Here is a 286,285-nt window from a genome sequence, read left to right as displayed (position 1 = left end):
CAGCGTTGGGGGAAGGCCCTGTGCCTCACCACGGGTGCTGGGGCTGTGAACTCACCCCAACACTGGTACTGTACAAATCTGCTGACAACCAAGCAGCTCCTCAGCCCACAGGTACGTTACACTCCTGGGCTAGGTGATGGCAGCTGTGCCAGACTTTAAGAACATCAGACAATTTGGCTCTTTTCAGATGAAATCTTATTTTCAACACCGCCACCTACTTACAAATGTTCTGTTTATTGTTTGGCAGCCTCAGCTGCACACACACTTGCTAAACCAGCAGAGTTCTGATTGCTAAAACAGTATTTGGATGAGACAGCTCTAGGTGCCCATTTTCCTCCCCAAACTGTGCATTTCAATTTTTAATGAACTCTGTTCATCTCAATGATACCTGGAGCAAAGCAGACAAGATCAGCCTTCCCTGTACCTTTGGGGTTATACTAGTCATAGTCTCAGGGTACCAGGAAGATGTTTTCTACTGTAGCTGACTGTAATGGCTCGAGCTGTCTACGCAATCCATGCCCAAAGTCAAGTGCAGATCTTCAGAGAAAGTCTTTTTCTCATACATAAAAGATTGTATCATTATCTATAGAATAACCCTCACGATAAGAGCTGCTATAATTCATTAAAATTCAGAAGTAGATAAATAATGAATAGATATGCTATTTACTTACAGTAAATAAACAGTTCATATCCTTTCCTTGTGATGGTAAATCCAGGCTGGAAGGGGTAAAAAAACACCTGCCCTCACCTGCTCCCTCTCCCTCCTGTGCCTGGTCCCACACAGGGCACTGAACAGGGTGACATTGAAGTCTGCACCCAGGCCAAGCTCAGTCTGACATTAGGGCTTCCTTGGGTTTGCTGTTGGCTCTCAATACCCACAGCAAAGTGACAAAGCATGGTGTAACATCCTACTGGGAGCACAAACCCTGCCCAGGGCAGTGGGCTGCCCAGCCTCTGCAGATGAGGTGAGGAAAATCATATTATCAGGAACATGCAGGAAACTCCTCTCTTGGGAACCAGGATGAATGACCACGGTGCATCTTTGGGAGCACAGACCAGAGCAGGCCACCACATGGCCAGCCCTGCCCAGAGGCAGCAGAACCAGATTCCCGAGTACCAGGGGACTTCACTGACCTCTGCTTGTCCTGGCTGTGCTTGGACAGCACAACATAAACATACAGCAATGGTTTGAAAAATAAAACACAAAAAACCCAAACCAGTACTGACAACAGAACAGAATTTCTACAGAGTTTTACTTAAGGTTGTGTCTGTTTAGATACATGTAACACTTTTGTAGAAAATTTGAATAATAGTGTAGCTTATTTAGGACAACAAAAGCTGCAAAAGCCACTGAAAGCCTGAAATGTGCAAAATACGGTTCATCACATATTCAGATTCCCCCCCCCACTGCCAAACCAATGCAGACATTATCACAGCAGGGCAAAGAAGAGTAGAAACCAGGCTGAAATATTTCTCTATTTCTACCTCCACAGTTCAAAAGTTAACTCTTAAACTTATCATTATAATAAGGATTTGAGAGACCCAGAGAGCCAGCAGCCTAAGTCACATATTGTAGAAAATAAAAACAAAGCCCCACAATTGGAACACCCTGAAAATGAGATTTATTAACAAACAAAACAAGCTATTTATTGCATGAGACCTTACAGAATCTGGTTTCCTGAAACAAGTAATAAAGCTTCAGCGTCCTTCAGCCTCCAGAGTGGTTTATTTTTTATAATTATACACTAAACAAAAGAGGGGGTGCAAACAGCATTTCAATGATACTGTTGGAGAGGCAGTTTCCCTTCTGTACACTTTTGCTCTCTCCGCAGTGGTTCTGCTGCAGACACCTCGCCCACAGCACATCTGCACAACACAACACAAGTAAAGACTTGTGGGGCTTTCTGCTTCGGCCGTGTTTCTCTCCCCTCATTCCCCCTGATCAGCATCTCTCTGTAGACCAGGTTTTTTAAAAAAAAATTGAACCCTCTTTAAACAACCACTTAACACATGGGCCTGCAAGGAAGGAAATTCCCAAAGCACGTCTGCTGAAATACAGCCCCTGTTCACCACCTTAACCCAGGATTTCAGTGTTTGGATTTGTCTGGTCAGTTCTCAGCTGTATGTTTTTGGAGATGACAACCACAGCAGAACACGAGGGACTCCAGGAAGAGATTTCTCAGATTAAGACAAATCAGAAGATTTTGTCAAATTACAGTTTTTCAAAAATGTTCATGAACTTTGCAACTTCATGATGAGCTGCAGGGCCAAGGGGCAGGTGCCTTAATCCCTGGGCAGAGAAAGAAAAATTAGTTAGTATACTTCAGTAATTTTTATAATAATGTTACAAAAAATGGCATTGACATATGATATATTCGATACATGATATATCAAACGATATATTTAAATATCTAATTGATAAGTAACATATTTGTCATTGATACGCTTTGTTGTTAAAATTCTAAAATACAGAGATACTCACTGCATTGTGAAAGAAGTTGCAAAGATGCTTTGCCCACGGGCACCTGAAAAACAGACAGAGATTCTTAATCCATTTTCTCATAGGGGCAGACCTGACCCCGGTCCCAGCCACTCCGAGTTTCATATTACTTAAAGCTTTACTAATCAACAATTCCCTTCAACTTCCAAACGGAGATGATTTCAGCATCAGATGTACAGTAAAATAATTAAGACAAAGACAGACCATAAGAGACAGGATTTAATCAGATTCTCTTGGATTGCTGCTAGAGCATACTGTAAAGCCTCACAAACAAAAAAAAAAAAAGATAATTATTGGAATTGCAAATTTGTTAAATACAGCTTAGCTCATACACAACTGAGGGAAATTAGGTATTTTATTTTCTCAGCTACACACAGCAAAGGCTGGAGAAAAGAACCAGACTGAAGCATTTCACAAAGGTCAACTTACACGTCCATGATTTTCACTTAAGACAGTTATTAAGAGGTGAATTCTCAACACGACTCTGCTGCCATCAGCTACGTGTGAATTAAAAGTGCCAGAGCAAGCAATTACTCTGCCTTCCAGTACACAGCCACAGAGTCAATTCATTTTAAAACTATTATGTCAATACATTAAGTCTATCACTCTAAAGCCTATCATGCTTTACTGCATAACACAGGAGAGTGAGGATTACACTCATAAGCAGCCCGTGGTTTCAGAAGTGACACAGCAGTGGTTTATTACCATTTGTAATCTAAATAAAGAACTCTGCCTTTTTCAGAACTGTTTTCCCCACCCACTGAAGCTTTGGGCTGCTGCAGAGCAAGTGGTCTCTCTCCTTTCTGAAAGAGGAAAGGATGACAGGCACAAACCTAATGCTGGCCTCAGGTTGTATTACAGTGCACATATGTTCCCAAATCTTTAGTTTTTGGTGGGGATCCGCTCCCTCACCACCACGTGAAGTACTTCTTACAAGTTTAAGAGAAACACTGGCATCTGTGTACCCACTGTATTCTTGTAGATCCACAATAATATACATTTTGAGCTACTTTCAACTATTTTCTCTAAATAAAGTTTTATGCAGCATTATGCCTCCTTAGAGTCCAGTAACTACTTTGCCATAAGTCCTAATTAAGGTTTTTTGGTGGTTGTTGATGACAATGATATTTAAGTAATAGAACTTGGCTGTACCATATGTAATCTTGATGACAGGTCAGGGTTGCCAAGAGCAGAGAACATGTTTTTCATTACATTGGGCACTGGGAAGCGAGAAGGCCATTTGGTTGCAACAGGTAACATAGAACAATTTCTAATCTACCCAAAACCTCGTCTTCAGTATTTTTACCACTCCTAATAACAGGAAAGAATAAAAAAAACCCCAAGAATTTGTGAGTTAAGACTGTTAATTAAGAGAAAACTACCATCAGTGTTGCAACACAATGATTTTTTATTTGGCTATGGTGAAGATTCACACTTACATATGCAGGTTCTCTGTAATAATATTCAGACTGAACAGGCCAATGGATTGCATTTTCTTATGTCTGCACGTCAGGAACAGGCAAAGGAATTCACCCACGTACTGCGGACCAAGGTTTTGCCACCTAAGCAATACAAAACCAGGAAACAGACACAGCTCTTCAACACCAGAGAGAACTTTCCTATTGATTCCTAGCATCTTATTTTCATCCTTGACTTACCCAAAGCACTGGGTTGTCTGGTTTCAAAGAGCTAAGGGTTATATCTCTGCTAAACTTTACTGCTGCAGGATTGCTCTTATGGTTTCCATGGACAGACTTCAGGGAGCAAGTGTTACTCACAGTTTTAGCATTGTTGCTTTCTGACAATTTAGATCTCTCAAAATCAGGTTGACGGTGCCATGAAGAACATGTTCTTCATAGGAAAGATGGTCCAATAACAGCCTCAGAGCCCAGAAGTTATTCTAGGAAGAGAAAAAAGACCAGTGATTTAATCTAATTGCCAATCACTTCTTAAAAAAGAGAATAAATTAAAGGTCAGCAAAGCTAAAGGGGAACAAAACCAAGTTAAATGTGTCTAAAATCTCCAAGTTGGTGTTACACAGATTTTAAATATAGTTTGCTTTAATCTCTTAGAACAGAAATATCAGTATCTAGGACTCACCCCAAAAGCCAGGGCTATCTCTAAGAAGGAATTCAAGTATGGAAGATCACAAAAAAGCATCTGTTGTACTGCTTGCACTGCGAGAATAAGACAAGCCTCATGGTGCAACTACAGGAAGAGATATCAACAAGAAGAGACATTTAAAAGCCCACTTCCCCACTACTTGTATATTGTATCCAGTCAAACCAGCACTAAGTTACTACCATTCCAGTCAGACATGCTGGATGTCAGACACGCCATCCACAAGGATCTTATGAAGACCAAAGAAGGGGGAACAGAACAGATACTTATACAGCATGTTTCACCTGGTGCTCTCAAGGTCCTCACAGAAACATGAAGTCACACCATCACAGAAGGAGAAGTAGAATTAGGGGAAAAAAACCCAACTTTCTGGCCCAGGAGCCACATACTTGGAGAGTAAACTAAATGTAATTTCCTCAAAAGAAGTAAAGAAAGAGTAAGATAGCTCCTTAGATGTATTGACTGTATTTAATATAGAATATATTTCAAACCATCTTTAAACATGTTACATTACACTCGAAACCACCATTCAAAACAAGTTTAGAAATTCTGGGCTATTATGAGTTTTGAGACAAACACATTGCCAAGTCTCAAAGGATAGTCTCCAGTTTGGATCAAACAACACAAGATCACCCTGTAAGAAGTTAAGACAGAATCAATTATTACCAACCCTCCCACTTTATAAATGCATAAATTTGGGCCGTGATGAAGTAAGACCTGTCCTAAGCTGAAGATGGTGTCAGACCAGAACAGACCCTAACAGTTTTCTTACCTTCAGATACCTGCTCTAGCCTTTAGACTGTGCCAAGAACAGTCATATGCTGATTCCCCAAAAAAATCTTCAAGCCCTCTCTTAAAAGCTTTTCATAACAATCCAACTGTTTTCAACACTGCTGTGTCTTCAAGCACAATAAGACAAACAGCAAATTTCTTTACTTACATGAGGAGAGAAAATAGCAGTTGGTAAAGAAACATTAATGTTTGCCTTCAGTTCCTCCAAAAGGCCACCACTGGCAGCAAGCACCCCCTGAAATAGAAGTAGAGAGTCACAAGTAAAGGGGAAGGATGTCCAGATACCCTGCAAACATCAAGCAGTGCCCAAGATAGTTTTTTTAGTGTGCTTTTACTTATTTTTTCAGCATTTTTACAGATGAAATTGACTGTTCAACACCATACCCAGGGGAAGCTGAGGCTCTACAGCACTAACCAAACCATATTGCATAATCTCATCATTTTAACCTACTATCCTTAGCAGACAGCTATTTCTGTCTTGTGAAGAGAATACCCAGGTAATGACTCTTTAGGACTACATGAACACATTTTTCTTAAAACTCCTTTCCTATCCATTTTGTTATCTGATCCATCTCAACATTAAAAGATACAGAATCAGTATTGAGCTGCAAGCAGAGTTAATCTCTTTACTGTTGCATTTAACACTCCTGAATCACACCACTTTGCAAAGTGTTACAACTACCTGAAGGGAGGTTGTAGTGCAGTGGGAGTCGGCCTCTTCTCCCAGCAACTAGTGATAGGACAAGAGGACACAGCCTCAAGCTTGGCCAGGGGAGGGTCAGGTTGGACATTAGGAAGCATTTCTTCTCAGCAAGGGTCATTAGCCATTGGAAGGGGCTGCCCAGGGAGGTGGTGGAGTCACCATCTCTGGAGGGGTTTAAGAAAAGCCTGGCCATGGCACTTAGTGCCCTGGTCTAGTTGCCATGGTGGTGTCAGGGCAACGGTTGGACTCGATCTCAGAGGGCTCTTCCAACCTGAGTGATCTTGTGATTTGGCACATACCACAAGAGTATTTGATGAGGCACTGTAAGGTGAACCTTAGTATTTAGAAGAATGAGCCAATGCCCACATCAAATGAAGTCTGGTATAAAACCAAGACAATAGATCCTCCCCTTTCACAGTACTGTTTCAGTTACCTTTTGGAAGTCAACCGGTGGCTCTTTCAGGGATATGGGATGTAGGTGCCCACTTTTTTCCAGCAAACTGCTACTACCCAAGATCATGATGAGGGAACTCCAGCATTTAGGCTGAAACACAGCAGAACATTTTGTTTTACAAAGTCAAATCTGTTCAGAGGTGTAAACTATTCAGAGCTAAAAGGGTTCTGATGTTAAATCCTGGTGTTAGAGAAGTAACTGGACAAAACAGGTAACATACAGAAACACTTGATGGGGCACAGAAACACAGTTTTAAAACAAACTCACATTCCTGTACAGTGACACATTGCTGTAAAGGAGTTTGAGTGCCTGCTTAATTAGAACACCATCTTTCAAGGGAGACCCTGCAATAAAAAAAAAATCAAAAACACCTCTTATATTTCCTGAATAACTATAAAGTGTGCACACAAGATATAAACTTAGTTACAGATACGTTTCTACAGAAACCTAACAAAAAGAAGCAAACGAGTGTCTACAGCTATTTTACAGTATTTTGTAGGTTCTGAATAGAAAAACAACATCAACTGTGAAATGCTATTGTGGAAAGCTGCAGAGAACTTAATACAATCTAGACTAAGCCACCACAGAACAAAGTCTTCATTATGTTCCTCACACCACAGCACAGTGCGATACACACTGTCAGTATCTCGTATGTCTAAAAATTCTACTAGTAGCTGAACATCTCCAAAATAAACCTTTCATTTCAGAATGCACCTTGACAAGTAGCATGCACCAAGAGAGGTGATCACAGCTATCAGTGGCTAAACTAATGACAGAATATACTACACAGATCGTTTAACTCTTGCCATCAGGAAGCTTTTATTCTCAAGGTCAAGGACTCCTAACCCAACATAAATTGTCCCTCAGAATGCTACTAGATTTAATGAAAAACTACAAGCTGTAATTAAGGTTCTAAACATATGTAAGCAAGAAATCACACTTGCCAACTGTAATCCAGGGCCCAGGGTCTAGCAGATCCTTTCCAGTGGGGACACTGCCTGTTTTGAACACCTTCAGGTAGACCTCAAACTGAAGGGACGTCAGCCGGCAGGCGGTGCAGCAGGCGAGGCTGTTGACGGGGAACAGCAGCGAGTGCGCAGCGTCGAGGAAGCCTCCAGTTTTACACAAATAGAATGGGATTTTATCTCGGAGGTCTCTTAACCTGGAAAGAAGGAAGAAATGAATATTTGGTTTTCATTAACATGAAAGCTTTACAATAGGTATGTACAGAGCTGATTATTCTTGACCACTGTTGTTACACCCGATAAGGCAGCAGTTAGTTGCAATGCAGTATTGCTTTCACTTAGCAAACAGCTGCCAAAATCCTACTGCTTTTCATTCTGCCAGTTTGTTACACATTGAAGAAACTGAGACACAGTCTTAAGGCAAAGAAACAATTTAAAAAAAAAACAACAAAAAAGGAAAAAAAGCCATTTACCCTTTGGTATCATTGCACTTCACAGCTCTCAGGTAGCGAACAACTTCTTTATAGCTAGAGAGAAAAACAGAGGGTGAGCAGGAAGAAGGAAGTGCAAAGCTATACACAGGTCAATCAAATATTTACTACAATGAATGAAGCAAACAGCAGATCTTCCCACACAAGAGATATTGCACAATAGGACAGAAATACAACTGTCAGAAAAAGAGTTGGAAATAAGCTCCAAGAAGCTCTCCACAGATTATGTTTCCCCATTCCACAAAACTCCTGCAGGTGTCAGGAAAACTCTACACTGCAGTCAATACCATGAAAGATGTAAAAGTTGAGTTCATAAAATGAAAAATCCTAAACAAGACCAAACCGACCTTACCTCTGTTTGCCTACCAATTTCTCCACTCGAGCCTCTATAACAGGGAGTGTTTCCCACAGAAATACTTTTCTTCCTTTCTGTGTTCTTTGACCAGTGGTGTTCTGACCTTTTAAAACCGTGGTCAGTAATACATGGTCCCATGGTACAACATTCAAGCTGGAAGTACAAAAATAAAGTAATTTTTAACCATGTTTTTTGTACACCACAATTTATTTCCTTTAAGCAACATGAAGATTTACCAATAAAACATTTTGAGGCTTAGAGCTCACTTCTGGGGGTAAAAAAAAAGAACAACGATTCTGTATAGCTGTTTTCAAAACAGACAACTGTATAAAAAATACATCCTGTAAACAAAAAAGAAGGAACATACCTATTTGAGAAGCCAAAACAGTGACAGGGAAGCGAGATGGACTGAAAAAAATTAATAAACTTTTCATACAAAGTTTTTGGAAAGTCACATAACACCAGCATCCTCTGAAGTTGTGTTGTGATCCTATGTTTTGAAAAGGAAAAAACAAAGAGAAAAATCAAAATCTCTTAAAACTGGATGAATTAGTATTGTTGTTGTGGTTTTTTTAACCCTATGGGAAACTATTCTACAGAAGTTTGGGGTTTTTTTGGTTAAATGTCAGAGAGACAGTTCAGCTCTATTTTAAATTTGTGCTTTAAGATTTGTAGTCAGTAAGGGAATTGCTCTTTTGTTATTATTTTTAAAAAACAGTGAAACCAAGGTTCTGTGGCTTTAAGTTTAAAAACAAAGATCCCCAGTGAGTGTATGGGAGAAATGCTGGAGAAACATACAATGAGTCTGATAAGTGACCTGATCAACCTGAGCTCTTGGCAGCTTTACAGCTAGTGAAAGCATTTTTCTTACCAAAAACTGGAGATAACACACTGACAAAGAAGAATTTACTCTCTTAAAATTGGGAAAGTGAGGCAAAAAAATTCTTTTTCCTGTTTTTTTAAAGTAAGAAATTAAAAAATTCAAGAATAGTAACTTAAAATGAAAACTGATATAGGATTTAGGTTATACCTGTCATTAGTTTCAAAGAAGAGGTGAGAATATATAATTGTTTTTGAGTGCTCCTGGAAAAAAGTTAATTCTTAATTCATTAACCTTCTGTTGCAAGTGAATTTCGGGTTAAAGGTGAAATACAAAGCTAAAATGAGAAATGAATTAAGCCAAGTGAGCTAGATGCCCTCATTCATCGGCCTCTGGGGAACTTCACCATGTTACATCCCCAACTACTCCATCCCACTGGAGTACAAGGCTGCTGTTTTGATCCTTAACAGACACTATTTACTCTTTGGCTTAATAACCATAAGTAGCTACCCAACACCACCTTCTGGTCTGGCCTTACACAACACTTCTAGACTACAGAAGTGATCCATCTTCTCAGTTCCGAGTTCCTCATTGAGTTATTCTCCTTTGAGGCAACAAAGAAGGGTTTTGAGTGCTTATGTGGCTCTAAATAAGGCAGGTATTGCACTTGTCCTTCACAGAAAGGAACTAATGTTCCACAGAGCTTCTAAAAATCCTGGTTTGTAGTGTACAGCTGTAGAACCTGATAGCACACTGAGGTCCCTGCTCATTAGGCTGATCTGTGCATATTATTGTTTATATTATTCTGCCTGTCCCTACCCATTTGCAGCCTATGTGCAGGCAGGAGCAGGCTACTCTTGCTCTGCTCAAACAATACCTAAGACAGTACAGTGAGGTCGTGTTCCCTGACAAGGGGTTACTGGTGCTATAGAACCATAAGATTATACACCTGTGCAAGTTTCCTTTTGGCTTTTAAGAGCTAAAGTATTCAATTTTTTTCTTTATGCCTTTGAATAGAAGTTACTTGAAATGCATTTTAAATGCCAGCAGAAAGTTTGCAGCCAGCAACCATCCCCTTGCCACCTCATCACATAAGACAAATCTTACCTTTGCAACAGACAAGGGACAGCAATCTTTAACGAAGCAGTATGACCAAGGTTCTGCCAGCTTCTAAGAGGGAAGGAAAAAAGCACTAATTAATGTTTGGCTGGTTTTCCTGCCTTTTCCCCTTCTCTATACCCAACTGTTTAAGAAAACACTTTTTTCTTAAAAAGCATTGGGAGCTATTATGCTAATAAAAGTTATCCCAAACAAATAAAACAAGTGCTGAAAGCATAAAACACTGTTTTACAGCCGTACCTAACCAACAGAAGCATTCCTCCCCACTGACCCAAGCAGAGTAAAGCAGTACCAAACCTTCTAACCTGCTGTATCAGACCATCGTGGGCACCTCTTTGCTTTTATGGGGCCTCTGAAGGGCTGTACAGCATCATCCCATGAGAGGGCCAAGCAACATCCCACTTAACTACAGCGAACGCTGCAGGACTCATAATAAGTGTACAAAGAGAGACCTACCCAAATAATGTATCCAGCCTGCTCCTTGCAAACCTTGACAGTTCCTCAGAAAGAATTGCAGAGGAGCTGCTCTTTCTGGCCTGTCGAACCAACCCAGACTACATTTACTTCTCCTTTATAAAAAGCCTTGAATTTAAGCCCCAAAATATTTAGGTTTTGCAAAGCTCTGGGACCTTGCTCAAGCTAGACAGTAATCAAGCATGAAACAGACATGACATAAACAAGAAAACAAACAGCAGAAGCAGTAAAGACTGAAGTATCTAAAGTCTGTTTGTATTTATCTGTTATGCAGTCCTCCCAGCTGACAGGTCAGCCTCCAGACTTATGGGAGGCATCTAAAGCTTATTACCCAAGAAACACCATATCCTCTCTTCCTTCCAGTTCAGAAGCAGATGTTTCTTCACACAATGCACAAGCTGCATTCTCCTCTCAGGAAAGCTCCCCTGCCCCTGTACTCTCTCCTGGGGAATTAACCCCACCTGCCATCATCTGCTGTCTGTCACCCTCCCTCCTCCTAGTTCCCATCTCAAATTCCTGCCCCTTGTTGGAGATCATCTCCCCTTCCCTGTGATTCAGCCCCACTTAACTTCTTCCTCTCACATCCATCTTTAACTTTCTCTTCCCCCCCGCCCCAATCCCTCCCCATAACCAATCTCATTTCTCCCTCAGGTGTACTCATTTTCCTCTCATTGTGCTGACCTTTACACTGTCCTTGCCCTTAATAAACAGAAACCCAGAACTCTCTCACTTGTCTCCTCCCTTTGAGAAGCAAATGAAGATAACACACTAGATGGGGAACTGGATACTTACAAAGCAGGGTCTTTATGAAGTGTTATCTCTTTAGCTGCTCCCAGAAACATGACAGCAGCAGCTTTAGGACTCTCTCTTTCTGCCTGATCTAAAAATCTTGTTACCAGCGCAAAAACTCCAGAATACCTGAGGAAGTTAAGTAGTCTATAAGATAAAGTGTCTGTAATGATGTACTTTGTAAACAAATGGCAATTATGATCATCCTACAGTTTGAGAGCAAATTGACTCGTCTTTCCTTGGAAAGCATCTGTAAGATGGTGACAGGGTTATTTGCACAACTGTTACTTTAAGCATTTTAAAGGCACATACCATCGAGTAAAAGCCAAACCCCATCCTAAAAAAACAAATTAGTAAAACCACGACCTTTCCTTTCATGCTTTCCCAGGTTATAATAACGAGGGCTGTTATCAAGTGTCTTAGTATAGCACAAGAGATGTATTTAAAGTTGTATTTAAGAATGTATTTAAGGGGGTGTTTAAACTACATCAAGTGCAATTTACTCGCTCACTGGCCAAGTAAGTTCTCTCAACTATGTTTCTGCTGTATCAGGTGCCATGATTCTATTTATCACTTGCCTAAAGAAAAGCAAACCCGCACTGACCAGTATGCACTGCTAGTAGCTGAGTTCTGTTGTCACTTACTTGTATACAACCTCCATGCTGCGTGATTTGCAGGCATTGCATTGCCCAGGAGGAAATTTTGGGAGGCAAAAGCATTCATGTAGCATGGGAGGCAGTCTTTCTCCAGCCAGATACTTATTATATTCCACAGAAAGTTCCTGGATAAATTTTATTAGAAGACTTCCTAAGAGAGCAGACAGATGTGAAACTGTTAGTGCAAAATTTTGTTTCAAAACTAAAGGAAACAGAGTCATAGGTACCCCACGTAAAATATTTAGCAAGTTACTCACACCCAATCTTATTGGCCAGGAAAGCTTTGATGCTTCTTCCAGAGGGAGAAAGCGTGTGCAGGAAAGCACACAAACTGGACCTGCAGACCTCTGTCTGGTCTGAGTACGGCCCAGAAAGAGACTAGCAACAGTAAGCTGCTACCTTAAAAATTCACCAAGCCTTTGCAAGGAGACTTGTGGACCACACAAGCCGTCCATCAAGCCACAGGTCTCCCAGGACAGTATGAGAGCCTAACGCTTACCACCGTGCCGAAGGTCTGCGTCTATATCTGTGAGCTCCAAATTGAACATCACAAGAACACCAGCCAAGGAAAAGTCACGCTGGTCCTTCCAGAATTTGCTTTTGTTGTGTGCGTTGCAGTGACAGAGGGAAGGGGTTGTCCAATTCTGGCACTATTTCATAAAACATGAAAAACAGGGAAAGGTTTTGGTATTTTGTCTTTTTTTTTTCTCCAGTTGAGCAAATCAATAGTTAGTTCCTCTCTCCAAGCGAAGGACTACAATTCATTTCATCCTTTACACATCCAGGCAAAGCCACAGTCAGGGCAAGAGGCCAATATGACAATAACTTGGTATCATGGCTTAAAGAAAAAAAGCCTATAGTAATTTACTGTCATTCCTGAATACCTTGGGGCTGGCATCCTCCCCCTTGTGAACTGGTAAACTTCACACATTCACGCCAACTTTGCTCACAGTTCAAAGTTTTCTGAATTCTAATAAACCCCCAAACAAACAAACCCCACACACCCAATTCTGCCAGTTCACCCACTCCCTCACTCTAGGTTAGGACAGCCTAAAAGTTTGACCCGTGTCTGGTGCAGTGAGCAGCAGTCTGATATAGTAACCTGATCCCACGAAATAACACTGCATGCCTAAAGCAAAGAGGAGGTACATTTGCTGAAACCAAGGGAATGTCTCCTCCAACAACTGGCTGGACTACTAGAAATAAACCCAGACAGGGACCACACTTTAGTGGGATTGTGAAGCAGACAGATATCAACATTTAGGAGAAGAACTGTTAAAACAATCACATTTCACGTATCATCTATTCTTTTAGTATGCTTAAGAGTGATTTCTTTTAAAAAGACTGCTGAGTAATTTAGTTTACTCAAAGTTGTGCATTTCTTGATTACAACTCTTCTTACCTCAGAAGCGAGCTTATCACAAATGTAGCAGTAGCACTGATCACAGATATCAGCGTTTTTCCCAAGGGGTGAGCATGTATCACATTCCATTCGCCTACAAAGTTGAAAAACAGAAGGTTATTTATGAAACAAGCTACAAGCTTCTCCAACTCCACTTCTGCTTTCAGCTGTTAAAAAGCTAACAAGGTTACTTGGCAAGATAGACTAAATGGGGGAAATGAAACCCCTACATTAACCTCCACATCACTGAACATACTCAAAGGGGTGTATTGTGCAGTCATATCTCGCATGAGGCATCACGTTTGCTTGTTTACAGAAAGTAACCATTAGTTCACATTCCTCATCCACAACTTCAGGTTTCTCCTCTTCCAGGGCTGACTTCTCTGTAGAAAAGAGAATACGTGGTGCAAATCAGTATAAAGGTAACTATAACTTCATTACAAATTCAACCAGCTATTGACATTTACTTTTTAAAAACACTTTAAGGCACAGATTTTCTTATTATTTCATATGGTGCCAATAAGAACGGGGCAGTGGCCTGGGACAAAAAACTTCCACACACTATCAAAACAGAGGTAATGTAATCAAAACAGATACAACCGACAGGGAAAAGGCCCAGTTTCAGCAGAGTCTGTAATATTCTGACACTACACAGCAGTATCCTTTGGGGTAACTAGTGCCATCAAAGAAATCCCAAAAGTTATGAAATAATGGCAGCTCCTCCTGGTTTTATTCATTTTTCAAGTACATTGTTTTCCTAGCAGCAGAAAAACACATTTTAAGTGTATCACGTAACATTTTACACCAGTTTACTTTAGAAGTTCTTTACAGAACTTCATCGACAAGAGCACAGGACTTACCCAACGGGTCTACTAATAGAACAGAATTCCCAGGTGTGCTCTCAGCTTCATCATCACTGATCAGGATTATGTTCTGCTCTTCCTCTTCTCTTTTTGATGGCCCCATGGTTATTGAACTCCAAAAGAAAGGAACTGTTGGGCAGCAAAGAGGACACAAAGGTAGTTCACACTTTGAAGGTCCTTTCCTCAAGAAGGGAAGAAAAAGCCTTCTCCAAACCCAAACTCTTCACCTATGTTGAGTAAGTTACACTAGAAACAGAAACATTTAACCCTCACTGCAATCAGCAGCTCAACAAATGTTGCAGTTTCCATCCAGAGCTGAGGGAACCCTAAAAAACAAGAAGGTGTGGAAAAAAAAGAAAAAAGGAGGAGGAGGGAAGAGAGATGTGCTGTTCCTTTGGGGGGTTTGGTGGGACAGCCTTTGAAAGGACTATCTAACGGTAACAACTGTTGCTCACCATAACTCGGCTGTCCCTTGCAGACTCCGTGCTCGAGGCACCAGGCTCACCCAGCGCCACTCGCCCGCTCCCTCCCCTCACCGTCCCAGCTCCCCAACCTCAAACAAGCGCAACACCAACTTCCCCCGCCTCCCCCATCCCCCTTCGCCCCACAACACCCTCCGGCCCTCACACAACAGGCCCCTGCCCCCTCCCCAACCGCCCCCCAACCGACTGGAGCCCCCTCTCCCCCCTGCAGCCCCCCCGCCTCCCCCCCAACAGCCTCCTTCCCCCCCCACCGCCTCCCACTCGCCCCCAACCCACTCCCCAACCCACCGCCGCTTCCCCTACGCCCCGCAGCCCCCTCCCATCACGACCTACCCCCCAGCTCTCCCGAGGCGCTCCCGCTCACCGTACGGGCCCCGCTCCGCCCCGGTGGGCCCGAGCCGCTCCCGCTCAACCCCGCCACTCTTTGAACGAATAAGTGCTTCCGGGGCGGTGACCCCGGAAGAGGTCAGCGCGGTGACGCCACGCGCGCTACTTCCGCCCGGGCAGCGGGGTGGCGGGGCTGCGGCGGGGCCGCCATGTTTGGTGAGGGCAGGGGCCGCCATGTTTGGTGAGGGCAGGGGCCGCCATGTTTGGTGAGGGCAGGGGCCGCGTTCCTCACGCCTGCGGGGTGAGGGGGCAGGTGCGGGCCCGGCTCCCCTAAGGGCGGGCCTCCCGCAGGGTTTAAATAAATAAACCTCCATCCTCCACAGGCTGCAGGAGAGGGAAATCGGTATCAGTGCAGGGTCCTGCGGGTCCTCTTGATGGGCAAGGCCCTGCAGGAGGGGAAGAGGGAGGCGGTGAAGCCCCATTACATCTCCTATGGCCTTTTGGGGGGCGTCTGGGTGGCCCAGGCACCACAGGTGACACAGGTGGCTTTGTGGCCCCATACACCTTCCCTGCAGCCGGGAGAGTTGCTTCCCTTCCAGTCAGGCTGGGACAGCCGCTGCTGGTGGAGGAAATGCTTTCACTGCATGTGGTCATCCCTCCTGGCCACGTTCTGTCACCACAGGCTTTTCCTACTGCAAACCCAGCGAGGAAAACGCCACATCCAGCAGCTGAGGATTTCCCCAGTAACACTAGATGGTACCAGAGCTCCACACAGGCTCAGGCAGGACCTGGCCGGCCAGAAAGTACCTCAAAAATGGAAATTCTGAAACATGGAAAGCTGAAGATGTAAAGCTGCAATGCATTAATATGCTGCTGGCAAAGTAATCGCTTTTTCAATGGGGAAAAGCAGACGGGGGAGTTGTGAATAAAATAAGGATATTTTTCTGGTGTTCAGGGCAACAAGTGTAAGGTAGTTATTTGTGGTTAAAAATTATCATCAGCAAAGTGACAGTATTACAAGACTTGGTAGGGAAGCATTTGAAGACAGTTTTCAGGGCATTTTTCATTACTAGTAGTTTGTTAATAGTTAAGGAAAATCGAGGAAGTATTTTAACTTAAGCAGAAACTGCCATTAAGTCATAAAAATGAGGTACATTCCTGGGAACATTAATATTAGGAACTATTGAAACAGCACTCAAAATACGATCACCTTTTTCCGTGAGCGGCTGCACACATTGCAACGCGCTGCCTGAAATATTCATGCGTTAAAAAAAAAACCCCAGTCTTCCTGCAAATGAATATTTATTCCATGAATAATCCTTAATGTCTTCGTAGCTTTCAACACATTTGGGCAAAATGTTTCAAGTTTCTGCGCTTACAATGAAAAATCTAAACCTGACACCTAAATAGGTGGCCTGATTTCAGCTGTACGGAGCACTTTCAGTAGAGACATCATTTCCTTCACATAGTTGCCTCTGTAGCATGACAGCATTTTAGCAGCCTCGAGTAACTCAACACAGCAATTTAGGTGATGAAATGAAGTATTGAGATAGCAGGGAGAAATAATAAAGGCAGAACTGGCACTTGGCCAGAATAATTTTTCTAAAACTCTGCTCTCATGCAGAAGTCCTACGAGATGATCTTATGGCTAAATATGGTCAGGACTTCAGCGCTGCATCTCATCCAAAACACAGCAACGCTGGTGTTTCCTCTCCTTCCAGATGAAGGGTTGGCGGCGGCGGCCTATTTTTAGTGGTGTGGGTGTAAAATACGTTGGTTAAATGTCACATCGCCTGAGCTCAGCCTGCTCTGCCATGTTGGGTTTCGTGCCCAGACCTAGCAAAGCTCAAGGTCTGAGATTGACATCATAAGCTCCTGCTTCATGGTCTTTGTCTTGTAGGTCTTTGGAGTGAAGAGACAGCTCTCCTGCTCCTTGAGCCCCTAAGTCAAATGTAACGCCCCGTCCTGAGCCACAAGCTGTGTGAAGTAAATAAAAAAGAGAAAGAGCTTCCAGTGAACCCCCACAGTCACAGTGAGAGGACCAGTGATTAGGCTGGCGTTCAATCCATTTCCATGGCCAGCAAGAGCTGGTCCATAAAGTGCTAGAAATGTCTCAAAACACACCTGGAAATGCAAACAGATTCTTCTGCTCCTGTTCCAGCACGAGAGCAACAGCTTTCCCATCACCTCACAGCACCGGCTGCTTTGCCATGCGCTTGCCTCTCTGTGTGAAGGATATGGGAGCTCTGTACTGCTGTTTCACAGAATTTCACAGAATCAACCAGGCTGGAAGAGCCCTCTGGGCTCATCGAGTCCAACCGTTGCCCTGACACCACCCTGTCAACTAGACCAGGGCACGAAGTGCCATGTCCAGGCTTTTCTTAAACCCCTCCAGAGATGGTGACTCCACCACCTCCCTGGGCAGCCCCTTCCAATGGCTAATGACCCTTGCTGAGAAGAAATGCTTCCTAATGTCCAACCTGAACCTCCCCTGGCGAAGCCTGAGGCTGCAGCTTGGCGCAGCACGGGGTCGTGTTTGTCAGTTGCCTGGAATGGGAGTAGAGATTTGGGAATAAAGATGATGAGGATAAATTTGGGGATATCTGGTAACCTCAAAATAAAGGAGTGGAATATAGGCAGTAATTATCTGCAGGCTGGAAGGTGAAACATTAAGGAAGGAATATGCAACGCCACGCAGCAGTAACGCTGCCACTGGCTGTTGGGACTGTGCCCGTCACCTCCGCAGAGCCCTGCCACGCTCTTGGGTCATTTTACAGGGGAGAGGTGTGCAAGGGTCCCAGACAAGGAGCAGGCTGGACCAGGTCAGGGCACTAACTGAAGATGCAGATGACTTCTTGTGAAAGAACAGCCGAGGGCTAGAGGAATGGGTTTCTATCCACCAGCTCCTGAAGTAGAAGGGGAGTTTCTCTCTGACCGTAACAGCAGAGCTGTAGAGTGAACAGACCATTAAAATGTCCATTCAAAAAAAATTTTCACATCCCATTTATATTTACTGCTGCTTCATTCTGTTGAAAGTCAAAGGCCCGTTTGTACCCGATGAAAGGCTTGGGATAGATAAATTGACTGGAAAAGGCTCTGAGGATTGAAACCAAATTCCACACGGACGAGCGCTAATCCAGCAGTCTGCTGAGCCCAAGCAAGGTGCCGCAGGTCTTTCCAGGCACTCGGAGCTGACTCATGTCATGGCTCTTGTGCTTGTTTGGCCCAGAATAGGATGTTCAGTGCTAGAACTGTAAAAGAGATTCTTATAACTGAGTTTCTGGGAAAAGAGTTGTGGTCTTCTCTAGCTACCTTCGGCATCTCTGCAGATTCATTGCCTCTGTCAACAGGCAAACTCTCCATGGTGACATGAAGGTGGGTCCCCCCCCCTTTAATCTTTGAAGTGCCTCCTAGTACATTGCAATGGGCTGACGAAGTGTCGTCTGCTGTATGGAATCAGCTCTGCTCAGGTTTCATAAGGAAACAAGACTTATGTGATTATAATATGCGTATGAGTGAGTGATGGGCCCCATTTGTATCCCGATGTTGCTGAGATGGGAGGAAACCATCCTTGCTCTCCAAAAACCAGGATCCAAGAGGAGGGGTTGAGAAAGAAAACCATGCCCCACTGTGCAGGAGGAGGAAAATGGTAGCAGAGCAAGGAAAATGGGTTAGCTCAGGGCCTGCTTTAGCAGCTCTCTACCTCCACCTAAATAAGAAACAAGCTTTTACTTGAACTCTGGTTTTGCGAGGAAATGAGATTTATGTGGTGATAGCTCGTGTATGAGTGAATGTTTCCCCCCAGCCCCTGGTAACTATTGAATTCTGGTGCCCATTTCAACCAAATGGACAGCAGGTAGAAACCCCAAAGGTAACAAGTTCCTAAAAGTGCTGTGATAAGAGATACGCGTGTGTGTGCATGAGAGAGAAACCCTCCATTTATGCCTTTTCTGAGTTCAACCATGATCAAAAAACTACAAATCCAGGATGAGACGGGACAAAAATTCCCCAGTCATGGAAAAGCCTTGGTAGCATTCATGCCTGTGAGATACCAGAGAGGCCACACAGGAGAAAATGCCTAAGAAGGGGTCTCTGGGGTGGCTGACCAGGCAGGAATTGCTCTGGGGGAGGTATTCGCCATGTCTTTTTCCCACTTGCCTTCTCTGGTGTCTGGAAGGGGCAAATGCCTGCTGCAGCCCCAGTACAATTTGGTTTAAAAGTCTATCAACCATGAGGCACGAATCCATTGGAAACCAGGCTTCATTACTTCCAGCGCTCACAGGACAACGTAGTTTCTTAATGCTTGAAAGAAAAGGGTTCGTTTAGTTCTTTCCCCTCGTAATTTCTTTCCTTCCCCAAGACCAAATAAAGCAGAAAAGAGAAGCTGTGAGAAAGACCGTTCTCAGGGTGTTTCAGGCCCTGTAAAAATGGTCTGGTTTGTTGGCTTTTCAGGGGGACAACATCCAGGCCAGGGCAGGAGAATCGCAAAGACCCACCGGCACTAATTCTCCTTTGTCTACGAGCCAGCCTGCGTCCTGGGGAGGAGAAGTGGAGATGCTCCCAACCTCGGCACAGCGGCAGCCAAGAGCTCTCGATCTAAGAAACAGATGAATATGAACCTCGTTGGAATGCCTTCAAAAATCTGCTAGCACTCTCCTCCCCACCGAAAGCCGAATAAATCCCCTTCGTATTTCAGGCTCCTAGTGAGACCCTGAAATATTATCAGTGCTCTTTGACGCTCTACCTGCCCCTCATCCCACCTGGCTTTCCACAAAACACATTTCCTCTGCTTTCAGGAAAAAAAAAAAAAGTCAGGTTCATTCAAACCCTGACACTTCCCTAGCACTGGAGTGATCAAGTCTCCTCCATTTTATATTTGGTATTTTAATAGGGTTTCCTTTTAGACCTTTAATGAGTTTTTATTCCCTTTTGTATATCAGACGCTTCAGTCCGACCGACAGTTTTACTCACCCCATGTGGAGTAATATGAACAGCCAGGACAACCTTTTATTCCTGTGGCAAGGTTTGCTCTGCCAACATTTTTCTTCTCCTCGCAGTCAGGGGGGGATGTGTTTTGACCCTTTCCTCGCCGCCATTTCACCAATCTTCCAGCCCTTGAGCAAGGACGTTCCCCCCAGTGCAGAGGCAGGAACAAGCCCAGCCCTGCTGTCCACGCTCTCAAATGCTCACAGCTCTGTATCAAGGAAAGAGAGAAAAAAATATCAAAAGAAAGCAAATGTGGGCTTTGGCTCATCTGAACAGCTGAGTTTTGTTACTTCAGCCTGTGCCCAAACTTGCAGGACATTTTATTACAGTTTGCAGCAAGTGGGTCGGGCTGGGGGCTGTCCTCATGCCCCCTGGGAGCTCATGGGCCGTGTGGGTTCGTGGCTGTGCTGGGGTGTTTCATCGTTTGCACAACACGAGCCATCGGCTGGAGAACAGGCCAGGCTGTGATTCTGCCCCGTTTATTTCTAACAGATCCCAGAGCTCAGCACAGAGAGAGAACAAATCTCATCCTGCAAGGCATGAGGTGCCTGGTCTCATGGTTGTGCTTCAAGGGCAGCGGGAAAAGATGCGTGCCCGAGCTGCTCGGGGCATGAGGCAGTCCCCACCGGGCCTGGACCAAGCCAGGAGGTGCCCAGGTCCCGTTTTCTTTAGCCAAAGATGGGAAGCAACCACTGGTGCCATGCAGGAAGGTTGTTGCAGGACACCTGGCTGGAGTTATAAAGGATTACACATGCCAGGCTGGGTGCTGCACAAATAAATAAATAGGTGTGAGTCCTGGCCCCCAGATCCTGCTGGAGAAACAGTGACAGGATGGGAAGAGTGCACGAAGGAGGGGGAAAAAGGCAGAGCCCCTGCGAGGAACCGAGACCCCAAAGGGGCAGAGGGATATGGGCTGAGCCCCCGCTCCAAGTGCTCTCGGGGTATCGGCGTTCTCCAGCCACAGGGATTCATGGCAGCATTTTTAAAAGGCAAATTTTGGGGTAGAGAAGATTGATGTGCAAATCTGTGAGCACTTTTTTGTTGTTTTGTTCTGCATTTGTGAGCGGGTGACTGTCTAGGTGCCTTCTGCTGTCTGCGAGGCAGGCAGAGTGGTTTCTGGCATTTCTTGGGCTTAATTACACAGGTCCAATGGAGTCATATAATTTAAAAACATATGCTATTAAAGGTTACATATTAAGTATGGGCTTGGTTTTTTGATGTTGCAGAAGGCTTATACTCATCTGCTGAGAATTAGGAGGTTATTATTCTGCGGAAGCTAATCCAAATTGCCTGTTATCCATAGGCAGAAAATTAAAGGAATATTTAAGCCCATTCCACAGATTACAAACTTGGTGGCATAGCTCTGCAACCAGTAGTATTAGTATCTTGCATTTGATAGTTGCCAATAATTTAAGTCAACTGTTTAACATCTGGCATTACTATATAATGTCTGGCTTAAGCTGTAACCTTTTTTTTTTTTCCCCCTGCTTTTAGAAAAGCTTTTTCTGCTTTGAGAGAATTTTGATTACTAAAGCCCTTCCTAGGACAGATTTATCCTGTGATTTAACATTTTGTGATGGAGTCTCATTTTGAATCAGTTGAATAATTGGCAGTGACTTTGGTATTAAACTGATTCATGATGTACATCCAGGCCCTTAAATAATTTAACGTTATTGTCTTTATAATCAAAGCCCCTTTTTGCCCATTAAAAAGTATTGGAAACAGTCTAGTGATCTGCTTTGATTAAAAATAAAGTGCAGAGGATTGGTAATGATTAGAGATGGTCAGCGTTCCCCTCCAGGTCACCCTCAGCTGAAAGGCACTGCTTGGCTCTGGGCAGCACCGAGCACGGGCTGATGGTCACAGAATCACACACTGGTTTGGGTTGGAAGGAACCTTAAGATCATCTAATTCCAACCCCCTGCCACAGGCAGGGACACCTTCCACCAGACCAGGTTGCTCCCAGCTCCATCCAACCTGGCCTTGAACACTGCCAGGGAGGGGGCAGCCACAGCTTCTCTGGGCAACCTGGGCCAGGGTCTCACCAACCTCACAGCAAAGAATTTCTTCCTAATATCTCATCTCAATCTCCCCTCTCTCAGTTTAAAACCATTCTCCCTCGTCCTGCCCATGATGATGTCTGACAGCTCTTGCCCCACTGCGGAGTCTCCACTCAGTCTTGGAAGAAATTGCAGTGCATGAAATAGTTTTGTTCTCTTCTTTTTTGGAAAGCTCTTAACTGCGATCAGTAAATCTGGGCAAGAAATGTAGAGATTGCATTAGAGGAGCTCTACGGCTCTCGTCACCACTGAGGGACTCCCGTAGGGTGAACAAGGTGCTTTGGGTAAAAAGTAAATGTAAATGGGCCAAATCTTGTCTCTTTTGACATCAACGCCACAGCTGCTGTCACCCAGCGAGCTGATCCCCGCTGGGAGCCCACGGGATGAAGGCCGCCGTGGGTCCCGAGGAGTCCCACCACCACCCGGGAGAGGAAGGCTGGCCGCTGCGGAGCCTCGGCACGCCAAATTAAAAGCTGTCCGTTTCACACTCCACTCTTCCCCGGCCTTTGGCAGGGGCTATGATATAACAGGTTTTGCATAGCTGCTAGACATCTTCCTAATAGTATCCCCTGTGAATTCTAAATTTCAGTCACAGCCTCTAAATTTTCATTAAGAGCAGTCACACAGAGAGAATGATGGATTAGATTTTATTGTTGGAAAATCTCCAGATAAAATTAAAGTGCTTCTTTCTTTTCTGAAACCTTTACCTTTCCCCTGTGGTGCCCTATAAATAAGGTATCAAATAATGTTTATCCTTTTGAATTCTGCAATCTTACATGTTTCATGCTTACTCCTGACCACTTTCCTGCCTCTTCAGAGATGTCACTCTTCAGTTAAAGCCCGGGAACAGACACGCTATCTTACAGACTTGACTTTACTACAAAGCAGCCCGACTTTGTGTCCCGGCAGCATTTAGGAGACTTCATTTAAGCCCAGGTACATATTTGCCAATACAGTGTTGTCTCCTTCCCCTTCCTGGAAGTCTTTCTTTAATTTCCTTCCTCCTTCCCATTCAATTCCCTCTGTCCTTTCTTTTTTCCCTAGCTCTCCATCCTCTCTGCGTACATCTGATCTGTCCAGCTTGCAGACAGATGAGACACCGCTTCGGTACACGCCGCGATCACGAGGCCTGGGCTGAGGCGCTTTCTGCCGCCTCCAATAGCCGAACCCTGATAAGTGGTATCCGCTCCCACTGCCCCTGGCCACCAGATTTTTATAGCAGATATTGTTTCTTCCTACAGTGAAAAAGGAGGGGGAAAAAAAAAAAGTATTCTTTTAGGACAGAGGTCATAAACAGTTTTAGATGCTTTTAGTCTTCACTTTAACTACAGAAAGCAAGAGCCCTGCAGGCAGTTGGTAGGAAGTGTTCAAGAGCTGGTAATGCTGGCATGATTCATACTGGTGTCAGCTCGTTTAAATTAAATTCCATGGGGATTTATCCAGCAAAGGCTCCAAACAAGTTTTAGACAGCATCCCCCACCCCACACCTCTCACTTCACAGCATCTTAAATTAATACAGTGCAGAAAGGCCAGGACTGTGCCATGACATAGGGTTGGCCGAGAGAAGAGCTTTCTGGGCTCCCAAACAGAGGGAAGGGTCCCTGCTTCCCCCCACAAGCACAGAGAATCAACAACCACACCCAGGGGAGAGAGAAAAGCAGGTTTTCTGCTGAAGTAACACAGGTCATTGTCAATGGGGTCCCCGTGTCTTGAGTTGGAGTCGGGGTCCCACGCGGGGACTCAGCCCTGGGGGTTACGTGACTTACCATAGTTGAGCTCATCCTCAGCGAGGCTGCAGCCAGCAGCAGGCTCTCCCCCAGCCCAGAAGGCTACAGCTGGCCCCACCAGCACTGCACAAGTGGGTCACTCTGGGGCTCTTGCAAGCCAGCAGTATATTGCATTTCCAGGCTGGCCAGAGCCTCGGAGCAGGGTCAGGGCTCCCTTGCCAGCCTCCCAGGGCCTCTCCTGCTGCTGTTTCCCCATGGCACAGGCTGTTACGATGGGTAATTCCCACCATTTCAACATATTTCCCCCCGATTTACCCTAGTCAGGTAGGAAGATAATTCACACTACCGGAGAGCCAAGCCAGTTCCTTGTCTCAAAGGTCCTCCAACCTACATGGATCAGCCAGGGCTCAGCTTCCTCAATGTCCTTTCTGCGCAGAGAAGGTGGAAGGATTTCCAAGAGGAACAACTTGCCCTTCTTCTCCTTATAATGCCTCTCACCAGGAGCATGCGCGGGAGCTATCAGCACAGGTGATCTGTGGATGTCAAGCTCATTAAAATCACAAGAGTTTAATTTGACTAATTTGCACCAGCTGGGCATCAGGCCCTTGCTTTTCACTCCAGTTTTGATTAGCCACCACTGACCTAAGGGCAGGTTAACAGGACCCCAAGCTGAGCCTGCCGGCACTCATGACAGTTGTCCCTGTAACTATTTTCCTTTGTAAAAAAAATTCCTGGGAACTCTTCTCGCACCGGTGGAAAAATCAAACATGGCTGAGAAACAAGCAGAAAAGGATCCGAGTCTCATCCTCTCTGCTGCATTTTAATGTCGTCCCAAAGGAAGCGCCGCTGCCTTGGCCACTTGCAGCAAAGGAAAGAAAACTCGCCGAGTTTATTGGCTACTTTTATTGGTTTGTCTGTGCCACGTTTCGCAGGCAGCTGCGCCAAGAAAGCACCGCGGCTTTCCAGAGACGAGGCCTCAGAGAGGCAGAGGTAAGCCCAGGAGAAGAGGGAAAAGCTGGAAAGAGGAACCTTGTAAATTTGGTACCAGCAAGGATGGAGGGGTGCCAAAGCTGACCGAAATCTGCCACGAAACGAATCAGAGCGCAGCCTTCCCTTCCCTGCGCAGAAGTCACGACGCCCACAGCTGGGAGAGCGGCCAGTGTTATTTTTGGGCAAGATTTATGCAAGTTCCAAGCAGAGTCTCAGCGAAAAGGAAGCGAGGGGGAGAGATGGAGGTTTCTTTTTAACAGAGATGTTGGGAGGACATTGGAATCATGAGCAGAGGGTTCGAGCCCCTACTCGGGGGTTAAATACCTCTGGGCTGGACAGACCAGGGGCAGACCACTGCAGCCCAAACACGGCTGTCCCCCAATAGCTCCTGAGCTCCAGTGACCAATCTGAGGGACAGCTAAACCAGGCTCCCCACCAGGCGTGTCCCCAGGTCCTGCCCCTGCCCCGGGTCCCACTGCACGCGCTGGGTGCAGGATCACAAGGCCACGGTCCTAAATTGCAAATACAATTTGGCTGAGCCAAGGAAGAGGCAGGATTGCTTTGGCCGCTTCTAAAAAGGCCAATCTCCACGGCCCCGCTGTGGGATGGGGGAGAGTAAGAGGCACAGGGAGCGTGGGACCTTTGACTCCATTTTCATTTGGGAGGGAGGTGTTGATGTTTTAAATGCCATGAATGATAGATAATTGGCAGTGTCCTGGATTCATGAAGTCACTGCAAAGCAAAAAAGCCCCTTTTTCGATGCCTGTGGTAACAATCCAGTATTGGGTTATAAGTGACTCAGGCGAGGACCTGATGGCAGGGCACGCTCGGAGCCGGGAAGCACGCCCTCGGGCTCGGCTGGGTGTTTCGCAAGGATCAGCTGGACCCCGTCCTACCCTCGCGCTGCTGGTGAAGTCATCATGGCTTTGTGCCCCCCTCCTTGTCCCACTCCCGAGAGGATGGGGTAGAGCAGCTGTAGCTCAGTGCGTCAGGCAGAAAATCATCATCATCTTGCCTGCTGCTGCCTCTCTGGGGCCCTGATATCGCAGGCACTCAGAGGAGAGGTTTGCTCTGCCTGGGCTGAGCTCTTCACCTCTTGCCTTGTGCCAAGTACACACAGAGTCGAGCAGAGGAGCTGAGTCAAGAGCAGTTCCTCGCTGGAGGATTTTGCTCATGAATGAACATGTGCAAGTGGATCCTTCTGGCTGCCGATTGCCCCCGCATAGGAAAACCAGAGGTACCACAGCTCCGGCACACACTGTGAAGGTGGGATGTCTCACGATAAGAAGGAAGCACTTTCTTTTTACTACCTGGCTGTTCCTGGTGTTTGGCATCTGTTAGGCACATCACTTCTTAAAAAGAGGAGTGGAGCAGCTGCTGCTCCCTGGAAGTCATTACTGGCGTCTGGGTATGCACACCTCTGCATCCGCGTGGCTCTGCACATCAAAACCATCTCATGCAGAGGCTCAGTTACTCTGAAACCATCCCACACTTATGGAAAGAGACCCAAAGCTGGCGATTTCAAGGGCTTTGTCCACCGATCCTATCACCTGGACCATCAGAGTGGCAGCCTAGCATGGTGTAGGTTCACTAACATCAATAAGTTGTGGCTGCTGTTGACTCTGTAGTTGCAGTGCTGAACCCAAAGGCCCTGTGTACCCCACGCACTCCATCCAGAATCCCAGAATCAATGAGGTTGGAAGAGCCCTCTGGGATCATCGAGTCCAACCATTGCCCTGACACCACCATGGCAACTAGACCATGGCACTAAGTACCCATCATCAGCTTGGGTCCTCTGCCCGCCCACACACCACCACGGCTAGAAAACCCCAAGGAAATGCCATCCCTGCATGGGGAGGTGCTGGGAGCTGCAGGAGTCTGGTGGTCCCTTCTGGGAGCAGGACAGGCAGGGTCACAGCAAAAGTCCCAAGAAATTCAAACCCTGTGGATTATGGAGGAATCTGTATGTTGTTTTGCCAACATACCTTAATTTTCTCTTGGCTAATTCTAATCTTGGGCACACTCAGATAAGCCTCAAGACGTTACACCGAAAGAAACAGCGAGCTCAAAGGACACGCGTGGCCTTGTCTTCTCCATGCATTCATTTGAATAAATCTCTTCCAAAGCTACTTCACATCAACACGTTGAAGGACAAACCCTGGCTCACCTCTGGGGAGTTTGTCCTATCAGGCTGGTCTATAGGAGGCTTTTAACTGATCACAAGGGCACCGGCGTTGCCCTTAGGAAAAGGCACTGAGAGTGGAAACCCCAGGATGCTATTCCACTCGCACTCTACCAAACCATCCCTCCTCCCGTGCTCAGTTTTCCTCTTCATAAAACTCTAGTAATTAATACCGAGTAACCACTGAGGGATTTTACAAGTCTCGGTGAAAGATCTGTTATTTACTGAGATGGGGAAATTTAACTTGGAGAACATCACGTGAAAGCTGTTGTGAGTGCAAAGCTCAAGTGCAAAGCTTTAAGAGCATTTTTATCAAATTGAAACTAAATGGTTTGTGGCAATAAGGCAGTTATCTTCAGGAAAACCCACCAAATTGAAGTTATTCCTAGGTTATTAGCTGGAGCAGATATATTGTTGTTTTAGTATTGAGATGTGTAGGAACAAAGACCAAAACTCAACCACGTATCCATATATCAATAAGAACAAATATCTTTGCTAAGGAACTCATTATGGAATTTTGGAAAGAAAACCATTTTGAGGAAAACCATCCCAAAAATGTACTTCTAATTTTTTTTTTTCTTCATCCAAAATGAGGTTCTGATTTTTACCAACAATAATGTTAAAAAAGATCTGGATTAACTCGAAAGCTATTTCACTTTCACTCCATTTCTTTGCTCCTCCATAGGGAAATCCTCAGTGCACAGTTTCCAAACGTTAATGAACAACAGTCCTTTCTCTGTACCTTTTAGGGCCTGATTCACCGTGATCATCCATAAATATTACTTTAAAAACTTTCCTGAGGAACTCCCGGGGGCCACGAGAGCAGCCGATGTCAGGAAATGTCAGATATTTTTCCCCTCTCCTCCTTGAGACGCTGGTAGCGTGGTTGGAAAAGAACAGATGCGTTAAATGCTCGGAGATTTACAGCACCCCCCCCACACGGGAACCATAAAACGACAATTTGTTCAATTTCAAAAGCAGACCTCTGCCCGATGCAGGACCTTTCATCACTGTTGATAAAGCTGGGCTTAAAAAGCCTGGGATCTTTTATGATAAAATGGACACAAAGTTCATTTTTCAACTGTTGCAATGCCTAAAAACCAGAGATGTGTGCAGCTGGAGGGGGAAGGAGGCAGCCCCTCACCAGCCGGATCCTGCCCTGGGCTTGCTCCTGTCTCTTTGGCATGGAGGTATCCCATAGTGAGCAGGTTTAAGGTACCAGGGCCAGGAGGGGTTGGAAACCCTGGTTCAGCAGTTGAATGCCACACAAGGTCTGCTCCCAGATTCTCTGCGTGAACCTCAGGTGACCGCCGATGGACCTCGTACCTGTTCCTGACCTCCAGTGGGCATGGGAGGATAAAAATCCACTCACCACCCAGAAATGGTTTGGTGTCACAACACGACAGCCTCAGTCCAGTCTATCAAAACCCGGCCTTGACGGAGGTGTTCGCATAAACACCTGAAGACCAAAATCACTGTCTTGCCTCTTGTTCTTGACCTAGTTCCCCCATCACCTCCTCATCTAAGATCAGCCTTCAGGTAGCCAAGGTGCAACACCTCTTTCAAGGGCCCGACACCTCACCAGCCACATTGACTCGGATGGTTTCTTCACCTCCACAGAGCCCACAAGTGTTTAGTTTTGGCCTCAGACTCAAGGTGGCCCCAAACCGAAGCCCTGGATCGCTCCACCTCCCTACCACAGACCTGTGATCTCCACAGTGTTGATTTGGCTCCGACCGCTGGGTTGGGTCCTCTTCTGGCATCCCAGCCCTGGAAACCAAGTGAGGAGTGAAGCAACATTACCCATGTAATGGATGAATAAGAGCAGAGTTCTGCATTTATTGCTTAAGTAGTTTGAAGTGATTGTAATGCAGCCAGATTTATTTCTTATATACAGTGGTGGACTTATTAAACTTCCAAAGGAGCTCTTTAAGCTGTCATTTGGGGTTTAATTGCTGAATGTAACTACCTGCTTCTAAAAGGCTGCCGTGGAACAGCCCTCCTTCCACACACTGTCTTCTTCAGCTCAGAAGGAGAAGATCCCCAAAAGCACAAAGGGTTAAAGCTTTGGCCTTCCTCGTCCAGTCCACCCCCTCCTCCCCCAGCCTGCAAATAGTAGAAAGGAAAGGATTAGAGTGGAGAGATTTATGGAGTAGCCCATCACAGAGCCTCAGTTCGCACTTTGATGATGGGGGAACAGCCCCGCTCTAACAAAGGGGCTGTAAAGCATGCCCACCAGTCAACTATCTACTGGGGGGAGCCAAATCCCTCCTTGGATTATGAAGGGCTCTGCAAGTCCTTGGAAAGAAAGGCTGCACCTTTTTTATTGCTGCATTATTAATAAAGAGCTGGTGAAATACTTACTGCTGCTCGGTAAATCTTCCAAGGGCAGGAGTAGGTTGCACAGACGGTTGGGCTGGAAGGAAACAGAGGGGCCATGGGGCTTGACCTACATCCCCCATCCCCACTGTGGTGAGTGTCTCTGAAGCGGGGACGTGGCAGGAGCCCAGCTCTGCTCCCAGTGTGCTGCGGTGTGAGGAGGTCCATGCCCTGAAGTCCCCTGAGATGTCCTCTGGCTGCTCCATCCCCAAGACGCTGCAGCAGAAGCTGTGCAGGGAGAGGTCCCCAGCCTCGAGTCACAGCTGGGCTGGGTGGGACGGCCCCACGTCGCTGTTCCCACCAGCCATGGGGTCTTTGAATCTTTTCCCAAGGGCTGGGGAGCAACAGGGGCTGTGGGGACAGATCCTGGAGATGCAAAGCCACCTTGCCAAGGTCCCACAAGAAACCAATACTGTAATTCATAGCTACAACTTTCATCTAACCCTGGGCAATTCTTCTTTTAACATCTTCCAAAGTAGTAACTCCTTAGGTTCACTATAGCTCTCCCAACAAGGAAGGACTGCATGACCTTTTAAAACATTTTTTTACCCTTCCATAGTTTTTTTGTTACCAGGGGAGGGAGGAATTAATGGAAAAGCAGAAGCACTACATTTAAAGTGAGAGATGGCAAAAAAAAATATCTGCTGGCACTACCCAGCCAACAGGCAGCTGGTGTTGAACACGAGCAGAAACCAAATTATCATCCATCGGATCTGGATTTGCAGGGGAGGTGGAGAGGAGGGAATAGCTCACCCTTTTACACGGTTACTTTGCTCACACCACGAGACTCTTCCAGGCCAAACACCCAAGACCTGCGTCCCATGCAATGAAACACACTTGCTCTCCCACGCATGTGTCCTGTTCTGAAACAGCCAAGAAACCCCTGCTTGCTCGAAGGCAACCACAGCAGCAGAGTGAGGCCATCACCCATCCCCTTGCTCTGTCCAGGGCTCAGCTTCCCCCACGTTAGCACCTGTTTGGAACAAGCATCCCCCAAAAAGCCTGGAGTGCCGAGACCTGCGGGAGTTGGCTGTGCTTTAGAAACAGCAAAAATAAACAAACCCTCATGACTACCAACAAAATCCAACCCACGACAACAACAAAAAAAAGTTTCCTTCCTAATTTCAGCTTCTGGTCATAAAATTTTACTTTCATGTAACAGCATGAAATCTGCACAACTGGAGCAGGGGTTTTTAATAAAAGGCAGAGTTGATGCAATATCCAAGCCAAGGTGTTTTTATAAGCCAGAAGAAGAGAGACAGAAACACAGAAGGAAAATAATTTTCTTGAATTCTTTCCAGAAAGGAATTTTATTTAGATTTCCTTTAACCATGCTGAAATTCTCCTTCCTCTTGCTGCATGGGTTTTCCCCCTTAAAAGCTGTCCCCCTTCACCTGTGCATTAATGCCAGAGAATCCAAGCCACTCAATTCTTTTTGCATCTCAACCCTAATGCATTTAAAATGCTTTAGCGAGAGGAACAGAGCAATTTTCAGCATGCATTGGGCTCCACCTTGCCCCAAAGCCCAAACCACCGTGGACCCCAGCCTTGGAGGAAGGTGCCAAGTGTGTTGCACCCAGGATAATGCTCCTCTTCCAGCACTTGTGAGGATGGAGAGAAAGTGCTTCCCCATGTCGCAAACTATGAGGTTTGAGAAGAGAATAATGTCTGCTAAAGGGCCAGAAACAGCTCTCAGCTCAGTGAAAAATGACTTCCAAATGCCCCCTGCTCTGGGGATTTTACAAGGGAAGATGGATCTTTCTATCTGTTTTCCTTTCTTCTTCATTTTTCAACTCTTGACCTACACTGTGAACAGAAACCTCCCGGGTGTGAGCCTTCGGCAGAGGAAATGCTTCCTCCAGTTCATCTGTCTTCGGTGGTCTGTGCAGCTGAAGAGACGCACGCTGTTCCCAACCCTGCCCATCCTGCCTCCTCCGCCCCGGGTGCCCGAGGGTTGGATGTGCAACTCTGTTAGCAGGGATGGTACCGGCCATCCCTCACCTGGCCCTCTGCAACTAGGAAAACAAGAGTCAGAGCAGCCTTGGCCCTGCTTTTGGGCAGACACGCAGCCCAAGACAAAGGGAGGCTGATCTGTTTAAAAAAAATAAAGAGGTTTTAGTGTTTACCTGGGTATGAAGGACCAGAGCGTGGAGTTGGGAAGGGTGTTGCTGGGCCCTGCCTCCCAGACACCGTGGGTCCTGGGAGAGCTGCTCTGGTTAACTCATGCAGCCACCCCGCTTCAAAGCATCCCTTCTCTCAGGTCACACACTTCAGACACAGATTTCAAATGCCTTAAAACCCGGGATTCCCAACTCAAGGTTCAAGGGCAACATATTGCCACAAGATATTTCTTGCTTCCAGCATCACTCATGGTCACTGGAAACCACCACAGCAACAGGCCCACCAGGGGAAGGATGGTGAGGTTTGCAGCACCCTGTTTGGGAGATAATCCAAGCTGGGTGCTTGGGAAGCAATGCCCAAAGGTTTCTGGATGAAAAAATTTCTGCTTAGCACATTATTGATAATTAGGGTGGAAATAACTAACATGGGAGGATCTGTGTAATTCAGACCTATGGGAAGTTCTTTGTTGCATCTTAGACAGCCCCCAACACGCATTGCCCTGGACATTGTCCACCTCCAGGCACAGAGCGAGGCTGGAGCAGGAAGGAAGGGGAAGGAGGAGTGAAAAGGGGGTGCCCAGGTCCCCCCCCTCAGCCTTTCCCCTCTCTTGGTTGGAATTACCTTCACGGGAAGATGGAGGGGAGGCTGGACCACATCCTTCCAGTCTGGCACTTGGGCTAGCAGCTCTTGTCCCCCCGCAACTGGAAGATAAGCAGAAATGTTTTTGCAAGGTTTTCTCCTTTATGACAGTTGCTGAGAGGTTGCACGAGAGGGGGGCTGAGCTCAGCCCACAAAATGGGCTTTCCACGGCCAGGAAAAGGAGGCTTCAGAGGCAAATTTAGGGAGGGAGTGAGGCAGAATCTGAAGACCCCATTAGATTTCAGTGTCACGGCTTCTATCTTGGACTCTGCTGTCCATTTAAGAAGCAGGAGATTTTAGTCCCAAGTTTACAAGCTGGGCCTGTCTCCTTAGAAAAATAAAATTCAAGAAAAGAATTTTTATGGGACAATTTGTTGCTCTCCATGAAGGCTGGAGAAAGCCAAACGGCACGGCCTGCAAGGCTGCAGCTCCGCTGTGGAAATGGATACGGCAGCGTCCCGCCTGCCCTCTCCTTCTTTCAGCGAGAAGATTCCCTTTGGTTTACAGCAGCCCGTGCTCCAGGGGAAAAAACAACAACTGCCGCTGTTATTCTTTATGAAGGCAGCAAGAGGGCTGAATAAAAGAGGCTGCATCCAAAGCACAACGTGAGATGAAAAAGCCATCCAAGCTCCGTGGCGCTAGATAAAACACAGCGCGCACAAAAAGAATCAAATGCTGAAATATGTATTTCTTGTGGGTATGAATAGAACTGTCTGTGTTTGCCTTGGAGACGGGGGGGAAGGAGGCCAAGCGGTTTAATCTCAGCAGGTATTGCTTTTCAGCACAGAGACATCGAGCAATTTAAAGGCCTCCTGCCAGGCCATTTCAGCGGGCGCCCAGCCGCGCTCTCTCAGTGCTGGCCCGTGGAAAGGTCACCTCCACCCCACAGCCCCTGGACAGGTAGCTTGCACACCTCTCGCCCTGCCACTGATGTCAGCAATAAGAAAAGCCCAAGTTCAAGGTGGTGAATTGGCCATCTCTGAGCTTTATCCAGCCTCTGCCCCGCTCTCCCAGCCTGGCTCCCATCGCTGGGCCATGCTGGACCATCTGGTGTGTCCTCACTTCTCCGAACTCAGGGGCAGGCAAGTGGGATTTGTGCTGGTGGGCTGTAAAGCGCCAGAGCTGGAGAGCAGATAGCCATTATCACTGGGGCACACTGAGACCTCTGGAGTCCCGTAAGGACATGCAGGAACCAAGATCCACAGATTTATGTCTTCATAAAGCCACAAAACAAACACAAAAAAGAGCTGGGGTAAAAAAAAAGTTGATGTGGCCATGATAAAAAAGATGAAATGCTCCTATTAAAAAAAAAAAATATAAAATTTTTTCAAAATGATTTCCAGGCTTGGAAATCCAGTGATGTTACTGTCATCCTGTTTTCTTCCTCCAAAGGACCTCGCCTGCTGCCATCCTGGGGCTGTTCATGAGCACGTTTCCCTTCGCATCGCTGACCTTGCCCCAGTGCTCGCCATGCAGCAGCAGGTGCCTGAGCAGTTTGCAGGCAGGTGCACGCCGTGCCGACGTGGCCATGAAACCATACGGTGCTCTTGGCTGCTTGAAAGGCAGGAGGGACCCATCTGGCGTGGCGTGACAAACGGGTCCGGAGGAGCAGGACCAGGTCCCAGAGGCGACGAGTGAGTGCGGCCGATTGCTCAAAGAGGTGAAGGCAGAAGGTCTCCAGGTGTGAGGGTGGGGGAGCAGGTGCCCTGCAAATGTTTCCCACACATTTGCCTGGGAACTGTGAGGAGCTCATCTGAGAGGATCCCTGCAGATGCCAAGCGCACCCGGCCGCTCGGGCACGTCAGTAATTCTGATGTGCTGCACCCTCGCAGAGAGCACACGGTTGGATCAGTTCACCATCGTCTGCAGCTGCTTCCCTCACGCCGGTCCGTGTTACCATCTCCCCTGTCTCTGAGCAGCCCATCCACGTGCAGAAATTCGGTGCCTGACAGTGATGGAGAGCAGAAGCAGTTGATGAATGACATTAAGTGCGAGAGGAGCTGGGAGATGTTTCCTAGCTAATCTGTTCCTCCTGAGCGAGGCTAGACCTGCTCCAGCATCTCCTCTCTGGTGGTTTGGGCCAGCCTGTTACCCAACCTTGTTGCTGTTCATCTCCGTTGAGAAGCCAAGTGGTCTGCAGAGCACCTCCATCCTCCCCAGGCATGTTGCCTCCAATACCACCCACCGGTTCCCTCATGCTCTGAGGCTGAAAATATGGTTTTAATAACGTGTCCATAAATCATGCTGTCCATAGCAGCTGACACGAGCAGTGGTGCTGGGAATAGGCCCAAACTTCCCAGGTGCAGGAAAGCCTGTGCAGCTCTGTTGCTGCGAACGGTGGCCCCCAGCAGCCCACGGCATGAAGGTGGCCACCAACGAGACCCAAGGGCAGTGGTCACTATCAGGTGAAACCTACCCTCCAGGGACACAAGAGTGGGATTCAGGGCCCTAAACAGAGGTATCTTGTGCCATGTGAGATCCTCTGGGATCTCAGGGGAAAGCATGGGGCTGCCAGGATCTAAGGGACACCTGAGCCTGCTGGAAGAGCAGCTGGAGGCCAGGTGGGGTCCTGCAAGGTGCCTAAATCATAGAATAGAATCACAGACTGGTTTGGGTTGGAAGGGACCTTAAAGATCATCTAGTTCCAACCCCCCTGCCACGGGCAGCGACACCTTCCACCAGACCAGGTTGCTCCAAGCCCCATCCAACCTGGCCTTGAACACTGCCAGGGAGGGGGCAGCCACAGCTTCTCTGGGCAACCTGGGCCAGGGTCTCACCACCCTCACAGTAAAGAATTTCTTCCTAATATGAACTAACCTGGTGTGTCCCTGGGATCTGGGCTGTCTGTGGTTTGCCACAGAGCAGCCTCTGCACCTTTGGCACATCTTCTCCCCGTTCACAAGACCACGGGACAATCCTGCTTTCCCAGCCGCAGCGGAGATGCTGGTTAGCAGCGATGGCACGCGCTATCTGTGGTGGCAGCAGGAACCACTTCAGGCTGCCTCAAAAGAAATGTCACGTCAAAACAACCACACCAACATGCATTTTTTACAGCCCTCCCTAGGTTTTTGTCACGGATTCCCCCAACGGAGTCACGCTGGCCCCTGACAGATACAGGATACATCTCGTGACAGATGGATTGTTTTAGAGGTATCCTGTTCTCCAGCCCTACTAATTTGGGAAGCTCGTTTGCAGCCCTGAAAGCCGTTAGCCAGCAATTCTGTGAGCCTGCACAGAGTTTGCAGCCTGTCAGGCTCCCCCGCCCCCGAGCATCCATCACTCTCACACTTCTCTCCCGCACCGACACTGAAATAACAAGTGAGATCCTGCACCGGTGCAAAGCAAGTACCCCCGGCTGTACATCAGCACAGCTCCCCAGCAAATAAACGGCTTGGGATGAATTTTTTGCTGATCTTATGATGGATGATTTCAGATTTTAAGCATGGGTTGGGTGCAGGGCAAGGGCTGCCATGAGAGCAACCCCCCATCACTGCTGCCCAGGCTTTCCCGTTCACGCCGTTCTGTCCATCACCTCCTCACACTCAGCAGCGACGAGATTTTCTAGCAAGAAAAGTAAAAAAAAATAAAAAAAATTGCAGAAAAGACATATACCTGTGCCAGTTTTGGAGCACAAGGCCCGTTTGCTGCCCATGCAGACATTTGAAGGGAAGAAACTATTCCCAGAGCGAAGGCTTCGACTCTTCCCAGCCTGTTCCTTTGTCTCGGGCGTTCAGAGGAGCGACGGGAAAAGCAGCTGGGCAGGCACGGGCTCTTCGCCCGACATCAAGGCAACAAGAGAGGTTTTCACCTGACACTGGAAACAATGCCATCCATAGAAGCCCACATTGTTACCTTGACATTTGGAAGCAATTACCTGCATGTTATGTAAAACTTTTTATTAAACGACTGGAGAAATTCGGTAATGTGTTAATCATCGGTTGAATGACATCTGCTTAATACCAGAGATTTTTGAACTGCAGGAGAAGGGTTCAGCAGTTCAGAATGATTACCAAAACATATTGCTCCTTTTTTCATTCTCCTACGTGTTAATTTTTCAGATTTATTATCTTAGGCTCCTGCGTCTCGTATTTTCACTACATGTCAACATCTGTTACATCTCTGCGTTTCGCAGCTCTTTAGTCTTTGCCCCATGAAGCCTCAGGCACTCGGATGAGAGGCGCAGCCAGCTCTAACCCAGGGCTTATGCAATTTTCCAAACTAATCCAAAGGACAATTACCAGGGACATTTGGCTTATGGAGGCATTTCTGGCATCAAAAATTGGTAGATGCACTCAAACCCGAAGAAACCAGGCAGGTCTAGAGACAAACTTGGCTGTCAGGACAAGACTTGTAAAGTCTGGGGTGCTGCGAGGTTGCTGCTCTCTGAGAAACATGTGGTGGGTGGAAATGTGTCATGGGAAGACGCTCAGTCCGTTCCCACTCCTTGTATTCGCTCACGCAGACCTGGAGTGACTCCGTTCACGTGGCGAGCCATAAAATCCTCCAGGGACGCTCATCCCTTTGAAATGCAGGGCAAGGAAAGGAGGGATGTGCTGCACAAGCCCTTGTGGCCAAGTGGCTCTGGGAGCATTTGGTGTGGACACATCCACGGAGATCTGGGACCTTGCTGGGACGTTGGGCTCTGGGCTGGGCACCAGCGCCTGGGCAGAGGTGGGGGTCTGGGACAGCCCATAACGAACACACAGTCTGTTAGGGCTGGTGTTCATCCTGCTTTCTCTTTTTTTTTTTTGGGAAGGGGGAGGCTTACAAACACAGTGCCAACACTTCTGTGCTGGTAAAACCTTTGCCCTCGCCCCCCCCCCACTCCTGTCTCCCCTGGGACCGCTGTGCTGGCAGACACGCGAGAAGGTCCCTGTTGGAGCAGGGGTCTGCGGCGGTGGGGCAGGCAGGAGCCCTGCTGCCCATTGCCTTGCAAAGGCAGCTCTTACCCCATGGGAAACCAGCTGCCAGCTCCTCCACGGGGCTCCTCCGCTGGGGTCCTGCAGACAATGCGCCGAGGAACCTCAGCCCGGGGCTGGAGGGAAGAAGCATCCTCGGAGCACTGGGATTCCTCCCAGCTGCACGGGTGGACATCCCCACACTCTCCTGGTGATGGAGGCTCCCATACAGGTACCCCCTTGGCTGGGGAAAAGCTGGTGGCCCCGAGGGGCAGCACATCACCCCATATCCCAGGGACCAGCTGTCTCTGTTCAGTCCCCACCCCGGGCTAAACAATAACAGTTTTTCTCTCACCCAGTGTCCCTTCCCCAACCGAGGGAGGGAATTGGGAAAAGGAGGGAGACTCGTGGGTTTGAAATTAAAACAGATTTAATAAAATAGAGAAAAAATATCAATGATAACACAGAACACACAAAATCATACTTATCTACAGAGTTGCAGCAGGTCATTCTAGGAATACCAGTCGTTGGGGATGAGGGGAAAAAAGGGAGACTAGAAGAGAGGAAAGAAAAAAAAAAGCCCTGCTCCTGCCCCTCCAGCCCTCCCTTTTGTAGTGACCGTGACGTTAATGCTATAGAACACACCCGTGGGCAGCCTGGGGCAGCTGCCCTGGGTTTAGCTGCTGATGGCCCTGATCACCACGGCTGGCCACAAACTGAAACAAAAATCTAACAAACAGAGACTTGATTCTATAAATTTTATCCCATGAAACCAGGACACCAGCACTCGGCGCTGCCGGATGGGTGCAGAAACAGGCACCTGCCCGACAGCCAGCAAAACCTCTCCTAAAGCCGTTGGGAGAAATATGGAGCATCTCACCGGGCTTGTCTGGGGCTTAAATTGTGCGCTGGCCCCTGCACGACGAATTTCATCCTCTATTAAATCCCCGGGCAGGTTAACACGGAGCAGCTCGGTGTGGGGCATCACTCGACGGAGCTGGGCTAAAGTTCACCCTAACAGGACTTAATAAAAATGTTTTTGCAGATAATTTCCATGCACTGCTCTGGATCGTGGTCCAGAAGAAACCCACGTTATGTATGAGCCAAACACTTTCTACTCCCAACCATCAAGCCACGTTTCTAATTTATGCTTTTTTTATTATTTTGTTCCCTCACCCGTGATCTGCCCCCCCCCCAATAAAAACTACAGCTTCCATTTGTAATTTTTTCTGAGGGTTGCTATAAATTCAGCTGTGCCTCGTCTCTCCTGCTTAATGTAACGCAAACTCTCCGGCTGGCAGTGACACTCGTGGCCCTCAGAGCCCGTGGGACCAGGGGTCACTTCAGGAGGGCTCCTGCCCGTTTTGCCCCCAAAATTTGGGGAAGCTCACGGAGAAACGAGCACCCGATGCTCTGCTTCCCATCGCTGCAGCGCCGTGAGCCTGAAAACACTTATTCCTTCTAAATTCCCACCTAAATAATTAAAAGAAATCATAAAAATGTGGGAATGGCTGTATTTCCCCCAGGCTTGCGGTCCGGTATCTGTCCTCTGAGGGTGGCCAGCGCTTCAGAGGGAAGCGGAGACGCCGCCGTGCCTGGGGCCGTGCTGGGATGAGCTTCTCCGCGGGGAGCTTCTGCCTCCCCTCGCGCAGAGCCTGGCTCGGGTCCGTGCTGAGGGCTGGCCAGGAACCGTTCCCACTCTCCAAAAACTGCTGATGGAAACAAAAGACTTTCCTGCTTGTTGAGATTTGTCAAAAAAATCCTCCTTCTTCGCCATCTCGGAGCACAACTTTTGGAAGTTTTTCCATGAACAGGAGAAACAGGTTAAATATAGAGGGGTCGGTACCTGGCATGGGAGTTTTGAGGCCTGGTTTTAAGGAGGAAAAGAAGGAATTTTTGCAGAAGTTCATAGCAAGCTTCTTCCAAGCCTGAGCGCAAGAAAGATTTTGAGGTGTTGGAGCGAGTCCAGAGGAGGGCGACCAAGCTGGTGAAGGGTCTGGAGGGTCTGACCTACGAGGAACGGCTGAGGGAGCTGGGGGTGTTTAGCCTGGAGAAGAGGAGGCTCAGAGGTGACCTTAGTGCAGTCTACAACTACCTGAAGGGAGGTTGTAGCGCAGTGGGAGTCGGCCTCTTCTCCCAGGCAACCAGCGATAGGACAAGAGGACACAGCCTCAAGCTTCGCCAGGGGAGGGTCAGGTTGGACATTAGGAAGCATTTCTTCTCAGCAAGGGTCATTAGCCATTGGAAGGGGCTGCCCAGGGAGGTGGTGGAGTCACCATGTGTTTAAGAAAAGCCTGGACATGGCACTTAGTGCCCTGGTCTAGTTGCCATGGTGGTGTCAGGGCAATGGTTGGACTCGATGAGCCCAGAGGGCTCTTCCAACCTGATTGATTCTGTGATTCTGAGGGAAGAAGATTAACACCGCCATGAAAATGTAACCAATGGGCAAGAATTTTTGGGAGACTCTACTTTAATCTTTCTTTTTAAATCCAGCACTTAAAGATGCTGCTCTTTACTTAACCATGATTTTAAAGCGCTAAGCTCTGGCTGTAGTTTTCCTACTGCACAAATGTGTGACCTTGGATGACACCGATCTGCCAAAAAAGAAGGGAAAAAAAAAGGTGTTGCTGATATTTATTTATTTTATGTTCCGATTCCTCATTCATCATCAGGTAAATTTGCTCTTGGCAGCACCGGCAACTTCCTCAAACGCAGCCAAGGTGACCACTAAAATTAGCATCAAATCCCAGTAACGCTTTACATCATGTACACGTTATTTTTCACTGGACATAAATTGTGAGGTGTTTCGCTTTTGTTTTGAATCCCCAGGAGATCAGGTCGTTACTCCGGGCATTGGTCCACGCCGGGGACAGAACTGGCCAATGCAACCAACGCCAAATGTGGGAGTTAAGTTTTTTGTTTCACTGGAGAAATTTTCTCAGTCCCAGCCAAGACGAATTACTAAAACGTCTGAAGAAACAGCACTGACCAAGACCTCAGACAGTAAAACACAATTTTCATCCTCTCTCATAAATTTTTTGCCTAATGAAAAGCCCTCGAGGAGCACATTGCCCTGTCAGAGCCAAGGAAAACAAACGTGTGCGTGGTTACCCAGCGCCGATAGCCGTGAAAGCTAACGACCCTGCCCGTGTCCCCGGGTTATTAAACCTCTGCATGTCCATCCCTCCTGGAGACCTCCCCGGGCCAGTGTCCTGGTAGCCATGAGTTTGGAGAGACTGAGGGTGGAGGCAGGTAATGGGGCACCCCGTGGTGCCCGAGCCTGAAGGAGGGGGGTCATGACTTACACCACGACTGCGCAGGATCTGGTACGCCACAGACCTCGTATGCTTCGTCCTCCTTGTCCTCTGAGGAAGCTGCAAGCACAGGAGTGGGGGAAAAAAAAACCCATCAGCAATGGGAAGATGGAAATTCCCTAAAGGGGTGACCAGTGGGGATAACACCCGAGACTGACAGTCCCCGACACCTCCAAGCATCAACCAGAGTGACGGGTTGAGATCATCAAGTCCAGCTGTAAACCTAAAAAATATTAGGACACCGACCGCTTGGGAGTCTCATAATTAGCTAGAGTTATGCCAGAGTGTTGTTCGTTGTTGGAATAGGGGACAGTAGCACCAGTGTCAGAAGCAGCTGGCGGGGCCGTGTCGGTGGGCAGGAACGCCCGTGGTGCCAGGCTGCTCTGCAGCCCCACGCGGAAGCGTTCCTGAATGAGAAACAGCCCTGAGCACCCAGAGCAGCCCCAAAACGTAAGAGCCCATCACCGGGGCTGGGGATCCCCAGCGGGTGCCTTTAGCTGGGCAGAAACACCGGTGCTGGCTGCAGCGGGGTCAGGATTGCACCCAGCAGTGGGAGAGTGAAATAGAAAATTAAGTGTGATGCTGAGGATCCTTATTTTTTCAAAAAATACAGGCACTGCTAAGGCTGCAGAGAGCTGCTGCGTGAGACCTGCTGGGTGCAACGTTCACACCTTTGCGCTCTGATTATTGCAATGCTTTTTTTTTTTCAGGTGTTTCAACCCAGTGACACTCACCCTTGTGCCAGGTCCGCGTGGGGCCACTGGGAACAGCTGTAGCTCAGGCTGGTCTGAATGCCAGGGCTCCCTGGAGAGCGCGGACCTGCTCCCACGTGGAGCCAGTGCTGGAGCACCCATTGGGAGCCCACTGCTGCCCAGAATCCCCCCCAGCTGAAGCCAACCCCAAACTTCCCAGCATCTGTCCTGATTAAATGACCTTCCCAACCACTCGAGATGCCTTCAGAAAAATGCTCGTTTTTAAGGGGGGGTGATTTTAGCAGGAAGGGCTGAGGAGCACAGGCAGCAGGTGCGAGGTCTCCTTGGGAGCCACGTGCTCCTGTTGCTCATTTGAGACCCAGTTAAATTGGGAGAAACAGCTTTTTAAGGAGGAGACCACCAAAGGCATTAACTCCTCATGCCCCTGGCAGCCTGGGACACCTCTCCATCCCCAGCGAGCAGATATTATCTACTAGAGATTTATTTCCAGTCTTCTTTTCAAGACATGATGTCAGGATTATAATAACCTGACTAAGGCAAACGCTGGATGGAATTACTGTTGTGTTTATCAAGTTCCTTTCTCTTTTCTTTTCTTGTCTCGGTTAATCATGGAACAGCGCGATGGAAAAGTCCTGTTAGACCAACCTGCCTCCCAGCCAAGGCAGCGCTGATCCCTACATCCACCGTCTTCTGTTTCATCCAGGCTATTTTTAAAAACTCCCTGGTGACAAAACTTCTTGAATCACAGGAGCGAGAAATGGAAAAGACCTATTAGCTCATACAGTCTGTCTCCTGGCCAGTGCAGGCTGTTCCCTGCAGCCCAGTTTTTAGTGTTTGAGCTTCCACCTTTCATTCCCTCGGGAGATGATCCCGCTGGCTAACAGCTCTCACGCTCAGGTTTGTTGATGTCATGCTGGAAAGCAAAAACGACCGGCGCTGGCCTCAGCTGACTGAAAGCACCATAAGTCTGGGCTGCGGGATGGGGACAGGGCGAGCGAGCGGGCGCTGCCCCACCAGGACCCCTGCTGCTGCACCACGAGGCCGGGCATCGCTCGTCTCGGCGCTGGGAAGGGACCTGTCCTGCTCCAAACCCCTCGTGTCTCCCTGCGCTGACGCCGTGCCAGCTCCGGGGCTTATCAACAAGCTGGACCAGGCTGATGATCTCTGCAGCATCACTATTAATTGGTTTTTAGGCAGAAACGGTGCACGTCTGCCTGCAAATATCCCCACAGCCTGCGCGCAGCACCCACGTGCCCGCTGCACGCCCGCACGGTGCCCACCTGCACGGCCTCACACACCCGCCCCTGACCCACCACGCTGCTGCCAGCACCATCCCTTGGCACTGTGGAGGAGCTTGGATGGGTGCTGGGGGCTCCCATGGGTGCTGGGGGCTCCAATGGGTACTGGGGCTCCCATGGGTACAGGGGCTCAGATGGGTACGGGGGCTTCCATGGGTGCTGGGGGCTCCCACGGGTGCTGGGGCCCCGATGGGTACGGGGGGCTCCGATGAGTGCTGGGGGCTCCCATGGGTGCTGGGGGCTCCCATGGGTATGGGGGCTCCCATGGGTGCTGGGGGCTTAGATGGGTACAGGGGCTCAGATGGGTGCTTGGGGCTCAGATGGGTACGGGGGCTCCCATGGGTGCTGGGGGCTCAGATGGGTACAGGGGCTCAGATGGGTACAGGGGCTCAGATGGGTGCTTGGGGCTCAGATAGGTACAGGGGGCTCCCATGGGTGCAGGGAGCTCCCGTGGGTGCTGGGGGCCCATGACCTGCCAGGGAGCAGCCCAGCCGACATGCCCAAGCCACGAGGTGCCCTCGCTCCTGCGCAGCGCGTGGTTTTGGGCTCTCCCCCAGCCTTATCTGCCTCGAGTAATCAAAAATAATTGGTTGCTCCCCAGTGGACTGATCTAATGGCAGTACGAATAAAGTTATTTTGAACAGTTGTTCATGAGTTCATCTCCTGGAAAGCCTCAGCCCCAGCTGTTGCTGTGCTTTTGATTAAAAAAAAAAAAAAATTAAAAAAAATTAAACTCAAACTGGGGATTATCGGGGCTAAGCACGTCTCAGCCCTCCCTCCTCCCCGTGTCAGGTGCCTGGCTGGGCTATAAACCGCTCTTTGTGTGCAGCTCCCTCACCCCTTTCTCTCGGCGTTGGCACCAGCGCCGCTGCAATGTGGCAGCTCTGGGCGGCACGCCGAGAGTGGGGTGCCAGGAGCGGGGTGCCGGCAGGCCTGAGAGCGGGGTGCCGGCAGTGGGGTGCCGGCAGGGCCACAAGCAGGGTGCTGGCAGGCCCGAGAGCAGGGTGCCAGCAGGGCCGAGAGCAGGGTGCCGGCAGTGGGGTGCTGGCAGTGCCGGCGTGGCTTGTGGGGGCCCAGCTGGCTGACAGCAGCGGTGGCGGCAGCAGGTTCAGGATGCAAATGGTCACCGAGGCCTCCGGCCAAGTCCATTTGTTAATGGCCAAGCTTTGGGGAGCTGCTTGGGGAGAAGCAAATTGAATTTGGCATGAGTGGGGAAAGGGAGGGTGGGAGCGGGGATGGGGAGAAACCCTGAGGGTCTCTGGCCACCCCGGTGCGGTGAAGCGCGGAGGTGGGGGCAGCGAGGAGGGTGCTTGGGGACAGCGTGATGGCCAGGGACTCGCAGCAAACACGAGCACGAGCTCGGCCCTGTGCGAGCTGGGGGCGGCGGTTGGGGTGTCCCCTCTGGCTCCGCCGCTGCAGCCACCCACCGCCGCAAGCAGCCCGTGCAGGAGCCGGGCAGCGGGGTTTTCCCTGCCACCGCTGCCCCACCACCCATCCCTCCAAGGCTACAACCACTGCTCGTGCTCTGGGGACGGGCTCTGAGCCAAGGGCTGAGCACAGGGCAGGGATGGGCAGGCTCCCCGGGCAGGTCATCCCACACGGGGCACCCAGGGACCTTCGCGTGACAAATTCCCGGGGTCTGTGGGTGAGCACGGAGCCCAGCTCCTCCTCACACCCGGCTCCACCATTTGCTGCTCCATTCGGACAGGTGGGAGACAGTGCCTTGACCCCCCAAAATCCCTCTGCCCGGGACAGCTGGCAGGGCAGGGGGATGGCGATGCTGCAGCCATCAACATCTGGGTGCACTCAGTCCTGTCCCAGTCCCTCTCCCCAGCACAAAATCCAGCTGGACACACGTCCTGGCAGCTGGACGGACACCAACGCCAGCACAGCTGGGACACGCAGGCTGGGGGAGGTGGGGGGGGACCCTCTTCCCACATCCCCGTGGACTTTGCTCAGCTCGAGCTGACTGCGAAACCCCACGCCAAGACCCTCTGGAAGGGCTGGGTTAGCAGCTTGGACATTTGGAGACATTCTTGCTGAGGCAGAACGACTGGAGAGGGACTATGGACCAGACCTTCGGAGATGTTCGTGCTGAGACGGGGTAATTAGAGAGGATATGGACAATAAAGAAGAGTTTCACACTTAACTTCCCTTGTCCAGTCAATTAGGTAATAACAGAGTTATTCCATACGTCCGCCTAAGGAGGCCTCTCCTCCTTCTGAATAAAGATTTTAAAAGCAGACCGATGAACTCACACTAATAATTGTCCCAAGGCTGAGAAAATTTGGGAGCAATGTACTAAAAAAGGGAGAATCGGATCAAAAGGCAGAAAAAAATGCTTGTTAGCACCAAACCCTAGAGGAAAGGTGTCCCTGCCTGTGGCAGGGGGGTTGGAACTAGATGATCTTTAAGGTCCCTTCCAACCCAAACCATCCTGTGATTCTATGAAACCCTGAATACCTTCGAGGCTGAACACGCCCATTGTCTTAAAGCATAAGGAGATGTGCAGTTGGACTAAGTCATCACTACACCTACGGAATTAAGATATTAATTCACAATGTCTGAGGCTCCTTCTCTAACTCTCTCCCCCGTACCCAAGACGGACACCGTACCCAAAGCCGCGCAGGTTTCTAGCAGCGAGTTTCACCCAGCGTCCCCGCGCTCCCGGCTTTCTCGCCATGGCTCTTGTTTTCAGCATCAGCATCTAAACATCTGGGTCGTGGTGGAGCTTCGAGCTGGAAGCGACACAGTCTAGTGAGAAAGGATGTTTTTGTGCTATTTCCAACCTTCCCAGAACAGAGGACTTCAGAAAGCCCTTTACAAAGGCTGCTTTCTTCCTCCACGCTACTCTGAAAAGATGGGTGAAACCCTCAGTTGTCTGCCTATACCAGGGCTGTGCAAGACAGAGACGATCAAAAAGGAGGGGGAAGGGGACGACGAAAAACACGGCCAAGTGTTTTTTTTGGGTTTTTTTGTTTGTTTGTTTTAGCTCCTTTTGGTTAAAACTGCAGTTTTGGAGCAACTCCAGCCTCCTCTGGACGTGGGGAGGATGGAGGATCTGAAGGATTTACTGAAGATCCCCACTGATATTTTAATTCTGTTTTTCCCCCCATACTAAAATTTCAGTTTCTTGCTGATATGTTGAATTGAAGCAAATCTGGGGGGGGGCTTTTAAAGAAGCTTCACTTCTCAGCACACCCCAGGCTTGGCTGGCCAGCAATGCTGGTGGGAAAAACCAGTCCCTCCCAGTATCCATCCCTCCCCACCAGCCCAAAGCCCTGGATGGGCTCGGCGGGCGCCAAGGCTGGGTCAGGCACAGGGGCAAGGAGTGGTCCCCACTTCCCTCCTCCATCCAGAAAGGCTTGTGAAAGAGATGAAGGGTCATCACTAGTGTCTCCTCAAACTCTGCACCCAAGGGTGAGGGTGATGCTCAGCTCTCCCACCCATTTGGGTGCTCCCGAGGGTGTTGCACCTGCAGGACAGACCCAAAGATGATGGGGGTCCCGCTCCCCTGCTCCTGCCCCCTCCTGGGACACGGGGTTGTTCTGGCCCCGTATGAGCTCAGTTCTGAGCCGGTTCGGGAGGCGGCTGCCAGCTGGAGCAGGGCAGCACGGTTGTTTCGGGAGGTGGAGTCTGTCTGTGGAGCGCTGGCCCGCGAGACGACGTGTTGGCCGGCACTCAACTATGTCCCTGTGATCTTGCCCAAAGGAAGCCCGACGTTCACCTCCTTCCACGCATCCCCACGGCTAATCCCCAGCTGCCCGGGGGCAGACCTCCATCTCCCAGCTAGCCTCCAGTTTAGGAACTGGATCCTCTTTGCCTCCCCCCAGCCTGCTAGCAAACACTTGTGCAAGGCAGCCCGTCCCCGCAGGCAAAGCCCCCGGCCCGCTCTCTACTCCATGCTTGCTCCTGCCTTGCACACAGGAGCCAGCGTAGAGCTGCTCACCCACGTCCTGCTCTGCCTTCCTCCTCCCAGCTCTCAGCCATCCTCCCGCAGCCCCAGCTTGTTCCCTCGGAGGCCGAGCTCCGCGTGCCCCGCAGCCTCGGGAGGGCTCCCAGCTGCTCCCCCTCTGCTCCTTCCCCACCTCGCTCCCTCCTTTGGGGTACAATCCCCTGCTGGGAATGCTTGGAAACCCCAAGCCAGACCAAGCTGCATCCCACAGCTGCTCAAAGCATCACCCAAACAGCATGAGCCGTGCTAAGGAGAACAGACAACACGGATAAAGCCACCCTGGCCGAGCTTCTTACTGCTCAGAGCATCCTCGCAGTGGTACCCGCGTGTGTAGAGCCCCCCAAGCATCCCCACCACCCCCCAGCCCTGCCACAGCCGCAGGACAGACTTGAGGGCACAGGACCCCCCGGCACGGCCCCGAAGCAGCTCGGTGAACCCAAGCAGGGCGGTTTTGACCGCGTTTCGCAGCAGACAGCGTGGCACACACCTCCCTGCCCGCAGCAGCACCGGGTACCAAACCGGGCAGGGACGCGGCGGAGGGGAGCGAGCCCCAGCCCAGCACCATGGCAGCACACAGAGCTGCCAGTTCCCAGGTGCTGGAAAACCAGGTGACGTCGCTTTTGTAGCACATCCCTTTGTGCAGGCGGCTCGAGAGTCAGAAGAACATATTTTATCATATACATAATCTCGAAGAAAAAGAAAAAACAACACCTCGTCTTCTAGATTCCCAGACAGTACACTCAGCATCCTCCTGCTACTGATGTAATCCTGGAGGAAGGTCCCCTGGGCCCAGGCTCGCTCAGCCGAAGCTGTACCGAGCCCTCGGCTGCACACCGAGGTGGGCCAGCCTCCCCGCAGCCCCTCGGCGCTGGGGTACCCCGGGCACAGTTTATGAACCCATTTATACACTTGTTGAGTGTCTAAGTTCACTCTGCACCCACAGGGAACGTTAACAGCTCAGTAAAGCTCTTTGCTAATGCTATTCTTGCCGTCCTTTGTGTTCAGCTGCAGCAAAAATTAGCCAGGAATAAAACTGACGTCATAATAAACAGGAATAAACCCAACACAGCAGATGCCACCTGCGTCAGCAGGTACCCACCTTCAACCCCGAAGACTTTACCGTTAACTAAAAGCAACTGCAAGACAAACCCTGAGCTGAGGTACAACAAGTGAAACGCAAGATAAGTCGGTGGCGTGACGCCAGGGTGCATATTTGACCCAAATTGCTTCAACTACAGCTGGTTGAGTGATTCACCGCGTCCAGCTCCATCAATGGGCCTGGCCTGCCTCTCTGTTTGTGACTTGTCTCCAGAGAGACGGAGGGTTTCTTTGTTTTGTTTGTATGAATGCCTTGGTTATTCAGAGAACCATGACACACGCTGTGGGAACATTGGCCGGCTGCTCCTGGAGAAGATGCACGTGGTGGATCCATATTTGGACCTGGCTGCTCAGGTCCCCTGGGACCCCTCCTGCTCTCGCTTGACCTCAGGAGCATCCCTTATGTCTTTGTGTGACCCATAACTCTGTCCTGCTCCCCCAGCTCACCTGGCACAAGGAGGGCTATGGCCAAGAGAGGTCTATGTGATGCGTGGGGTGTGCAGATGGAGGAGAACGTAAGGACTTGGCTGGATCCCAAGTGTCCCTCTAGCCCGGTGTCTGGTCTTTGATGGATGGGTACCACTGGAGCACCAGGAGGGAACAGACATGGTTAGAGACAGCTGAAGCTGGAGAACATCTCTGTGTGTTTAACAGCCCCTGGTGCGTGCTCTCCCTCGAACTCCCTGTGCCCACCTTGAAGGAGGTGGGTGGCACAGAGCAGGGCACCTGGTCTACCCCTGGGCAAACGGACTAGGGGCACAGAAGGGGCTCTGCACCCAAAACCATGCACCCTGAGGCAGGTCAGCCCCATATGGACTCAGGCAAAGAAGGGCTGGGAATCTGCCCCCATACCCCATCCCACACAAGTCCCTCCTGCCACCCGGCCCGGTTGTGCCATCTTTAAGCCTCTTGAGTTGGAGAGGGGACTAGTAAATAAACGGAGCCAGGCCCTCGGCTGCGACGTTCCCTCAGCGCTAAAGAGAAACACGCCCCAAATACTTGAAATACAAAAATCTCAACCTGGGATCAATTTTTTTTTCTTTTTGAGCCAATTTGTGGGAAGAAAAATCCGCCCGACTTTAGGAGCGGGCAGAGGAGGAGATTAGATACCATCTGAGCGGCTGTTTCATGCCCTTCCAGGCTGAAATTGGCTCCTCTCTCCCAATGAACTTTCCACAACACGGAGTACTGCCTTCAGGGGTTTTGGAAATACCAAACACAGACACATTCCGAGCTGCCGGAGTTTCCCTGTCGGTAATGCTGGGCCCCGCACCACGAGATGTCCTTAGTGACAGATTTACACCATGACCATCTGCAGTCCCTCCTGGGGGTAAGGTGCAGACCAACAACCCCACTGCAGCGCTACAGGCTGGGGGAAGAGTGGTTAGAAAGTGGCCCGGCGGAAAGAGCCCTGGGGGTGCTGATCGACAGCCGGCTAAACATGAGCCAGCAGTGTGCCCAGGTGGCCAAGAAGGCCAATGGCATCCTGGCCTCTATCAGGAATAGCGCAGCCAGCCGGTCTAGGGAAGGGATTGTCCCTCTCTACTGGGCACTGGTGAGGCCGCACCTTGAATCCTGTGTCCAGTTCTGGGCCCCGCACTTCAAGGAGATGTTGAGGTGTTGGAGCGAGTGCAGAGGAGGGTGACCAAGCTGGGGAAGGGTCTGACCTCTGAGGAACGGCTGAGGGAGCTGGGGGTGTTTAGCCTGGAGAAGAGGAGGCTCAGAGGTGGCCTTAGTGCAGTCTACAACTACCTGAAGGGAGGGTGTAGCGCAGTGGGAGTCGGCCTCTTCTCCCAGGCAACTAGAGATAGGACAAGAGGACACAGCCTCAAGCTTGGCCAGGGGAGGTTCAGGTTGGACATGAGGAAGCATTTCTTCTCAGCAAGGGTGATTAGCCATTGGAAGGGGCTGCCCAGGGAGGTGGTGGAGTCACCATCTCTGGAGGGGTTTAAGAAAAGACTGGACATGGCACTTAGTGCCAGGGTCTAGTTGCCATGGTGGTGTCAGGGCAATGGTTGGACTCGATGATCCCAGAGGGCTCTTCCAAGCTCACTGATTCTGTGATCCTGGGGGTAAGGCGTAGACCAAGGCATCCTCTCTCCTTCTCCTTCCAAGCATGTTTGCCAACAGAAAAACACCTTTTTCCTCAAAGTGGGAATTTCCCCAGGCAGCATCCAAGGTCAGCGACACTCTTCCTTTCTGCTTTGCCATTCAAACCACCTAAAACTGCACATTTCATTTTCATGGCCAGTAAAACCAGAAGCCAACCCACCATCCCCACCACAATGCTGGCCACGGTGGCAAAGCCTCGTCCACCCCGTGGACTCCCATGCCCGCCGCCATGGAGCCGCCCCGATGGCTTTGAAGCCATTTGGGCTTTGCCGTGACCGTGGACATTGGGGTTAAGGTGGGGACAGAGGGGAAACACAAGCCACTCGCCCCATCCAGGTGTGGCCAGAGCAAGATTTGAGAACTCACGAGTGGGGCTTATGGCTGTGGGTTGAGCAGAGAAGGTGATGGGGAGGTGGGCACGGTGGTGAGCCTCGGCATCCAACCCCATCGACCCCATGGGAGCACCAGCCCGACCCAACTCCATCGGACTTCTTTGGGACACACAGACAGACAGACACCCTCCACCAGTGTGAGCCAGGCTCAGCCCTGCCCCAGCCCAGCCGCCGGGGCAGCAGCTGGCGAATCGACCTGAAAAAATGCTCAAAATGAAAACACAACAAATGCTACAGAGTTGCCTGTCCCTTTCGATTCACTTTTTGGTCAACTAAATTGTTATTGAATAAAGCAAGCTGCATCAAAAATGTACTTTAATGAAGTGCAGCAGGGGCTCTGGCATTATTTCCCAAGCCCCACGAAGGTTTTAATCCCCCGGCTCTCTAAGCCACTGCGCGACATATGCTTTAGAGAGGATATTTTTTGCTCCCTGGTATTTCATGCATGTTATATTTTAAAGACTGCTGCCAGTTTAGTTTAGGCCCAAAGCGTTGGTGTCACTCAGGGGATGGAGAAAGGGGGGAGGCACTTCACCAAAGTGATTAAAAACAATCCCAGAGCAACCTCGGAGGAGGGTGACCCGCCGTCACCACGTGGCACACACCCTGAGTCCCCTCAGGTCCCTGTCAGCAAGTCTGGAGGTGTCCAAAAAAATCTGGGAGGGGTCCGAAAATATTGGGGGGGTGATGAGCATCCTCTGCACCCAGCCTCACCCTCCAGCCCCACGCTGATCCAGCCACCAAGGATAATCCCAGGGGCCTCCCCAAGGCACCAAGGACGGACTTTGCTAATTAGTCCTGGCTTATCTCAAGCAAACTTTCTGCTCTGTTTGGTTAAGACAGGCCTGGAGTGACTAATATCTGCAGCAGGGAGGAAAAGCCCTCCTGGCATCTCTCTCCTTGCCTGGGAGAGCCTTGCTTGGGGAGATATTAAAGGTTTTTTGTTTCCAGGAGCTGTCAAACCCCTCACCTTTCACAAGCACTAAAACGGCCAAGGGAAAAAATATATGCGAGTGGAATAATAATTTTTAACTCATAAATTTGAGCTCGTAAATCAAGGATTGACGGAGCAGTCGTTGTAATGTCTCGTGAGTTAACATTCGAGGTTTTCTTTCACCTGAGGAAAAGGGAAAAAAATACCCAAGCCTCTGCCCTTCCACTGCTATAAATCACCTTAATGTTACACTCTTGCTCTTAAATAGACCAAAAGCATGAGCGTGGGGAACAGACAGCGAAACTGGGTAATTTTAAAAGTACAGTATTGGGAAGAAAGCTTTTTTTTTTTTAAAAAGAAATCCCAACAGACCCAAACTAACCCCTCTCTGCTTTTAAAATCCTGCACTCCAAGAAACACACCCCTGGGGACCGAGGCTGAGCCTTAGCCCGGGTCCTGCCGTGATAACGGTCATCGTGAAAGGGAGAGCAGCACGTACCCAGACTGGGGGCACCCTACCCACACTGGGGGACCCAACGCACCCCAACTGGAGATGCAGCGGCTGCACAAGACAGAAGGCACAGAAGAGGAAGCCCAGCCTGGCCGCCCCGCACAGGGGACATCTGCAGAGCCAGGGCTGTCACCCACCTGCTAATGAAGTCCCACCACCCAGCTTCTCTCCTGGGAGGGCTACGGTGGGCAGTAGGGAAAGGATGGAGTGGAAAAAATATGCGCAGTTGGGCACTGGGCTTTGTCCGCATCTTCAGAGCGGATCTGGCTCTCCCAAAGTTAAAAAATGGTTCATTTTTCCTGCCAGGATTTTCATATAGAATCGTCTTCATTGGAAAGGACCTGTAAGATCATCGAGTCCAACCATTAACCCAGCACTGCCAAGGTCACCACTGACCCATGTCCCTCAGCACCATATCTCCACGGCTTTTAAATCCCTCCAGGGATGGTGACCCCACCACTGCCCTGGGCAGCCTGTTCCAACGCTTGATATCCCTTTCCATGAAGAAATTGTTCCTGATCTCCAATCTAAACCTCCCCTGGCACAACTTGAGGCCATTTCCTCTCGTCCTATCGCTTGTTACCTGGGAGAAGAGACCGACCCCCACCTCGCTACACCCTCCTTTCAGGTAGTTGTAGACAGGTTTTATCTGTTTTGGATAAGAAGGATAAAGCTCAGTAGATCCGAACTTAGTGTCCCAGATGCTGAAGGTGCTTTGACCCCCACCCAGAGAACCTCCCACCTCCATCCCCACTGCTCCCACCCAGAGCTCTGCAGGGGCTCTGACCCCCACGTCCCAATGGGTCCCTGCCACCCGCCACCCCCCAAACCAGCAGCAAGGAGATGACAAACAGATGAGACGGCGGGTCAGGGAGGCTGTGGGCACGTGGCCGGCAGAGCACCAGGAGGAGGAGGAGGAGGAAGGCATTGGCATGCAGAGCACAAGTGCGTGCGTGGCACTCTCCTCTGCCTAATCCGGCGGGTTCAAGGCAGGCGGGTGCTGCCGGGGGCAGCTGCGGCGTCTGAGCTCCAACAGGTGACGGCTCAGCTGTCCCCCTCCCCGAGGGGCTGTTCCCTCTGCAGGGGGCTGGCGTGGGGGCCAGCGGGTCCCCAGCGCTTCAGCCAGCTCCATCCTGCCCTCGGGAAGTTGCCTGCTCCTCCTCAGCCGCCCTGGGCAGCTTTGTATGGCTCCATGGAGCTTCGTATGGTCCTGTGCAGCCTCATAGGGCTTCCCTGCCCTCTGTGCCCACTGCACAGCACATCGTGGTGGGACAGGGCATGGCTGCTGGGAGGCACTGGTTGTGCAAAATCCTCCTAAAAAGTGCTCTGACCTGCTGGGAAAGGCAGGACCAAGTTGTACTGCACAGCACTGGTGGCATGGAGCTGGCACGGAGACCCTGCAAGCAGCACAAGGGTTTGTCCTGCACCAGCACCTGGTCCCCTGCCAGCACAGCGGCCCCCGGTCCCAGCGCCTCCAGCAGCAGGAGCACGAGAGGGCTTTTGGGCAAACCCAGCCAAGCCTCGGTGCGTCCAGTGAAGCCGGAGGGATTTTTATCTCTGCTCCCAACTGTCTGGTTCCTCTCTGGAGGCTGCACCAGCAGAACAGACCATCTGCCACCAGCCGGGTCAGAACACAGCCGTGGGCAGGGGAGCATGGCAGGATGCGCCTGCCCAGGGCATCCCCCCCAAAACCCGCAGGCGGGCTCGGGCTGGGACGGTGACACCAGCAGAGAGGGTCCGTGTCCATACCTGGCCTCACGAGAGCTGCAGCATCCCACAGCGATCCCATCCCCACCGCGAGGGGATGCCCCAATTTCCCTCATTTCTATGTGAAAATAAAGCGTGACCTGAACTATTTCCTCACCGTCTGTAGCTCAGCCCAACAGCTCGCTCCCTCCCACACCCAAGAAATAACCATTAAAATACTAACAAGTACCCCAAGCCAGGGGTTTCCCATGGGCAGGTGCGGGGGGCAGGTCCACGCAGACCCCCCAGAGCCACCAGCATCGCCAACGACCCGCTCGACTCATTAAGGCACTTGAGCCGCCACCGTCTGAGCAGCACCATTATTCACGCAGGCTCCAGACCCCCTTCCCCACTGTTAATTTCTACTTATCTGCATATTTTATTGAAAATTAAAATCCTTTTGCATTTTTTTCCCAGGGCTCGGTCGTGAACGAGCTTTTCTCGCAGCCCTACTTGACTCCAATTAGTTGGGATAACAAAGCTGCTGCTGCTGAAGGATTATTGACAAACGCTCAAGGAAAAAAAATGGCAAGAGAATAAATAGTCCATTAAAAGGACGGCTTTTTAAGCCTGGAAACGAAACCGCCTGGCGATTAACAGTGCTGGGGAGGCACAGAAAATATCAATTCTTAGATTTATGATGGCATTTCAATTGATTAGCCTGCTCCTTGTTAACCCACGGGTCACCATCAGCATCCCTCGCCAAGCACAACGCCGCTGCACCCATCCCTCCCCGGGGACCGCGGGGACATCGGCACCAGCCACGGCTCCACGACAGGAGCCCGGGGCCATGGAAATACACCCCGGGAAGGAGAGGCAGCCCCTGCCCCGTTCCCAGGCCTGGGGCTGAGCTCCTGTAGATACGGTTCCCATGGGCGCCCGGCAGCGCTGGGCTCCTGCCCCTAAAACCTGCTCGATGCAGCTGCAACTATGGCACAAAAGGACTGAGAAGCATTGAGAGCAGCACAGCTCATTCACTGATAACTCGTTAAGAACGGTTCATATTTTGTCCCTGGCATTTTTTTTTTTTTTAAATAAAAGAACAGGGGGGTATAAAAATGAAGCATACTTGATAAAGGGCAGTAAGTGTTATCCCTAAAAAAAAAAAAAAATAAATAAAAACCTCACAGAGCTTTTTTTCTTTCATAGGTGGCTCGGACAGCTGGCTCTTTAAATATTAATCAGGGGCTCATTGATATGCAAATATGGTAAGAGGGAATAATGCTCCCGCAGCTGCGCAGCCCCGGCCGAGTGTTGGCCTCCTCTCCACCATGAATGGAAATATCTGAGGACACAGGTGCAGGGAGCCGACCGCGAGCAGGATCCTGCTTAATAAGGTAATTTGTGAGCGATGCTCTATAGAGAGGGACCAGAGCAATCTTTTACCACTCGACAGTATCTGACCACGGAACAAGGTGTTAATCTTATAATTGTGGCGGTGACTGTTCCCTAGCACAGCGTTCCTGGCCTCCTGCCCTGACACTTGGCCAGTTAAAATCAACTTCACTGACAGGTCGGACGCGGGCCAACCGATCGGCGATAAATTATTTATTGTTCTATTTCCAGAATAACAAGTAAACAGGAAAGACTGGGCGTCCCACAGAGAGAAAACCAGTTTGGATGCACATCGTTGGACTGAGCTGCGATGCTCCGCGTGGGCACCCCTGTCCCTTGTCCCCCTGGGGCCATGCCGAGCGGCCGCGCTCCCCGGCTCTCACCTCTTTCTGCCGGGAAGGTGACCACATCCCATCTCGCAGAAGCAAAGCCATCTCCACTGATGGGTCTGGTGGTGGCATCTGTGTCCAGGGACCTGCAGGTGGGGTTTTGGGGTGGTCACCCCCTGTTCCTCATGCAGCTCCTCATACCCACTCTCCTCTTCGGTGAGCTGGGGGCCAAGAAGAGAGACCAGAAGCAATGTCAGAGCCTGCTGTGGACATCACCAGGGGGTGTCTGCTGGCTCCCTCTGCTAGACCAAGCAATGAGAGGGGAGGTGGACCAGGTCAGGGGTGGCAAACACGAGCTCCCCAGCCTGGGGACCTCGGCCAATCGCCGTGTCCTCGCTCTGAGGCCATCCATGCTGTTGTGCTGCCCATGGTGGGGACCTTCAGCTGCTGCAGGAGAGACAACTGGGGAAGTGGGTCAGAGCCTTCAGCAGCATTTCATGTAACCAGAGCCAGTGGAGCTGGATGCCCATAAGTACCCGTAGGGCTCGACTCACACTTTGCTCTCTCCTGTCATTTGCCGTTAGCATAGATGGGTCTACAGGCCAGGGGAAGGCAGGAAGGGAGGGTTTCTCTGAGGGCACCAACAAAGGCACCCTCCAACCCCACCCAACCCAGCCCAACGTGCTACACTGCTGATGGGAATGCTCATACCCCCTTGCCACCTCCCGCTCCCACCCCTCGGGGCAGAGCTGGCCCCGGGACACGGCTCGTTCCTCCTGCTCACAGGCAGGACCAGCTCGATGGAGGCGCATTGGGGCTGCTCCATCCCACCCGGGACACAACAGCCTCATCCTGCCCTTCTACAACAGCGAGGGGAAACAAGCCCCGAGGCTGCGGATACAACACCCGCTGGCGCAGAGTATTTTTGAGATTTGCCTCCTGCGGTTGCCATCCTCCTTTTCCCTGCCAAGCTCCCTCGCCCGGGCTCCCGGTGATGAATGCCCTTGTCCGGGTCCCGCCGGTACCAGGCGCACGCAGCTGCAGATGGCAGCTCCGGCGCCGAGCCCGCAGCTGCACGCTCCCCGCGCGCCCGCGCCACAAAGGGACGGGAAACGCAATTAATGAGAGAAAAGGAGAGAGCGGGAAGGGGTGCTGGGCTGTCTCAGGGAGCTGACCGAGCCACCCGCGGCTCACCCTGGGACCAGCACGTCCGGGCTCACCAGGGCTGGCTCTGGCAAGTCCCCGGCTGGGCGAGCGCTTGGATCGGCACAGGGGTCTCGGGGCAAGGGCTGTCCGCACAGTGTGGCCATTCCCAAAGGAGCCAAAGGCCTTCCTGGAGCCAGGGAGAAGCACAACTTCTCATCCTTCTCTCCTGACTCAACTTCCAACTTTTCTGGTGTCAGTTCTTGGCCTCCGGGTCCCGCTCAAGGGGCAAAGCTGGGCTCCTGCTGTGCTCCCGCACAGGCAGGGCTGGATGGGGCTGCTACAACCTTGGTACGTGTGCGGGTGCTACAACCAGGGCAGGTACAGGCAGCAGCTCTCCTCCCGCTGGGGTCAGACAAGATCCTCTCAGAAACTGAAGTCATATAAATTCAGTCACTTTGAATTTGTTTAAAGTTTTGCAAAACTTTCTTAACCTCTGTAAAATTACTTTATTCCAGGAGATAAGAACGATTCTACGTAGCCTCATAGATTGGCCTTTTGTCTCCAAAGTATCTATCTGCCTTAGTATCTCAGCACTTGCATTATTATTAATTATTAATGATTAACAATAAATTACTGCCTTTGTTTAGCCCACACCTGGGGCTAAACAATAAACAGTTTTTCTCTCACCCAACCAAGGAGGGGAATTGGGAAAAGGAGGGAGACTTTTGGGTTGAAATTTAAACAGATTTAATAAAATAAGAAAACCAATATCAACACTAATACAAGAGACACGAAGTTATACTTAGCTCATAGGGTGGTGGCAAGTTGCTCCAGGGACCACAACCATTGATGAGGAAGAGACAGAGCAGAGATCTTCCCCATCTCCACAAGCTTCCCAATTTATAGTGACCCTGATGTTAATGATACAGCACACACCTGTGGGCAGCCTGGGGCAGCTGCCCTGGGTTTAGCTGCTGATGGCCCTGATCACCACGGCTGGCCACAACCTGAAACAAAAATCTAACAGAGACTTGATTCTATAAATTTTATCCCATGAAACCATTACAATTACTACTTAATAATTATTGGTATTTTATATACAAGGGATTTGCCTCTTTCAACACTTTATGGGGAGCAAACCTGGATCTATAACCTGGAGTGTGGAAATCCCACTTAGCCCCCACTTCCCATCACTTCGGGGCAGCAGTTGGCTCTCGAGTTCGGCCCAGGAGACAAGGATTAATTTGCCAATTAAACGTACCAGCCCCGGGGTTGCTCACACCATAGCGCTCCCATCCCTCCTGTTTGTTGCCCCTTCCTTAAAAGCACAACCCCGTTCCCCGCGGTGCCGAGCAGCGGGGCTGCGCTGGGGTCCTCAGCTCGGATGATCCCGCAAGGGCCGATCCCCACGAACCCGGAGCTGCTCTGGGAGGATGGAGTTTGTGCTGCGGAGGAGGACGCGGCTGTGCCGGCACCAACCGCTCCGGGACAGCTGCTGTAGGGGTATCTTTTTACCCCGGACCTTGTTAATGAACAAAAGCTTAGGAGAGTGTGGGCGGCTGGGCTAGACGGAGAATAAACAGGGGATTAGCGGCGCGTAGCCCCCGAGCGAGGATCGGGCTCTTTTTTCCCCTGCACTTGAAACCCAACTCCTGGCTGCAGCAGCCGCTGGTCCTGCACCAGCCGGGAGCGTTTCTTCCCCTCCTGACGCTGCAGCCACACGGCAAAATTATCTTTTCCAAGAGCTTTTACACTGGCTGGCCAGCTAGCCCTTGGGCTTCTACTTTTTGTTCTTTGTTTTTTGTGCAAATGGAAAATCTGGGGCCAGGCTGTGCCTTAGCCGTGGCATGTCTCTGCCCCAGCCTGCCTGCATCACCCTCGGCTTGAGCCAACACAGAATCAGTGAGGTTGGAAGAGCCCTCTGGGATCATCGAGTCCAACCATTGCCCTGACACCACCATGTCAACTAGACCAGGGCGCTAAGTGCCATGTCCAGTCTTTTCTTAAACACCTCCAGAGATGGTGACTCCACCACCTCCCTGGACAGCCCCTTCCAATGGCTAATGACCCTTGCTGAGAAGAAATGCTTCCTAATGTCCAACCTGACCCTCCCCTGGCGAAGCTTGAGGCTGTGTCCTCTTGTCCTATCGCTGGTTGCCTGGGAGAAGAGGCCAACTCCCACTGCGCTACAACCTCCCTTCAGGTAGTTGTAGACTGCACTAAGGTCACCTCTGAGCCTCCTCTTCTCCAGGCTAAACAACCCCAGCTCCCTCAGCCGTTCCTCGGAGGTCAGACCCTCCAGAACCTTCACCACCTTGGTCGCCCTTCTCTGGACTCGCTCCAACACCTCAACATCTCTCTTGAAGTGCGGGGCCCAGAACTGGACACACGATTCAAGGTGCGGCCTCACCAGTGCCCAGTACAGAAGGATGATCCCTTCCCCAGACCGGCTGGCTGCACTATTCCTGACAGAGACCAGGATGCCCTTGGCCTTCTTACAGGGGCAGAACCCGAGTGACCCATCCTGGTGCTCAGCGGCTGGAGCTGCTGCATCCCACGCAGGCAGGGCACAGCAGGGGATGCTCAGGTCACCCCTTCCCGAGGAGCCATCCCCCAGCAGGCACTCCCTATTTTTGGCCCCAAATGAGGTAAGGCTTTGCACTAGACAAACACTTCATAAATGTTCCCATTAATTAGCAGAACGTGACACTGTGGCAGCCTGATTCCCGACCGCGAGCTGCCAGCCTCGGCTGCAGATGTGTGCTCCTGGAAAATGGAAGGCCGTATGGTAAATAGCGGAAAAAAAACTTGAATATATACATCCCAAAATGCTTTTTCAGCTGATCAGATTTTACTTGGTTAATCAAAGTTTGTGTGATAAGCAGCAGAGCCCCAGGGCTCCAAACTTCAGTCCCATCCCACTCACCTGCCCTGAGAGCATCTCTCACGTGCCCCGGTGCGGGTGAGGGTGCTCTGGGCCGAGGCTGCACCAAATCACCGACCAAGCTCCCTTGGCCTCTTTTGCAGGGACAAAATGATGCTCCTCAAAGTAAGGATCAAAAAATGCCCGTTCAGCCCAAAAGCGCAGCGTGCCTCCGCGTTTGTCAGCCGAACGCTAGAATTTCCTCCTCTAAAAGCCAGAAAAGTATCGAGCCCAGGTCGCTCCGTGCTCTGTAACGAGCAATTATTCCTTTCAAAAGTAAAATGAAATAAGAACCATTCCCATAATCACCTACTGGATTTTATCAGCGTGTTTGGGTTACGCTTTGGCCCCTTTGGCTAATACCTAATTGATTCTTTCATCTCTACAACTCTTTTATTGACTGATACAAGAGCCATTTAGCCCATCAGCGGCCCGCAAGCAGCCTGTAAACCCTCCGAGGCCCCCGCCGCAGCGCTGGGATGACCTCAGCTGAAGCCAACGCTTTACTCGATAATCTATCACTTATTTATTATTCTAACTAACCGCTTGCAGGTGCTGTGATTTTAGTATAATTGTCCCAGCAACAGGCGCGCGCGGGGAAAAGCTCAGCAATGTGCAACCTTACCCGGAGCTGCTACCGCGGAGGAAGCCGGATCCCAGCCTGGGCCGGGGGAAACGGGGGGAAACGGGGTGTTTTGGTGACGTGAGGGGCATGGCAAAATCCCACCGGCTGTGGGAAGCTACGGCAGGGGCTCGTCCTGACCGCCGGCTCCTGGGGGAAAGAGGAGGCAGAGCAGGATGGAAAACCCTGATGCCATCGTGAGGGACCCACATGGTGCCCGGCGTCACGGCTGGGGCACAACTCACGCAGGGACGATCCGGCAGCTCAGCTCCTTCCTCCCCCCGGCCTGTGCGCAAAACCTGAGCAAACAGAGGGGTTTAGGCAGTGACAAGGTACCGGGACATGGATGTTCCTGCAGAGTCTTCACCGGGCTGGCATGGTCCTGGTCCCACAACGGGTCAGCGCTGGGATCCCCTACGGGAGCAGCACGGATGGCGCGTGGACTCGATGATCCCAGAGGTCAATGGTTGGACTCGATGATCCCAGAGGTCAATGGTTGGACTCGATGATCCCAGAGGTCTCTTCCAACCTGACTGATTGATTCTGTGGACTCCAGAAGGTTCAGGCCGGCACATCCTGCATAAAGCAAGAACACGGGGCTGGGGTTTATTTCTGGACATCTCTGTATTGTTTTTTTCCCACCGCAGCCCCGGGGCCCTTTGCCCTCCCACCTGCAGCAGCGGGCGAGGTGGGACGGATGCCCCCAGGAAGCCTGAAGCCACACGTGCCACAAAGCCACCACTCCTGCCCAAAGGACAGACACGACGGGGACGGCCCTGCCATCACAAAGCGGGGGGTTGCTCCTGCCGCACCCCCCTGCCAGCTCCCCAGCCTGGAAGCGGAGAGACGGAGGCTGATAGAAACCAGCCCGTGAATTGCCAGCGCGGCTCCGAGCCACCCAGCAACGGGCTTTTAAGATCAATTAGTCCTGCATTAGTGTCTGAGACTTCGGAGCTAGAAATCCCCCGGGGATTCAAGCCACTTACAGCGTTTTCCCAGCAAGGGACAGGGTTGAGGATGAGGAGGTGGGTCCCAGGAAGCATCGCTGGGAGCAGAGGAGGTGCTTTGCTGCGTTATCTGACCTCTCGTCGTCTGCCCAAGCTCCTGCAACCAAGCCAGAGCCTCAACAAGAGGAAAATGGCATTTGGAGTGGCAAGACCCTGTCGTGGCTTCAGTTTTAACCCCGGCTGGGAAAAAAAAAAAAAGCAGGGGGTTGGGAGAATCATTTTTTCATAATAAAAATCGAACCATAATGAAAATAGACTTCTAATGGGAAAAGCTGAGTGCAAATGGAAGCTTTTAACGATTCTTTTGACTGACAATAACCTGAAGACCCTCCAGGAACTCCAGCCCAGAATAATCAGATTAAATGAAAACTAATATACGATGCCGAAATTCATCCCATGCTGGTCTAAACTTATAGCAGCTGCGTAATTTAGCCTACAGGTTTCTGCCTCATGCCCAGCAGTTCACACTGAATTGTTTAGCCAAACTTAATCTACTGGGAAGGAAAAAACCTCTTTCCTTTAATATGTGTTAAAGTAAAGCCAGCAGCTGGGAGCAGGGAAGGCACACGGATACAGGTATGTGCTACGGGAGCTCCCAGACTGAAGGCTGGGTACTTTAAAACAAATAACTACAATTTCTAAATGATCCAGGAATAAGGAATGACTTTTTTCCCCCAAATCTTAGGGTATTTAAACCAACCCTAGAGGGTTTTTTTAAAGGCAGGCTGCCAGTCTGAGGGGTTTGGCGAAGGGGCAGATATCCTCCCAGGGCCCCGTGACCAGCGTGATGATGATGGTACTTGGAACCTCTCTGTGTTCCTGCAGCAGAAACAAACCCCGATGGGAAAACAGAACTTTCAAATATAAATCCGTCATTAAAGATTTTCCAGCTGAATCTTAAATTCCTGTGGGAGAATAAACGTGTTGCACATTAACACACAGCACAGATTTCCACCTCCAGCCCTCTCCTGGAGGGCTTGGAGACAGGCAGATGATCTATAAAGCCTTGAAAGACCTTACAGCTATATCCCATGGAGCTGGAGCCAAAGCCTCGCATGGTGGGCAGGGTAATAGAGTAACCAAAGGACCCAGCTGCGCTGGGGACACCTGGACGGGCTGATCCAGCCTCCCCCACCACCCTCCCCTTGGCGTGGGCACTGTCCCTTCCAGCTCCCACAGCCACGCTGCCAGGTCTCCCCAAATTAGGACATTAGGAAGCATTTCTTCTCAGCAAGGGTCATTAGCCATTGGAGGGGGCTGCCCAGGGAGGTGGTGGAGTCACCATCTCTGGAGGGGTTTAAGAAAAGCCTGGACATGGCTCTTAGTGCCCTGGTCTAGTTGCCATGGTGGTGTCAGGGCAATGGTTGGACTCAATGATCCCAGAGGGCTCTTCCAACCTCATTGATTGATTGATTGAAATTATGCAAACACGGATCAATTTAGCCATTCCCTGTGTACAAGAGATGAGCTAAAATCCATCTGCCCACACATATTCACTTTGCGTTCCCCAGCAGCAACAGCAGGAATAGACATTTATATGTGGTATTAAAAAAAACCCCGGGGAAGCTTCCTTTTTTTGGGGGAAAAGCAGCCCAGATGAGCTCGGCCGAGGCTGCGGGATCCGACCCCGTCGCAGCCGGCGGCCAGCGTGGGGAAATACAAACCCAGCTGTGCTTGCTAGGGGGTCTCATGCTTTCAGAATGCTGTAATCTTGGCAAAAAGGAAAAAAAAAATGTCATTCCAATCCTGCTGCCCAGAGCTCCTGCCAGCCGGCATCACCGGGCCGGTACCTGCCGCGGTGTGGTCACCCCAGGACTCGCCTCGGGGAGCCCCGGCTGTGGGTACGCAGCAGAGCGGGTGCCCCCGGGGACCTGGCAGCGGGTCAGGGGGTTGCAGAAGTAAAAAAAAACCTGTGTGACATCAGGAAAAAAAAAAATCCAAGCAAGGAAACTTCTACAGCGATACAAAATAGAGCTGAAGGGGACAACCTGCCCCGAGGGACCGTCCCCGGGGACTCCCTGGGCGCGCTGGGACGTGGGGTTTGGGTGTGCAGAAAAGGGAATAAAAAAAAACCTCTCCAAGAAAACCTCTCGTCAACAGATAACACAATGTGGTTCCGATTTCCTCACCCCTTCTAAATAATTGTTTCTTTTCTTTTTTAAAATGTTGTCCCAGGGAAACGTTTCTAATTTAATCCCCTGCGTGCACCTTCCTCGCTGCCTTTGAATGTGTATTATCTTCCAGGCAGCGCTCCGGAGCGGAGCGAGAATTTTTGTTTTAAAAGAGAAAAAAAAAAAAAGAGAAAAAAAAGAAGCTTAACAAGCACAACGCGCAGCAAACAGGAATGGAAACGCCGGTCTGGGTTCCATTATCCCTGACCCAGAGGTTGGAAAGCAAAAGAAATTAATTAAATTGGGGAGGGAGGAGGCCAGCACCATTTGCTGCCGGTGACCAGCCCGTGAGGGATGCCCCGGGGGACATCTGTCACCCATCACCCATCACCCATGCAGGGGGGCACCTGTCCCCATGGGTGCCGAGGAGTCGGTGGCTTCACTAACAGCCCGGGGGTGAGGGTGCCCCCCTGCCTGGGTGACAGGGACAGCGCTGGTGGCAGGGGACAGCGGGGCATGGGCTGTCCCCGGCGCTGGGAAGGTGGAAAGTGCCTTTTTGTGGGAGGCTCTGTAATGCCGTCGAGCCGGGGAGCACAGGGACGGTGTGTGCTGCTCCTGGCCAACTCACCTGCCGAAAAATCCTGCCCAAGGTCCTGCGAGAGGTGAGATGGAGAAGTGATACCCAGGAGTCACCTGATTTATCACTGGTCACCTCAGCCCCGTGGGAGCCGGCACGTCCCCAGCGAGCCACAGCAGGGCAGGCACCGGGGGATGGCACCCAGGGCCGGGCTGCCCTCCCAGGGCTGCTGCTGCTTCCCCTTTTTAACACTTTTAGAAGAAATAAAAAAATGAGTGAAGCTCCTGCTGGTTGTTCAAGAGCTGTTTGCTTTAATCCCTTTCCAGAAACACACTCTCGGAGGTGCCCGCTCGGTACACGCGGTCAAAAAGGGGGAAGAAACGTGTGAAATGGCATTTCTGTGCCCACGCTGCCCCGTGCCTGTGACAGCTTTACCCGCTTTGCCCACTTTGGACCCGTTTTTCTTTCAAAACCACGTTCAGCTGCTTTTGGCACATCCCACGTGGGAGAGGACGGGCTCGGCTGGACGAGCCCCAGGGACGGGGGCAGAGATGCGGCCACCGCCTCTGCCCCCCATGGTGCCCATTGGTCCCTACCACGGTGGTAGTCCCCGGCCCCCCGTGGTGCCCACTGGTCCCCACCACAGTGGTGGTCCCTGGCCCCCCATGGTGCCCACGGGTCCCCACCATGGTGGTGGTCCCCGGGGAGGACGGCTCTGCCCCGAGCCCGGCACACAGCAATGCCTTCCCTTCACCCGTGCCCTGCTCTGGATTTGCGCTGGCAGGGTGACAGCCTCCCTGTGAGCTTTCTGCCCACTGGAATTCCTCCCCGGGGGGACCAAGGTGAACATCACTGCAAAAACCCGCGGGGAAAAGCCTGGCGAGCCCCTTTCTGCGCCTCCCCCTGCCCTCTCCTGCCCGGTGCGGGGCCGTGCAGCCCGCGGGCACCGGCCGGTCGGACGCCACCGGCACCGAACCCTGAACAGGCGGATTTCAGCCTGACAAAAAGCACCAGTTATAAAACTCCCCCGTTAAGCAAACAGGAAGGCGCAGCCCTGCGCTGCCAGGCCGCGGCCTGGTCAAACGGGACCCGTTCCACGCCGCAGTGGGGCTGGCAGCAGCCACGTGGGCTCGGCCACCTTCCCAACCCGGGCACCCCGCAGCAGCGAGGGGACACGGGCTGGGGCGGCCGCACAGGGCTCCGCTTGTCCTCGGGGCCGAGTCGCAGAGCCCCAGCAAGGAGCTATTTCGGGTTTCTCAGCAGCCCTGTGGCTTGCTGCAGCCCAGCCTGACACAACGGGGTTTTATGCCGTACACAGGTTGCTTTGATCTTTTTTTTTTCCCCTGCAAGAATAAACATGTGCAGCAGAACGCGCTAACAAGCAGCCGATTATTATAAGCGCTGTTTCGGACACCGGCCACGTTCTTGCTCTCACCTCCCTCCCATCGCTGTGGTTTGGGCTCACCGAGCAAAACCCACGTGGTGGGACAATTTGGGGTGACTTTAAACACAGACCGAGACGAAGGGAGACTCCAAAGCAAACAGGAGGGACAGGGGATATTCAGGGGGACGTCCCAGGGTGTTTTCCCCAGCCTGAGGGTACTGCTCAGTCCTGGCTTGTCATCCTGCCCCGGGGACGAACTGCGGGACAGCCGGACTGTGCCTGGCGGGCAGGACGCGGGGCTCAGCCCGGTCATTAACCTGCGGTGAGAAGGTGGCGACAGGGCCCTCCCCAGGGTGACAGCGAGGGCAGCGTGGGGACAGCTGTGCTGGGAATAAAGCGGCTTTGATGGCTCCATGAGGATGGGATGGGATGGGACAGGATACGAAGGGTTGGGATGGGATGGAATAAGATGGGAAGGGTTGGGATGGGATGGAGGAGCGGTGCCCCGTCCCAGCATCACCTCTGCATGAGCCGGCTGCAGCACAGGACCCAGCTGCTCTGCCCGGTGCCGGACCCCAGGGAACCTGTGAGCTGTGGGGGGCACTGGCTGAGGCAGGAGACCGCCCCAAAATCTCCCCTTGCACCTCTGCAGCCATCACGCAATGCAACGGGTCAGGGGAAGCAACACCAACACCTCCCCACAACAATCGCAGTATTTGTTCATCTTTTTCCCAAATTCCAGAGCTGCCGATTTCCGAACGGAGCAGCCTGGCAAAAGAAATCAGTCCTCAGGCAAGGCCGTGGCGAGGAGGATGAACAGAAAGAAACGGTAAGATGAGAAAAACCAGAGCACAACAGCAGGTGGACAGGTTGGCTGGGAACCTTCTGTGAAATATGTGTAAACAAGGATAGGGATAAAAAATACAGAGAGAGGCAAGACACGTAGTTTGTCAGGGAGCTGACTGCTCTCCGTCCTCCCCAGCCGGTCCCTCTTGACCTTGCTCGTCCCCCTCCATCAGTCCCGCACGGGGTACGGCCAATTCCTGTCTTCATAAAACTTCTTCAGGCCCTGGAGGTTGACAGGGGGGAAGTAGGGGCCGATCCTCTTCCGAATCCACCACCTCCCCTCGCTGGCGTGCTTTCCCCCGGGACGGCTGAATTTGTACTTGAAGTGTTCCCCCCGGATCCACCTGCAGAGACACAAGGCACAGCCTGCTCAGGGGGGGCCGGCACCGCTGAAAAGGTGTCGGACCCTATTTATGGTCCCCTGTGAGTGGAGGTTTTGACCCTTTCCGTAGCTGGATGGAGAAACCAGCTCGAGGGTGCTCAGCCCGGCTGGCTCCCGTATCCCGGTGCTCCCCCATCCCTGGGGTGCCCGGTGCTCTCCCAGCCCTGGGATACCTGGTGCTCCCCCAGCCCTGGAAGCTCCCGGGCTCCTCTTCATGCGATTTCAGAGAGATGCACAAGGCAGAGGAGCTGTAACACCCCCATCCCGTGTGCTCCCCACTGCTGCCGCACGCTCCACACACCTCTCCACAACCAAATTTGAAAGAATAATAATAAAACCCAGGAAAATTCATTTTTTTTCTTTTCTGAGAGCAGCTATGGAGCATTTCTGCCCAGGACATTTTTAGGTATAGAGCCTGACTCCTGCCCCAGCTCCCCAGCATCCCTCTGCCCCAGCCAGCGGCTGCTCCCTCCGCTCCACAGCTTATTAGCGAGGCCACGAGCGCATCTGTTTTCTGGCCGCCCTGGGAGCTGACAGAAAAGGAGATTTTAAAGCAGTGCAGAAAGAAGCATTCATCAGTGTCGCGAAACACATTCGGAGGCTAAGCGTGCCGCCCGGTTCGGGAGGTTTGGTCCCGCTTGATGTAGGGCATGCTGACAAGAGCAGGAGCAACACCCCGCTCCTCCAGCGGGTCCCGCGGTGCATCGCCGCGTTCGCTGGGTAAGTTCATAAAATAACCCACAATATAAAAATGTCAAAGTCATGTCAATGCTCATTTAAACCTGCTTTGCTTCACTACTAAAATACAAACCCCGCTACTGAGCGGGGCACCGCGCTCCCGCAGCTGCTCGCTCCCGGCAGCCGTAAAGATCCTTCCTACTGCTACAATAATTAGGGACGACTCCTTTATATGGGCCATCAGCGCTCACCTTCCTAACACCAGCGCTGCCCCGGGGAGATTGCAGGTGACGGATAAAACTGTGCCCAATTAAAAGGTCTGCTGCAATCGCATCTCGACAGCTCGATTTAAATCTTGCTGGGTACCCAGGTGAGCAATCCTGAAACGATTCTCCTAACGAAACACGTCGACGCGGAGCTGTTCAGCACGCCCATCGCTGGCTGCTGACTTGCAGTAACCAGCAGTAGGTCTGTTTTCTGACTGTCTCCTGGCTGGAATGGAAATAGGGCGAATATCTCCGTGTTTCCCCCTCCGCTGAGGAGGCAGGGGGATCCAAGGAAGCCCAGACTACAGCACTGGGAGCTGCACTGGGACAGCTCTCATTTAAACTCACAGAGTCACAGAATCAATGAGGTTGGAAGAGCCCTCTGGGATCATCGAGTCCAACCATTGCCCTGACACCTCCATGGCAACTACACCAGGGCACTAAGTGCCATGTCCAGGCTTTTCTTAAACCCCTCCAGAGATGGTGACTCCACCACCTCCCTGGGCAGCCCCTTCCAATGGCTAATGACCCTTGCTGAGAAGAAATGCTTCCTAATGTCCAACCTGAACCTCCCCTGGCCAAGCTTGAGGCTGTGTCCTCTTGTCCTAGCGCTGGTTGCCTGGGAGAAGAGGCCGACTCCCACTGCGCTACACCCTCCCTTCAGGTAGTTGTAGACTGCACTAAGGTCACCTCTGAGCCTCCTCTTCTCCAGGCTAAACACCCCCAGCTCCCTCAGCCGTTCCTCGGAGGTCAGACCCTCCAGACCCGCACGAACCCGCACCTCGGCACCATGATCGCTGCCCGGCAGCTGCTGCCTTCGTTACAGCCGGGGCCATTTCTCCACCCTCTCTCCTCGGCTTTTCTGAGGCTGGGAAAAGTCAAACGGGGGCTGAAGTGTTACTCCCACAGTGTTCACTTCTCAGGAGCACAAAATTTCCTGTTCCTAACGAGCGCGTTACCGAAGAGCAGAGTTCCCGCGGGCCCAGGTAGCCTGCGGGCTCCCGTCCGCGATGGCCAGAGATTTCCAAGCTGTGCTGCCTGATTTCTTTCTTGAATTCAAAAACCATATCCCCCTCCCCAGACAGCTTCAGTGGCTGATTTTATGTCAGCTCCTCTCCTGCTCGACCCCCCCCCCCCCGCCTGCCACACTGGGGCTTTTGGGGGTCTCTCTTCACTAAGTGACGGCAGAGCATCTCCCAAGCTGGACCCATCCCCACGTACCCCCCCAACACGGGTGTAACGGGGTGCCCCACGCCGAAGGATCGATCTGCAACCCCCAGCTGGCAAAGTTCCCATTTCCTAGACAGGGATGAGGAAAGCAGTTGACTTATCTGAGCTCCTGGGGCAGCCCTGGGAGACCTCAGGAGACGCCAGGTCTCTGCTCAGACCCAGAAGCGCCTTCTCCCCAGCCTCAAGGACTGTCCTATAACCCCTCTGGAATGAAAATTTCCTTGTCCCTTTCAAACGGGCTTGCCTGCCCAGATTAAATAATATCTATCATCTGATTTGGTATGATTTTTCCCATATGTTCTCTGTCTATTAAAATGTTTGCTATCAAAGGGATCGGCATGTAAAACTAGAACCGTGTGAGCATTAAAGCGACCACATGCAATTGAAGATGCATTTTTGTGGCATAAAGTTTGCCTTTCTATCTGACTATGTTTCAGGCTCTTCTGTTCAGAGCCTAAATCAATCTGAAGAGTCCTCCCAAACCCCCCCCAACCTCTAAATTCAGCCACCTTCTTGTCCCAGCCACCTGAGCTGGAGCACTGGGATGCATGGTCCATGTCCAGATGACAGGATCCATGGAGGAGGATAACCTGGGACCTGTGGGAATCTTTCCTTGCAAGGCTCACGAACGTAAAAGCTGCAGTTTAATACTCACTGGAGCCCCTCATTTCAGGGCTCGTAGAGTTTACAAGCTACCCCAGTATTTATAATCTACCTGGGTGCCTCAGTCCTGGAGTTACAGGGTTTGACAGCTCCTCCAGCGCCGCCTCGGTGGACCTGCTCCCTCCTCTGGGGATTCGGGGAGCGAACACGCTCCTGCACTACCAGGGCCGAAGCATTAACACCTCAGAGTCCATCATTTCAGGGCTCACAGAGTTTACAAGCATCACTTGGAGCCCTGGACAGCTCGTAACTCAGGCGAGACACGTGCGTGGTTGCCTGCAGACCAAGAAACCACCACAGACTACAGATCACCTTATCAGCAATTGCTTGTGTTTTGTGCAGCCTTGGGGCTCACACAAAGACCTTCTGGCTGGTGGAAGGGATCCAGGTCTGATGCAGGACACTGATGGCATGCGTGAGCTTGTTGCTCTGAAGAAATGGGAACTTCTTCTCAGCAAGGGTCATTAGTCATTGGAAGGGGCTGCCCAGGGAGGTGGTGGAGTCACCATCTCTGGAGGGGTTTAAGAAAAGCCTGGACATGGCACTTAGTGCCCTGGTCTAGTTGCCATGGTGGTGTCAGGGCAATGGTTGGACTCGATGATCCCAGAGGGCTCTTCCAACCTGATTGATTCTGTGAGTCTGTGATTCAAGGAGGTCATGAAGCACCTACCTGACTTCATCTACGTTAAAAGGAGTCTAATGCCACAGGTGGCTGCCAGACTCGGAGAAGGACGAGCAAGACCCATGTTTCAGAGGAATCAGAAAGGTCAGGAAGGACAATACCAGATGCAAGCAGTTTCCCAGGATTCACGGAGCGAACGCAAGCCAGCAGCTCCTCCTGGTACCGCAGCCGGGAGAGGAACCAGCTCAGGAGAAGCATCAGGCTGAACGAGCTGAGCCCAGGTTCGGCCCCTCAGGAGACACACGAGGGCAAAATAACCACTTGAGAGGCAAGAAACGATACGGTCAGATAAAGACATTGGAATGGGCTGCCCAGGGAGGTGGTGGAGTCACCATCTCTGGAGGGGTTTAAGAAAAGACTGGACATGGCACTTAGTGCCCTGATCTAGTTGACACGGTGGTGTCAGGGCAACGGTTGGACTCAATGATCCCAGAGGGCTCTTCCAACCTGGTTGATTCTGTGAAAGCAAGTCAGACATTTCTCCTCCAGGAGATGGAGAACCCTCTGTGCCATCACAACAGCAGCGATGGAGGGCGAGGGGCAGAAGGGCCCCTTTGGCAGCCCCTCCCCAGCCCACGGTGCCCAGCAGCCACGGCATCGATCCCAGTGCAGGGGGCTGGAAGAGGGAGGGCCACCAAGCCACCCCGAAGGACCCACCGCCTGCTCTCCATCCCCACCCGGATCGGGCAAAGCTACAGCCTCGGGGAGGGCAGAAAGGCTAAAAATAAGCAGCATTATTTTTTAAAATGAATATATTCATCCCGCCAGATGCCCGGTAGCAGCTGCGCTGTAGCGCTTTTAAGATTTGATCATATATCAGCCTATTATGACATCTTCCAACTGTACGTGTTAAAAATTAGCAGCAATATCGGAGTTGTTGGGACGGAGGGCTAAATCTCCCAGACAGCTGTAATTAGTTCCAGAGGGTGCAGCTGTCTCCCTGCAACAGCTGAGGGGTTCGAGGGAAAAAAACAGAGCCGGTGGTTTCTGTTAGAATTAATGGCCTGACAGGGCAAGGCGGGGTGGGAGAGGGAAGAAAGAAACCAAAACATGGGGTGTCTTTTTGATTCTGGGGGGTTGGTTGTGTTTTTTTTTTATCTCGAGGTTCCCCACTCCGTTGTAAATCAGGGAGCAAGTGGCAGTGGAAAGTACAAATTCATTCCAGTAACAGGGCCTCCATCATCGGCTTGCTTGCTTACTCTAGCCCCGTTAGCAGGAGGGATCATAAATTCATCTCGGCCCAAGTCTGCAGAATAAGGGCAGTTTTATGGGTTGTTTTTCAACGCCGCTGACTTTTTCTCTAGGGTTCCTGCAAGGTTTGGCCCTGCAGAGCCGGAGCGTCCTCAAAACTCTCCTGGGAGGTGGGGAAGTGGGTTTATTCCCCCGTGGGCAGGGCAGAAAGGGAGGCTCAGAGGCTGCATCTCAAACGTTGGGGGAAGGAAGCCTGGCTCTCCCCGGGGCTCGCGGCACTGCCCGGGGTTACTCTCGGCACGGCCAGACCCCGCGGGTGGGTTTAGGTTTAGTGTTGTGTGATGGGGACGTGGCTGATGCTCCCGAGGGAGCCAAGGCAGGAGCTGCCCTTGCCAAGGGAGATGCCTCCCACGGCCATGGGACACGCGGCGTGGTCCTGGCCACAGTGAAGCTGCCCCACGGCTGCATCTGCCACTGCTACGGGAGAGAGATGAGCTCTGCCCTCCCTGACGACGCTGAGAGACCGAGGGGCGTTTTACCAAAAGAAAATCCCTTAAATTTCATTCAGGAACGTGGAAACATTTCATTCTGATAATATCAGACATCATAATGTTGACAATACATTAAAGATTTTCTTTTAAATTATAGTACATAGGGAAAGGAGAAACGAACTGCGATAAAACATTTCACCATGGCGAAACCCAGCAAGAAAGCCAAACGTGTTTATGCTTTTTCACCTCTGAGGATCCCGTCACTTCCCAGCACAGTTTCATGGCTGGCGAAGCCGTTTTTCAGTGGCAAAACCACGCAAAACATTGTACTTCTCTGTGCAGAAGACACCAGCGCTCATGGGAGAGCCTTTGGGGACTCTGCGGATTTACATCGCTCCCTTACGCTGGCGTCTTCCCTTCAGCCAGTTCCCAGTCCACCTCACTACCTGATCATCCAGACTACGCTTCCCCAGTTTAGCTGCGAGGATGCTGTGGGAGACTGTGTCAAACGCTTTACTGAAATCGAGATAGACCACGTCCACTGCTCTACCATCATCTATCCATCGGGTTATGTCCTCATAAAAGGCTATCAGGTTGGTTAAGCATGACTTCCCCTTGGTGAAGCCATGTTGACTGCCCCTAATGATCCTCCTATCCTTGATGTGCCTAGAGACAGCACCAAGGACAAGTTGTTCCATCACCTTGCCAGGGATGGAGGTGAGGCTGACCGGTCTATAGTTACCCGGGTCCTCCTTCTTGCCCTTTTTGAAGACTGGAGTGACATTCGCTTTCCTCCAGTCCTCAGGCACCTCTCCTGTTGCCCACGACTTAGCAAAGATGATGGAGAGTGGCCTAGCAATGACTTCCACCAGCTCCCTCAGCACCTGCGGGTGCATCCCATCAGGGCCCATGGATTTATAGATGTCCAGATGCCTCCTCTAAAGAGACCTTGCACAACAGAAATGACATTTCCACCTACACCCCAATAACCCCATGCTCCCTGCCTGCTCCCAGCACCGATCCCAAGAGCTACAGAATTACCTTTACCCCTTTCAGGGGTGTCCAAGGGAGCAGCCCCCAAAGTGGCTTCGACACCCTGCAAACATGACGAAGCCCTTCCCATGGCTTGGGCTCCCGCAGGTCCCACGGGAAAGCACTGACACCTCCTGCCTCAAGCTTGGCCAGGGGAGGGTCAGGTTGGCCATTAGGAAGCATTTCTTCTCAGCAAGGGTCATTAGCCATTGGAAGGGGCTGCCCAGGGAGGTGGTGGAGTCACCATCTCTGGAGGGGTTTAAGAAAAGCCTGGACATGGCACTTAGTGCCATGGTCTAGTTGCCATGGTGGTGTCAGGGCAATGGTTGGACTCGATGATCCCAGAGGGCTCTTCCAACCTGATTGATTCTGTGATTCTGTGCCAGGGGCCACGGGGACTTACACGGCCTCAAAATCCAGCCCAGCACGCCCCCAGGTATAAATCCCAGTAGTAGCTGTGACACAAATGGGAAATAAATGGGCAATCAATTAAAAAACCCCAAATACTAAATATTCTTCTTGGGCTCCTGCAGCCAGGTAGCATCAAACGGGAAGCGCTGCCTCCATAAATAACCCCACCGCTACAAATCCAGGGCTTCAGCTACATGTTGGGGCTTTTTCAACAAAGTGCTACTATAATTGGAATAAAAGTCCTTAAGCGAACATGATTTAATATCAGAGACACCGAACACTTCAGGTCAAAAACAAAAACCTGATTTTTTTTTTCCCCTCCTTCTGTAAAAATCTGATTTTTCTTTTATTGTCGCAGTCTGTTTCCATGACGGTGTGTTAAACACTTATTAATTTCTCAGCCAAAGCCCTACCGTTCAGATTTATGACGGCTGGTGTTTTATGAACTATCCGCTGCACAATAATATTTGGTAAATCCACATTCCACAAACATCACCGTGCTTGAAGTCAAGCTTCACACTCAGCTCGGCTGCGTGCTCAACAATACCCTCATTTTTAATCAGTCACCTGTTTCTCATTTTAAGTTTATCACACTTGAAAAAATACTATAATTTCTAGAGTTGTAAAGAAACCTACAAACTTTTGGTCTCAGAAATTTCATTTCGAAGGCATTAACTCATTTTGAAAGTCCCTTGGCTATTTAAGGTGTAGAGTTTCCATTAACAGAATAAACTCCGCGGAGTAGGGAGCGTAATGTTCTTATGGAAAACAGTCCCTTCCCCTAATTATTTAGTCTAGCAGGGAATGAAAATAATTAAGTCTCAAAATTCCCTTTAGAGTGGAGGGGGGGGGGCGGAATATGGGAGGAAAATCAGGTTTTTTATACCCAGCTACTGCAGGGAGCCGAGCGGGCGCTGGTTCGTGGTGAGGGTGCTGGGGTGTCCTTTGGAAACCAGCACAGCGACAGCCCCCACAACGATCTTTTCTTTCCAGGTGTTACCGCTCAGGCTTAAATTTAAGGCTTTTGTTCATAACTAAAATTAAATTACAACAAAAAGGTGATCGCTGGCTGTAAGCGGCTGTCAGGGCGGAGGATACCCGCAGCCAGCGCTCCGTTAAAGGTCGCTAACGGGGCTAGATTGGAAAAGTAGGGGATATCCTGCTGACTGCCCCTTCCTACACTGCTTGCACCCCGCTGGGAGGGTGCAGATCGATCCCCCGGGTTCTGGCCATGGTTCTCAGAATCCCAGAATCAATGAGGTTGGAAGAGACCTCTGGGATCATCAAGTCCAACCGTTGCCCTGACACCACCATGGCAACTAGACCAGGGCACTAAGTGCCATGTCCAGGCTTTTCTTAAACCCCTCCAGAGATGGTGACTCCACCACCTCCCTGGGCAGCCCCTTCCAATGGCTAATGACCCTTCCTGAGAAGAAATGCTTCCTAATGTCCAACCTGACCCTCCCCTGGCCAAGCTTGAGGCTGTGTCCTCTTGTCCTATCGCTGGTTGCCTGGGAGAAGAGGCCGACTCCCACTCCACTACACCCTCCCTTCAGGTAGTTGTAGACTGCACTAAGGTCACCTCTGAGCCTCCTCTTCTCCAGGCTAAACCCCCCCAGCTCCCTCAGCCGTTCCTTGTAGCTCAGACCCTCCAGACCCTTCACCAGCTTGGTCGCCCTCCTCTGCACTCGCTCCAACACCTCAAGGTCTTTCTTGAAGTGCGGGGCCCAGAACTGGAGTGGGAACGCACCCAGGGCTGCGCTGTGGGTGCAGAGGGCTCGCCAGCTTCAACGTGCAACAAAGGGACGTTTAGAATTAAACAAAGAAATGGTGGTTTTGAAATTTAAGGGAAAAAAAACCCCAAAACCCAAGCGGGCGAGCCCGCCTGAGCAGAACCAACACTGGGCGAAAGGCAGCTGACGGAGCACCCCGAATGTGACTCCAGCAGAACTGGGATGGGGCACAAAACCTCAAATCCAAAGTCACTTCAGTTCCTGTACGCAGGCGAAGCGCTAACAGCAAACCAGGAATAACCGAAGAAATATAAATAGCAACAGGAATCGGTGACTGACGTGAGAGCCCAGCACTGGATCTGACCCTGACTCACGCGTGCCCCCAGCCCTCGCCTTCACACCCGGATGGTGCCAATGTCCCAGGTGTTGGGATTCAGCTCGCCAAAACCCAAAACGTGACCCACAACCCCAGACCCAGAGTGAAACGGGGTGTTGGATTTTGGTCTGAGCCAAAACGAGCGTTTGCAAATTGTTCCTTTTATTTTACGCCACCCAAAAATACACCAGACCCCTGAAAAACTTTTAAAGCAAAGCTAATGCCAGAGCAAAGGCAGCTGCCACATAAAACCAGCGCTGGATCCTGATCTTTTCCTACTATAAACTAGCTGCTAAAGAGTGAAAACAGAGTCCGTGCTTCGGTTAAACCGAGGTACCGCATGAATCAAGACCCTGTTCAACAGGATCTATGGCACCGTGTGCTCCACGCTGCTGTGTAATTACTTGTTGGAGCTGCTCGTACTCCTCTGTACGCTCTGCAACCGTTATCCCAGAAAAACTAACAGAGAGAAAGATTTGCTTTTGGTTGTGCTTTAAATTCCTGAACATTTCACTTCCTCACCTGCTAGAGAATACAATAAAATAAACTATTCACCACCCGGAGCGATGTAGTCTTATCCCAGCCACATCCCACTTCATTATTTTCATTTTAAAATAAGTTCCTGCGTTCAATTAATTTACTGTAATTTTTTTTAACACCACTGATGCCAGAAAGCCCGAGGAGACGCAGCCTGCCCGTGGCAGAGCTCCGAAGGCCACACGTGATATCCCCTCTCTTGATTTTTCATCTGTGATGATGTTTTCAGCCTCAGTCGCGGTGAGTACCAGGAGCGACGCTTACGGCACCGGGTGACACGTGGTAATAAACAGCTCTGGGATTATCAAACGCTTCTGTCGCCCTGTGAACCGCCAGAGCCGTTTATTGCCAGCAGCCACCAGATGGTCACGGCTTCTGGCTGCTGGCACCAGGGGACACCTAATTCAAACTGGTGACTCTGGTGTCTACAGGTCCCAGGTTGTGCTAAAACCCCCGGGGTCAGCCAGCACTCAGGTCCAACTGACTTTCTTCTATTTTCTTTTTTTTTAATAATAATAATAAAAAAAAAGCAACACAAAGGAACACCCTGCAATGAACACCGCTCGGTGAATTTACGGCACTGAGCCTTGGGGACATGAGCAAAGTTTGGAGAGACCTGATGGATAAATCCACCCGAGACGGAGCCAACGCAACACAGGTTCTCCGGCTGCTCTTCCAGCTCAGCCCTGAAATGATGCCCCACCACCACCACCTCCCCGACACCACCCTAACGAGGCACCCACCGCCTTCACCCTGTGAGCGGTTGTGCAGGCGCTGGGGCTGCATCATAGAATCACAGAACCATTTTGGTTGGAAAGGACCTTTGAGATCATCGAGTCCAACCGTTAACCCAGCACTGCCAAGGCCACCACTAACCCATGTCCCTCAGCACCACATCTACACAGCTTTTAAATCCCCCCAGGGATGGTGACTCCACCACTGTCCTGGGCAGCCTGTGCCAGTGCTTGACAACCCTTTCTGTGAAGAAATTGCCCCTGATCTCCAATCTAAACCTCCCCTGGCACAACTTGAGGCCGTTTCCTCTCGTCCCATCATTTGTTACTTGGGAGAAGAGACCGACACCCACCTCACTACAATCTCCTTTCAGGTACCCCTTCCCTGGCCATCAGAAAGGTGCCACCTCCATGGGGTCTTCTGAGCAGCCCCTGAAAAGGAGGTGGCAGGGAGCAGCAGGGATGCTGTGATGCTGCACCGATGGGCAAACGGGTTCTGAAATGAGAATACGTGCAAACCCCCCAAAATAACTGTTCTTACAGCAGTCTTGGCTCCTCTACTGGGAGGACTATGTCCCATCAGCCTGTACCGATGCTCTGATAAGGTGCCTGTGCACCACGAGGCAGGGCTGCATGCCTGGGGAACCCCAGAAATGGGGTTATTAGAAATACTCAAATATAGAATCATGGAATTATAGAATGGTTTGGATTGGAAGGGACCTTAAAGATCATCTAGTTCCAACTTCCCTGCCACGGTGGGACACTCGCTTAGCGGTTGTATTCCAAGCTGTGCTTCTGCTTTGCTTTTCTGCAGACTATATACAGACATACTTTCAGCTCAGTGTATAAACCATCTTGGGTTTATACATTTACACCATCTTGGGATGCGTAAACCATCTCAGAGAAAGCCCTTTGGTAAAAGGTGGATGTTCATAGTGTCTTAGCTGGAGAAGGAGTCTCTCCTCAGAAGGTCTGGGGGATGCACCGTGCTAAAGGGAGGTTGTATCGGAGTGGGAGTCGGCCTCTTCTCCCAGGCAACTAGCGCTAGGACAAGAGGACACAGCCTCAAGCTTGGCCAGGGGAGGGTCAGGTTGGACATTAGGAAGCATTTCTTCTCAGCAAGGGTCATTAGCCATTGGAAGGGGCTGCCCAGGGAGGTGGTGGAGTCACCATCCCTGGAGGGGTTTAAGAAAAGCCTGGACATGGCACTTAGTGCCATGGTCTAGTTGCCATGGTGGTGTCAGGGCAATGGTTGGACTCGATGATCCCAGAGGGCTCTTCCAACCTGGTTGATTCTGTGATTCTCTAAAGCTGAAAAACATCATCTGGGTTCAAGAGGAAGTTCACTTCAGACGGTGCTGTGAACCTTCATCCTTGTTTGCAGTGCATCTCGAGAGCCTCAAATTGAAAATATTAGCAAGAGCATAATATTACTTGAGTTGGTCCAAAATTCCCTTAAAATGTTTTCTCAGCTAAAAATAACTTCAGCAACAAAATAGATACTTTTGTGAAACCTTGGGGCTTTCATCTGCGCCTTTCACTTGCTGATGTTTGTTTTGTCTCTTCGTTGAAAATGCAAACACTTCCAAGACAAGTGTCCACAAAAACAATCACTTGTGCAGGACTGTTTTGTCTTTGAAATACCTCAGTAGGCCGGTGGAAATGGTGGCTTTGATCTGAGCTTGCAAAGTGATCATGGCAAAAAACCTCAAGCTGACGGGCAGGAAACCACTTCAGGAGTCACGATTTCTGTCCAAGGGAAGCAACCCCGAGCCCTTCGCAGACCTGCCTGGGAACCGGCGCAACCCAAGGCTCCTCGTGTCCCCACCAGGACGGCATTAAGGTGCTGAGAGCACCAGCTCTTCACAGTGTCCTCCTATTAGACCCACCCTACTTAAAGACCACCTGGGTACCATCAAAGACAAACCCCAATCCATCAACAGAAACCACGTGTGCGTGTCCAAGACAGGAACAACACGGAGCCCGGGTACTTCCAGCTCCCATGGCAAAACTCAACGCTTACCGTGGGGGTGCTCTGCCTGCAAACGGGTTCGTTGCCATCAAGGACAAGGTCTCCTCTTCCTGGGCCAGCAGCTTCCCAGCCAAGTGGATTATCCATTCATTCTGCTCGTAGGTCTTGGGGAAGAAATAAGAAATACAAATGTTAGGCACTGCTGGGCTTGCCATGTGGTGTTAGCATGAACGACTTCTGCGAGGTCTCTGGGGAGGGATTACGACTGATTTGGGTAGCAAATGATGAATTTTCTGGTGTTGCAAGGCACAGATCCCGTAGGATCCAACACCTTGAGGTCCAGACCAAGACCCTTCAGCATCTGCGGGGAGCGGAGAGCGCTTCGCTGAGCATGGCTCATCTGGAAATCATTCCCCAGGGGACAGACCCAACTGAGGGTACGCAAGGCGCAAAGGTTTAATGAGTTGTTCGTTAGCTGAGCTGGGATGGCTACATGCATGCTCCCAGCCTGCCCCAACTGCCAAGCAGCATCCTCCATCTCAAGCACCCCCAAAGGCATTCCCATCCCAGCTGAGGGGGGTGAAGAGCATGCCCAAGCATCTCCTTCCCACAGCTGGAGTGTTCTTGCCAATTCTGCACCCCAAATACTTGATTTAAATAATTTCTTTTAGCAGCAAGCTCCACAGAGGAACAGTAAAAAGGGTCATTAGCCATTGGAAGGGGCTGCCCAGGGAGGTGGGGGAGTCACCATCCCTGAAGGGGTTTAAGAAAAGCCTGGACATGGCACTTAGTGCCCTGGTCTAGTTGCCATGGTGGTGTCAGGGCAATGGTTGGACTAGATGATCCCAGAGGGCTCTTCCAACCTCATTGATTCTGTGATGCTGTTTGAAATGACGATCCATCCCTCATTTTAAAGCAGGCTGCTTTCCCCTGGTGTGTTATCCAAGAGAACGCAGGAGAAAGTGACTTCTCTATTCCTGAGTCCTCTCTCCTCTTTATTTCCTTCCATCCGATCTGTCCCCGTCACTCCCTGCGCCTGTGCCGTGCCCTGAATCACGCGGCCACTGACAGGGCGCAGGTCGGCTCTCCGGAACCCACCCACCTCATGCTCTTCGCAGGGATTCTTGCTGAGGCTCCACAAAAAAACATTTCCCCTTCTGGTGACTTTCTGTGCCTTATACTTCCATTAAGGTTTTTTTTTCTTTTTCCTTTTTTAACGTGTACCTAACTGGATTTTTTAATGCAAGCAGTAGGGGACACTGTGGGAAAGCGAAACCCGGCAGCTGTACCTGCAGGACCGTGACTAACGCAGAACATCACGGCAAAGTTACTCTGCAAATCTTTTCTAATGGTAAAGTTTGTTATTTCCGTTGCTAAGGGAAACAGAGGAGAGAAACGAGATGGAAAACACCAAACGCTGGTGGAAAGGCCCATCAAGCGGCAGCTCTGCCTCGCAGGGTTTCTGACCCGTGCTCATCCCAGGTTAGAGGGAAACCACAGCTACCTGAGCCACCAAAAGAGATGACTCTCCCCATCCGCCCGCTTCTGTCCTCCCTCACCACGTGGCTCGTTCCAGCTGCTCTCCCACCAGCATGGAGGGGTGGTGAAGCCGGGGATGTTTCCCACCGCCAGCCCCATGCCATGCTCTGCCCGCCCCACAGCCCCCTTTAACCCCTGGCACAACCCTCTCTCCACCGACACCCCATGCCATCACGTCTCCCATCTTCCCATCCCCTTCCCGGCGCAGACGAGGTGGTGGCGGCTCTCAAGGAGGGACAGGGCTACCTCAGCCCCCACGGCACCGAGGCCACCATGGCCCCGAGGAGCTGCGGGGAGCCCTGGGGCCAGAAGCCTGGCACCACGCGAGACGTCAAACACAAACCTTGCAAGACTGGCGATAACCCCACCAGTGCTGGCGGGGTGGCAGGAGAAGACGGCAGCGTCCCTGCCAAGGGCTCGACCACGTCACATTTCACTGGACAACTCACACCAAGACCCCCAGCCACGCCGAGCGACTCTGTGCCCTTCATTGCCCAGCGATGCCCGAGGTGCTCGGCTCAGGCTGGGCTTTGGGAAGGCGGGTTCCACGCTGGGACCTGCAGCCGGGGCATCCCTGGCCGTGAGCAGGGACCTCCCGAGAGGTGCGACAGCAGTTGCAGATGATCAAATATCACGAGTCAGACCTTCAGCATCCCATGCCCCCCTGGAGATCCCCTTTTAAAGTGCTCTGTATCATTTAAGCGCTATTTCTAGGAGGGCCTGGGAGGTGTGAGGGTTCCTGTGTGCGAGCTGGGGAGAAGCTGGAGAAGAACAGAAACAGAAATCACCAGACTCCCGGAGCCAGAGCTTTATGGAGGACCCCAAACTGTCAAAGCCTGATTCAAACCCAGGAAGCTCTGTAATGGTGGAATTGGCTCACGTGGGCTCCAAATTGTTAATTAGCGGCTCCATGCGCACGAGAGTTGGGCTTCTGGTTTGTAAAGTGTTTTTCTTGTAAAATTTACAACATGTCTGGCCCCAGCAAAGTCTGCGGTGAGAAATTTCCACCCGGTGCAGCCCCCCCCGACTCCCCCCAGCACGAAGGCGTCGATACCGCGCGCCGCCAATGCTCGGAGCACGCAGGAGCTGCACTAACGACCACGCTGCTGAACTCATTACTCTGTAAAGCGATACGGTGGCAAAGGGAGGAAAAAAAAGAGTCCAGGAGATCTGGGCTGCGTCCAGGGAAGCGTCACAGCACAGGGTGGGAGGGCGACAGCTCCTCTGCCTGTGGATCCAGCGATCCATTCTGTGATTCTGGGATATTCTCTAACTTCACTTACATGCTTTACCATTCTCACCTTGATACATTAACTTGTTTACAGGAATATTCAATAACTTCACAGAATTTAAAACCAAACCACCACCAAGTCAGGCACCAGCAAGGAGCTGGGGGCAAAGCAGACGCAGTAGCGACGGAACTCTGCAGAGATAACAAAGTAGAAGAGAATATAATCAGCGCAAAAAATACATATAAAAACCACCCGGAGCTACAGGGAACACGTTCCCAACTGAAATAATAATAATAAGAACCCTTTTCCTCTAGCTTTAATTGGTCATTTAATGAAAAAGGACTGCGGATTAGTGTGGCATTTTATTGAATGTCGGTCCTGGCACAGGCACACGGGAGGAGGTAAGGATGAGATGCACATGTGGAAACAGCTGGAAACTTGGCACAGGAGCCCGGCATTATTATTTCACATGGTTGGGAGCCCTGCACGGTTTCACAGCGGCGTGCGAGGGCGGGTGACAGGGGGCAGGGGAGGTTTACATCTCCCGCGCTGTTGTCGCGTCACAGCCTGCCTGCTTTGGGGATGGAAAGTGGTAACTCCACCGTCCTGGAGGTTTTCCCCCAATATTCACATTGGTTTAAGCTGCTGTTCCTGCTTCTGTAGCTGAGCGCCTTCAACTGAATCACAGAATCAATCAGGTTGGAAGAGAAAGACCTTGAGGTGTTGGAGCGAGCCCAGAGGAGGGCGACCAAGCTGGGGAAGGGTCTGGAGGGTCTGACCCCCAAGGAACGGCTGAGGGAGCTGGGGGTGTTTAGCCTGGAGAAGAGGAGGCTCAGAGGTGACCTTAGTGCAGTCTACAACTACCTGAAGGGAGGTTGTAGCTCAGTGGGAGTCGGCCTCTTCTCCCAGGCAACCAGCGACAGGACAAGAGGACACAGCCTCAAGCTTCGCCAGGGGAGGGTCAGGTTGGACATTAGGAAGCATTTCTTCTCAGCAAGGGTCATTAGCCATTGGAAGGGGCTGCCCAGGGAGGTGCTGGAGTCACCATCTCTGGAGGGGTTTAAGAAAAGACTGGACATGGCACTTAGTGCCATGGTCTAGTTGCCATGGTGGTGTCAGGGCAATGGTTGGACTTGATGATCCCAGAGGGCTCTTCCAACCTGATCGATTCTGTAATGCTGCGAAGGAAAATGGAAGTGAATCGAGGCCTGTATTTTTAGAAGGGGGAAGAAAGGGAATGTAAAAGGCTGTGCACGAGGTTTGGGTTTTATGATGTTACACACACCTCCTCCTCCTCCATTCTGCTGCCATGCAGCTTTTTCCTGTAAGCACCTTCTGGCTGCAAGACCGAGATAACAGAGGCTTGAATAAAATATTTCACAAAAATATTAATCTGCCTTCTCTATAAATAGGGATATTTGCTCTCAGCTCTTCCAGTTCGTGCGTGACATGAAGCCTCCATCACGACTCCCCGTTACCACCCAGGGGAGATCCTCAGAGCATCAATCCCATTGCTGAAGTTTCTCTCCTCTCTTAGGAAGGCAGCTCAAATTTATTTATACACTTACACATCCTATCTGGAAAAAACATGTGGCTTCTCAGGGCATTGCAAACGCTGCTCCGCGACGGGTTTGCTGACAGAGCCCTGTGGGACACAGCACCGCGGCCACCAGTCTGAGCGGCTTCTGTGCCCGTCCCGACGTTCAGAGGCTTTTGGAGCAGCTTCAAGGCACAATGCAACGAGCTACTGGGCTTTAAAAACCAATATGAAGAAGACATTAGCTTTGTTATTATTTGGTAAGCACCAAGAGCTGCCTTCACGTTGGCCACATGCAGAATAAATAACCTTCATGCCACAGTAAGGAGGGGAAAAGCCTTCCCTTTGATTTTTTCTTTATTCAGAGCACTGCAGGCTTTCCACTGCTGTCCACTGGTGAAGAACAAATCTTCGGTACGATAAACAACCGGCTTTTGCAAAGTCCAAGACATCCCGCTACCAGGAAAAGTGACCAACTCGAAGCCCCAAAACTATGAACAGTATTTCGTTTTCTGGTTGCTATTTATTAACGATGCTGAATCCACCCACAGCCTGCCAAAAATCTGCCTGTAACACTTGTACCAGCGGCACAGAGTAGCTCAGTTCTACGTTGCACTTCAAGAAAGATGTTGAGGTGTTGGAGGGAGTCTAGAGGAGGGCGACCAAGCTGGTGAAGGGTCTGGAGGGTCTGACCTCCGAGGAACAGCTGAGGGAGCTGGGGGTGTTTAGCCTGGAGAAGAGGAGGCTCAGAGGTGACCTTAGTGCAGTCTACAGCTACCTGAAGGGAGGTTGTAGGGGAGTGGGAGTCGGCCTCTTCTCCCAGGCAACCAGCGACAGGACAAGAGGACACAGCCTCAAGCTTGGCCAGGGGAGGGTCAGGTTGGACATTAGGAAGCATTTCTTCTCAGCAAGGGTCATTAGCCATTGGAAGGGGCTGCCCAGGGAGGTGGGGGAGTCACCATCTCTGGAGGGGTTTAAGAAAAGCCTGGACATGGCACTTAGTGCCCTGGTCTAGTTGCCATGGTGGTGTCAGGGCAACGGTTGGACTTGATGATCCCAGAGGGCTCTTCCAACCTCATTGATTCTGTGATTTTGTGATTCGTGGCAGTTTTTCCCCTTCTGCAGACGCGAAGAAGCAGTGCAGACATGTTTCTGGACGGGTTATATCCCTGCCAGAACTAAATGAAGGGCTTCGATTCAGAGCTACAGCACCCTCGGGATGTCGAGACGTGCACAACAAAGAGGGGATTTAGGAAACGAGTGAAAAGACATATTATATTTAGATAATAAAATTAACATCACGAAAATTGTTTCCTGGAAAATAATGCCACGTTACATTATATATAATTATGGCGCTCTGGAACAGTAATTAAGAAGCAGTCGACTAATAAACTGCGATTCAGAGGTGGAGCAGCCCCGCGGCTCGTCCCGCTCCTGCACCGGGGCCGTGCCGGCGGCTCCCCGGTGCCAAGGGCCTGGCTCTCCCGTGCTCCGGCCCTTCAAAGCGCATCCTGCAGCTACAGCCAAGGTGGAAAGTTTCGCAGGGAAGCCCGAGCGGAGGAAGGCATCATATGTCAAGCGGTGATGAGGTGCAAAGAGGAACCTGTCACGAGCAGCACAAAGGGATGGTAAATATCTTCCCCGCAGCTCCCCGGCTTTTCCGCAGCCTGTCAGAGCTGGATATGTCAGCTCCTCACCTGGCCACCGCCGACAAACTGCCAAGCCAGCCCTCCGGCTGCCCGCTGGAAGCGATGGGGCAGACGGCGAGCGGCGGCGTAGAAAAAATCCAGAACGTTTAAAAACAAATTAAATCTAATCCGGAGGCTGAAGTAACTTGGTTTTATGGACTCTGTAAACTACTGTAAGGGGTTTGCAAAACTTTCCTGGCTCCACAAACTTTTTTTCTGGGGTTTCGGCTTCTGGTTTCTCATCCTTTCTGCAGCTCTGCGGGACTCAACACCTGAACGATGGCGACTTCTGGCTGCGGCGGTGCGGGGGGATGGCAGGACAGCCGGCTGTCCCGGGGTGACAGCTGGCACCAAACATACAGCTCACAGGTTTCAAACAAACATTCGGCCACTCCAAATGGATATTTACTTCCACGCTTAAGCAGGTATTTACGTGCCTGAACATCCCAATTTGAAAACGCTTGGGGCTGGGCCTAGGCCTAGGTCACTCACTGTCCTATTGTTTCAACAAGAGTCATCCCCACTTTTCAGAAGGTTTTTTTTTTCACCTTTCTGCACCTTTTGTTAATACCTTTTCTAAGCAGGATCTGAAATTGCTTCACGGAGACTTGTTGGCTCTGGGGGGGGGGTCACAGGAAAGTCCCCAGCAGCAGAAGGGGATGAGGGAGCGCTGTGGGACGCACACGCTGGGATGGCCGGGAAGGGGCAACAGACCCAGTTCCACCCAGTGCCGCCATAGTCGGGAGGTGATGGACCCGCTCCAGGGCTGACGCACACCCCCGGCACGCACCCACCCTCCTCGTGCCCACGCACACCCCGGCACGCCCCCACCCTCCTCGTGCCCACGCACGTGCCTCTCGGCACCAGCACAGCCCGCGCTCGCCTGCGATGCATCACTGTTTATGCCCTGTCCTCTTTTGGTTTTAAACCTGAGATCACTTTGTATTTTAAAGCCTTTGGGACATTCCTGCCCTGGAAACAAACAGCCTTTCATCTCAGAAACAACCTTCTCTTGGGTGAGCTGGATTTCTCCTCCGCTGCCGGAGCCCTCCCAAAACACAGTCAGATTTAATCCAGCAGCTCCCATCCAACCCTCCGCACCTTTATGTAACGCCGGACACTGACACTGGCTTGAGTTTTAACCTTTGCTGTCGTCTTGCTGAGGGATAAGCATACCTAATGCAGATTAAATGAAATTCCAGCACACAAAAACTAGCGGGGTAAATATAAAACCATAGCCAAAGAGCAAGGGTTATGTCATCGCTGAGGAATCCAAAAGGCGCCTAAATGAAAATACCACAAAGAAAGCAAACAGCGAAGTTTGGGGCAGGGGGAGAGGAGCGAGGGAAGAGGATACGCCGGGAGAGGACACAAGAACAAAGAGAAAAGCCTGGGATAATCTGAGCTGGGTTTGCCTGATGCCACTGCTGAAGCCCCAGTTTTGTAAAGCCTGGTCCAAGCTCTCAAGCTAACGTAAGATTTTGTAGAACAGGCTAAAAGATATACAAGAATTAATTTGACAAGTTTCCCCCCTCTCTTCTCATTTTTAATTTATGGCTGTCACCTGTTTGCTGACACCACATGGGGCAAATATTTGGAGGGACCCTACGTCCATACGTAGGCAGGCGGGCAGCGGAAGCCACTGCCGGTGTCCCCAGGTCCCCCACCGCTTCGCAAGGCAGGTGCAGCCCAGGGGCTTTCACAATGCCTTTAACTCCTGTTATTGCTGAGAAACAATTAAAAAGCCTCACATAAAATTGCCTAGAGTTTCATTACACGAGCAGCAGACATCCTTTAGGAATACAACCTTTTTTTTTTAAACATGATTAACTTAGCCGAGGCTTCAAACATCCCCTCATCCACCCCAGCACATAGTAAATCCATATAAATTGTTTCTCCTGGTCCAGGGACACCCAAGTCTCAGGACACCCAAAGACACGTACCTGGAAGGCAGCGAACCACATAAGCCAGTCCAGGCGGTAGTGGTAGGGGGTGATGAAGCACGGCCTCCTCTTCAGGTCCCCAGGCTTGCATTTGAAGTCGTACTCCTCCCAGACAGCAGCGGGGTCATTGGGATCCAGGCTGGACGTCCCCTGAAGGATGACTTCTGTTCTCTCCTTGGTAATGCTGCGGGACACAACATGATATTGTTTGTTGTCTCAAGTCATGTAAAATGCTGGTTTGTGAGAGTCAACGTGGCAACATGAGTCAATGGCCTCGTGGTACAGTTGGATCCTGATGGGTCAAGCTACAGAGAACATGTCTATCTGTCAGACTTTTCTCTCTCCAGCAGCAAAGTACATGGAAAACTTCAACTTCCCACACTGCCCTCTATCACACTGCAGTTGTGCCAGTCCAAGGAGGGACTATGGCCCAAAAAGATGATGCCTACTGAAATCGATGGGTCTGTCTTTCTAGATCAGAGCCTACCACTTGTCCGAGACATTGAGAGAATACGAGTGTCTCCCAAGTCCCACGTGAGCATCTTCAGCCTGCACCAACATCTCTCTTTGTCCCACGTTTCTGAAGAAAACCTTTGTTTCTGTCACTCCAATGACTCCCATGATACAAGAGCTCCCTGACTACAAGTTCCTGATGATATGAGAAAACAGAGATGAAAGATGGTCAGAAAACAGCTCCATCTCCAGGTTTTTAGCACGTGCCACGTGCAAAAAGCCAGGCTGTGGCTGCCCTAATGGCACGGTCACTGATGATATCTGCAGGGGAAGTTTCACAGGCAATTGCGCACATAAATCCTGCCTCTGTGTTTCGAAGGTCTGGCCCTGAGACCTCCAGCTGCAGGATCAGCAGAGCAGCTTCCAGCTGGGACCACTCCAGCATCCCCTTCACAAGCCTGGCTCTCCCCGCAGCGCCGCTGGCCGTGGGGTGCTGAGCTCCAGCTTGAGCCTTGGCCATGGCAAGGGGCAGGACACGCTCGCAATGCGCCTGGGTTAACTGGCTACAGCGGCTTCAGCCCCGGGGAGGTGGTTGGCCCCATACGGAGCACCCCCCAGGAGCTGACTCTTGGGGCACCACCAACAGCTGTCTCTACGCGCCCAAACATTTCGCTATCCCAGCTGGAAGACAGGTCTCATGGAGCTATTGCTCAGCAAGAGGAGGAGGAGGACGTAACGTGTGAGCCACTGCAAACCAAGCCAAGAAAAGCAGAAAATGAAAACAAAAAAGCCCCCCGTACCCAGTCGATGTATAGAAACTTGGTTAAAAAGCCCACCAGCCTTACGGCAGGTCACGCGTACCCCCTTGGCTGCTTGGCTGGCCTCTCCCCACACAAGGTGGTAGAGCACAGCAAACTCCCCACGCCACGGAAAGCCCATGTGAAAACACCATCACCAAGTTCTCCATGACCTGCCAGTGACGCTCGCCTACACCAGAGAGCTGTTTTCCATAACGAACACATAACTGTGTAACTCCACCTATCAACGTTGTCCAGCTCCCAACACCCTTTTAATTTTTTACTACTTTGGTCCTTCCTCCTCCAACCCAAGAAACCGAAAGTTTGGAAACACACAGCCTCCACCTTCTCCCCCGATGGCTTCCAGTGATAGATGCTTCCAGCCTGAGGAATGCCGTACGTCTCAGCTTATAATTGTTACCTACATTTAATAGATTTCTGGATTCTCCAGCCAAGTTCCATATTATACGCTGGGCTGAGTTATGAGCCATGGCCAGCTGCCCAATGGTTAGAAACACACTGTAAATCAGGGACACCAAATTACTAATAAAAGTATGTTCCTACTGTGTGATTCAAAATATGTCAAGTTTCACATAATCGTATATTCATTATAAGCTGCAATCCTCTTTTTATTGGTTTACATAGGCTGGAATTACAAACATATTACAGCAGCATTTCATCACATGCTCTTTAGGTTCTGGTAACTGTTGAAACAGAAACCATAGACTGAAGAAGAAAAAGAACAACAACCCAAAGAAAACAATCTCCCGTAGCTTCACCACGCCAGCCTTCGAAGAGGTTTAGGGGTTATTTCTCCCTCTCTCAAAAAAAAAGGAGAAACTTCAGCATTTTCCACAACTTTTCTAGTGTTGACACATTTAGTCATGTTTTTTTCTAACTTTTTTTCTTTCCACAGAAATTTCTGCTATTTTTAAAACTAGGGAAAACATCAAACTGATTTGATGTGCTCCAGGAGTCCTCTGCATCTCCAGCGGTCACAGTGAGACCTGCTCCTCCCCTTCACCATCTGCTCAGCCACCCTCTCAACAGCCAGCCTGCTTCGCCTTTTATAAAACCTATTTAATTACTGTTGGCTTCTCCTGTGGGACCTTGTCCAGAGCCCACTAACCCCAGAGCTGCCCATCCCACCCCTCGGCTCAGACCTCTGGGGAGCACCTCGTGGCCACCATGGCGAGGTGGTGGCAAAGCTAGAGGTCCATGTAGAGAAGACCAGCCCTGTTGCCCCTGGGGCAAGCTGTTCTGATGAAGCTCTGTTTTTCAGCATTTTCTCAGTTGTCCTGGTGGGGAAGAGGTCGGGAGGGACAGCACACAAGAACGGTTATGGTGAGTCCAGCTCACCTAAACCTGGTGACCTGTCCCCAGCAAACCCAGACTCAGATGTTTAAAAAACAGCCCAGTTGCAAACGCAGCTGGAGATGCTTCCCTCGTCCAGTCCCACCTTGCAGCCTCAAGCTTCACCAGGGGAGGGTCAGGTTGGAATTAGGGAGCATTTCTTCTCAGCAAGGGTCATTAGCCATTGGAAGGGGCTGCCCAGGGAGGTGGTGGAGTCACCATCTCTGGAGGGGTTTAAGAAAAGACTGGACGTGGCACTTAATGCCCTGGTCTAGTTGCCATGGTGGTGTCAGGGCAATGGTTGGACTTGATGATCCCAGAGGGCTCTTCCAGCCTGACTGATTCTGTGATTCTGTGAAAGTGGGATTTCCTGAGCTGAAGGCAGCAGCCAGACTGCTGCTGGGCCCATCCTCTCAACTTGTCTTGTTCTTTTTTGAGGCCGTTTATATTTTCGTCTCCACAGTTTCCTGTAGCAATGAATTCCCCAAGTCACTCGTTGGAAAAAGCACTTCCTTTCGTTGGCCTAAATTCTGCTACCCAATAGCTTATGTGAATATTTACATGAGGGAGAGCAAATGCGCGCAGGGGAAGAGAAGTTCACCATAAATAAAGCAGGCTGGTGATGGTGAAGACTATCCACTGGATGAACTCTCTTATGGATATTTTCATCCTGCTATTACATTTGCTATACCAATACAATGAGCTAACTAAAAGTAGCTCAAAGAAAATAAATTATAATTCAGTGGGAAAGAGACCTGCTCCTTTTCTTCTTCTTGCTCATAAATAGATATTCCAAGTCTACTGGCTGCTGGAAGGATTTCTGGTTAGGTCTGAGGCACACAACCTGCTACTGGACTATACTGGAGAGAGAAGCAGAGCTACACGATGTGCTGTTAAAGCGTGTGTACCTCCCGAAAGCTCCGTAGGTGTTCACGATTCGGAGAGGGTTGAAGGAGGTGTTCATGACTTGTCTGGAGTTGAGCAGGTTGAGGACAACCGGGATGCTGAGATAAGCAATCAGGAGGCCAAAGGAGACGTTCACCACTCTGCGGACATAGCAGCCTGTTCGGGGGACAAAAGCAGACGAGAAGAAGGTGATTTCACCGCTGGCCATGGGCTCTGCTCCCCCTGCTCCCCTGCCCGACCCCCCCCCAGCAGCCGGGACCCTGCCCGGGTGCTCACAGCTGCTCTCGGGCTGACAAACCCTCTGCCATAACCACCCCGACCTTGCCAGGGGCCAGACGCTATCGCTCCGGAGATCTGCCTTTCTCTAAATAGTCTGAGAAAGGGCTAAAAGGAAAAATGTCTAAAATGTAACATTAATCATTGCTTTAATACGGGGGAAAACCCACAGCTGGCACTTGCACCTTGCTCTGAATTGCCCCCCTGGTTTGTCAGCCTGTTTTTTTTTCTTGCATTCGCCTCCCTCTCGCTCACTGGCTCCATTCAAACCCCATTTTCCTGTTGCAAAATATTGCTTATCGTTTCTGTACGAGACGTGTGCTGCTCCACCAGCGCTTCGGCACGCGGTTTGCAGCGGCAGCGCGGGGCTGAGCTGGGTTCCAGCCCGACACCCCTACTGCAATCACACAAACACGCAGCCGTGACCTCCGAGGGCTCCTACCCTTACGGCCCTCTTAAATTTACTTAACATCAGCAGCCAAAGGATCAGATTCAAAGCAGTTGCATGTAGCTTTCCCCTTATCTCGGCAGGAGAGGGATGTTTATTTGAACCTCTCTCAGAAGCTATTAATAATTGTTTAGTCTGAGAACATTTCTGGAGAATCATTTGATTCGGGAAGGAGCTCGCCAAGATGCCTCCCCTCACCCCCCGTGCTGCTGCGAGCGCAGTATGAGTCTGTCGGGCAGTTTTTTGTCTTTTAGATGGGCTGAACTTTCTAGCCTCTAACTAAAGAGCAGGTACAGGCACAGAAGTTCACCACAGGGCAGCATCAGCAGCTCCTCAGGTCACCCTTTATGGCCATGCATGGACTGCTCGTCTTTCAGCAGGAGGTGATGGTCATCACGCCCTGGGGCTCACAGCTACTCAGTCATAGAGAAAAAGGGTTTAATATGGCACCTAGTGCCCTGGTCTAGTTGCCATGGTGGTGTCAGGGCAATGGTTGGACTCGATGATCCCAGAGGGCTCTTCCAACCTCATTGATTCTGTGATTCTGTAATAGGAATACACCGACACTCCAGGCGGTGGTAAGTATGGATGGCTATCCTTGCTTGAGCACCCTGGCTCAATAACGTTTTCTGGAGAACATCACAGAAAAGGAGTAAGTTCTTCAAAAAAAGGATCCACCTCCCCCTCCTGGTGACTCATTGAGAACCATAGCAAAGAGGGGCCCTTTGGCTTCTCCTCCAGAAAGAATCATAGAATAGTTTGGGTTGGAAGGGACCTTTAAAGGTCATCTAGTCCACCCTGAAGGTGCAACTAGAGTGTTCTTTGGGACTGGATGCAAAAATGCAGTTGGTAGGAAAGCTCTAGGCTCTCACAGCCTCTAAAGCAAAGCTCCCGGAGGGGAAGAGCTGTTAAAGATGTCTTCCAGCAAAATATGTAGGATAGGAGACACAGAAAGTTTAATGAAACTGCATTAGCCTGGCTAGAACTAACGCCCCTGGTTAATAAGCTGTGTTCCTTGGGGGATGGGAAAGGACTAGAGACAGATGCTTTATCTTGTTGACATTTTTCACTCTTCTGACAGATGTTTAGTATATTTAAAAATGAGCATCTGTGATTGTTGTTGATGTTACAGGCAATTTGCTGCTTACATGCGGTTTATAAAGAGGCTACAAACACAACTCTACATCTGTTCTGCAGCCCCATGAAAAACATCCCAGTGTTGCTTGTGCAGGCGATCTTCTGGAACGGGGCTGCTCGAGAACTCCCTTCAGAAGGGACCATCCACCACATCGATCCCTTTTGTTCACTTACAAACCCCCTCGCATTTGCTTTTCCACATTCAGGGTTATTTAACCAGGGAAGCAGGGTGCTGGTACAGCTCTGGCACCTGTGGGCATGGAGGGCAGATGGATCACAGGGCCACCGTGCCACAGGGGAGAGAGGACAGAAAACGTGAGAGCTGCTTCTGCACCCAACTTCTAACATGAAATCCTTGCCCCAAACCACAGCGGGTGTTTCATCCTTGACTTTAAATAGTCAAAATAAAAAAAAAAAAAGGTAAAAAAAACCCAAAACCACAAGATAAAGCATGAAGTTCCACAACGCTTATTTAGGGTTGGTTTCTGATGCTCACTGGGCAATGCCCCCGTGGCAGTGCCCCCACAGCGATGCCCCCACAGCAATGCCCTCGTGGTGATGCCCACGTGACGATGCCCCCACACGTGCCTGTGAACCAGCCACTGGCCTCACGCTCATCCTCCACAGCCCGAGGTCCAGGCACCCTCCAGCCCGCAGCGCAGACCACGCAGGGGCAGAGGCACCTCCCTGCCCACCCACATTTGCTCCAGGAGATGACAGCTTGTGGGACAAGCACACCAACCCCACCTCTGTGCAACCTCTTCCCCGCTCCGGCAATAACTCACCGTAGCGCAGGGGAAGCTGCTCCCTGGCCGATTCTTCGAGCTGCATCCGCGCCACCCGCTCCCTCAGCCCTCCTCGCCGCGAGCTGAAGAGGAACGCCAGGCTGGCGTCGTCGAAGCAGGCGATGCTGGGCACCATGGTCAGCCAGTTGAGGAAACTCAGGTTTCCACTTATGATCAGAAGCACCTAAATTTGGAAAGAAGGGAGCAGAGGGTGTTGCATCTGCTTAAATACCAACAGAAAAGCGTGGGGAAGGCAATGCCGGAGGGATTTTTAGCACCCGAGCACATACTTTGCTGATTTTCCATGATTCCAACAGTGATGGCAAACCTCTCCCTCCCTGCCCAGGCTACAGCCCAAACGTACCCCCCTGGCTCGCACCGCGAGCTCTGCCCGTGCTTTCAGCAGGAGAAGGATGAGCCGGGGTATAGTGTGACCTCATTTCCATAGTGCTCCCCAGGGGAACCGTCCACTTCCCGCTTATGCCGATATATCTGTGACAGCCACATTCCTGAAACCCTTCAGGAGGAAATATTGGACCTTCAAATTAAAGAGTAGCATTAAATATAGAAGCGTGCGTTTTTTTAAGAGACTTTTTTTTTTTAATTTTAGGTTTTATTGGCCATTTAGGAGGACATCTTGCATGTGTAAGGCGAAGTGGACAAATCCGTGAGCCTTTGGAGGAGTCTCCATAAATATTTGTACACCTTGGGAAGGGCTTTTTGCAGGTACATGTTATTTTTTGCCTTAACCTTACAACAACTTGAAAAATATGAGGAACCTTCTTGCCGTTCTCCAGCAAGTCCTAGTGAGCATCAAGCAGCCGTCTTTGGGCACAGCCCATTTAGCCTTGGTCATGAATCCCATCTTCATAGAATCATAGAACCATCGAATGGTTTGGGTTGGGAGGGACCTTAAAGCCCATCTAGTTCCAACCCCCTGCCACGGGCAGAGACACCTTCCACCAGACCAGGTTGCTCCAAGCCCCATCCAACCTGGCCTTAAACACTGCCAGGGAGGGGGCAGCCACAGCTTCTCTGGGCAACCTGGGCCAGGGTCTCACCACCCTCACAGCAAAGAATTTCTTCCTCCTATCTCATCTCAATCTCCCCTCTTTCAGTTTAAAACCGTTCCCCCTCGTCCTATCACTCCACGCCCTTGTAAAAAGCCCCTCTCCAGCTTTCCTGTAGCCCCTTCAAGTACTGGAAGGTGCTAGAAGGTCTCCCCGGAGCCTTCTCTTCTCCAGGCTGAACAGCCCCAACTCTCTCAGCACACAGCTTCATTCTGCAGCTCTAAGTCGTCACTTCCTCGCCACGTTCACACGTCGGCCGCGGGGAAGGTGCAGGCACACCCCTGCTCACGGTACGTGCTCACCCTTCACCGGAGCCTTTCATTAGACCTTCACATAAACCTGAATGTACAGAGCAATTTCTGCCTCCTCACAAGCAGTTTTTTATTTCTATTTTTCTAGCTTAAATTTACTCAAGCCCAGCCTACACCGACTTTATTTTACCTGTCCATAGACCCCCGTTTTATTTGTACAGTTACGTCCCTTCTCCGCTTTCGTACTTCCACGCACGCCAAACCGCTCTGCTCTCCTCTCCCAGGGGACCTCCCTGCCTGCCGACCCCGGCAGCCATGCCCCCAGCCCCAGCAAGGGTCAATCAATCTTTTGGGGCACTGACAAGGACCCTACGGAGGACATCAGATGGGGCTCACCAGGAACTTGTACAGCGACGCTCACATTTCTCATGCTCAACCAGACCTACCCCTCCCGCTGCGTTTTAACGCCTCATTTATCTTCGCCGCCGGGGTGTCACGTCAGTGCTCGCCAAGCGCACACAAGTCCCCCTACACACAAGCAATTTCCAAATAGGTAGTTCCCAGCATCCCACAGACATCTCTGCTCAACCTTGCTGACACCAGGACTTGCACCAGATGCAGAACGGACCTTGTGAACTTGCTCCAGCGCCAGCAAAATGACGCGTCAAACGAAGCCAAGCCCAGGGAGGTGGCCATGAAGACACATCTGGGTTGCCCTGGGGCTGCCCAGCCACCGCAGTAGCCCCAGAGGAACGTGTTGGGAGAGATCTAGTGTGTTGGCATACGCACGCAACGGCAAGAAAAGAAAAGCAGCTGATGCCTGTTCGGGACTATTTGAGTTTTGAGGCTGATTTGGTTTCTTGTCCCATTAGTCACATCACTCAGAATTTAGCCCTAATTAACTAACTGTTCCTCAGACACATTAAAACAAAAGAGGCAGAAAAAAGGAAAGAAAAGAAAGTAGTCTCACCATCTGATCCATAAAAAATGAAGGTTATAAAGCTGACAGTGTATTACATGTCAAAAAATAACGCCCTGATGTAACAAAGTCAATTACTTTTCAGCCTTCAGACCAGCTAATGAGAACTTCCCCACCTTCCAGCTGGGCTGAAAGCTGCAGCCTTGATTGGCACCACTATTATTTTATTTAAAGGACAGTTCTCCATTCACACAGCTGAACTTTATCCTCCCGTGAACTATTTACTCACAATTTTAGTGCGTGTGGTCAAGGAAGACTTTCAAGATGGTGCAAGACCAAATGCATGAACCCACAACGCCCCCAGCATCCCACTGCAGGCAGAGGAGCTGCGGCGTGGACCACACTCCTGCCAAATTAACCTCAGCCCCCCGCCACCGGTCTCCTCCTCTCAGTGAACAAGTGATGAAGCTTTCAGAAACCCTGAGGAGATGCAGAAGCTGAAGGGCTGACCACAGACCCAAGAGGCACAGCTGAAGTTCTCTGTTGCTCCTCCAGCCCACGTTGCATCCACGGACAGCAGGTCTCTGGAGGAAACCCAGCTGCCTTGAAGAGCTGACTCCAGTCAAATGCAAGAAGACTCCTTGGGAGCTGGAGACCATCACAAACTTCCCCCTCCCCTGGCAAAGCACATCTTTGGGTCTCCCTTCTCCAACATACACAAAAACCCCACAGTGAACACCAAAAAGCTACATCCCAAGCAAAGAGGAAATCTTAGCGAACCTTGCAGGTTCTCCTGCTCTGGTCAGGACGAGGAAAGCTCAGACAGGTACTGGTGGGTATCAACCCCACAGTGAAACATATCACGTAGCTACTATCAGGGTAAAACTTACTACAGCACAAGACAGACCATGTACAGAGCAGGTCTGTGGCTAAATCTTGGCATGTCTGGAACTGCTGCAATATATTTTTTACATATTCCTTCATGCTGCCCTTGGCTTTTAGAGACATGTCTCTTGACCTCACCCAGAGGTCTCTGACCTCTGCTGAGGCTTGTCCGAGAGCAAGGTCTCCATGGCAGTGCCAACCGTATGGCTGGGGACAAGGCAATGAGCCCACCACCTTACTTTACAAGCAGCACACTGGTTTCCAAGGGCTTTTGGGCAATACCTGGGGTTTGTTATTAGGGTTTTGTTATACTCACGGAACACGAGGAGGCTCCAATTGCAACGTGGATCTGTTTAGCTTGGACTTGCCAAAACAGATGGTAAGAGGACAGTTCCTGTCCTGAAAAAAGCTAAATCTAAACATACCGGACAAAGATCAAAATTAGGATGTATTACAGCTGTGTTACAGGCAGCGAGTGGAAGAATTTTGGCCCCTAATTCTTATTTCAGCAACGCTCTCTGGGGATGTCACCTTAAAGAAACTCACTCAGGACCACATGAGGAGTCTTGCAGCAGACCCTGAAATAGGACCCGAATCTCCCAATTACAAATCCGACACCTTAATTACAAGCCCCTCCCCGAAATACCCGCGTGCCCAGACGCTGGTGCCAGGAGTTTCCCCATGGTTTATCCCACAGTGTCCCCCTCCAGCGTGCTCTCTCCTCCCCCGAAATGGGCTCGCTGTGGTGCCTGCTCTCCCGCTCAAGCGTAAGAGGTGGGCTCCCAAAATACTATTCCACAATGCAAACACCAATCACACACGCACAATTTCAGTCTGAGGACTTTCAGCCAATGTTCTATTAAAAATACGTATGTTTTTCGCATTAAAAACAACAATAAATAAATGTTAAAAACGTGTCATTTCATATTTTATACGATTGGCACCATTTTTTTTAAATGCGGTGACTTGCAAGTTCTAATTTTCAAAACCCCAGCAGGACTCTTCAGTAACAGCCATGAAATCTTAAAAAAATTAGAGATCTGACCAATTACACAGAAGCACTGAATCAACCAGGTTGGAAGAGCCCTCTGGGATCATCGAGTCCAACCATTGCCCTGACACCACCATGGCAACTAGACCAGGGCACTAAGTGCCATGGCCAGGCTTTTCTTAAACACATCCAGAGATGGTGACTCCACCATCTCCCTGGGCAGCCCCTTCCAATGGCTAATGACCCTTGCTGAGAAGAAATGCTTCCTAATGTCCAACCTGACCCTCCCCTGGCGAAGCTTAAGGCTGTGTCCTCTTGTCCTATCGCTGGTTGCCTGGGAGAAGAGGCCGACTCCCACTGCGCTACAACCTCCCTTCAGGTAGTTGGAGACTGCACTAAGGTCACCTCTGAGCCTCCTCTTCTCCAGGCTAGACAACCCCAGCTCCCTCAGCCGTTCCTCGGAGGTCAGACCCTCCAGACCCTTCCCCAGCTTGGTTGCCCTCCTCTGGACTCGCTTTTGTTACACTAAGTAACAAAAGTCCTAACTATTATTTGGTTAAAAAAATAACTATTTATTTATCCTGAGTTGCATAATTATCCAGAATTATGAGGGGAAAAAAGTATTTAAATCTGAATTACATACACATGTCAGGTCCTTGAATGTAACATGTTGTACTCAAGGTTTGGTGCTCCCCCTTTGACCCAAATGGGATGTAGTTCAATGCCTATTAATGAGCCTGTATTCATTAACACATTTCTCACTTAGCTACTTTGTCAGGAAACTCTGAGCCTTTTCTGCTGTGATTTGCCTCGCGCAGTTGCAGTAATATTAAGAAAATAGTTCTGCGCTTTGCCACTTCTGCCGAGGCTCGTTTTACAGCGCGGAGCCACTGGGTGGTCCACGGGAGGTTTTTTTTTTAGCAGTGATTCACCTCTCTTTATTGCTTGGAAGTCAGAAGCAAGATATCTTATTTCCACCAGCCCTTAAAAATCAGGGGAGTCAAAAATAACACAAGTTTTGGCGTTTTCTGGTCTGTGGGTGGAATCACGAACCTGCCACATTTTTAACTTCAGTTATTCCAGCCGCGTCTCGATGCTGCTGCCCGGCACCGGATTCAAACACGGGTTGATATTATACCCTGCCCGAGGGGGGCTGAGCACTGCGAACCCCTCAGCTGTGCAGAAATAAACCTCAAAGGACCTCCTGCTCCAAAGTCAATTAACAGGAAAATAGATAATTTTTCCAACGTGCCGACGGGTGGCTGTCCTCGCGATCGGGCTCGTGGGCGCTTTTGCACAAGGTGTATGTATGTTATTTGAGGTGTAGGTTATTTGAGGTGTAGGTTATTTGAGGTGTACGTTGAGGTGTACATTATTTGATCAACGTGTCCCACCAGCATTAAGGGTGAAGCTTTGTCAGCCGAGCAACCGGTGCCTTCTGCAGCGCGGATCCTGCGAGCGCAGCATCCCCCGGGGTTAGTGGATCCTTCGTGATTCAAACTAGTATTTGCCTTGGCAGGCAGCACACGTTTACCTAAATCCTTCCTTTTCTGCGTGAAACCTCCTAAGCCTCCGTGTCCTGCTCCTCCTGCCCTGGCAAAGTGGAACCGCGCTGGTTCCTGGCGGGAAGTTCAACTTAAGATGAATTTCTCCGGGCAGGGAGGGCAGAGATCTCTGATCACCACGCGCTCACCTCCTGCCCTGGGCGCTGACGCTGGTGCTGCTGATCTAGGGTAAGCCACCAAACTTCCCAAGGTCTTATTTCACCCACATTCAAAGCAGGTCTGTGGGTGCTGGACCTCCTCCGCACCCACGTTTGGGGGCAAGGACACCAAAGCCCTCCAGGAGCTGGTGCTGCTGGCTAGGCAGGGCATGGGGAGCATCGCTGCTCCTTCCCCTTCGGCTGCATGAAGAAGAACAGAATCACAGAATCAATGAGGTTGTGGAAGAGCCCTCTGGGATCATCGAGTCCAACCATTGCCCTGACACCACCATGGCAACTAGACCAGGGCACTAAGTGCCATGTCCAGGCTTTTCTTAAAGACCTCCAGAGATGGTGACTCCACCACCTCCCTGGGCAGCCTCTTCCAATGGCTAATGACCCTTAAAGAACAGCTTGTCGCGCACATCCCACAGTAATTTCAGCCTTTGCACCACACCAGGCTTGGTCCTTCTGTGTTCCCACCACGACTGTAACCCAACCGTATCTCCATATCTCCACCCTCCGGACCTCTGCTGCAGTGGATGGGCTGTGCCCTCCCTACCTTGGTCTTGATTTGTGTTTACTGAGTGTCTTTCTCTTGCTGGACCATATTTAAATGCACAATTATAACAAACAGATGGTATCAACCCCTGTGGTGATTTTTAAAAATTTTTTATTAAAGCACAGTATTAATCATGGTAATTGGGTAGGAACTTTAAGGTTATAAAACTACAGCATGTCTAATGAGCGAGCTCCTTATAGGAGGAACTGAGGTTTTTAATCTAATAATGTCAGTTTTATGGATTATGACTGGAGTTTTATGAAGTGCGATATGAAATACTGTGGATTCATGGCTCTCACTGGATTAATTTGGAAAAGTAGTTTTCCTGGTTCTAGGCCCAAAAACAATTATTCCTTACATTTCTGTCCCCTGCACTGTTACCAAACTCCTCTGTCAGAAAATGGGCACCTACACCCATAACTTTTTTACAGGTTAGACTTCTTTGTTTGGCTGGGGTTTATTTTTTTAAATCATAGATTGTTATAAACTTCCAGTAGGTAGGAGAAGCTCACGTTCTGTGTAGCAGACTGTATATTTGTCCAGAAGGAACAACAACAACAGGCTGTAAACTCTTAAACACAGTCAAGGGCTGGCTGGAGCTTGCAGGCTCTGTCCCAGCATGGGGACATGGTCACCACACAGCACTGGAGCTTTCTGATGTTAAGCCATTGGCACAGAAGAGCCAAAATTGGGGTGCCTGGAAGAACTATAACTCATCTAAAGAGAAAAACACAGGAGCAGAAGGCTGGGAGAGACCTCAAGAAGCCACCCAGTCTTTCCTGCTGCCCCAAGGTAGAGTTGTCTCTACCTGCACTGGAGTGAGTTTGTCCAAAGCCTTCCTAGAAGCCTTGCTGAGTGATGGAGACACGTCCCTGGCCTTCCTGGGCTACCGGCTCCACTGCTTCACTATCTTTAAATTATTCCTAACAGCTAGCCTGACTCTTCCTTGACAACATTTAATCCCATGACCCCTTCTCTGCTCACTGGCATCAAAGACTGTTCCCTTCTACGTGCAACAGTGTTTCATATATAGGTGAAAACCATCCTTTGTCCACTGCCTCCTCCCTCCCAGTAATGTTCTCATTTGGATTAAACAATCCCAGTTGGTTCAACCCTGCCTTGTGAATCCCATCTCTAGAGCTCTGCTTATTCTCACTGTCCTCTGGATTTTCTCCAGCTGGGACCTCTCTTTCCTGAAGGGAATGCCCCAAACTGAGCCACAGTTTTCAGCTCTCGCCTTACCAGCGGCACAGAGCAGGAAGGATTTATATACTCAGAGCACAAAGAATTTATATATTCCAGTAGGACGCTGGTCCTTTCTGTGACAGTGCAGCCCTGCCGACTCCATCACATTGTCAGGATTATTCTGAATTCCCATCGTGTGTGCCAATACCCTCTACCTGAGCGTGGCCTACTAATATTAGACATCACTAATGAAAACCCTGAAGATTCCTGTACAGACCCCGGGGAAGCCCCCTCAAGAAATCCTTCCCACTGACAGTGAGCCATTGATAACTGCTCAATAGACTTCCCAACCCATTTTTTCCACTGGACAGTATTTCCCACTTCTTACAGACTCTGTTTTCTTGGGTTGTTTATCAGATTTTACGTGAAACAGTTTCAAAAGCCTCAGTAAAAGCAGATATTGTTTATCCTCTATCCACGCACCTTGCTTTGTCAGTGAAGGAAAGAAGACTGCTTTTACGTGGTCTGCTCTTGGCAAAACCACGACGGCTGTAGTTATCCCCCTTGGTTTTTGGAGGAATTTAGAAATGGCCTGTCTCATAATTTTTTTTTTCCCAGGATTTTTCCAGTAATGGCTCTGTAATGTCCTGGCTCTTCCTTTTTTCTCTCTTTAGAGGACAGGTACTTCATTAGCTCTTCTCTATTCTTTCATTACCTCACCTATGTTCTACGAATTCTCAAAGATAATCACTAATGCTGACAGGATTTCAACAACCAGCTCTTTAACAGCCCTAGGATAGATTTCCTTAGGCTCAGATGATTTGAAAAGATCTAACGTAGCTAAGTACTCTCCAGCTCTCCTGTGCTTGTGGCTGAGGTCATCCTGCTTTGTTAACTGGTATTAATTATACCAACCGCCACGTGAGATGGGACTTTTTAGTGCTGACTGTTACAGAAAAGGCACTAATCACTTCAAGATTAAACACGGACCAAATTTATCAATTAAAAAAAAATAATAGGATGGAGAAAAAACAAAAGTAAACCTCCTTCCTTGCACACAAAATAAACAACGGCTTACTCACTGTGTGCTAGTGAAAGACGAAGAATAAAGAGCCCAGCTCATCCGTGCGCTGTCAAAACTGCAGTAGCTGGGTCCCGCATGGATCTTCTCATCACAGATGCCCAGAGCCACACACGGACAGCAAAGACCCTTCCTCCTGATGGACCTGCTGCTGGATCTCCAGAACTTAAGCAAGCTCCTCAGTGGAACTGCATGTCACCAAGGAAAGAAGAAATCAATCTTTTAAGCTGGATTTTATGGATCCTTTTGAAGAGTAGGTGTGAGGAGAAGCCCATGTCAGCACCCAAGAACGCGTGTGCTGTGCTCTCTGGAGCTACCAGGGAAAGCGGTGGCATTCAGCACCAGCAGGACCACCTGGTCCCCATCCCTTTCCATCCTGTGTGTGACAACAGTGCTACTCCACAGCCACGCAGGGCGAATGGCAAGTGTCCCAGCGGAGAGAAACGCCCGCACCAGACTTATCTCCCATGGTTGAGCAAAGGCACCGCGGGCTGCTCGGCTCCTCGTGGGAACCAGAGAGAAGTGGGAGTTTGGAAATGACTCAACCAGGCCATGCCTTTGAGCAGAGGGGGACAAATCCTGGTGGTATGGGTGACAGCAAGGGAGAGGGAGTTTTGCCATCACCCACCTCAATCTGTTTGCCCGCTCCCCCAGCCCCACTCCTCGCTTGCTCTCTGTCTGGTTTCCCTCTGGGCACCCAGCAGCCGGGCTGGTGAAAGGTGGATGGTGGCACGCTGGTGCCACTGGAATTGAAAGCACAAGTTGCCCACAGTCTCTGGGCCTTCTGTGCCTGGCATGGATCTTTAAAAAGAAAATACCAGCGTCCTCCGAATGGGCATATATCACTTTGGTTTTGGTTAAGCAGTTAACTCTGCTGTTGTGAAACCTGTGGCCCCACCGCCAAACATCTCCTACTCTTGGGACAAGCTGAAACCTATAACATCAAAAGTTGGTCTTTCCTGTAAGAGATAGGAAGGACATGCCTCAAAAGCCAAATTTTATTTTAATGTGCCTCCAGATACTTGCGTACCACAAAAACAGCCTCCCACAAAGAAAAACAGGCTATCGTTCCCCCATCTGGTTTCAGTTTGAAACACACTTATATATGTCGGTTTTCCCAAAAGTTATTGTAGGCATGGGCAAAAAATTCCCATTAAATGACAACAGCAAGAACATTTAATTTTCCCCGATTATTAATTTAATCTCTTGTTAACTTCTTGGTTCAATATTTGCACGAGGATTTAATCTCTGCTTTGCAGAGCTATTTAGTGCAGAGAAATACATAGGAAAATAATTACCTCTGTCCACTTGCTCTGTTTTAGACAGCAGCTAAAACGGTTTTGTGAATCCCACAGAAATTCAGGAAGCTACTGGAAGTACCAGGACAAAAAGAGCAAAGTCAGTTGTGCCATAAGACGAGAAAGAAGAACGTGGCTTGACTTTGGTTTACTTCTGGACGTGCAGTCAATTAGGTCATCTCAACTTAATCCACGTTACAAAACGCAGCCCACGAGAGACAACAAACTGCCTTTCTCCATCCCTTACCTGCTGTGGGAACACCTGATCTCAGGACACCCGGACGCTCCTCAGAGACCTCAGCCCCGAGTTTCCAAAAGGGCTGGAAGCACCTACCCAGCTCCCTGGGAATATCGTGGAAATAGCCCAAATTCAGGATCCAAAACATGATTTCATAGGCGAAGGCTGAGTATTTCCTTCCCACAAGATGACAGGAGAGAAGCCACATATTATTACCACATTTAATAGAGAAATAAGAAAATAATAAACCTTGAGATGCCCCTTGCACAGCTGCACACACGCTGGGCACCTCTGGTTAGCGGGGGGTCACTTGGACGTGACCAAAGATATGCAAATGACTCCTTTAGAGCCAGAGGAATTAGCCAGAATTCACAGCATTTTATATTCCCATGCTATACACAGATTATGGGCTGCCTGAGTGGCTGTGGCTGGAGGCTTGAAGAACTGTGTTAAAAAAGACCCACATTTAGCCCTAAAAACAGAGGTCAGTATTTAAAATATTTATAAATACTTGTATAGTTAAGAGACTCCCCTGATCTTATACATGTAGAATGGAAATATTGAGGAATAAAATAACTATTGAGGAATAAAATAACTATAGATGCAATTGCGTAGCACTTAACTACAATTTCTCCCTGAACTTTGTCCTTTGACATATTACAAATGGCACGGCAAGGCTTCTGCAACCCCCGGCCTAAGTACCTGGGCTAAAGTTACAACCAGAACTGTGCTAAAGCAATAGGGAACCAAACCATTTCCACTCCTGACATTTGTTCTTGATCTAAATGTGAAGCAATATAAATGTCTCACTCCGTACTCAGTTTTAATTTGCAGCTCTATGAACCACCTCCTGGAGTTCCCACAGATCGTGGGATTTAACTGCGGAGCGTTTCTAGGGATAAGCACAACTTCCAGATTTTCAGCGGAAAAAATTTTAAAGAGAAGCAAGAGAGTGAAAGAGGAGTGATTATATTTTATATATATATATAGATAAGTACCTCCACACACATAAATCACAGTCCAGCCCTCCAGTGATGAGCAGTCAGACGTACAGATGGACGGCAGCCCAGTGCCCCTTCTGCAACTTGGGATACTGGGATGAGACAAGTCCAGTGCCAAAAGGGTTAAACTTAAGTTTCTTTTATTTATCCCGTAGCCCAAGATGTTGTAGTAAGTATTTCTGCTCCAGGACATTTTATACGTTTAACTCGATTACCAAAGTATTGTGTGTGAATTAGGATCGTTGCTCGCTTTGGGTCAGCCACACAACCGGGCTCCTCCCGTCCTGCTCCTGCAGAGCCGAGATGTGTCTCGGAATTACTGACTTGGACACTTTTATTCTGCTCTGCAGCTTTGTTATGTAAAATACCTCTTGGTGTTGCTTGATCTGTTGGTTCTTTTGCTAGAGGCTACAGTGTTCCACATTAATATATTACAGGCTAAATAACTGCCCAAGGACTGTTTATGTAAGTGTTGGACCAATATAAAATGAAAGAATAATTTTACAGGAGGAAGGAATTTTTTGCTACTCTGCTCTGAATTATCAACATCTTTCCATCCCTGACGGTAAAGTTACCTCCTAAAGGGGGAAGCTGTCACGAAGACACTAATGGCAAAAATCTTTCAACACCTTATTTATTTTTTTACTAAAGGCCAAAGAGCATTTTCATGGACGAGCAAATTTCAACGAGCCTTTCAGCAGCATCCTACATTAGAGGACCAATTGCAGATAATTTTTTCCTGATTTTATTCCAGTTTGCTCAAAAAAGTTGATTTTAGTGGCAGGCTCCTGGATGAGGATGCTGTTTAAGGGTGGGAAGGCAGCATCCTTCTCAAGGTAAGTCCAAGCTCTCTAAGTTTGGGACAGAGAGTTTCTCCATGGAGAACACGTCAGGACATGAAAAGAGGGTAGCAAATGAGAGAGGGAGACCCTCTCTGCAGACCCTCAGCTTTTGAGCTCGTACAGGGATAACTCAGCAACAATTCTAGCTGCTAACCTACACCAGCCCTGCAAGCAGGTGATGCCCATGAGGCACAGACCCAAAACCCTAACCATGAGCAGAAGGCTTGGCAGGTCACCACCAAAACTAGTGTTGGTGTCAGGAGGAGGTGGAGGAGGAAGAGGCAGAGCTACTGGAGCGAACTACCCCGTTGGTTTGTACCAGCATGAGATCAGGATCTGGCCCTCAAGAAAACCATATTAGCATGTAATTATGGGGCCTTCTGTGGACTTTGAAAAAGGAAGTAAAACCAAGTTCCTGACTACTCATGGTCATAAAAGAGACCATGGAATTTTCTACAAAGCCAGGAGAAGCAGGATGCAGAAGATCTCAACCCAAACTCCAAGTCAGGTTGTTACAACCAGGGCACCGCAGCCCTTCACAGAATCACAGAATCAATGAGGTTGGAAGAGTCCTCTGGGATCATCGAGTCCAACCGTTGCCCTGACACCACCATGGCAACTAGACCATGGCACCTTCCCGGCATCCCCGTGGGACCCCGCAGCCCTGGCAGCCGCTCCCTCTGGCACATGGCCGAGGAGCGGTGACGTCCCACCACCAGCATGAAGCTCCAAACGTGCTGTTTGCAAAATGCTTTAGGATCCCTCCCCAGGACACGAGCGCCATGGAAAACCAGAGCATTGTTCCCCCCGAGCACGCCTGGGTTTCTTCACTCGGCGCGAGAGCAGCGCTCGTTCCGATTAGCTCATGTCATCAATAAAGTCAAACAGCACATTAAAAAATTTCTACATCTATTAACGGTCCAAGCGTTTCACTAACCAGCTCCATCCCGCTCATTAAAAATACTTTTATAGCAAATGTAAAGTTGAAGTCCAGCCGAAGTGCTCTGCTTCAGTGGTATCTCCAGATGGGCTATGTTAGAGCGAGCCCCACGCCACGTGCTCCGGAGGGGCGTCAGGCTCTGCCCCCCATCTGCCTCCTCCGCGGGGAAAGCAGGTTGGAAAGGATTTTTTTCCAATCAGAATTTGTGGATTCATCAAAATATTCAATGGGCCAGACCCAGCTTTGAGCACCTTCCCCAGGAACCCTGTTCCCATTTGGGATGCTTGAAGACCATCATTCTGGTTTGTGGGACACCATCAAATGTGAGCTTACCGAAGTGACTCACAAGTGGAAATGCCATCCTGTGCCTGATATTTCCTTCTTGTAGTAACAGCAGCAGGGTCAGGCAGTACTACACCCACCCCCTCCCCGTGCACAGCCCCAAAGCGCAGCCTGGCCCCAGCTCTCAGCCCCTGTGGCCGCGGGAGATGCGTGTGCTGGGCGGCTCGTGGAGCTGCTACGAGGCCAGGTCTGTCACCAGTGGGGACAGTCAGACACAACACAAGGCAGACCAATGGCAAATAAGCTAAAAACGGTTACCTGGCTGTAAAAAATGATACATCATTGGTTGTTTTTTCTTGTTAGCATGGCAGTAAGATCTTAGAGCACGACAGCAGCGGTGTTTAACGACGAGCTCTTGCCTGTTTTGGTTAACAACCAGCAGCTGGTTTGTAATATCAAAACCAACTTTTTTACTGAACAGCGACTGAAGAACGCACCCGTGAAAAACTGTTTCACAGCTTCCTTTCAAGCCGGTTTCAAATTCGAGCTAGACACCTAGTAAATAGCATTACAGCCTTAAAAAAACAATCCTAAATATAACCGTGTCTTTTGGACAGCACTAGCCTGCCTGGGCAATACTTGCCCAGTCAAGTTGTTCTGGGAGCATTTTGCTGCAGGTTTTTATTTTTCCTCTCTGCTGAGGTCTGCTACATACTCGGATATTAAGACATCATAAGAAAAATTCCAACACGGCCATTAATCATTAACCGTCATAGTTTTCCATAAGGTGCAAATTTAAGGCTATAAAACTGTCAAAAAACCTAAACAGTTACACGGGCTGCTTGTGCTCTTGGCTGGATGCGCTCCTGGAAGCGGATGCAGACAAATCCCTGCGGTGCCGCAGGCTGCAGCACCTCGGGGGCACCCACGGCAGCGGCCGTCCCCGTGGGAGACCGCGTGGCTGCTGAGGGGTGGCCGTGGCGTGGCCCTGCACTGCTCACGCACCCGTAATGCAAGGGTCAGTAAGACATCTCGTCCCCAGGTGCCTTTGGGGAGCCATGGAGCACGTGGCTCATCTTCCCATGGACAGGAGACAAGGAGGGAATGTCACACGGATGGACTAAGATAGTGCCAGGACGGGGGAAGCCCTCAACAGAGGAAATACTGCCTTTATGTTGATAGATTCTACATCCCCGTGAATGAGAGGACCTTAGGTCCATACTCCTACGGAATACGGGACTAAGTCAAGTCCCTTCCACAGGGTGGTGTTTTGAATTCAATCTTGTCCACAAAAGAAAGCAGAAGGTCACTTACTCAAGTGGCAAAACTATGTCCCTTTAGCCTTACGCAGCAGCAGGGATGAAGACCACCTCACTAGGCATCCCCAGCACCTTGGGCTTTCCCAGAAGGTACAAGGTTTCAAGCATGGCCGGTTTCAGAGGATGGAGACCAGCCTGCAGCTCCACGGGGCCTTTCCCACCAGTTTCAACAGGACCGAGACGTTGCAAGGACAAACTGGCGTTTGACTCGTGAGTTGGTCAAACCGCAGACGCCATTTCATTTTAGCTTGGCCAGGGGAGGTTCAGGTTGGACATTAGGAAGCATTTCTTCTCAGCAAGGGTCATTAGACATTGGAAGGGGCTGCCCAGGGAGGTGGTGGAGTCACCATCTCTGGAGGGGTTTAAGAAAAGACTGGACATGGCACTTAGTGCCATGGTCTAGTTGCCATGGTGGTGTCAGGGCAATGGTTGGACTCGATGATCCCAGAGGGCTCTTCCAGCCTGATTCTGGGATTCTGTGATTTGCCATTTCTGCTGCAGAGCCAGCGTTATCATACAATCATAGAATGGTTTGGGTTGGAAGGGACCTTAAGGATCATCCAGTCCTCTCCCAGTATTAACATAGGAGAGAAGAAGTATTCAGCAAAAGCATTTTTCACCCTAGTAGAAATAATCCTTGCTTGAGGTCTATCCCGTTTTAATTGCAATCTGGAATAGGCTGTCAATAGGCATAAATCAACAACTCACCAATTACATGGCGAAGCCCAGAGCTCTGCTGTAATAATGCTAAATGATGATTGAATTATCAATAATAGAGTAGAACAGTATTAAGACTAGAAAGTGAAAGCCCTTCTTCCAGAATATCCTTTTCTCTGCTAATTAGGACATTTTTCACTGAGAGACGTGTGGGTTCAAAATTCCCTCTGCAAGAAATAATGTGAATTAATCCCTGCTCTCTCAAATCCTGGATCAGTCTGAAGTCACATGGAACTGTTTATATCCCTTGATTGAAGGAATGCTAAAATACTTCTGGCGAAAATACTTCAATTCCCTTTCCACATACAGTCATTGCAGGCTCCTTTGAAATTCACTTTTTCTACAATATTTAGACGTATCTAACAATTGCCAAAGTAAGAGCAAACCCCATTAGGGAAGGAGAACACATCAGAAAACATCTATTCTGATAGCCAACTTTTTGCCTAGTATCTGTCCAGGTCTTGGTAAAATTTGGATTAAATTGGTATTAAAGACAGAGTATGGGGAAAAAGATGTTCTTTGGAATAAATGTAGATGGGCAGGCTGAGTACCACAAGCCTCAGACAGCCCTGGCACAGGGGACGGGAGCTGTGCTACGAATCCCTTTCAAACCAATTCAACTCCAAGGTTTTGGTTCAACCAATTGCGGAGACACAGCAGCCAGCTGCAAGAGCTGGATGGGGACTCCGCTCCCCAAATCCACTGGCACTTCAATCCCAACGCTCATTCAAACTCATCTTTTCCTTTTAAAGTTAAAAGGAAAGGACACGACCACATCCGCAGCATCAGGGGAACGCAAGGAGAAAGCAAAGGGGATGTCACATCTGATCAGCGTGACACCACGCTGGAAAACACTGGTGGCTTCTCTGATTTATATCTTTCTGCAGCTACTTTCTCTGCCTCATTAAAGTACATAATTTCAGTAACTCTAAGCTCTTAGCAACATCTGCAGTAAAATATTTAACTTGGGTTGGCTACTCAGTGTCACTGAAAGCCAAGGCTGGGTGTATTTCAAAATCCACGATGACCTGGATTTTTCCACCAAACCAACCTCTCGCAGCACGTTCGGAGCTAATACACGTCCGGGCGCGGGGCTGAGCTGTCGGCCACGGGCTTCTGCAAGCCCAGGAGAAATAGAAAACAGTTGTGGCGTGAAAACACACCAAGAAAAAATAACTCCGTGCCTTAGTTGGGGCTGGTTACCATTTGATTTTAATAAAGCAAGCCTGCAAAAGCCTCAGGGATAAAAAATGAAGTACTGAATGTAAAAGTTTTAGTAGAAATGCTATGTTTAATTAAAAAAAAAAAAAAAGAGAAGAAGGTGCAGGACAGTTACCATGTCTCAGCATCTCTGTCGGTGAAGAGCCTCTGCAGCAGCAGCCAAGCACCGGCCGCTCCCGCTGCGCCTGCCCTGAGCCATCCCCTCTGCTGTACTAGAAAATGGGTTGAAAATGGTGACAAATCTATGATATAACTGGCCACCTCGCTGACACGTTGCACTGCATATTTAAAATATGGAATGTTCCATCCGTGACATAAAGACTTTGTTAAATTTTCCAAGGTCAAGCGAAGAAGAAGGATAGGACAAGAGGACACAGCCTCAAGCTTTGCCAGGGGAGGGTCAGGTTGGACATCAGGAAGCATTTCTTCTCAGCAAGGGTCATTAGCCATTGGAAGGGGCTGCCCAGGGAGGTGGTGGAGTCACCGTCTCTGGAGGGGTTTAAGAAAAGCCTGGACATGGCACTTAGTGCCATGGTCTAGTTGCCATGGTGGTGTCAGGGCAATGGTTGGACTCGATGAGCCCAGAGGGCTCTTCCAACCTGACTGATTCTGGGATTCTGTGATACGGTTCTCTGAAGGGACACATACAAATGAATAAACTTTGCGCAATTTATCTAACACTATGGTTTCAAAAGCTGCCCACGGAGCCTGTCTCCTACTGGGAGCTTTGCAGCTCTCAGCCCTACAGAGGTGAGTGCAGTGGGTATTCCCTGGTAGCACCGTCCTATTCCCAGCACAGATTCGGCCTGTGTCAGATGGGGTCGCATGAAATGTGGATCCCGGAGGATGCTGGAGAGGAAGCAGAAAATGCCACCCACTTTCAAGGTCACAGCTGCAAGGAGATCCCTGCGCTGATCGCTTACATATGAGATGAGCCTTGGAAGAGGAATGGAAATATACGTGGATTAGAATATTCCAGGAAGAGCCGTCACCGGACGGGCGGGTAACGCTGCGATGAGCCCGCACACTGACGAGAGCCCCGTGTTATCAAGAAGAGATGCGCTCTTGGAACAGAGCTGCACGGGGCTTGAGCTTTCCCAGCTCAACCTCATCTCTAGCAGAGGATGAACTACAGCTGCCTGTCCGTGAGTAAGTTCCTGCGCTACAAAGCGAGCGTGTGACTCATTCAGCAAAAAAACAAGCGCATCGAACATCAGCCGTGGGGCTGATGTTCAAAGGTTACTCATTATTCACCAGCAAATTAGATTTGTCACCAGACAGAGAGAGCAAAACTTCAGTATCGCCTCGTACTGTGATCTACAGCCTCGTCTAACAAAGCGGAGTAAGGAGCTCTTTGGGGCCAGGTGACAGCTAGTGTGGCATTAAGACAGAAGAGGGGGAACAAGACACAGCAGAAGAGCCCAGAACTTGCTTGGCACTGGCCGGTGCTGCTGCAGCGGCGTTTGAAATGGCAGCGATCGGGGAGCTGGGAAATGATGCAGAGCTGGGAGTAGATGCAGGGAGCTGGGAAATGGTACAGGGAGCTGGGAAAGGATGCAGGGAGCTGGGAAACGATGCAGGGAACTTTGCTGGTCCAGTTTTTCTGCACCGTCACCATCATGACCAGCGCTTTGGCGATGCAGCTGCATGCGAACGCCTGGTGCCAGGTTAGAGCAGCACGGGACCATGAGCAGGAGGAAAGGCACCTGTGAGCTGAGAGCGGGCAGCAGCGATGCTCACGTGTGCTGGAGGGGTCCTGGATGGTCCTGGCTTGGGTGGGCATCTACACCCGGGACCTCCATGCAGTCCGACATGGTTTTGGGTAGTTTTAGTGTGGCTTTGTAGCTTAATTTCTTCTGACAGTGAGAAGGAACCCTTAAGGTTTCTGTAAACCAAAATGTTTACAAGTGAGTGCCAACCAGAGCGCCAGGTCCAACGCAGCCAGCCCCACCGCTGCAAAATTACACGACAGAGCACAGGACGTGCCACAAGGCATTACTCTCCCAACGCACAATTTTAGCCTTGAAATCTCTGCATGACAGATCCATGAGCTGCTCAGACATGACTGAGGGAAGTTTAACGAAGCAGCAAATTACAGCTCTGCCCAGGATTTTCCACCCGAGACACCACATAGGTATTTCCCAGTACTCACTCATTGGCAATTGTGGTCAGAGCAGCTCCTTTCTGGCGTCTTGTGGTGGTACCACTGCTGTCATGGTGCTGGTGGTCATGGGTCCCTGGGCCACATCAGGGCACTGCCACCAGAAAACAGATGAGTGGTGCCAGCCCAACACAACAAAAGGCATTTGCATGGACCCAGCGAGCTCCAAAGGAGCCCTTTGGTACCGGCTCGGTGTCTTGTGTGTGAGCCTGGTCCTGAAGACCCTCAGGGTTCCCTGTTTTGACCTTGCCCTGGACAAGGAATGGTCGTTAGCCTGTGAGCTCATGAGTGTTCATGATCAAATCATGAACACTTGAGACTCTGGAGTAATGCTTTGCTTTCAGGATCTCCATGTGCTTTCCAAACTCCGGAGAGGACAGATGGAAGGACAGAGGCAAGAAGAGCCCAGGGCCACACAGCACCTACCGAGACAGGAGCAGGAGCAGAGCCCACCTGGGACACACCTCAGGGGATGCGCCCAGCCACTTCTCTGCAGCCACCTCAGCTTTGGAAGACAATTCAGCTGTGGCTTAAGGAACACCAGATCCATTCCTGACCTGATCCATTCACAGAGATCCCTCCGCATCCCCAAACACAATCACCTTCCCCAACTTACTGATATTTTAAATAAAAGTACAGCTTATTTTGGCTGTCATGGACGGGACGGAGGTTTGCCCTCAGTTACACGCTGTGCCAGTACTGCAAGGGAGGAAAAGCACCACGAAGAGAGAAGCAGAGGAACCACCACATACATCCCTGAAGCATCCTCTGACCAGGGCATCTCCACCGGCCAAGAGCACCGACTGCCCAAGCAGCCGAGGAAAACCGCTGCAAGGACTCTTATCACAGTAGAGCATGTGTGTGGAGTATTTCATTTGGCACTCCTTGGAGCTCTCATAATCTTTTCCTTTATGATTAATATTAAACAAGTCATATTCCTTATGGAATTTCCTAACTGTGCCTGTTTATATTTTTCTCTACATCATAGTTAATATTTTAAGATCGTCTCTCTCTCTTTTTTCTCTTTTATTTCACTTTCATATGGTTTTCCTCATTTTATAAATTAGGTTTCTTGTTTAGTAGCCATGACAACATCTGCCTGTGGTGGTTACACCACAGCCTGGGGCTTTTTTTTTGTTTTTTTCTTTTCTTCCCCCCCAAGCTGTCTTAGAAAAAAAAATCCTTTAAATAAATAGAAGCATAAAATGAAAGGGGCAAGTTCAGTACTGACTCCTCCTCCTTTCCCTCCAATGACCCACTTCCAACAAGACTTCCCAGCATGGTGGGTGAGGACTCATTTGGCTCGAATCCTGCAAAGTCTTATCCACTTAGTTAACTTCAATGGGAATACTCAGAGCACATCAAGTGAAACACATATGTAAGTCTTTAAAACCTCGAGGCCTGGGCCTGAAAGGCAGAAAGCAAAAAGCTGGGGTTGCATTTTCCTTCTGGGCGTTGATCTTCGCACAAGAGCTCCAGGGTTGTGGTTCTACGGGGGTGAGCACAGAGACGTGCTGCTCCCCAGGGGTGAGGATGGGGTGACTTCCACGAGATGCTGTAGTTCAACATTATCTTCTGCACATGGACCACATGGACCACCATCGGACCGGCCACCGCAGCTCCTGCACAGCCACCTGATGGCTTTGGCCTCTCTCTCCTGCTCCGGACTCTCCACAAAGCCCAGGGGTTGGAGGCAGCAGGACCCGCTTGCTTCCACCTCTACATCCTCTGTTTCAATTAGCAGGACGTGGTGATTAAAGCCTGTCAGGGCAACCTGGAGATCAGGCAAAGGAATTCCAAAGGGGCATCATACCAATAAATGCATTGTTGTGACCTAGGGAATAGCTTTTTTTAAAAAAAATGAACGTTATATTTGAGTCTTTTAGGATGTTGGTAACTAATAGCTTAGCAGGAATTTAGGCTTTTGAAAAAACAGGAGTGTATTTTATTTTAGACCTCTCCCACGAGCACAGTAAATGGCAATGGGTTACGGATCTGTGTTTACCCATGGCAAGAGATAACTAAAATTCCACGGTGTGTTTTACATACTAAACGTAAAATACCAATGACATAGATGGCCAACCACACTGAAAGCAACGCTGGATCAGAAGAGGCAACGAGGAAGGGAAAAGGCCGGGAATTTAACAAAGGCAGATGAACCTTTAATATGGCAGAACCTCTGGGAGCCCTGAGACACTGAGTCCAGATGTTCAGAGGTCGAGGTAACCGGACTCCAAGAAGGAAGAGGATGTATTTCTTAAAATTCCCTGTTGTGCTTTAATTTACTGCAGTCTCGCAGAGGACGCATGTGGTGATCACAGGTGGAGTTTCAGATTGACCATAAACATGAAGTTGGGGGCAAAAGACTCGAGCTGTTTCAGGTTTGGCTGCCAAGATGGTTGAGGTACAGATTTCCATGAAAACATCCCCCTCCCTTTCCCCTACACTCCGGGAATCGGTGATGGGGGCCAGAGGAAAACCCTCCAGCAGAGATACTGCAGGCACCAACAACCCTTTCTATTGACAGCAACTGGGACCAGTGGCAGGCAACAGCCTGAACAGAGGCTCTCCAGCTGATGGCCACTTCTTTGCTGGGTGGAGAAGGGTAAGAGGAAAGGAACACAGGATGGATGGCAACATTTTGAAGCTCCATTTCTTATCTGTGGTCACATTTCTTCTAAATAGCCCCATGAAAGTGCTCTCTCTACTGCCTTAGGACCCCTCTGTCTGCCCCTGAGCACTTTGCACAAAGGAAAGAAAAATATTGGCCTTGTAGCATCTCTGGTACCATCCCATCTGCCCACTGAATCACAGAGACGGAGCTGATTTGGATGCACTGGGTTTCAGAGTGTCCCCTCCAGCCAAGACAAGCCAGGGGCGCTCCCAAAGCAAGAGGGGCAGCCAGGCAGCAACCTGCCACCGCAAGGAGAAGGGCTCCTCCGAAACACCCGACCTTCTCCTCCTCTCTGCTTGCTTACTCGCTTGCAAGGTGTAAGAAATCAACCCACGTGCCCTACCAACCCTGACTGCCATCCCACACAGGCCATGATCTGGTACTAACCATGCCCAAACTGCTCTAAGGATTTACTGCTTATTCTGTGAGCTTTTCTGCTAGACCTTCTCCACGCTCCCATCGCACCTCCTTGGATACATGATTTGTGCAACTGAGACCCGTGCTATGCGCACGTAGATGTTTCCTCCAACACCAGCGTGAGTTCAGTAATGGTGTTTCATAGAAGGGAAGCAGCTTTCTGAGCTTTTAGAGGGTTCAGATCCTTGGATCTTTATTAGCTGAATGAATCAGCTGCATGGCTACCAGAAAGCCTCGGGGGTTTTCTCTTTCATCTCTCCTCTCATCAGCACAAGTCACGAGAAGTGCTGATGTGATGAGTAGGGAACATTGTTTTAGGCACTTGCTTTCTCAGCCTTTGCAAAACTGGCACCGATCTGGGGTTTCTTGCTGCTCGCAAGTTTTTCTAATTAAAGCAGGGTGTAAATTTCAAGTGCCACATCTCTTCCTGAACAACTCCACATGTGGACACCAAGCCCAGACCCAACCTATGTAGTTCCTGTTTAGCTTAACCCATCTCCAAGGGGGGTTGCATATGTGTGAAACGAGCGGTTAATCAGGAACACCTCCCATGGACAGACAAACTGGCAGCGTGCTCCTGGCAGAGACGAAACTAAAACACAAGAGTCCCTCGGAGGAAAGCAGGAGAGGTGAGACCTCATGCTACAAATGCTGGCCTGGAACAAGGCATTTTGGGGCTTGAGGCTCAGCTGAGCTCAGCCACAGACTCAGTTTATGGCAGCAAGAAAAATCCATTACCCCCTGCAAAATGTCAACGTTACGCCAAGGAAAGGAAAGGTGAGACTTGGGGTTTGCAAACAATTCTCCAGGCGAGGATCACGGCTGGCCATCATGCCGTGTCTCACAGAATCACCAAATCAATCAGGTTGGAAGAGACCTCTGGGATCATCGAGTCCAACCATTGCCCTGACACCACCATGGCAACTAGACCAGGGCACTAAGTGCCATGTCCAGGCTTTTCTTAAACCCCTGCAGAGATGGTGACTCCACCACCTCCCTGGGCAGCCCCTTCCAATGGCTAATGACCCTTGCTGAGAAGAAATGCTTCCTAATGTCCAACCTGACCCTCCCCTGGCCAAGCTTGAGGCTGTGTCCTCTTGTCCTATCGCTGGTTGCCTGGGAGAAGAGGCCGACTCCCACTGTGCTACAACCTCCCTTCAGGTAGTTGTAGACTGTGCTAAGGTCACCTCTGAGCCTCCTCTTCTCCAGGCTAAACACCCCCAGCTCCCTCAGCCGTTCCTCGTAGGTCAGACCCTCCAGACCCTTCACCAGCTTGGTCGCCCTCCTCTGGACTTGCTCCAACACCTCAACATCTTTCTTGAAGTGCGGGGCCCACAACTGGACACAGTCTCCATCCCACGCGTGGGAGGGTGCACACCCCGGGAGGAGCCAGGCACCGCTGCCTGCGTCCAAGCACAGTGTCACCCAGCTCGGCAAACAAACCACAGCTGCTCGAGGAGTATCTTGCACTAATCGGTGATTTCTCTGAGTCACCGGCTCCAAGAAACCCCAGTTTTTATAGGAAGATGAAAGCACTGAGTGACACAGGTTTCCTGCAATTTCTAGCTGTTGCATCACCAAGGAGATAATGTCTTCGGCGGTGCCTGGGGAATCAGATAATACAGCTGTGTAAACTGCGTGTGGGCTAAAGTATCTCAGGGCCACATCCTCATCCCAACACTTCCAAAGCAAAATAAAACCTCTCTGGAGGCAGCATCATTACAGAGAAACATTAAACCCAGCAACTTGGCCCCGAACAAGCAAATGAGTTATTTTCATCAAAGCAGGACACTACAAACTCCATCTTCACCTCCGTCCCTAAGCAGCCTGGATGTGGAGTTCCACGGCTTTGTTTTGATCTTGAAACTCTATGGGATTCATTTTAATGGCTTTAATTAAAGCTATCCAATATTTGTGCAAGGGACAGTGGTAAAGCTTGCACCTCTGCTCTGTGGGTAGCTTTACGGATGTACATTCAGCTGACACAAAGTGTGCTTAGATCCAACTATCCACGCGCATAAAAGACGCACTCATTTAACTCGGGAGAAAATCACTTATTGAAATATGCAAATTAATAAAAAAACCTGATGTTCAACGCACGGAGGGGCAACTGGTTCAGAGGAGCTCTGACCCGCTGGGCTCCCTGGCTTTGCTAACCTGCACCCAGAAACCCAAGGTAAGAGCATAACTGAAACTGCTCCGACAGCCAGGGGCAAGTCTACAGAGCAGTGATGGTGGGAACCCCTCGTGTCAGCCAGGAGGGCTCGCTGGGGCTGTTAACTCCAGCAAAATCCTCCCCCCACCCCCAAGAACACCGCACCAAAGGCAACAGCCCACTCCCAGCCCCTTCCACTCCTCGAATGGGCACGTTCTGTCTTCACACGTCTATATCTGACACTATTAAATGATCCTCTTCATAATACACGCATTCCAAATTCCCTTTAAAAAAAGTTCATCATCTGCCATCTGTTTCCAGTTAGGCTGTTCGGATTTCTTCTTTTTTTGAAATGGAACACAAAATATTCAAAGGTCCCGTAATCTACATGGTGGGCGGAGAGACACCAAAATCCAAACGCCACCACCACTGTCACCCTGCCGAAAAGCAAAGACTTGGTGACAGCCAAGGGCTGGGAAGATGCAAGATCACCAGTTCAGATCAGGAGTAAGGTACAGAAAATGTGATTAAACTTGGAAGAACTTTACCATCACTTCAAGCCATTACACTGAAATGGGATAAATCTACAGCCCAAAGACATTTGACACGTATTAGTGGGCGAGTCCTTTGGCTTGGGCAATGTTAGTGGACCGTAATGGTCTTAATTAGCTTTAGTAGCTACACCTAAACATAAATAAATAATCATCACTGGAAATATGGTAACAGTGCTCGTTCAAGATCATGTCATTGACTTCAGCAACATCTCTGGTTTATAGCTGGTCTGGCTTCTATTAGACATAACGTTTCATACGTACACTTACACATACATGCAATCACATGTGCAACACATACTTTATCTCCCATCCTTGTTTGGACCCAACTGCTGCAGCACAGCACTGAGCGAATCACATCTGGAAAGTGCAGATGTTTTGAAGCTATTGCAGCCTCGCCAACTCATATCGTTTCACTGACAACATCATCGTAATTGATTTTTCTCTTCGAGCCCAAGCACCTGGAAATTCTGCTAAAGGACTAGAGACACAAAGGTTCTGGATCGCAGAGAAGTCTTGAAGATCAAATACAAAATTAAAACGGGAAAAAAAAAACCCCAACCCTGCCCCAGAGCCCTAGGAACCTAAGTACTCCACAGCCTCTTCCCTTGGCAAAGGAAGGACCACATGTGGTGGATGTCAGCCACGTCATTTAATACGGCGCTGGAAGGTGTTCATGTAGTGCGAAGAGGAGAGTGGTGTAAAGCCGACACAGACCAGCACAGAAAACGAGACCTGAGAGTACCCTGGAAGGCTGTAACGCAGAAGAAACGCCAAGGGCAGCCAGAACTGGTTGCATTTTCATTATACTTTTAAGCTACTCTTGCAATTTGGGGATCTAACTGGTGATCTTTGAACATCAGTGCTTAGGAATACTCCCAAGGACACCGGGCCACCAGAGCCTACCTGGTCCCTCGATCTCTCTGGCTTGGCCGTGGCGGTCACTGTGGCACAGATACTGATGGCACTGAACTAGATCACCACTGCTGGGACAGTCCAACACACGTGGCACCTTCCACCATGAACCCGAAACTCAGCTGGAACTCATCCCTCTGGCACGGCCGCACGTTCTGTCCCATCCCTGCCACCGTATCCTCTTGCCATATGAGCAAATACAGAATCACAGAATCAATCAGGTTGGAAGAGCCCTCTGGGCTCATCGAGTCCAACCATTGCCCTGACACCACCATGTCAACTAGACCAGGGCACTAAGTGCCATGTCCAGTCTTTTCTTAAACCCCTCCAGAGATGGTGACTCCACCACCTCCCTGGGTAGCCCGTTCCAATGCCTAATAACCACGTGCTTCTCTGAAACAACACAGTGCTCTCGGATGGCCAAACACACTCCAGCTCTTCCTGGCCCCAAAACCAAGCGCCCCAGTCAACAGTGAAAATTAATACGGACCTTCCTGCTGCGTTTTTACAGCCGTGGCAGCACTCTGCATCCTGGGGGCCTCCCATGCAAATCTGGTTTCATATCTGGGCGTAAAATCTCGCTCTCAGGTTTAATAAGCAAACCCACTATCAGTAGCAAAGGTGAGATGCCAGGCATCCCAGCTGGGACATCTTAACAAGATGTCCCCAAGACACGCTGAACCCTCCTCTGTGGAAAACCAACATGGTTCAAGTCAGACAACCAACGCAGAGGCACCAAAACCCAACGGCTGACAGTGTCCCAAACAGCCACGTTATATTTTCAATTTAAAAAACCCAACAGCCCGCAAACCCAAGGCTGTGGGATCCCTCCCGAGCCGCTCTCCGCGTGCCAGCAGGATGACGGATGGTAAATCAGCCCAGCTCCAGGGCTCCGCCGCAGACTGCTGCCAGGCGGCTCCGCCTCTTGGAGTCACTGACGGTCCCCTTTCCAATTAATCAAGTTCCCATACTGATTAACAGCATGATTCATGTCTCTCGTTAGGCGCGTTCTGTAACAAACAAGGCTGTATTTCAAGGCCACTGGCTTAATGGTTAAAATAAATACCCTCCAAATTTCTATTTTCAAGTAGCTGAACCTTTTCCACCTTTACAACTAATTCAGACTTCCTTCAAATTATTTTTCTAAGTAATATAACAATTTGTTTTTCATTAGAGCTTGTCAAAGCTGGACTTTGGTTTATTTTGAGAGAAACCAGCGCTCTCCAGAAACTGTTTAGTACAATTTGAATGACGCCCAAAGGGGTTATTGCAGCCACAATCAAAATAGAGTTTACAACACTGGCTAGGGGTGACACTTTATTTAATGATTTTAAAAAAAAAAAAAAACAGAAGAAAAAAAAAAACCCCAGCCCCCTGAATCAGAAGCTAATTAAATGCACTCCTATGGCTAACAGTAAGTGTTTCTAAGTCTCTCCGACTACTGCAGAATGCAAGAACTTAACTTGTCGCTAACTAATACCAGACCCCATTATACGAGCAGCGTTATTTACTGATTTGGGGTGGTATGTGCTGGTATTCTCGTGTCTGGCACAGCAGCCTCGCCTCGCAACAGATATTATCAAGCTGGATGTGAAATCAAATATAGGAGTGATTAAAGAGTTTGGGTTCTGCCTGCTGAAGTTGGGATTTTTTTTGGGGGGGGTATAGCTCGGTATTTAATTTAAGGTGGCTTAAATGTAACAGAAAATCTACCCTGTAACTCCTTTGATTTCACATTCCTTTTGTTTTGCTGTCGAGAAAAGCCGAGCTGGAGCCGCGCCAGGGCTGAGCGCGGGCGGCTGGAGGACGAGCGAGGGGCAGGGGCACCGTGGCTGCCCCTCGCCCGCGGGAGCGGGACGGGTGTGCAGGGCTGGCCCGAGCGCCCCGGAGCCTGCAGCGATGATGGTTAATCTCCATAATCCCAGCCCCGCGCTTCAAGGTTCCCAAACCTTTTAAAACTCTCTCCCTGCATCCTCCGTCTCGGACTCGAGTCCAAAGCAGATTTTTAAACAATTGAGCCGCAAAACTGTTTTCCATCAGACCATTCCTCCTCTAGCAGCAAACTCGTGTTCTGCTGTTAATTTTCCTGGGATGTTCTCACTCCGTGTGTTGTTTTTTTTTTCTAAACCACAACAAAATCAACAAAATTTGGACTTTTGTGAAGGCTGAATTTCCTCTTTGTTTTCGTGGGGGAAAGGTTGTGCCGCTGCCCAGCCCCAGCAGCACCCCCAGGGATGCTCCTGCCAGGGATGCTGGGCGGGGGGACCACGCTCCCCGCATCCCACCTCGCGGGGCATCTGCAAGTGAAATCAGAGGCTGGCCTGGGGATATTACCTGGAGGAATATCAGCTGTGGTCCTTTTTATGGTCTCATCTCAAGGGTGCTCACGGTGCCAATCTCTACAGGAGTACAGAACGGATGCCCGAATTTTCTCTGCAGCCCTGGGGTGGCTCCTATGGCGAATCAGGCTTTATTTATTGTTCATAAGCGATGTAAATGACATTATTCTGCATCAAAAAAGAAAAACAACTACTTGAGCAACGCAAATGTCCTATAGGTGTACAATTAAAGCACAAAGGAAAGGCCTGATTCCTCTGCCACAAGCCTGGGACTTGTGTAACCCTGATAATCCTCCTGGAGACACATCTGATTTACACCAGCGTTCAGAAAAAGAACAAAACCGAGCTCATATCTGACAAGTGAAAACAAACACTGGTCTCAGAGCCTTTCTGCAGGGAAGGGGGGAGCTGTTTAATTTTTGTTCCTTCTCTCCGGGCTGCTGCTGTGACCTCTGCTACCTCCTAAGTCAGCAACACAATATGTTGCAGCTGTGGCACTGCAACAGCATGATTTAATTTGCGTGTGTGTGGCTGGAAGGGCAGTTCATCCCTCCAACATCTTGCGGCATGGCAGAGGCGGCGGCGGTGGAAGCGGGGGGCTTGGTCCTCCCCTCCCAAAAGGGAAGCGGGGGGGGAACCCCTGCTTCGCCTCCCATGCACAGCTTTGGAGAGGAGATGGGAGAAGGATCAACTAGAGGAAAATGGGAGAAGGATCAACTAGAGGAAAATGTCCGTTTCCATTAAAGTTTTTAAGAGGTTGGGGTTTGTCCAAGATAAGGGAAAAAAGGGCAGAAAATATTTAGTCAACAACTGTTTTCTGCTTAAAAAAAAAAAAAAAACAATGAAAAGGAAGCTGACTTTGCTGCCCACCCTTCTGCATGTTCCCGGCTCCCAGGAGCGCAGGGGCTGCGTGTCTCTGGTGCGGTGCCCAGCTGGGCAAGGGTAGCGCTCGCAGCTTGTTTTCCGAGGGAAAAGAGCCGGAGGTTTCTGCCGCAGGAGGTTTCTGCCGCAGCCCCCCCAGCCCGGGGCTCCCTCTCCGCGGGTCCTCCCCCCTGGCCCTCCACCAGCTCGTAAAGCTGCCGCCTTCCCGCGCAGCTCCTTGGCCGGACCCCGAGAGCTGTCTCGGGAGCTTGCTTTGTCAGTGCTCTGAGTTCGAGGGGGTTTTGGCTGCCGAGGTTTTATCTTTGCCTTCCGCAAGGCTGGAACTCGGCTTCGCTCTTGGCATTGTCATCCCTCGGTTTTATACGCGGCTCCTGCTGAAAACCTCCCCGGGATAGCCCCGGTTTAAAGCCCGCTGCCAACCCTCCGCGGGAAGAGGGCCGGTGGCAGAGAAGAACCGGCAACCCCAAGGCTTCACCACTCCGGCTCCTTCGGGGACGCGTGACGCAGGGGGCTGAGCTCACCCCAGCCACGGTGCTGGGCAGAGGATGCTCCGTGCAGGAGGACGTGCCGGGAGCTTTCAGGGGCCACAGAAAGGAGCCAGGCTCCCCAGATTCATACAAATCCAAAGGGATCTGAAGGCCTAAAACTCTCCCCGCATCCTAAAAACCCCAACCTGTGCCTACATGGCTCTGACCCAGAACAGCGCTGTGGAAGCAAAGGAATGACCCTGCCTTTCCGACTGCGCTAGCCTTGTACTTTCCATTCACTATTTATTTATTTCTGGATTTTACCTTTTTGATACTGAAGCTCCTTCCCATCTGGCACAGCCAAAACCACCTCCTGGCTCTCCAAAACCTCAGCCCCCTCCCGCCCGGGCGCTGCAGCCTCCGGGACGGGCTCTCTAACCCAGCACTACCTGCCAGCTCATAGGGGCAAGGTGGCTTTTTCCTGGCTTTTTGGCTTTCCTCTCGCTTCCCCTCATCAACCCGTTTGCCAAGCAGTGTAATTTTACTGCCTGGCTTAAGGAGCCAAGAAATACGTTTGCTGGTGTAAGCTGTGCATTAGACGTCGTGAAAAACATGCAGCTTCAGGGTTTTAGGAGCCAGCTCGAGGAGAACAGCGAGACACCCGCAGAGCAGCGAGGCCGTGGGTTCGCACCCTCTCCGGTTTCACTCCGGGACGCTGGTACTCGGCTCTCTCTGGCCGTGGGTGGCTGAGAGCAGGGACGGACCTACGGGTGCACAGGGGGTGGGAGCGTCAGCGGGGAGAGAGGGGAGACGGCGCAATGCTCTCGTAGGTGGTGTGGTGGGAAGGGGGCCTGTGCCACCAACCCACAGGCAGGAGAAAGGACTTGCCTTCCCCACGCAGCACTTCCATCCTTCCTTAAAACCACAAGCTCCTTAGGGCACAGACAGGCTCTGGCTTGATGCTTCTCCAGAACCAGGAATAACAGGGTCCAGACCTCACCTGTGGTCTCCAAGACCTCTTCCTCCACCTCCAGATACTAACAGCCACATTTTGGACTTGATTTCTCCCGAACTTTGGGGTGTTTCAGATCTACATGAACATTTTTGAGGCTCAGACCCCAACACTACCACAAAATCAGCCAATTCGTACCAACAGACTCAAAATGAAAGACTCATTCGTCAGTGATCTGTAAAACATTGGCCACCACGACCACCTGCAGCTGGATTTCCATCCTGTTAAGTGAACATCACATTCAACAGCCACCACCAAGAGACATTCAGTGAAAACAAACCCTGCCCTTACGAATTAGAGAAGGCGTCCAAAACCCCAACCCCAGCGCTGGAAGTTTAAACCTCCTGAGGAGATGCACATGTCCCTGCTCCAGGAACGAGCACCTTGGAGCTTTGAATATTTAGAAAACTCTCAAAAACTCTAAGGACTCTCGGTTATACATGAGCAAAGGACAAACTCCACCTTTGGAGGTTCCTGTGGCTCACACTGGCTGTTTCTCCCCAGCCTGCTTTTACAGGGCTGGAGCGCAGAGCTGCGCAGGGAAGGAGCTGAGTTACAAGTCTCTCCTCCAGCTTTATTCCTGGCAGAGACAATTTGCAGCAGTGCTGCTCGGCACGTCAAGTCTGGCACCTGCTTACAATAAATCCCTAATGATGTTGAAAAGTTAAATGTCCGTTTACTTTAATTTCTGTTTTAGATTTGGATTTCTATGTACTGTAAATGCTAGAAAGAACGTTTTTTTGAAACAATGCTGCATATTTACCTTGGAGATGGTCTATAATTGGCTGCCCTTCATCTAAGATTTCTTTCTAAATGCAAAAGGGTGCTCTCAGAATCACAGAATCAATGAGGTTGGAAGAGCCCTCTGGGATCATCGAGTCCAACCATTGCCCTGACACCACCATGGCAACTAGACCAGGGCACTAAGTGCCATGGCCAGGCTTTTCTTAAACCCCTCCAGAGATGGTGACTCCACCACCTCCCTGGGCAGTCTCTCCCAACCTGATTGATTCTGTGATTCTGTGACAGTCGCAAGCCCTGAGCCCCTGGCTGGGATCACGGGAACTGAGCTCTTCCTCAGCCTGCCCAGGGGACAAGCAGCCAACGGGGCCTGGCCGTAAAATCTTGGATGACATTTTCTCTCCGCTCACCTTTGATCCTGGCAAACGTGCTCTGGGCGCTGCAATCTGATTGAGAATGTCTCTGTGTGCAGATGTCCTGCAAAAACTACACCCACAGATGTAAATCACAAAGCCCTGTGGTTAGCGACAATGAAGAATGATTTTTCTAATGGGAACTGGCCAGCATTCAACCCACTCATTTTTTTTTTTAAGCGAAGACTATTTATATCGAGAGACTTGCAGTAAGTAAAACTCTTCGACTTATTTGAGATCAAAAAGCAGCCAGAGAGGGGGATTTCTGGAAGCTCAAGCTACAGGGACACATATCACAGCAGGCAGATCCCAAACTCGGATCACAGCAACATCAATGCACACGAAGCACCAAACCCGTGGGGCGTCCCGGCGCCGGGTCCTGCGAGGACACGGGTGGGTGGGCGAGCACGGGAAGGGGACGGCGCAGAGATGTGCCTACGCAGGGTCCGTTTCAGTCGTAACCACCCAAATCTCCCGCACAGGAGGTGGCCCAGGACGGTCCGGCACAGAGGGACCAGCACCCTCTGCCTATGGCCCAACCAGCACAGCCCCACGGGAATCTGGTGGGACACAGACATCCATCCTCCCGGCACGTCCTCTGCTCCGCCGGGCTGCCGAGCCCCTCCTCTCTGACGTTTCCAAACTCACTAAGCCTTTTTCCTTGCAACCATGAACTAGGCAAGAAGAGTAAGTTCACACTTGGGGGGAAAAAAGAAAAAAAAAAAAAGACTTTTTCCTTTAAAGCACAACTTTTTTTGGGTTCTTGACAAAGCAATATTCTCCAGGCCAGTTGGAATCTGGAAAAATACACTTACTCAACCTAGCCACCATGACTCCAATAACAATTATAAAATGTCCAATAAAACTTGCATGTAATGTCAATTCAAATCTTGAAAAGCAGAATTAAGTGGTATATCAACATTAAACTTTATTGCTTCCTTTGCAGAGCAGAAGTATTGTCAATAAAAGTCATTCTGAATGAAGAAAAGGGCAGTAAATATTAAATAAACAGGTTTTTGTTGAAATGCTATAAATGCACCAGAGCTGCATTTTACACTGGGACCCTTTCTGCCTTTGCAGACTCCCCTCGTGATAGAAATAAGTCAGTAACAGCAAACTACCCATAAAGCGCCAATTAAAGGGTGGTTAGATGCCCGCATTTACAATATGGCATTATGAGCCTTGACTGTACGTCGCTGGCTTTTGCAGATCCCGCTGGCTCCGTCTGACGTCCCCCAGCACACAAGCGGCCGTGCCGCTCGCTGGGGCCCGGCGAGGAAGGGCAAGGGCATCCTGGCCTCTGTTAGGAATAGTGCAGCCAGCTGGTCTAGGGGAGTGATCGTCCCTCTGTACTGGGCGCTGGTGAGGCCGCACCTTGAATCCTGTGTCCAGTTGTAGGCCCCGCACTTCAAGAAAGATGTTGAGGTGTTGGAGCGAGTCCAGAGGAGGGCGACCAAGCTGGGGAAGGGTCTGGAGGGTCTGACCTATGAGGAACGGCTGAGGGAGCTGGGGGTGTTTAGCCTGGAGAAGAGGAGGCTCAGAGGTGACCTTAGTGCAGGCTACAACTACCTGAAGGGAGGTTGTAGCGCAGTGGGAGTCGGCCTCTTCTCCCAGGCAACCAGCGACAGGACAAGAGGACACAGCCTCAAGCTTCACCAGGGGAGGTTCAGGTTGGACATTAGGAAGCATTTCTTCTCAGCAAGGGTCATTAGCCATTGGAAGGGGCTGCCCAGGGAGGTGGTGGAGTCACCGTCTCTGGAGGGGTTTAAGAAAAGCCTGGACATTGCACTTAGTGCCCTGGTCTAGTTGCCATGGTGGTGTCAGGGCAACGGTTGGACTCGATGATCCCAGAGGGCTCTTCCAACCTCAGTGATTCTGTGATTCTGTGTGGAGGCGAGTGCCAGCCCCAGAGCCCTGGCCGGGGGCTCAGGGCGCAGCCCCGTGTGCCCCAGCCCAGCCCCTGCCCGGGGGCATGGCAGGGTTGGAGAAACCCAGAGCTGAGAAGGGGGTGAGAGCGGAGCGTTTGGTCAGGCTATTTGGTCATGGAAGTTTCTTCTGGTGGAGACGTGAAGATAAAGCATCACCATCTCAGTCCATTTCACTACCATTTTTGTGCCAACGTGGAAGCGAGCAGAGCACGACAGCTCTGCCCTGAGACACGGCAGCCGTGCCAAAGCCTGGAATTCAGCAACGTGGTTTGTTTTCTGACAGGCCACTCACATTAGTGTTTTCTGCTCCTTTCTGGGTCTACTTGCCTTAGAAAGAGCCACCACCATCCTCCCTACACTTCCTTACACACAAGAGTATTTCTACTCACAATTGCTGCTTGCTAATCCCATCTCCACCATGCCCCAACGCCCGCCTGCTTCTGCAACGAGCAGCCGACTGCGATGGGATGTTTTGCTTTGCCCATGAGACAAAAGAGCAGCGTTTTTAGGGTTGGGCTGAATATAATCCTCCCAGTGACACTGAACACCTCGGGTGTGATGCCCATTGCAAACACAACGGGCACCTCATGGAGCAAAGCCCCGAGACCTCTTTGGGTCAGACCTCTTCTGCCCCGCTGCTGGGACCTCCAGCTGCCCAAGAAGATTCATCCCAACAAAACCAAACCTGACACCAAAAGGTTTGCCGAGCGAGCAGAGGTACAAGCTGGATGTTCAGTGGTACTCGGACACGATGGGACGCGTTTCGGAAGCAGGAGAAGGAGGGAGCATCTCTGCGAGGGCACAAATCCCGCGGCTTTTATGTCAGCCCTTTAAAATGTGATCAGCATTTTTGTGGTTTACCAATAGAGTTTATAAGCTGTTCTCCAGTTTAATCCTCACACATATTTACAGGAAGCAGTAACAGCTACCGAGGATGAATTTCATGATGCTGAAAAGATATTGAACAAACACCGCAGTCAGCGAGGGCTGGAAGCTGCTCTTCTGCGAGTCCCAGTGGCTGGGGTTTAACGAGCTCTTTGAATTATGCCGGGACAGAGACGAGAGAAATCAGATGTGGTCTAGGAAACCATATATGCAGGAGCCTCTGTCCTCTGACTTTTGCACAGATTTATTTATTTCATGTACAAAAGAAACCCCAAACCAAAATCAACTGGATCATGAATGCCATTAATTTTTGAAGAAATTATTTTCACTATGACCCTAGGCTCAGTAGATCTGGTGGTTGTAAAAACCAGCTCAACCATTTTCAGAGATAAAGAGCAGCCTTTGAATGTAAAATACGAAAAAAATCCCTTCAAAGGATGAAAGCCATCTATAAAAATTAACTTTTGGAGAAATTGTGTTCATCCCTGCCGTCCATAGGACGAGACCCTTTGCGCTAGTCCTGGGCTGACATTTCTCTGCCATCCATACGGCTGGAAACCAAACCAGCAGCAAGGGAAACAAACCTCCAGGAAGACCCTAAGAGCAGCCACGCCAGCGCGAACCACCCGAGAGCCAACAGTTAATAGCTGTGAATCATCTTGATTCACTTGAGCCTGAACTCTTGACCTGCTGATTGAGTCAGTTCCTCTGGATCCTGCTCTGAGAAGATCGACTCCAGCGAACCACCTCGGCCATCCCGGTCCCAGCCCACCCTGGGGCCGCCGGCCGCTGGAGAGGTTTTACACCCTTCAAACACCCCCTGCTCCATCCTGGGTGAAGACGTGACCCTTAGGGAGCAAACCCCGGAGCATCTCACCTGGAAGAGGATCTGCAAGAGGCCGTGCACGATGCACATCCGCCGTCCCAGGAGGAGAAAGAACGGCACCACCAGCTCGATGAAGTGATTGACCAGGGTCTCGAACTGATGGAACCACCACGGCGAGCGATGCATGAAGTAGGCGATGGGGTTGGGCACCGGCTGTGTCTGAAAGGTGGAAGGAAAAAAGAGTCAACCCCCCTCCAAGGCTCATCATCGGGGGGAGCTACAGAGCTCTTGGCCTTTTTCCTGATTTCTTTCCCCAAGTTTGCTCCCAGAAGAACCATCCTTTGCCTCTGGGCACTCATTTCTTTTTAGAGAAAATGACTTCATTCAATTTTTTTCGTGCAAACCCAAGGAATTTTTAAACCAACACATCTTTTAAAAAAACAAGAGTTTTAATTTTCTCTTTTTTTCATCATAACCAAAACCCACTCAAATTAAACCCACTATTATTTAACACTGAAATGTAGCTCGACACCAACAGTTAAATGGCTCTGCATGAGTGCTGAAGATCGTCAGAGCAACTAAGCAGCTACAGAAACTGAGAAAAAGATTTTCTCAGGGTCACTCAGCAGGTCAAACAGAGCCAGGAATGGAAACCAGATTTTAAAACCTAGGAGATACTCTTTCAAAATGTTTAAATTTGAAATAAATGTGGTGGTAGAGTTGCTTTCCAAAATGGTAATTTGGGAGAGGAAAGGGTAATTCCTCTAAACATGCTATATTGGTTTAAGGTATTTACGTACTGGCCTTGTGACAATATTATTCTTTTATCAGCCTGAAATTTTTTGACACTGGGAGATCTTCCATTTAGTAAAACAAAGCTGCAAATTTTACAATGGAAACAAACCCAAATCCTGATATGTTAATAAAAGCTGCCCTTAGAAACGCTGCAATTTTAGAAAAAAAAGAAGTTAATTTATCTTAGCATACCTGACAAGCTCAAATTCATTAGTATTGTTTTAAAATTGCGACCAAAAAAAAAAAGAGAGGATGAAGACGCAAATTTTAATTGAAGGAGACAACACATCTTTAAATTATTTGTAGTTAAATAAAAAATACAAACAAAACAGGGAAATTACTGTACTCTGCATGGCAACTGAGTGTGCTTCCCCTGCCAAATCCCACAACTATTGTAATTCCTTATTAGCAAAGCTGGGATTAATAAAGCTGTTGCTTTATGTGGGGTTGAGGCTGCTGTAAGCCCTTAGGACAGGAGACCGCATCCTTCCTTCCTCGGACACCGGCGCCGGATGGAGCGGTGTCGGGGTCACGGCGCTCTGCCGAGCCCGCTCCGGCACGGGGGTGGAGGTCAGCGCTCCCGGGTGCCACCGAGGGTCCTTCCCCTCCGCACGGGACCTGTTTCGAGTTAATCTGCTCGCTGGCCCGCTCTTGAGCACTCCCAGAACATCAGGGAGCTCACAAAGAGATTTTTTTACCTTGATCCCAAATTGCTGAGAAACGCTTTTATCCTCCCCAAAAGGCAGGTTGCTTCTTGGCTGCTTCTATTAATTTTTTTTTAAGTGCTTTAACCAAACCTGACCTAGATGAGGCAGCAGCCCTACAAGTTCAGAATCCCAGAATCAATGAGGTTGGAAGAGCCCTCTGGGATCATCGAGTCCAGCCATTGCCCTGACACCACCATGGCAACTACACCAGGGCACTAAGTGCCATGTCCAGGCTTTTCTTAAACCCCTCCAGAGATGGTGACTCCACCACCTCCCTGGGCAGCCCCTTCCAATGGCTAATGACCCTTGCTGAGAAGAAATGCTTCCTAATGTCCAACCTGAACCTCCCCTGGCCAAGCTTGAGGCTGTGTCCTCTTGTCCTAGCGCTGGTTGCCTGGGAGAAGAGGTCAACTCCCACCCCTCTACAACCTCCCTTCAGGTAGTTGTAGACTGCACTAAGGTCACCTCTGAGCCTCCTCTTCTCCAGGCTAAACACCCCCAGCTCCCTCAGCTGTTCCTTGTAGGTCAGACCCTCCAGACCCTTCACCAGCTTGGTTGCCCTCCTCTGGACTCGCTCCAGCACCTCAACATTGGTTTGGGCTCACGTGGGAAGGCCCAGGCTGGCAAGCTGGGTCTGCTGTTGTTTATGCTCTTTAGCAGCAGTCTGATTCTTATCCTGAAGTAGAAACGGGGGAAAAAGAGAAATGAAGCACAGAAATCTGGCGTGGGTTAATAATTCCCTCCCAGGTGCCATAGCATTGCCATCCTTCACCTTATCACAGACACTATCGCGGTGTCAGCGGGGGCAACGCTGCGCAACAGGCCGGATAACGACAAGCACGACTGAAAGGCTAAACCAGGAGCAGAGACACCACAAACACCCCACGGTTCCTTGGCACTTGTTTTGACAGAGGGAAAGAAACGCATTTGATAGGAGCAGCGCAGGCGACAGAGCCTCTGGGGACACGATCAGCAATGGACCCTTCCTCCTCACCACTGCAGCTGCTTCTCCGGTGTGTAAACCTCGAGTACGTAACACAAAACACAGCGATAGAGAAGTGATTCGCATGGATCAGAAATTCGTTCCGAGGCTGCTGGGGGAGCAGGGTGCGAGGGGGGTGGGTGTGTGTGTGTGTTCCTCCCAATGGCTTCCAGATGCTGCGAGCACAGGCGCAGCGCGGCAGAGGCTTCCCGGGGAGAAAGCTGTGTTTACTCGGGAAGGGCTGTCGAGGCAAGAGCAAAGACCCAGAGCAACGTGTGAATCACTGCGGTGCTGAACGCAGGCACCTCTGATGCTGGGAAGCTTTCTGGTTTCGTTTTGTGCCTGAGTCACAGAATCACAGAATCAGTCAGGTTGGAAGAGCCCTCTGGGATCATCGAGTCCAACCATTGCCCTGACACCACCATGGCAACTAGATCAGGGCACTAAGTGCCATGTCCAGGCTTTTCTTAAACCCCTCCAGAGATGGTGACTCCACCACCTCCCTGGGCAGCCCCTTCCAATGGCTAATGACCCTTGCTGAGAAGAAATGCTTCCTAATGTCCAACCTGACCCTCCCCTGGCCAAGCTTGAGGCTGTGTCCTCTTGTCCTATCGCTGGTTGCCTGGGAGAAGAGGCCGACTCCCACCCCACTACAACCTCCCTTCAGGTAGTTGTAGACTGCACTAAGGTCACCTCTGAGCCTCCTCTTCTCCAGGCTAAACACCCCCAGCTCCCTCAGCCGTTCCTCGGAGGTCAGACCCTCCAGACCCTTCACCAGCTTGGTTGCCCTCCTCTGGACTCGCTCCAACACCTCAACATCTTTCTTGAAGTGCGGGGCCCAGAACTGGACACAGTATTCGATCGCTGCCCAGAGGTGCTGGGGGCACCCAACACTCTGTCCGATGGGTCCCACTGTGCAGCACCCGGCTGGGGCTGGGACACAGCACCCGGGGTGCATCGCTGGGGTCAGAGAGGAAACTTGCCCAGCACAGGCATGTCTAGTGCTCTCCCGGTGTCACCACATCCTATGGAAACACCGCGGCAGTGTCAGAGCCTGGGAGAAGGGAAAAGCATTCCAGGATCACCTCCCCTGGCTTGTTTCGCTGGGGATTTTGAGCTTTACGCTTTGCTTCGTGGCTGCTTTGCAAGGAGAAGCATCCTAGGAAGCATCCAGGAGTTCCCTACATCGAGAACGGTGAATTCCTGAGACACACAGGCAGAAAAATGCAGCTTCAAGTCAGATGCAACTAAATAAACAAGCCCAAGGCAGACGGATGGTGAGAGGAGCAGAGCGAAGCCGTTGCCTCCAACAAGCCCCATTTCTGGATACCTCTATGAAACACAGAATGTTTTTAAATAAAAAAACAACCAGCAAAAACCAGCTTTATGTGTCAGCACAAGGTGCAATATAATAAACCTTCTGCCTCCCTCGCACCTCCAGCAGCCGGAGAAAAACTGCGCTGCAAATGCGTTTCGAAATCAGATTGGGGAAAATTAATTCCATAATTCACGGGGCAGATTTGTAACGTGTGACTGCGGGGCGGCTGAAGGAGTTCTGGGTCGCCAGCTAAGGCATGTTCTCTGGCTTGTATCTACCAGGTTTTATGAGGGCTGGTAACAGAGTCTAAAAATATGCACAATAAACTGTTTTTTCTCCCTAAGGGGTCTATGGTTTAATTATGTTCTTAGTGAGAACCATTAAAGTGCTAAGTACCTGAAGACTCCTAATTTACTAAACTATACGCTCCTAAAACCCAACAGAAGGCTATTATACACCAGGGTAAACGCTCTTCTCTGGGACTGTAAATACACATGGTCTCTCCTCTCAGCCTCCTCATTGGTATGGCATTACATAAACTCCGACGGAGTATTTAAACCCGGTGTTAGATACCCCACCTCAGCCTAGGGAAATCTCCAGGCTCTCCTACATGTGTGCATGAAAACAAGTCCCACATTGTCCTTGAACAACCCCCTGCTCAGGTGGGGCTGGGGATGCGATAGCGTGAGCGGCACAACTCCCATGCAAGTCGCTGTGTGGCACAGGAGGGTGAAGTTGGAGGGCAGGGAAGACCCTGTCCTCTCACGATCTCAAAGGAGGAGGAGCCCAGAGATATACCAAGTAAGTTTTATCCTTTGCTGTGATGGGTTTTTACCTTCCTTCACTCCATGATAAACTGAGGCACGGCTTCAGAAGCCTCTGTGGTATCTGGAGAAGAGGAGGCTCAGAGGTGACCTTAGTGCAGTCTACAACTACCTGAAGGGAGGTTGTAGCGCAGTGGGAGTCAGCCTCTTCTCCCAGGCAACCAGCACTAGGACAAGAGGACACAGCCTCAAGCTTGGCCAGGGGAGGTTCGGGTTGGACATTAGGAAGCATTTCTTCTGAGAAAGGGTCTTTAGCCATTGGAAGGGGCTGCCCAGGGAGGTGGTGGAGTCACCATCTCTGGAGGGGTTTAAGAAAAGACTGGACATGGCACTTAGTGCCATGGTCTAGTTGCAATGGTGGTGTCAGGGCAATGGTTGGACTCGATGATGCCAGAGGGCTCTTACAACCTGATCGATTCTGTGATTCTGTGCTTGTTGGTCTGAGCACCACAACAGCTCAAACTCACAAGGCGTCTTTCAAAAAGCAGTAGCAAGTTGTGAACGAAGCAGTTTCAAAAACTGAAACTGAACAAAAAATCCATTATTCTACCTGTTTGTATAAGGTAAACTCAGACTTATCTATTGATTCAGATAACCAAAAGTATACTTGGCATTAACATTAAAACACCACTAAGGACAGCCTTTCAGAACATCACCCTGGGTGCCTATCGCAGAAATCTGGCTTAGTGAAAAACAAAGCAAGCCATAAATATTCCCATACGCTCTAGATACTATCATTTCTTTTCCCATTGGAAGGCACCTACTTAACCAAAATACTCAAATCTGAGTGCACTTAATGGCAGAAAAATCTTGAAAACCAGAAGGAAATGGAACAACAGCAAATATGTATAAATGAAGAGAGAAAACAACTATTCGGTCAAAAGAAATAGGATTAACTTGGCGCAATGAACGCTTCAGGAACGGCTTGTGGGCACCAGAGGCTCCAACAGTCAAAAGAGAGGGAAGCCTTTGGCACACCAGGAAGGGGTGAAGAGCAGCAGCACCCTGGAAAACCAGGCTGAGAGGTGTTACTGAATGTTCTCCTGAGCGTTTGTGGAAGGTACAGATGAACTGTAAAGCGCAGCTCTCCAGCTTCCCACGGCACTGAGGCATGAACGCATCTTCTCAACTTCAAAGAAAAGCTCTCAGTTCTCTTGTACTTTGGACCAAGAAATAAAAAGGGTTCTCCATCACAGAGCATAATTTGATCAGCATGATCCAACAGGCTGTTTCTCTGCCAGTCTATTCGCCTTCAGATCTTGACCCTTCCTCCTTACGCATCTGCAGATCAAAGCTCCACTTTCCCAAGCCCGAGCAGAAACGGCTTCCCAGCCCCGTGCAGAAGAGCAAGAGGCAGCGAGCAGAAAGGAGATAAACAGGGTCACTCGCAGCTGCTGGGAAGTGTGGGAAGATGCGTGTCTCGGCTGAAGTCAGACCGTCTCGTGCTGTACAGTAACCAACGACTCCTGCAAAACACCTTCCTTCATAACGGGGGGAGATCACGGAGAGCTGCCGCGTCCTCGCCGGTGGGGCTTTGTGGTAGGCGCTCTACATGTGCAGCAACCTTGATTGATGAACAACACAGCGATTTTGCACAAAGATACACATGTAGGCAAGGGTTTTGAAAGGAAATTGAGCAGCAAACTGCTCAGTCTCCTGTGTAAATCCCAGCGGTACCTTATGCCGTGTATATTTTATACACGCATTCAGGCGCACAAGGCTCCACGTGCACGCTACGAACATACCTGCACACACAACAGCTAACCAGTTAAAAACAGGCCCTTTGAAACTTTCCAGTTATTAATATGATTCCAATCAAAATAAAATATAAGAGAAAATTAAAAAGTTGTATCTGTCTTAAAATGCACAGAAATCTCATGTCTGGAGGGTCACAAGGGGTTGGCTCCTCAGTAATGCAGTATCAAAATAATTAAGTCTTGATAGGTCTATTAAAAAGAAAAGTTACCGATATGTTCTTGCTGGGCAGAGCTTCCCTTGTCCAGTCAATAGTAATATTCAGTTCATAGAAAAACATACTGGAATCTGCCTGCTTTAAGACAGCAACCCAAGCCAAGGAGATGTGTGTTTGACTCAGTGCCAGCACGACCATAAAATGTTGGCAATTTAGTAGAGACGTAGTGCCGCGCCACTCTCCCAAAGGACCTAAATAAACTTCAGATGTAGAACATATATTTTTACTTTTTATATATATAAATCTGCTGTTTCATTTTTAACTCCTTTCCCCGGCCGCCCCTCCGTCTAAGGTTTTTCAAAGCTGAAACAGGTCCCTACTTCTCCCGGCTGAGCGAAGCCTCAGCAATGAAAAGTTAAAAGCATGAAAAATCAGAGAAATGCTTCACGTCTGGGCGTTGGGTTTCTCGGGGAAGGATGGCTGCACATGCGGCTACGCACGCCGGAGGGGAAAGGGTCTTGGGAGAAAATTCTGCTGCGCAATTTCATGCCTCGGCGTTATAAAATATCCTGAGGAATTTTGTTTTCCTGTTCACAAAGTTGCACTTGCAAAGTCACCAGCATAGGTGAAACCTTCCTGCCACACCCGTGCCATTTAGCTACAAAGCCAAGCTTTGCTCCCGCTGAGTCAGCCCTGACTTACACCAGCATGAGCAAGGATGTACTTTACCAGGGGTACGCTGCAACGATGGATCTCTGAATTCCAACAAGTTGGGTGGGGGCAGAAGGATCTGCAGAAGCACTGTTTGCTTTTCCAGACTGCACCCTACCTCCTGGTCAGAGCTACCCTTCTCCAATAATACAGACCACATTTCCACGGCCCACAGCGTACCTGTTTATTGACACTGTTCCTCCGTAGCGTGCCTCCGAGCTGCTCGCTGTATATAGAGTTAATTGTGGATGTATTACAGATTCACCTATTTATTCTGTACATTCTTGGAGGGGTCCAGAGCTAAAATTACACAAGGAACCGCTGAACTGTTCAGGCTATTTATTTGTTCAAAATCTCTTTAAAATAATTAGCAGGGCCTGGAACAGACATCCCGGCTCTGGTGGGGCCAGAATCACAGAATCAATGAGGTTGGAAGAGCCCTCTGGGATCATCGAGTCCAACCATTGCCCTGACACCACCATGGCAACTAGACCAGGGCACTAAGTGCCATGGCCAGGCTTTTCTTAAACACCTCCAGAGATGGGGACTCCACCACCTCCCTGGGCAGCCCCTTCCAATGGCTAATGACCCTTGCTGAGAAGAAATGCTTCCTAATGGCCAACCTGAACCTCCCCTGGCGAAGCTTGAGGCTGTGTCCTCTTGTCCTATTGCTAGTTGCTGGTGCAACCAACTGTGGGTCATTACTGCCTTTGGGGAGAAGACTTGTTTGTTAAGAGCTCCAGAGATGGGTCACGTTTGGTTTAAGGAGTGCACCAAGCTGGAAGGTACATCTGTAAGTAACAGGAGCGAAGGGCAATACCTGCTTACCAAGAAGGTCCCATTCCAAAGGCAACGGGGGAGCTGCAGCAATCCTCCTCCAGCTTTGATATCCAGTTGCCATCAGACGGTGCTTTCCTGGTGCATCTCATACTCCGAGATTTTCCATCACAGAAACGCGCTCCCTGGCCTGGCCCTCTCCGATGGAGCTCACCTTCCCCAGCAGATCGCGAGGCAGGTCGCTCACCAATATTTTAAATTGCCATTTAAGAGCATATTGCAAATGTGATCCTTTAATTGGTCCCTGTTATGGCTCTGTATTAGAGAAGACAAGTTTTTCCATGCAAGGTAAGCCCTTGCGAAAGCACTGAAAATGTTTAAAAACAACCCAGTCCTGATATATTTATTATATATTTCTTCATATATAAATAATTTCATGAAAAGGAACGTACTGAGTGGAAACTCCATTTAAAATGTGATCCCAGATGGTGGCAAAGCTCTAAAATTGCAAGGCAACATGTAAAGAAAGATTAACGGCCTCAAACAGGCACAAATTTATGAGGTGAAAGCCCCTGTAATCCCAGAGAAAAATGATACCAAACCTTAGACTAGACAGCTAGAAAATACCTCTGCTCGGTTCACGTGGCCTCTGCCATTTTACATTTTCTTTTAATACACATTACTTTTGGGTTCATTTAGTCTTTTCTCCTGCAGGCCAGAGGTATCGCTTTGGTGCACGAGCACGGTGATGGATGTGCTCCCACCAGGTACCCCCTCATGGTAAATGAGATAACAGGCACCAGCTCCGCTGTCCGGGGTCTTTCAAACGGGCTGTGTCCTGCCACGTCCCGGGGATAAGTAGCCAAAAGGAGAGAAGACGGCGCCAGGACACCACACCAAGCATTCATCATCACTGCAAGACCCAAAGCTCCACCAGCAAGTGGGCTGAGATGACGGTGCTTAACACCTCCAGCACTAAGGCTCACGCAGTTCCTTATTCTGCCTGAATACAAAACGGTTCAAAGGGGAGTATGTCACCATTTCATCCCAAAGAGCACGGGTCACCCCAGGAACCAGCACCTTCCATGCTCTTAATCCTAGCTAGGACCAGATGGGACCTTGTTGGTCCCACAGCCCATTTTCCTGAGATATCTGGTACCTCAAAGATCCCTCTGATCATCCTACACTGTTCACCCCTCTGACAATTCCCCTCTGCGACCTCTGCAAAGTCACTTGCATGGTCTTGATCACCCGGCGCAGACAAATAGCTTGGTGCTCATCAAGGATGCAAATGATACTGAAGAATTCCCCCCAGAAGGCCTTCAAGGTGGGGTTGGTTTCCCTTAGCCCATGCTTGAGCCTTCACCCCTGGGCCATAGCATGTCTGGATATTGCATTGCTGTCCGATTCCTCCCAGACCTGAGGAACCCACCCAGCACATTCTACTATGACATTTTTCTGCAGGAATCTTCAATGAACTGGGATTTTCTGACCTTTTCAGCAAAGTTCCTGGCGTGCTCTAGGTGATAACACAGCCGTGGAATGATATTGTGGAATGAGCTTTGGATGCAGAACCGGGATGCTGCCTGCCACGGGAAATGGACGATCATAACCTGTGGGTACAGCAGGGACAAAGACGCACGAACCAAAAGCCACCCCAGGACTCCTGTCCACTCCTTTGAAAATCAAAGTCTCTGTTCTCCATCAGAAGTTGCCGAGCCCTGGGCTGTGACAGTGTTCTGCTGCCAGCAGATAGAGCTGTGACTACAAGAGGGTCAGAAAAGTGTTTAAAATCCAATTTAAGTACTGAAAAATAGCTGAAGCTGAACCTACAGCATAGAAGATGGTCAGAAGAGAAGGAGGAAAAACTATCTGCCACGTTAAAAAGGAAGACAAGCTTGCACTCAGGACAAAGCCCATATCCCCAGAGCACAGCCTGCTCTCCCTGCTGAGGATCTACAGGTAAATCATCTTCTGGGTGTCCTGGTACAACCCCCATACGTCCAGCTGAGAACAAGCACAGTACGGGCGATACTGTGCTAAGGAGCGTGTTCCTCTGCCACCCCGAGCACCCGGGGTGCAAAGACCCTCGCGATGCAGCGCGGTCCCTTCTCTCTTTTTGGGGATGTGCTTTGAAGGACAAGTCTGCTGCTGGAGGGAGAGGGTGGAAGAACATCTGTCCAAACATCTTTCCAACCGCTCCGCCTGCCAGGCGGACCCTGGGCTTCAACCTACCATTCACGACTCTAAAAATGTACCACGGCCGCTCTCCCAAAGGCCCTCATTACTTCACTTTTTTTTCCTTTTATAAAGTCCAGTGCTAAAACCAGGATCATATCTCCTTCAGAGAGCTTTTTTTTTCCTTTTGGTGTGCGCTCATAAATGGGACGTTGAGCACCAGGCCAAGGAACACATGGGCAAACCCGCGGGCGGCAAACACCAGCAAAGCCCCCGGCTCGTGCCTGTGTTTGGATTAGGCAGTTTCGTGGCCTGGACGTTTACAGTTGGGTTAGTTTTGGGGTTTTTTTTTTTCTTCACAGCTTGAGACAAACAGTGGGATCTTTCATAAAACGTGTTCACAAAGGGTAAATTGTGCCATTAGGAACCGACTACCTGGACGGTCATTTGAATTCTCCGAACTGGAACGCCACTGCGCTCCACGCCAAATCCAGCGCCGGGGGCAGGAGGGGGCGACTCGGCACCACGGGCGGCCTCGTTTAACTCTCCAACCGCCCAAGAGACAGAGTACGGCTCAACACCACCTCCCTCAAATGAGGGCATTGCCACCAGCCAGCTGGTTTGAGCAGTCGTTGTTGTAAATCACAGAATCAATGAGGTTGGAAGAGCCCTCTGGGATCATCGAGTCCAACCATTGCCCTGACACCACCATGGCAACTAGACCACGGCACTAAGTGCCATGTCCAGGCTTTTCTTAAACCCCTCCAGAGATGGTGACTCCACCACCTCCCTGGGCAGCCCCTTCCAATGGCTAATGACCCTTGCTGAGAAGAAATGCTTCCTAATGGCCAACCTGAACCTGCCCTGGCAAAGCTTGAGGCTGTGTCCTCTTGTCCTAGCGCTGGTTGCCTGGGAGAAGAGGCCGACTCCCACTGCGCTACAACCTCCCTTCAGGTAGTTGTAGACTGCACTAAGGTCACCTCTGAGCCTCCTCTTCTCCAGGCTAAACACCCGCAGCTCCCTCAGCCGTTCCTCGTAGGTCAGACCCTCCAGACCCTTCACCAGCTTGGTCGCCCTCCTCTGGACTCGCTCCAACACCTCAACATCTTTCTTGAAGAGCGGGGCGTGATGCTCACACTAAGGCTGCGTTACTCTGCTAGAGGCACCAGCTCCGCAGGACACGCTGTGGCTGACTCGGGCCTGAATCTCCTGTTCATCTAAGAGGACTTACAGAGCAGGATGGAATAAAAATAATCCTTTTGCTTCCTAAGGAAAAAAAGAAAGAAAAAAACCTGCCAAAGCCCAATAGTGCGGGAAGCAGCGAGCGTCACCTCCTGCCTCAGCCGTTCTCCCCCGCGCGAACAAACGCAGGAAAAACCAGGTGACTGTCCCAAAGACGTGGCCAAAAGCTTAGCAGAGTTCACTTCTGGTTTAAGCTTTCTCCCTAGTAACAAAGGACGCAGACTGAAAGAATTTAGGACAAGTAAAACAATTCACTAGAAAACTCTTTGCTGTGAGAAGCTCTCTCTCGCCAATGGATCGCCCCGCTCATGTGGAAATCAGTCCAGCAACTTTTTTTTTTAATTAAAGGGTTAAACCAGTGACTTCTTACAAAGACATGACAGTTTGCTAGGAAGTAATACACCGACATAGTGACATAGATAGAAATATTAAATTCTAATGCCAGGAAACAGGCTCGGGCACCTCTGAACTCAAAAGTGTGCTTGTTATAAATGTCCTCGTCCTGCTCAAGGCCTTCCTTGGGTAAAAATAATAATTACCTATATTTTTAAGGACAATTTAGGAATGGAAAGTTCTACAGTACATTCTTAATAACTCTGGTGGTTTCCCTTCAGGCACAAAAACGTGACAGATTTTAAGCAGCACGTGCTGGAGCAGCTTGTTAACCAAGAGGGACTTTGGTTGCCCGCGGGGCTGGGTGAAGGCTCTCCCACCAGCACCAACCAACACGCATCTGAACCTTCAAATCCTTTTGCCTCGAGGTCCGTCAAGTATTGCACTTGTGTAATCGCCTTGCTTGGTTTGTGTTGCTTGTTTCTATGCTTTTCTAAAAAAAAATATAAATAAATTCTGTAGACAGATAAATTCCACCCAATAAATGTGTCGCTTCGCTATCCCCATGGACATAATAATGCCCTCGTACTTGTCCCGAGTTGGAGAGCTTGCAACTCATCGTTATAAATAAGACTGCCGACCCAAGCCAAACATCTCATTTTTAATAAAGCCTTTTACCTCCTTTCCTAATGCCAAATAACGTCCCGGAGCAGGAGCTCGGCGCCCGAGGAACGGAGGGATGGCAGCCCCCGTCCCCCGGTGCCCGTGCTGGCCGGTCCCCGTGCCGCCGCGGGGCTCGCCCCGCCGTGTTTACCCGGGGCGGGTTTCGGGGCTGGATTTCTCGCACGTTCCCCCACCGCTGGCACCAGCCCGGCACCCCCCGGGAGAGGCACGCGCCGGCCCCAAACACTGCGCCCATTGATGCCGCGGGGCTGGGGCGATGCCGGGGGGGAACGGGGGGGGTGTGTTTGTCTGATGAAGTTAGGTTCTCGCCGGGTATTTAATATTCCCCGTCATGCAGGCCTGTTTCTCCTTGAGCCTGCCTGTCAGTTAAGCCCGGGGATGTTTATTTTAACGGCCACTTGTGGTCAAGGCTGGTGCCAGTTGTACGGCATCGGTTACGCAGATTTAACACTGGGGACCCGGCCCCCGGCTCCCAGAGCACGGAAGGCAGCCAGGGCCGCCCCGGCCTAATGTGAAACAACTGAAGCCTTCCAGCAGTCCCCGCTCCGGCGTTAACCCTTGCCGGGCAGGAGCTGGGCTCCCTCCGCAGCTCAGCCTTCCCGGCAGCCGCAGATGCTGTCTCCATGTCCATCCCCCCCTGCCTCATCATCTCTCCTGCTCCCCAAACCCCCCCGTCAGCAACAGGTCTTGTTGGGGTGATGGTCTGGAAGCTGCAAGAAGGATCAGAAAATGTATTCAGTTGCTTAACAAAGCAGTTTTTGGGGGGAAGGAGAAGATTTTTATTGCTCTTATGGATTTAGCGTTACCCCAAGGGCACAGCAAGGTTCTGCTGGGAGTGACGCCCCGAGGCGAGCGCGGGATGCTCTGCACCTCACCAGATGATGCGTTGGCCACCGACATGTCCTCTGCAGCTACGACCCGGTGACACAAAGCCAAGTCGTTCCAGCTCCCAGCCTCCTCCCCATGACAGGAGCCTGGCTTCAGCACACCCTTCCTCCCTGCAAACAAGCCTCGTGGAGAGTGAACGTGCATCTCAACGCGAGCCCCTGCCACTACGCGACAGCCGGGAGGATGCTCAGATGTTAAATAAACTGTGGCTCGCAGCAAAATTATGCATCGTTTTTGATCGCCTGGACTGGCTCCAAGATGCTAATGAGCCCCAGATTAAGTCATCAACCAAACTGATGAGCAATCACATTTTGTCAGTCCAGCTGGACATCGTTACTTGGGAGCTGATCTTGCGCCGGAGAGGGAAGGCGGCTCTCTGCCGTTGATCACACTGGAGGAAAGCGGGAGGAGCACCCAGGACCTGCTCTGAGCTGCCGTGGTCTCTACACGCCAGCAGCTCCAGCTCTCCACCCTACGTGTGCTCACCAAAATTGCCTCTTACCACCCCAACGCAACGACCGCCGCCTTTCCCAGGCCACCGCCGCCGTGCCGGTCCCGATCCGTCGGCAAACGACCGCTCCAGGTCTCAAAGCAAGCGCGTGCTGAGGCGTTTTGCTGAATTACTACACGTGTCAAGAAGCAGATATGGAGAAACATCAGCCTGGGGAAGTGCTTTAACCTGACGATCGCAGATGCTGTTAATAACTGTGTGGGACAATAATTAAGGAAACCCACTAATGGTGATATACAGAGGAAATGGAAGCACTGCAATGCTCAAATCCCAAGTTCATTCATCAAGAATTTAACAGGAACAGATTCGAGGCTCGTTCACAATGTAACCTCACTGGGTCTGCAGAGTTACAACTGAGATCAGGGATTTTCCCTAAGAGTTAAAACCTGCCCAGCAAATAATTTAAAATTGGAGTAGAAGCGTTCTAGATGTCTAATAAGGAGATATGAAATAGGTCTGGAAGAATGTCTGGAAGTTGTGGCTGCCCCCTCCCTGGCAGTGCTCAAGACCAGGTTGGATGGGGCTTGGAGCAACCTGGTCTGGTGGAAGGTGTCCCTGCCTGTGGCAGGGGGTTGGAACTAGATGGTCTTTAAGGTCCCTTCCAACCCAAACCATTCTATGATTCTATGAATCAGTACAAAATACTCATCCTGAATTTCTTGCTCTACAAATAATGAAATATAAAAAAAATACATGGATGCTGGCAATATTAACTTAGAGAAGGATTTCTTCATCTATTTTAATACAGCTTAAGAGGAAACAGTTGCTATCAGTGAATTTACTCTTTTTACACATCTTGGACATGGATAACACAGCACCATGTCTCCAAACAATTCCTTCCCTGTGGTTTTCCCATCTGCGTCGATTTTGCCAACACCAACGCACCCGTGTTTACTAGGCCGTACTGAGATAGGAGAGGGCTCGGTTCCCCCAGCCCTCCCCAGTGCCAGCCACATCGGCTGCCCCACAGGAGCCAACGCCGGCTGCCCCGTGTCCTCCCCCTGTAACACCCCCATGGATTTTAAGTGATGATCTTCACAGAAAGCCTGCGAGGTGAGAACACAATTCACCACGTATGGCTGAAACTCTCCCGTGCGTTACACACGTGACTGTAATGCCCGAGTGAAACCTCCTCTGTAACTTCCCATCCCAGGAGGAGTTTCCCCTCCCGACGCAGAGCAGTAATTCCTTCACTGCTTCAGCTGAACCTGGGCCAAGTGACTTCCTCAGACCTCATCACCTGTAATGAACAGGCCGTTTCTAATCCCGACATTTTCATCCCACTGCCTTTGCAATGTCTTTATCAGGAAGCAGATACAAAATTACATATAAATATGAGCATATAAATCAAAATAAAGCCCTACAAAAAAGGCCAGCTACCAGTCTCACCCAACAAACCCTCCTCCTGCCTTTCACATGTGCTTTTACTTAAACAAGAGATAAAGTTCTGTTATAGCCCAACAGATTTATTCCTTTGCCATTAATCTTGTAAGTAAAACGGCCATATAGAGCACTCGCTGCACCATCAGCATCCTCAGCTTCTACAACGACGACCTAAGAATTGGCTGAATAAGAGAAAATACCCCAGCGCATCCCCAGCTTGCTGAGGCCGCGGGCAAGCAGGGCTTGGAGCAGGTGATGTCCGAGCTCTCACCCAACCTCTCCCACGCTGCGCTGCAGCAAGCAGCCTGCTCCTGCTCAATAATCTGATAAAACCCATCTTCAGCCCTGCCTGCTCCTCCTTGTCCTCCCGCCTGCTCCGAGGCAGAGCGTGGCATCTCCTCGGCCACACGTGTTGGGCAAAAAGAGCCAAATCCTGCGCCCTGGGTCCAGGAGAGGTTTGGCTCCGTTGGGAGCTCCAAGGTGATGGGTCGCCTGGACGTGCACATCAGCAAAGGCAAGCGGAGCCCACACGGATGCACAGGGAAGGGGGACGATGACATTTAAGTCACAGCGAAGCCACACTTTCAGCTCAGCAGGACAAGTGCCTGCAGCCTCTTTTTAATTCATTCCTCTTCAAAAGAAAAAAGAAAAAGAAAAAACAAGAAGAAACTATCCGTTTCAGAGCAGGTGAGCACGGTGATGGGGATGAAACAAGAACGCAAGCTCGGATGCTTTATAACAAAACGCTGGGAGCACGAAGGCAAAGCTGCGTTGTGTTAAAATTCAAGGCTAATTTAAAGTCTTGTTCCTTAGTGCAAAAGCTGGAAACGCGCCCAAGCGAACGGAGGAGGGAAAAAATAATAACCAGGCCAAGTGTATATTTCTCCTAGAAATTCCATGGCGGAGCGTACCTCGCGACTCGCGCTCGCAGGCTCCAGTTTCAATAAATCAACACAGCGTGCAGGGTAACAGTAGCACAAGTCTTTCTCTCTTTCCATAATACACCCAGGTAAAATCACCGTGAAGCGAAGAACAAAACGCCCATTCTTTCTGGTGCTTGGCAAGGGGACAAATGACTTTCTGCACCTCTCTGTGTTGAAGGACTAGTTATTAAATACAGCCTAAGCTGCCTTTCCAGCTGTACTTAAATCAAGAGCAAAATAAAGCAAACGCGACTGTCCGCGAGAAACTCACGGAGCAAAAGAGCGACGTTAGGATGAGGCCACCCCCACGCACCTCTCTGCCTGCCCAAGTATTTAAATAATTCGGATTTGCAATGCAGAGCAAAGCCACCCGGCTCCGCTACACAGAGCCCCTGCCCACGGCTGCACAATAATTTTGCCAATAATTTACGGGTTATTCCGACCGCCTGAGCCCAGTCCTGCGCATCCCACTGCCACAAAAGAGTAAACAAGGAGGTGAGAGTGAGCTCAGAGCTGTCCCGTTTGCTCATCCCAAATGTGTTTGCATAAAAACCCCGTTATTTCTGTTTGGATAGCAGTTTGTTTGGGACCCCGTTATGCTGAACACCGTGGAAATACCGAGGAAGCGAGAGATCAGAGCAGAAAGCGGAGTAAAGACACGGCATAACTCAAGGGAGGAAAGGAGCACAAAAAAGCGACGTGGCCAAACCACCGTATCAAATCAACGCTGGATTAAATCAAGGCCATCGGCCAGGACAGAAGAGGGGTCCCCCCGTCCCGTGGTCCCCGCGCCTACACCGCCTCCCCTGTAATGACATTTCATGCCACTTCTGCTACGAATCATTTGACATTTCCCTTATAATCCCCCTCCTTTGCGAGCCGTAACGTCATCACGGAGGGCACTGGGAGCCGAAAGGCACCGCAGGCGTTATCTCAGAGGACGGAGGGCAGCGCCCGGGCCCCGCCGGCTGCTGGGGGGAAGAGCCAGGGTCTGTAGCTGCCCTTTACTTTTCTAACTCCATGCCAAGAAGGGGATAGCTGGTGGGAGCAGAAAATGTCTATAGAGACCTTTAAAACATCAGATTTCTTTTTTTTTTTCCCCCTGAAATTTGAATTTTCAGTAAGTCGCTTGGCACATGGGCTTCTGGCAAGAACAAAAAAATTCTTTATCTAGAGAAACCTCTCCTGAAAGCCACGTCCCAGGGGAAGTGGTGGAAGATGTCCCACAGGCAGCAACCCTGAGTGCCACAGCAACCCGGCAGGGAAAAGCAAAGACTTTGGGATCAGACTCTTCCCTACAATGTCAATGAAACAAACCCACAGGCTCATCCTTTTGGGAGGCAACGAAAGCAGCGTGCCATGCACAGGTAATTTGGATTTTCCATCACCTTCTTCAGCATTTCTGCACAGAGGCAAACTTTCCCCGAATAACCCCTCAACTATTTGTTGTTATTAAATTACATCTTTAGCTTGCCACATAAAACACCTTGGAGACTTTGTGCCTTCCATAAAATATTCAAAAAGGAACCTTCTCGCCCACACAAGCAGCTCAGTGCATTAAAAGTATGCACCAACCCAAAAAGAGTTGCTAGAACCTACGTATCAGTGATTAACGTGCTTCCAAGTCGATGCACTAATTAAAATAAAATTTACAAATAAGTAAGCCAGGAAATAAAACTCTTTAACAGCACTTGCCACTAAAACATGCCTAGTTCACCATAGCCAGCAATTTCCTCCTATATTTAGAGGAAAAAATAGTTATGAACTGCTACCCATGGCTTCACGTTAAGCTGGTACCCACCGTTAATAACCTCTCACTGCCAGGGATGAGGAATAAACCAGCAAACGTGGGAAGAGCGGCCAACGCCGGGAAGCGCCGGGAGCCCCTCGGGGTCAGAGGGATCGGAGAGCCCGCGGCACCTCTCCGGACGGAGGAAATGCTACAGAAAAATGTGGACAGGAATAATTTTAATCAGACTTATAAACTGGGACCACTTCAGTTCAATCCTGATGACGCTTTACAATCTGTCATCATCCTGTAGCAGATGCGCCCAGGCTGTGAAGGCAGCCGTGCTGACGTCACCCCAACCCCCTCTCCCTCGTCCCCCCGACAATCCCTCCGAACCATTTTTTCCACTTCCTCTCCTCACTGCCAGCATATGTATCAAAACTACCCAAATAATTTTCTCCATATAAATATTACTGTGGTTGATCTTATAGAACTTAATTATTTGAAGGCAATCCCATGTGAATAAAGAAAGAAACCAGAATTTTCCAGTTAAAAAATAATAAAAAAAGGACTCGATAGTCTTACCCCAGAGCAGATATTCTCAGTACATAGCGCACACGAAGCTCACTCTGATGTTCCCTGCCAACACAGCGATAGATGCTGTATGAACACACTCTTCTGCTCCTCTGCTCAGGGAGGACCAGGCCACCCCAGCGTTGGTCCGCTGCAGAAGCCTTGTTGCACACACACAAGCACTTACAATGCACAAGCCCCGCAGCTTTGTGTGCAAAGCTGATATTTATATAGATAAATACGTATTTAAAACCTGACCAAGCATCTGCATGGGGCCTTGACCCCATGGACCAAAGCCCAGCAGTGCCCTGCAGTTGCACACACATTTGCTCACATCTTTTTGGAACTCTGCGTCTCTCTGAGGTGCTACAACGCACACCTGGAACAGGAGAGCAACGACCCCGTCCTGCCTTTGTTACAAAGCGCTAAAGGAATTCTATATAAACTTCTTATCCAACTGTACCTCTTGACTTAAAAAGGACTGAACTCCAAAAAATGTGATTCCAACACCCCATCCCCCTGCAGCAAATCTAAAGTACCTGAAGGGGCTACAGGAAAGCAGGAGAGGGGCTTTTGACAAGGACAGGTAGTGACAGGACAAGGGGGAATGGTTTTAAACTGAAAGAGGGGAGATTTAGATTAGATATTAGGAAGAAATTCTTTGCTGTGAGGGTGGTGAGACCCTGGCCCAGGTTGCCCAGAGAAGCTGCGGCTGCCCCCTCCCTGGCAGTGTTCAAGGCCAGGTTGGATGGGGCTTGGAGCAACCTGGTCTGGTGGAAGGTGTCCCTGCCCATGGCAGGGGGTTGGAACAGGGGGATGATCTTTAAGGTCCCTTCCCACCCAAACCAGGCTGTGATTCTATGATTCTAAAGGTCCAGCTGGTCCCTAGGACAACGCAACTGGGAGGCAGGAAGATAAAGTCCTGCACAGAAGTACCGTTTCATAAGCCTGCATTTCACGGTATGAAAAGGCAAACACCACCACATTTAGATGGAGGGGGTCAAGAACTTTGAATGGAAATAAATTTCTCATTCTTCCCCATGAGGACAGAGAGCCCAGCACGCCACTGGCACAGCACTCCCACAGCAGATATAATTATCATCCTTCTTCCTTGGAGAAAGCAGGTCTTTGGCAACCTAGGAAACTGATACCAACCACCAAAGAGATGTGTGGAGGTTCGGGAGAATGGAAGTTAAGTCACTGCACAGGGAACTCAAGGGCAGCCTGGTTATAAAATTCAGATTTGTAAGAATTTGTTTTCAGCGCTTTGGTTTCCACAGCCAGCAAACACTTTGAAAGAGTCTCATTAAAAATTCACTGTCCTCCTCTCATAAGCTTTGAGGGGAAAAGCAAAGAGCAACTGACTTGCCAAACTATTTTAAGACTTGGATGAATTAATAAATAGAGATAAACAAGCCCAGGAAAGGGGAGGAGCAGAGGGCAAATCAGCGCCTGAAGGACTCCTTTCCTGGGCTCCCTGGATCGGTCACAAAGAAGCTGAGGGGAATGTGAAAACTATGCTTTTGTTCTTATTCTGGTTATGTTTAAAGAGGATTCTTAAATTATTCGGGACCTCTTTGTGCAGACGGTGCCAAGAGGCGTCAGCTTGCAGCGAGGAGCCTGGGAGCCTTTGGCAGGTACGTGCCTACGGCAGCCGCCGCTTGCCCCAACGGGTCCATGTTTCCTGCTGCGAGCGGCACAGCGGGTTGGTGGAAGGAACCGGATCCCTCCCCTCCTCCTGCCCTGCAACGGCTTTAACGAGGAGTGTGGCTCCCGGTGGGTATGGAAAAACTAACATCGGCGGTGGCGGCTGCTGGGAGGAAAAGGGACTTCTTGGGGAAAAAAAAATCAGCGGCTATAAGGAGATGCGAGCGGCGATGCAGACAGGAGAGGCTTTGTACCCAGCCCTGGGCAAGGACCCGCACGTACCATCACTACCTGAAGGGAGGCTGTAGTGGAGTGGAAGTCAGCCTCTTCTCCCAGGCAACCAGCGACAGGACAAGAGGACACAGCCTCAAGCTTGGCCAGGGGAGGGTCAGGTTGGACGTTAGGAAGCATTTCTTCTCAGCAAGGGTCATTAGCCATTGGAAGGGGCTGCCCAGGGAGGTGGTGGAGTCACCATCTCTGGAGGGGTTTAAGAAAAGCCTGGACATGGCACTTAGTGCCCTGGTCTAGTTGCCATGGTGGTGTCAGGGCAATGGTTGGACTCGATGATCCCAGAGGGCTCTTCCAACCTGATTGATTCTGTGATTCTGTGATCCACATCGGTACAATTTATGTGACGCGATACAACCGTGTCACCGTGTTGCGTGAGTTTGTGTGCTGCTGGAAACTCCCACTGTTACTCACCCCTGTGACTGGCCGCAGCACTCCACTGGGGACCAGCGTGCTGGTAACAGCATTTCTTCCTCAAAACTGAGCATTTTAAAACAAACTTGCTGCCCCAATAAACAGCCCATTCGTAGTACCAAACGGAAAACACTCCAGAGGCAGGATGGAGTTGAGAAATGTCCTGGGTTTCCTGGCACTTTCTGAATCAACAGTTTCATATTTGCCTCAGGACAGTCACGGCTATTCGCTGCCTTGTTTGTGAATGTGCTGCGTCTGCAGCAGAAAAGAAAATCTGGGGAGGGGAGACAATGAAATACACAAGTCAACAAGAGAAATACCTGGCTGTGGGCTTGGCTGCCCAGAGATATCTCAAACACCTTCTAACTCTGGCTTTGCAGTGGACTAGGCTCAACCCAAAAGAGTCTCTTTTTCTACTGCCAAGGGTCAGTGGAAGATGACAACAATGATGTTGCTCAATGTCAGAGAGGAAAGTGGCTCCAGAGCTACCAGGAGAGCCAGCAAAACCTACAAACCTCTGCATGAGAGAATCCACTCTGGGGGCTGAGCCCTTGGCTGGAAAGGGGATGAAGAAGTGGCACTCACCATCCCGATGAAGATGTGCACATGGCAGTCTGAGGGCAGATACCCCAGGAGGAATAAAAGTACCAGTGCAGACTCACTCCTGCTTTCAACCAGTAAGTTGGTTATTACTCACTGTTCAAAGAGAAGAGGGGAAAAGCTGTCCAGAGACACGCTGGACTATGCAGTGTTTGCAATGAGATGACCAAACCCCAAATGAAAGTATAGCCAAATCTTCCTGTGAGGTTGTCCTGAACGTCTTGCCAGCAGCGGTTGGGTGGCCCATTTGAGAAAGGAGAGATTATGACAGTTCTCCTCATTAGTACCATGCTGGGTGCCAGGAGAAGAGGACCTGTGGCTCTGCAGGTCGGAGAACCTCTTGCAGAGGACATGATGATAACGTGAACCACAGCCAGCCTCCAAGGACCTCCAGAGACTGAGGACCTCCAGAGACCAAGTAGCCCATTCTGGCTGGACCGGGGAAGAAGAAGAGTGATGGACACCCACCCTAGAAGAAGCAGAGAAGGAACTGAAAGGGCAGGGAAGCCAGCTGGAAGAGCTCTGCCCAATAGGAAGAGCAGGCAGATGGGGTGGCTCTCCTCAGCAGCACTGCTATATCTTAAGTCTGGCTGCAGGCAGATGAAGAGGCTGTGAGAGGCTTCTGTTTGGTCTGAGCAAGGTCTGTACTACATGGTTGAGTGGGATAACACAAGAGGGGCACCATGAGTGGGGTGGGAGTTGGCTGAGGGCAAGGAGAAGCACAGGAGGTGGTCTGGCCCAAGCCAAGGAGAGCAGGAGGTAACCTGGTCCTGGGTATTGGGCCAGGGCGTCAGAATGGGATTCACAGGTGAGCCGGCGCGGCAGAGCGGGACAGGGGATCAGATCCAGCTCTAGAAGGAACCGAGGACCAAAAAGCAGAGGGTTTCCCAAAGCCAGCTGGCTGGAGATCAGAGACGAGGCAGGCCTCAATGGCAGTCCAGTTTCTCTGGTGCAAATCTCCCACCTCATGGATGTGATCCAGAGCCTGCAGAGCTAATGAAGCAATAACTTTTTCCAAAAACAAGAACCGTTGAGAACGCCGGTGTAGAGGGCTGCTGGAGAACAGGGCGAAAGGCAACCGCCTGCAGAAAACGGCAGCTCCTCCGTAAGGTTTGCTTTGTCCAACAGCAATATCTGAATTCCATCTCTCATGGCTTCTCCATTAAAAAAACCCACAATGTCAAAGTCCACATATAAAAACCTGCTGAGCAGTCTGGGCATAAATCCCCCCGAAACGCCCGAGAAGAGAAGGCTCCGGGGAGACCTTCTAGCACCTTCCAGTACCTGAAGGGGCTACAAGAAAGCGGGAGAGGGACTTTCTACAAGGGTACGGAGTGATAGGACGAGGGGGAATGGTTTTAAACTGAAAGAGGAGAGATTTAGATTAGATATTAGGAAGAAATTCTTTCCTGTGAGGGTGGTGAGACCCTGGCCCAGGTTGCCCAGAGAAGCTGTGGCTGCCCCCTCCCTGGCAGTGTTCAAGGCCAGGTTGGATGGGGCTTGGAGCAACCTGGTGTGGTGGAAGGTGTCCCTGCCCGTGGCAGGGGGGTGGAACTAGATGATCTTTAAGGTCCCTTCCAACCCAAACCATTCTATGATTCTATGATTCTATGATAACCACATTCTAACTACATTATATTAATGTATTGTTATACTAATGCATTATTATTATTAAAGCAATATGAATCTATTGGCTTCTTATGGAGGAAAAAGGCAAGACTGCTGTACATCAGCAAAAACACTCTTCCATATGGGACAAATTCTGTGCCCCACTCCCGTGGGAGCACTTCTCCCACCACGAGCACCCCACCCACACGCACCAGCACCCCGAGACACCGCACTGCGATCCAGCCTGAGACCCAGCACGCAACAGTGGGGAAAGTGGGGGGAAAAGAGAGTGGTCGTTCCATTACAACACACGGCAGCGATCTGTTCAAGTTCAATACCGCAATCGTACTCCTCAGCATAAAATCCATTTAGAGTGAAATTGCACAAGCGAAGGAAGGGCCCAGCTCTGCACGGCAGAGGCAGACTCAAGAGGAGGTACCCAACACCTGAACATCCTCTGGGAGTAACTCCTTCCCACGGTCAGTGGAGAGGACAGAGCACAATAGGACAAGAGGACACAGCCTCAAGCTTTGCCAGGGGAGGGTCAGGTTGGACATTAGGAAGCATTTCTTCTCAGCAAGGGTCATTAGCCATTGGAAGGGGCTGCCCAGGGAGGTGGTGGAGTCACCATCTCTGGAGGGGTTTAAGAAAAGCCTGGACATGGCACTTAGTGCCATGGTCTAGTTGCCATGGTGGTGTCAGGGCAATGGTTGGACTCGATGATCCCAGAGGGCTCTTCCAACCTGACTGATTCTGTGATTCTGTATGATCTACTGGCTCATATTCAATTAAAAAATATCAGACAACTATTGTACATGACATTATACCAAAATACATTTTTTTTTTAATACCCCTGGTGTAAAACTGTTAACCCATAAATTTTAGGCTGAAATCATCGCATTGGGGTTAACTTTGAATTCTAAAAATGACAGATTTTTTTTTTTTAATTTTTCATAAAAACTTCCTGCTGTTTTACTCAGGGAATTTTTCAGATTCAGTCAGAACTTGCAAAAAGAGAGAACTACACATGGAACAAGATACAGACACCAGTGCACAGGTAGCGATGGTTCACTGTCAAACTCCTGCTCGTCAGGGAAAGGGTTAATTCTAGCAACATTGCAGCTTTATTGTGTGCCCAGCCAGAATTAGCTTACACTACAAAATGAAACACCGTGAAACCTGTACTGCATTAAGGTTAGTGGAACTACATAATAATTTATGAACTGGACTATGGTTTACACCACAGACAAACAATCGCTAAGCAGGAGGTCTTAGGAAGCCGGAGGTTAAAGGTGATTGCATATTACCTGAACTTCCCTTCAATAACTCAACACATGACTATTAGCCTGGTTTATCTGGCTCTATTAAGAAGAGCTGATGAAAACTTTTAATCTGCTTCCAAATGGCTCCAGGCACTGGGTAGATATTAGCTTGTTTTGTTGGGAGCACTGAAATAAAACAAAACGCGGGGAGCTCGGTTCCCCGGCCCTCATTAGGGCTTTAAGCGGGTGCCCTGGGAGCAGACGCCGCAGCCCTGCCCGAGCAGGCATCACACCCCACAGGCACCGGCCCACAGATGGGTCCGCACCCCAGGTCACACCGAGCACAACGGGCATTTGGCACCAGGAGCACATTAGGAAGCATTTCTTCTCAGCAAGGGTCATTAGCCATTGGAAGGGGCTGCCCAGGAAGGTGGTGGAGTCACCATCTCTGGAGGGGTTTAAGAAAAGCCTGGTCATGGCACTTAGTGCCCTGGTCTAGTTGCCATGGTGGTGTCAGGGCAATGGTTGGACTCGATGAGCCCAGAGGGCTCTTCCAACCTCATTGATTCTGGGAGCCTTTCTACTCCAGGACCATCGCACAGCTTTATTGCGCCGTTGGTTTCTTACACTTACAGATGTTGGTGCGAGTGGTTTCCCTCCCTGCATTACCTGTCCTGCCACCAGACAGCTCTGATCGCACACCACACCCCAAGGAGCCCTTGGAAAGATGCTCCTGGAAGGAAACCTCAATCATAAATTACCACCAACATACTACAAGTGAAAAATTACCCTGTACCCTAAATCAGGATGACCAACCTCGTGCTCTGCAATGCCCTTACTACTGCCTGAACTCCAGCTCTGCTCCAACAAACCCCAAGAGCTGCCCCTGCACCCCTCCAGCTCTCTGAGCATCCCGGTCCCAGGGCTGCCCCTTGTCGCCCTTCGCCACCGCTCTCGGGACACGGGAAGCCAGCCCCGAACACTGAGCAAATTCAACACGCTCTGCCCCAAACTAGCATGACTTTGGCTGACAATAAACAATGACCTTATGGTCGTGCCAACAAAGCTTCCAAAAATAATCCTTTCATGGGTTTGATGTGACAGCAGCTGTAAGCATTTCAAAGCACTGGCACTAACAGGAGGGTTCCCCCCGCTCCTTTTCAGCCTGGCAATACTACAGTTAAACAACAGGTTTCACTTCTTGAGTAAAAGCTGCATCACACTGCGACTGCTTTATTGTTTTGCATATTTGTTTTATTATAGTGCCCATAGGGCTGAAACAAAGAGCCCTGCCCCAAAGAGTTTACACTCTTAATTAGCCTTAATTAAGGTAGCAGCTCCCTACAGCTCCAGCCGCAATGCCTGCTGTTTCTCTCACAGGGACACATTCAACAGGTAGTAAAGTCACCAAAAGTCTCATCCACTTCTGCAGGCTGAGAGTCAGGGTCTGGAGACCTCCTGGGTCCTGCTCCCGGGACACGCCAGCAGCAGAAGCCCTGGGAGAGACCAGGCTCGGGGAGGACCCCGGCGCTGCAGATGTCCCTTCCTCCGGGGACCACGGCAGGGAGCACAGCGGGGCAGCAGAGGCACGCCGGACCCGCAGCCAGCACGTGCTTCCCACAGCAGAGCCAACTCCAATGAATTCCCCGAGTCAAACACGCCGCAGCTCCAAAAGCGCCTCCGTACAGCACCGCTGCACCCACCCGGGGCTTCTGCCACCACGGGCCAGCTGGGGAAGGGGAGATGATGGTGCAGTTTGCTGTAAAATCGAGTGGGGTGGGTGTGAAGATGCAGACAGGTGGGGACCGGCTCTGTCACCTCTGCAGCACAGCGAAGCCACGTTTGCAGAGCTGTGAGATGCTTCAGATGACCTTTAAGGTGGGCAGCGCTGTACTGGAGGTAGGAGACAAGGAACAACCTGGAGAATCTGAGCACCAAGCATCGCTCCGAGGAGAAGGAAAAGTCCCAACTAGCTGTAACTCAGACTTCACGTGGCAACCTGTCAACCCTACAGCCTTGTCTTACCCAAAAGCTGTCTACACATCTCAGCTCTTCAGAAGCTGTGGCAATGCCTGCCTCATTCACAGAATCACAGAATGGTTAAGGGTTGGAAGGGGCCTCTGGAGATCATCTAGTCCAACCCCCAAATTCAGCACATTTTAAACAGCACTTGTTGCATCTCTCCAACGTGCCCCATCTCCCTGCTCCGGGACATCGCAGCGCATCGCTTTTAAACAAACAAGGATGGAATTAACCCAATGCATCACCATGCCCCGTAGCTGCAGCTACTCTGAGCATGTGTGTGTGTATTAAAAGAAAACAAACAGAACTAAATTGGAAATCCTGGAAACGGATTATTTATTTATTTGCACTGCAAGCAGAGTCAGAGGCATCTACTGTCTTAAAGCCTCTACAAACTGAAGCAACTGTTTAAGAACAACAAATTTGGGATGTTTGAGTAACTTCTAACAGAAATAAACAGCGTGGGTCCAAAGCAGAGTGATAATATTGAGCAATCACCAAAATCTGTCAAGTCAAACGTAACAAATGAAAGGCCTTCAAGATAGTGACTGCACATTCTCAGGGTTGCTTGGGCTACCCTTCAGCCTGGCAGATTATTTACCTTTCCAGCCAAATCCATCATCCCCCTGACATGCCCAGCAAGCACAAACAAGGAAACCCAGCGTTGTTGCTGAGTTTTAGGGAGAGCAATAACAAACCCGGCTCGCTTCAGAGGGAGATGGATGAGCCTGCGCTGTACCTGCTCCGGTCCAGCACCGGCAGCCCCTCCGTGCGTGACACTTCCTAAACAGCTCCGGAAAACAGGAATCAAGACACAAGGACAAACTCCTCTGTGAGCCTCCAGTCGCACCTGACATAACACAGCCTCTCCTTGTCCCCAGGGCAGTAAATACCCTTTGATCACGGCGGTTACCCCACTGGGACAGACACCTGCCAGTGCCCAGGGCCTCGGCGCCCCAGTGAGCAGGGGGAGATGCGGGATGGGACCACCTGCAAACACTCTGGGCTCTCCAGTTCCCCGGAGGTTTTCCAGGACAGGGCAGGAACAGCAGGAGAAGGAGTTATTTTCTTCATCCCCCTCTGCTCGGTGCGGCCAAGCACACCCCTCTGCCCATCCCAGACGGAAGAGGTACGGCACCAACATCACCTTCCTGTTCAAGCTGCGAGACACCAACTAAATTTGGATTAACCTGTGCTACTAGTTAGCACAAGTCTGGTAATAACTTTATTTGCCTGGTTTCCATGTGAGGAAGATGAGGACAAGGCGGTCAGCTGTCTGCAGCCCCAGGGGACCTGCACCTCGGATGACCACGATGGTCCCAGGGATGTGCAGCTTCCATGGCTTGGGGGGACCCTGGCCCTCTCTGTACCAACCACCAGCCCCTCGGCACCGCCGAACCCCTCGGTGACCACAGAGGCTGTACTGGGGGATGGCAGACAGGAAGGCAACGAGGGAATGGGCCAGAGCACCCCAGATTTCTAAAGGCACAGACCACAGAAGCTCAAACATACACCCCTTGGTGCTTAAAACAGGCATAAGCCCAGAGGGCACGTGTATTTTTAATTTAATAACTAGCCTCGCAGGTATAAACAAGGTGGAGAAGGCAAGGGAGGTCTTCAGCTGCTTTTCCTTACAAACAAGTCTGCAAGGCTCAAAACACCCCCCCGCCCTGCGCTGTTGACAAAATATTATTTATATTTATTTGTGTGTGTGTGGAAGAGCAGAGGGTTTGAGGGGAGCAGAGGGCAGACTGTCCATCAGCCCCACGTGGGGTGACGGAGACTGTCTGTCGGGGACAGGAATCTCCTGGCAGGACAGACGTCTGCAGCACAGCCGCTGAGGCCAGCCCCAAACACACGTGGCTGGAGAAGACCATTGCCATAAAGAAAAATGAGAACAAGCTCTTGGCTTGAAGGGGAGAAACACCCCAGCACCCTCTGGGGATCCTGCTAATTCGGGAGGGAGGTGCCCGGGTACAACAACAGCAGACAGCAGTCAGGAACCCGAACAAAGATTAATATCCCAGGACTTTTGGGCCATGCTCATGTGTTTCACGTGGAAAAATCAGTTAAAGCAGCTTGCGTGGTTCAGAAGCACTCGTGCTCTCTCCTGATGATGCAAAAAATCCAAGTTTTTAAGCAAGGGAACAGTCAGGTTCCCTTGTCCTTCAGCTGTGTGTTTGACAACAAAAAAGGGAAATACTTCAGTGATTAAGATAATTAATTCCTCTTCCAAAACATGGGATAAGGTGTAAGGGAGATGTATTCATGGCCAGGCAGGCACACACTCCTCTGCCTGCTCCCTAAAAGCAATGCTGAGCCTGCGGAGCACGTCCTGCCCCGGCCTCAGAATCACAGAATCCCAGAATCAATGAGGTTGGAAGAGCCCTCTGGGATCATCGAGTCCAACCATTGCCCTGACACCACCATGGCAACTAGACCAGGGCACTAAGTGCCATGTCCAGGCTTTCCTTAAACCCCTCCAGAGATGGTGACTCCACCACCTCCCTGGGCAGCCCCTTCCAATGGCTAATGACCCTTGCTGAGAAGAAATGCTTCCTGATGTCCAACCTCACGGACATCGAGGGTCTGACACCAGGTCCTCACGCCTCACTTCTACATCTCGTCCTTCATCTTGTGCTAGAACAACCAAGTGGCATTACTACGATATGTGGGCATGGCTACCCACCAGACTGATGGGTACATTCCTAATTTTGCTGTCCGTCTGTCTCCGCTTGTCCACCTCTGCCCATCATTTACTCCGCCAACCCTTTGCTCCCTACCTGAGCAGCACTGGGCACAACCACATCCGAACCCCAAGCCGGGGCTCCGCGGCTCTTCTCCACGCTAAAAATCTCAAGAAATAACATCCCCTCGCCGCAGATCTGAAACCCTCACCGGCAAAGCCGTGGGACCACCCAAGGTCTGCTCCTGCCACCGCGCCGGGCACGGCGCAGGGTTTGCTGTGGCCAAGAAAGAAATCCACAGCACAGTGGAAGGGAAGAGGGAGAACAGAGGCAGGTTACGGATTTCACACCTGGAATATGTTTAGGAAATGTAGTTAAAACAACTCTTGATCCCCGTTACTAAACTGATACAGTAGGTTGAAAACCTTGCCTCTCTTGCTCCACACTCTCCTCTCACAGCAAGGGAACAGGGCAGACGGTGAAAAATAAAAGGAGAACAAGGGAAGAGAAAGAAATAACCTACAAGTTCAGAACTGCTGCAGAGCCAGTCACAGAGGAGGAAAAAAGTTAAGTGTGGGGCTGCAAACTATTAATTACTTTGAAAACAGGGGAATTTATAAATAAATAGAGGAATTTATCAATAAAAATAATATGGGTAATACACATTTTACTAGTTGGAAGTTTTTTCTTAGCTTTACATGGATATAGTTTAAAAATACAAGGAAAACAGCGTGGTGGAGCAAGGCACTACAGCAAGATGAGGGTGCAAGAGTTAAAGCATCAGAGAGCAGCAACTGAGCCCGCGGGTGCCAGGCACAGAGACAAGGAGAGACGGGGAAACGGGTGCCTGGTGACCAGAGGAGAAAGGATCCTCTTTTCCTTCCAACATCCCTAAAAATAGAAACCGAACTGCAAGTGAAGGGCTGCAGAAAGCCGTTCTCCCACAATCCTGGTGAATTTAGTGGCATCGCTGCTGGTTTATACTGATGGAAGAAGAGGAACAGCTGGGAGAAACGGGAGCAAAAGCACGTGCTCAGTGGGAATAAAAGCACACGGGGATGAGGATGCAATCGAAGTAGCTCACGGCTGATCCAGGAATCAACACAATGGATATTCCTGTCCCTTCCGCAGCCCCACGTGTGGTCTCAGCTCCCGCGTTTCTGGGCGAGGACACCAGGAGCACGTCTGGGCTTCACGGGAGGAGCAGCCCACGCACCCAGAACGTCAGTAAAAGGTTGTGGAAAGCAGAATCCACTAGAAAAAAAAATCAAAAATAAAGCCAAACCCTCTACCCCCGCTGTAAACTTTACAGACAGAAACAGGAACTGGAAGTTGACCAACTCATGTTAGATTCTGGGGTTTTACATCCCCCGGGACACAAAGCCCGCCCCACCGCTCTCTCTTTAAAGCCATGTGTAATCTTTAAGCAGGTAAGAAAATAAAAGCTCAATTAGAGCTACTGTAACTCCACAATTGTTTAGACATAATTGTCTAAATAAAATAAAGGGCTTAATTAGCAGTATTGTCAAAATGAAAGGCATATTTGAATAAACATGCTGCTGCTTCAGTCAAAAGCAATTAACGGTTCACTTGATAAGAGCAATCTCAGCTGGATGCAGATGTTTCTAATAACACAAATATTTTTTCTACTTATAATAATTAAAACCACTTTTTTTTCTCTTTAAGAAATTCTGCAAAGACTGGTGCTGAGAATAATCAATATCTCACATTCACCCCCAAGAACTGTATCATCCCTGATAAGGGGATTTTAGACAGCAAGTGAACTGTCCTCACATCCACTCCGAGCCATGCTGAGGACTTAAAAGTAATATTTTTGGATTCCACTTTAGTGAAATAAATAAACCAGGCACCACGAGACCACACATCGCAGAGCCATGTCCCGTTCTGTGTCCCTAAACCCTTCAAACAGCAGTGGAGATGGAGTCTGTGCGTCCTAGTTTTGTTCATTGAGATCTGGAATTCTGCTTCTTTAACCTGCTACACGTCAAGAACCAAAGGCAGCTCTGAGGCAAAATAAAAATAGTAATAAAATAAAATAAAAGTGTATTCCAGCTCAGCTGTCCCCTCCATGAGGAGTGCCCAGGGCTAGGATGGAACTCCTTAGAGTAGACCTACATAGTACCAACATAAACCCAAAATAAATAAGAACCGAGACAGGCACCCTCTGAAATACCAACAAGCCCCGTACTGATACTATCTGCTTAAGTGAGAGAAGGAAGTTACAGATCACAAATCACACAGATGGGTCGTGAAAATTAAACACGTTTTCCTGAATCCAGGAACTGGAGCTGTGAAACTGCTCAATGTCAGATAAACCAGAAGAGTCAAATTAAGTAATTTCTCACCCGTTAATAGATTCAGCCATCAAAAAGTTACAGGAGACAGATTACACCGGGCTCCTTGTGGATGTCTGAGAGCCAAAAGCATGATTTCCTGATTCTACATGTTAATGAAAAATGAGTGGAATTTATGGGTACTTGTGAATTTAATTAAAGCAGGGTCTCGGAGCTCTCAATTCTGCTCTTCAAATGGTGGGCTCATGCGGCACGGGAATCCGGGGCCGGATCCGAAGCCCGTGGCAGCCCAGGCACTGCCCTCCCACCACACTGTGCTCTGCTCTCAGGAGCTTTGGGCTTGGTCTCAGGGCCAGGAGGTGACCACCTGGACAGGAGACCAGTGGCCACTGCTCACCCCACAACCTCCACCAGCCAGAAACAACCCCCCAGCATTCATTCAAAACCGAAAAAAAGAGAACTACAAGTTCAAGCCATATAGGGGAAAGCAAAGGTACGGACAACATACATTCCACTGCCTGCAGCATCCTCTCCCTGTCCTTCAGTGCATGGACGTGGGAAGCCACCTGGCCCCATCTGGCCCAGCTTCACCCCACCGTCAGAGTGACGTGCCCGTACGTGAGATCTCTCCTGTCCCCGTAGTTTCTTTTTTTGCTCTGGTTAATGAAACTTCAGCATCAAAACTTGAGCACTGCAGGCATCAAAATTAAAGTGCCCATCTGTCATCCCCACACTAATATCGTTTGCAGTCCGGCTCTTGGAATTTAACGTCTGCAGTAATGAAGGAAACTGCTGGGAAAGCGTTCAAGAATTCCCTAATCAGCGTGTTAATGAGTCCTCCTCTACAGAAGCGCATTAGAAAGGGTCACTCTGCAAACCAGGAACCGTGTATTAAACAATGTCACTATTAGGCATAAACAGAATCAAGAGGGAAGGAAAACCTCCAGAAAGCAGCAGGTTAAAGGAGGAGCTGACTCGCAACAGTGCGAGGGAAAGGGTGAAACGACAAGTGGGTAAATGGCTGTGAAAATCCATCCCTTTTTGCAGCATCGATGGGGACAGCCAGCAACGCTGGAGCACATCAATATATAAAGAGGATTTAAAAGAGCACATTTCCCAATATAGTCATACATTTACCAAAAAAACCCAATTTCCTTCCATTCATAAATTGTGAGGATACCTTTTATGACTCTCTTTATATAGGGGATGAGGCCTGTGCCCAAGCGTTGTACAGATGTTAGAAAGGGGCGAGTGACCTCCCTGCTTTTCAAAGCTACAGAAGCCAAGTGAACCTTTTTACTTAAAGTTTGCAGAAATAATGAAACGTGTCTGTCCCTGGGATGTTACAACCAACAACTGCTACGGTCCTAACGTTTTACCCGTCCTGCACACACTGAATACGCCTTCAGAACATGGGGCTCAGCATTTTTAACAACCATGGCCTCTCTTCCTTCTGATAATAGGTATGAATCTGAACTCTGTTCTACAGCAACACAGCGGTGTTTCACACAGCAAACACTTCTCAAACGCTGTTTACATTCGATTTTATCAGTCCTATGAAATAATAAAAAAAAAAAATCACCTGGCACATGGTTGAATAGGTGCAGCTGAGCAGCCCGAGCAGCATAACCTCAGTGCACATGGAGTAGGCCCGAGACGAGGCAAAGCAAAGCAGCTACTCCTGAAGTCAAATGGCAAAATGCCCGATTCGTGTCGAATGCCGATGCAAAATACTTGCTGATTCCTCCAGCAGTTTATTATTAATAGTGATGAAGTCCCCCGAGATCACTCCGAAGTTGTTTTTCTGCTACCAGGCTCAGCGCAGCAGAAAACAATGGGGATTTTGCAGCTCGGATAACACGCTAAGATGAATAACAGGAAGGTGAGTAAGAACGGAGCTCACAACAGGCTCTGAAAAACAATTCCAATTACACAGTCCCCTCTTCGAAAAGTCGTATTTTCGCCTAATGTGAAGCGACTGTGGAAAACGCTTGTGACCATGAACAAACACGACCACTGACCAGGCCGGGAGCCTGGAGCTGCCTGGCAATGCGCTGCCGGGCTGTCCGCCCGCTCTGCTCGCCTCCGGCTTTGCTAGGAAGGAAAGGTCACCACCACATCAGCATGGAGAGGTCTCAATGTGCAGCTACCTGTGCTTACTCGGCACCGTTACCCCTCTCTACAAGGTACCTCTGTGCTGTCACGAGTTTGTATTGCGACAGAGGTGGGTTGCCTGGAACAAGCTGAGGTCGGCACACGGAGCAAACTGAAGAACACTGCATTGAGACCAGTGACTTTCAGCTAAAAGTATTTCATTTAAAAGATGGTAAATAAACCACCCAAGACCATTTCAGGAATGGACCTTCAGAGAGTCCAACCTGGAGCTCCCTGGTGCTGTGTGTCTCCCACTCCTGTTCCCTGCCCGTTCATCTCACCTCTTGCACGTAAGAGAGAACAGGGTTCCCAAAGCCAACTCCCCACCGAGGAGGACCTCAGGTTACTGGACCCGACCTCAGAAGCACTGTGGCTATGGAGGAACCTGGTCTGTTGGCAGCATCAGATAAAACACGGGGCAGCCAAAACACCATTTGAAACCAAGGATGCTCCCTTGATGCCATGACAGACTACGGTGAACAATTCTCCCCTAACCTGTAGTCCAAAGCCTCGCTCAACACCCTCCAAGGAAAATTTGATGAGACGGCACTGCCACGCCTCATTAGCAAACATTAACAGCTCTGCTGGGGACAGAACACGCATGAGTCCAAAATTACCCACAGTACCTCCAGACACCAGACTTTTCACTTTGGAAAGAGAAAATACAAAGGTAACCAGACAGGCATCAAAAAGGCACTTCAGGCCATTTAGTAGCCCAAAATCTTTCATTGAGAAGCATGACTGTCGTGTTTGCTTTTGGAGAAAGGGTCGTGCCATGCTGAAGAAACCGTCAACATGGGTTGCCTGAACGTTACAAAGCTTTCATTTGAGGTCTGGCTTTTATTTAAACTGCAAAGCTCAGGGGATTCTCCAGGACCACAGAAAATTATTTTGAGAAAGCACATTGAAGTCCTGCTGCTGAAAAAGCAGGGAGCCATACCTCGGGCCAGAGCCCAGACCCTCAGAGAGCGCAGACAAGAGTTGGCCTGTAACGCAGCAGCTTTGTCAGCGTTGGCCAGCGACTTCACCTGGGCTCTCGGGTGTTTGCTCCAGTTTAATGGGTAACTGCATGGCACTGACAGCGTTCGCTCTTTTAACGGGGCTCTTTCCAAAGCAATTACTCATTTATAAGGGCTATAACATTTTATACCGTATGTTTTGGTGCGGTACCCAGCAGAGCCCGCTCCTGGCAGGGTGCCTGCTCGCCTTCGGCAGGAAGGCTCTGGAGACAGGGTCCAAGGGGGCTCCAGCGAGGGTCTGCTGATGTCCCCGCAGATCTGCTCTCTGCTGAGCTCCAGGCTAACTCCCATCACTGCTTAACTTTTAGTTCTCCCACTGCATGTTTTCAAAATGGGATAAGACTTAGATTTTTTTTACCGTGGGTTATCGCATGCCTACTCATACAATTAGATCCTTAATGAATTCTTTCAGATCAGTTGAGTCTGCACCACTCAACAACAGACTGCACTGAAACTTAGGGAGGAAAAAAAGGCAAGTATGGCAAAAATCCAAGTATGAAGCATTTCACCTGAAATAAAGAATGGAAGCAATCTATACCTGATGACATTGGGTTTCAACCATATCTATTAATACTAACGGGAACTGCACAATCTAACATAGTTGGGGGCAGATAAAGGAGGGACTCCCGTAGCTGTAACACAAAAATTGTCTTCTGAGATGGGTTTGATGAAGTTCCACATTGACTGACTGCTCTCTGCGTTTGCTGTCCTGCAGACAGCCCAGAACGTGTGCGTTCCCACCACGGGAGCCACGTCCCAGCCACGTCCCACCTCCCCTGCCCGCCGCTCCCGCGGGGCTCAGCCGCGGCCAGCGGGCTGAAGGCGTTTCATCCATACAGAGCAAGAGGCTATGGCATATATAAACCCACTTATTTAATACACTCTGGATGGGCTTTGCCACTTGTTGGAAATCAAAGGGAAGAACATAAGGGAAAAAATATATAAATCATTCTACAACTTGATTTAATTCTGGTTGTGACCAGGGCAGTTCATGTCAGTTTATGAATTCCTCCTACTTTGGTCGATCCATCTGCACACGCTGCTCCGGCTGCTAATCAGGTCAGCGCTCCCTCCTCTCTCTTCACTTCTGCCCCAAAATTGCATTTAAAACACAAATAATAATAATAAAACATAATAAAAATGTCACTAGACAAAGCAAATAAACCATAACTACAAAACTGCTCACTGATATTTTGTACAAACTCCTATAAAATTAACTTTTACAACTTTTACTGGCAACTTCAACCTTGGTTGAAATTATTCTCTGATTAGTGTGCCCATATATCTCAGGGCAGCCAGTGACCCTCATCCAATTACGTTAAGAAACAGTTTGCACACATCCAGGCCTCACAATTAAATCCGGGATAACATATGCCCCACTCGCAGGGCAGAAACGTCTCCCCTATGATTTCTGATGGATGATTTGGAATGTGGTAGAAAAGATTTGCTCTTTTAATCCACCCACTAAAATCAATCATGCACAAACTTTAACAGTCAGGGAGGGGGTTTTGGTTTTGTTTTTTTTTTTTAACAGAAAAAAAGAAAAACAAATAAAAAAAACTCAGCATGCACATTGCTGGCTTTAATTTCCTTGAGTAAACAGTGTGTTGCAGTCGTGTTGTTGAGGGCTGGGGAAGAGGACGCATACCTGAAATTTAGGCTCATTACTGCTCTATGAAATATGTCTCCAATGTTAGCCCTGGCTTGGCTGGCTGTTGGACTTAAACGTGAATGACTCCAGTTACTCCATCAAACGTGTCAGTACACAAGCGGCCGTGGAGTTTAATTAGCCTGGCCTGCCTGCAACAACATTGCATTGAACAGTAAAACGAGATTATACTCATGCTGAGCAGATTTAGCTTAAACAGCCCCCAAAGTATTAAAAGGGTAGTAGGGTGAGGACTGATTGTAAGTTTACAACTGGAACAGATTACAGTCGGGTTCCCAGATTGCACTGGTAGGTTGGCTGCGGGGGAATGGGTTTTCACTGGATTTCCCCCTCTTTAAGGTTGCCTACACTAACGTAGCAGTGGAGGAGCTCCTGGCGCAGCAGAGCACGTTTCTCACAGGATACACCCACTGGGAAAAGGGTGCCCTCTCCTAGGGGATGCTCAGCCATCGGGAATGCTCTGCACGGAGCATGGCTCAACGCTTTCCCTACGGGGAACGGAGACAACCCAGGCTGGCGTGGCTGTGCCAGCAGGACAACGTCCATATTTATTATATTGGTCTCATTCTTTGAGCGATCAGTGACAGCTTGGTGGAACAGCTGGTGGATTAGTTTCCCTGACACACTTCCCATTCTCATTTATTTCGGGGCTGATGGACACATTCCTGAGCCGCCAGCAGCTCTGCTCCTCCGCTGCGGATCCCCACGCAAAAGGGGCTGTGGGGTGGGGAAAGCTTGTGCCCGCACTGCGAGGGCAGAACCCAGTCCTGGATGGTCAGGAAGCACAAATTAAATGTAAAATCTAGGAGGGCCCTGAATCTGTTGACGATTAATTATTTTAATTTAGAATTTTTAAATATAGGTTGTAATATAAAATATATAAAATATTATAACATAAAATACAATTGTATTTTCAAAATTAACAGCTACTGTCTGTAGGTTTGAATTTGCTAGCAGGAGTCACTGGTAACAAATTGAAGAGACTGAATAGAAAAAAAGGCAGAAAACCCCAACACTAGAGAAACCCAGACTTGCTCCTGCTGGTACTCTCGAAAGCCACAGCTCAGTCAACAGATGAAGAGCAAAACAGTGTCAATCATCACAAAAAAAAGGATGGAATTGGCTACAAAAAGCAAATTTAAGGAGAAACCAGTAAGCCCCAAATTAAGAGGCGCAGCAGAGGAGCACAAGCAGCACATCACTTAAAACGTGACACTCACAGCAGTCAAACCAAGCGTTGGACCCTGGCAAAGGATCAGCTGCATCCCCCAGCCCGCAGAGGTCTGGAAATCCTCGGCATCAGCCCCGACGTTAAAAATCAAACAACAGGGGTAATACTACTGCTACTGTGGATTTTAGAGACATTAAGGGAAACGTGAGGGAGCCGAAGAGGAAGCGACTCTGAAAAGAGATGTTAGGAAATCCTCCCATCTGAAGAATTTGAAAGGACGGGCAGGGAAAGGGGAAGAGAAGTGTGAAAATAAGAGAGGGAGGAAAAGGCCCCGTGATGCCCTCAGGTATTTCATGTGCGGATCCTGCCCGGGCAGCCTTCGGCCGGGATGCACAAAGGGGTCCTTCTTCAGAGGAGAGAGAAAGCCATGCAGAACATTCACCATAGCTAATTAATTTAGGACCCTCAATTACAAGTAGGATCTTGTGACAGTGCTTTATTTGTAGCCTTTTTTTTTTTTTTAATAAACAAAAAGCAGATAAGCAGCGTGACACCTTTAATGGCTTCCCAATGGCTTTCCTGCCAGCGCCGCGCGCCTGGGGACCTGCCGGCGAGCGTCCCACGCGGGAAGCCTCGTCCCTCCCTTTGAGAGACCCCGTACCCACCGCTCGCCCCTAATCGAATCACCACTGTACCAGCTCGCTACCCAAGAACATCCTCTAGAAAAGCACCAGAAATGGAATTACTTCAACTATCAGAAGGCAGACAATCTCCTATTTCACTTTAAAACACGACTTGCTTTCCCAGTCCTTGCATTCGGGCAGGAGATGCCCAGCATTACTGGACAAAAACCAGAGGAATAAACAATGCTGTGGGTTTTTTTAAAACTGCAAAGGGAAAATGCTGCTGTTTATACGCTGCAATACGGACAGATTTACACGCTAACAGCCACATTAAAGTAATACAGCTCTGGCACAAACTCACAAAGAGCGACACAATTCAGAGTTGCCTGCAAATGTGTCGATGGGGAGTTGGGGACCTTCAAGCAAGAGCCAAACTCACCGAAGGCAAACGCTACAAAATCCTGATAACCTTTGGGGTGAAGCCCTTCGGGGCAAACCCAAACGGCTCCCCCTCCTCCCGCTGCAAATCAGAAGAAACCCGGCCGTCCTCGCAGACACCCGCACCCATAAAAGCAGCCCCTCCGCGTGTGCAGTTAACCACATGTCTACGGGGAATAATGCCATCATTCTTCCACCCACCTCAACCCTCCCACGAGATAGCCCAGGGCACTATCGCTCCACAGAAACTGCACAATTTTAGTTTAAAGGAACAAAGGACATTCTTTGAGCGAGCAGACTGGAAATAAGCATTTAAAGCCAAGAGTTTTACCCCACAGCATTAATATCAAGGGGCTAACGCCATGGAGCAGCACATCATAAAGACCACGATCAACCATAGTCGCTAATACAGAGCACGTTCGTGGTTTGACAGTTGTCAAACAGACCAGAGCCTGTCTCTAACAAATTAACTTCTGCAGTTTGGGAGCTACACCACGCACCCCCAGGGAAGGCGAACCCATCGTCTGTCCCCAGCTCCGCGCTGTGATCCTAAAGCCAAGGGAAGAGGGGCCTGTTTGCCTTCACCTCACTGTGCTTGAGTCCCTGCAGAGTTACTCCCCCTCTCAAACACAGAGGACAGCAAGACAAGCTAATTTTGCAGTACGCACGGAAACCTGTTTGAGGAGGATTTCCACCTCACATCCCGCACTTGGTCCAGAAACTCATGCCAAGCAGAAGACAAACACGCAGCCTCCAACGAAACTTAGAACAAAAGTACCCAGCGTTCCATGAGCCCTTGGTTTAGCACACCAAGACAAGTCAATGGAGGCTTTGCTTTCTCCAAAACGAAGGGTTTGGGATGCCCCAGTACTATGGGGTAGCACCAGATGGCACTCCCGGAGACAGCCTAAACCTGCGGCTCAACAGCGCACGAAGCAGCCCGATCTCTGGACCCAGGCCACGGTCTGATCCAGAAGGTAGCTCCTGCTGTGTCTGCTGAATGCTTCAACAACATTAGCTTCCTTCCCAGTTTCCTCTCCTGGGATGCAGATCTCCCCCACACAGCAAACAGTGCCACAAAGCCATGAGAGCTTTGCCATCAGGAGCCGAAGCTCTGAAGCCTCATTTCCTACAGATCTGCCTCTGCGCATCCTCCTCTTCCACCACATCCCCTTTCAATACTCTTGACCCACCACATCTCCAATAACATCAATGCCACGGTACCTCGGGGTTCCCCAGGCTTCAGCCATGCCCACAACACCCTCTAAACCCTCTTCCCCTTCCACCTCTGTGCCAGGTTTTCCTTCTCCAGCAACACCAATCACCTTTTGTTTCAATCATACATTAAATGATCCCGACCTGGTGGATGCCTTTATGCACAAACATCTATAAAACTCCTATCTGGAACTGTCAAAACCCTCACACATGGAAGCATTTATTACACCGAAGCCCCACAGACACTAATGCAATTCCTATCATTAGTAAAGTCAGAGGACCGCATCCCCACCGCGGAGTAGATTAGATGTTCATCTAATAACCACAAAACTAAGTGCTGCATCGGTGGCTCTAAATTACTTTCTTTCAATAAAGATAAGTCTTGGATCCTTCTTGAATAAACAGATACCTCGGCAAGCCTAACCCAGCATTTTGAAAGATTAGTGACTCGTGACATCTTGGTCGAGTCTGGCGTTCTGACCAAAGGCTGCTCTAAATGAAAAATTAAAAAGCAGGAATCTTTCCTGCCACGCAACTAAACGTGAAGCACATTCTTGAGCAAACTTCAAAAGTTTTAACCATCCACTGAACTTGGGCAGCGTGGGTACAGAGTAACTTAAATCTGGCAAAACTAAGCTGTGCTTGGAGCCCCAAATCCACGCTGCCCAGCCAAAGGAATGCTGGTTCTCTCTTCAGAAGAAGATAAAGTATTAAATTTCTGCTAAATCTCAAGCAATAAAATTAAATTCAAACTTTGAGGGAAGGGAATAAAAAGGCTGATGCGTAACTGTTTAGTAAAATTTGTGTTTAATTTCCTTGAGACAGGCCATTTCATAGTTTATCAAAACCAGCTGGTGTCACAGACACATATTCATGGTCCCGGAACATGGATACAATTTATCCCGTGAAATCTGTAAACGAAACAAGACAAAGCTCTCAATATCTTTTATAATAAATTCTTTCAACAGGTAGAACCAGATCCTGAAGCAAGCTTTCTGAATGGACCACTATGAAAAAACAGTAATCCAAGAGCCAGGCTCGCTCAGAAGCATTAAACCCCAATGCTAAATGGCGAGTTAATTACTACCCACCGACATCTGACCGAGTCCTCTGGACACACTGATGCCCGGGCACGCTGCACAATCAGGACCAGGATGAACATACACGTGCTGCAAGGAATTACTCCCCAGATGCTTTTACAAGAGCGTGTTTTGGCTAAAAATCAAACGTTCCCCTAGCACCCGGCTGTCACCCTTCTGGCATGTACTCATCCAGCACAGACCTATCAGCTCTGGGCTCCACAACCAAACCCACCTCCTTTTTTTGCTGGGGCTGACTCTTTCCTAAGCCATTTTACACACTGCACAACAAAAGCACAAGGTCTGGCATTACCTCGGGCAGGCTGGGCTCGAATCTACCAGCCGGCAAAGGGGGGATCATCTTTAAGAAACAGGGGCTTAGAAAGTGACAGCTAGATATGTGGCCAACTCTTCTTGGAGCTATGGGCGAAGGAAGGCCCTTGGAAGTTCCCCCTAAGAATAAGCACATCGGGCATGATGCTCTGCTGAAATCCAAAGCTGGCAATTATTTTTGAGCTCTGTGCACCCATCTGGCTCCAGATAGACAGAGTCTTTCTCTCCCTGCCTCCCCAACTGACTACACAGGCCACCTGGATGGCTTCTGTTCTTTGGTCATCATGTGGATGACCTTCCAGAATGACTCCCTGGATCTGTGTCTCTGAGTCCAGGCAGAGCCCCCTCAAAACCTGTGAAAATCCATGTTTGCACTGGGCAAAATCAGGTACAGCATAAGGGTATGGGCTTGGGATTGTCTAAGAGGAACAGGAGGAGATCTAGCAAGTCAACTCTCATTGTACGGTATCAGGTGCTGAAATCTCCACACCTGCAGCAATGCGTGCCCAGGTCTGCTCTAGCTCTTCTTTGGGATCAAAAGCAGTGGTTATGGTAACAGTGGGAGAAACAAACTTCAAATCACCATTTCAACCACTGTTCCAGGGTAAAAATCACCGCCTAGCTTTTTTGTGGCCTTCAATCCTATACTCCACCAGCAGTGTCTGAGGGCAGAGGAGAAATTACACAATTTTACAGCTGCTTTACCCTCTGAACACAACTTCTGGAAGAAAAGACTGAGGGAGTAACTGGGCCATTCATCCCAGAGGGGCCCTAAACCCAGCTCTGGTGCACACAAATGCAATATCCATAAAACCAGCATGTTGTGGAGCCTCCTTAAACCAAACATGAAAACACCTATTAAGGGTCCATGGGGGTTCATTCTTCCTCGTGTGAAAAGTCCTGCAAGAGAGGTCAGGGCTTGCTCCCGTGCAGAGCACCAGAGCCACGTGAACACCAGGCCACGGAGCGCATCTCCAACGGGCTCTAAAGAGGAGGTGGACTAAAAGTCTGCATGAAAAGACATCACGGTTATGGCTATCCTGTGCTTTTATGACATGCACTTCTGGGGATGTCAAAAAAAGAAGCAGCAAAAGGTGCACTATGCCAGGGACCACCTAGGACAACTTAGGGGAAGGCAAAACCTAATGTTCCTCACGAAGCGATGTCATCCAGTTTTGGCCATCACCTTTAGCCACTGCACTAGACCAGCACCTCAGCAGCACTGAAAGAGCCCAAATCTGGTACAAAGATGCAAGTTAAGCTCAGCATCAAGAGACTCCCTGGAGCCCGAGGTGGAGGAGTCCGTCCAGCCTCAGGAGGAGGGCAGAGGGGTTCGCAGGCACCGATACAGCCTAAGGGCAGCACCGACCCGCCTGACCCCGCTGCCCCCTCTCAGCAAGCCAGGACCACAGGATCCAGCCTCCCCAAACCTCAAAGGGCTGCTCCAGGGTCCCTATAGGAAACAACAACGCAGCCAACACCCTGTGCTCTGATCATCTAACGGAGTTCTGCATCTCCAGTATTTAAGGGATTGTTTGCATCCTGTTTTACCGCAACGCTCCCATTGCTTGTCGACTCCCTAAATGTGATACACCCCCCCAAAATCCCATCTCGCATCCTCACCGTCTGCAGCATCACCTCCCGACTTACAACCACGCACTGTAACAGACAGTCCTTTGTTCTTCCATCGAGGAGAGCGTGTAACCTATCCTAACCTAAAGGGAACTATTGCTTTAGTGTACACTGTAAATGGAACTAAAGTGCCAGAGAAACAGTAAGACATTCCTGAGTGCTCTCCTAAAAACCCCCAGCCCAAACGGCTCCCGTATAGGTGACATATAAGATTTCGCAGAAGAGGAAACATTAGAAATCCAGGAGAAGTCAGTAACATCTTAACTAGCAAATTAAACCCATACCACGCTCGATGTAAAGGCAACCCTGCTAAAGCCCCTATTATTGCCCAAAGAAAGTACTCTCTGATGGAGACAGGCTGAAAGGTCTCGAGCCTGGCACGAGCTCCTCGGAGATTTGCTGGAGGCAAATCGCGTAAAATGAAATCTAGACTCATCCTTGTCAGACAAAATAGGAGACGGTGCCGAGCGAGGAGTAAAGTAAATACCTTCTCCCGCGCTTCAGCTTCTCCCTCGGGCCCTTCGAGCCTTGCAGGGTCCCACTCCTGCCTCCCCACCCACCACGCTGGGTCACTCTTCACGTGTTCTAGCTAGGGAAAAGAGTAAGACCTGGTAATTCATACAGGGTACAGACACAAAGACGCTAAACAGGACAAAGCCACGGATAAAATCCTCAAAAGCACCCAACTGCCACCTTTAGAAGATCTTTAACTTCAGAAGTAAAAAAAAAAACATCAACCCCCCCCCCAGTACAGATCTTTCAGAGTCCTCCTCACAGCACCATTTCCTTTGACCTGCAGCTGTCCCACAAACACGAAAACGTATCAACTACAACTCTCAGCAGCACTTTCTAGTTGAAAAAGTTTTGCATTTAATTACGTAACGCAACACACGGGGCTTTCACCGTCATCCCCAGGAACTCCCCCCCGCCCTCGCCCATCAGCTTGATAAACTCATTACAGTAACGAGGAAAGTGATGGGCTTGATGTTAATCATACTGCCGAGACTTACAGGAGTAGTAAACCAATAGAAAGCAGATCCCCACTATGGAAGCAGCTAACGGGCCGTGTTTGTTAGCTACCGCTGGCCTTTACGTCCCCCCAAGGTAATCAGCTCACGCTTGTCTGCTGGTAGCACAGTTGGGTCACGTGTGCTGCTGCTGCTGCATATTTGGCACAAAGAACTGCAAAAGGGAGTTATAAAAAGCCCTGTTAGATCCTGCGCGTGGTTAGGAGCGTGTACGGCAGGACCAACTTGATGGAAATTGCACACAAACATACTCAAAGGAATACTAATGACCAAGCGTTTTGCAGAAGCAAAACGCATTAATGGAGAAAAATCTGCTTTTTACAGACGTGTTTCTGGTCGCGTTTCTTACAAAACTTCTAAAGGAAGTTCTCAATGACGACAAATTCCCAGACCATGGTGAAATTTAGACTAGTGGCTTAAAGAATTAAAGGATTGCCCTCTTAAAACTTTGTGTGTGCAAGTTTCTGGGTAACAAAGGGATCAACCTGCTGGGAACGCTCAGCACCTCTTACAAGCAGCATCCCAGCAGGATTTGGCCAAGAAACTGTGAGCTCCTCAGCTCCTCACAACTGCCCCTAGCCCTACAAGGTCACTGTGTGGGGACAGCTGGCAGGAGGAAAACACGTTTAGCAGAAGAGCATCCCTTTAGGAGCCCCGGGAGCAAACCGGGGCACCCTGATGTGGAGAGGGGTCAGCTGCTGCCCCTTGGAGGGTTTCAGGTGTTGATCCTCCCCTGGGACCCTCAGTCTCTTTGACAATCTCTGTAGGACCTTCCCAAGCATCCTCTGGTAGAATCAAGGTTGGCACAAGAACTACTGGAAGAAGATGTTTCCTTAACAACAGCACCCAACCCCCAGGTCAGCACACAAGACCAGGGGCGCAGGAATCCAGAGAGGCACCCTCATGTGAACTTTAATCTCGGCAAGTTACAAAAGAGAGTTCTCTCTCTATATATAATAAAACCAAAGTCCAATTAGGAATGTCAGGTTTGACCGGCTTTGAGAAAACCACCCTTTGATTACTGCACGCTACATTATCCTTTCACTTCTTCTGGCAGAGAAAAGAGGTTACTGCCGTTTTCTTTGGCTCCAGCTCTCTCCTGTCAATCCCTTGCGCACTCAGATAGTTCAGGTTCAATGTTCAAAAGGAGGAACAGGCTGTGAAACGTCCGTCACCTCCGTTTACCAACAGAACCGGTGAGCAAGGGCAAAGGGAGATGGCACGCTGAGCTGGCAACTAATGGTTAGAGATCTCAGGACCTGACCATGCTACCTGCTCACGGGGCTCTCGGTCTGTAGTTGCTGGAAATACTCTTTAGGGTGATTTGCAGCAACTTAAAGCGTGGCAGCAATACTAAAAAACCTTTAATGAACGACATAATGAGTCAAGAAACATTCCCAGCCTGTTCTTGCTCATGGTGGGTTTCAACATCTGTGCCGGTGTTCCTAGTCATTTGGCTGAGGGTAGAGCAGGACAGCGTTCTGCCAAACTTGGTAGGGAAAGGCTGCTAAAATTGCAATTAACTCCTTGAATTAAAATATTTCACTTGTTTGCCTCGGGGCCAAGAGTAACACATTCAAGCAGATTTCCATTGTGGGCTGCTTGCAAACTGTTAATTGCAACTATTGCCTTAAGGAATTACCAATCCTAGCTCATTTCACACAGAGCGTGGGCCACCTCCTGCGTGGGATACTATTTCTACTCCTTAGACAGATGACAGGAAATTTTATCAAACACGATGAAGACAGTTGCAAGGCCCTTGAGCTACCAACAAACCTACCTGTTCTTTGTGGCAAGCGATGTAGTTAGACTAGTGGGGATTAAAGCCAACTCACATTTTATATTTCCATAAATGTTCTTTAATAGCATTATTTGCAGAGCAGAATTTGCTTAGCTCCAGCAGCTGTGGGTTAATGTCTCCCCATGCTCTCCCTCCACATGAGCAGGGATGGCCTGACACGCAGAAGTGAAAAAAAAAGTAATAGAATCACAGAACAGTTTGGGTTGGAAGGGACCTTTAAAGGCCATCTAGTCTAACCCTCCTGCCATAAGCAGGGACATCACTAGACCAGGTTGCTCAGAGCTCTGTCCAACCTGTCCTTGAATATTTCCACGGATGGGGCATCTACCACCTCTCTGGGCAACCTGTGCCAGTGTTTCACCACCCTCATCATAAAAAATTGTAAAAATAGTAAAAAACTTCTTTATATCTATACTCCTAAGGGGAAATGTGGGTGAAAAAGGGGTGCTGGTCCCAACTCACCAAGGCAGCCAACGGCTTGGAGTGCTGAGCCTGGGGGAAGAGAGGAAGCAGCAGCAGGTCTCCAGATGTTAGCAGGTTCCTTGAGGAAGGTGAGTTCATTGAACTCTAAGAACAGAAAAAAACCCTCTCTCTGCTTGTCCCACAGAGTTTTCGTTCAGTGCCCTCAGGAGCTGCTGTGAAACTCCAGCACAGCTTCCCTGACTTCAGCCACCGTCCATGGCTGCAGGGGAACGGTGGGCTGGGATTATTAAACCGATGGATTGATTGCAGAGACCGACAAGCTTGGGTTACCTTCCAATGGATCCAGCATGACAGTTGGAAATTCAATATTGTCTCTGTCTAATTGGACAGGATCCAGTTCAATTCTGTCAAACGTCTTGATTAATGCTAAAGCAATAAAACCCCTTTTAGCCATTGAGACAGCCAGGCTGAAAGGGAAGAGAAGAATATGATCCTTGGAAAAGAGATAAGTGAATTCATGAATATGAGTAAGATAAATGCCATTTTTAATACAACTATTTCCATAACACTTGCAAGGGCCACAATTCACAGTCCCTACTGTTCCGTGTAAATTGGTCAAGAGGTAAAAGCTTCTAGCGAGCACCTCGAGCAGTCAAAGCTCTTACCCTGGAATGTGGTGTGACAGCATGGTTATGAAAAAGTTTTATTTCTCTGTCTCAAGTTATTTTGAGACAAAATTGCTTAATTGGAAATCCCATGAAGTAGAAGAAATGGGTCTGAACTGCAGATGGGAACACTCCTAACTCTGGGAAGGGAAACCCGTGTCCCACATCTGACTCCACACAGGAATTTCATAGCTTAAGTAAAATAAAAATATAGGAATGGTTGTCTTGTTTTAGGGTGGGAAACAGCTGCGTGCTGCTTTTATCTAGATTTTATCATTTCAGTGGCTATTTTCTGTTGCAGCACAAATGGCATTGTACAAGAGACTGGGATGACTCTATACGTAAAAGGGCAGCAACTTCAAACACTTGCAAATATTGATCCTGCCACAACGTTAACAGAATAAGACAAAACCCAGTGGTTTTACTGATCTGTCGAGTTTTTAGGCTTGAAAGAGCTAATCCACATCGAGGTACTCTCCCAGCTTTTATGTATAATACCTACCAAAAAAGATAAGCAAATTATATATAATTACAGAAGCTCCTAATTACACATATACAGTTTCTAGGCAGTCTAGCAAATGCCGTGCTTTCCAGAACGGCAATTCCTGAAGTGAATAGTAAATCAGCTTTTGCTTGCCACTGATTTGAAACTTTAACCTATAAATTAAATTAATAAGAGACAAAGGCTTCTTTTGTGCATTTGCAAGCCTGTAGGATTTTACAAATAATAGGACTGGAAAGTGATTTATATTCCAAGATTAAAGGTCAGTTTGGCGCACACGACTTTGGAGCAAAACACCACAGGCAGAGACTTATTATTAACTCATTCGTGCACCATCCTAACGCTGTGTTGTTCTTTTTACAGTTACAAGAGCTTGCTGTGAGCACTGTAATAGTTGCAAGACAGAAAAAAAAAACGCATTGGAGAAATACATGGAATTATTCCTGATCTACAGTAGGGAAGGAAACGTGGATGGGAAGTGTATCAGCCATCAGTCCCCTGGTTACTGAAGTGACGTTACCTGTGTGCTGCAACTCAGATCAAGAATATGTTCAACGCAGAATGTTTGCAAACACAGAGCATTGCGTGGAAACAGCATAAGTTAAATGTAAATAGAAGATATGCAAATAATTCAAACTTTGACCAGCAAATGGAAGGGCTCTACTATCAAGCTTCACCAGGGGAGGTTCAGGTTGGACATTAGGAAGCATTTCTTCTCAGCAAGGGTCATTAGCCATTGGAAGGGGCTGCCCAGGGAGGTGGTGGAGTCACCATCTCTGGAGGGGTTTAAGAAAAGCCTGGACATGGCACTTAGTGCCCTGGTCTAGTTGCCATGGTGGTGTCAGGGCAATGGTTGGACTCGATGGTCCCAGAGGGCTCTTCCAACCTCAGTGATTCTGCAATTTATGAAATTCTGCCAACGGCTGGTCCGTCTCCTGGACGGACCAACAGCTCTGTGGAAATAAAACTTCAAGCTGAACTTAAAACTTTTGGTGTGTGCAATAATTAATATAGTGTTAACCTGAAAACTGGAATAGCTTCTTACGGTACTCCTGCACCAAAATCCTAATACAAGACCAGAGGAGGAGAGATGCCCAAACACACCCACCACTGGGAATGCAGCTTCTTCAGTGGAACTCTTGTGCGTCTGCTGTTTCGCAGGCAACAAATTCAATATTTTACTTATTAAATTAGGACAGACTTCTCTATTATGTGAAAATTCATTAAACAATTTAACACATTTAACAGTCAAAGAAAGAGATGAAACAGTAGCACGTTTTCATAATCTGATGAAAACATAATCTGATCTCCAAAGAAGAAAGCACCAGCTTGTAAACCAACATCCTATTTGTTTAAACTCCATCTGCAATTAAAAGCACGTAGTTATTTTGCTTTCCCTGGAAAAGCAGATGGCAAGGGTATAGGCTGGTTTTTGGATAATTTAATTGTACGTTGGAGCTCTGCATACACCATTTTGCAGCTGATACTACGTGAAACCGCAGCGTTCAAGTTTCAGTTTCGCTTAGACTTCAGGGCCGCTGAGAGCAAACATTATGGAAAAAGAAGAGCACTAAATTTTGGCAGACACCAACAGTTTGTATCATCACAAAGGTCTCTGAAGCAAGGGAACTGGAATGATGGTTAATCCCCTACAAACACTGGGGGAGGTGGTAATGGATGAGAAGACCAACTCTCCCTAGACTGCAGCTGGCACTTTGCTATGCAGGAGACCAGAAAAGACAATATTTAACGTCCATGCGCGGCATGAAGGATGATAAAAAAATTAGTATATTTCACAGAATCACAGAATCAATGAGGTTGGAAGAGCCCTCTGGGCTCATCGAGTCCAACCATTGCCCTGACACCATCATGGCAACTAGACCAGGGCACTAAGTGCCATGGCCAGGCTTTTCTTAAACCCCTCCAGAGATGGTGACTCCACCACCTCCCTGGGCAGCCCCTTCCAATGGCTAATGACCCTTGCTGAGAAGAAATGCTTCCTAATGAAAGAATTCTTCCTAATGAAAGAAATATATTGCCATGGAGACTAGTTTTGACCACCTGGAGTATGCAGGGGTGGGTACACCTGTGCGAGGGCTCCGGGCAAGGTCTGAGCAAGTCCCAAGCTGGGTGTCAAGGCTGCCCCATCACGGCAGAGGGTCCCAGGCCAGGGACAGTCAGTCCTGCCTGGTGAACATGGTTGTGGAGCCTGGAGGACCAAGATGCTGTGGTGGAAACAGAGGAGTTGCTGACACCGTATCAGGGAGGCCAACTGAGCAATTCTCGTCCATAAAGCAAGAAAGGTAATAGATACGTGACTTGGGAAGACTGGAAAGCTCTTACATTTTCTTCTACCATTCTCCCCTCTCGTTTCTGCCTTCCAGATAGCATTGAAATTTGTCATCTTTCTTCTCTTTGCAGATTTCTTAAAACATACCATTAACTAGCTCATAAATCCACAATTTAAATAATTATCAGAGTATTGCCTCTGTTATCTTCAAAGCTGACAGACCTCCTGGGTCCTGAACGTTTCATGAGCAGCAGATTACTCCCCACATCCCCTGGTAGGCAGAGGGAAGCGATGGGCTCCACCATCCCTGTCCGCTGGAGAAGCTGGCCAGCAGGATAAAAGCCACGTACCGGGTCAGAGCATGGAGAGCTGATTAAGTGGCTGTGAAGTGGGTTGTAAGGATTAATTTGATTAGGATTGAAAAACACCAAATGTGTGGAGGCGGGGGGAAGAAAAGAGGAGAATATTTAAGGCAAGTGATGAGGGTCCTGGGTGGTCTGTAAACGAGTTTGAAACAGTGGGAGAGTGTAACGAAGAGATGAAATCCAATAGCTGTACAGGAAGCTTTCACCAGGCTTAAAACAAATCCTTAAGAAAAACAGAAAAGAATCCAGGAAGAGGAATTGTATTACTGCTGAAAACGGTATTGGCATATTCCCAATGCATTTATAGCGTGTGACTGACAGTTCTGCTGCTGATCCCGGCAGTGGGGAGGGATAATGTCTTCCTACGCTTCAAAAACCTCAAAAGGCTCACAACAGCAAGTTCCCTGGGGGGCATTTCCACTAAACTTGTGCTACTTTATCCTATTTTGTTTTAATATTGCTGGAAATCAGGGGAAAGCTGGGGCAACCGGTGGGTGACCCAAGCGGCAGGTGCCACTAACCTGCCTGGCTTATCCCAAAGTGAGAATCACAGAGGTTGCTCACTTTATTTTTGATCGATTTAATACAGTCTTGGTAAATAAATGCACAGAGAAAGGCAGTTCCTGAACTGCACCGAGGAGATAAATAAAATCCCGCAGCAAAACCAGTGCTCTGCCGCCCATGGTAGGTCTGTGAGGGATCCCTTGCTGCGTGCTTACCCCTTCCCTCCAGTTCCTGCCATTAGGTTCCTTTTAAAGCTATTCTGAAAGTTTCTCTCTCAGCACCTGCTTACGTCCAATTTACTTCAGTAGTATGTGGTTTCCTGAGCCTGGGCCAGAGATGCTGAGTCTGCTTTAGGATGCTGATTTGCAGCTCTACCTTTTATTTTGATAGTTCCCCGACCAGACACTCCTCCCCCTTCTCCTAAATTCACTGCCAGGATCCTGATCCCGATGAACACGATAAAGTCAGCATCAGTTCAGCTGAGGCGGTTGGGAATCTGCTCACCATTCATCTGTCATGTTTGCTGTTCAGGGTAATACAAGCCAGACTCCTGGACCAAACACCGGCTGACAGTAAACCCCCGCTCTCAGGAGTCCGTGACTCTGGAAAGCAGCTTCCCCGCCTGCTCTGCTTGGAATAAAATATCACCTACCACGTCCCTGCAAGTAGGAGAAATCTGCTTTTACTCTGCTTAAGGTCCAGTGTTATTAATCACCCCAGTTCTTCTGAAGCATCCTTTGACTGCAGAAGACCTGTATTCCTTTTCACTTTTTAAAAAGCAGCACGACTAGGCACAAACGTCAGTATTTATCATTATGTCTTCTAAACCTGCAATGCCACAAGGACCGTTACACCTCTGAAAATTCACTGCTTCGCAGCTCTCGCGAGCTCAGACCTCGTTCTCAGAAGCGCTGATCATCTGCAGCAGAACCCAACCTCCTTCCGAGGAGTGCTCGGCTGGAAGCTACACAGTCACTGACTCTCTGCTTCTGCTGGTAAACCCAACCTGTGCAATACCCATCTTCCCAAGCTGAGCACAAATTCCACCTTTAAGAGCAGTTGCTCCCTCTCCTTTTAAGTGATGTGCACATTTAACTATTATTATTAGAACAGCGCCCAGCCCAAGGTTGGGAATAACAAACATTTCCAGCAAATGGCATTCAAAGATATCTTGCATCCAATACAGAGCACCTGGGATTCATCTGGAAACCTGTCTCAGAGAGAGACCTTCTTGCAGCAGCCTGATACAAAACCCAGATACAGCGTAATAAGCTTTTGATGTCGTGTTGACATTTATCTGCCAATATTATTGCTTCATGCACTTACCTTATGATGGATCTTGTCACTTAATTGATCACAGGCAAGGGCAGGAATTGCCCCTTCTTCCAGCGCTAGCACTGACATCATGCAAATCACCAAAAACCAGAAGAAAGCACCTAATCCTCAGCTTCAAACCCACACTAAGCAGCCCTTCAATACGTGTGAATGAGGACAACTGGTTTCTCAATTATGCCTCTGAAAAGGTCATTTTTCAAAACTTATGACCAAATGGAGAAAGAAAAAACCAAGGGCTGAACACAAGCGTGCTCTTCCTTTTGCTATCAGTCACCTTAAGTTAAAGAACAGTTTGCTTTTACAACAGGAGATGAACACAAACTGCATTTATAATTCACCATGGGCAGAACGGCATTCCTTCTGCCTTGTTCTCTTCATGGAGGACTCGGCAACAACAGCTTTGGCTTCCATGGGGCAAGTTGTCCAGTGAGGGCAGAGATGGATCACAACTCACTTCACTCGTATTTTTACAAAAACACAGCTTTCAGAGCACAAATTTTACTGTCTCAAGTAACGACAGGCTGTGAGCAACTCTAGAAACCCACGGCATGTCTACCAAATCCCATGGTCACTTCTTAAAACCCTCCCAGATGCTGCGGGCAGACAGTTGCCCTGGGCTCACAGCCACGTGGTCCAGCAGCGTTGAGCTCACCCCTGCAAGCCTGGACTGCTGGACTTCCACACCCTTTTCAAATGCTTTTGGAAAAATCTGTAAAATTTCCCCGCGTCAAGGCTGCATCTTGTTCCTCCCCCAAGCTTTGATCAATTCTGCAGCAAACCTCATCTGAGAACACATGCGCGGGACTCGGAAGCGGCCCTGACCTCAGTAACTCAACTGCTGCGACCCGGTACCTCCTGTCCCAAGGGGAACCAGCAAAATCCATCAGCAAAACCATGCAAGTTCATGCCCTGTGCAAAGGAAGGAGCAGAGACGCAAATTATTCTGCATTCAGCAAAACAAACCCAGGCCCTTTCACACCGACTGGGGAGGAAGGAGTCAACCAAGGGGCTCAGCCGCGCTGTGCCACAAACACCAAGGTGAGTTCTTGGTTCCCCTTTGGTGGCTGTTGTAAGGGGAAGAGCTCTGCTTTCCCCAGAAGACATCAGTTTTGCAAAGACCACTTGTTAAACCTGAGCTCCCCCAGACCCAGATCTTTCAAAGTGAAGCCAAAGCTTGGGAATACATTTTATTGGCCTTAATAATGCGTTACTGTGACCATCGATCCTGCCAGGACTCACCTTTATTGTCTTCAGAATGGAGAAAATTCTGTAAAGTGCCAATGATTGTAAATTTAGGATGCTACATAAATATTTTATAATGTTATTAAAAGGCAGAGCTCCAAAATACTTTGCATGGCACTCTAAAACTTCTTTTAAATTCTCTTGTTTTCTAATTCAGCACTTTCCCCCTCACATTAATTTGTAACTTTAAAACGTATGTTTTGAGTGCAAGGTCTGAGTACCTGCTTCCCTGTTAGGAACATTTTGCTCCCAGCAATACAAACTGTTGGAATAAAGCCCATCCCAAGACATCAGGGATCACAAAAGCAGATCATTTTCTGATTTATCAAAATGAATTGCTAGGTAGGATTTGCTTTTTGTTTGATAATAGATTGGAAAAAGCTAGATGAAAAGTCTAACAAGGTCTAATATTGTGAAAAGAAGGGAGAAAAGAAATCAAGAGGCAGTTAAAGAGCAGTTAGAGCTTCCTTCTCATCCTTATCAGCACAGCTATCAGTCAGCAAGCCCGTAATTAGGTACAAAAGACATTGTGCTTGGGAGAACTTCTCCAGGAACTGGAGAGCTGTTGTATGCCAGAAGCTGAAGCACTGATTGACGGCCTCCATTTAAGAAAAACAGTTACAGAATAATTAGCGACAATTTGTACAAATCAGGAGGAGCGACCTTTGTGGCTGCGCAGCATCTTACGCAAAGAACAAAGCTCTTCTGACAAATTCAGAACGAAAATGTGACTCAGTGATTAACTAGAGGCTGGTTCAGCGAAGTCCTTCAGACTTTCCTGCTTAGTGGGAACCGACCCATCCTGAGCACCTACAGACGACTCCGCAGCGGGGAAGCAAATCCTGGGTCTTGCTTCCAACGCTGACAAAGATCTTGTTGCTTCGAGAGCGTGTTTTTATTTTCCTTTCCCTTTATCCCTCTGCCTCATCTTTGTCTCAGTAGTAAGTCTGCCGTCCTAGCCTGGCTTTCTGCACCAAAGGATACAAATCATTGAGAAACTCTTGGCTAAAAGGCATTCCCTTCAAAACATCACTTAAAAATATCTTAAAATTAAAAATATAATATACAAGCTGTTCCAGCTGTGAGTGGAAGGGCCACAGGTTCTTTGCCTCGTGCGTGCTGTGGCTGCCACTTCTGCTGAGCTTGGCCCAGCGCTGGCCTGGCCCAGGACAGCCCACCAGGCCGCCAGGGACCCCCGGGATGTGCTTCACAGCTCCCGCGCAGTTTCCGTGCAAAGCCAGCAGAGGAGGAGGAGGAGGAGGAGGCCCAGCTCCCCTCCACACGCTCGCCTGCCCGAGCAGCTGCTTCGGCAGCTGTTCCTACCAGTTGGTGGCTGAATTTTACACGATATCTGTCTGTAATTAAAAAGCAACAACACTTTGGCAGCCATTATAAAAACGCATCACTGGATTGCATCCCCCCGGGAGCACTTCTGCGCTGGAGCCCGGGGAGACGCGATAGATGCGACCATGTAGGACCTTCCCATTTCTAAACCCCTCAGATTATCTGCTTAACTGCTCTGCCAAGCCCACCACCTGCATCCAAAAAACCACGGGCTCCATTTGGACCGGCTGCGGGTCAGAAACGCTCATCTCCTGCGTGTGCCGCTCAAAGCTGGCCCCTGCCAAGACATATGGCCGCAAGGTGCTCCGCAGGGCAAGCGCGAGGGCCCGAGAGCTGCAGGTTTGGTGGGGAGATTTCAAAATACGGGTCTTGCACAAGAGGATTTTGCTCCATTTGGAGCACGTTAAGACATTGTGCTTGTGCCAGCTAAGCAGCACACCCAGAATCAGCAAAGCCTGGGCCAGATAAAGCTTGGCACAGGAGGGAGTGGTAGGAGGCCTCTGGGGAGCAGGTTGGTGCTCCCCGGTCCCGTGCCTGGCTCGCAGTCCTGGTACCTACTAACAGCAGTTCAAAAGCTGCTCCAGCCCATGCCCAGGCAACGTCCTGCAAGCTGTGCAAGCTCCAGAAATGGCCTCAAGTGGCACAAAACCTCCCATAACAGATTTTTTCCCTGGTCCATGTGGGAGCCTGGCTGTGGGGAGAAGGAAGGATGTCTTCTGGAGCAGGCAGGGCCAGGCAGGGGCAGGGGGACACGCTCAGCCACATCTCCCCGCTTGCACAAGCAGGGGACCGAGGCTGCTCTGTCTTGCCCAACAGCAGGATGCTGCTGAACACCATGGGATCCGTGCCACGTGCTCCAGTGGAAGGAGAAATCTAGCTCCAGTCTGCAAACCGCCACACACATATTTGTAAACCATTGTGTACACAGTAGATGAACGCTTAATAATCATGATGACAAACAGACCTAAAACCCAGAAGCAGCTTCCCTCCGCACTGACTGCATCAGGAACAGGTTCCACGGAGCAAAAACCTCCTTTTTACTGGGACTTCTAGGGGAAAAAGAGCCATCTAACCACAGCCAGCAGTGAAACGATGGCAAAGCCAATAAATAAAGGCCGTGGCATGTCCAAGCCCAGGACTTCACCTGCCGGTTACCACCCGTGCACGTCCATTTTCACATGCTAATGTGGACACTGCTGCACGTGAAGCTCTGGAGCACCACGAGCATCAGGAGTCCTGACCTGCTGCACACCAGGGTGCAAACGTACACACCTACCTTGGAGCCTCTGGCCAAGATAGCAAAGAAACTAATGCAGAAGGAGGTTAAATTCCCTGTTTGTGGTGTCTTGCCAAGCTGGGATTAGAGTCTGGGACTCCAGGCACCCAGAGCCACGATAAATCTGCCCACTGTTTCTACCCCCACCCCTCATCCCAGCCTCCAGAAGTTTCCAAGTGCCAGGCTGTGTACGGTGGTGTAGCAAAGTCTTCTCGTCTCCATCAGAGCCCACCTTTCTCTTCCACAGTCACCAGAGCCCATCTACTCCTCAGGGATCAGAGAGGCGTTAGGCTGGTAGGAAAATACCTTTCCTATGTAAACCATGTGTTCTGCCATCCCCCTCTCCAAATTACACAGCGTCACAGATCGTAAGCCCTCTAAACAGAGAGGCTTCAGTTGAGGAACAGATCTCCATAAAGGCTGGGATTAAGGCCCTGCACATTCAAAAGGAAGGAGGGAGGAAAAATATGCTCCGTTTAATTACCCAAGCCATAACAACATTTCACTATTTTATACACGATTCCTGACAAAAGTGGAAATGTTATTTTCCACGAGCATAGCTGCTGGTTCTACTACAAATAAATAGTCCAGGGCGCGCTCACCACGCGAGAGCTGGAGGCCATGTGTTTTCATTAATTCTCTTGGCAGAGAAGCCCATGTAGATTTTGGACTGCAGCTCAGGACTGGAACAGGAGAGCTGGGGTGGCCAACATACATCACAGCAGACTACATTTGGCCCAGGTCCACTTACAAGTTGGTCCAATACCCAGTTTTATCATCCTAATTACGAGCAGATTCCCAGCTCCCTCCCTCGCAGAGGTATCTTCAGCCTGACCTTTCTCTCCCTCCCTCTGGCTGGTTGAAATCAGCAGGTGAATTGCAGACCTTTGTTATCCCTAGCACAGTTTGGCCTCCTTCGTTTTCCTTTTATTGCAGCTTTTTTTGTGTGGATTAAAATAATTGATATTGATAATGTGATCTGTCCCCTGCCCCTGTTCCCAATTACCTGCACAGGCTGGGGATCCTGCGTTATGGATATGACAGGAATGGTCTTAATTAGCCTTCTGGGCTACAGAACTGGTTCTGGTTTTGATTTGAAATATTTGGGATTACGCAGGCTGACTGTTGTGGGCTGGGGTCACCAGCGGAGCCGGCCGGGGGATTCTGGGGGGCTCGCTTTGAGCTGGCTTTACTCTGACTGCTGCCATTGCCTGGCAGCACACGGAGCCCTCGTGCTGCTGGGCAAAAATGAAGGACAATTTACTGCAGCTTCCTTTATGTTTGGGATTAAGAACAACAGCTCTGAAGGGTGTTTGCATCCAAAGTTTTACTCAGAATGAAGCAGGACAACGATGGTCCAACAAGAGCTAACCAAGCAGCAGCCTTTGTAAGAGGTCACCCTTGCATTCAGTGGGTGAAACCCCATTAAAAGTAAATGACAACAAAAAAAAAAAGGAGCATTAAAGCTGAAAAGGCAGATACAGCCTTCTGGACCTGCAAAATTCCATTTCAAAATGTGCAACCAGTTAACTCAGTCACAGGGGCGAAAAATAAAGGTGTCAGCACCTGGAAAGTTGATAGATTTTTTTTTCCTGGTTTGGGGAGAGGAATCCCAATCCTCTAACAGGACATAAGGTAGTCCCTGGCACTCACAGGCAATTCTCTGTGGAAAGACAGAGGTCCTGTACGAGCGTCCCCATTTCCACCGCTCAGCGTGCCCACCCCGTAAAAAGTCATTCATAGGCAACACCTTGGAACACGTTCTGCAGGTCAGAGAAGTCAGGCTCGGCCACGTTTAATTGGAAGGGGGAAATGGTTTCCAGACGTGATGAAGGTCCGCTGAGAATGTCACCCCAGAGGTACATCTCTGGGGACTGACAGCTCAGGCCGGCCAGCTGAAAATAACCGCGTGGTTGAGGCACGAAGAGGTACCCAGGTCTTACCAACACGGGACAAGCACAGCACCAGGCTGAGACTGGGCAGCCTCGTGCCAACAGATGCGGCGCGCTCACCCGCTCGTTAGATGGACGTTGATTATAGATCAGAGGTGTTATAACGTAGTGTGCCATTTTCAGTGGTTACAATGCTAATCTAGAGAAGGGAATATTGCTTCAGCACCGTTTCCTTCGTTAAACCAAGGCTACTCGCCCAGTGGAGTGTCCCTGTGTGCAGCAATTTCTTTTTTAACACTGTTTACACAAAACGCAAACGCAAAAATATAGGTAAAAAGAGAGGGGGAGCTGAGCTCCGTCTCTCTGTAATCAAAGAGGAGACAACACTCAGAGCCAGAATAAAAACCACAGTTTATAATCAGAATGCAACATAATCACCGAAACAGATGTCAAGAAGATAAAACCGTATAATTCTGAATTGCCAATGATTAGTGCTCAGCATCTTGGACAGCACCGAGATGCTCTATTTCTGTCTCCATATGTCTGCGTTTTGGAAGCGTAAGCAGAAAGCATTCAGCACAACATTACAGAAAAGTCCTTTCTGCTCCTCTCCTGGAGGATTTTTAGAGGGAGATCTCAGAGGGTTTAGGCTTGTTCCTCAATCAGTCCATGATAGTGAAGGGAGGGAAGGAGAGAAATTGGTCTTTCACAACCGTGGTTGGGAAAAATAGCATCACCGAGCTGGCACACAGACATTGACTGCATTGGCAGAAGGCTACGATAAAGAAAGAAAACATGGAAAGCTGCCTGGCAGAAGAGGAAAGGTTAGAGAACATTCTTCTATCAAAGTAAAGCAGACAAGAGAAATGAGTGTTAATGTGCAGATCGCTCACCTCGTAGTGATAATCCATGCAAGTTAACTCTCTCCAGCAGCGATCTCCTCGAATTTTAATCAGCCCCTGGATAAAAAGAAAAGACAAAAAACACCGTCACAAATATTCTATTTTACTTTATCTTATACATCAAGGTATTATTTCAAGATGCCAAATACTCTGGTTCAACTACAGGGAGAGCCTGCAGCAGCAGGGAAGCGCAGAGGCTGGAACGATGCCCCGGAGACCCAACACATCTGCACAGTCATTGTCCCCGAGGGAATATAATGCAGTTGAGAGCTCCAACACAGCTCCTTCCACTGCCTGTTTACTGAAAATTTGACACAAAAGCCTTGTGGAATATGCTACATCACTTAAAGGGTGCTAGAAGGTGCTTCACCCACAGCAGGGCCTCTGCAGAGTGGCTACCAGCAGCCCAGTGCTCCCAGCATTGGCTTCCAGCACTGCTGGGCATGAGGCAGAGCACAGAAACCATAGGAGAAGCCTGAAAACCAGGCTCTGCCACTGGGACATTTCTGTTTAACCCACTGAAAAGTTACCTGCAGCCCCAAATACAGCCGTGTTCACCATTTTAAAATCCAGACCCAATTCTCCCCCTCTCTCAAAGCCACTTCTGCTGCCTACAGGAAAGGAAATAGTGACACAGGGATGGGGACCCCGCAGCCTCACCAGCCCTGAGCTGGCTACAGAGATGCAATCAAAGTAATTAGGGAAACAAAAGAGGAGAAGGGGAAGGAAGCTGACAGATCTAACCACAGATGAATGCGCTAATGACAGGTCTGCTCCACCTCAGGTTAGAGGTTGGCAATGAAATAAGCAGGTATCAGAGGTTGCTGTGCATTGATATTTCAGGGCAACAAGAGGGTGAAATTTCCAAATCAGTGGGTCCATTCCAGGGCTGGCAGTAATATTGGGATTAAATTTCTTTGCCTCGGTGATGAAGAGTAAAAAGGAATCAGTCGTCCACAGCAGGAAAGACACCTGGCCAGGGATGAGCCTGCTAGCAGGAAGCCTTGCAATCAAGCCGTGCCAGCCCGAAGGTATGCGGGCTCAGCTTTGATGTGTGGTGAAAGGTCCCTGATTAGGATCACAATATCCCAAATTGAGGAAAGCTTCACTAGTCAAAAGGTTGAACCAGCTCTATCATCTGCATACAATTAGGGGTATTTGCCTACCTCTAACATTGCCCCTAATTATAATGTTCCTCCCTTCCTAAGTAGAAAAATAGAGGGAGTTTGTGTAAGGATCCATTCCCGGCTACCCCAGGAGCATCCTGAAGCTTCTTTACAGTTGCAGTAGGGGAGGTTTTCAAGAAGACACCAGTGACATTCCAGTGCTCAAATCTGAGAGCCCAGACGAGGAGATCCCAGCACTACAGCACGTCCTGGCCTATTGGTTTCATCCAAATTGCTTAAAACTCAACTCAACTTGGCAACATTACACAGAATCACAGAATCAACCAGGTTGGAAGAGACCTCAGGGATCATCGAGTCCAACCGCTGCCCCTACACCACCCTGTTTAAATAAAGTTTAGCAGGTTTGGGGCTCAAGAAAATTCCCAAATCCAGGGAATTAAAGACCCCTCAAAACTGTCCAGACCTCCTAAGTAAATATCCAGAAATACCTGTTACCAGGCATGTTCTTAAGTTCAAGCAGATTTCACCCATCTGCTGCTCCAAATTATTTTTCCTCTTTTTTCTAGTAATAAAAAAATGAAATATTTTGATGCCAGCATTAACTGATGAGGACAGTAAACAGAAACTATTAAACATTTTCAAAATCCATGAATCCAGGCAATCCGTCTTGTAATTTTTAGCCAAGAATGAACCTGGAAAACCTGGCAGAGGTAAGACATTAAGAGCCCAAACTCCTCACGGCACATCTCATGGAGCAGGAGGAAGGTCCCCCTCGGCAGGGCCATTTCTACACAAAACCATCCTGTCGTCAATGAGGAAAAGGCCAGACAAGGAGATACGGTAGAGGGTAATCATTATTTTACAGAGGTGATTGATAAGGAGGACAGCAATAAGGCAAAGGTTTCTGTGGCGTCTGACGTAGTTCTGCTCAACACGGGAACGAGGAAGGGAACCAAAGCAGCGCGGTGCACGCTCCAGCCCCGGAGGGTGGGCAGCCTGCGGGATGCTGGTGCCCGGCCCATCCCTGCTGGCCTCGGGACCTGTAAAGCTCCCTGAGAACCACACTCAAGCCTGAGCACTGGCCCTCCCAGCAGCCTCTGGAGGAAAGAGGCACCTTCAAACCTCACGCATGCTGTTGTCTTACACAAGTTGCAATGGGAACAGCTGGAGGTGGCTCCATGAAGATACTAGAGAGTGTCCAGAAGAGAGCCACAAAGATGGTGAAGGGTTTAGAGAAGAAGCCGCATAAAGAGCAGCTGAAGTCACTAAGGTCTGTTCAGCTTGGAGAAGACTGAGGGGAGACCTCATTGCGGTCTACAACTTCCTCACAAGTAGGCACTGACCTCTTCACCCTGGCAACCAGTGACAGAACTCGAGGGAATGGCAGGAAGATATGCCAGCGGAGGTTTAGGTTGATATTAGGAAAAGATTCTTCACCCAGAGGGTGGTGGAGCACTGGAACAGGCTCCCCAGGGAAGCAGTCATGGCACCAAGCCTGACAGCATTCAAGAAGCATTTGGACAATGCCCTCAGACACATTGTGTGAGTTCTGGGGTGGTCCTATGCTAGGACAGGAGTTGGACTCGATGGTCCTTGTGGGTCCCTTCCAACTCAGGACATTCCATGATTCTATGCATGGCTGAGACAGTTCCACGCCAGGAGCTCAGACCTAGAAATGCCCTGGCCAGGGAGGTCTGCATCTCCACATTGTCATGAAAGGGACATCCCCACCAGCAGCACCACCACCACCACAAAAAAAGCCCAAGCAGAGCTGGCCCATAAATGCACAGATAAAGCACAATGGATGCAAAGTGATGCCATACAAGACTGTCAGGACGGAAAGCAGGGTGGTGGGTACCAACGGCTGCTCTGCAGTTTCACTCTCTAGTGAGTTACTCAGCAGATCCCATCACTCTCTTCTCCATCACTCTGCGAGGAGAGGCAGGGACAAGACAGACTCGCTGACAACAGTAAGGCTTCATCTCCCCCCCCCCACCCCAAATCATCCACAGCTCACTCTGCCCCTCGAACCTTTTCTAAAATTACAGGATACGCTGATAGCATCTCACAGGATGTGCGGCAGCCGGCAGCCCTGTCAGTGGCAGGACAGACGCTACGAAAGGCTCTGTGCAAGAATGCTGGAATATTAAAAAAGGACAGCTATCTTGATGACCTTCCCTCCTACCTTGCCCAAGCTGTTATCAAGCTCTACTATTCAGCAGGGATAATTAAACCAAGTATGTGATAGAAGAGCACCATACTGAAAATCAAAATCTTCCCTGGAATGAGTGACTAAGGCAGTTAATCATATTTTGTTTACTATAAAGCTTTCAAACAGCAAAGTCACTTAAAGCTCTTCATATCAAATCTGTTTTTCAGCACAGAGAACTCCCACTCTCATAATTAGGGGGCGTTTCAAGTCTTCTTCACCCTGCTGCTGTCTTCAAGTCCGCTTCCACTCCCACACCGGCATGTGAGTTTTCCAGTTCTCAAATGAAGCTGGACGAAGAAACGAGAGCACATAGTGCACGAAAATCTACATGCAGCTTCCTCTCTGCTGAGGAAGACCACAAAAGGAGAACAAGCCATGGTGTCTCCCTAAACAACCCTGCTGTGAAGAGTTGTGGATCCCTGGGTATGGACGCACCCGGGATGAGCTCTGACGTACCTTACTGCTCCATGCTCGGTTGGACTCTGTTTTTACACGCTCTTCCCCCTAATTATTTGGCTTCTGTTGACATTTTTGGAAGTCAGCTCCTGTTCTCCTGAAGATGCAAACTTAGTCTGAGAAACGGTATCTGGGTCCAAGTGAGCACAGGAGGACAGAAGGGGGAAGGGAGGACACGGGGATCCCCCCATCTGCTGGAGTTTGACATTCACGGGATTTCTCGCAGTCTGCTAACAATTCCCCATCCGTTTTCAAGGCTCTTCTGGGTGTATTGAACTGGCCTGGGCTCCACAGCTGCAGCAGATTACGCTGCCATACCACAGATCAAAGCCCCATCCCCTGCTCGCAGACAAGCAGAGGCTGGTGCATCTCTGATGGACCCCAACTGTCCTCTCTTTGGATGAGGAGAGGACCTGCGAGGGACCAGAAGGAAAAGGAGCCAGAGGGCATGCGCTTGGGACAGTCCACGAGACTCCAGCAGACCTGGAAGACCCTCCTCTCACTTGGCCATAAGCTACAAACATCTTGCAAGGAGTATTTTGGTGGCAAATATTAAGCAGAGTTTAATGATATGGACAAATTAAATGGAAAACAAGGAAAGGAAAGAAATCATGTAGCAGCATTTTGGAGAGGAGGGCTCACAACCCCAACATCGTGTTTCTAACTGCTCCCTTCCTGCAGCGCGTGGCAGGTGGGTCTCACACCTCCAGTACCTCCTGGCAGCACTGCTCGAGCAGAAGGAAAGGAGAAACAGCCCATCTTTAGGCTCTAGCACCTCACAGCATTTAGTTTTAAGCATATGATTGAAACAAAGCTTCACAGATCAGCCTTAGGTGGGACAAATTTAAGAACAAACCTGGTCTTTTGCTGTGTTAAGGCTGTGCTGGAGGCAAAGCCTGACTGTCAGGAAGAGCAGGATGGAAATGTTTTCACAAAGGACTTCTCCGTTACTTCTGGAGAGCTAAAAACTTGAATTCTGCAGTTATTTTGACATAAGGATTGGAGACTAACGGGCAGGAGATACGGATTTTTGAAAACATTTTTGAATTTTTCCCTTTTTACGATCCACTCTGATCATTAGATTAAACTAAAAAGTGCGCGTGTGTGTTGGGGAGGGACAAGGAAATGGCTTTTAAAGTTGATTTTCTTTTTGCGCTGACAAAGGCAAACACATGCTCACATGCTTACAACCCCAGGAAGAAACCAAGCACCCCCCGAAACGATGCTCTGTTTGCACTTTGAGGGTGGGTGAAGGGACTTTCAAAGCCTTGCGTATCAGAAGGGAAAGGTATTCAGCAACACAAATTAAATATAAGCTAAAGGGAAGGAAACAGGTGGCTAAGTGAACTAGCAATTGCCCTTTCACCTCCGTGGCCTTGCTTTGAATCCAGCTCTAACCAGAATTATTAAATTCATACTGATGGGATGGTGGCTACAAAGACGCCGGGGTTTGATCGTTTCGGCTGAGCTCGTGGCAGCCAGACCAGCCCGTGCACACAAGCCCCTGCCCGTGATCAGAAAGCCTGGCCTGGGGAAGGGGAAAGTTGAGATCTCTGTCACATTAATTTACAGCTGACTGGGCCTCCGGGCCATTCTGCACACCCAGAAATCTCCTCGCACTGCTGTCCGCATGAGGACTATAAAATGTTCACCCTGGATTGAATTAGCATCCAGAATGAAATATGTGCTCAATACCTTCTCCCCTACTAAGTTTGCTCCCTTCAGGGCATGGCTGAGGAGCGTAGGGGAGGATGGGGATGCAGCACCTGCTTGGACTCCAAAACCACCAACCTCCAGGGCTCCCAGGCTCTCACAATTAAGGTGCATTAAATTCACCAGTATTTTTCACAGGCGAAGGAAAATTACATTTAGGACCTTTTTTTTTTTTAAATTTTAACGGTGTTCAATAAAATGCCTGGTTTTAATCACCAGAACCACTCTGCCGTCCTCGCTCAGCCCCACACGCTTTCCACCCTCCAGTCCTGCTCTGCGTCCGTGGTCTCACATAAATGGCATTTCCCAAACCCAGCCCATTTGCCCTGGATACACCGCACGTGTCACGGGTTACTTTTGTCACTGTACTTTTATTTTTTGTTGGCTATAGGTAAGATATTGGCTACGTGGAACAAGATCCTATTTTGCCTCCTGAAGGGAGGTTGCAGTGAAGTGGGAGTCGGGCTCTTCTTCCAGGCAACCAGCGATAGGACAAGAGGACACAGCCTCAAGCTTCACCAGGGGAGGTTCAGGTTGGACATTAGGAAGCATTTCTCCTCAGCAAGGGTCATTAGCCATTGGAAGGGGCTGCCCAGGGAGGTGGTGGAGTCACCATCTCTGGAGGGGTTTAAGAAAAGCCTGGACATGGCACTTAGTGCCCTGGTCTAGTTGCCATGGTGGTGTCAGGGCAACGGTTGGACTCGATGATCCCAGAGGGCTCTTCCAACCTCATTGATTCTGTGATCATCACTAGCTTTGACAGCTTACTACACTTTTAAAGGAAAGATCACTCACTTGAGCAGATCCACAAGCAAACCAGAGGAAAAAAAAAATATTTTCTAGCAAATTCTTAGCAAAACCCACACTGCAAAAATTCATCCTCCTGCCTGCTGCAGGACTTGACCCAGCCAGCAAGGCACCGAACAAGTCCATTTATAAAACTCACTAAGCCTGCTGAAAATTGGCTATTTATGACTAATAAATTCTCTTTCAACTGCAGCAGATTGTTGAATACATTTGCAAGTTTTGCCAACGGGCGGCCAGGGGACTTCAGGGCTGGAAATCAAAATTGCCCCTTCGCTCCCACCGAATCAATTCCAGTCTCGCTTCATTGAGTAACCTCACGTGCCCCCTCTCTTTCCCCATCACTGAAAGAGTACCCATCAAAAGGGATTTCAGGGGAAATTAAGCCATAGAGAGAAAGTTTACCAACAGCTTTCGATTTCTGCATTGCATGAGTTTGATTAAATCGTGGCAGAGATCCCACACCGAAGGCCACTGCACGCGGTGGCACCGGGAACGTGACACGGGACTGGAGGCAGAACCGCAGAGGGATGCGAGCCCCCAGAGGCACCTCACTGCTTGGGTGTAGGGTGCTGCAATCTGAATTTGGGCTGTGGCATGTTGGGGATCACCTTCTCAAATCACAGAGAGGATGAAGGTGTGAAACGAATGGTCCTCGCTTTTCTACTGCATTTTTTTGGTCAGAGGAGCGCATGTGGACGCTGCTCCTTTTTACGGCATCGTCCCTAGCTCCTGCCATTAGGATTCAGCACAACCCTGAGCTGTGAGGACTGCCTGGTCCCTGGCTCTGTAAGGGGAACCCCACTGGACCCCAAGGACCTACCCCAGACCTTCTGGACCTGCAGAAGGCTCAGGGTGTGGGAACCGTGCAGGTCCATCCCAGGACTGGTGCAGAGGAGCCCTTCTACCGTGTCCACGTCACAGCCACCACAGACAATGAAAATCACAGAAACCCTTCTCCAATCTCCCCGCTCTGAGGGTCCTTCACCCCACTGCTCACTGCACAACCCAGGGCTGTCATCCCACCTGGACGCAGCTCAGCCACCCCAATGGAGACGAGGGGGAGCATCCTCCAGGGAAGGTCCACATGGGTCTAACTGGCACCTCCAGCTCCGCAGCCCTCCCGCTAAGCTCTCGCCCCATCAACGCCTTGCACAGATGGGCACTAGGAACAGTCTTTGTCCTCCAGCTTTACTTCGGGCCTCTCTCTCCCCCCTTCCCTCCTGCATTGTGGAAAGGCGTCCCTGTCCATCGCAGGGGGTTGGAACTAGATGATCTTTAAGGTCCCTTCCAACCCAAACCATCCTGTGATTCTATGATTCACTCTCCTTCCAATTGCCTTTCTAATTAGCTGATCCCCTTCTAATGAAACATGCCTACGGCCAAAGAAAATCCATGATATTGCCCTTGCTGCTTCCCCCCATCAACTCCACCAGCCCCACTGTCGTCCCAGAGCCTCCTTCCCCAAAAGATCAAGCCAAGGCACAAGTATCAGTGCACAAGCCACCACGGATGCACCCACAGACAACTCCGTACGGATTTTACGCTCCACACAAGACGCAAAACAACCCCAATGAAGATAAAACTGTTTCCTTATTTACTCGATGCCATCAAACACGATTCACGGACCCCGGGGGGATCCATCAGCGGGGCAGCACCTCACCCTGCACACCCCGGACCCACGCAGCTCCCGCTCCGACCCCGCTCCAAGGGAGGGAAGCAGCCGAGCTCCGAATCCTTCATCTTCCGCAGAGCGCTCTGCCCAACTGTGCCCCTTCCAGGCTGCTGTACTTTGGTGATTCAAACCGAAAAAAAGCCTAAATAATTAAAATGTCATTCAAGCTCTAAGCCGATATGAGTCACTGTTACAAAAAATATCTTAAAAATTCTTTCAGGAGTGGGGGATAATTATATTCCTCCCTATCTATTGATTTTTCTCTACAATGCAGATGTCAGATTTTCCACGGTTTTTTTCTTTTCCTTTTTTTTTTTTTTTCTCCCTGGAGTGAGTGTCAAGGAGGAACAAAGCACTCTTTGAGACTTTTTCAGCCCAAAATTAATTCTGAAAAAAATGGTACAGACAGGCCAATAGCACGGGAAGCCGAGAAAAAGCCTGGTGACTCAAGCTATGTCTGCAAAACCCCTATTGATGCTGGCGCTGGCGAGAGGGGTGGGGTACGGGACACCAGCGTTATAAATTTAAGAGTCAATTTAAAGACCTTCCTTCTGTGTCTTCGCAATACAAAAAAATGGATGCAAAGAAAAAAATCTCAACGAAGGGCAACTCTAAATTCTAGATTTTTAATTTTTCTTGTAATACTATAATAAATAATAATAAATAATAATAAATAATAATAAATAATAATAAATAATAATAAATAATAATAAATAATAATAAATAATAATAAATAATAATAAATATGAAACACTCCCAGAGAAAACCCCAAACGGTGCCTGGCACCTCACACACTCAGCCCCCCACAACAAACATATACCCGTGTATTTTAAAGACAAACCAACTGTAATTTAGACCCCAAGTTCACGGAAGAAGTTTTACAAATTTAAAATAAAAAAAATAATAAAAATGTTTAAGGACCATAGGACAGGGCTGGAAGGGCACAGCCTGCTCCTGTCACGCTGGACCCCAGCGCCTGAAGCCCTCACATCCGAGGGACCGGACACGATGCCGTTGGACCACAACAGAAATACTAAAGCACGTTGAGTTTTCCTGCTGGTCACCCAGCCTGTTTTATGCCATTTCTTCCCAACGCACCTCATAACAGAAAAATATTTCATTCCCAAGACCAGCAAGGGCTCCAGCTTTCTTAAAATTCAACACATTTTCTATGGTCCTTTTATGCCTCAAGGCTCATGTTATGGCTATCAAAATTGTTTGCATACTTTTAAATATTTGCATAACTTATGAGCCCAAATCTTCACCCGCGGAGCGCTCTGGCGCAGGGCTTGCCACGACGCGTGCTGGTGGCAGAGGGTGGTTTGGGCCAAACCTACCCAGACCCTCCGCGCCAAGCCCCGTCTCCCACCTCCGGGCTCCACCAGAGGGTTCAAGCTCTGCGGCGCAGGACGATCTGCATCGTGTGTCCTTAGTGCAGTCTACAACTACCTGAAGGGAGGTTGTAGCGCAGTGGGAGTCGGCCTCTTCTCCCGGGCAACCAGCGCTAGGACAAGAGGACACAGCCTCAAGCTTGGCCAGGGGAGGGTCAGGTTGGACATTAGGAAGCATTTCTCCTCAGCAAGGGTCATTAGCCATTGGAAGGGGCTGCCCAGGGAGGTGGTGGAGTCACCATCTCTGGAGGGGTTTAAGAAATGACTGGCCATGGCACTTAGTGCCCTGGTCTAGTTGCCATGGTGGTGTCAGGGCAATGGTTGGACTCGATGATCCCAGAGGGCTCTTCCAACCTGATTGATTCTGTGATTCTGTGTGCGCCGCACAGGGCTGTCTTACTCTTTTCTTTCAGAAATGGGGAAGACCTGACATGGGTAGCAGACTTTTTGGAAACTTTTTTCTACAACTCTGACAGTAGCAAACTAAAGGCTTGAAGAAGAGCTGCACCTGATGTTCATACAAACCTCTCATTAAACGAACAGCTGGTAATTCAAATTTCTCCTGCTTCTTCCACGCAAAGAGAGAGAAATAACAGGCTAGAATACCTCTTCCTTAGCTAGAGAATGACAAGCTTATGCTCATCAGATGACACTGCTGTTTAAACAGCTTCACTCTGTACCTTGCGCATCGTTTCGGAGCCCACAGTCAGCCCTATTCAGGTTCGAGTCTGTGCCAAGAGGATGGGACGTCCCCATCATCTGGAGAACGTTAGTTCTGGTCCAACAGGAGCAGGTCACAGGACAAGGCTCCAGATTCTCTCCAAGGTCACTGGAACAAACCCACCTTCAGGTGAACAAACCCCACCTGCCCGTTACCCTCCCGCCCAGGCGGGGATGGACTCCGAGGACCATGAGCCCACAGGACAGGTCCCATGCGCAGAAGAGGTGAACATCTAGATTCTACTGCAACAGGCGCAGGTTGGTCCAGCGCAAAAGCTAAACCGGAGTCACCCCGAAACACAACTGCAAAGCACCTCAACCCGACGGACGGGAAAAGACTTTTCTGAAAGAGAAGTCCCTGGTGTTGATTTTTGTTGCTGCTTTTTCCCCCGGTACCAGAAAGACCCTTTGAGAAGCCACCACGACTGCACCAGCATCTGATTGACTTTGAAGACAGCGCTGCAAGGAGCGGGTGAAAGGGCTTGTGAAAAGTCCTTGGCATTAGCGGCTCCCTGCCTTTTACAGCCACCGAAGGAACAACAAGTCTTCCTGCCAAGGGCTATTACTAGACAAATGGAGAGAGATCAGAGGCACAAAGGAGGTTGCTAAGGAGTCAAGTGTGGGATCCCTGCAGAGAGGAGGAGGGCTGCAGCTGGGACGGCAAAGGTCAGAACATTGCAGACATCATTTTCCAAAAATTCCCATGAAGCCCCGGCGCGGGAGCCGGGAGCCTGGCCCCGCCGCGCTCGCCTATGAATAATGAGAAAGCCATAAAAGAAAGCTCCCTTTCTTCCCTCCTACCCACGCTAATGTAATAAAACAAATTAGAATAATTATTCTCAATTTCAGAGCCATAATGCCCAGGATCAGGGCACGCTTGTCACTGAAATGACAACTACATCCGTTTGATTCTTCTTTTTATATTTACAGAAATCGCCTAAATTCCAACTTTGATTTCATTACATCTAATGCAATTTTACTCCAGGCATCCAGATCCTGTTTGCTTCAAAGTCTTCATTATTTTTGCCAGAAAGTTCATCTCCCTTATTAGCTAATCACATCCCCACCCTTTCCAGTAACCTTTCAAATGCCACCCACGTTATGACACTTTTAACAGAATCCAAGCGAAAACAAAACAAGAAAAATGAAGAGTTTAACACGAACCACCACTTTCTAAATTAATTCACTGCAGTTGGTTAAAAGAAACATTTTTTTTTTCCTAACAGCAAAGAAAATTAAAAATAATTCAAAAAGAGATTAAATATCTAGCGATGTACAAATAATCTGGAAATAATTGATCCTTTCGCTGTGAAAACACATCAGATGGACAACATTTACTAGGAAACAATGACGAGAATTTAGCGGAATAATTTATTGCTAATTATTATAAATCTTTTTGCACTATTTCTTTCCCAAGACTACCACTTTAAATGATTTTTTTTTTTCTCCTGTAAAAGGGGAAACACATCTTTTGTGTAGACTTGAAACACCAGAGGATTTAGATTATTTTCTAAGCCTCTGTCTGCCAAAAAACGCTCTGGGACTCCTCCGTTCTGCAGCGGCTTCTGCCGAGGGACGAGCTCGGAGAGGCAGAGCTCAGGCTTGGGGGGGTTCGGTCTGTAGTGATGTTCAGAAAGGGAAATCCGGAAAGTGGATAAAAATAAAGAGAAATTCTGTTTACAAAAAGTAAACCGAGAGGAGGGACTGCAAAGTCACAACTCACAACTTGAAAAGATGCCCTTGAGTTTCCCGAAACTCCCCCGTGCCCCTCCGGGGGAGCGACTCCTGGGACGGGCTCTCCGGTGCGTGGAGGTAAGGGGAGAAAAGAGCCCCTGCCCCGGGTGAGCCCGTGCCCAGCTCCTGGTGTGCCACCACAACAGTTTTATGGGCATCGCACAAGGAAGACGTCAAGGACACTGCACGCACAGCAGCTTATTATAATATTATTACATAAAAATACAGATATATTATAAATATTATTATTCTGTTACTACATGACACACATATTAAAGGATCTAATTCTTGGGGCAAACATGAGGCTTGGGCTGAGGCTGCCCGAGCTCACGGCCCCGGCCGGGGAGCAGAGCCTGCAGGGCACGGACCCATCTGCGCCCAGACCCTGCCGAGTCCTCCCAACCCCACACCTGCAGCAGCCAGCGATAGATTGGCAGCTTTAAATCTGAATTTCCTTGCTTTGGGCACTTTTCAATTAAAGTGGTAATGTGCTTTAAATCCCGTTTCCCTGCTTTTTCACTGCACTCCTCAATCCTTTCCTCCAGAAACTAATCAAGATGTCTCAGACTCACTCATATGCTCTGCTCCAGCCACCTTCCCTGGTAACTTATTCCATATGTCTGTGATCCTTTGCAAGACACAGCTCCACCTTAAGTCCTGATTTTCTTCCTGTTTCCCAATGTGCTGTTACACCCCCGGCGCTTGAATCTCCCCCCCACCTCCCTGTTGCATCTCCAGTCCTAGTCCCTTGACTAACACACACATCTCAGCAGTGCTGCTTTGCTACTGGGGTATTGCAAACCCATCCTGATGTTAAATAAAGTGCTTATGGGAAACCCTTGAGAAACAACCACCTCTCCACTAATAGTCCAGACAAGCCGTGTTGCATGTGTACAGCCTCACTGGTACGTATGTGTCTGTGCTGGCAGGACACGGGGATGCAGCAGGCTTACAGGAACAAGAGAGTGGGGATCTCGAAGGGTTTAACCTTGTTGATCATCGTTTCTGATGGACATTCCCACAGACACCTCCCCTGCTCAGAGCACGTGTTGGGATGGGATCAGTGTTATCAGCACAGCGACCACCAGCCCTCGGCTGTGTGTAATACGGGGAACTGCCAGGCTCCACGTGTGTGTCCCCCAAAGAGAGAGGCAGGGAGGGAAGAGGCACAGGAGATGGCTTTAAATGGAGATGATGAAGAGCCACATAAATTGAGGCACCTCATCACTGCTGGGCACGTCTAGAGGGACCACTGACATCTGACAGCATTGCAGCTGTGTGCCACGTGCAAGCAGCAAACACATTCGCTCTGGTGCAAGAAAACTCAACCTCAGCTCTCACTTCTCATTGGCCTCGAGTCACAGAATCAATCACAGAATCAATGAGGTTGGAAGAGCCCTCTGAGATCATCGAGTCCAGCCATTGCCCTGACACCACCATGGCAACTAGACCATGGCACTAAGTGCCATGAGTCCAACCTGACCTGAAGGCATTTCGCATGCCTCGTGTTTCACAGAAGGAACACCAGCCGTAAATGGATGATGACATTTCCATGCTGCTTTCAGCACCAGCCCCCAGCGCCGGCCACGCAGAGCTGCAGCAAAGCAGCTCACGCTTCCAGGCAGGGCTCCCTCGCACTACCTGCTCCGCAGCAGTGATCCAGGCTGAGCACGGTGATACACACTCGTTAAAAACCTATACACATACCTCAAATATCTCCAAACCTGAAATAACACGGAGCGGGAGAGACGGCACACGAGCAAACGCTGCCACGCACCCCCATAGAAACCACTCGCGTCTCCTCTGCTCGCAGCTGCCCGCTATTTAACACTCGCCCAGTTAAGCCAAAGATGTAACGGTGCGAGGACAGATGTTGGCATGGAGCTGGGCAAGCCTGAACCCGGCCAGGTGTGATTTTGGCAGCACCAGGCTCAACAAACCTGCCCGAGCAGGGAGGGGCCCCGGCACCTCACTGGGACTGGCACAGCATCCTTGGCCATGCACGGGGCTCCTGCATCCTCCCTCCTGCTCTGCCTGTGCTGGTCCCAGTTTCTCCCCTGGCTCCATTCAGGACCTGTTTCCCCATCCCTGTCCCTAAGTCATATTTTCTATCCCAGCAGCCAGGCAGTTTTTATAGGGCACTTGCTTTGCTTTTTGACCTGAGAAGTCTTTGACCTTCCCATCGTTACCACCACACTTCACCAGCTCCCGCTGGAAGATGCAATACTATGCCAAGTGTTAGACCTCAGCTCATTACACACCCAGTTTATATATATCTTATTGACAGAAAGATGTGCTGACAGGTGGGAACAGCCCCACATTGAACCACACGGCACAGAAATCAGGAGATGCCCTGGACACCCAGCGCTGCCACCACTTAGAACCACAGAATGGTTTTGGTTGGAAGGGACCCTAAAGATCATCTAGTTCCAACCCCGAGGCTGGCTGCAGGGGACTCAACAGCAGGAACCTTGTCTAGGGTTCTTCCCAAAACCCAGTTAAATTACATTCCCACACTTCTACTCCCTTTCCACGTGTTTTTCCAGTTAGTTTTATCAGTGTTACTATAGTTACTCACACAGGTGTTGACGAAAATCAGATTCTCACGTTTCTGAGCGAGTATGAACGCAATGTTTCTTAGACAGTCAGCTAATGAAGAAACAGAAACTATATTTTATGGTTTACGTATGCAATCACTAATGACCTCCAGGATCCAAAGAGCTACCACGAAGTTTCAGCAACACGGTGTTAGCAATTCATCAGCTCCCAGCTACTCCCCAGCCCGCCCCCAGCATGAGCGGGGCGGGTATTTGGATTCCCCCAGCACACAGCTTTCGCCTGCAGCAGGTAATTACACGGAATATATGAACTCAACAAAGTTGTCATCTACTTTCAAGTCTTTTACAAAAAAAAGAATGGGACTAACACTTGCTGAATGGGGTGTTGGTGCTGCGTATGATCACAGCCTGGTAATTAAACCCGAAGTTCCCCCAGCAGCACAGCCAGAGCGTGGCCCAGACAGCACCAGTGAGACTTGGCTTTGGAAACCACAAGATGCAGGAGAGATGCTGCTCCACTGAACTGGGGAAGCACAGCTACTCCTCAAACAAGCCCCATTACTGGGGATCAGGTGGTTATAAATATCTGCAGTTTGGCTAAATGGCTGCCAGGAGCCGAGACCCCCCCACAAGGACCCCCAGCCTGCGGTGAGGGGCTCGGAGAAGAGGCTGACCCAGAGCGGGTCTGCTGAAAAATACATAGTTGAGAGATGGCCGAGGCTTTGAGAGCACAGCATCGTGCCTTTGATGTCTCCCCAGGTAGTCGCTGATGTCAAAACACCTCATCCCCACCAGGCCCCACTGCCCAGCACAGCACCTCACCGACAGCACGGGCTGCTCCTTCAGCATCACCGCGGTTTGGTTAACGCCTGACGGGCTGAGCACCCACCTTTGCTTACCCACCTCTTGATTCTCATGGAAACATAAAACAACGCTTTGCATCTTCCAAGCTTCAAGAAATCAGAGTGACAGAGAGTCACAAGAAAAAGAACGAAGACATCAAGTCACCAAGCACTTCTGAGGCACATCAGCCCCACAAACGTCTGTTTGCATCACTTATTTCCTAACAAGCTGCTCGCTCACACAAAGGGACCGCTATTCTGTTGCCTCTGCACGTTCCTAAGAAGCAACCGTCTTTACATCCTTCACTAATGGATTATTAGGAACATCAAACATATAGATTGAATCACATAATTATGCCTTTTTAAAAGCCAGCAATATTTGAGATCAGCCCAGCACTTGCTGCCAATCAACCCCCAGCAGCAGAGCCTGCCTGTGCTCCTCACGTCCTGCAAGGAGGCACCCGGGATTATTTCACTTCTCACGTGCTGTATCACCCCTAAACAAGCCCAGCCAGGGAAGGCATGCCCGATAAAGCAAGATCTGGCCATGATCTTTTTGGGGGAGAATTAGCCAGGAGACAGCAAGGCTCCCTTACACCAGTCTGGAGCTGGCCAACAGCACATGCTTCAGCGGCAAATACCTGGTTAAGACTAAGAGGTTAAGAGGTTAAGGCCTCTTCTCCCAGGCAACCAGCAATAGGACAAGAGGACACAGCCTCAAGCTTGGCCAGGGGAGGTTCAGGTTGGACATTAGGAAGCATTTCTTCTCAGCAAGGGTCATTAGCCATTGGAAGGGGCTGCCCAGGGAGGTGGTGGAGTCACCATCCCTGGAGGGGTTTAAGAAAAGCCTGGACATGGCACTTAGTGCCATGGTCTAGTTGCCATGGTGGTGTCAGGGCAATGGTTGGACTCAACGATCCCAGAGGGCTCTTCCAACCTCATTGATTCTGGGATTCTGTGACTAAGGAACAGGGCCACGCTGGGGATGCTGCTGAGTGTCAGGAGCAATATTAACCTCCTGAGCAGGAGAGAGATTAACAGGAAGACACAAAAGGAAAGGCAGCAGCAAAGCAGGGGAGCAGGCACGGTGCACCCCTGACCTTCACGAGCTGCTCAGACGCCTTCCACCAGCTCGGTGCGTTTCTATAGTTCATGTGGTAGAAAGTACAAAGACATATTGCTGCTCCAGTGCTCCTTAACTAGGAGGCTGTGAACAAGCGTGTGGGGTGATAGGATAAGGGAAGCTTTTGAGAGGATGGTTAATGTGTTCTGGGGAGACAGATAACAATCATACCAATTTGGGTTAGGAAATAATGTCCTTTAGGTCCAGCCTCTCTTCTTTACAGTCAGGTTTATTTTGTATCCAGCAGCTTACTGAGCTTGATCTTCTGTTCCTTCACAGGCTGAAACAAGAGGCTGCAATAGGCATCGGCACATCAGCCTTTGTTTTGGTGGGAATTCCTAGTGCTTCAGTGCAAAGTCTCTGGTTGCTAGAGCTCCACGTGGAAAACGTTCCCAAATATGATATGCTGAATGGAAAAAAAAAAGGTCTGGAAAGTAAAATCGACCCCCACATACTGTTCATGATACAGGAACCGACTGCAGAAAACAGGAGAGCTATGGGATAGGATCCTGAAATCTTCACTGATAGGAACCTGGAATCTTCACTGGGAGCCATCTCTTTGCAAAAGAGAGACAAGCTGGCCCATCCAAGGTGTGTTTCAAACCCACACACGGCACTGCTCACCTAACATCCAGCACAAGGCGAGAAAAACCAAGCTGCCCCAAGGGAATGTCGTTTGCTTGGAGGACGGCACTTTCCAAGGACAGCCTTACCCCCGCCAGCTCCACGAGTCCCCAGAGAACCACGCGGGAAAGCTGAACTTTCTTTCTGCGTAAAATATAATCCCTGCCAATCCCACCCCTGGGAAAAGCTTCCTTCGGCCCACATTTGTGCACATGCTTCAGCTCCTGCCCAGATGAGGGACGAAATCAAAGCTGGCCCGTGAGCAGGTGCACCTGCGCTCCAGAGGATGCTTCGGTTTCACGCATGAAACGCGCTTCCCGGTGCCTGCAAGTGTCATTATCCTGCAGAGAAGGAAACGTACACGTGTTTGGGCCCCAAAACATTAAAGATACCATCAATCACCGATTTCCACTTGCTTGTACAGATCCCCATTTAATGACCTTTCCATGTTTTCCTCTCCCATGCCTGTTACTTATATACCAGTAACCCAGACAGAGCCAGGACTCGAGGGGCAGCATCCCTTCTGCAGAGGGCTCTCCTGAAAATAACGGGAGAGTTATTGCTCTCCAGATAAAACCCAGAAGCAGCACAGAGATAACAGTAACAAAGATGTTTGCTGAGCATCGTTTTCCTTCATATCCAATCTGTCCCATAATTCAAAATATATATTACAAAGCAGCAGGAACAGAGCGAAGCTCGGAGTCAGACTCCCCTTTTAAAAGGAAAGCAGGATGGCACCTTGGTGATCATACAACTTGTTAAGAAAATTAGCTGTGCTTCCCTGCGCTTGGTGTCATGGGCTGTTGATCCCTTCTGTGATCAGCATCATACTGAGGAGAAATATTTCAGAAGCTGAGAAGCATCAAGGGCTCGGGAGTCAGCCTCCATCCACGGGGACAAAGGGGCTATGCTGACATTTCCACCAAACGTCACTAGTGATAAATGGCCCAAATAATACATTCACAAAGAAGTTCCTGAAAAAAAAAAAAACAACCCAAAAAACCCCCCACCCCAAAGAACCCACCCACAACCAAGCCCCCCCCCAAGCCCCGCAGTCAAAGCCTAACTTGCATTTAGGGTAACTTGCATCTTGACTTCACCAGTTCAGAGGATTAACAGGTCATCTCATGGGATCTAATCTGGCAAGACAGGGAACTCTCTCAGCTCCTCTTGAATCGCCACACAGGGGTCTTGCAGCGACTGGGACCCCTCGGGTCACCCACGGGTCCCCCAGCCAGTGCCATGTTACTGCACCCACAAATCTTTAACAACTTAGACCTTTGCTGCCCTCAAAAATATAATGCAGAAACCACACAGGCCAGCTACTAAACTGCTGATCATTCTGTGCTTAAAGGAGAGAACAGGAAATTTAATTTGTAATAAAATTTCTGGCAGGTTAGCAGCTTTCAGCTGTGTTCCCTAAACAGTTGCTTAAAATACTTGAAAATTACTAGAAGGGTAATTAAGAGCTTACTGAGCTTCATTACAGATTCAAGCACTTCGAGAGCTGGGGTGAAAGAAGGATTTTAAAGCAAATGGACACAGGAATGTCCCACCCACCTGCAATCTCTTTCTATAGCAATGATCCTTAGCTTAAAGTTTTGGGATATTTTGAAATGGCCAAAACACAGCTCCAGATGACAGGATAATGCCCCTGCCACGCCTTTATTATAAGAGAGATGTGTCAGTTCCTGACGGATTCTTTTACAAGGCACTTGGGAATTTCCACTGGCAGTGGGACAGTAACACGCAATTGTTCTCTTTGAAAACACGGAGCAGAGAATGACGTCTCAGCAAAGCACAAAGTAAAACTAACTCAGGGTAAAGCACCTGGTTCCTGGGAATTACCCACTGGATTCCCAACCATCTTATCAAAAAGCCACAACGTCCACGTCTCAAACTTTTATTCCTTTTCAAGAGGCAATCACAAGAGCAGCACCAACATATCAGCACAGATATTCTTCCTCCTACATTTGTCCTCCTTAAAATAAACACTAATAATAAGTTGAAAGATTCTGCGAACCGGAGCATGAAGCATTTCCTGCTCCATGATCCTTCCTCGTAACCAGAAAAATTCCTACCCCAGAGGACTCCCATGTGTTGGACCAGGGGCAGGTTTTCTGCTCGGATGAGACACTCCTTTTGCTGTCACCTCAAAAAACGCAAGAACGTGAAGTCCCACTTACCGCCCCAAGCATGATCCTGAAAATCAGCCACCGAAAGCCCCAGATGACGATGCTGGACGGAGGAGTGTGCTGGGGCAGGCGGGAGAGGGTCCAGAGCGGGCAGAGGAATATCCCCAGGAACCCTGTTTCCAGGAGCTGCGATTCCCATCCTGTAGCACCAACATGTGAGAAATGAAAAAGAAAATAACTATTGTACAAGTGCTGTAAGTTATCCTGTCACAAATTTTAAACACACAAGGAGGAAAAAAACCTGTTAATGTGTTTTAAATTTAATTTGGGTGAACTTAGGTAGCAACTCTGTCCTAATACACACACCACACACTGGGAATTCAGATGCTGTAACCTACGGTATGAAGGATGTGCATCGCCCTTTGGTGCATCAGGTTGTGTTGTTCTTCTCCAAGCGCGCACACCGACATTTTTGTTGTTCACATCATTACTTTATGCAGTGTGAAGCAAGAAGGAAAAATAAGACTTTCTATGAAGCAAAGGAAAATGCGATTTAAGTGCCCTGGGAATTGGCAAGGTGACCCAGGCACACACCCCATCGGTGCCACCACTGATTCCTGCAATTGGAGCCATTTCAGATGCTGATATTCCCACCCCCACATCTACATAAATCAAACCAGATAGTGCCCGTGTGTCACTTGTAGCCATGTTCCTTCCCAAGAGTCCCCCCCAGGCACTTCACTAGTTTTCAAATAGCAGCAACACAGTTTGGTCCCTAACACCTCCCTTCCCTTCACCCAGCCCAAACAGGCAGGGAAACACCTACCAAAGGCATTAATTTCTTCCAGCTCCAGTCTGAGACACTTGATTGCACACCAGGTCAAGATTTTTAAAACCCATGATCAGACATCGTCACACAAGCAAAACTACATTGAATTTGCTTTAAAATATTTGAAGTAGCAGTTACGCAATCTCCTTTTTTAATCTTAATATGCACAAGGTCCCCTAAATTAAATGTAATATTTTGCTCAGAAAGATTATTCTACATGAAACAGCTCTTAACAAATCCCCCATCCTCCCTCCACACACCCTGTGGTTTCTAGAACAGACATCCCAACTGCCAAAATCAGCGCATCTGAGAGGAGAAGCGAAGTATATTGTTATAAAAGCAGCTGCACCAGGAAAGCAATGGCTAACTCAAAACGTGAAAGGTTAATTGTTGCCAAACGCAGCCACAAACAGCAGCTATGGGTAGTATATCTCCTGCGTTTCTGCCCGCACAAGAATCCCACTGTTATCAGCGTTTTCATATGTTAATCGCTGTGTTCCCCCGCAGACCTATAGGACGCGGCTGGATGGCTGAGCAGGAAGGCGCGCGCCTCTCCATCCCCAAACGCCCTTAGATCCCCGCGGGTGCATTTCCAGCACCATCTCCCACCAAGCAGGACACAGTGGCATTTTTTTTTAGATTTTATTTTTAAACCAAACTCCTATGGAGGTGTTTGCGTGGGGCACGAAAGAATCGCACGATCCTCCGTGATATTTCTTGCACGTTCAATGGGTTACACGAGCGAGCATCCAGCACGGAGGGACGCGTGCGTGAGCCCGGAGCGAAGCCGAAGCCTTCCCGGTATGTGCTGGCCTCCAAGGACCACGGGTTCAGCCTGCACCTGTGCTTCTTGTTGCAAAGCGACAAGTTTGAATCCTGGCACCGCCACCCAGCTGCAAGTCCAACAGCATAATCCGGTGCGAACCGTGCCAGCGAGGGGGACAGCTCAGCGCCGGGGTAAACAGTGCTGCCAGCTGTTGGGAGAAACCTCTTAAATTACCCGCTGCTGACAACGGGGGCTGGCAGCGGGCGCAGCTAAGCCGGCACCAAACAGGGTTTAGCTGCAAGTGCAGCCAAGGACAAACCACGGTCACAGCACCGTTTCAGAAGCCTCCGTCTAAACCTTCTCGGCTTGCGGCTCAATCCCGTCCAGCTCCGGCTGCTCTCTGCTGTGCTTCGCTCTGCCACTGACCTTCGTATCAGATCACAGCAAGTTCCTGCTAAAAAACAAGTTTAAGATGCAGATATGCACGGAGAGCCTCTGATTTATTAACAACCCTCTTCCTGATGGACTGAGTCTCCACAGCTGGTAATGTGGTCATGCAGATCAATTTTCCATACTAGCACGCATCACGCAGACACTCACATACCCTGCCCTCCGCAGTGGAAGCTCATCTCCATCCATCTTCCTTCCACCCCACGCAGCTCCCTGCCCTGGACCCTTCCCCTGACCCACTGCCAAAGCTGTCACCGCTCTCCCCTTCCCCATTTAGCACGGGCTCATCCTGGCCGTAACTTGTTATTCCTCTCACAGGCTTCATCACGTGCAAAGTACTGCTTGATGCTACTCCATAAGCAATGCAAGAGCTTCTGATAGTAGCATTATCCAAGATGCTACGTGTCATGTTTTCTACTAAAAATTACAGCTAAATCACAAAGACTTCCAAGGACGTGAACACGTTGTTGAACATCACAGCTGTATCCGCAGCACAGCGTAAAAGGGGGGAGCTCTGCTCCATCTCACACTCACTTTATCATAAATTGATATTAGAAAGCAAGATTACAAGATCTACCAAGAGAAACCTCACGCTTCTCACTGCTGACTTACACACAGTTGTTCACGTCTACCCCTTAAAAGCCTCACGCTCAAAATCCCCTGCAATCTTAGACAGGTTTGAGGCTGTAACCACGTGCCTCCTGAACACTGCTGAAGTTTGAGCATTGCCACCTTTTAACACCACTTCCGAGGCTCACGAAGCCCAAACACACTGTGACACCTACAAGGAACCAACCAAGTCACCCCACCTTGGCAGGGAAGACCTTAGGAACGCCTGGTACTTCGCTGATCCGTACAGCTTAGTGATAACAGTATTTTTCTCCCTATCCTTATCCTCCTCCTCTAGCTCTGAAGTGGGCACTGCAGATGAGATGTATTTGCTGACACAACAGTGCCAGGCAAAGGAGCCCAACGCAACCGCATCCTCCATCTCCACCAAACATATTGGGAACCATGCACCGAACCCTCCTCCCAGCTGTAGAAATTCCCACCCTCGACATTTTTTAGGACAGTTCTAGCACAGCAAAAACACAGACATGAAAGAAGTCATGTCCACAACCTGGGGGGACCTAGAGGGGGAATCAAATGATCACAGAATCACAGAATCAATGAGGTTGGAAGAGCCCTTTGGGATCATCGAGTCCAACCATTGCCCTGACACCACCATGTCAATTAGACCATGGCACTAAGTGCCATGTCCAGTCTTAAACCCCTCCAGAGATGGTGACTCCACCACCTCCCTGGGCAGCCCCTTCCAATGCCTAATGACCCTTGCTGAGAAGAAATGCTTCCTAATGTCCAACCTGACCCTCCCCTGGCCAAGCTTGAGGCTGTGTCCTCTGATCCTCCATGTCAGGGCTGTGGGAGGGGAGGGAAGGTGCTGGGCATCGGGAGCTTTAGGAGCAGCTGCGCAGCAGCCATGGAGCATCGCACAAACCACCACCAATATGGGAATCAAAGCACCAGTAACGGAGCAAAGACCTCCGGCCTGTAGCGATGCCAGTTTATCACATACAGTGACATTTCCTAATCCTAGCATTTTTGGAGTGAAACCCGTTTTATAAATGGCAGCAAACCCCACGGTATTTAGAGGCATCGGGGCTATCTCAGAAAGGCAGCTCCCATCCCCAACGCACCAACCAATACATCCTCGTTGCCTGGGCTAAATCTTGGGGCTCACCTCCAGCCCGGTCCCTCCGGCCCCGGCGCACACTGATACTGCTGGGAACGAAAGGGTCACGTTGTTGACCCACCTGCTCCTGTTTTCTTCAGTTGGATCTAGTCAAATTTCAGCAGCTGCAGAGCGGCACAAAGCGCCCCATTGTTATCTCCCGCGCAGCCGGAGAGGGAGCCACGGGGTTGGGTTGGTTTTTTTTTTTTGGAAAAAAAAAAATTGAAATAAAATAAACTGCCAATGGCGGCTGCACTTGCCCCACACGCGTTTCGAATGTTTGTTACATGCTCTGAACTTGATGCGGCAAAATCCAGTTTGGCATTTTCTCGAGGTGTGCGCTGGGGCAGGGGAGGAGGAGAAGCAGGGAGGATGTGCTGGGGGGCAGAAAAGACAGGGAAGGAGAGGAAGCAAAAACAAAACCAAAAAAGAAGCTTTCCCGTTTTCCTTTTAGGGTTTTCAGATGTTTTTCTTCTTCAAAATTAGATAAACCCTCCAATAGTTTACATTTTCAACTAGGAAATTTAGCTCAACATCAAGCGATCTCTAGAGTCAAAACCCATTTGCTGCTTAAAGAGGAACTGTGAAAGCCGGCACCGCGCGGCCCCACCGCGTCGTCCGGCAGAGACCGGGCGTGCTGGCAGGAACATCTGATGTGCTGTAGAAAACATTACTGGTGCTTAACGTGTGAGAAAAAAAAAAAAGGTCATTTTGGTATGAACAGTCTCCAGAAAAGTCCAATGCAGTCCCATTATGGCTCCCTATAGAGAGTATTATTTCTAATGGAATATAGATCATACAGCATTATATCGTTAAGGTTTCCAATTTTCATCTTTATTATTTACCATCAAATACCTGATGAAAAAAACAGCCAAGTCACAGCAGCTTGTCTGGGGAAAGCCAGCGCAGCCCTTCCCACCCAGCCCTGCACGCTGCACCTTCCCCTTCCCTCATCCCAAACCAGTTTTCAGTTTACACGGACAGTTGGGGAGAAAGCAACGAGGCAGAGGAGGACAGAACCCCTTCACAACTGAATACAAAATATTCAATTAATCTATTTCTCTTAGAAAAAAAAAATCATCTGGTCAAAATCAAAACCCATACCTAGCTACTACAAATGGCTCAGATAAATTATTTTTATTAATTCCCCTTTTCTTCCTAAAATATGGGATAAAGTGTCATGGCACACTGTCTCTTTGTATATAGATGCCTACACATAAAATTTACAGAGAGCACGTTTGCCTGGCACAGACAAATGCTCCTCCAATGCACACGCATTTTATCGCCCTCTCCGCAGCCAGGAGCGGACAGTGCAGCTGTCTCCCTATGAATATTGGGTGTCAGAGCCCCGGCAGCCAAAGCAAGGGAGATACCCAATACGGACTGACTTACACTGGAATTAGATTAACTCTCCTCCCCACCTCCCTGAAATTCAGTATGATATAATTTCAGCTCTAGCGTTAAAACACCTGTTGAAAACGGCGTGGGTCACGCTGATGACTACGGGATATTCTGACCAAGGACTTCAGTCTGCAAATACTCATTGCAGCTACCACGTGTGGTTAAGTTCATATTGCCTTAAAGCAGAACAGTCAGGTCAAACCTGGCCCTCTTTTCCACCTGTGAAAGATAAGTCTCAAAAAGAAACCCCAAAACCAAAAAAAACCCCCACAGAATCACAGAATCCATCAGGTCTGAAGAGCCCTCTGGGATCATCGAGTCCAACCATTGCCCTGACACCACCATGGCAACTAGACCAGGGCACTAAGTGCCATGTCCAGGCTTTTCTTAAACCCCTCCAGAGATGGTGACTCCACCACCTCCCTGGGCAGCCCCTTCCAATGGCTAATGACCCTTGCTCAGAAGAAATGCTTCCTAATGTCCAACCTGAACCTCCCCTGGCCAAGCTTGAGGCTGTGTCCTCTTGTCCTATCGCTGGTTGCCTGGGAGAAGAGGCCGACTCCCACTGCGCTACAACCTCCCTTCAGGTAGTTGTAGACTGCACTAAGGTCACCTCTGAGCCTCCTCTTCTCCAGGCTAAACCACCCCAGCTCCCTCAGCCGTTCCTCCTATGGAAAATAAATGTTTCTGCTTTTTCCTTACTTTTTTAAAAACCAAAATACTCTGTAAATCATTCCAACTTTCATCGTTCATAGCAACAACTTCCTCAGAGGAAAGCAAAGCTCCGAGTTACCCTAAAAGAGCTGCATCATTTTGCAGTGTCTTGCTAATGTGTCCTCCAGTAAGTTAAAACACTGCGCTTGCCAGCTAACTACAAATACCTTTTTTATCTCCAGAATGAAATAGTGGCCACACTAAAACCCATGGCAAAATTATCACAGAATCACTCAGTTTGGAAGAGCCCTCTGGGATCATCGAGTCCAACCGTTGCCCTTACACCACCCTGTCAACTAGACCATGGCACTAAGTGCCATGTCCACTCTTTTCTTATCACCAGTTTCAACCGGGTTTGGCTTTCACACAGGAGGTTCATGTCTCAGCTACCACCTGTTGAAACGTGCTGGTTTTTCCTCTCTGTGGAAGAGAGGGAGTGGGCTCACCGGCCAGCCCCGGGGCAGGGGAAGAGCATCACGGTGCTGGAGATGACACCAAAACCCCAAGTGAGCAGGATCCACCCACTGCTGTGCCACTTCAGTCTTAAGGGGAGCAACGGCAAGATGCAAACAGCTCAGACTACAGCAGAAGGAAACCCTTGGAAAGCAGAGGACGTTCAGTGAATCGCTTTAACTCGCTGTGCAGAAGTTCACACCATGATCGGTCACGCTCTGCACCCCAGAAGTACTGGGTGCTCCACGAGGCATCGCCAGCAGCTGTCCTTCCCCTGCGACATTGCCCCTTTTTTTCCAGTCATTCTTCCTTTTCCAGAAGGACAACAAACCTATCAGGGGGACAGACTCACTCCCCTTGCTCTCCAGCTTTCCAATATCAGTAAGAAGTAGAGACACAAAGAGCACATGCAAGAAATGTTCAAGTTTGTGTCAAGTTTAGAAAGTTTCCTGATGGACAGGATTCCTGGCGATTCCTAATGGAAAGACCAGGTCCCTCCGCAGTCACACAGCCAGGCTGTAAACACAAAAACCCTGTTAATGATGTCAAAGAGCAGCTCTGAATCTCCTCCATCAACAGGCAGAACATACACGCAAGGCTTAACTTTGAAATAATTTAGATCTTCAAACGGGGAAACTTAAGCCCAGGCATTAGCATTGCCCACACCCCAGGAGCACAGCAAAGCTCTCTTTTCAACTGCTACAAAGCTGAAAGTTGCAACTTTAAGACTTGAAAATATTGCAGAGCAACAAGAATGCTTCATTTTGAAGTCACCCAAAAAAAACCCCCAAAAATTCTGAGTGCAACAGATGCTGACCTCAGAAGAACATCTGAACTAGGACAGAGAAAGGAGAGATGCTTAAAAAAGGAAGAAATCCGTCCACCCCAGCTCTGAGGAGAAGACAATGAGGAACGACGACGATTTATTGCTTCTCAATTGGGTGGTGCCTTTCACCGACGGATCCCAGAACAAAGACATACGTCTCACGAGCCGCCTGCCCCACGGGGGCTTGAGTCTTTTCAGAGCTATGAAAGCCAAAGCTCAGAGGGCTGAAGGACAGAGTCCCCTTTGGCACCTTGTCCTGGGTAAGAGCAAATAACCCCACTCCTGCCCCAAACACCAACAAGCCCAAGATCTGATCTACCTTCCCGCAGCCTAACTCTGCCAGAGCCATTTTCCCCACACACCACCTACATCAAGCGTTTCAAATTTCTCCTTTGCCAAAGAGATAACAGACTGCTGATACTTCACGTTTCTGCAGCCAACGGAGTAGTTCTTGATGTTGTTGGAAGATTTGGAAAAACGTTATCAATAACTTCTGTTCTTAAAGTATAAACCACACAGAAAAAAAGAAAATTTAGCATAAAAACTTTTAAAAGCTTCCAAGTGCTCTCCAGGGTAGTCATTAGAAACTACTTAGGTAACAGGAGGGTGATAACAGTGAGTTAATGCAGCGTTAAATTAGCCCTCCTTCCATGCAGAACTTTAAGTGACAGAGGAATCAGTTGGGAGGATTTTTATTTTATTTTTTAAATAATGAAGTTAATGGATTTCCTGTTTTTAGCTCTGTGGGTGGCTGTCATTTTGAGGGATCCGTATATACTGTATTTAATTACTCTGTCTTAAAGTAACAAAAATTATTTCATCTGGGTCCCAATGAACTCATGGAACCAGCATCTCTCAAGCACGGCCATCAAGGCAAGGAGAACTTGGGAGCATTGCTGCCTGTCAGCGAGATGGGTGCTGTCTTTGGAGATGTCTAACCACAGCAGCTACTGCTTACTCATCGACTTCTCAGCATCTCAAGCCATCCCTCAAAACCTTCCCATGGCCAACAGCCACAAGACCTGTGCCACAGCTCTTGGTGAGCCGAGGGGAATGAGCACCAGGAGTGGTTCACAGCCAGGAGATGGCGGTGGCTTCCCAGGGTTCCCCACTGTCCTCTCCCGCGGGCGCAGCTGAGCTTGGTGCTGGGCCCCAGGGCAACCCAACAGCAGGTTTAACAGCTCCTCAAGACTCATCTCCCACAGCGGGGGATTCACCCCATTTTCCCCGTAAGAGATTATTAGGAGCAGGGTCAATGGTGGCCATCAATAAATTTGGACAAAGATCAGCAGGATTTAGGCCGGCCACAAAGACGAGGGCAGAAAAAAAAAGCTAGGCCTCCTGCGATGGTCCACAAACCACATGCAAGACAGAGAACTTTGTAAATTAAATGGGAAGCGACAGAAGGGACTGACTGTGAAACGAGCCGCTGAAGAACAGAGCTGGGAACAGACGCAGAACGAAAGGAGAGGCCAAGGACAAGGGATGCCACCATGACCAGGCGACACGATCCATCTAGTGTTGGTGCTACACATGGCATTAGGGCACGGCAGCAGGCTCTGCAAGGGCTGCGAGTTCCCACTCAACCAATTCTCAGCAGAAGAAAAGAAAGCGGCTTTTAAAGGCTTGAAAGAAAAAAGCCTGAAGGCAGAGAACAATCCCTGGCTGCCGGAGGGAAGCTTTCCCTGCGAAACCGATAACCTGCCGACTGCGGAGCGCTCTCATCTCCCCTGAAGCAGCTGCCTCTGGTACTGCGGGAAGCAAGACTTGATGGATCACTGGTTTGAATCCAATATCGAGATTCCTCCGCTCCCCTCTGCGGAGGTTCAGGTACACACTGCACATACCAGCGGAGCCCATCTACTGCCAGGTTCCCATGGCACTAGGAAAACAAAGGGGAAAATATGTATCATCACTAAGGAACTCCGGTTCCTGGGACAAATAATTATAACCTGGAAGGGATTTTCTTTCCAATTATCCTTTCTGTGCCGATCGCTTTGAAGTCTGTGATATAATTAAAAGCCAGTTACAGTTTTCTGGTGAGTTTTCTCTCTGGAAACCCACACTGATCAGATGAAAAGAACATGAGGGCCCAGCCAAGTGCACAGAGTCGGGAGGTTTTGGCTTAAAAGAAAATAAGCACAACCAGAACATACCCAAAGGACAAGAAAGGCAAAGGCTGAACCCTCACCTACAGGCAGGGTTTGTTCAGGAATCGATGGTTGTTATACATGTCCCTGCTACGTGACTGGAAAAGCCCCAAATCCACCTCACACAGAAACATCCCATTTGCTCAGCTCGGAGCTGGTCTGCACAGAGCTCTGCGAGCGCAGCGCCCGTCTCCGCAGAGGTCTACAGAGGAATCCTGCACCGGCGTTTCCAGCACCTTCCCTCCATGAAGCCAATAGTGATGCAGCAACTGAAACCTCTCAAAGCCCCTTTACTGCAACGAATGGTCAAGCAAAGCTTCAGAAGGCTGAAGTAGTGGCTCTGAAAGCCTTAGAGAGACAAACCTCAGCTCCCAGCCCTCTTTCACAGCAAAATAGATGTTTTACTCCCAGCATTAATCAAGAGCTGATATGGGACTGATCGGGTCTGAAGTTCAAGTCCACCCCAACATGACCCAGATATACCAGAAGGCTGTTGCATACAACGCACCCTCCCTAGCCCAGCTTGCCTCTCCCAGCAGGGCCTCCCTGCTGCTACTCTGGGGCTGGCCCTCTGCTCGGCTTTGGTGGCCACTGCAGTTTGTGTGGTCACTGTGCCAACAGTAGAGGCTGGGAGAAAACCAGCCGTAATGGGCAGAAATGTTCATTTAGGAAACTTAAGGGCATGATGGGATCATCAAGTGGGAACTCTGACACCACCCTGGGGCTAACACTCCTGGGAAGGCCACCTTGCAACCTGGCCTTGCTACAGGTGGACTCTTTCAGAGATCGAACAGGAGCCTTCAAGCATCTGGGAGAAGTGGCACCTTATTCCCACCTGCAAAGCACTCTAAATCTTGGGAGGACACTGCAACCAAGGACATGAGGGTCCTTTGACTGACAGAAAGACACCAAGGGCTTTGGAAGATGTAGCTGAGTCTGAAATACCAAAAAATCCCTTTAGTGCTCATCTCTTCCAGATCAGACTCCTCCTTACTGTGCTTACTCTCCACCAAGAAAGCCCTCATATAAAGTAGAAATCCAGCAATTTCCCCCTTCTCAAGCAACCTGTTGAACACATTTTATCTGTTCTTTATGGACAGGACCCCTGCAGTCCCGTGCCATGTGCCTGCAGAGCTAAATTGCTAAAAACAGGTGTCTGTTGGGTGTTAAATCCATCTTCAGGCTGCTTTGGCAGCTTAAGAAACCATTAGCAGCTGTTAACATGGTAAGCATGGCAACGTTGAGCCTAACAGCTCGACCAGCCCGCTTTCTTCACCATTTCAAAACTATCATTCCCCACTTGTACACTTCAAGCAAGAACAAATTAAAACCAATACCATGAAGGCACCTGGCAAGCTGTTTTGCTCGCAGATAGAAAGCAAGTCTTGAAATAAAAAGCATATTAGACAAATTTTCCCTGCTGTATCATGTGAGACTCCCACTGCCCTTGCGAGATCACATTTTAGCCTCTTGCAAGCACACGTTTTAGCATCAACATTTGCAGGAGACAATAAATACTCACTGAGGGCTGACTCCTTCCTCCAGCTTCCTCCTCAGTTTGAAGCAGACCTCTCATTTAAAATTTTCTCTACCTCCCTAATTTTTTCCTGACCATAGTGCCTTTAAAGTCCAGCTTGTATGCAGGGTAGGGAAAAAGAGGCTGCGGAGTTCATGATGGCAGGCAAACCCATCCAACACCCCAGCCCTCTGCGGGATCACAGGAGCAATAACAAATGTGTTACCTCAACACTGAGATGTGAGAAGACCATAAGCAGGTTATGGCCAGGTTTAGGTTGAACGTGAAAGGCCATCCTGGAGCAGGAGAAGAAAGATGGGTCCTGGCAGTAAAAAGGAGTCTCAGAGAAGGAGAGCACAACTCCACAAGTTAGCTAGCAGGCACGGCACGTTGATTTCCAATGGGCTGTTCATACCAGTGCATGGGCCAGAGACACCAGCCATGGTCAGGGTCCCACCACCCACCATGACCAACGCTCATCCACACGCATGGGTCATGGTCCCACAACCCATCATGAGATGCCTACAGAACGTGCACTCCAAATGCCCAGGAGGCGTTATCAGCCCCACGAACCTGGTGTGAAGCAGGAGCCTGGGGAGAGCCGGTGTTTGCACAGCCCAGCTCCTGCCAACCACAGTCATCCAAGGAAACGCCAGCAGTGTCTGAGCCAACAGCCGTGAGGAGGGGACCACAGGGCCCATTTCCTTCAGCAGTGGTGAACTCCAGAAACTACTTTAACCCACACATGGAGCTTTCAGTTACGTTCCTGCACCATCTTCTACACTCAAAACCTTAAAAAAAACCAAACAAACAACAACAAAAACAAACAAACAAAAAAACAAAAACAAAAAACACAACCAAACCAAAAAATACAAGACAGCATGAGAAAACCACTAGAGTACCTAGAATATGAATGTTCTGAGTCTAAAAGGGGTTGTGCTCTGTCTGGAGTGAAGGCTATTTTTCAGGATTACAGTTAAATAAGAAAATTGATATTGCTGTGTCCTTTAGGACAACCCCTCCACGCCAGCAGAAGCACACAAGACTCTCCATTCAGCTACATCACTCTGAAGTAACACAACTAACTCTAACGACGCTTCAGTGATGTAAATGTGCTGTAATTCAGGAATGGTTTAATCCAGGCGTTTTTCAACATGATGAGCTCAGAAGCGGCCAAAATGACTAATGGGACCTCAACACCCACAGCTTTAACCTCCAAGAACAAAGGAAGAAAGAGGGAGCAGGAGGAAGGAAGACCAAACGCAGATCGCAGGAAATCAAAAAGCTGCTTTCAAAACCCATCTGATTTTAAAAAGATCTGATGGATATGTAGGAGGAAGCAGCAGTTTTTTGGCAATCACCGGATGAATGCCAAAAAGTCAACTGCATTAGGAAGTTGTTCTCTCCCTGCACAGTACAAAGAGATGAGCAAACACACAAGCAGGCAGAAATGCTGATGGTCAGAGACCTGAACAGTGTGTAAAGTCTTCCAAGTCCTGAAATCTCCCTGGTGATACAAAGAAAGATAAGAACCAGATCAGCAATCATTTAATTCAGCGCTTGAACAACTAAACCTAACACACAAAACATTGAAAATTATAAACAAGAAATCAGAAACACTTTAACATAATTATTTTCAGCAACAGCAAATGGATCTCGGAGGAGGCTCAGAGGTGACCTTAGTGCAGTCTACAACTACCTGAAGGGAGGTTGTAGCGCAGTGGGAGTCGGCCTCTTCTCCCAGGCAACTAGTGATAGGACAAGAGGACACAGCCTCAAGCTTCGCCAGGGGAGGTTCAGGTTGGACATTAGGAAGCATTTCTTCTCAGCAAGGGTCATTAGACACTGGAAGGGGCTGCCCAGGGAGGTGGTGGAGTCACCATCTCTGGAGGGGTTTAAGAAAAGCCTGGACATGGCACTTAGTGCCCTGGTCTAGTTGACATGGTGGTGTCAGGGCAATGGTTGGACTCGATGATCCCAAAGGGCTCTTCCAACCTGATTGATTCTGTGATCTGTAAGTGACCGTTCGGATGATCAATCAGTCTGCAGGAAACATTAAACCTCCAACACGACCGACCCACCCTGGCCAATCTGCTGCCACATACAAAGGACAATTTACCAAAGCAGCAGAAACAAACCCCACCCGTTGCAGAAGCTGGTGTTCTTCCCATCATTACTCATTTTGAAAAAAAAAAAAAAAAAAAAAAAAAAAAAGACAAAAGCATCCTTCGGACACCTTTAAAGCCAACCCAGTAACGGATTTCAGAGACAGAGCAGGACGAGGGACGCAGCCGGCACTGCCCTCGAACCAAAACCTGCCATTTCCAGCTTAAACAGAGAAAAGCTAATTCAAATGCTGCAGGCCTGACGTCAAGATTTCAGCTGATGACCTCTCCACCCCATTCCCCACAAACAGTTACAATTATTAAGGAGCATGTCAAAACAATAAAATTTATCTTTATTTTTTTTTTTGCCATAAGGCAGCCCCAAACATTGCCCCAATTCTGCCTTTTCTGTTCCCTCTACCACAGAATTTCCCCACCACGATCAAATTACTCGTCAGTCTTCACTAGGATACACTAAGAGAGAAATAACTGCAAGAGTCTGAAGATCTCAGATCATTTCTTTAAGCTCTTTTCTCAGTCTGTCCTAATATTCCACTCCCTCTCTGAAATGCGGACGCGCAGTCATCACCCAGAGCAGCTTCCACCCGTGTCAAACACAAGCATGAAGCAGCTCAGCTTAAGACCTACAAAATATCAGGAGTAAATACCCAATTACAATATGCATTTAAATATAAATTTCGACTTTAGCTGATTAAAAAAAGGTAAATATAAATCAGGCTTATGTTGAGAAACAGCCAGCTGTGGCATTCAGTAAGCGTTGCTCTTATTAACGTGCCATTCACTACGTTTCCTCGCCACATGTATAGATATTACTGTGAAACTTCAAAATCTCAGACGCTGGCAAAAGAGCCGGGGACAGACACCCTTATTAATGTGAACCAGCAGCTGGGAGAATGACTGTGGATTCCATTTTTAGGAATAAGCAAGTTTCAGAGTGGTAAGAAAACACAAAGATAAAGCAACACAAAGCAGGGTTATTTATTTTGACAGCTGCGGTTTAATTGTTTTAACTGTTTATGATGGTTCTAAAAGAAACTCTGAAATCCACTCAGTAAAACAAGGAAGCCTCAGTGAGAGCAGCCGGGCTGAGTCCGGAGGGGAGACAGAGCCGAACTGCACGTTCTGGGGTTGGGGACAGCCGTGGGGACAGGGGGGACCCAGCGAAGGGCTCCGGTGCCCCCGGGGCTACGGATGCTCCTGGGAGCCACGCACCCCTGATGTGGAGCCCACGGGGTCCCTGCCACCTCCCTGAGCTGGGCGACACGACCCCGAGACCCGCTGCCCGACCCCAGAGTCCCCCCAGTGTTGCCCGGGTAGGGGTCAGTGCTGGTCACGGTGGCCACGGGGCATCCCGCTCCTGGCTGGCTCCCACTGCTTCAACCCCTCCAGGTATCCCCTGCCCGGCCTGAGCAGAGCATCTGCAGCATCGGCCCAGGTTTGCTTTATTGGTTTAAAATAAATACGAACGTGCTTCCCTTCAGCGGAAATTAGACCTAGCAACACTGCGCATTTAGCACTAATATATCCCAAATATTTAACGCCCCTTTGCCTGAAGGGAACAATAAATCACCATTTCTAGGTCCTTTATTTCCTGTGCCTGAAAACGGGATGCACCTTGAGAATCACAGAATCATAGAATGTGAGGGGTTGGAAGGGACCTCTGGAGATCATCAAGTCCAACCCCCTGCCAGAGCAGGACCAATCTAGGGCAGGACACACAAGAACGCATCCAGACGGGGCTTGGAAGTCTCCAGAGAAGGAGACTCCACAACCTCTCTGGGGAGCCTGTTCCAGTGCTCTGTAACCCTCACAGTAAAGAAGTTCTTCCTCATGTTGAGGTTGAACTTCCTGTGCTCCAGCTTGCATCCGTTGCCCCTTGGCCTATCGCAGGGCACAAGTGAAAAGAGGTTGCCCCTTTCCTCTCGACACCCAGCCCTCATCTATTTATCCACATTAATCAGATCCCCTCTCAGTCTCCTCTTCTCCAGACTCAAAAGCCCCAGGTCTCCCAACCTTTCCTCCTAAGGCAGGTGTTCCAGTCCCTTCATCATCCTCATAGCCCTCCATTGGAGTCTCTCCAGTAGATCTCTGTCCCTCTTGAACTGGGGAGCCCAGACCTGAACGCAATACTCCAGGTGAGGTCTCACCGGGGTAGAGTAGAGGGGGAGGAGGACTTCCCTCGATCTGCTGGACACACTCTTCTTAATGCACCCCAGGACACCATTGGCCAAAGGTGTTGCCAAAAGCCCAGCGAGGGCAACGGGAGTCTGCGGGGAGCATGCCCGGAGGCTGTGCCCGGTGCGGGGCCCTAGGACTTCATTTAATAAAATTAAGAACTACCAGATTAAGTGTGCTGTTAATGACGCAGCCACAGTTAACTGGCATCAGCCTCACATCTTCTACAAGAATGATCCCCGTTAATATTGCCTGAAGAAAAACAAGGTTCTCAATTCCTGGAAGTTATGAGCCACTCTATTTTTTGGAACACACTACGTGTTCGTTTTATGGTTGAGAATGCCAGCTGGGATAAATTACTTCTACTTTGCCTAATCTTCCCTAGCACTTGGACAATAATGTATATTTTTCTTTGTCTTCGGGGTATTTTGCAGAGTTGTTGCCTACTATTGAGCAGTCAATACCATTATATGCTAACAAAATGTAAAAATAAAAATATTCCTCCAAAAACACTTTCGTGAAAGGAAAATCCCAGAAGAGCCACACTCAGCTTCCAAGGAGGCAGAATTCAACATCAAACCTGGCAAAAATGGCAACTTACGGTATTATTTTATACTCTTAAAAAAAGAAAAACAGAAATTAAAACCTAAAAGCCACCACTTACATCTCTGGCAAAGGTGGGGCCATGAGTCTGGACACAGACTCGTTGCTCTTGTATGAACAGGAGCAACACGTGGTCAGCATCTCTCAGGATTGATCACGACCACAGGGGATCAAACAGCATTGCAGCATCGCTCCTCACCTCCTCCTGAACCACTACACACACAATACTATATGCCTCGTGTTTCCTTTTTTCACACTATTTCACTTTGGTGCTGGGCAAACGCTCCATCTTCCCCTTTGCCCTTGGCATGCATCGCCACAGGGGCGGCTGCTCTGCCGACCTGTCCCCTCCGACAGTTTCCAAACCCAAATTCACCTGTTTCAGGAGCAAATATATTTGAGAGACCTGAGCTGTCACGCTCAACTGTCAAGAGAATAATTTGATGGGAGAAGTATCAAGGGAGCGATCAAGAAAATCTTGCGAAGGAAATTAAAACACATATACGTTCCCAAAATTACAACATCCACCCCAAACTCGTGCTAGCTGGAATCTATATTTACCCAAGGCAGAGTAACTACATAATTGCACTCTGCAGCAATGACTACGCAAGACTAAACACGTGCTGCACGCTCCGCGGGAAGTCTCCGGTCTTCCACGATCTGCTTCAGGTCGTGCCGTTGCCTCAGTTTCCCTCCTCTCCCGTGTCCCTTGGGCGAGGTGGCTGTGCGCTGTCACCCAGGTCCCACCACACCAGGCCCCAACGCGATGCAGACGTGCTCCCGGCCCGCTCCCGAGGCACCGGCAGGTTTACAACTGCAGGGCTCTTCACTTCTTGTTTTCTGCCCCATCCATCAAACCAATTTCCCCTGACAGGGAATTAAGTGCACTAATTATTTCTGGCCCAGGGTACTGCCCCCTCTCCAGCTGCAGGGTCTGGACAACTGTTGCTGCATCTATTGGGCCAGAGAGAGCGATGGAGGAATCCTGAAGCTCCTGACACAGCAACATTATGAAGCAACAGCTAATATTTTAGCCTCACAATTCTATTTTTATTCACGTCTACATCCCATAGTCAGTAACAAAAGACAGCAACAAAGACAACCCCAAATCCAGTCCCATCTTTCCTCTCCTCCAGCCAGGAGATCATAAAAAAACCAACAAAAACACAATAACAACAAAACCAACCAAACAAGAAACCCCACCACCACCCTCACAGGATGCAATCTTTCATTTTAAGTTGTCCAAATGTTTAACTGGCATGGCTTTTTCGTCCAGGAATCCATTTTTAAAATCATTAGCCCTTTCCCTACTTCACGGAGCTCTTAACAAACATTCACTACTTATCAAGTCTTCCACAAAATTGAAACCAATTAATTCTTGGGGATGTTCAGAGCAGGAATTTTGCTCCATTTGTGACCACAGATATTCAGTATAGGTTCCTAAGGATGGAGAAGCCCTGGTGACTATGGCCTGGCCACCTGTGAGGTGGGAAGACCCAGCAGTGCCGAGCAAAGGGTTTGCACAGCCAGTTTATCAAGCAAAGACGTTCTGATGCTCACGCAACCTCTGGTCACGGTCCTGATTCAGGTCACCCCACCAAAATAACCCTTTTGCTGCTCTGACAGATCCTGCATCACGACTTTCTAAGACAGACACAGCGTTGGGCATCCAGCAATCATCTACCCACCGCAACTCCGACTCCCTCCTCCAGCCCAGCTGCAAACGCCACAAAGCCTTCCTCGTACAGAAAGGAGGGGAGAAGAAAAGCAGCATGTTTTCCCACAAATGTTACCATTCCCCGAGTTCTGCTGAGAAGCTGCCAGTTGGAAGGTTCAGCGGTTTCAGGATAACGTAAACCCAGCATCCAGCAGGATTTTCCTTTGCCCCTCGCCACAAAGCATCCAACCGGCAACCTGGGTGGTGGGTTTCCCATGTGTGTGACATCAAATTCACTTGCGAGGATATTCTGTAGCATATAATTAGAATTTTTGCTTCTAATTTGAAGAAGCAGCTTTTCATATTTTTATATAAACCACTGAAATCAACCACATGAAAAAAATATCACCCAGGACAGTGACAACTGATATTAAACAGCTATTCCCACATGTCCCAATACCACAAGCCTCGTACACCCGCTCAGCTCTCCCCGCTGTAAGAAATCCAAATTACTCCAGCGCATAAAATGAACCATATGAATTAATCACTGGCTTTTCTGTCCTCACTCCACAGTGTTATTAATTCAGGCTGAAAACGCGTGTGCCCCAGAACAAAGAGTTATCCAGCAAGGGAGCGTGGAGCTCATTAAGCATTCAGCAATGTAAAGCCAACCTGGAAATGCAAAATAACAGGTACCACTCGGGGAGTTCCCATATCAATGGTTATCAGTACCCCAGCAGAGCCAGGGAAAACATCCTGCAACTGCTTTAATGCTGAAATTGCAAGTGAATGGAAACACCTCTAAAATAGCCGCTCAAAGACTGCGTTCTTTTTATCGATAGAAATAACGATCCAGTCTTTGATGCAAACTTTCAATCATTAATGGAAAACTTGTCAGTAAAGCTGGGGGCTGCAACTCCGTAACTGGAAACATGTGTGAAGGTAGTCTGAACACCAGCACAGCTTACCCCAGTGATTTATCATACACCTGAGCCCGCGGCGTGCCCACACCAATAAAGCCCTGGGTGGAAGGGAGAAAAAAAATGTTTTATTTAAAAATCATTTGAAACACAGGAAGGGAACTGAAAGCAATTCTAAAGCATCTGCGTTATTTGTGAAAATAATTACTCTATAAAATAACCAATTTTTAAATGGTACCATGTAAACTTTTATACAAAAAATTAATCTTCTCTCTAATAAACGTAGTATTGCTCAGTTGGTCTAGAAAGGCACTTCAAAGGGATCAACAGCTTTTCAGCGTGACACAATGTCCCACTCCAAATGACTACATGGAGGATAAGCACAGATATCAAAAGATAAAACATTTATAAAGTATCTAGAAATGTGGAAATGAGAGAACTGAGCACAGCAAGCCTCTGGACCGAAAGGAGTGAAAAAGTGCTTCGTTTCAAAAGAAGAGCCCAGATCCTCTTCCAAGCTGATGCATCTGCAGTTTTTTAGCAATTACCTGCAATTTCTGGAGATGCTTGTTGGTCTGTGGAGTTATTTCCATGACATGGGTTCCCCAGAGGTGACTCCACAAAGCAGCACGTCCAACTCAAGCAGGAAAAGAAGCTGCTGGCAACCCAGGATTTAGAAGTGAAGTAAAACACTTTAGGAAGATATTCATGTACAGGATAATTTTCCAAAGAGAAAGTGCTGACCCTCATAGAGTGGCATGTGTCAGGAGTTTTTAAATTTAATTTTACTTTAAACTCACGACAGAGAAGTTCAAAATGCTGTTGGTAACCATAAGCTAGAGTTAAAAGCTATTCAATGAAAATGTACACCGATTTATTCTGGACATAAATCCAAAAGGTAAGATTGTGCAACATCAGTACTTCATATTTAATAATAACAAACAGATGGGAAAATATTATAATAAATTATTTTAACTGTCCAAGCTGTGTGCCAGAAAGTCTTGGCCAAATTCCCCTGCTTAACTATCTATGTACCATTTCCACTGCGCAGATCTCTGAGCTCTCCATATTCTTGTAGATTTAAATATATACATCAAGCAACTTAACTTTTAAAATAAATAAACAAATGCAATCACTGTCTGAGCTACCCTGTAGGGCTGGCACAACACTGCAAAACGTGAGCAAGGCTTTGCCACGACACGCTGTGCTGTATCACGACACGGAAGGAGCTGCAGCACTGATCACGAGACCCAGCAGCCCACGAGAAGCCCCCAGGGATGGGGATTTCTTTGCTCCGAGCTCTGGTTTGCTCCTGCATCTGGCACTAAGTTTTAAAGCCCAAACGCCACTTCAGATCGAACCTCACCCACTCTGCAGCAAGGACACAGGCAAGAGAGCTCTTGGCACTGAAACCCTTCCAACTCCCTTCCCAAGGGCTCGACAACCAACGCAGCTGTAAATCCTGGAGCCTTTTAGGACAAAGATCTCTGCGCCGTGCCCGCGGATCCGCACGAGTGTGGAAATCGGCGTGGAGCGATGCCTCCCCGGGCCAGCGCCTGCCCCGGGCAGAGCCGGGCGACGTCGGGGCCCTGCAGCCACTCCTGGCTTGGTTGCCAGCATTTTGGGCTGCTCAGCGCTGGCATCACCCAGACAAATGGGCCCAGGGCTCCACGTTAAGCTCCTGCTGAAGCCTGGGCATGCAGGCACACACGCTTCCATGTAAACATCAACTCCTGTATCTGGATTTTCTGTGGCTCAAATTTAAAGCGTTGAATCGAAAGCACTGAATCTGCACTTTAAAGTGTTCTCCTCCTCTCCCTGGCCATGAGCTATCAGGCACGTCTGTTTTAAAAGCTGAATAAACCAGAAGAGGTCATATCAAGAAGCCTCATAAATGAGAACGGAATGTATTTATCGGTTAAGTACAGAGGACAAAAAGTGGCATTTTAAAGCTTAGCAAAGGGTAGAATCGATGGGAAGAGCTCCAGCTCTGCGTTATCCCCTTGTACACCTCCCTGCCATCCCCTTCCCCAGCCCTCCGGTAATTTTTCAGTGTCTCCAAGCAGAGCGGAGCTCTGCGCTGTGCTTTCCTCCGGGTGAGACATCCAGCTCAGCTGGGCAGATCCAACTGCACTGAACCTATTCCAGATTGACACCCGGAATTTGGCTCTTGTGTTTACCAAACTGCATTTAAGGAAAAAAATATAAAACAAAAAACCTCCCGGCAGCGTTTGCCCCCCGTGACAAGTGGCGATGACGAACGGCTGTCCCGCAGCCCGTCACTCCCACCGCTGACAGCCGTCCTCCTGCAGCTGCGAGGCCGAGCAGAGACATCACACGGGGGGAACTGAGCTCTGCCATGCGCTCCAGCTCTCTACTCAAAAATAACAACATTACCTCAGCAATCTGAAACAAGGGACACGAGCGATTTCCCCATCGGTTTCTACCCTCCATCCTTCACCTTTCCCATTGCTCCTTTCCCCCAGAGGAGCCTTCCTGACGTCTCCTTCCCACCCTGCACCCAGACTGCACATTGCTTACGTATTGCATAGCTTGTTTACTCCCCCCTCACTCTTTTTTTTGGGGGGGATCATCTCTCTGCTCTCTCCCACACAAAAGCACCACCCTATTTTTGGAGAACTGGATGACTTTTCCCCTCGGCACCGCCACGCAGCTCCCAGCAGATCACCACTGCATGCAAGTGCAGCTGTCCTGCGCTAGCCCCAAACACCTCCTTTGCAGAGGGGAAGTCTGTACCCACGGAAGGCAGGCTGGGTGGTGACAGCCGACCGAGCTGGAGCTGCAGGACCCAGTCCTGCCTTTGTTTCCCACCCGTCCCTGGACGCCATCCCCGCGTGGGCCGCGGCAGGCAGGTCGGAGCCCAGCCTGCCCACGCAGCGAGGCGGCCAGCCCTGAGCCAGCTCCAGGGAGGTTGAGCAATCCTTGTGGAGAGGCTCAGTCTGCTCGGCTCAAACCACAGCCTGCCGCTCGGGATGCCTCGTCCTTCCTACTCGCAGGAGCAAAGCGCTCCATCCCGCAGGTCTTCCAGCCGAGCTCGGGGTTACATTTCTGAATCACACACAACCCAGAACAGCTCAGACAAACATGAAACAGAACAGAACATTACCCCGTATCTCCTCCCTGATAAAAGTTCATAACAAATGGTAAATCAAGAAGTAACCTCAAACCTCCACACCTCAGCTACCTGCTCCACTGAAACCCTAAGCTGTTTAGTCCAGTTTTAATGGTGGTGTAATCACCTAATAGCCTGAAAGTATAGGATAGAAATCAAAATCCCACTACTAAAACAGTGTTATTTTAGGCACTGTGCCTTAACCGAGTAGCAACCTCTCACTCTTATGTAGCAGCTCTACACAAAGGTCTGAAGCACCCCGGGGAAAGTCTTATCCCCAGCTGACGTCAAGGGAAACAGGACACGGAAGATGCGGTTAATGCGCACCAGGCAAGTGGGACCATGGCCCCAGGCTCATCTCCCTCCCCACAGCAGGTACCCCTGGGGACAGACCACCTCCTGCAGGCATTGAGCCTTCTGCTCAGTGAGGACAGGAGCCACTTTTATTCCTTCCGAGATGATGCAGCACAGCATCAGGCACCTTCCTCTTCCCCTCCGGGCCAGCACCCTCTCCAGGTTTCCCACCTGCAGCATTCCTGCCATTCACAGGATTTTCTAGAGGGATTATGACTGTGATGGATAATTTTGGTACGCATGCAGGCGCCCACACACACAAAATAATATGAAAATACAAGAGAGTTGCAATAAAAGCACCAACTGTTCTGAATCAAGGCACGAGAGCCAAGGTACAGCAGAGATTTCAGCGCTGGAAATTGCAGGGTGGAATTTACTTTGAAATCCTGACACTTATCTCTTTTGACTAACATAAAATATGTACCTTGGCTCCCGCTCACTTCCTATATAGGACTGGGAGAAGAGGATGGCTTAACACTGCGGTTTCACCCAGTTTAGAAACGGAAAAGAAACCCATGAGAAAATTATTTCGCTAGACTGAAAATAAATAAATGAATCAAATTTTTTAAGAGTTTAAGGGAACATGGTGCACGCAATGAGGAGGCGGTCGGAGTATTTGGCTAGGTAGCATTCTCCTTAACTCAAAAAGGGTAACATGAAACTGTAACACTCAAGTGCTAGGATAGTATTTAAGAAAATAAGGGCATCCCGCTCAGCAGCGTGCTGAAGCGCACGGGGCTCCGTAGGAAGCAGATGCATCAGCTTCGACTTCTGTGCAAAGATGCCACGAATCCTATAAAAACACACAAGATATTTCAACTCCCAGTTGCCGCAGTAAATTCCTTACAGTCAAACAAGGTGCTTTGAGGACAGTAAGAAAACCAGCAGCTCCAAGGCCCGAGCTCCCTGTGTGGTATCTGAGACACCACTCGACACAGCACAGTGCACACTTTTCTCGGCCAGACCTTTTTTTGCTTCAAATTTTGCACATTCGCTCTTGGAATGGTTTTATCTGAAATCTGAAGTTCAGATGATGCTCAAGAACGCAGTCAAATCCCACCAAGTTTACAAAGATACAGGTTTTAAATGATGCTAAGCCATTAATCATTTTCTGCACACAAATCAGTCCGTTTGTTCACATTTAAATCCAGGGAGAGGCAAGGAAATGCAATATTTCTGGTTGTTAATAACCTACAGAGTTGATCTTAAGTCAGCTTTGAGGTGCTGCACAGTTCCACTGTTTCACACGCACAAACACACTAATGCAAGCACTTTTTAAGTACAACCAGTGCCTACGTTTCTATACACTAAATCTCTCTAACTACGACACACTTTTTTCCTAATTTAAAGACGACAAGACAAAAAGAATTTCAACAATTTCAAAAATGCTGACTTCATTTTTCTGATCCAGAAATCTGTTCAAACCAGTGCATTCCCAGGAATAATCTCCACTTCAAGGACACGACATTTTTGGACAAAGGAACTTTAAGAAGAAATCCATGGACGGCTCCATTCATGCGGTCACTCACTTTTGCATCAATTTCTGCAAAGACAGTGAAGAGTGACAGCTTGTTCCCTGCTCCGGGGAGATCAAGGAGTCCAGCACTCAGAGGAAGATCAAACTTGACCTCTGGCTCCCACTCCATTACCCAGCACCAGCACTTCTACCAGTCTTTATACGTGAACACAGAAAATGCAATAAACTTCAAAATACAGAGTTGTGAAGAAACACACAGGCTTCAAAAAGGGCCTCTGCCAGCACAAATACATTAACCTCCTTAGCCCTCAGTAGCATCAAACAGTCAAATAAATACCCTTAAAAAGAGGACTTAAAAGAAGAAAACCCCCACCCACACATACCACTCCTCCTCCTCCCAGCAAGAAAAAGTAGACAATAAGAATAGAGGAGAGCACACCAGGACACGTGTCCTGAAACCAGCCCTTTGGTTTATTGGTCAAGTCACTGGATTAGTACTATTTTTTTAATGCATGGCCAAAAAAAATTAATACCATGTATGAATGGGCAGGAATACTGAAGTGTTCTTCCTCCTTCCATTTCCCTTATGATGCTATTTTTGCTCCTCCACGTCGGTGTTTGAGCAGTTGGGATTTTGCACGGAGATGTTGAGGGTACAGTGCAGTTCTGCTGCTGCTGATTCTCCAAAGAGCTTTCAAAATCCTATCACTGATTAAAAAAGACAAAAGATCTACACCATTTAACCTGTCCCAAACCACAGTTCATTTCTGCTCATCAAACATTCCTGATGGACAAAATCTGTGGACTTCCACTCAAACTTCCACACTCCAGATCAAACCCAGAATAAAGGAAGGATGAAGAATATCCCCATAGAGTTGGATTCCTTAAAAAGGGCCCATATTCTCACCGACCTCCCTCAGAGCTCCACACACAACTTCCTTTTGCTGCCCAGAGATGCCAAGTCCCAAGACCTCAATCCTTTAATTGGGAATTCCACCACATACCTTGGGAACACCCAACAAGACCCGCCATCCCCAAGAACGGTGCTCCAAAACTTTACATTCAGAGCTGTAATCATCCTCTATAAATCACTGCCATAAAACTTTCAGGTCAGAAAAAGGGCATTTGAATGGTTAACAAGACATAGATAAATCAGATGCACGTTAGAAATGACAGTGTGATTAATGGAAAATAAAAAAAGCCAGCAGTTCCTTGCATGCCCTTCAGTTTATTATTATTATTCAGGGGTTATTCTGCACATCAAGGTTTATTTAACTTCAGAAAAATAAAAATAAAACTTGTTCTCCCATGCCAGGCTTGAACTTTTGATCGAAGCATGCCTTGAAGACAACTCTGCCCACCTCTCATCCTCCTGCCATCAAAAGCCTGGCAATATCACAATGAATTTAAAGAGCGCCTTGCTGAGAAGTGTCAGCCTGTTGAAGCCAAGACTGCCACGGAGCTAATCCATTGTTTTCACTGGATTCTCCCCAACTTGTCTTTCTCACTAAAAAATCAGAACAAACTTTACTATCTCTCACACTTTTGAGGTGTGTTATGCTTTCATGTTGGCCTTCTGGCTTGCAAGACATACTCACGAGAACCGACTGCTTCCTACACGTTAAAACCAAGTGGCTGGACTACCCCTGGGCTGTGCTGACTCTCGGCATTTCTGACAACTGGCAAATATTGCTGGGACAACAAGAGTGCCATTATTCCTGCTCACAGCAGCACGCTCAAGATCCTTCAAACACGGCAGCACAGAGGTGAGTGCTACGGCCAAAAAGAAGGTACCGTTACCAGCAGTAACCCATAAATGAGGTGAGGAGATAAAATAAAGCTGATGTCCTCTGCAATTGCCCAAGCACTTCACAAAATCCCGTTTCCAACAGCTGTCTGAGTCTTGTTTTTAAAAATAGAGCAAAATGAAAAAAATAATCACATAGTACAATATTTACAGAAACAATTTTGTGGCTATTGTATGAGGTTAGCCTCGCTGAAAGACTTTGCTCCAGTTTTGCAGAGGGAAAAACTCAGGTTTTTGTGCAATTAAATAGGAACAACCAAAAGAGGGAGAAGCAACAACTCCCAACTGTCAGTACAGCTGCTGCAACCTCTTGTGAACCCACAACCTGAGCAAGGTCAGAGCGGTCACATCTGCCTGGTTACCTTTCAGAAACCTGTCTGTGCTGTAGGACACGGGAGTAACTCTGCAGGTGGCACCCTCACCCTCACCCCATCTCCCCGTCCCTGCTCACCGCCGAACGGGTCCCAGTCCCGGCACAGCCGAGCAGGTGGAGCCCAGCTCCTCTGAATGATGCACACAAACCCCAGGATCTCCACGCTGAGGTCGTTAAAATTCCCACAGGCTTTTCTGAAGGACTGGGGGAATTAATCACCCTCTCCTGGCCACACTCCAACGGGGTAATTACATTTGACCTCCTTAAACCCCCCCGAACAAGCGGACATTGTGTTCAGGTTACCCTGTCTCACACTGTGCACCATCCCTGGGCGTTATCAGACAGTGCTAAACCTCAGCCCGAAGCGGTGGGCAGCATCTTCCTCGCCTATAGTGAGTTTGGAACAAGCTTTTAGGACCCTTCAGCAAAAGAAATGCCTTTTTTTTTTTTTTTAATATATATTTTTTTTTTAATTATTTTTTTTATTTTTTTTTTTTAACACAAACAAGTAGCAATCAGTCCAAGCTGGGATGTTTGGATGTAAGACAAATCCTCCCCAAAAATTTGAGCATGATCAGAGCCAGTGCCTTTGTTCAGATACACCTCTCTATGAAAAGCCTACTATAAAGATTTTTTTGTTGTTTTTTTAAATAAGTAAGCTGGCACTTTTATTAACCCTCATCTTGTTTTTTGATTTTGCACAGGAAGCCACAACTGGGAACACTGCACAAAGTCCCAAGTTTAACGGAAAGGCTTAACACAAATCCATGGTAAGCTCAGGATAGCTGATAACGGAGATGTTAATGTAAGATAAGGAGAACAAGCGCTGGCTTTATAACGTACACAAGTGATCGTGGTGCCAGCACCAAACTGCTCAGGTATAGCTGTGAATAGGTGCACTCTTACATACTTAGAGCAAAGTTAATCAAACTGCATTTTCTTTCTCCTAGTACAAAGATGCCTGGGTTTAAAATAAATACCCACACATACAAATTTTCTCTCATTAGAATCATGTTAAAAGGATAAAAATCTAAGCAGACTTTAATATCATTGCAGTAAGCACATTAAATTCGTTCCTTATAAAGGAGGAAAAAGCACCCAGAAGGGGAAAACGCATTTCAGGAGAAAACACAGAGGTTACGAAGCTTTGAATACAATACCCTTGCTATTTGCACACAGATTTGCAAAACCAGAAGCTATGATTATAATTGCAAATTACTACACCTGCTCCAGCCAAACTGGGCATCGCAGCTCGGTCTGCGTGATAGCACCCGAGCGCTCGCGTGCGAGCCCAACGCCGGCCGAACAACGGGGCTGTCTGTCGCCACTGCTGGCCAAGACAGAGGCTTCTGCATCCTCCTGCAGGCTGTGCCCGGCTTTGAAGCACACACTGAACAAAATCCCCTGTAATCCACTGCATCCCAAGACCCGTACGTGACATCTATGCCACCAAACCCTCGAGACCTCTTTTTTTTTTTTTGCTGTTATATCTTTAATTCCTGCAGCTTTCTCCCCACAATGCAGGTGTTCAGGCAGATGAGACACATCTCATCATCAGCAAGGGTCATTAGCCATTGGAAGGGGCTGCCCAGGGAGGTGGTGGAGTCACCATCTCTGGAGGGGTTTAAGAAAAGACTGGCCATGGCACTTAGTGCCATGGTCTAGTTGCCATGGTGGTGTCAGGGCAATGGTTGGACTCGATGAGCCCAGAGGGCTCTTCCAACCTGATTGATTCTGTGATCATCATCACTAATGAAAACACACACACGCTCGTTTTGCATTCCCACCCTACCTTTAATGCTGAGGTTTCCAAAGGATGCAGCAACTCACCTACCTCGCAGAGCACTAACAGCACTCGTGTCACGCGTGGGCACCCCGCCACGCTGCTGTACATCCACGACTGCTCACTGTCACGCGTTTATAAAGGCTTTTGGCTTTTAAGTCATTATATGCCAGTGAAAGCAAATCCATAACGCAGGGAGAACATCCTTGACCTAGTCCAAAGTCAAGGCACTAACTGTCCATTGACACTTTGAGGAATAATTTGAACTGAAACAGCAAATCCGCCCCTAACCGACGCCACGTGCTGTGCAGCACCATTTCTGCTCCACCACGAGCTGAAAGCTTAGTTTAAGCACTGCAGACTGAAGTAAGAGATAAGTCCCTTGGCCACACCAACTACAGATGCTTGCCTTCTAACTGTGATCAATGTTCTTCCAGACTACGGAAGACAAGGATCCAATTTCTTTGCTTTAAAACTGACATTGGAGGAAAATTCATTTAACTTAACTTTGGCAATGCATTAAGGCAAGAGCCGTAATCAGAGCTCCACTCTTGCTAGTCACCCAGTCCAACTCGCCTTCTTCTGAGGAAAATCTTTGCCTGCAAAAAGCATTTCTGTTTGTTTCCTTTTTATTAAGGCTAGGACAAAAGTCAGTCACAAGAGCTGTAGAGAAACAATTTGCTTAGGGAAAGGGTTTCCTAGTTTCTGCAAGGCCAGCGTTCCCATTCCACCCACTTACATTCCTGTATTAAGAGAAAATAAAATCACATCCGCAGGCCGGTCATCGGTTACGCAGGTCGACATCCAGGCAACGTGGCAAACGGCTGAAGGAAAATTCCTTCAAACAAGATCTTGCCATGCAAGAAGTTATGCACTCATTCCAGCACCACCATTTACATCAGTTCTTGTTAAGAAGTATTTTATCCCTTAAAATCATTTGCATAATTGCCGCAATCAAAGGCACTACTTTACAGTAATAACTTTAATGGCAGATTTTTCCTTAAACATTCTTTTTAAAAGGTACCTCCCAAGGTTGGTGCATCCATATGCCAGTAAAAATAAAGACCGGAGGTGACACTTGGGAAACACACGGTGCAGTGAAGGGCCAGTTGCTTTTTGTTTTGTGCTTTGTTTATGGAAAAATCACTTTATGATGCTCAAAATGCATCCGAGAACCTAACCTTTGTCACTTAAGCAGCAGGCTAGTTGGTACACTGGCAACTCCCTGGGTTTTTTTCTATTTTTTTTCTATTGATTTTGATATTTACTATCCATAGTCATCTTATGGGGGAACCTGGCTTCTTTGCAGGCTAAGAGAAATTCTTTGCAGGCTAAAAGGTCATTAGCCATTGGAAGGGACTGCCCAGGGAGGTGGTGGAGTCACCATCTCTGGAGGGGTTTAAGAAAAGACTGGACATGGCACTTAGTGCCCTGGTCTAGTTGCCATGGTGGTGTCAGGGCAATGGTTTGACTCGATGAGCCCAGAGGGCTCTTCCAACCTCATTGATTCTGATTCTGTAAAAGAAGGTCTTGTAAGTGAGAGTCCATGTCTCACTCTTCAACTTGCCTTCCTTGACTACAGGTTAGCAATGAAAAACAAAGCCTGACAAGCGCATTCAATACATACAGCAGCGACTCCCTGCGTGATGCATCATTACTTTGGGGATGAACCATTAACACATGGACAGTCATTTCGGCAGCCAGACAAAGAAAACCACCAGCAAAGCATTAAATACAGCTTACAAGTGGTGTGTTATTTCATGCCTTCAGTTCAGTAGTTGCAGACATCTACAAATAGGCAAGCTACTGTGCCAAAAATACATACATATAAAAAAAGTACTGGAAGTCCCTTCTCCAAAAAACCTTGTGGTTTCAGAAGGAGACATCGCAGGAAGCCTGGACAAGCAGCCAGGCGAAGGGATGGGGAGGGAATACGGACAAAGTTGATAGCTGCTCAGCACTTTTGGGCATTGGACTCGCTACAGCAATTTTCTTACCAAGTAGGAGCTCTGGCCTGTTTTTCTCAGCTGCATGAAGACACGAGCACAAGAACTCAAAGATAACGGCTACAGGGCTCCAGTGGCATTGTAAAGTTTGTTTTTAAGATGGGTAAGAACCACTGGCCCAGTCTGGAATATAAAACACGGACTTAGAGCAAACAAGCTAAGATCCAACAAGAAGTTAGCAGCAGAAGCCAGCTGGGATTTCCACCCTCCAGCTCCTGCACGTTATCCTGAGGTCTGTGTCCTCCAGATTACAGCTTCATTTCAAACCCGGGGTGTCTGCTCCACCAACGCAGCTGCATCACCAACTGATGCTGGGATGCTCCTCACAGGAAGCCGAACCAGGGCCCCAGGAGCATCCTGGCTTTGCCCAAGTGGGCTCCACACCCCGTCTGCGGGGCAGCTCCTTCCCTGGGCGGCATCAGCAGAGGACTTGGGGGGAACACTTGTGCTTAATTGAGGTTCTCAAATGAGTCAGGCCTAAACGAAGGCATGTTGCCCTTTAACGCAGTTCTAATTACATTAAACCAAAATGCTTTCGTGAACATAGAGAAAGGCTGGGGAGAGAATCAGACAAGCTATAAATTAAAGCAGAGGATATGAATACCATGCAAGCTGCAGTGTTAGGGTTAACGTGGGTCTGGAAACAGTTTAGTGAAAACCTGGTGTGGCTAGGGGCCAGCTCCGAGTTTAGTTGCTTTGGGCTAATCGTTTCCTTCAGGCAGGCTACTCTAGCACACTAATAGGTTTTAATAAAAACTTCCAATTGGGCCAGTAAACCCCTCATTAAGCTGTTTTTAAAGCATGAATTTAAGAGCGGCGAGGGTAAAAGGTCACAAGGAGTATTTAATTCACAACGGCTGGCAAAAGGTGCTGTTGTGATTGAAAACACCAGAGTTCAAGTGTCCAGGGCCACATAAACATCCGACTCTGTCACTAGACCTGGTTAAGTGACAGCTTGAAAAATAGATTTAATAAGACAGAGAGAAAAGTTTCCCACTCTTACACGAGAAATAGGAACAGCAGATCACAATATTAGCCAGGAACAGGAACAGTCGGTAAGCAGCCCCGTCCCTCCCATCTCGGCGTGGGGGGAGGATGAATAAACAGCAGCCTACGGCCATCTGGGTGTTCAACCCCGCAGCGATTCCCAGGGGCTCGCTGGGACACTCGCACTGCAGCTCCCCGGTCTCCTGCTGGGAACAGAACAAAGTTCTTCAGGAATAACACAGACCAACCCGTCCTCCACGTCCTGCTGCCAGTGTCTCTCCCACATGCTGTCTGTACAGCGAGCTATCGGAGTAACAAGTGTCACCGGGTGCTGCCATGATACTTATGTGCTGCCACGCGAAAAAGCAAACCTCTGCCAGCGAATTCTCTTACACTTGGGAACCTCACACCCACCACGCAGACGGGTCTGCAGGAACGGGTTAGCTCTGGGCAGAGCTCAGCCCAGACACATCCCCATCTCAGTACACTTTTAAACTAAGCTTTGGACCTGCACTAGTGAAGTTTGACCTCAGTCATTTCAACTTACTCTCATTTTCCTCCCCGACCGCACCGCTGCTCACTAGTATAGTGCAACTAATACGAAAACTTCGCCCCTTCCTTGGAAACATGTACTGACAAAGGAGAAACATCTCTATCTTGTACAGCAAAAGCCAGAGCCCCAGCTGTGCACTCTAACATTTCATTTTATGTCAATGCACATCTAAAATTCAAGATCCCTGAAGACCTTTTAAAAGAAAATCCTCCTCGGAACAATTTGCATTGAAGTAAAGAGTGAGGATTTAACAAGTAATGGAGAATTACGTACACTCGGCTCTCAACTTTTTATTCTACTTCTAATCAAAACACACGTCACCTTAAATTCTGAGATGACACATGCAATACAAAATTTGAGGGCAGGCATAGGTACAAACTAGATCATTTGCTTATTCCATGTTTACAGATAATGGAAAAAAGCTAGAAGTTGAATTCAACGTTCAGTGATTGTCTTCTCTCTGTAACAAAATTAACAAGAAAGTTTCCTGTAAGAGGAAAAATAAAAAAAAATCTTACTTTTAAAATATGCTTCTAATTCTAGCCGTGCAGTTGGCCTGCAAAGAGTGCAGAAGCAAAGCTCTCTGGAACGATCCCCAAGGAAACATTTACTTTGGCTCCAAATAGGACACTTTTGTGCATCAAGAGTCAAATAAGATCAGCTGCTTCTCAATCCTTTCTGTTTAATGATCCCATTGATAGCCAAAAGGCAAACAGACACATGTCTGTCTTTTCTGCATGTTCCTTGCTGGGAATCCAGATTGCTGCTCCGAGATGTGGCCGACAGCTATGGAGGCAACAACGTGGAGTCAGGATCTCTGGACGGTTGCAGCATTTTCCCACCCCACACCTGGATTTTTACTCTACAGAGAGACATGGCTGTCCATTACAACTCACACGATCTTTGCAGCCTTTCTGCAGCTCTGCTTAGCTCTCCAACTGCTGTCTCATTCGACCAGTATCTCAGGACATACATCGGGCTGTCAAGCTGTCTTCTGAATATTTAACACAATAATAAGGCAGAACAGAAGAAAGAGGACAAGAAAACCTGTAAGAGAGCAGCATCTTTTCCAAGGCCTCTGTTAGAATAGAGATAATAAATCACTATATTGAATCAGGTTTCCACCAAAAAAAAAAAAGTCCTTGGAGGTATCTCAGACGCATCATGAGGAACTACTGCTCCAGGAGAGCGTACCCTTGCTCAGAAAGCAGGAAAGCTGTCAACACCACAAAACTGCTGAAGCAGCTTTGGTCTCATTCTAAGCCGGGAGAAAAGATGTCCTTAATTTTAAACGAGGATAAAATAACAAGTTGACCTTGCTGGTTCTTTCTAGTCCCAGCACCACGGCTGCAACCTTCAGAGAGGGAGACCTGCCATTTCTGGAGCTGAGCCAGGATCAGGGGTGCTGAGTGAGGCCAGCCAGCTCGTGGTGGGATGTGCACATCACCAAGGCACCTAGAAAGGTGCTCAAACAGAGAGGGCCACGGAGGAAAGCCCTTGGAACAGCAAAGCTCAAGGAGGAGATTTAGGCTGAGGATGAAGTTGCCACCAAAGCTCAGCTCTCCAGGAGCAGCCTGGCTGCTGGCCCTGAAGGTGCTCCACGGAGGACAGGCAGCACCTCCATCCATCCATCCATCCATCCCCGAGCCTCCCGGCAGCCTCAGCTCAGCTAGGAAGGACCAAAGCCATCCAGCGCGCTGCACTGCCCAAAACCAGGACACAGCCTCAAGCTTCGCCAGGGGAGGTTCAGGTTGGACATTAGGAAGCATTTCTTCTCAGCAAGGGTCATTAGCCATTGGAAGGGGCTGCCCAGGGAGGTGGTGGAGTCACCATCTCTGGAGGGGTTTAAGAAAAGCCTGGACATGGCACTTAGTGCCCTGGTCTAGTTGCCATGGTGGTGTCAGGGCAATGGTTGGACTCGATGAGCCCAGAGGGCTCTGCCAACCTGGTTGATTCTGTGAGAAGGGGCCATCCAGCCGGGCGCTCCCATCTGCTGGTGGGGAACCTCGCACGCCTGAGCTGCCCCTGCCCACGGGGAGGAACCTGATGTAAAACCACCACACGCTCACCGAAACACGCCACGCTACATCTAAAGCCAAATTTATACTCAAATGACAATAAATAAAGCTGAGAAGTTATTACAGCTCGGCTAATTTCAGAACAGCGCTAACCCCAGGCTGACGCCCGCTCCAGGATCTGCATCGTGGAGCACCTCTTCACCTCTCAAAGACAAATAGTCCAACGCGGCCGGTGCTTTGCACTGTGAAAGCTCTTGCACGGCTGTTTCACAGTTCATTCCCTGAAGTGAGGCGTGTTTTTAATAACTGTTACCTGACAGGAGTAAGAGCAAAGAGCAAAACCTGTGGCAATACCAGTTGATCCCATTTGGCCTAACAGCTTGTTGTTATTTCCAGGCTCTGGAGTTCTTTAAAATTCATAGGGACAGCCTGCAGTTTTGATAGAGGCTACCAAAATCCATCCTAAGATGGATCAAAAAAAGCACACTTCCTGGAGGGGAATAGGAAACAGTCAGCATTTACAAAGATCTCTCCAGGAATTTTTTTTTTTGTTTTTTAAGATCTTGCTTTGAAGTAGATGCTACCAAAGAATAAGGCTTCCAGAGCTCAGCAATATTTAATGTACTTCCCCAGCAATGGATGACAATGTTGTTGTTTCAGCTATATTATAACAAAAATATTGTGGTTTTCCTGTATTCTAACAAAAGTAACTCAAGATTTACATTTCATTCATCTTATTCAGAAGTAGCCCTTAAGCCAAAAACAAGGAAGGGAGAGACCCTACTGCGTACAAAGGCCTTCAGTAATCCTCATAGGGTGGCTATCCACTTGGGACATAAAGAAAGGCCAAATTAAGATAAAACACCGCTTGCAAAAAGCAGTTTTTCTACCATCAGTGAGAGTGGAAAGCATGCACAGAAGATGAGTAACTGGAGTTAAAACTAAGATGGGTGTCCTCACTCACCCAACAAAAGGCTGGACTCATATTGTAAAGTCCAGCTGGTTGAAATCTCCACGTCCAAGGTGAAAGTATTATCTAAACCACAGAGGAGTGAAAACAATTCTCCATCCTCAGCTGCTTCTCCACTTGGTGAAGCACCATCTCAATGATCCAGTAGAACAGTTCGTTCGCTTACAACTGATTAAAATGATCAATTAGTAAACGGACGATCAATTAGTAAAGGAGACGGACATAATTCCCTGAAGGAGAAGGGGGAGGCATGCTCGGTCGTTTCTTTTGCAAGCCTCCATAACACACAGACACAAGTGGACCTGAACTATTCTTGTGCCTTATATTAGAATAACCAAATCTCTATTTGTGACTGGCTAGCGACAACTTGGGAATACGAATCCCCTTTTCATCCACACAACGATGAAGCATCCTTCTCCACCCGCCCAACCAACACCATGAGCACCAAGCTAAAAGGATGAGAAGACACAGCCAAATAGGCCGGTTTAAGACATTATGGCAATACTTCCCAGAAAACAAGAAGAACAATAGCAGTTTCCCTAATATTTCCACAGAGAGAAACAGGTTTTGCACCGGGATTTCCAACTTTCTGTTTAGGCTCCAGCTGTGGGTTGGAGCACTTAATGCTGAAAAAACCCCACAACCTGTGCAAAGCACAAATCAACCTTCTCGATCTCCAAGGCAGTAATATCTACACCCCACACCAGTGGGAGAGCAGGTGGTACGAGTAAGAGGTTCTTGACACTCATACAAATCACCAGTGGAAAAGGAACATGTTCCCTCCCAGGGGATGTCCTTCAGACCTTGCTTCGCTTGGTTGCCTCAGGCTTATTTAACCGTTCGTCTTTAATGTCACCCTCCAAATGATGGTGGTGGTACTTAGACAACCTTTCCACCAAGCCTCCTTCAATCTCAATTTACAGAATTTACAACAGTTTTCCTTTCATTAAGGGCATACAGGCAGAAAGAAACTCAGTGAAAGGCAGAGAATAGAGACAATCGTAATTTAAACATTTGAGAGAGAGAAAGAGAAAGCAAGCTAAAGTAATGTAAAAGCTACATACCCACAAATGCACCAATAAATTATAACTGCAGATTTTTTCCTCATTTTTATTCACTTACCAAAGGAATACCTGCAAAACAAAATGAAGAAAAATCAAAAAAATTAAAATCTCAGTTGATCAACTGTAGGAACCTATGTCTCATATTAGTTTTATTTCAAACTTCACACATTTTGAGTTGCAAACCACATCTGGCAAGGAGTATAAACCATGGAAGATTCAACTCAAAGGCACTAAGTGGTAAATTGCTGCTACCTGGAAATGCAAGAAAAGCAAATTCCCTGTTAAAAACACAAAGTTTTATGCATGCTGCTGCTCTGATGAAGCCCACACTGCTGAAAAGCAAGAAGTTACTTCTTGCTGGTGAACTATTCATTGGGTTTTTTGCCCTTCTGAACCCAGAAAGTCTAGCACCGTGCCATCTGCTAGGTGAGTGCTGTGCACTAGATGCTCACCCATCCTCAGTGTCTCAGGAACAGCGACACACACTTACTGTATCATTTTTATGTGGATTTTCACCGTGCTCTGGTGCATCATTTAACTTGCTTTTTCAACTGGTCTTCTCATCGAAACTACAATTAGCCTTAGCTACAACGTAGTGATTTTCTGCAAGACTACCAGTTCAAACTGAAAGTAAAACCCAAAGGTTAACAAGTTTTAAGATGCTGTTCTTCAACAGACAGCTTGTGTTTACTCCCATTACGGCTTCAATCCCACACCAGGGCTTTCTTAGTTGTACCTGCAGCATATTGCATTATGCTAACCAAAAAGAAAAAAACAAACCAGAAGCCCAAAACAAAATAATACCCCGGGCTTTTAAAGATTTTCAGAAAGACTTGCTTTTACTGAAAATGTCCTCAATAGGTGTGCAAATTTTATACACATATAATTCAAATAGTTCTAAAATCCATCAGTCTAAATATTTTACTACATATTTAACAACAATTTCATACAAGGCTACTGACGTATAGAGAGCGATAACTTTAAAACTCACAATAAGTTTTAACTTTCTTAATAAAAGTGGCTCTTTATAAAGATATTTGTCATTAAGGCCAGCCTAACTTTGCTATTCTCCACCACAGTTGTGGTGCAGTTTAACATAAACTTGTACGAATTATTCTTATTTCTTGGCAGAAGTTAAGAACCCCCTGAGGCTCATTTAAAACACACACAGAGACACACACAAAATGAGGAATTAATAAAATATTGTATTCTTCTGAACCACATTAAGTTTTCTGACGTGTGTCTGTTGCTGATTACATCAATCTAGGCTCCATAACTTGTCATGTGATGACAAGCAAACACTTGTGAATTTATTTCTCTGAAGAAGCCTGCGATACAAATGCCAGGGAAACCAAACCAAATGGCCCACTCCAAAAACATAAAAGCAGCAGGGCTTCTTACAGAGATTTTTTTTTTTTTTTTAATAGGTACAAACATGCAGGTACCCAATTCCCACAGACTTCAAGTTGTAGCTTGGAACCTAATTACCACTCTTCAAGGTCCTCTTCCTTGCTTATACAGAGTAAACCTAAGTGTTTATTAAAAAAATGGATTTTTTTTCCTACTGACTGTCTTGGCATTTGAAACATCACAGACAGACAGTGACAAGTGAAAACATGGATTTGATTTTGTGAGTTTGGGGTTTTTTTGGCAAATTTCAACAGAGTAACTTTTGATCTGCACATTGTCAAAACTAGAAATTTTGCAAATTCAAAGTATGTTCCATTTGGATTTCCTAAATCAAATTAAGGAGATGTCTGGTTGGAGAAACAGTGTTATTAGCCATGACTTGTCATTAGAGGCAAGCTTCATGTCACACTTAGAAAGACTCTATCAGCTGGGAACCATAAACATCATCAAATATTTGGGTTAAATTGTTTTCAGCACATTGTCATGCTGATTAATTCTAGCTCAAGTATATTCCTGGAAAGCAAAAATTAATAGCAAAACATCATTTAAACTACATTAAACTACATCACTCCTGATGAAAATACTTCCCACCGTCAGTGTCCGTGGTGGAGGCAGCGTGGAGCTGAGATGGGTTCGAAAACACCTCTCTGTAAGAGCTTCCCATGTCTCCAAACCACGCGTGGGCATCACCGTGCTAACAAACAGGGAGCTCCCAACCCAGCCCAGCAGAAAACACCACCTTTTCTGTACAACATCTTTTTTTCCTGCATGCAAAGCATGTGGGATGATGGTTTCTGTTTGCTCAAGGAGGAAAAGCAGATCAGCCGGACTTGCCCAACAAATTTACATTCCTTCTCTGCTCACCTATCCCATAGCTACGCAGATTGTTTAATGCAAGAGTTGCCTGGGACAGGGACTCTTCCTATAAGTCTGTAAAACATAACTCAATTCTAAATAGAGTCTATTAAGAAATAGTATTAGAACATAGACAGGAACTCTCATCTTTACATCTATTGATGCTTACTAGGAAAATACATCTGTATTTATAATCCAAAAAAAGAAAAAAAACAGTCCTACCCATTCACATCCCAGCAGTGCCCAACACAAGATCCTTCCCACTAAACTGACTTCCACAGGCAGGATGATTCCCTGCTGCATCCCTGATCTGCAGCTCATGGTAACAGCTTCTCTCACTGTTCTCCATGGAGAACATCCTCTATGGAAAGTGAACCCAGATGTCATCTTTCATCTCCATGACGAATCTCTCTTATTCTCTGGGCTGTATAACTTGGGATGGGGAAAAAAGGTATTTGGGTAGCACAGACACATTGTTTACTCTCCATCAGGATACGGCTCCAAAATCTGCTGTAATGAGGTTTCCACAGCAGCACCGCTCCACAATGGAAACCAGGTAGAAGCTACACGGGGAGGTATCTCTTCCCTGTGAAGGATAGAAATGTGACTACCGTGGTCTACCCTCTGGTACCCAGCCAGGGAGAGGAGGAAGCAGGTGACCATCTCCCCAGGAGACAGCAGCAGCCTCAGACCACAGCAAGCGATCAAATGGACACGCAACTGGCAGAGTGAAGAGCTTCCTTCCAAAACTTCAGTAAGAGGGACAGCTGGATGAGCTGCCTGCCATAAATCCAGGCACTGCATTAGTGGAGAAAAAAAAAAAAAAAGGGCTAAGCCATGGAAGTATAGAAAATGTGGAGAGTCCACCTGCGCCCAGACAGGACTGACTCTGCGAGAATCACCTCTGACAGACGCCTGTCTAAGCAGCGATGGAGACTCCACCTCCCCCTCCAGTTATCCAGCCCAGTGCTCCTCCATACGTACACGTAGAAAGCTTTTCCTTATGTCTAACCTGTATCTTCCTTTCCACCATGTAAACCAACAGCTTCTGGCCCTATCCACATGGAGACAGCGAACACAGAACAGCTAATTTCCATCCTCTCTGCTCCTTTCAGGCACTTGAAGGTCTTTGTCTCCTTTCCCAGTTTTCCTTTCTCTCAACTAATCAAACTCAGCTCCTTCAGCTTTTCACCACAACAGGCCACTTTCTTCTCCACCGCCAAGGCTGGTGCCTCCTCTCTGCCCGGCGTGGGGCCGAAGCCACTTCCAGCTCAATGTGACAACCAGACACGAGATGCTGGCTGACACCTCCCCAGCTCCGAGAAGGGGAAAGCCTCATCCACCGCTGTCATGCACACGACGCTCCTAAAAGTTACTGGTTTACGTGCCTGAAAGCTTGTTTGGTGAACCACAGCATACCAACCAAATCAACGCTGTAAACACTTCAGGACAGAAAAACATCTTCCCAACTTATATATACGTACAGTATCTGGCACCTGGGGATCCCCTTCCTCAGCACTCTGCCTCAAAACAAAGACACCAGTTGGCAAACATCACTTGCAAGAGACCGAGAGTCCATCAAAATGAGATGACAGAATTAAGTCTGGTGCACCATTAATTTCAGAACATCATTAACTTAAAAGTGTGGGGGTAAGAAACATTTTTGACAGCTGGTTTCAGCTGCTGCCAAGCCTTTAGTATTGCACAGCGGTGGCGGGGGGAGGAAATAAGCTAGAATGGCAGTAAATGAAACCACTCGCCTGGTTTCTGGATTCACTTTATTGTGGTCACAGATCTCTAAAAAGTGGGATTCTGCGCTCTGTAATTACAACATCCACATTTACATGGAAGGAACAGGGATAACATTAAAAAAAGAGTGCTTAAGGATGAGGTTTGGTCCTGGGTTTGCTGGGAAAGGTGCCTGAGCAGAGCTGGAGCCAGCAGACGAGGGACGGGACGGCTGCCCCGCGGGAGCCACGCCGGTGCTCACACCCGCGCCCACCCTGCACGGCCACGACGCGGTCAGGCACCGTTGCACGGCTCACCCCGCGGCACTGGGGAGATGGCAAGACATGGAAGCACCACTTTATTTTCCTCTTGCAAAGCAGAGAACCAGGCTTGGTTAAGAGACCAAATGTGAATTACCCAGCTAAGCCCCGGCACTCACCAACTGTTCTCTCCGTGCTCATTTCCAAGGGTAAAAACTATTACAAGCCCTGACTCACGCAACTGCAGAATTTGCCAAACTCAAGTGAAGTCTGCTTTGGTTAAAACCTTCCAGTGCCAAAACCAGATGCTGAAATGGCAGCCTCGGGAACCCTGCTCTGAGCTGCTCCTTAAGCTGGACGGTGAGTCCAATGCAGGAAAGGTGCGAACGGGAGTCTTCTCCCAGGCAACCAGCGATAGGACAAGAGGACACAGCCTCAAGCTTTGCCAGGGGAGGTTCAGGTTGGACATTAGGAAGCATTTCTTCTCAGAAAGGGTCATTAGACATTGGAAGGGGCTGCCCAGGGAGCTGGTGGAGTCACCATCTCTGGAGGGGTTTAAGAAAAGACTGGACATGGCACTTAGTGCCCTGGTCTAGTTGACATGGTGGTGTCAGGGCAATGGCTGGACTCGATGATCCCAGAGGGCTCTTCCAACCTGATTGACTCTGTGATTCTGGGAGCCGGCAGCAGGAAGGTGACCACAGCAGCACGGCAGCTCCTCCGCCTGCTTCACCCCGCCGGAGCCACAACAGGCTGCCCAACCTGCCGAAACCGCTGCACTTCCCTAGGCAGAAATAAACTTGAAAAGGACGTGCACAGCAAGTGAAAACAGACACTGATGGAAAATAAAGGGGTCAGCGTTGGCGTTCAAGCCCTAGAACGAGAGGTCAGTCCCACTGCAGCGTTGTGGTGCATGTGTGTGCACGGGGAAGCAGCACGAGGGCTCAATCCTGCTTTTCCAGGACCAGCAGCAGAAAGGTTCTGTATTTCTGCTGCCAGCACGCCGGCAGGTAAAATCCCAGGAAAACTGCATTTCAGTAATTCCGTTCCTTGATTAAAAAAGAACCATTTAATTGTATTAATTAATCTCTTTCCAAAGGTTGGCCCCCCACTGCCAACCATTCTGCAGACTGAGTGCAGTTCCCCGTTACATGAAGAAGTCTGCAGCGAGGCTCTGGGTTTCAGTGAGAGCACGGGCATTTCCCCTGCACCGAGTTCACAAAGAGTTATTTTAGTGCAAGTTTCCACCTACTTTCTACCCCAGCCCCTTGCCCCAGGAGAGCCTGCCTGTTTTCACAGTCGCTTGCCTGCCCTTCTCCAGCACAGAGCTGCTGTTTACCCAGACAGACCTGGAACACTTCTCCACTAACACGGCTCAGCCCTGCAAACAACTCTGGTTGTGCAGCAACCCCAGCCCAGCGCTGAGCCAGCACCACTGGTAGCAAACACTGTTCTCGAGAATAAATTTCGGGATTAAGACCCTTAGGGAAGTTAGTAAACACAGATCCCACCACGGCTTGGACCCTTCCCTAAGCCCTGATTGCTTTTCGGCTGTACCAATCACTGTATTAACATTCTTTCCACCCACAGCTGTTTGAGAAGTTAAATGAGTTAAACAACATGAACGTGTGCTGGACCAGACTGGGTGCGTGAAGCTATTTGGCAAGTTAGTTTAAAAAAAAAAAATCATGAAAAAAACATTATTCATTCTTTTCCTAAATCTTTCAGCTGTGGAATCAATACCCAAGTCTACATACTGGATACAGCTGGCAATTAGATGTGCCAGATAATAAACAATTAAAAAATATTTGTCTCCGTCTCTGGCAAAGCCCTGTGGTCCATCAGACACTAACCGCATAATCTTCTGATAATGTCTTTGCTCTCGTTTTCTCATCGGCCGCGATTTGCAGAAGCGATTGGAAGCCAGAGACAGTTTGTGCAAAGGAAACGGCGGGGTGTTACTAACTGCCCGTGGAGCACACACAGCTCCCTGCGTGACGGCTTTACCCCCTGGCCCACTCCAGCTGCTGCTGGTGTTTTAACATGGCCTTCTCCTGAAATGAAGTTGGGGCAGGGGAAGCAGGAAGGAGGTGAAAGAATATTGCTAGTGCCTTGTGCTGACATTTGCTGTGCTATCAGAGCATTACACTCTGCGATGTTAAGTCATGTTGTCAGGCTTTCTGCAAAGCGAAGCAGCAGACACGCACCGCTGCTTTTCTACGTTTTCTTAATACCAGATACGGGTAACAGCCCTGACATTTAGACAGAAGCTATTCCTGGGATTAATATGATAAAAGGTTATGAACCAGAACTCAGAAGGTAATTCCACTGAGCACATTTAAGAGATGGAGCATGTGTTGGGGCAGAAGGAGCTGGTTGGCGATGGGATGCTCAGGGGAGTAGCATACCCGCTGTGGTATCATCAAGATAGATGTTGAGGTGTTGGAGCGAGTCCAGAGGAGGGCGACCAAGCTGGTGAAGGGTCTGGAGGGTCTGACCTCCGAGGAACGGCTGAGGGAGCTGGGGGTGTTTAGCCTGGAGAAGAGGAGGCTCAGAGGTGACCTTAGTGCAGTCTACAACTACCTGAAGGGAGGTTGTAGCGCAGTGGGAGTCGGCCTCTTCTCCCAGGCAACCAGCGCTAGGACAAGAGGACACAGCCTCAAGCTTGGTCAGGGGAGGTTCAGGTTGGACATTAGGAAGCATTTCTTCTCAGCAAGGGTCATTAGCCATTGGAAGGGGCTGCCCAGGGAGGTGGTGGAGTCACCATCTCTGGAGGGGTTTAAGAAAAGACTGGACATGGCTCTTAGTGCCCTGGTCTAGTTGCCATGGTGGTGTCAGGGCAATGGTTGGACTCGATGATCCCAGAGGGCTCTTCCAACCTCATTGATTCTGTGATTCTGTGGTACGGACAGAACACTACAGCCCGTGCACACACCTGAAGGAGACTCTCGGCACAACACTGTTTTCTACTGTACACAAAGACACGATCACTTCTACATACAGTGAGCTAATTTTTATAGACCTCTGACTATCTTACAGCACATTTCAATAAAAAGAATCCTCCAAAGGTGCTATTATTAAGTGAAGCAAAGCCAGTAATTACAGCAAGTCAAAACAACATGTGCAACCAATCAATGTAAAATATTTAAATTCCTCTTTAGTTTCCCTCTTTTTAAACCTATTTAAGTTCCCACAAGCATTCCCATTATTCAGATGACACTAATGTTAGAAGCACCACTTGCTATAACATCAACAGCCTCAGCAATAACGCCGCCATCTCCATGCTGCAGCTGCTCCAGAAACCCCAGCACACCATTTTACCAAAGCCTCTTCCACTGTTTTTCATATCGTGTTTTAATGGCAAGTTAAGACTTGCCACAGGTCAGTTCTTCTCCAGGAATATATTCACAGAAGCAGGCAACGACCAGACCCGGTGCAGCCCAAGACCCCACGGAAGCATCCCCTGACAGCACTTAACGCTCTTGGCAGCTCTACCAACAGCTCATGCAGATCTTCCCAAGTTTATGACATAGCTTGACCTGGCTTCTTCATCAGGTTCATCCCCACCTGCCTTTTCAGTCCACTCCACTCTCAGAATAACGCACCGTTTTGGAGTAGATGTGGGCAGGAGCAGACTCAAACCTCCTCAGACATCCTATGGCAACTGCGTTCCTTGCTCCTACTTGCCCCTTTAAAAAGGCCAAGCTACACTAACGGCACACAACACGCTGCCACCTGCATTTGGCAACTGCCTCAACCAAGATAAGTAACCTCTCATGCCAGAGCACACGTTTACAGGTCTTGGGGACCAAGGCAGGCCAGCCATGCATCACCCTCCTCCTTCCCAGCCATGCTGGATACCAGGCGAGGAGAGGGCAGGGGCTGGCCCCTCTCAAGGGCTGCTGCTACACCAAACGCCAGCCTGGGGCAGGGAGGGGAAGCCTTACACATGCTGGGGAGGGAAATGCTAAATGACTCATTTCTGACATCAGCCGTGATTAAATTTTAATCTCTCAAACAAAAATATGGTTCTCATTAGCCTCATTAGTTCCCAGTTGTACTGCAAGGCAACAGTGTCACATGGTATTAATTTTTGTTTTCATTAATATGTCATATCAACTGCTCACAGCATTCTTTGAAACCGATCCGCTCCCTCTCTTCTGTGCGAATAGGAAGTGCCAAAAAGCAGCTTCCTCGACAGGAAGGATGACCCCCTGAGATCTTTCAGCTTTTGGTTTACGTTTCTAGAGATAATCTTTTCTTTCTGGGGAAAGAGGGAGGGGAGTTTGGAGTGAAGGGATGCGAGACTGCGATCCGCAATAACAAAGAAATTCCTGAGGTTTATTGCCAAGGCCAGGGCCTGATAAAGGAATAAGATATTCTAAGTTTTTCTGTTGTTGTTGTCATTGGGATATTTTGGAGAGCTAGAAAAATAAAGCCAGGTTGCAAAAAGGGTTCTTTGCAAGAAGTGAGTTATTTGCAAAGCCCCTAGCAAACTTCAAATGACTCCAATTTAGCATACTCATCAAGGTGATATTTGTTAATGGGATTCATCTCAAATACTAGATACTTTTTTTTTTTAATACACAAAATTGTACACTGGATTCAGGCACAACATCAATTTTTGCTTGCACTTCAAACTTTAATATCTGGAAAGCTGGTATCAATTAAGTCTTACAGTCCCTCAGTACAAGCCTGTATTACTTCCAGACAAGCCGATAAAGCAGGATACAGACTGATGGAAAGACCTTGCCAAGGTCCCACAATTAAGTACAGCCCGACACATCCATTCCTGCTTGTACAGTGAGGTCTTGGAGAACTTCCCAAGTGAACCAAGTGTCCTGATGAAACCCAGGACACGCAAGTTCCTGTTCCCCACCTGCATGGCTCCTGATCTTTCAGTGTTTGCTTGCTCGGGGGCAGTCAAAAGTCTTATCAAATTACCCATGCTACTTAATAAAACGTGCATTGGCTCTAATGCACCCGTATAGATACGTTCATTCACCCTTGATCTGGCTTTGGTCTGCTGGAAGCTCAAAGGGTGATTCTTCCCTCTGTATTTTGCATGTCAGACTCATTTTATGACTAGAAGAGTCCTAGTATCTCCATAAGTGCTGTGCCCTCATCATAAGAGGGTCACAAACTAGTACACTTAAAAACAGGAGTGATGTTTTGCCAAATCCAGCACACAATTCACACGCCGGCTGTTTTACAAGCTGGAATAAGAGACTCAGAAGAGATCTGTCCATAACCTTTACTGGATAGGATGACACTAGACAAAAACCCAAGTGCTTTAGACTGAAAAACCAACGCTGTAGAGTATAAGAGGAAAGAAAGTGGGGAAAAAGGTCCATTTAATGGCTGCTAATGCCCTCCTGGAGAGTGAAAGCCCAGCCCTAAGCATCTCATCAGCCCCCCAGCATTTAATGGTGCTCAGCCTGAACCAGTCACCAGTTCATCCGCTAGCACACAGAAGACTGTGATTAAAGTCCTGCATAGGTCAAGTGGTTTTTAATGAGACATATAAACCACAAAACCTTCATGACATGCAGCTCTTTCTTCTTTCTCTGTTGTAAATGAACTTCTGAGGATGGTAATTTAATTGCAATTAAATTACATGCCTCAGAGACATGTTTTCATGACCTGCAGTATACGTGTCCCTCCAGTAAGTGCTGATATTAAAGTTAAAAGCTATTAATATTATAATCAATCAGCTAAATACAAAAAAACACCAGGCATTTGGGGCCAGAAAGACAGAGCCATGTCCTCCCCTCCATGCTCTAGAAAGGTGTTGCAGCATCTGCAACTTCTTGGAAACTACGTGGGCTTCAAAGGGAATGTGAGCACAGCTCAGACAGCACTCGCCTGCAGTCTCTGGGGTTGCACAGTGGTGAAGCACTGCTCAGTTTCATGTTCCTTGCAGAAAAAAGGTGTGCTGCTTCGTCTTATTTTACCCTACATACCTGTTAGCAGTAGCTCCACCAACATTTTCCACAAGGGAAGAACACAGTGAAAAGAACGCTGTAGCCACCTCATGCTATAACATTTTATTTATTGGCTTGTTTAACCTATTCCCTTGAGCTCTTGTAACTCTACCAGAATCTTAGTCATGAAAGAAAAAAGGCAATAGGATTTAAAAAACCACAATTCTAGTTTTTGTATCAAGTGTCTTACAAACTGTACTCTCTAACAATGGGCAATATGCTTTGTAAAATGAAACAACACAATAACCAAGGGAAAGGAAGGGTTTTCGGATGACATTTGAAAATGCCGGGGAGGGGGGGTGGTTCAGTGAGGAAACAACAGAAGAAGAAACAGGAGATCGGGGCAGAGTAGTTTAAAAGTTTGTTTATATAACAAAATGTAATAGCTCTCTGGAGACACCTTACTGTGGGATAAAAGTGATTTTATTCTAGAGTTACGAATTCACTTTAGAAGTGCATTAGTTATTCTGGTACAAAAATGATTTAACTTCTGCTGGAACACCTCTCCCTGAGAGCTTGTCCTCCTCCTCTACTGCCCGTGGTCCATCCCTGCAGATATATGCCCCAGCAGAAACCGTAGGGAATAAAACCACAAATGGAGGTTTCATGAGGTCACCTGCAACAAGTATTTTTACTTCTAAACAAAGGGGCAGCTTTTCCCATTCTTGTTTAAATGTACGACAATCCATTATATTAATATTCAGGAGGGAGGAAGCGAGGAGAAAGGCAAAGCTACTCACATCGGACCTGTGGAGCTGCAACGGTTCTTCCGATGACTGAACCTAGGCAAGGAGGACTCTCGGTCTGCAAAACGGACACTGAAGTACAAGGAATTCCCACAAAATCTTTTTAAGCATTTTTAGCTTCACTAAATGGCTCCTATTATACTCAAACTGGGACTATTTTTTACTATTATCATTTTACTGAAATTAAGCATAGTCTACAGAAATTACAAGAAAAATCAATGCTAAAATTAACATAACGATTAAGCACTTCAGCCAGTCTATGGGTCAGACATTAAATATTCTTTGGCACTGGCAGATTTTTAGATTCTTGACAGTCTCCTCCTACTTCAAAAGGAAACATTCAAAATGGCAGAGGGGAAAAAAAAAAAATCCAGTATTTTAAGACAGACACAATGAGCTGCTGATGCGTGTTACCATTATACGCATGCCCCATGCCCCAGAGGACACGTCCAGGTTTAGTCTGAGCAGACCCCAAATCCCACAGCTGTTTGGGAACAGAGTGCCCAGAAGTACAAAAGCTTCCCAGTGCATTTCCCTTTCAAATTTGGCAAAGGCAATCTTGGCTTTGCATTTCACAGGTACCAAAGTTAATACCAGGCTAGTTTTGAGAACCACCAAAGTGCATCTTATTTCAGACAGTTCACCTGCGCTTCGGCGGAGCCAACAGTAAACTGGTAAAGTCAAGAATTCAGGGTCAGGACAACACCCTGGCCCCAGTTCTCAGGATTTTAGCTTGCCAAAGTAACCCTTATCCCACAAAATCCATTACAAACAGCACACATCAGCCTGTTCCAGAAGCAGATTTCTTGAGGGTTGTCACACCCTCAAAGACCTTCAGCTGGTGCCGTGCCGTCACAGCAGGCTCAGCTGTCCCCAGGCACACAGTGTATTCCCCAGCTCACAGGTGGAGGTCAGCAGCACCAGGGCAGGCAGGCAATGCATCCTGTCCTTCAAAGGAGACAGTTTGCTCTTCTAAAGCTTCCCCTGACTCTGAGCCCAAGCCAGCTGGACAGCAGTTGAAAGACTTGCTCCTTCAGCAGCGCCCAGTATCTGGAGACTCCAGCCCAAAACAAATAGAAACATTTAAAATTAAAATAGAAAAAGAAAAGGCGATAAAAGGAATAAATTGTTCCTCACTGGCCTAAAGAAGAGAACTCTATTCCTCCGTGTCACCTCATATCTTCCTTGAACTGGCTTCCCAGGCAACTACTGCAAAGGATTTTTCTGGATCAGGTCAGTCTCCAGCCCAGCAGTGCCAGCTCACAGGAGTCCATGAGGAACATTAAGAAAGACTGCACAATAACTACAAAACAATGTGGCCACAGGAGGAATTTCTTCCTCATTTCAGATGCCTCTTTGCTGAGCTATCTCATAATTCTCGTCATGAATGACTGACAACGTTGTCCTTTCCCCCTTTATAAGAAAAGTCACTGTGGTGTTCAACAGATGCTTTGGAGAACAACCAGAACTCACCAAAACCTTTCAACCTGCCCAAATTTGAGAGCAAGACAAAGCTAACAGACCATCTAATCCCACCTACAAATCAGTGTGAAAAGGGAGATTTAAAGCCAGCCTTAGCTTTAAGGCCAATGCTGCCACCCACCCACCCACGATCAGCAGAATTCATGAGATTTCAGGTACTCCACGCTCATCCCTCATGCCACCACAATTCCCTAAAAGATGATGAGAAATGAAGTTAATCCCCCCCCCTTTGGTCTTTCCCCACGTTTACTTGCACTGCAGGTACGTAGCCACCCAGAATCCCCTTCTCCAGGAATTGAATGTCACACTGCATGCACAATAATAATATGGTTTTGACCACCCAGTGACCCATTTCGGAGGATCTAATGAAAAATGTAACCACAGCTGAATGAACTGTACTGCTGGGTTGCTTTGATTCTTTTCCCTCACCCCTTTACAAGAAGAACCTAATTTCCTGTTTAATATATTCGACGCCACAATTAAGAAGAGATGAAGTTGAGGCAACACCTCCAACCCCCCCCCCCTCTTTTCTCTCTTACCCCTTCCCCAGAAGAACCTGAGCCATTCCCTTGGTGTGTTAGTGCTGTACACCAGGAGTCACCTGCGGGTGCCAGGGTAACTTTTAAACTCCAAATCTGAAGTAGCAAAGGAGGAAAAAAAAAATACAGCCTTATCTCGAATATCAAGAGTCAATTCCTTTCAACCACAGCATCCACAAAAGGCAAACTCCAGGCTCCACTTGCATTCCTGCTGGCCAGCTCATTGTCTTCAGAGCTGCAGAGACCTAACGCTTGGCCGTGAGCTTCTAACCTCCCTCAGGAAGAGGCATTTGGACATGGTCTGCTGGACACTGGTGGTGGTGCACCAGTGGAGAAAGGCTCCCCTCTCTAACCTCCACACTTTGCCTCTCCCTTAAAGACTTGAAAGATTACAACACAGCCACACATTCAACAGGCACAACTGGATTTCTTTTGGCAAAAACTCTAGAGTTCTGCAGGACTGTCACCCCTCCAGACCAGCAGAGAAGACATCACACCTCTGCCTTCAGTCTGCCTGTACCAGGAAAAGCAACTGGGAGCAGAGGACCAGCACAGAACGTGACTGCCCAACAAGACACAGACAACACACTCCAGCTAGCTTTTTTTAAATCAAAACTATAATGACATTATGGCACCACTTATAGCCACAGCACCGGTACACTGAGCACTCCCAAGTGCCTTGTGGGCAACAATGAAGAAAGCCTGTCATGGCTTCGTTAGCCCACTACTTCAGGAGCAAGCCAGATCAAGCCTTCAGCCTCAGGAGTCGCTGCTTGTCCAGCTTTCAGCTACAAAACCTTTGCAGCTTGAGGGGGAGGCTGTTAGGGTTTTTTTCCCCCCCACAAACAGAAATGCAAAGAGAAAGCCAAGGAACACATCCAGATTTTGCTGCTACAATGACACAGGCTCCTGCATCTCTGGAAATGAGAGCAGGACGATGCTTGAATTCTTGACCTGTAACATAAAACATCTAGAAAAACAGACGAGCGATTTTGGAATAACTTGGAAATGGGCAACGTAAAACTATCCACCAAGTTATTTTTCAAATTTTGTGGCTTTCTTTCACAGTCTTAAGTTCACGCTGAGTTAAGAGCTCAGAGAATAGAGCTTTTCAGAAAGCTGAAGCCGTTATCCTTCACCCACTTACATACCATCTGGAGTAGGATAGGAATGAATGGGACAGGACAAGATGCAGGGCTGCCCAAGCACATGCAGATCCTGAAAATTAAAATCACTGAGCCCATCTACAGGGAGGGCGTCCTTCTGTAGAGCCAGAAGATTTGGGAAGAACATCCCACTGACACAGCTGTATCATGTCCACAGCTTGGGCAGCTCTTCATGGCATAGCCTTTTACCTCCCCAAAGTTACCACATCACCTCTGCTACAGGCAGAGAGGTACCTGAAGGGGTGAACTAATGAAATTTGGGTTTCAAAGGGCCCATCCTCTTTTAACCAAGGTATCTGGGGCCTTAACAAGTGTGAGAAGCACCTAAAGCCTTTCCTTTGGCACCACAGCCTTTCCCTGCAGCGAGGTATATGCAGACAGTCACTTTTTTTCCTTTACTTTTTCCCCACAGGTTTTATGTACTTATCTTGAATGTTCCAGCTCTCTTCTGGATAGAACTGAAATTTGAGAAACGATCTCAAAGGTAATTATGAGGGGGAATTCCCTTGCAACAGCCATGAGGGGAAGTACTCCACAGCAGAGACAACGCGTAGCATGGCATGTTGTGCAGCCAATTTGCCTCTCACAGAGGACAACAGAAATCAGGGCAGATATCCCGGGTAAGAGAGAGAGCAGGGCCATGCCCATAACTCATTTCTGCCAAATGCTTTCCTTATCTCACATTCCTACATCGCTCCTTACTAGATTACCAACCTCAAATGGTAACAGAAAGTCAATGTGTACAATGAACAGCAAGAGATTACAGGGAAAAACAAAGCAGAGAGATTGTTAACTTACCAGATCTGTCCAACATTGACCAACGAGAGGTAGAGAAGCCACAGGACAGACATGAGGACCATGTTTGCACATCCAGTTATCAATACAAAGGCTGAAGTTGCCAGGCCAAACAGGGAAAGGTAGTCCAAGGTGCTGTCCATGTCTGACCAGTCCAGAAACCAGATGATTGTTGGCGCATAGCTCAGAGCATCCAGGTTTATCTTCCCTTTAAAATACTTTTTGACATTCTGCAGGTACAGTTTACACGGGAGCAGCCCCTTCTCTCCTATTAGCTGCTTGTTTTGATGATACGCCACCAGGAAGGCCACAACTAGAGGAAAATGAGGAGAAAAAAAACACAGTATTAGAAATCATCCAGAGTGAAGTATGTATTTTGAGACCAGAGTTAGAGAAGTATATCCATGCCTCAGGAAGGAACCTATTCACATGTCCTCATAGCCATTACAATACAACACAGTCATTTCTACTAACCACGATGCAGAAGGCAGAGGAATTTTATAGATGCTATCTCTGCCTCCACACCAGGAAATGGCACAGAGTCTGTTTTGAGATAATTTTCTCCTCAAGGGACATGCCACACGCTTCAGGCAAACTCAACAACGCACTTGTGGGAAAAGCTCCCTGGAGCTGAGCGACCTGCCCCAGCCCAGGAACAGGAGGCTCAGCCCAGCTCCGTTAGGCTCTGCATGACCCCAGGTTACTCACATATACTGTTCATCCCCTAACGCAGATGAGGAAAACAGCTTAATTGCACTGCAGAGTGCAAGTGAAAGTAATGCATTGATTTCAAGAGTTTCGGACAGAATTTCCTTTCTATAAAAAGCATTTGGAAAGGAGACACCGAGGAACCCTGGGCTCACGCGCAGAGACTGGGGAGCACAGCTGAAACAGCCAGAGGAGCGCACGCAGCTCCCTACAGCTCTGCAGCAGCGAAGGTGCAGCTGTACTTTCTGACCCCTCCAAACATATTGCAGTGTAAATAGACAACAGCTCCAGCATGGGCTGTGTTGTTGATGGTGATGTACAACGTCTGCTGTCCCCAGTACAAATAACCCATGGCAGACTCATAGCAGGTCATGCCTGCAAGGTCACGCTTTGACTTTAGAGGACAACATATCTCCATTTTTACATAACACTATCTGTGCATCTATTGAGTATTGGATTATTTCCTTATATTGAAAACATTGAATATTTCAAAATATTGTTATATGACACAGCTTAAACTCATACACACCATTCAAGAAGCGTCCAAAGGACACCTTAATTCTTTTAGCAGCGTAATGGTTAATGGTTATACATCTCAACTGCGGAATACAGTAGTCATGCTATGGGCTGACCCTCTGGATCCTCTCACATCCTGGTAGGTTGGAAACACAAAGTCTTAATATTTTCCTGTCCTCTAAATTGCTACTGTTTGCATGTCGCTACAGCTCTCCCATTTATAGTCTCTATGCTCTTACACTGGACAATCTTAGAACAGCCAGACGCTTTTTTTAACAGCACATAAGCAATTTAATTACAGATTATAGACCTAGAATTTGATGTTCTACAGAGAAAGTTGGTCAGCTTCTAGGGATTATCTCATATTTTAGGAATCTCCTCCAGTTACCAATTTGCAGTTTGTAACTGCAGTAATCTCCATTTCTCAGAAAAAAAATTACGAAGGCCAACATTTCCTGATTAGCTCCATCCATGTTGCTCCCAGCAGCTCACTTGCCCATCTTTCAAACATTATCCAAACACCAGCCATGTAACAGGCTGCAATACCAGAGGTCTTGCAAAAGGCCGATTTGTTTCCCCCCAATCCTCTTTAGTTAATGATCAAATCTGTTTCCTTCCTTATCTGAATACTGTCATTCTGCAAACAAGAATTCTGGTGTTCATCTGGTTGGTGTCTCTCACTGGGAACACTGGTGGAAAGTCTATGTGAAATCATACCCCGAGTTCAGCTCTGGATTCCCGTTTCTTTGAAGTTCAACTAGCAAAAGTGTGCAGCCCCAGGGAATAAAAATAAATGTCCCGTTCCCCCCAGACACACACAAAGGTCTCCAGGGGATTTCAATTAATCCACTGAACACTCACTCCATCTCTTTGCACACGCCGTGTATTTTGTTCTCATTTGAAAAACCACTAGAATTCAAACCCAGCACAGATCTGAGGTCACTGGGAGGGTTCCCATTTATTTCAACAGATCCTGAATCACGGTGCTAACACAATAAACCTGGGAGTTTAATTGGTTGCATCTCATTCCATCCATCTTTTATACACAGTGAAGGATTTTACAAGCTAATAAAAGACAAGCAGAATATTTTACACAATTATGGACATGGAGGGACAAGAGCAAAAACTGATCGCAACACTAAACAATCAGCTCTGGACCACAAATTAAATGTTTTATATTTTAGAGTATTCATATTTTTCTACCAACACTCTGTTCGGCACAACTGTGTAATCAGAAAGCCTGACACATGAAACAGGCAGAATTATAATGCTGCTGAGCCTCAGACAACTTAATATCTTCATTTTCGGTTTTAAAAAAAAAATAAAGACCAACTCTGCCTTAAAACTCCCTGGCTTGATTTCCCTTGATTAGAACTGCAAATTGCTGCACAGTTTTCCAAAAGTGTTAATCAAATTCACCTCTAAATGCTACAGAAATTGCTGCCCCAACCCATAACTGCTAAGCAGGTTTTTTTCTAAAAAAAAAAAATCTAAATTAGACCCCTGCACAGTATGCAAGATAAACAGGGAAAGGGTAAATTAGGGAAAACAAACTATAGCAATTGCAGAAAAGTACACATTGTATGTACAAAATACTGTACAGCAGCAAAGACTGCACTCTGGGTCGGCATGGACTGCGCATCTGAAGATCGCCCAGTTTGGGCTCCAAACTGGTTTTCTACCAGAGCACCGATTTCTCACAAGATGCTGCACTGCTGGTATTTCACATATTATGATTTCACAGCTAAATCCCATCAGCAACAGCCCTAATTTGATGAAGAACTCACCTAACCCAAACCCAATCCTGACCGTCCCACCTACGTTTCGATCCATCACCCTCCGATGAGCCCCATTTATCGCTCACACGTGTGCACGTTTCCTAGACCTGCTGCTCCGTCCCGGATCCAGCTCCCTCTCCTGGACACTCCCCAAGCAGAGATGCTGTCTCGCATCGTGCTCCCTCTCCACTCATCTCCAGCATCTTTTGGAGCACCTTCGAAGGGCACATCCCTTAGGCAGCACCCGCTTCTCAAACCCCACCACCAAATCGTCCAGACCTACTCTCCCAAGGCACCAGCTAAGCCTTGGAGAGGCTTCACCCCATAGGCAGCAGTTCCCACGTTACCAGACACGTGCAATAGTTGAAACTAAAGACAGATTCTGCAAAGGATTTCAGCAACACAGATCCAGGGGAAAAAAAGGGAAGTTATTTATCAGCTTGTCATTGCTTCCTCTCCCTGAACTCCTCTGGAGAAACTGTATCCTTAAATTGACTGTAGCACAGACCCTGCTCCCTTCTCCAGGAACCTTCCCTTTGATCTTGGCTTAGTCAAGGAGGGGAAAAAAGTCCCTTTTGCCCCCCAAGCCCGTGCTTTTCTTCCTCTTCCTTAACCCCTGTTCTGAAACTTCTCTCCCTTTGGCCTCGGATTTGGGGGTTTTCCACTCTCCATCTTCCCACTCCCTCCAAGTAAACATGGTAAAACAAGTTTGCTTCCACCTTGGGCACTGGCTGGCACACTCGCTGCACTGCTGGGGCATGGGGCAAGGTTAATGACTTGTTTGTCCTGTAGCTTCTTCCTGGCAAGAGGGTGGCAGAGCAGTTCTGTCACATGAACCAGAGCTCACCAGTTAGTACGTCAGCTGATGCTGGGGGGACCCACCTACAGAGCACGCTGGGTTCAACCACACCCCAGGGACCAAGACACGGATGGAGTCTGCTCAAGCAACGGCACTGTATCTGCCTCAGCCTCTCCAAACGCTCTGTAACGCTGCGCTCTTGGGTGTCTGCAGGGCTCATGCCAGCCCAGGGATGTTCTGATCTCCGGCAGCAAAGAGAGAAGGGTCTTACCCAAAGAGATGCTGGAATGGCAGAAGGCAGCCTGAACCGGCAGCCACTGAGCACCACAATGCCAGGCAAGCGGGCATCATCTCCATCACCAACAGAGCTGCAAGGCTCTGCAGCCCGCTCAGGAGAAGCCGCCTCAGCAAACCCCACTCCCAGATTTGCAAACTTTGGGCAATGCATTCATCAGCGTCTCCTGTCAGTTCAGGGTTTATTTTTCCTTCAAGAACAGCACAAACACCGGCATTCCTACACACCAGGCAGCTTCCCTCCACCGGCAGCCGAGCTGCCTCCAGCTCAGGCACGTACCGCACCGAGGAGTCCACGGCAGACTCCCCCAGGATGCAGCAGGCTGACACAGGGCCTGATCCAGAGCCACCCACTCCTCCCAGCCCCTTGAGCAGGCCAAACCCCTCAGAGTGACGCTCACTTTCTGGTATCACCTTACAAAACGAGAGCCTAACTGAGAAGGGCGCTTTTCAGAGTTCAGAATACACCTTGCTGACCAGGATGCAGAAGCTGATGTTTGCCCATAGCTATCCTGTCCGGCATCGTGGGTGGGAATGATGTGAGGCCATGGCTGGGCTCCTAACCCGGGGACATCCCCTGCAGACTCCCAGCACAGCTCTGCACACCTCTGGACCCAGCATAAAACCCCATCGCTCCTGTGGCTGCTCACTGCCTGGACTTTTTAGCAATGCTTCCTGGATCTGGGTACCTTCAGCCCATGCCAGTGTCCTCTGTTCCACCTGAAGCACTCTGCCATTCTTCTTCAGACTATTCGCTCCTTTGCAGATTGAAAAAACTCAGCCTCAGCGACTCCCATGCTCCCTCCCACTCGGGAGGCAGACGGAGCCTTTGACAGCTCACATGGGAGCACGCTCCTCTACCTGCTGCGAGCTGATCTTTACATAAGTAATACATGTCAATTGTCATCAACTGCTAATAGACCTTCACTACTTATTCTCACCTCAGAAGGTGCTTTACTGTACTTTTCCATTAACTCTCCCCCCTCCACCTTCTCCTTCCCCTCCCAGCCTCCTCTCTCCCCCCAAACTGAACGCGTTCCTTGTTCAAACCCACATGCTACCAATAAACACAACCCAAGCATGCAACACAAGAGCCACCCGTCTTAAATTATTTGGTCTATCCATATCGCCCTGTCACCTTAGTTCCTTTCCCCTGGTCCAGGTTCAGCCTGTCATGGTAGCAGAATGAGAGAATCCCATTCTTCATGCTCTGTAAAGATTTAAAGATGTGAAATCCAAAACTTTCCGGTCATATGGCTTTCTCTCTTCCCCATTAAAAGAAGTCTTGACTTTTACTTAAAGCCCAAACCACAAGAAGAAATGAACCAAGAGCACTGAGCTTTGCATGAAAACCAAACTACATTTTGCACACACACAAAAAAATCTGCGTGGAGCCATACATCAAACACACCTTTGACCCAACAAGGCATTAAAAAAGGCCCTGTGCTGGATGCTGGCAAGCTGAGGTGGTACTACTGAAAAGACGAAGGGGGAGAACATGCGTGGTCTTTTCATTATTATCAGAGAAATTAATCAAGTAAGTTTTCAATTGATAAATTCCCCTGCAAAGTTTTGCAACACAGAAGCAACAACACCAGAGTGAAACCAACCACCCCCTCTTCATCAGGCAAACCTACAGCCACAAACAAACACACAACAAAGTAGCCAGTTCTTAACACCTTTTATTGCCATTCCCAGCGAAGCTACAGGCTTTGGGGTGGTTGCTTTGGAGGCTTTTTAAGCGCTTATCTCCCCCTTCCCTCTTTGTTTGAAATAATGTGAGAGCAAACAGAAAAGGCTGGGCTGTAGCACTGCTAAAAATCTCCCCCATAGGATACAAGTTGTTCAAAACCACACCAGCGGCAAGTCCAGCCTGCAGCTGGAGGATGCCCTGAGAAGGTCCCTCTGCTCCACACCAGCTCTGGGCAAGCAGCAGGCTGGGAGATAGATTCTCTCCTTCTTAGTTCTTGTTATTATTTCCCTGAAACTACCACTGCTTGCTATGAATTTCTCTCCCCACAGTGAAAGTGCTTTGTTCAGGACCAAACGTAATTCTGTCTCACTTACACAGCTCTTCCGTGCAGAGTTAAAAGGGGGGCATGTGGCTTGCTAGGAGGATACCGTGGTAACACACTGCCCTTGTTGTACGGACTTGCTAACAACCACCGTGCTGAAATAAAACCTTCCAGGGGAGAAAAAGTGTCAGAAGATGTACTATAATCCTGCCTAGGCAAGCTGAAAGCTACTGGGAGCCTTTTAATATAACTGAGGGAAGAGAAGGGGGAAAGCAGAGGAGGTGGCAGAGAGAAAGAGAGGAGGAAGGACACCGGAGAGAGCGAGGAACCTGCAGGAAGGCAAACCCCCCTGAGAAGGCTTTAGATTTCAGAATTAGGAAGTAGCATGAACCTCCCGTAGCTCTGACTCTGGGGGAAAAAATACTACTACTAAACAATACACAAGGAGAAGGAAGATAAACTGGATTTCAAGAATAGCTTTTATTTCAAAGCACTCCACAGAGCCTGGCTGAAATTGGGAAGGGTGGTATCTAATTACTTAAACTTCTACAGCTGGAATCTGATGATAGTAATCATCCAAAAAGGGCACTTATCAATGATTTAGGAGGAGGGTGAAGGGAGCAAATAATGCACATTTATTTTCAAGAGCTCTGGGACCAGCTATTTACCTGTAACAGCACTTCCAACAAGACCTCAAAGACTTTCTGTATTTACAAACTGTCAATCCCTGCCGTAAAGAACAAACACACAGTGCAAGACCAGGACAGAAAACCTTCAAATCTCAAAATGCCATTTCTCCAAGCCTCCCTGTCCCACGAATTACTGTATTAGAGATTGCAATTAGCCACTCAGGGACAGGTTGCAATGGTGGAAATCGGCGAGGCAAATCTCTTTAGTTGGCACACCAGCACTAAAAAAGATGCCTCTACAGAAAGAGAGAGTGGTTTGGGCAGCAGAGCACAGGGTAAGACCTACGTAACTGTTCTCTTCCTCAGTGTTCAGGGCTGGATTCTGTGTTACTTCACCCTCTCCTCCTCCAGAAGGGTTTTACCACTGGGTCTGCCCACACTTACTTGGGGAAGCGGAGAAAGAGGTCCCAGATGTGAAAATGTCTCTGAGGGCTGTCAGTTATAAGAATTTAAGTGTCACCTACTTTACAAGTGCGCAGTGCTAGCTACTATTAAAACCAGAATCGCACAGACAGGCGTTTCATTTACCTTAGTGCTCAGCTGGGAGGACCCCACCGGCACAGCCCCGCTGCACAGAGCAAACCTCACTGAGCACTTTCAGCTTAGATCCATTTTCCCCTTCCTTCCCATTCCTGCAAGCAGCAGGTGGTTTTGGTCTCTGACCTCCACGAATCATCAGATCCTTTCCCACCTTCCCATCTCTAACCTGCCTCTCAGACACCAGCTGCTTTGCCAGGGACTTCCCAGGCTCTGGCTGCTTCTGGAAAGCCCCTTCAAAAAAAGGAGAGCTGTAATAACCAAAGGGGGTGGGGGAGAAGGGAGGGCACCCAGAAGGACACTTCACACTTGCCTTGCTCTGCCTGTCCTCCTTCCACAGGAGGAGATCCAAAGGGAAAGCATCTCCCCAGCTCACATCAGGCAATAGAACAGCCTCTCAAGAGTGGAGTGGGGGGCAGGAAGGAGGTGACAGGGCCCCAGATCATGCTTAGTGATTCTGCCCCTCACCTCAGCATCACTATACACCCCAAATCATGTTTCCCCAAATCTCCATCCCATCCACAGGGTCCTTCACTCTCCCACCCCTCCCTTTCCACCTAGGAGGGAGAACAGGCTTTCAGCTCACACAGCTGCACTAACAGGCAGGAGCTACAATGATCAGGAGGGTACCACTTCCCTGGTACTTTAACACAAGGTCCCCCACAAAGGATTTGTTGCTTAACTCAGCAGGAATGAAAGGGTTACGATTAAAAGGGTGAAATGAAAGAAAGGGGAAAAACATCCCACGACTGAGGAATGTCAAACTGTCACAACGGCATCAACCGTTTCCTCAGCAAGTCTGAGACTCGGAGTGTGCAGAATCGCCGTGTCTAGGAAAAAAAATAATCTGTCAGAGTAAATGATTCCGTCTTCATAAAAGAGCTTGGAAGAGCAGCTTGGCACAGAGGCTTTAAATCGTTTTCTGCTGTTTCTAAACCCAGGCTCTCAGAAGAGATCAAAAGGCAACCCACCTTCCCTCGAGAGCATCCCACCCCAACAGCCGTGTCAGGGTTTTGCAGCCTTTGACAGAGGAATCTGCCTGTTCACGATCTCTCCATCCCAGACACACCAATTAGTTTCCACCCCACGAGTGCCTCGGTTGTAGGCTGCACAGCGTCTCCCCTGCGCCGGGATCAGCACTGGAGCCCCAACACTGCTGCAAGGTTTGTTTTGACCTGTCTCAAATCTGGCCCAGGTTTTTGGCTTTGGGTTGTTTTGGCTGTTCCTCAACCAAAATAAACAGCAGAAATCACTGTTACCTGATCGCACTCAGGCTGAAGTTGCATAATGAGCAGATAAACTTTTCCTTTCTTGCACCTCCATTACAAAGGACAGAGCCATCCTCTCACCCTGTTCCTTCCAGCTCTGGTACCCAAATCCTTTCCTCTGAGGCTACCTCTCAAAAAGGTTTCCTCACTCCAGACTGCAAAAGCATTTTGGGGTCTTGTTCTTGTTTATCCCACACCCAAGGCTAAACAATAACCAGTTGTTTTATTATTTAAGACCCTTTCTCAGTCGAGAAAGGGAATTGGGAAAAGTAGGGATATTCGTGGGTTGAAATTTAAACATATTTAATAAAATAAAAAAAACAATATCAATACTAATGTTAATAGAAAATACACAGTTATACTTAGCCTATACTGTAGTAGTGAAACTCTCCAGGGATGGCAACCATTGAGGGGAGAGAGAGAAGAGAAGACCAGAGCAAAAAGAGCCCCCAGCCATCCCCAGTAAACTTTCCAATTTATAACAAACATGATGTTTATGTTATAAAATACACCTGTGGGCCAGCCTGGCTCAGCTGCCCTGGGTTTCACTGCTAATGGCTCTGATCACCATACCATGGCTGGCCACAAACTGAAACAAAATGTAACAGAAAATTGATTCTATTATTTCATCCCAGCAAAACCAGAACAGGTCTCCTCCCCGCTTCTGCCACTCCCAGGCATTCCCACTCCCCTCTCCTCTTTCGTAAAGCACCAAATCCAGGTCTTCCCCCTATTTTCTGTGATCCCACTCAATGAAAACTTACCAGACTGCCATCTCGGCTTCATCCTCTGGCTTACAAACACTCTCTGTCCCTTTCCCCCTGCAGCTCATAGGTTTCAACCATTTCCATGCTGTAACACACCTGACCCTGAATGGGATACTTGCTCCTCACCTTTTACTGCTCTAGTTGTCCCGAATCAGGTCTCCCACTCACCAGAAGGTCCCATTCATTTAATTTGCTCTTCACCCTCCTCTGCTTCATCACCCCCTTACCAACTCCCACCCCTCCAGCCACCACCTCTCCATCGAACACACCACCACCCCCTGGGACAGCTTTTTGTCCCAGATGTGGCATATTTATAACCCCAAATCCACAATCAGAAAGCAGCAGCCTCCACCGAACGCGCAGCACAGAACACTAATCAGTTTTTCATAAAGAAACTGCAAACCGAGCTACGGGAAACTCGGCAGTCTGGATTTACACACAGGGGAATATCGGAATCGCTTTCATTTTGACTGAAAGAGTCATAACCCCGCATTTCACCGAGAGCTGAAACCAAACTAGAAACAGAGCACGTGTCAAAACCATACAAAACTACAACTTCTGCGTGGTTTGATGCAAAATAATCCAAGCAGGCTGGCAGCCTACAAATCCTAACGATTTTGTGGACAAATCTGGGGCAAGTTTAGAATTTGTAACATAGCGTGTTACATGTCAGTTTAGGTTTCACTGTGAATATTTTTAAGTGGAACACTAGTGGGCTCCGAGCACGGCTTTCGGCATTCCTTGCCAAAGCGAGAGCCAAACAAGCACAGCTGAGGACAGAAACCAGTTTCAACATTAACCATTAAGGTCACGTCAATTCTAGGTTGTGACTGGTAGTGTTGGCACCCAAGGGCATCATCTCTCTTCAGTCCTACTTAAGATGCTAAAGACCTCCTTCTGCGTAAGACGAGGAGCTTCTGGCACAGTTAGCTCACAACATCTACCTTGAAGAAAAAGGACTACCAGCTCTGACGACAGGTACCAGCCCCACGGTGCGAGCAAACTGTCCTTCCAGCTCCACCAACGCGGGAGCCCCAACATCACCCAACACCGTCCCAGCCACCAACTGCTGGGTTTCTGTCCCACCAACAAAGCAAGAGTTGAAAACAAGAGGCTCTTCCCATTTCACATCTTATTCATCCCCTCGAGCTTTGCATATGCAAACACGTACCCCCAACACCCAAAATTAAGCCGTACTTTGGTAAAAGGCTGGCAGGGCTCCTCAGTGCAATTGCCGCATCCCTGCCATGACAGGATGGGGCCCTGTCTCCCTTTAGCCCACACCCAGGGCCAAACAATAACCTGTTGTTCTATCACCCAAGACCCTTCCCCAGCTAAGAAAGGGAATTGGGAAAAGGAGGGAGAATAGTGAGTTGAAATTTAAACAGATTTAATAAAATAAGAAAACAAATATCAATACTAATACAAAAAACACAAAGTAATACTCAACCCATAGAGCGGTGGCAAGTTCCTCCAGGGACCACAACCGTTGAGAAGAGAGAGAAAAGAGCAGAACAAAGATCCTCCCCCCTCCCCACAAGCTTTCCCATTTATAGCGAACGTGACGTTAATGCTATAGAACACACCTGTGGGCAGCCTGGGACAGCTGCCCTGGATTTAACTGCTGATGGCCTTGATCACCACCCCACAGCTGGCCACAAACTGGAAAAAAGTGTAACCAAAAAGTGATTCTATAAATTTTATCCCTGCAAACCCAGGACAGGCCCAGACCCCGAAACTGGGGACAGCCACGCACTCTGCAAACAGAAATTCACCACCGAATAGTTAAGCCGGTCACGGGCCTCTCCCACCGCGGCACCGGCATGGCCCCCATGCGAGGGCGAGCACCGGCCGTCGGGGCACCCGGGGGCTCACGCCTTCCCCGCGGCCGGGGTCCCGCCTGCCCCACCTGAGGCTTTGCAGCAGGGAAGGCCATGAGGGATGGGGCAACCGCAGGACTTCATGGGGCGACAAGCCCCGCCGCCCCCAGCAGCCCGGGGCTCCGCCGGGCCGGACCCCCACCCGCTCCCCGGGCAGCGGAGAGAGAAAGCGGCGCGGGGCAGCGCCGGAGACTCACAGTAAAGCAGTGCTATGGAGCGCAGCAGCACGATGCGGGTCAGCCAGAAAGTGCCCGGCGGCAGCGGCACAGCCCCGCTGCCCACCGGCCCCGCCACAGCCCGCTCCGGGGCACCGGGGCTGCCGTCACCCGCCGCCGCCCGCCTCCGCCTCAGCGCCGCGCTGGGCGCCGCCATGTCGGAGCCCGCAGCGAGCATGCGTGCGGCCGGCCCGCCCCCGCCGCGCCGCGGGCTGCAGGGCCGGGCCGTGAGGGCGGCGGCGGCCGGGGCTCAGCACCGGGCCTGCGGCTGCTGCGGGGCTGCCCCGGGGCGGCCTTGTCACTACAGCCGGGCCCGGGTGGGGGTTTCTGTGGAAAAATGGCGTTGGTACGACCCGAGCCCGGGGAGCGACCTTTGAAAAACGGCGAGAAAGTGCAAAGTTAAAAGAAAAGGGAAAGAAAGGGAAAGAGTTGGCCCCAAACCCCTTTGTCCACCTCCCGCCCAAGGAGGCCAGGGCCCTCTGCGCGCCGCAGCCCCCTCAGCTCGCCCCGCCGCGCCTGGGCTCCGGCCCTGGGGAAAAACGTTGCATTAAATTCCTCAGGCCTTCAACATCTGCCGCTTCCAAGGCTGCTGTGATTTCTCCTTCGTATACTCATGGCTGTCAAGCCCTTGTCTCCGTGTTGAGTTCATAAATACTGGTTTTTAGCAAAACCACTTTAATAAAGCGGCCTGGGCAGCCATCGATGAGTTTAGACGTGCGTCGTGTATCCCACTTCAGTAAATACCGCCGTGCTAAACCGCTCGAAGGTCTCTGAGAAAGTATCTGTTATCAGGTGTAACGTTATTCAATGCTTTTCAGACTGTAAACCGGTCCCTTCTAAATGCCTCTTTTGTTTTTCCAGTTTCCCATCACTGCTGCTTGCATTGTTCCCCTTAGAAAAAAACCTACATAATGGTGCATTGTATAGGGAAAGAAAAATAAGCTATTTGTTAAAGGCCTCCGGTATACTGCAGTTTCGCTCTCCCTTTGGATTAGCCACGAGGTTTGGCTAGATAAATTTAAATAGATGTACGCTAATGGTTTCCTTTGTGGGGTCTTTATGAAACTTTTACAGCAAATACCACATTAAATGGAAATGTCTGTAAAACAAACTGGATAATTGAGGAAATTACTGAGGAAAAGCAGAGGGTTTGGGCTAAAGATTTAGGGGGAAAAAAAAGGAATGATTGGAGTTGGGAAGGGAACACTGAACTGGGTCGGTATTCATTGCCGAAGATCGTTGAGATCATGAGATCTGCCAGATGCGCAGGTTGGGACGGTAGTGGGAACGAACACCAAACTCAGCTGACCCAAGCTCGGGGGACATCATGTACAATAGTGCCTTGCAACAACATGAGCTGCAAAGTTTTAAGTCTATTAAATGGCGTAAAAATGTTTTCTACTCTAAGGGACCAATCCAACCCTCATAAAAGGCAATGGAAGACTTTCCTTTAGCTTTACGGGAAGATGGATCAAGCTATAAAGGAAAATGCACGGTAAAACAGTAGATTAAAACATTAAATGTCCTCCTCTCTGTTCTGAGTTTGTGCTGGCACACGGCTTTGTGCGGACTGTCATCTGTGTGGGGTTTTCTCCTCACTTATGTTAGCTGTTATTTTCACATCGCGATTTTCCCTCACGTTCCCTCTTTTCAAAGTAAGGCATTAGAAAAGAAAACAATGTCAAAACCAAGCAAGTAACGCAAACAAGATATTTAAGAGCAAGGCTCTGAGCCTTAAAGTCTCAAAGGGAAAGCGATTCATAAATGTCAGGCCGGCGGGCAGGCGCTGAGGCATCATTGATGCTGATCTTCATTCAACAAAACGCGCGCCGCCACGTCCCCCCGCCCGACCCTATTTTGCTGTGTTCCAAACAGCTGCAAAAGTGACAGAGAAACAAGCATTTACTGTCACAGCACCCAGCAGCTGTCCCCACCAGCACCTCAACCCTGCTGTCCCTGGCACCCTACATTACTCTGTGTTCATTCAGGTCTAGTCTTTCGTCCCTCTGGCTGCCAGGAATTGGGTTTAAATAAAACAGAGAAAGTGAATGTGCGCAGAAATAACTATTTTGTAAAGAAGCATTAACATTTGGGGACTCCTCTAAAGAAAACATACATTCAGTGGTGTATAATGCAGTCATACACAATCCCGCTGAGCATTCAGCTGCGTTTGGTAAATGGGAGGTGGGGATCTCGCAAAGAGTTTGGGAGCTTCCTTCTACTAGCTAAGATTTTTCCAGCAGTAATATTTTTTCCATTAAAATCCCTGATCCTTCCCTGTGGAAATCTGATCTTTCACTCCAGGGTTAGCAGAATTAAAGCTGAAAAGGATTTTCAGAGGAAGAATTACCTTTTTTTCTCCTGTATTTGTACAGCATCTATAACGAGGGGGTGCTGATTCAGAAGAGGGATTCCTAAGCAGTACCTTAGGACAAACAATTAATAATTCCTGTAACCATAATTAATAGAATTGTGCTTCTCCATTATTTTGAAAAGATGCCATCCAGCCTGTGCTGTGCAGGAAGAAAGAAGAGATCTTTTGCCAGTGTCTCACCTGGCCTTTAACGAGTAACACAAACATGAGTTGTTGATCCCACTACAGCAAATTTTGTTTTGTTGGTGGTATCTTAGACTGTTTGAACAGAAATAACACATGGACATATCTTTTCTTTTCTACTGGTTTTAGGCTTCACGCATGCATGTTTTCTGGGACCAAAACAGAAGGCTGTCGCTTTTGGGTTTGTAATTGCTTTCCCCTCTGGGTCCTCGGCTGGCAGCACCACGAGGTGCAGCCTCAGGCTGGAAAAGTTGCAAGACAAAAACACAGAACAAGCCACTAGTTAACTTTTTTCCACTGGAAAATTTAAAAATTAATAAACATTAAAAATTATGTTTATTTGTTAATAAGGGCTACTTTATTTTACTTTAGCAGAAATTCCATACCAGGCGAAATGTAAAGATTTTCACGAGGCCGTCACTGCCTTTGACTCACACTGAAGTCAAAGCTTTCTGAAAATAAATGTCCTTTTTCTCCAGTATCTGCTGCCATGATGAAACCTAGAAAAGGGCTTAGGGATCCCATGCACTCCTCTGCACTTGCATTTCAGGCAGGAGAGAGGTCAGTGGAGTCCTGCCCAGTGCAGGTGTGCAGAGTTTCTTGTATCAATGCCAGGTAAATGTTCATGGGTTGGAAAAGAGCTGCTGGGGGACATGGTGTCCATTGTTCGCCCTGCAGCTGCCAAACTGTTCCTGTCCAGAAAAAGGAGGGATGCTGGAGCTAAACACCCCATTAACACAGTAAAAACTAATATTAAACTAGTATTTAAGCCCCTCTCTTTCCCCCCTGTTCTCAGACTGCAGCAGCTGTGCAAGGGGTGCAAGTTTGCATTGACTCATTGTGATGGGAGCCTTGAGTCCCCAACTCTTCACAATCCATGGAAACACCTCTAATGATGGGCTTTGGATGAGGCTGTGTAATAAAAACTTGTTCTTGCTGTGGTCGGAGCATACGGGGACTTTCATGATAGCACACAGTAATTTTTCACTCCTGCTGTGCAAGTGAAAACAAGAGTTTCGAGAGCACAGCTAAGCACGGTGGTGAGAGCTGTGGAAATGCCGAGGACTAAATACCCCAAGTGTTAATTAAATTTGCCAAAAGGTTGTGTCCCTTTTACTCCTGAATTGTTCAGAGCAGCAAGGCTCATGTTGCGTGAAGAGAGGACAAATTTTGGACCTAAACTGATCTGCAAGCAGCCAAGCAATATAAATTTAATCTTAAAATGGCACAAGCAGGCACCGGTTGTGCGCTGGAGCCTTCACAAGCACACAGTGTAGGACCGGACCCACCACTGCAGTTCATCTTGAGAGCAAAACTTTTCAGCTCTTCTGCTGTTATTTTAATTGAAACTAGTTGAAAGTTACCACAGGTCTTTTTTTCCTTTCTTTTCAGATATCGGGAGCTTTCCTGAAAAGGATTGAACATCGTTTCACAGCAATCTCCGAGCTGCCGCTGAAGGGCTGTATCCTCTGGGCAGAACATTAATCCTGCAGATGTCAGAGGCTTATTTTAACACGACGCATAGGTTACTCTTATCTGATCAGGGGTTGTTTTTTCTTCCCCTGTAAGGCTCTTTCTATTTGCTCTTTGAAATTCCCATGTAAAATCTGCTCGCTGTTCAAAGGTAGCCAATTTTTGAAAAATGATAACTTTACCACTTGGTCAGATGAAGCAATAGAGCCCACCTTTGGGCTGGGCCTCCCCCCAGCCAGGGAAGGAGTGCAGTACATGTGCGCGTTGTAGAGCGTATCCCATCGTCTGCAGTGGTTCCCGTGTGCTCTCATGCTCTGAAAATGCCTTCCCTCCCTTCTACTGAAGATGAAATTTTTCCTTCCTGACATTAATGGAGCTCTGAATGCTCTGAAGCCAAGGCACACACACACTTATTCCTGCATCACAAATAGGTATGGCAGAGAGGAACCAGGAGGGGACCTCAAGCCACCTCCGTCCCATGGGGATTCTGAGGGTTCCCAGGTGACAATGTGATGGAGCCAAGCATGCAGACCTTGTATGTAGTGCCTGATCCCCAGCAACGCTGGTGTGAGCTGGCCAGGAACTTCATTGGAGACTGTCAGACTAAAGAAAGTGAAGCAGTATTACCAACATCGAGAGGCAGCTGGTGGACCTCTGCTGTGCCTGCTCTTTGTTCCACCAAATCCTCTCTAAATGTACCCCACTTGGGTGCACTCTTTAAGGCTCCATTGGGCAAGGGGAATCTCGGTTCTTCCCCCCCAGATCTGCACCCTTTTCCTGGAAATCCTGATGTCAGGGCCCACCTCGCAGCAGGCTGGGTTGAACAGAGAAGCGTTGGGCCAGGTCTAGATGACACATCCTGTGGGATCACTGCAAGACCTGCCCTGCAGCTCCATCATTTGCCCATCCCTGTGCAAACATCACTGGTACTTTGTCATACACAATTTGAACATGAGACCCCGTAAGATAAACGATGCCACTTGAACCCACTTGTTGTCCCAGCATAATCTCATTCCATTTCACGGATGAGTGAATTTCTCAGGAAATCGGAGCTGATGCTGTTTCTCAGGTGCTCCAGCTCCCTCCTCTCCCTGTGTCATCTCAGCTTCTCGCAGCCCTGCCCAGCTCTGATGGGTCTGTGAGGCAGGGCAACGCTGCTCCCTCCGCCCGCTCAGCTGAGAACTGATGCTCAGAGACATGAAATGGTTTGTGCAAGATCACAAAACCAGACATGAAGCAGGGCACGTACCCTGCTCTGGGTTCCAGGCACTACTGCTTCCCCGTGCCCATCTCTGGAGTAAAAGGAAGCAACTACCAAAAGTTGTCCTTCTCCTTCTACCTGCATTGGCTAAAGAGGAATTCAAAGAGGAAATGCAATTCCCTGCCTCGGGCAGAGCTGGGGAGCCCTGAAAGGCAGCAGCTTGCAAGGGGGGAGAAAACCAATGTCTAATTCCTGCTGTCCTGGGGGGCTTCTTTTGCAGGATTTTGACTTGTAGTTGAAGGCGGGGAACAGAAAACAGGGGCTCTTGTTTTCACTCCTACCTCCGTGGGCTCGCCCCAAAGCTCCAAGTGTCCCACAAATCCCTTCCCAGCCTCAGCCACGCAATGAGGTTCGAATCTTCCGACGAAGGTGCTCCACAGGAGAGGCTGTCTTTGAAAAGATGGATTTAAAAAGATGGATTTCAATATTTTATAAAAAAAAAGTGATTATTGCTTCGACTCAGTCACCTCTAAAACGGATGAAATACAATTTACCCGACTCACAGAATTTCAGTAAGGTAAACTTATTAAAGAGCTATGAGAACCCAGAGACAGGCATTCTAGAAATGTCTGTTAATTATATGTCACACAAGGCAAAAAAAAAAGTTTTGCCAAGTGTCCAAGAGCACAGCAAAGCCACCGGTGCAAAGCCCAGGGAAGCAGAAACTCTTCCACAGTCTCATTAAGCTTTGGATTGGGCCCTGGAAGAGAAGTTCAATTAATCCTCACTTGCAAGTTCAACATATATAGTACGCCTTAAACCTTAAAGACAGTATTTTTTTAAAAGACACTTTGTAAAATTATATTCAAAAACAACTTTGTCCAAAGTAACTCACTTTGTGACTCTGCAAACTGAAAGCTGGAATCTTGAGAAATTACTAATAAGGAAATGAGAGAATTTTTAAATAAAATAAAATCTCAGTTTGCACTGTAGCGGGATATATTCATCTTCACATAGAAGGCACGGGGACATTCAGGCACATTTAACTGGTGGTGTATTTAAATTCAACGCATAGGCTTTATTTCAAGGTGATTACACATCACAGTAATTAAACAAAATGCTCTCAAAACCCCCACGTTCCTGTTACTTTTTAAATGCTGGAATGCTTGGAGTACTCGCACAATTTCTGTTTTTTCCCCCCTAAATCTTGTACTTGACCCTCTTTTTCCGGGGGGTAGCGGGGCTGGGGGGAAGCAGCGGATAAAACTGGAATTTGGGGAGTTGCTTTTTTTTCCAGTCGCAATTAGAAGGCTGGATTCCGCGGATAATTGGAATCAAATGCTCCAAATAAATGCTGCAAAACCAGGGCTGGCTTGGAGCGGGGCAGCCCTCCGGCTCGAGCAGGCACATCTTTTTAAAAGGGGGATTTTGCGGAGGAGCCGCGCAGCCCCGCACCGGGCTCTCCCGCATCCGGAGCTGACGGGGGGGAGATTTTTGCGGGCAAACCGACCCCCCCCCCCGACCCAAAAGCTCACCCCGAGGTACCGCATCCTCCTGCGGACGGTGCAAAGCCGCCGGTGTCGGGCGGGACGCGGCCAGGGTAGCCCCGCTCTGCCCTCCCGGGGAGGTTCCCCGGTGCCCGGGACCGAGCCCGGAGGTGGGAAGGCTGCGGGGAGAGCGGAGAGGCGAGACGGGGCGCGAAGGGGCTCGTTTCGGTTCTTTCCAGCAATTCGCCGCTTTCCTCCGTTATTTGCCCGTTGGAGAGAGCGGGGAGAAACGATGCGCTCGGGGATGCGGGGAGCGCACAGCGGCCCCGGGGCACCGGGGCTCGGCTGCCGGAGGGCTGCACCAGCTGCAGGGGCACACGGGCAGCTCCGGCCCCGCTTGCAACCGGGACACACCCGTGCTTCTGCCACGCACCGAGCCCCCCAGAAGCCCCCTCAGAAAGGGGGACTTAAAAAGTAACCAGCTATCACCAGGGCACGGACCGCCCGGTGCGTCCCGCCGGACCGGAGCCTCGGGAAGCGGCTGCTGCCGCCTCGTCCCGGCGCCGCTCCGCACCTCCTCGCCGCGGCAGCCCTGTCCCACGGGGCTTGGAAAAGGGCTCAGCATCCCGCCGCCGAGCCCCGCAGCCCCGGGTCGCCCCGCACTCGCTTCCCCCCCTCTCCCAAGACGGGGGTGCGCTCCGCACGCCGGGGGTATAAAACGCGTCCCCGCCAGTACCGCGGTGCGGCGAAGCCCCCCAGACAATTTGCAGCGCAAAAAGTAGGGGGGAACCCCACACAAGCCGCAGAAGGGCCCCTTCCGCGGCCGGGCCGCCCCCCGGGCAGCGGGACCTCCCGGCGGCGGCGGGTCCGGGCCGTGGAGCGGCGGGAGTGCGGCGGGCGCGCAGCGCGGCGCCGGTGGCGGGGCGCCCCGCCCCTTATGTAAATGAGCCCTCCTCTCCACCAATAGGGAGCGGCGCCGGAGGCGGGGCCGCCTGCCCTCCCCTTAAAGTGACTTGTCGCCAGGGGCCGCGTCCGGCACTGGAGGTGGAGCGCGGCGGCGGGCCGGGCGCGGGGCGCGGAGCGGCGCGGAGCGGGGCGCCGGCACGGGACGGCAGCAGGACTGGCGTTGGTTGTTCTCTGTTTTTCGGCGGATTTTCGCGCCTTTGTGTCTTTTATTTTTATTCTTCTAGATTTTTTTTTATTTTTTAAATCTTTTTCTCGCTCTTCGGGCGCCCGCGGAAGGGTGCGCGGCTCCCGCCGCTCCGCCCGGGCCCGTCCTCGCCCCCGGGGCGGCTCTACCCCTCGCCCCCTGTCCCCCCCCTTCCCGCAGCCACCAATGCTCAACATGACCGAGGAGCACGACAAAGCGCTGGAGGCTCCGTGCAGCCCCGCGGGCACCACCAGCTCCATGTCCCACGTGGACTCGGACTCCGACTCGCCGCTCTCCCCCGCCGGCTCCGAGGGTCTGGGCTGCGCCCCCGCGCCCGCCCCGCGCCCGCCCGGCGCCGCACCGCTCGGCCCCAAGGTGGACGCGGCCGAGGTGGACGAGCGCTTCCCCGCCTGCATCCGCGACGCCGTCTCGCAGGTGCTGAAGGGCTACGACTGGAGCCTGGTGCCGATGCCCGTCCGCGGCAACGGATCGCTCAAGGCCAAGCCGCACGTCAAGCGGCCCATGAACGCCTTCATGGTGTGGGCGCAGGCCGCCCGCAGGAAGCTGGCCGACCAGTACCCGCATCTGCACAACGCCGAGCTCAGCAAGACCCTGGGCAAGCTCTGGCGGTGAGTCCCGCGCCGCGCATCCCCCCTGCGGGGCTCCGCTCCGCGCCGCGCATCCCCCCCACGGGGCACCGCTGCGCTCCGCGCCGGGCTCCGGACCCCGCTCGCTGCGGGGCTGGACCGGCGGGACCCCCGCGGGCTGCGCGGGGAGGCGGCGGGGGCTTTGCCTCGGGGCGCACGGCTGGATTCCCCTTCCCATCACTTTTTTTTAATTTTTTTTAATCTTCATTTATTTTTTGGGCCGGCCGTGCCCGCGGGGGATTCTTGAAGCGTTTCAAACTGAAGTGCAGAAATCCCCCAGAGCAGCGTGTCGGCACCGTGCGAAGGACACGCCGGTCCCTGCTCCGAAGAAGCCCCCGTGGAGGGGCCTGGGCGCCCGCGGCCGCAGCGGGCTCGGCCGGTGGGTCCTGCCCCAGCGCTGGGTCACGCGTGGGCTGTCCCTGCTCCATCACTGCGATGTGCAGCCCGGGCCCTTTCCTCTCCTGGCCGGGGTTTCCCATGTCCCCATCCCCAGGAGACTGAGACTTTTTAAAATTGCTTCTTTTACAATGTTTTTTTCTGAAAGTTTTTTGTCTTGGCTGGCTTGCTTGCTGCTTAACAAGCTGTAACACCAAACAAGCCGATTTTTAGCAGTTATTTTAATCTACTTGCTGATTTCCCTTCTTAGCTGCGTGCTTGCATGCTTAGCGCTGCCCACCGATGCGAACTTTTTTTGCTGGGCGACATCTGAGTGCGCTTGGCTTTCCCAGGCTCTGCGACGAGCCACGTTTTACCGTGTGGTATATTCAGTCGCGTCTGGCTGTACCAAACTTACAGCTTTCCTACCTTCTTGGGCCAGCGATGCTCTCGCTGCGGTTTGAGACTCTCCAAGAGTTTGCAAAGAGAGGTCCGGGCAGGGGAGTTTTGAAAGAAATAATCCCCTCGCTGTTGCCTTCGTAGTTTCTTTGTAAGCACCCAACAAAACTGGAAATGGGCAGCGTAGTTTGTTGCGGTGAGGGGGTGGCATTTGTAGGACAAACATAGGAATAATATTTGGCAAAGGCATTTAAAATGGGGCCAGGGGATTTTGTTTTGCCCGCTTGTTGATATCTGTAGCAATTGGTGTCTTTTGCGCCTCTATAGTTGGTATTTTAATGCAGTTTTGCAATATAGTTTAGCTCTTCTTTTGCCACGGCCAATTTGTTTTGTAGTTAACTTTCTGGTTGCTCAAATCAGTGTATGGGAAGTGGGGATATGAGCCTGACAATAGGCTGAAAACTTCTAAGGAAAAGATATTAATTTTCGATTATTTTTTTTCCCTCCTCCTTATTTAAAAAAAAATAAAAATCCATCCCAAACCAGTTTGTTAAGCGAAAATGAGAAACGTCCCTTTGTGGAAGAAGCTGAGCGGCTCAGGGTCCAGCACAAAAAGGATCACCCGGATTATAAATACCAGCCACGGAGGAGAAAAAGTGTAAAAGCCGGGCAGAGCGACTCCGACTCCGGAGCCGAGCTCAACCACCACGCGGGCACGCAGATCTACAAAGCGGACAGTGGGCTGGGAGGCATGGCCGATTCCCACCACCACGGCGATCACACAGGTAAAGGGCCTCCGCGGGCAAAAAAATCTGCGGGTCCCGGGCGCGTTGGTTTGGGACATGAACCCGCTGGTGGGGACAGGCTCGTGTGCTCCCCGGATGAATATCAGTGGGATTGGGACCATCCAAAAGCAGGAGTCGTTGCCCCAAGAGCTGTGGTTTTGCACCACGTTGTGAACATGGCCACGGTTTTCTTTAGTAAATGCTTATAGAGCTGACTGTGCAATAGGAAACCCCCAAAGCGCAGGGACCCCTGTTTCTTAGCTCGCCTGGGAGCAGGGGGGATTAATTGTGAGCTGATAAGGGTTAATAATCTGTTGGCCAAGCGAAGAGTGCCTGGGGGAGCGGGTCCTGGAGATGTGGCTTCCCCCCGAAGCTCCCCGCTTCTCGGCAGCACTGCGAATTGGCACGGGGTGCGTGTTGACAGATTCCAGGAGGATTGCGAACGTCCTGCAGCTTCAGACGCGTCTGCGCTCTCGCCCAGCCTGGCTGGGGATCCCGGCCCACTCTGCCGGGATGGCTTCTCTGCCTCTGGGACAGCCGGGCTGGCTTCAGGCTGCCTGTGGGGAGAGGCTGAGCGGGTCCCTCCGCATCCACCCCCTGGTTCTGCTTCCCAGGCGAGGGGGGGTTTGTGCAGCTGGACGTGTCCTGCCATCTCCCAGATTATCCTGATGGACGCAGCGTGCTCCCCGGCTTCTCCCCGCTGTGAACCATCACCCACACGGGTAGTTTACCCCAGCCGAGGGCATGGTCGCAGGGGGACATCAGCCACCTTCCACACAGGGCTGTAGATTTAAATCCCCCTTCCCCTCTTGCAGTAAGAAGCGGCAGAAATGTGCATTTTTTTTTTTTTTTATCCTTCTTGAAGGAGTCTGTTGTTTTGCGGGCACTCTTGTTAAAGCCTTACTGTCCCTTCATCCCCAGGCCAGACCCACGGGCCACCCACCCCACCCACCACCCCCAAAACCGACCTCCACCATGGCAGCAAGCAGGAGCTGAAGCACGAGGGCCGCCGCCTCGTGGAGAGCGGCCGCCAGAACATCGACTTCAGCAACGTGGACATCTCAGAGTTGAGCAGCGAGGTCATCAACAACATGGAGACCTTCGACGTGCACGAGTTTGACCAGTACCTGCCGCTCAACGGCCACGCCGCCATGCCGGCCGACCACGGCCCCAACGCCGCTGCTGGCTCCTACGGCGCGTCCTACTCCCACTCGGCCACGGGCACCGGAGGGACCAACCAGGTCTGGACTCACAAAAGCCCGGCCTCGGCGTCGCCGTCGTCCACCGACTCGGGCCAGCAAAGGCCGCACATCAAAACGGAGCAGCTGAGCCCCAGCCACTACAGCGACCAGTCCCACGGCTCCCCCGCGCACTCCGACTACGGCTCCTACAGTGCCCAGGCGTGTGCCACCACCGCCTCCACCGCCACGGCCGCCGCCTCCTTCTCCAGCTCCCAGTGCGACTACACGGACCTCCAGAGCTCCAACTACTACAACCCCTACCCCGGCTACCCCTCCAGCATTTACCAGTATCCCTATTTCCACTCCTCCCGCCGTCCCTACGCGACGCCCATCCTCAATGGCTTGTCCATCCCGCCGGCCCACAGCCCCACCGCTAACTGGGACCAGCCGGTCTATACAACCCTGACGAGGCCTTAAAGGATGCGCGGAGCCCCCGAGGGCTTCCCCGACATATGCACTAATGAAGGAATGAAGACGAAGAGCGTGGGAGTGCCGTGATAGTTTCCGAAGTGCCTCCTGAGCCACTGGGAACTCTGCTCGTTGCGACTGGATGTCCCCTTGCTTCAAAACTCTCCAAAAGGACAGAGCTCTATTTTTCTTTAATTAATACAATTAAAAAAAAAATTTAGAAAAATAATTAAAAAAAAAAGAAAAGGACCAGCAATTCCTTTTGAGTAAATGAAGGACAAAACCATTCGACTCCTCTGTGAGGACTGAACTGAACTTACTCGTCGTGGAAGTTGACAAGTGCAAAAGTGGAGCAGGGGGGTGGGAAGGGGGGGAAGAAAAAAAAAAAAGCTGTTTGAGACTTTAAGGGTCTATTGCAATGTGAGGAACGGACCAACCTTGAGGGCAAGAACTCACTCGGACCAACGCGGATGAAACCCGAAAACCCGGCTATTCCGTGGAACAATCTCGTGGGAACAAACGAGTCTGGTGGGACCAACCAATTAAATGTCTGAAGTGTTTGTTTTTTTAGTCAAGAGTTCTTCTAAGCAAGGTTTGGCTGTAATTAACATTTTGTTTTGTTTTTTGGAAGCTTAAAGTGTTTTGTTTTTTTTTTTTAAAATCTGTTAAATATGTATTTATGTTCTGTATTATTTTGTCTTTTAATTAATGAAGTAATTTTGTGCAAAAAAGTAGAATTTTAAAAGATTTTAAAGATGGGGTGGGGAGGGAGCATAAAAATAGTGGAGATGATACAATAAAATGGTGTTATGAGTCTATAGATTTTCGTTGGGTTTGGGGTTTTTTTGTTTTGAACCGCTGCAGCAGTCGTGTTTGAGAGAGGGCCTGAACGAATCTGCCCATCGCAGACCTGGTCCCCAACGGGAAACTCAACCGGGAATGTAAAATAACGAGGGGGGGAAAAGTTACTAATTAAATGGGGAGGCTAAAACGATTGCAAAAAGGAGCAGGTGATTTTTCTGGCTACCTGCTTTCGGGCGCTAAAATTGGATTTAAGGCATTGCAGAGTCTTTGTACACTTTCAGAACCAGGACTACTTTATAGAAGATGTAATTTAATGAGAAATTATCAACTTCTGCTTTGATTTTGGCTTCTAGGGACCAGATATCATCCATCAAGCTGTGAAACTAAAATCTTCTCCACTAAAAAAAATTTTTAGGTACTTAGTTTTAGACTAATATTTCATTGATATATTTCTACTTCTTCCATTGTATGCTGAGCATATAATAACCATCTATTTTATGGTAACTTGTGCCTTTAAAAACTTTGTAAATCTAAAAACACATTTCAGAGGTTATCATCTTTTTACCTTTTCTATGTTTCCTACTCTTTTTCTAAAAATATTTTTTTGCATATTTCCTTTTGGGGACGTGGGGGTGGGGGAAAATACAGAAAACTCATTTTTATGCAATCTATTTTTCTGTATAAAGTTTGAGAGATGTTGGCTGTTACTTATCTGTTCTCTTCACTAGCTTCTGACTAAGCAATGCTAACTTTTGTACAGATCAATTTGATAAAATTAAAAATTGCTTTTTATCAAGTACGTGTTATGTTTTCTTTCTGCTTGAGCCTGTTTCTGGGCTGAAAAGAAACGCAGAGAACAGCTTTGAAAGAGACAGGCTGTTCAGAATGAAATATTTTCATCCAGGTTTTCTCTGTTCTCCTAATATTTCATTTGGTTGTTTTTTTTCCTTGCTCCCTTTCCCTGTACTTAAACGCTGTCTTACTATGAGATTTTTAATTTATCTTTTTTTACTTCCTCGAGAAGTATATTTCCACACCCGTAATCCCAAGGATTTCATAGGATTTCATTGAGACTGCTCACATGGGTGAGGGTTTGCGAGGTCAGACTGTGCATGGTTTTAGACCAAGTTCATTTTGTTCTGTACGGCACGTAGGAATTTCACAGCAACACATTCTGTTTTCTGGTTGGCAGAGCCCTTGTAAATACCTCTTAATTATGATAGCAACAAAATTATATGTTGCATGTAGTGGTTTTTTTTTTTTTTTAAATGCAGTCATTAAAATAGTTACATTTGTGACTTTTTTTTTTCTTATATAAACTAAGTTGCAGTTTGGCTTCACCAGTTCAGACAAACCAGTGCAAGATTTTCAGGCTGGGCCTTAATTGGGACGAATGGGATGGGATTGGGGAAATTCAGCCGTCCCTGCCTGGGAAACGCGCTCAGGACTCGGTTGTGGTGCAGCACTGTGGAAAATGTTTTTAACATGGGGAAAATAAATGTGATGACAATTAATGAAGCTCAAGAACATTAACAAAGTCTGAACAACAGAGTCCCAATGCAAATGTGCTGTTCGCGGGGCCTGCCAAGAGCTATCTTGCCAGAGCGCCTGTAACGGGACACCATTTTCTCTGCGCTCATTTACAAAACTGCTGGCAAAATGACTTTATTACGCTCTAAGCCAAAGCTGCAGAATAACTTTCAGAGGAGACTTTCTTTCCTCCTTTCCCCTCCCTCCAGTTACAGTACAAGTTTCAAGTCTTATCCTAACTCATGCTCGAAAAAGAAACGTGTTTTGGCTTTGTTCTGCGTGTTGAAGTACGGCTTCCCCTCCAGAGTCACACACCTTGGGGGAAAAAAATAAGAAAAAAAGAGCGAGGTGTGAATGTGAGTGCTGCTTATCTCTTCTTTCTTCTTCATGTTTAATAGCAAAGCTCACAGGGACTGTGCTGATCCCTGGATTCATCTTTAAAACAGAGTTAAAATGTTGTATTGTAAATCACGCAAAAATACTGAAATTAAAAGTTTCACCGAGGCGCCTCTGGCTCATGGGAGAGTGCGACGGGGGTCTGTGCACCCAGCAGGACGGGTCCCAGTTTCAGGCTTGGGGAACGCTACCCAGCTCTTCCCTCTCTCCTTTTTCTTCTCCCAGGGGACTGTCCCAGCACAGGGTGAACCACAGCGAGCGCAGTGTCCTTGGGGAGGCCGAGAGCCGCCGGGCCTTCGTGCTGCGGGAGGCCTGGGCAGCCGCAGGGCCCCAGGCCACGGGGAAACGCACACCCAAAACACGCAGATTTTTAAATCCATTTGCTTTTGGCCATATTGCCACTTGTTTTTGCTTTCTACAAGCTTTGCAAAATCAAGTCAGATTTTACTGCTATTTGCAGCAGCGAAGCGCTGTAGGTCTGTGCCATTCAGTAGGTACACGCGATGACGTAGGCCCTGCAGACCCCTCTGCAGCAGCTCCCGTTTGAATGGCTGATGCTGAATGGTGACATTCAACTTTTTTTTATCGCCCTCAGGGTCGGGGATACTCGCTGCACATTTGCCGTGGAGTAAAATCCGAAGACATTACAAACTGGATGTTCAGGAAGGTGATAGGCAGGTAAAATGCCTGAATAACCCAGTGGCTCAGGTTTTAGGGTGCGCTGGAAATTTCTAAGAGCACCAGAAGTTCATTCCCCACGCCTAGATTTACACTTAAACATACAAGTCTCCCATTTCATTTCCCGAGGAGAAAAGCACTGATCAGGGGCACAGTTCCTATGCAGAGAAGAGCGTTTTGATTTGAAATTAATGCTGTTTGTATAAATGCATTTTCATGCGTTGTCCTTTTCTTCTCTTTTATGTGTAGATGTCGTCTACAGAAAGAGAAGTGATTTTCCATGAGCCGAGCGTCTTCCTGACGTGAATGGCAGCATTGTGTGCCCCGAGCTCGGCTCTGACGGCTCTTGTGTTGGCGTGAATCTGGAATGTCTCCGCAGAAGTCAATGAGATCAGGTGAAACCAAGGCCGGCTTTTGACCCCTGGCTGTCAACAAGAAAGGGTTCTCAAGATAATTGCAGGAATACACAAGTGATAAAAGTTCCTCTTTTTTATTTTTAGTGCAGAGAATAATGAATGTTGCTATTTATCTGAGTGAGTTGCTCAGAAGGTGCTGTTTAGTTAGAAAGAGGAAATTAATTTTATAGACCGTATCCACATTCCTTCTGCATGGTGGAAAAAGAAAAAGTCCCTTCCCATCCTCCTTATTATACTTTTTCCTGGAGTGATATCAACTTTTGTTACACATTTTTTACAGTTGGGTATTAAGTTTATGGCAAAGAAATTCTTAAATGGCATTTCTATGGCAGCGTTCAGCTTTAATAAACCTCTGCGTGGGTATATCCCTGCTCCCTGGCTATGCATCGACCCCGGCACGTCTGGCTTCCCCAGCTGGGCACGCCAGGGCCAACCTGCAGCTCTGCTCTGAGAGATGTGAGAGCTGTTTGGAGTACGTGGTGTGTAAGTGCCAGGAGCACGGCAAAAGCTGCTTGGAGATGTGTGGGCAGATGCTGCAGTGACCCTGGTAGAGCAGAGCTGCGCTGCCGTGCAAAGCTGGAGAGATTTTGGGAGTGGGAGCAGTGGCGTGTGTGCCCGTGGGAAGGCTCGGTGGCCACGGGAACTGCTGGGACAAGGCTAGGTGAGCTGAGGAGGTGCCACGGTGAGCACAGCATGGCACAGCCCCGGTCCCCAGGGAGTCAACTCCAATATTCCCCTGTTTTCAGCCTTCAAGAGCATAAGGTTGGGTCCAGTTGATTTAGGGCTTTTTTAAGTCTGAAGGCAAATTCTTAAGCATGAATTCAGCAGCAGAAGGGCTCCAAACTCCCTGTCTGGGGGGTGGGAGTGAAAGCAGGGAGCTTCACATCAACTCCTGACCACTCCATGAGCGATGCACAGAGGAACCCCAGCTTCCAAGACAGACAATGCCCCATACCTCACCACTGCTCCGCTCTTCCTTGGAGACCCTGCAGTGCTCCACAAGGTTTTTTTGGGGTTCATCACATGGCACCCTAATTAACGAAGTGAAGGGAGCCGCACAGGACCGTGGGAGTCAGGGAGAGCCAGCCCAGCCCCTGTCCCGTCTCCTCCGCCACCACCCAGCTGAGCTGGGGGGTGTCATTTTAAGTTCACTTTATGCATATTATACGCAGGAATTAAGGATGGCACCAAGTGGTGAAGGGTGAGGCTTGGGGAGGGGAAGCCATTTCCCAAATGAGTCAGCAGGAGCCAAAAATAGTCCCCCCCGAGCCCAAACCACAGAAAACAGTGCTGATTATAAACGGCTTCGTTCTCCTGCCATCCTGCAACCCCAGCCCACGCCGGAGCCGCAGAGGTTGTAGGGCAATCCCTGTGGTGTGGTGCGATGGTGTGTGATGCGATGCGGTGTGATGCAGTGCCATGCTGTGTGATGCAGTGCCATGTGGTGCGATGCAGGGGCTGCTCCCTGACAGCGATCGTGGGTTTTCGGGACTGACAGCCTGTCAGTCAGCCCAGGTGGCTCGTGCTGGGTCTCGGGCCATGGGGTTTCTGTCGCAGTCGAGGAGCTTTGCGCCGTATTTGCAGAGAAGTGCAGAATTCAGCAGTGGGGCTGTGGCTGGAGTGGCGGCTGGTTTTGTAGCTTAGGTGGAAAGTGAGTATTTTTGTGCAGAACCTTGTTGCACGAGGAGGGAAACAGCAGACAACGTCTTTCTGTAAAACCACGCTGTCTGTACTGAAAAAAACAGTTTCAACAGGGCTCAGAAAACAAACCTACCCCGGCTGCCGCTGCAGCCTACCAGTGGTGCTGCCCTCAGGAGAGCCACTGCCATGGGACAGGAGTCACGGGGGGGTGGCTCTTGCCACCAGCCCGGGGGCTCTTGCTCAGAAATGGTTTGGCACTTGGATAAACACGGTGGGTGCTGCCGAAAGTGGGGCTCTGCCCTCCCCAGGCTTGGACGAGCTGCCGGCATTCCTGCTGACCCCTATTAAGCCGCTCCCATATGGCCGCGGAGCTCAGCCATGCACAGTGTGTCACTGGCTTAACTGGAGTGTTGGTTTTGACCTGATTTAGTGAAGCCCATGCAGAAAAAAAAAAAAGCCAGTTGGACACACTTATTCAGGTTTAAAAGCCGGCTTCTTTCAGTTTATCTTAAACCAATTAGGAATGAAAACCAAGCCACTCCTAATCCAAAATAAGAGGGTGTCTGTCCCTGCCTCCGCCACCGGCTCCCGGGGCTGTGTTGGTTTAGGGAAAGCGATGCAAAGCTGCTGGCCTGGGTGGGCAAGCGCGGCCCGGGCGGGGGCAACGGCACCGCACACCCGTCCCGCCGCGGCCCCGCAGCCCGGCCGCGCTCGCTGCCATCGGCTCCTGCTCCCCGTGTTTGTTTGTGGATGTGTGCGCAGGCAATATTGTGACTGCCAGAGACGCGATATCGAAACATTTACCCAAACCCCCTCTGCCTGCCTTTCTCCTCCCCTCGCTTGTCCCCCTCCTCCTCCTCCTCCTTTTTTTTTTTGTGTGTGATGTGTCTGAATTCCCAACGTAGCGATGGAGGTCTTCGCCCAGCAAAGGGTTAAGCATTTTGAAAGGTCTTGTTTGAGGTAGAGTGAATTTTAACCACCACACACATAACGAATGCGAAACAGCCTGAATTGCTGGTGAGGAGCCAAGAGCACAAGAGAGGAGCTGCTGAATTTTAATGATTCATTATTGCATGGAAGGCCTTTGTCTTCCTTTATCCGGTGCACAATAAAAGAATTAATTGGACAGAAAATGGCAGGGCAAAGAACTGACAAGTCATTAAGGGGCTGTGAATGGCTGATTAGGTGCACATTGGGGGTGGAATTTCAACTGCACTGTTTCAGCAAGGGCTCCGGAATAATAATGGCATGGCACAGTTTATATTTTGTATGCAGTACCAGAAAGGCCTTTATGTCGGCATTGTGGTGCTATTTATTATGCTGTCTATTTAGCCATTGTTGGCATTGTATCTGCAATAAGAATGCACAAACAAAGTTGGGATTTTTTTTTTTAACTTCACGAAGGCAAAATAATTGGGAATCAGAATCTCGCTCCACAGACAGTTTTATTAATTTTTGTGTGTGTGTGTGTCCAGAAACGGCAGTAAATATTTAGACTTGTGAGAAGTAGCTTCATTTAGAAAAAGGAAAAGAACTAAGAAACTTCTCCCGCTTCCCCCCGCTCCCAAAGAGCCGCCGTTCGGGGAAGCCTCGTGCAGCTGGTGATGGGGCTCTGACCACTTCCCCGGCCCGACGCCGGGAGGATGCAGCTCCAGGAGAAGCAGCCAACTGGAATTATTGGTAGCTAGGAAGTTCGGTGAACATCTCGCACACGGATCCTTTGAGGCGGCTTCTGCCAAAGTTGCCTTGTTGTTGTTGATGTTAAGCAGTTGCCTGTGAGTTATAATAAAAACCACACACACAGAGGGGAAAGAAAGAATTAAAAAAAAAAATCCCAGCACATTGGGTAGGTGTGATTTTGATGAGGAACGTATTATTTTTTTTAAGATGATAGCAAATAGTAATAGCAGTTTCCTGTCAGGTCTGTACACAGCTGGTTGCAAGTTTCAGGGGAAAAACAAGGAAACTTTGATGAAGATACAGTTTTTTTTTTCCCCTGCAAGTGATTCGTTGCAGTCCAATGAAAATAGAAAGCTGTTGCCTTCGTGTAACTGAGAGATTCCCCCACGATGAAGGTTACATTTTACATTTTGCTCAAAAGCCTGCAGAGGATAACTTCATTTCTGACCATCTCCCTCCTGGCCTCAGGATGCCGCCCGACCTCGCTGCTGTGTGATAACGAAATGCAAGGAGCTCTGCCTCCCCCGCATCACAAGCAGCGAACGTCCCTCCACCTTCCCGCTACCGGGGGCTGCGCTCCTACATACTGGGGTGGACTGGGATGGACTGGTCCCGGCTCACATGGGCAGCACAGCGTTGCCAGGTCTGACTCTGCGTCCCAAGCCATACCCCATCCTTTGTCCTTCCACCCCAGGAACCCTGTTCGGGGAGGTTTTAGCACCACGTGCATCGTCGCTGGGACGAGCTCACACATGCACGTCCTTCAGCAAACGACCTCTCCGGCCCCGCTGGAGGACGCAGCAGGGATAGTTGGGTTTTCTCCTCCTCTGCAGGCTTTGGTCCCCAATTTTCCCATCTGGGCAGGCTGGGGGCAGAGCGAGTCTCGTCCCCCACATGAAGCAAGGCAGAGTGGGCTGGAGCTGCCCACCGGGCACTGGAGCAAGACCCAGGGGTGTCACCCTCCACCGGTGACATCGAGGTGTCCCCACAAAGCCTTTGGCAGAGGGAGCTCCACAGCCACCCCTTTGCAGACAAATCTCCCCAAAACAGCAGCCCAAATTGATGCACCCCCACACGCACCCCGTGCCTCTACGCAGAGCCTGGCCCTTTCTCACGCTTCTCTTTCCCCCCCCGGATATTATGGGCTAATAATGGGTTAACAATATATATATACATTTGAAAACATGAGAGGGGATTTGGGTGTCAGGGAGATGGATGAGCTGCAATCTGAAACTTTTTAGGTAAGAATAAGTGAAAAGGAAAATGGGGTTATTACAAAAAATGCCATTCTCAGTAGAATACAACCCTTCTGTAATAATATTTTAAGAGGTAGTTAGTGGCACTCTTCGTTCAGGAAAGTAAAGGCACGCATATCAAACAAAAATAAAATAAAATAATAAAAAAAAAGAGGTGGGAAGGTAGCTGGTTCCACTGGAAATTGTACTTTTCCTCCTGAGACTTCAGCTCCTTAACACTGTGAAAGGAGAAAAAAAAATATACCACCATTTGCGCTCCTCCGTTCGAGCTGCAGCTGGGAAGGAGGCAAAGGGAAAAGCTGTTATCAGCAACGAGGGGGACATGGGCCGAGCCAGAGCATGCCACCACCGCCTGCTCTGCCACCAAAGGTGACTCTCGCTGCAATCTTCTTGGCACCTTGACCCCTGGAGCCGAGCCGTGAGTCACCCACATGCTATTCGAGTCACCTCTTCCTGCAAACACCCCCTTTTCCTAACAGGCAGGATTTAACGCAGCCCCTAAGGAGACCCTCTGGAGGTGGGCAGCAATGTCCCAGGCTGTCGAGGTCCCCCAGCCCTCTGAAGCTCT

At 49.0% G+C, this 286,285-nt stretch overlaps 3 protein-coding genes across 4 annotated transcripts; 1 reads left to right on the top strand and 2 right to left on the bottom strand.

The window, feature by feature from the left end:
• Window positions 1–1,353: 1,353 nt before the first annotated feature.
• LOC137676287 (uncharacterized) lies at window positions 1,354–15,549 on the bottom strand. The gene is made up of 20 exons (XM_068422985.1): window positions 15,351–15,549; window positions 14,502–14,633; window positions 13,898–14,024; window positions 13,642–13,735; window positions 12,739–12,889; window positions 12,228–12,390; window positions 11,587–11,712; window positions 10,309–10,371; window positions 8,749–8,871; window positions 8,379–8,534; window positions 8,009–8,062; window positions 7,515–7,732; window positions 6,838–6,914; window positions 6,550–6,660; window positions 5,562–5,648; window positions 4,601–4,708; window positions 4,279–4,400; window positions 3,940–4,062; window positions 2,483–2,525; window positions 1,354–2,290 (listed from the first exon to the last, which is right to left on the bottom strand). Exons 1-20 carry the CDS (start codon window positions 15,547–15,549, stop codon window positions 2,213–2,215), a joined length of 2,355 nt encoding a protein of 784 aa, XP_068279086.1. The 3' UTR covers window positions 1,354–2,212.
• A 48,165-nt stretch (window positions 15,550–63,714) lies between these two features.
• Window positions 63,715–265,771, bottom strand: LMF1 (lipase maturation factor 1). Of its 2 annotated transcripts, XM_068422813.1 has the most exons (11): window positions 265,576–265,771; window positions 254,131–254,440; window positions 239,221–239,231; window positions 204,371–204,519; window positions 185,197–185,262; window positions 127,042–127,209; window positions 92,121–92,304; window positions 89,477–89,630; window positions 85,966–86,149; window positions 78,078–78,190; window positions 63,715–65,992 (listed from the first exon to the last, which is right to left on the bottom strand). In XM_068422813.1, exons 1-11 carry the CDS (start codon window positions 265,769–265,771, stop codon window positions 65,818–65,820), a joined length of 1,710 nt encoding a protein of 569 aa, XP_068278914.1. In that variant the 3' UTR covers window positions 63,715–65,817. The 2 variants fall into 2 exon arrangements, with proteins under 2 accessions (XP_068278914.1, XP_068278913.1); XM_068422812.1 differs by lacking the exons at window positions 239,221–239,231; window positions 265,576–265,771 and having other exon boundaries at window positions 254,131–254,233.
• A 7,639-nt stretch (window positions 265,772–273,410) lies between these two features.
• SOX8 (SRY-box transcription factor 8) lies at window positions 273,411–278,919 on the top strand. The gene is made up of 3 exons (XM_068422863.1): window positions 273,411–274,090; window positions 275,429–275,667; window positions 276,589–278,919. Exons 1-3 carry the CDS (start codon window positions 273,648–273,650, stop codon window positions 277,323–277,325), a joined length of 1,419 nt encoding a protein of 472 aa, XP_068278964.1. The 5' UTR covers window positions 273,411–273,647; the 3' UTR covers window positions 277,326–278,919.
• The last annotated feature ends 7,366 nt before the right edge of the window (window positions 278,920–286,285 follow it).

The sequence above is a fragment of the Nyctibius grandis genome, chromosome Z (genome assembly GCF_013368605.1).
Source record: "Nyctibius grandis isolate bNycGra1 chromosome Z, bNycGra1.pri, whole genome shotgun sequence".
NCBI lineage: Eukaryota > Metazoa > Chordata > Aves > Nyctibiiformes > Nyctibiidae > Nyctibius > Nyctibius grandis.
Note: the sequence above shows the minus strand (reverse complement) of the source record. Positions and strands in the feature narration are given on the sequence as shown.

What these genes read in the sequence shown, in the direction of transcription:
- LOC137676287 (XM_068422985.1), bottom strand. Translation starts at nt 15,549, where the DNA reads ATGGCGGCCCCTGCCCTCACCAAACATGGCGGCCCCGCCGCAGCCCCG. An exon ending in GTGATAAGCTCGCTTCTGAG is followed by an intron (nt 12,890 to 13,641) that starts GTAAGAAGAGTT and finishes TTTATGAAATAG; the next exon opens with TGCCAGAATTGGACAACCCC. An exon ending in AAGTGCAATGATACCAAAGG is followed by an intron (nt 7,733 to 8,008) that starts GTAAATGGCTTT and finishes CCTTCTTTCCAG; the next exon opens with GTTAAGAGACCTCCGAGATA.
- LMF1 (XM_068422813.1), bottom strand. Translation starts at nt 265,771, where the DNA reads ATGCTCGCTGCGGGCTCCGACATGGCGGCGCCCAGCGCGGCGCTGAGG. An exon ending in TCAGGATCATGCTTGGGGCG is followed by an intron (nt 185,263 to 204,370) that starts GTAAGTGGGACT and finishes CTTTTTATCCAG; the next exon opens with GGGCTGATTAAAATTCGAGG. An exon ending in GCAGCTTCCCCTGCGCTACG is followed by an intron (nt 89,631 to 92,120) that starts GTGAGTTATTGC and finishes TCCCCCGAACAG; the next exon opens with GCTGCTATGTCCGCAGAGTG.
- SOX8 (XM_068422863.1), top strand. Translation starts at nt 273,648, where the DNA reads ATGCTCAACATGACCGAGGAGCACGACAAAGCGCTGGAGGCTCCGTGC. An exon ending in ACCCTGGGCAAGCTCTGGCG is followed by an intron (nt 274,091 to 275,428) that starts GTGAGTCCCGCG and finishes ATCCCAAACCAG; the next exon opens with TTTGTTAAGCGAAAATGAGA. An exon ending in CCACCACGGCGATCACACAG is followed by an intron (nt 275,668 to 276,588) that starts GTAAAGGGCCTC and finishes CTTCATCCCCAG; the next exon opens with GCCAGACCCACGGGCCACCC.